Here is a 247,806-nt window from a genome sequence, read left to right as displayed (position 1 = left end):
ATCGTGTCATCTATAAACAAAAACAATTTTATTTCTTCCCTCCCAATCTGTATACTTTTTCTTTCTTTCTTTCTTTCTTTTTTTGGTCTTATTGCATTAGCTAGGACTTCCAGTACAATGTTGAAAAGGAATACTCTAGTGAGAAGGAACATTCTTGCCTATTCCTAATCTCAGCAGGAAAGCTTCTAGCTTTTTAGGATGATGTTAGCTGTAGGTTTTTTGTAGATGTTCTTTAGCAGGTTGAGGAACTTCCCCTCTATTCCTAGTTTGCTGAGAGTTTTTATCTTGAATGCGTGTTGGATTTCATCAAGTGTTTTTTTCTGCATATATTGATATGATTATGTGATTTTTCTTCCTTAGCTTGTGATGTGATGGATTACATGAATTTTCAAATGTTGAATCAGGCTTGTATACCTATGATAAATCTGAAGTCTGCTCTTCTGAAATTAATATAGCTACTCCAGCTTTCTTTTGATTAGTGTTAGTGTGGCATATCTTTCTCCATTCCTTTACTTTTAATCTATATGTGTCTTTATTTTTAAAATGGGTTTCTTGTGGACATCGTTGGGACTTGTGTTTTCATCCACTCTGATGACCTCTGCCTTTTAATTAGTGGATTTTTACCATTGATGTTTAAAGTGATTATTGATATAGTTGGATTATGATACTATTTTCTATTCATTGCCCTTGGTCTTGTTGCTATTTTTTCCTTCCACTCTTTTTCTGCTTTTTGTGGTTTTAATTGAGCATTTTGTATAATTCCATTTTCTCTCCTTTCTTAGCATATCAATTATACTTTTTTTACTTTTTTAAAAAAATTAGTTGCCCTATTGTTTGCAATATATGTTTACAACTCATCCAAGTCCACTTTCAAATAACACTATACTGCTTCAGAAGTTGTGCAAGTGCCTTATAATTACAAAGCATTCTTAATTCCTCCCTCCCACCCTTTATATCATTGCTGTCATTTATTTCACTTATACATAAGCTATAATCATTGAATATGTAGTTGCTATTACTGTTTTGAAAGAACTGTTATCTCTTAAATCAATTAAGAATAAGAAAAATAAAAGTTTTGGTTTGCCTTTACTTATTCTTTCTCTAATGCTTTTCCTTCCTTTATTAGATCATGTTTCTGACCTATATAATTTTCGTTTTCTCTGAAGAGCTTATTTTAACATTTCTTGCAAGGCAACAAATTCCCTCAATGTTCGACTGAGAAAGTCTTTATTTTTCCTTAACTTTTGAAGGATGATTTTGCAGGATACAGAATTCTAGGTTGGTGGGGTTTTTTCTCTTAACACTAAATATTTCAGTCCAGTCTATTCTCGCTTGCATGATTTCTGAGGAGTAGTTGGATATAATTCTTGTTTTTCCTCCTCCATAAGTAAGATTTTCCCCCCCACTCTGGCTTCAAGATTTTTTCTTTACTTTTAATTTTCTGCAGTATGCATTTGATATGCCTAGGTGTAATGTTTGTTTTCTGCATTTATCCCGCTAGGTGTTCTCTGAGCTTCCTATATCTGTGGTTTGGTGCCTGACATTAATTTGGGGTAGATTCTCAGTCATTATTTCTTCAAATATTTCTTCTGTTCCTTTCTCTCTTTCTTCTCCTCTGGTATTCCCATTACACATATGTTACACTTTTGTAGTTGCCCCAGAGTTCCTGGACATTCTATTCGATTTTTTTTTCAATCTTTTGTCTCTCTTTGCTTTTCAGTTTCGGAAGTTTGTATTGACATATCCTCAAGCTCAGAGGTTCTTTCCTCAACTGTGTCCAGTCTACTAAAGAGCCCATTAAAAGCAGTCTTCATTTCCATTACGCTGTTTTTGATCTCTAGCATTTCTTTGTGATTCTTTCTTAGAATTTCCCTTTATCTGCTTACATTATCCATTTGCTCTTGCATGTTGTCTACTTTTTCTCTTACAGCTCTTAGCATATTAATCATAGTTATTTTAAATTTCTGATCTGATAATTTCAACATTACTACCATATCTGAGTCTGGTTCTGATGCTTGCTCTGTTTCTCCAAATTGGGTTTTTGCTTTATAGTATGCCATGTAACTTTTTGTTGAAAGTCAGACATGATGTACTGGGTAAAAGGAACTTGGGTAAACAAGGCTTCAGTGCTGTGGTGTTAAGGTGGGGGTGGTGTGGGAAGCATTCTATAGACCTATGATTAGGTCTCAGTCTTTTAGTGAGCCTGTGGCCTTGGGCTATGAACTTCACAAGTGCTTCTCAGTTTATACCCCCATTAGGTGGGATAGTATGGCTAGAGTGGGCTGGGATTGGGTATTTCTCTTCCCCCTGGTCAGTTAGGCTCTGATAAAACCCCTATAGATCAGCCTCTGGTAAGACAGTTTCTCTGAAGAGCAGGTCTGGTTAAGAACAGAATGCTCTGACATATTTCAAATTTTTTCCTTTTTTTTCCTCCCTGCCAGAAATGTAAGGGGCTTTTTCTCCAATATTCACTGTGAGAATCTGGTAGAGCTTCAGAAAATAAAACTCACAAAAGTGTGGGTATCCCCCAAAGACTGGGTCCCTATGGAGTTTTTAACTCTAGCAATCTTCTGCACTGAGTCTCCAGGAGTTCATCTATTACAGTTCAGGTTTTTATACCGCCTACTGGTCCCCCTGGAGGTTTCTGCCCAGTAAGTTGTTATTCTCTGTTCTGCCTGTTTGTCTCTCCAATTTTGGGAGCAGCAGTTTGCTTTGTGATCTCAATTCTCTAACAGATCTAAGAAGAGTTGTTGATTTTCAGTTTGTTCAGCTTTTTACTTGTTAGGATGGAGTGATGGCCTCTATACTCTTTACATGCCAGACGAGAAACCCCAATCCTTCATTTTCTAAAATAAGTATTGTTTTAAGAATTTGATTGACAATTCCAACTGCTACTGCCTTAGCAGAACAAAGTTTCTCCAAGAAATTAAATTTTAAAATTCCAAAGCTACAATATTATGTAATTTGGCATTATTATTAATAGAACACTGGTTATATCAATATGAAAATCATGATTATAACAGCATCATTAATTGATTTTGCTGAAATGAAGGGGAAAAAATAAATTTCATAGAGTAAGTTGTGTGAATTTTTATTTTATTACTTATCCAAACATCTACAGCCTATCACCAGACTATGCAGACACACACGATATTAATTAAATTTTTTCATCGCTGATAGCTTGTCCATACTCATTAAACTACAGCTTTATACATCACAAAATTTTTATCTTAGGATAAATGTAGGAAGACTGAACATATTTTATTTAACAGTTTGTTAGCTTGATTCATGACTTTTAACTATGTAAACATAGAGGCGCAGCTACTATGGAAAACAGTATGGAGGTTCCAAAAAAACTAAAAACAGAGTTGCTGTATGATCCAGCAATCCCACTCCTGGGCGTATATCTAGACAAAATTATAATTTGAAAAGATACATTCACCTCAATGTTTATAGCAGCACTATTTACAATAGGCAAGACATGGAAACAACCTAAATGTCTATTGACAGATGAATGGATAAAGAAGATGAAGTATATATACACAATAGAATACTACTACTCAGCCATAAAAAAGAATGAAATAATGCCATTTGCAGCAACATGGATGGACCTAGGGATTATCATACTAAGTGAAGTAAGTCAGAAAGAGGACAAATACCATATGATATCCCATACATGTGGAATCTGAAATATGACACAAGTGAACTTATTTACAAAACAGAAACAGACTCACAGACATAGAGAACAAATTTATGGCTACCAAAGGGGAAAGGGGGTGGGGGAGGGATAAATTAGGAGTCTGGGATTGGCAGATACAAACTACTATATATAAAATAGATAAAAACAAAGTCCTACTGTATAGCATTGGAAACTATATTCAGTATCCTGAATGGAAAAACCATAATGGAAAAGAGTATGAAAAAGAATATATATACACATATAACTGAATCACTTTGTTGTACACCAGAAATTAACACAACATTGTAAATCAACTATACTTCCATAAAAGAAATAAATAAATAGAGCATGGTGCCCTCCTTTGTACTCTTGCCTGGGGCCTACAAACATGTGGGTAGGCCTGCTTGTGACCACTCACCTGATGCCCAGGCGTTTGGGGGCTGGGGAGTAAACAGCAGTAGGGGGACCTCCACTGGAGGAGTCTGAACTGAGCAGAGGCATAGAAAAGAACAGAGGGAAAGAGAGGAACTTGGGCTGCATGGGCTACTTCCCTCCTGAAGTTTCCTCCCAAACTCTTCTTGGTCTAACCCTTGAAAGCTCTCCCCATGGCTCCAGTCCCTCCAGATGACACGTGTGAATTTGATGGCTTATTGACTTAATTTAGGGGAGTCTACGGGCACAACATCGAGGATAACCTTTATTTAAAAGCTTTTACTTGATGTTGCCTGTTGAGCCCTGCTTTAAAAGCTAATTACTGCCCTGCAACTAGGTTCACGGGTACCATATGACCTAGAGGGGTGGGATAGGGAGGGTGGGAGGGAGGCTCAAGAGGGAGGGGATATGCGGACATATGTATGCATATGGCTGATTCACTTTGGTGTACAATGGAAACTAACACAGTATTGTGAAGCAATTATACTCCAATGAAGATCTATTCAAAAAAAGAAAAAGCTAATTACTGCAGTGTTTGTGGCATAACAATTAACCTTTTGCTGTGGTTGTATCCATTATGGTTGGCCAGAAATAATACACCTTCTAATTACTACCTCCAGTATTACTGGAAAATAAAAATTTTGGTAGTAACATGACACTGCAGGAAAGAGCCACATATTTTCATGACAGTTTGATGTATAAGATTGCCTTGTTGGAGCTCTGGTATTGTCATTTGCAGGTAAAGAGTTTCATAATGCGAACGAAAAACAGCTTCAGCTCTACTAATGCTTGGAGTTGCATTTTGTGCCTGTGATTTTTACCCTACTTGGTTTTGTTTCTAGTGGCTTCATTACCTTCCATCTGGTCATCTTTAATATTTTGTCCCTTTTTCTAGCCAATCAGCTATATTAAGTCAAATACTAGAAATTGTATTTCCCTAAATCTTTCTGCACCTAGAAAAGGGCTTCTGCCTCAAATGTAATGATACAGATAATAACTAATGTCCTTTGATATGCAAAGCCAACTTTATACCTAATTGTGCATCATGGGCTGCTCAGGACTATATGTCATTTTCTAAAATGGACTTAAAACAAATGGGATAAGTATGTGTTGTAGGGTGATAAGTGGAGGAAAATATGGAATTAAATTTTAGAGAAACTGGAATTAAAGAAATATCACTGTTTCTGCTGTTCAGTAGAAAAGACTTTATAGAGGAGGTGGGCTTTCGGAAGCAATGGAATGTAAAATTTTTGAGAGATTTGGTGTTCCAGACATGGTATGTGGACTGGGAAACAGGATAGTTTAAAACAATAGGCCTTGTGTGTTTTCACTGGAAGGCAGAGGCAGCTTTACCATGAAGCTAATGACGCTCAAGCCTCAGAGCTCCATTTAATTTTACATTTGAAATCTGACCTTCCCTTAAAAAGAGTCCCTAGGGCTTCCCTGGTGGCGCAGTGGTTGAGAGTCCGCCTGCCGATACAGGGGACACGGGTTCGTGCCCCGGTCTGGGAAGATCCCACATGCCGCGGAGCGGCTGGGCCCGTGAGCCATGGCCGCTGAGCCTGCGCGTCCGGAGCCTGTGCTCCGCAACGGGAGAGGCCACAACAGTGAGAGGCCCGCGTACAGCAAAAAAAAAAGAGTCCCTAAAATTTGTAAGAAACTTACAATCAGAATTCATTCCTCTTGAAAGGAAGAAAACAAGATAGTGGAGGCCAGAGAAATGGAGTAATTCAGGTGGACTTTGAGGCAGTTCATAACAATTAAAAGAGTCTAACTGATTTCCTCTAGGTAAGGGGAAATAACGGGAGGTGAGGTTACTGACCTATGTTCTTATTAATAATAAACCTTGTAGAACTAGTTAACTTTTGTTTGTATAACTTTGGCAAAGCTTAAAACTTTAATTAATTAATTTATTTGAGGGGAAATGGAGTGCTGAGCAGGACATGTACATGCCCGTTCTTGTTGCAGAAATCTTCAAGCCAGGGAAAGCTGCGCCAGTCTTTGGCCCTCCACCCCTTCCTCCAATCTAGAGGCCCTTGCTGCCAAAGGGAGAGTTCATGGGAAAAGGAAGTCCTTCTCCCACATTGCTTGGCCTGGCCCTTCACCTTCTCCATTCATGATGAGGCATTTCTTCCCATTGGGGTGGAGGTGGAGGGTGAGGATGGGGGATGGGGAAGTGGTCTTTATCACCCTCTTCCATTGGGTGGGTTTTCTTTCCCACACTGCCTTATCGGAAAGTAGAATCCACACTCAAGGTGGATTCAGCTTCCAAATAAACCTACTAATGAACAACTAAAACCACAATAAAAACTTGGGTCAATTTCAATCTCTTTTTATGGATAATTTCATATAATCACTTTCATTTTTAATTTGAACATGAACTTTTTACTTAAATAACTATACTTTTGCTCAAATTGAATGGATTATAATCTTAAGGATAATATTTTATTTAAAAAAGAGAGGTGATTTAAACAGGAATTTTATGAATAAAATATTTCCATTTTAGTAAAAACTCTGGATAAAATAAATATTGTATTTGAATTTGATGAATAAATCCACTGTAGCAAAAATGACAGTAAGAGAATTACATGGGTAGTTCAACAACCAGAGACACCAGAGACTGTAAAATCGTTTCTCTGGGCTTACTGTAATTATAAAACAAATATGAAAGTTACAGAAAGTTTTCCTAAATAAATTTAATTATTTAAAAACAAAAACACACTGACAGGTCTAGGCTTGAGTTGGGTGAGACCAGGACATGGTGGGAGGGATAGAGATGCAGAGGAGAGATAAAAAGATATACTTCTAAGGAGGTATAAGAAACTGTTGATGTTGGGTCCCTCGTGGCTGGTTAGAATATTAGAGTCTAAGGCAGAGGTTGATGTGCAAAGGGTACTTTTATAGAGCATATATTACTTTTATAAAAACATTTTGTAGGAAAATCTTACAATGTAGTATATATACAACAGAAAAGAAAAACACAGTACTAAAACCAACAATGAGATACCACTATACATCTATTAGAATGGCCAAAATCCAGAACACTGACAACACCAAATGCTGACAAGGATGTGGAACAACAGGAATTCTCATTCAGTTGCCAGTGGGAATGAAAAATTGTACAGTTACTTTGGAAGACTGTGTGACAGTTGCTTACAAAACTACACATACTCTTACTGAGATAGGATGGGACCTGGGACCTGGGACCCTTTGCTGCAGTGCTTGCACCTGGACAAAGATCTCCTCGAGCAACAGAATACAAAGAAACTACAAGGGACTAAAAATAACTGCGTGCATGTGCAGTTGGGGTAAATCATGAACAACAAGATACAAAAAGGGCAAATCCAACTGCCACTTCTGAGGTGCCAGGAGCAAAAGCAGGACACTGTGCACGATCCCTGCACACACGGCATCACGAGGAGGTGGGCGGACCACCTAAGCCGCCCCTCCAGCCTGACCCACCAATCCACTCCCACCCTCCCCCCATTTAAGGAACCAGCCCACCCCCTGCCACCCCTCGGGGAGCAAGCAAGGGCACCTCATACTTGTTTTCGCTCCCTCATGCTGCAGCATGAGTCCCAGTAAAGTCTTGCCTGAATTCCTTGTCTGACCTCTTATCAATTTCTATTGATTAAAGCATCCAGGGACCCTGGTCGGTAACTTTCCATACAACCATATGATCTAGCAATCAAACCCCCTTGTATTTACCGAAATAAGTTGAAAAATTATGCCCATGCAAAAACCTGCTCTCTGATGTTTGCAGCAATTTTATTTGTGATAGCCAAAGCTTGGAATCAACCAAAATGTCCTTCAGTAGTGTTAGGGACTGAATGCCTGTGTCCCCTCCCCACTCCCAAATTCATATGTTGAAGCCCTAACCTCTAATGTGATGTTATTAGGAGGTGGGGTCTTTGGGAGGTAAGTAGATTTAGATGAGGACATGAGGGTGGAGCCCCCGTGATGGGATTAGTGCCTTGCAAGAGGAAGAAGAGCACCAGAGCTTTCTTTTTGTACCATGTAAGGATACAGCCACAGGCAGCCATCTGTGAGCCAGGAAGCGCACCAAATCCACTGATGCCTTGATCTTGCACTTCCCAGGCTCCAGAACTGTGAGAAGTAAACGTTTGTTGTTTAAGCCTCCAAGTTTATGGTGTTTTGCCATAGCAGCCCAAGCTGACTGAGACAGTGGGTGGATGGATAAATAAACTGTGGTACATCCAGACAATGGAATAGTATTCAGTACTAAAAAGAAATGAGCTATCAAGCCATGAGAAGACATGGAGGAATCTTAAATACATATTGCTGAGAGAAGACAATCTGAAAAAGCTACAGAACTATAGTATGATTCCAACTCTATGACATTCTGAAAAAGGCAAAACTATGGAAACAGTAAAAGATGGGTGGTTGCCAGGGGTTAGTGGGGAAGGAGGGATGAATAGGAAGAGCACAGAGGATTTTTAGGGCAGTGAAACTATTCTACATGATACTATACTGGTGGATACATAGCATTAGACATCTGTTAAAACTCACTGAAGGTACAACACCAAGAGTGATCCCTAGTGTAAAGTATGATCCCTGAGTGATGATGATGTCGATGTAGGTTCATCATTTGCAACAAATCGCACCACTCTGGCGGGGATGTTGATAGTGGGGCGGCTGTGTGTGTGAGGGCAGGGAGTGTATGGGAACTCTCTGTACTTACCCCTCTACTTTGCTGTGAGCCTAAAACCAGTCTGAAATATAAAGTCTATTAAAAAGAAGAAAAGAAAAAGAGAAAGGAAGAGGAAAAGAAAAAGAAAGGGTTCCAGGAAAACTTCCCAGAAGATTGGAATCTTGCTTTTGAGAGCTTGATGGTTAGTCTAAAGGGGTAGGTGAAGTTAGGTGTCCCTATCGGGGCCTTAAAAAGCCACAGGCAAGAAGGAGTTGAGATTACAGAATAATATAATTAGTTAGACAAATGGGTAAAATAAAAGGAAGGTCTGCATGCAGACACACAGGCATTCGCACTACTCTGCTAGGGTCAAATCCCTAGCACTGGGATGGGAGTGGAAAGAGATAGAGGATACCCACTCTCCCACGAGAGGTCTCTAAACACACACAGAATGGGAGGGAAATGAGTGCTACCTCCTGCTCTAATGGAAAAATTAGATAAGGCAGAGGAAATTTGTAGAAAAGTGTGTATGTTTTGGTCATTTTTCATCCAGTTTGGCAATTGGAGTTCTCCCAAAGAGCTATACACTAGCAGACTGCAAAAAATGTTAGAATGGATATATTCCTTGGCTTTTTTCCTGTTGGACTGGTTTACATATGGTTGAAGTGTTGGCAGTCCATTTTATTCAACAAGAAAAACAGTGCTTTGAGACATTTTGTAAATATATGAGCTGCAGGGAAACTGTATCATGGAGGAAAAAAACCCGATACATCTTGGACATTAAGCATGATTATTAGATCTGCTTTTGTCATTTTATTTAGCATTTGATTCCCTGGTTAAGCCTTTTTGCATAAGCCCATCTCATATATTTTTCTAAACCTAATTTATGCACATTTTCATTCCTGGGTAGGATGGAAACTCTTATACTGGAAAATTGATTCTCTTTTGGAAAAGGAGGTTTTTTTTTTTTTTTTTTCTAATTGCTCCCATGCTTTGGGTAATGAGTCTTTTAAAACATTTCTCCTGATCATGGTTCTAAACTTTAAGTATAACAATGGAATTCCTTAGGAACGGGAAGTAAGAAAAACAACTTTGAGATGGGAGAGGCCTGGAAAATGAATGAGGTATTCTGTGACATCCCAGGCCTGGTGAAAGAGAGCCTGGTGAAAGGCATTGGGGGAGTATTTGCAACTACCAGGTTTTGTGAAGATATATATAGTTCCCGCAGGCAATCTTCTCCTTTATGTCAGATAGCAAGAGGCACAGTAGTGTGGCTAACAGCTAGGGCTGTAGCTTTGGACTTCCTGAGTTCGAAACATAGGCTAGACGTTTACTAACTCTGTACCTTAGATAAGTGCCTTCAGTTCTCTGGCGTGGTTTCTATATCTGTCAAATCAGTTCAATAATAATACATTTCTCACTAGGTCTTTTGAGGCTTAAGAATTAATTTACATAAAGCATTAAAACTATGGCCTGGAGAGTAGTAAGATGCCCAATTAATGTTGACCACTAAGTCCATTGAAGAAAGTCCCTGGAGGCCTTCTGGAATACAGGTAGATGATGGTGGCATGACCTATTCTGACTGGGACATCGGGCATTCCCTATCTCTTCCTTTCATCTCAGGAGGTGCTTTTGAGAAACACACAACAACCACTACTGCCCATGAATTTAAAGGTTAAGCCCTCTCATGTATCTGTGATCAGCTACAGGTCAGCTAGGCGACTCTGCTTCCAGAGGTAGGATGGCTATTGGCTGTGATACTTCTTCATACGGCCCGGCATTCTCCAGCAGACTACTCTAGCTAGGGTTTGTTCATATGGGTCTCAGAAATTTCTAGAAGGAGAGTGAAACTCTGCAAGGCCTTTTGAGATCTAGACTCAGAACTGGCATAGTATTGCTTCTGTTGTGTTCTGTTTGGTAAAGCAGTCCACAAGGCCAGCCCAGATTCAAGGGGTGGGGAAATGCCATCTCTCAATGGGCAGAGCTCCAATGTCATCTTGCAAAGGGGACTGGAAAAAGGGAAGAAAATAATTGCAGCCATTTTTTGCAAACAATCTTCTACAGTGCCCAATTTAATAATTTCTTCTACAGATTTTCCGGCAGGTGGTCATGTAGCTGGAACACCCTCAAAAATGGGCAGGTCACTGTTTTACCAGGCAGGTCTCATTGTTAAAATGCTTTTCTTTATTATGCCTCTGTAGAGACACTGACTCTCACAGAATCTTTGAATCACAGAATTAAAGGTCATCTAGGCAATGAACTTTTTGAAGCCAGATTCCTGTACAGGAAGCCACATGAAGTCTGCAATTTCCACTGATTTGTCCCAGTTCTAACTTTTGGAGCAAAACGGTACATTATGTATGCATTACTTATTTGTTTTCAAAAGATTCTAATTAAGGCCTACTTGGGCATTACATAACAGGTACATACTCTAGTTCCCATTCGTGCATTTTTTTTCATTCACTTGTTCATGCATTTAATATTTATGAAACAGATTCCATGGGCCAGGCACTCATCTTAGTACGAATAGCATGGTGTTTCAAAACACTCATATTTAATGCAAAGTTTCATTCTACCACTTGCCAACTAAGTGATTTGGAAAATTTATTTAATTTCTCTAATTCTCAGTTTCCTCATGTGAAAATTGGGTATATAATATCTCTACCTCACAAGGTGGTTGTGATAATTAAATGAAGTAACAAATATAACGTGCCTGGCCTTTAGTAGGCCCTCAGTTAATGGCAACTATCACTATTATTATTATCATCAAGGGATGATTGTAGCCCTGGATATGTTTCCTGGGATCTCACGGTCTCCTGGGGTCTCAAGTTACTCTCCACTTGTTGGCAATGCTTCTTTCTTTAGAATGAGTTATACTGTACACAGATAATATAGTATGGTGTAGCAGTTTGAATAAATGGCCTTTCCAGTCAGACATAACCGGGTATGAATCCTGGCTCAGCCATTTACTATTCTGTGACTTGAATTCTCAAAGCCTCAGTTTATAAATCTGCAGAATGAGAATACTAATAATTTATAGATTTGGTATGAGGAATATACGAGAGAATGTACATAAAACCCTTAGCGTGGTGCCTGATGCCTAGTGAGTCCCTCCACTGCCCACTCTCTACTAGATGGACGCTGTGAATTTTACTTGATGCTTTTTCATGATGCGTAGCATGGCATCATGGAAAGAATCATAAGAAAACTCGGGTCAAGCCACTCTAGCTTTACCTTAATGTGTAAGGGAGGAGATGGATTCTGTGGTCCCCAGGATAGCTTGCAGCTCTAATAGCCCAAGATTTCCTTCCTCCAGGTTCTCTTACTCCTTTTATCAGAGGTAGAGTTATGTAGGAGTGTTGGGATGACCATAGAGAGTGCCAGAAAATGGGAATTCAAAGCCCTTCCAAGGTTAAATAATCTCATATTGTGAGTCTCAGCTCCCCACGAACGTGCCACACCACACTCTTGTTGATAATCAAGAATCGTGGTCTAGAAAGCCAAAGTTAGAGAGAAATTACCCCCTTTTGTCCAGGCATCATTCCAGGAGTTTCACACAGTGCTAAAGGGCGTCACAGCAGCTGTAACTCAGGGGACAGCAACTAGACAGAGTCTCTTTTGGAAAGCGGTAATAGCACTGTCAAACGTTACAGGTAAATGCGGAATAAGCTTTCTTATGTTTTCCTTTCTGTGTCCTCTACAGTGTAGGAAAACAACTGTTTGACTGCCTCTTCATCTCATCTGCATTTTCTCACGTGCATTTCTTCTGATTTTCTTCAAGTGACAGTCTCGTATGCATAACCTATGTGGAAATAACTTAAAATTGAAAGACAACACTAACTGATGACCTGCGGCTAATCTCCCGCTGTTGGCTTAAATGTTGTTCAGAGTTAGAAAGGAAGATTGTAGCAAATTACTGACTTCTATGTTCTAGTGCCTTAGACTGCTTTAAAAAAAAAAAAAAAAATTGATCCTAGTCTTAGCAAACGCCGGCCTTAAGGATCACTCTCCCAGATGTGAGGACTAGATTTAACATGAGAGGGACAGGATGGCAGAACTGGGACCCTGTGATTTTTTTTTTTTTTCTTAATGTAAAGCTCTCCCACTAGTGCTAATAGCATATACACAGGAAAAATTCAGAGCATACACGACTTTGACTGGCTTAAGTGCCATGGACATGTCATCAGGGAATACTAATCACAGCCCACTGGCTGCTTGCAGCCTCACCTTGCTACTGTTGTGTTAGGTTCCATTTAAAGCTCAACATTCCTTTTATGTTTACCCTTTCCTCATGGGGCTCCCTCATAAGTTATCTAAGAAATGTACCATGTTTAACAATGTAGTTGAGCAAATATATATATATATATATATATATATATATATATATATATATATATATTTTTTTTTTTTTTTACACTCATGAGAGAATTATTTCACTCCTGGGTGTGTCTCGTTAGCACTGTTTCTGACTTGAACCAAGACAAGATGCTCCTCCAACACCCTTGCAAGGATGGCTATGTCCTGTGAAATTCCTGTCATTTTCAACTGGAATATGTGTTCTCTAAGCAGCTGACAACATATAGGCCATATCAATGTTATTTGTGTAAAAAATAAGTATCCAGATGTTAGTCTGTTTGTCCAAACCATCAAAAAAGCAGAAAAGATTGTGGGAAAGATAGCTAGTTTGAGCACAAAATAATATATTTGGTAATAAATTAAGTATCATATTAGAACTATTATAAAACATTTACAAATCTTTCAGAATATGATAAGGAAAAGGTAAACATAAACATACAGTGTAATAAAGTGTGACTAAAGCCTCATAGCATGTCATAGTGGTGCCAGAGAAATCACCCCGGGGAACAAAACAGTAAAAAGCAAGAAAACTTCTCTCACTGTGTCAAGTCCAACAAAGGTTATTTTGGCATAATTGTGAGCTTCTATAACGTATGATAATTAAGTCAGTTTTCCATAATAGTATGGCTTTAATAGTATGGTAATTATCAGTCAAGTTAAAACAAAAAACAACCAAACAGTCTATATATATTATAAGAAGGACAGAAAGACTAAAATCTCTTGCTAGACAAAGAGACAAAGGATAACATAGGAAAGGAAAATGTTCAGCAAATATATGCATAGAATTATAGCTAAAAGAAACACTGGGAAACGAATTAGACTACCATCTCTCTAAAGACTTCCTGTATCTTACCCTCTCCCTCCCAATAGAAATTTTGGAAATATTTATTTTAGATGATAATTATAATGAACATTTATTTGGTACTTAACATGAGTCAGGCATTTGCTGAATAGTTGCATCATCTTGTTTGGTTCTACTAATAACTCTCTAATCCTAGGAGGTAAGTACTATTATCATTGCCATTTTTACAGATGGCTTCTAGAGAACAGGTAACTTGCCCAGGGTTACACACTAGTAAGTAGAGAGCAAGATGGAACCCAGGTCTCTCTGACCTTTGACCCTCTACCAGTCATTTGCCTGTTTGCTCTCAGCTCCAATCTAGCCCTTCCATGATCTGCTCTGCATTGCAGGATGCTAAATCTGCACTGTCCAATACAGAAACCACTAGCCACATGTGATTCTTCAAGTTACATTAATTTAAAATTAAACACAATTTAAAATTCAGTTCCTCAGTCATAGCAGCCACATTTCAAGCACTCAATAGTCCCCAAGTGGCTAGTGGTTATTGTATCAGACAGCAAAGATGATAGAACATTTCCATCACTGCAGAAAGTTCTACTGGACAGTGCTGAATTCTAGATCCTGAAAACTACATTTCCTTTCAATAAACTCCCAGTGCCAATGGAAGACACTGATGGGAGGTGGGAGAAGGGGAGAATGGCTACAAACTCCAGTGCCATTAGGCAGTTTTAGTGGCCCACAGCTGCTGCTGGTCAGTGGGTGGCAGCTGTGGCAGCACTGGGCCTCAGTGATGTGTCAGTAGTTCTGGCAACAATAGTTAAGCCTCAGTTATTAGAGAAATGCAAATCAGAACTACAATGAGGTACTGGTCAGAATGACCAGCAGCATCAGCATCACTGGGTAACTCCTTAGAAACTCAAATGATCAGATCCACTCAGGACCTCCTGAATGAGAAGCTCTGAGGGTGGAGCCCAGTAGATCTGTGTTTTCAGAAGCCCTCCAGGTAATTTTGCTACACACTGAAGTTTGATTACCACTGGTCTAAAGACAACTTTTATTATCCATACCTGTAAATCCTCCTAGAGTTCCATAAGTGGGGTCCAAAAATTTCAGTCATTTAAATTGCAGGGTTGCATTATTGTGGGATTAATGAACTGATTGGCATGGGCTTTTTGAGGAGAATGAAAGCCCATAGAGTTGTGCTTTGTCTGAATTCACTGCAGGGCAAATTATGCTGGGGTTTTATGCTAAATATATGTCTTCAGAATATATACACTCTATACTGAAATCCATGGTGCATTTAACAAAAGGCTAGATTAATTTAAATAGAACCCAAGTTCATGGAGACCATTTGACACCTGTGATGTTTCACAGAATTGGAGGAAGCTTGTTTTTTTTTATTCCTACCTCTGCTTGTCTGATGGCTTCACTTTCTCAAGTTTGATTTTTCTTCTGTAATTCTTCCTTCTCTCCTCCACCTGTGCAAAGATAGTGGATTTCCATATTTTGTGAAAAAGGCCATCGCCTCCTGTATTGGAGAGGTTCCCTCCTCAGTTCCCCCCATGAAGTCTTTGCTTAGCCCAATGCGTTACATTTAGTTGCTTGTGGAACTGTCATCCCCCCACTAAACGGAGGACCTGACCCCTTGTGAGCAGAGACAGTTACTTACACCTCCCTGCATCCCTAGTTTTCATCACAAGGCCTGGCAGACAGCCAGAGTTCAAAATAATGGTTGAATGAATGAAGCAATGTGAATGTTACAATTTATGAAATATATTCATCTATTCAACATCAAAATGTTTTGCATAGCAAATTTTAATACAAGAAATGAATGCCAGGAATTTTACCTACATGAATTTTAATATGTGAGGAATGCATGTACTTAAAATGCTATGTACTGTGCTGTTTATCATTTGGTTCATCTTAACATCATCAATTTTTCAGGAACTTCCAGCAGATGGCACCAATAAATACTGTCATGGGGCTGAATTGGAAATTGGTTGATATATTTCAACATGAACTTAAAAAAAAAGGAAGATAAATAAAACTTTAATTCAACTGATAATAATAATTTGCACCTCTTTGGCATTTTCCAGTTAACAAAGTGCTTTTATATCCTTGTCTCAATTCTGTCTCAAATTATGTCAACGTATTGAGAAAATTTTATTACGTACTTTAGATTTTTGTTGACATGTCATTAAGTCACAGTAGCAGGACAATTTATGCCAGTTAATGACTCTATTATTAGTTTATATTTATGATACACACCAATCTTTTAAAGATCAAAATTTTCTTTGGAACATTTAGGCATGATCCTATACATGAGAACTGAACAGTAACTCAGACCACTAATAATTTAGTGAACTGTTTCCCTGGCTTATTAAACAGTAATGATTCCTTTCACTTATATGGTGTACTGTGAATACAAAGCACTTGCTGAAATGTAGATCCTCTGATTCTTACAACAGCCATATGATGTGGACCAAACAAATATTACTTTGTGGGTGAAGAGACAGTAGTTCTCTTCCTCTCCTTCTTTCCCATTCCTCATGCCTCCTCCTGGGGCCCACTGTTGCCCTTCCCAGCTTGACTAGCTCAGGCTTAATATGTCATAAATCCAGTGACGCATGAATTGCAATTAACATTAGCTTCACTTAGAAAATTTCAAGGAAATACTTAGAAAGGTTAAAACTCAATATTTAAGGATATGCCACTATTTGGGAAAAAATAGGAAATAAAACAGGAGCCAAAGAGCCTTTAGCCTATGGGTAATCACTCATAACTTAAGATGTGTATTATCTCAGGCTGCCATAACTAAATACCATAGACTAGGTGGCTTAAACAACAAAAGTTCACATCTCACAGTCTGGAGGCTGGGAAGTCCAATATCAAGGTGCTGGCTGATTCAGCTTCTTGTTAGAACTGTCTTCCCGGCTTGCAGACAGCCACCTTCTCACTGTGTGTTCACATGGCCTTTTCTCAGTCCATGTGCTTGGAGAGGGAGAGGGAGAGGGAGAGGGAGAGGGAGAGGGAGAGGGAGGGGGAGGGGGAGGGGGAGAGGGAGGGGAGAGGGAGGGGGAGAGGGAGAGGGAGAGGGAGCTCTCTCAGGTTTCCTTTTATAAGTCACAAGGGCACTAATCTCATCATGAAGGCCCCACCCTCGTGAACTCACTTAACCTTATTTACTTCCCAAAGGCCACATCTCCAAATACCATCCCATTGGGGGTTAGGGCTTCAACATATGAATTTGGGGCTGATACAAACATTCAATCTATAACAAGATGTTACTGACTTTAAGACTGACAGTTGCTGATTTGGAATCAACAGATTTTCCCCCATTATTTTCCCTTGTCCCTTTAATATTCAGTTGCTTTCTTCCCAGTGAGCATGTTTTGCAGAGGATGCCTCTGATTGTTTTGGAAATGGACCATTTTCCCTTTCACACGATAACAAGCCAAGAGCCTAAAGGCACCTGAGAGAAAACACAGCCCTCAGGGGAGCACTATCTGTTCAGTACTTTGAAGTCACACAATTAATACATAGTGCATACCCAAGATCTGGAGTATTGCTGAGTATTTATTGATTTAAGTATAAAGCACATACTCAAGGCAAAGCTCATCACAGTTCAGCAAATTGTCTCACTGGTGTTACAAATTCCAGGAGAACTAAACGGCTCACTCAGGAAGACTTTACGGTGCCATAAATGAGGTAGAACCAGCTGTTTATCATGTTGCGTAATCTTACACACCCTCTCCGCCTTGTTACTCAAAGCAATTTGGAGCCAGACAGACCTCGGTTCAATTCCTAACTCTGAAACTTAGTCCTTATGTGGCTTTTATAAACTCTTTGAGTCTCACTTTCTACAAATGTAAAATGGAGGTAATTATCTACCTCATGGACATTCGAAAGATGAGATGAGCTAGCACATGCCAAGTGTTCAGAACGCCTAGCCAAGTAGCAGAGGTTTAATAAATATTTCAAGTTGTTTTACCCTATTTTTCTTTTTCTCCTTCAATATTGAGTTTTCTCTATGTCCCAGGTATTATATGCCAAGTATAAGTGGTGAACAAAGCAGATGTCCCCTTTCCCAACAGAGTTTAAAGGCTAATGGGAAAGAGGGACACTAAAGATGTAAAACAAGTGTCAATTACAAATTGTGATTAGGATGCTGAGAGAACAGAACCTGGTGCCCTGGGAGAAGAGCACAGAGGCCAACTGAGATCAAGCAGACAAAGAAGCTTTTCTGAGCAGGAGCCAGTGAAGCCTAAAAGACTAGGAGGAACCACCTGGAAGAAAGGGAGGGAGAATTCTGGGGGAAGGTTCTGAAATGGGAAAAAGCTTGACATGCTCAAGTATCTGAAAGATGAGCAGTGTGGATGCAGCATATGAAGGAGGGAGGAGATGGCTGAGAGTGAAGAGTGAGGCCAGGGACAGAAGCAGGAAAGCCTTGTCATGTAAGAGTGAGGAACAAGAGGGTGAGGAGGGAAGGGAAGGATAGCTGAGATTTACTGGGCACTTGCTATGTGCCAGCACAGTTCCAAGAGTTTTACATTTATGAACTTACAAAAAACTGTAGACAGGAGGTCTGCTATTATGGGCCATGGAAAGGAGTTTGTTTTTATTTTGAGTGCAATGGGTAATCACTGAGAGATTTTAAGTGGGAGAGATACAATCAGTTTTAAATTTTGCAAAGCCCCTGCTGCTGTGTTGAGGAAGGATCAGAGATGTGCAAGGGTAGAAACAAGTCATTACATATCCAGCCACCCTTTTGCTCTTCCCCCATAACTTGACGAATTGTTGTACATAAAGTGCTTTCCAATGAATGTATAAATTTATTATGGGAAGTTTATTGCAAGTGCAGCAGGAGAGAAAAGCAGAAGTAAAAATGTAGCAACTGCAACATATGATTGTTTTATACCTTGTATACAGCCTTGTGGGTGAAAAGTTTCTATTGAGATAAGAAGTCACGTTTTGAGAGGGTAAAAAAAGGATGATGCTGATTCTTTGGTCTCCTAAGAATGGGACCTTACAGAATAGTAATCAGGTTTACATAAAGAGAGTCAATTGCACTTCTTCTGCAAGTCAGAAAAGAATTTTTTTTTTTAGTGGTACGCGGGCCTCTCCCCTTTGTGGCCTCTCCTATTGCGGAGCACAGGCTCCGGACGCATAGGCCCAGCGGCCATGGCTCACGGGCCCAGCCGCTCCGCGGCATGTGGGATCTTCCCTGACCGGGGCATGAACCCGCATCCCCTGCATCGGCAGGTGGACTCCCAACCACTGCGCCTCCAGGGAAGCCCCAGAAAAGAATTTTTTAAATGAGTCAAAGCTGGCCGTATAAGGTGCCTACAATGGCATGAGAATCAGTCTAGTGAAATGTACAGTACTTCCGGGATCTAATGTATAGCATGGTGCCTATGGTTGACAATATTGTATTATATACTTGAAAGCTGCTATGAGGATAGATCTTAAATGTTTTCACCACACCCACACAAAATGGTAATTATGTGAAGTGATGGAGGTGTTAACTAACCTTATTGTGGTAATCATTTTGCAATATATATACGTGTATCAAATTATCACTGTTGTACACCTTAAATTTACACAATGTTATATGTCAATTATATCTCAATAAAGCTGGAAAATAAAATAAATTTTTTAAATAGATAAATAAATAATATAATAAAAAGAAAAGAAAAAAGTGTGGTACTTCCCCAAGTGTGTCAATGCCACCGCTGATGGATGGGGCTATCGGGGTGCTGACCAACTTGCTGAGTCTTAGCAGAAGTGCTGCTTCATCAGGAGAAATATTAACTTTAATATCTAACACTGGTTCCTTACACATGCATAATCCAATTTAAAGAATTTAATGGGCATGTCTGAGTTAAAATCAAGGACTGACTACATTGAGATTTCATGGCTTACTTTCCTCCCTCCATGCTTGATTTAGCAAATTAGTGACCTTAGAATTGAGAGTATGTCTGCCATCTCTTTTCTACCTTACATAGTGAATTAATTTTTTAAGGCTTAAATAAAAGTTCAAAAGGAATGGTTTTGAAGTTGATTTCTTTGAAGATATGTGAGAATTTGAAGACTGCTTTCTTCTAGATTGTGTTTAAACCTCTTAGTACAGCAGGACCTGGGTCTCTGGTTCTAGCAATCGTCACAAGGCTCAGGTGATTTTACTGTGTCTAGTGTTTCGATTTGCAATCTTTTACGGTGAGATATAGTACTGGGGGAGACTAGTTAGACCACAGAAAGATCACCATGAGTTTAAAGCCTGTTTATTTCCATCTGTTAGAGAATCAGATTTTGCTTTTGTTGTATATAGAGTTAGAGCCAGGCTTATTGTTCTGAGAGGAGGAGGATGTCATTTCTCTGCTGACTGCAGTAATTGTTCAGGAATGTATTGATATGGTTTTCTATAGCTGAATTTATAAGTGTTTTGCTTGTAAATGGCAGAGGTGTACAAGGGCATCTTTGCCTAGACAGGCCTTTGCACCCATGGGAAATCTCTGCTTTTCTTTCTCTCCTGGTCCCTGAGTTGTGCACAAACTCCTTTCCCCCTTCCTTTACCATTTCTTAAGCCCTGTGATCCAATGTCCTGGGATTTATCAGTCAGGATTTAGTTACAGATAACAGAACACTCTTTCACTGGTTTTAGCAGAAAGGGATCTATCATAAAAAATTAGGTTCTTATAGAACTTCTGGAAGGGCTGGAGGGGCAGGGTCTAGGCTAAGCCCCCCAGGGATGAGCTCTAGTTCAGAGCTGACTTGGCCAAGGAATTGCTGTAAAGCAAGAGGAGAAAAAGTTAAGCTCTTGGTCAAAGCTTTTCCCATGAATTTGTCATTGATTAAATATATGGATCAACATCATTGCTTTATTATGGTAACGTTGGGGAAAAAACTGACCTATCTCTTAGGTAGTACAACATGGTCCATAGACCTGTAGCACCAGATCCCTGGGAGCTTGCCACAAATGCAAAATCTTGGGCCTCCACCCCCATCCCTACTGAGTTAGAAGCTCTGGGGTAGCCCAAGAGTCTTGCTTAATAAGTCCTCCAGGTGATTCTGATGCAAGGGTGACCCACTGTCCTGGTTTCCCTGGGACTACTGAAAGGATTTTTGGGACACAGGACTTGTATTGCTAAAACTTGAAGAGCCCTGGGCAAGCCAGGACAAACTGGTCACCTCAGATGCAGCTCAGATTTGGGAACTACATCTTAGGCCATCTATGGAGCCGCCTGTAGGCAGGGAATGGGGAGGGTGTTTGTGAGTCATAGATATGAGGCACAATATTACTGAAGCAACGTGACAGCGAAATTCTGCTCTCTCAAAATAACTTCAGTTGAAACAGCAAAACGTTCATTTGTCACTCCTTTTCAGACACAATTGAAGAAAGAAGATGTCAGAATTCTGAGCTGAATGACTTCCGAGGGTGAGATCTGACAAACTGAGAACATGTGTGTTGCAGATAAGTTTTCTCAAGTCATACACTCAGCTATATACATTCCTTTTCCTATAACTGAGCTTAATTTTCATCTCAGGTCCCCATTCTGCCTGATGGCAGACTGTAATCCTCGCCTTTCTGAAGAAAACTTAGTCAAATCAGAGTTTTCTCATTCAAAGCAGGTGGTTTTTTTGCAGTCACTTCATGGTTTTCCCCATCCCGCCCCCCATTCTCTGGATTAGGTATAAATTACGGGGAGCATTCACAGAGCCACAGTGTTGAAGGAGGGGGAGGCATCTGTCCCTGCCGGCATCTATAGAGATGTACCTCATTCCTGCAGGAAATTTCTAGGACATCTGGCTTCTCCATGTGGTCTCTGGTGGTTGGTCCAGGAAGTTCACCCTGCATCCCTCTCATCTCAATCTCAAAGCATCTTCAGGCCTGTGGGCCTCTCTCGGCTGTTCCTCCCCTCATCACCCAGTCCAAAGGATGCTTATCTCATCTGGGGTGAGAAAATTTGCTCTTGTATAACCCTATTCTCGATACTTATGGTTTCAACTTTACACCCTGAGTTCTTCAGGAATGTGGCAGAGATTGCTATTTGCAACGTTATATTCATTCTCCCTTTCTACTTCCCTAACACAGTATTGATTTTATTTAGATCAGTTTTGTGCCCTACAAAAGATTATATTTTCTAGGCTCCCTTGCAGCTAAGCATGGCCATGTGACTAAATTATGGCAAATGAAATGTAAGTCTAAGTGTTGTGTGGGACTTCTAAAATGGCCATGTAAGTGAGTTGACTCAATGGGAAGGGATACTCTTTGCCTTTCGCTAGTTCCTATTTCTTCAGATGTGGATATAATGGTTGGAGCTCTAGCAACCATCTTGTACCAGGAGGTAATCTTGCAACTGCAAGGAACAAGGACTAGGAGGGAACTGAAATATAGAGAAAGTCTGAGGATCTGATGACAATACCAGCTTTACACTACCAGACTGTTTTCATAAGAAAGAAATAAACTTCTATATTTACTATATTTATGCCTTTTCCATTTTTGTTTTTATTTTTCTGTTTTCTGTTTCATGCAGCTTAACTAACTCTAACAGTTGATCTGGGGCTTGTCAGTTTGCCCCTTCGATGAGTGGCACAGATCACCAACCTCATGAATAACTGCAGCTCCTCTGTGTTGACGAATGTAGCAAATATTCTATTCCTTCTTAAGGAAGTAATGGTTATTCAACCATGGTTAACTAAATTTAGTTTCCTGAAATAGATATGTATCACAGGGCATGTCTATCATTCTTAATTTTATTTTTCTGCAAGGTTGTGATGAATTTGGTTACCTAAGTTGATGGAATGGATGTTGATATAGCTCTGGAATCTAGAGAAATAGAATTAATTCCAATAAATATTCAGTTTGTATTAGAACATAGTAAAATAAAAGTAAAGATATTTATGTTTCATCTCCAAGATTATACTCCCCCTTTGAAGGTCTACTCCCCTTCCTTTTTTAGATATTTATACGACCTAACTTCAAGTTTTACAGTATCAATTTACATGAATTAACTTGATTCTTTGATCATGCACCAGCAGCACGACCATGTAGACAAGGAGGCCGTGTGACATTTTTTCAGGACAGTCTTGATTTTTGTTTAATTATTTTATACTCCACCCCATTCCACAAAGAATATGACACCACTCACAAGAGCATACACAATACTACCAATAAAATTCAAATACAGAATCGGGACCAAGGAAAATCAAGATCAGAACAAAGAAAACTTAAACACATAAAACCCAGGAATCTGAGCCAGCAATTGTCCCACTTGTCTTTGAGCTTCCGGAAAGCCAAAGCAAAAGAGAAGGCACAGTAAGTCACATAATTCTCATTATTAGAGAAAAGGAAGCAGACAACTTCCTCACGAGGCGCATATTTTGTCCTGGAACCAAATTCTCAGAGAAATTTATTTATTTATTTATTTATTTATTTATTTATTGACTGCACTGGGTCTTCATTGCTGCGCGCGGGCTTTCTCTAGTTGTGGCGAGCAGGGGTTACTCTTCATTGCAGCACGAAGGCTTCTCATTTTGGTGGCTTCTCTTGTTGCGGAGCACAGGCTCTAGGCATTCAGGCTTCAGTAGTTGTGGCATGCGGGCTTCAGTAGTTGTGGCTTGAGGGCTCTAGAGCGCAGGCTCAGTAGTTGTGGCGCACGGGCTTAGTTGCTCTGCGGCATGTGGGATCTTCCCGGACCAGGGCTCTAACCCGTGTCCCCTGCATCGGCAGGTGGATTCTTAACCACCGCGCCACCAGGGAAGCCCTGAGAAATTTATCTTCTGGGACTTTATAAGGGGCCCCAAGTTGCATGGTGGACAAAATCCTCAACAATATTCACAAAGTAGCAAATTGTGACTCATTTTGTTTTACTTTAAAACAAAGCTGAGAAAATAACAGTTAAAATTCTGTGAATGACCTCTCAAATTGATATTCTAGGGAACAATGTTCTGAGAATATCAGTATGAGTGTAACTTAAAAAAAAATGTGTTCCACGCTCAAATAAGTTTAGGAACCACTGAGTTAATCGAAGTCAAGCAGATTTCTTTGTTGCAGGATTTCTCACAAGCTTTGAGGTGTAGATGTGCATTGTGGTTCTCAAAAAAAAAAAAAAAAAAAAAGGACTACACAGTGCAGTGGCTCTTATTTTACCACGGAAGCTTTTCTTCTGAGATTCACCTAAGAATAATCGCCAAGTTCTGTGACACATAGTTTGGAAAGGATGAGCCACGGTAAACTGATAGAAATACAATGATGCGAGGGTAGGGCAGCTGCTTTTGTGATTAAGAGCATGTGCATTGGCGTTGGGTAGATTTGGGTACAGATCCTGTCTCTGACACCTACTGGTTGCATGACTTTGAAAAAGTTACCCAAACTCACTGAGTTTTAGTTTCCCATTTATAAAATGAAGTGTATTAATTAGAGATATGTTTGGCTATAGGAACAAAAAAATCTGTCAGAGTTACTGGGGATTTATTTTTCTGATATAAAAAGTCTAGGACTGGTCCATCCAAGAGCCAATGAAGCTATTAATGAATGTTGTCTTGCTCCAGGTTCACTCTGTCTTTCTGCTTTGACATCCTTAGCATGAAGGCCTCTGTCTTCATGCCTATTGCCTCATGGTTGCAAAATGGCTGCTGTACCCTCATTCTCAAACCAGCATTTCAGTCACGAAAGAGGAAAGGGATGTAAATTACTTTTGAGTAGCCATTCCACAGGGTCAGCCATAGGGAAATAATAAGAGACTCTCCCTGAAAGAATTATTTTGAGAATTAAGTGAGATAATGAGTATAGAGTGCTTACATAGTGCCTGGAACTAGTTAGTGCTCAAAAAACATCAGTTATTAATACTCATATATAGCTTTGGATTCAGTGTGATACAACTCTAGCAATTAGAGTTCTGAGAAGACTGAAGAACACATTCTTCAGCCAGTGACCAGGGACCATCTCTTTTCTCAGTGGGGCTTAATTAGAAGCAAAAGATCAGACTGACACTATCTCTTCTTATAAGGCTCTGGAATACTGGCAGGTAGAGATGCTGTCTGAGAGCAGGTACTCTAGGAACTAGACAAGCAGGAGGAAAGCTGGCATTCTATTGTACAAACAAGGAACCTACCACGACTCTCCTTGAGAGGAGACCCATCCATCTTTAAATAGAGGCACGCTATGGGGTTCCTAGGTCAGAATTTGATTAGGAAGCAATTTTGATGACAAAGCTTGGTCAAGTCCAATAAATATCTATAGCACAGTACGTAGTCAGGATGATTTGGGGACGTCTCAGTTCTAAATGTTCTGTCCCATTGTCAGACCATGGATATAATGATGAATCCTGACTTTTGGGTCACAAAATAAAGTAACTGTGTATAGAGATAATATTTTGAAATATTAACTAACAAATACGTATTGAGCATTTACCGTGAATCCAATGTTGTCTCATGGTCATGGGGAACTGATTAACACTTTTTTGAGCCATTTGGGGAAATATTGGGATAAATATAGTACATATTAGGAGAAATTCATTGGCAATTAGAGGGAAAAGAAAGAAAAGTATTACAAAAATAGCTTAACTTGGGGCTAAACATTGTCATAGGTAATGAAATTCAGGCTAGTATGGTGATGAGGAGGAAGCGGGTGATGACATTGATCATAGCTGAGGCTTAATCAGCACCTATTATGTGCCAGACACTATTCTAAGTGCTTTGCAGACCATATGTCATCAATTCTAAATATGCAATTTTTCTCATATTTTTAACATCAATGGCTCACTTGGAGTTTCCAGCACCAGCATTTCATCTTCACATCAAATGTATGATGTGGATTTGCACTATTATTATTCTCATCCCATGGAGGCAGAAACAGGCTTAGCATGATAGCAACGTAACTGGTAACTGGGGAGCTGGGATTTGAATAGACCTCCATCCTCCTCCTGAGCCCAAGCCCTTAGACCGTACTCTATGACATAAAATATATACTTTTATGTGCATAGCTTTCATAAGACAATTTTAACCTCTTTGTCTTAAAAAATACAAATCAGGGATTTATTTCTCATGAAATGAACATTGCTCCTCTGAGAGACACAGTCTGGACTAAATAACCCATGTTCCCTTCATCTACGTGATTTTTCTTCATCGTAGTATCTAATGACTATATCCTTTAAAAAGGGGGAGGGAAAGCAATGCAACGATGAGTCATCCCCTGTGCTAGGCTGGCTCCTCATTCTTCGGTGCTGAGAGGAAAAAGATCTGACCCAGAATCACCCATGTTTGACTCTCAGATCAAAAAAAAAAAAAAAAAAAAAAAGACAAAAGGATGGGAGAGGAAAGATGTGACAGCAATATAAGCAGAAGAGTCAAAAGGAGTAGCTGGTCGGGAGGAGAAACTTAGTTGGGGGAGAGGCTGAGCTCTGCTTGGCGAACTTTATTCTCTCCTGCCCTCTCTCACCAGCTTAGATTTCAACATTGTCTGGAGGGTTTATCAGGTGGTACCATCAGAAAGATTCTCTTTCCTGCTCTGATCATTCCTGCTCCCTAATTTCCTCTCAGGAGAAGCTAAATCTCCTTCAAAATGAACATAATACTTCATTAACATAAAAAAAATTGAGCAGGATGAAAACAATCTTCCTTTGAAGACAATAATAAACAAATCACCGACTGTAATCACTTCCCTCAGCTCCTGTCACCAAAGAAGAAAATGTCTAGATCATTGGTCTAGGAATAAGGTGATCAACTTGTCCTGGGCTGCCTGGGACTATCATGGTTCTAGCATTGAAAGTCCCACATCCTGGAATCCTTCAGTGTCACCCAATCCAGGAATTACACTTGGATTCTAATCCTGATTCTGTTGTTGATTAGCTGTGAAAATTTGGAACAAAGCTTTGCTGAGCATAGTTTTCTATGAAACTAAAATGAGGGGAAGGGACTTCCCTGGTGGCGCAGTGGTTAAGAATCTGCCTGCCAATGCAGGGGACACAGGTTCAATCCTTGGTCTGGGAAGATCCCATATGCTGCAGAGCAACTAAGCCCGTGCACCACAACTACTGAGCCTGTGCTCTAGAGCCTGCAAGTCACAACTACTGAGCCTGCATGCCACAACTACTGAAGTCTGTGCTCTGCAACGAGAAGCCACCACAATGAGAAGCCCACACACCGCAATGAAGAGTATCCCCTGCTCGCCACAACTAGAGAAAGCCAGCGCGAAACGAAGAACCAATGCAGCCAAAAAAAAAGAAAAAAAGACTGTCAGATTAGACTGAATTTGATTAAATAAGTGAATTTTAATATTAAGTGTGAAAAGGTATAAAACTAGAATCTGATTTTTTCTCTAAGTTTTCTTTGAAATGTTAATTTGCTTTTAATAACAGATTGTGAAGTTTCTTTACCAGTGACTTTCTGCACTTGCCTTTGAAATCGTTTACTGTCACTTTGGTTAAGTGAATAAATATAAAAAAAAAAAATAAGGGGAAGGGCTTATCTTTGCAGATTATCTCCCAAGGTGAGCTTATCCAGTTTAAATGCCACGTATTGCCAACACAATATTGTGATCTATAACAATAAATACATATTTGATCTTCATCCCCATTCCTGGCCCAGAGCTCCATAAAACCCTCAAAATTTCCTAAGTGATGAGAGCAATGAAGCTGTCTTTTTTTATGATAATGAGATGACATGGACCACTCCTAAGGATGGGAGCTGGTTGCCAGAGGAAACAACCATGTGATTAGAGGGAGGGGCTTTCAGTCTCACCCCTAGATCTACTGTGAAGAGAGAGGGGCTGGAGATTGAGTTCAATCACCAATGGCCAATGATTTTAATCAATCATGCCTGTGTGATGAAGCTTCCATAAAAACCCAAAGGATGGGGTTACAGAGAGCTTCTGGGTAGGTGAACACATGGAGGTTTGGGGGGAGCAGCAAGCTTGTAGAGGGCGTGGAAACTCCAAACCCTTTCCCCTTACCTTGCCCTATACATCTCTTCAATCTGGCTGTTCCTGAATTATATCCTTTTATAATAAACCAGTAATCCAGTAAGTAAAATGTTTCTCTGAGTTCTGTGAGCTGTTCTAGCAAATTAATTGAACCCAAGGAGGGGGTGTTGGCAACCTCTGATCTACAGCAGATCTGTTAGAAGCACAGGTGACAACCTGGACTTCCGGTTGGCCTCTGAAGTGGTGAAGACACTATCTCCAAGTAGATAGTGTCAGAATTGAGTTGAATTGTAGGACACCCAGCTGGCATGGGAGAATTGTTTGGTGGTGTGAAAAAAAAAACCCCACACGTTGGAGCCAATTACTCCAAAATTTGTATCTCCAGGCCTGACCATGCTCTCCTACCCTCAAGCCACAGACTTGAACATCCAGCTGCCTTTCTGACAATATCAACTCGATGTCTAATGAGCATTGAACACTTCAGTCCCCAAACAAACTCTTCATTTCTCTCCCAAGCCTGTTCTTCCCTCTATCTTCTCTTTCTCAATAAATGATACCATCAACCAGTCAATTGCTCTAACCCCAAATCTAAGAATCATCTTTGATTTCCTCACTTGTTCTCTGGCCCAATTCTAGGCCCAAAATCAAAAATTGAGGGCTTATCCTCTAAAGTGTATCCAAATCCATCTACTTCTCAAATCAGTAACCAGAGGGACCTTTAAAAAATAACACACACACACCCCCACCAATTCCTTGCTACAGCCCATGAGGCTTTGCCAACCCAGCCTCGGCCTTGCTGTCCCATCTCACCTCCCTCCCTCAGCTCAAGCCACCCTGGCCTTTCCCAATCCTCAACCACACTCAGAGCCTTTGCACTTGTCCTTGACTTTGCCTGGACTCCTCTCTGCCCTGATCTCCATGCAGCTGGCTCCCTCTTGTCACTCTGATATCAGCTCAAACGTTCCGTCAGTAGAGAGGCCCGCTCTGACCACGCATCCTGTACCGGGACAGATTCTGCCTGGGGAGCGAGAGCTGGGCTGGAGCCCTTTGGACTCCTGCTCAAGAGGACAGCTTGGGAGGGTGATGGGCTGCAACAGAGGGAGTCTATGGAGTGGACCCCTGGAACCAGAGGCAGAGTGGGGAACAGCAGCCACACAGCCCCCAGCACAGGAGTGGCAGTTAGAGAGGCCCAGCAAGGGAGTTTATGAGGACACAGAAAAGTTTTCAGGCAAGAACAACAACAAGGAAACAAATAAGAATTTACAGTGTCAGAAGACCCTGACAACTAAAGCAAGCTTTTAACTGTCAAGAACTCTCGATTCCTTTCCCCTTATTATTTGGCAAATTCTGAAATAGGGGAGTGAGCAGGGAAGTGATGTGAGCTAATCAGAACCCCTCCCCTACAGCAGGTTGGCCACTTCCTGCAGGCCCTAGCAAGGGGGAAGGTGAGGAGAAATCTCTGAGTGCAGACTGACTTGTTGATACCTTTGTAGGACTTGCCATTCTGATTTCTGAATTGAGACCAACTTTACAATCTTCAGTAACTATAGGGTTTTCTCTTACCTAAGAGTGCTCACAAAAGTCTTAGGACTGCTGGAAGTGGCAGGAGAAAACCTTCCCATTTAGGATACATTTTAAAGGAACGCCATATTGTAATCATGTCCCAGGAGCTGTGCTACCCACTGTGCTGCTTACAACGACAAGCAGCCCAGCCTGGAGCTCAGCCTGGGTCTGTCTGTCTCCCAGGCCCTTGACCTGAGGCTGTTAAATGTGATCAAGGCTTGAATAGTAAATGTAGGGTTACCAGAGTTTCACCCACTCTATCTGCTTTGTCCAGAGGCATTCCCATGTTTTAACCTTGAGACAAAATGAAAGGCAGAGGACTATGTACCCGGTGAAGGAACAAGATAAAAATCCCAGAAAAACAACTAAATGAAGTGGAGATAGGCAACCTTCCATAAAAAGAATTCAGAATAATGGGAGTGAAGATGATCCAGGACCTCAGAAAAAGAATGGAGGCAAAGATCGAGAAGATGCAAGAAATGTTTAATAAAGACCTAGAAGAATTAAAGAACAAACACCTAGAAGAATTAAAGAACAAACAGAGATGAACAATACAATAACTGAAATGAAAAATACACTAGTAGGAATCAATAGCAGAATAACTGAGGCAGAAGAATGGATAAGTGAGCTGGAAGACAGAATGGTGGAATTCACTGCCACAGAACAGACTAAAGAAAAAAGAATGAGAAGAAATGAAGACAGCCTAAGAGACCTCTGGGTTAAACATTAAACACACCAAAATTCACATTACAGGAGTCCCAGAAGGAGAAGAGAGAGAGAAAGGACCGGAGAAAATATTTGAAGAGACTAGAGCTGAAAACTTCCCTAACATGCGAAAGGAAATAGCCACCCAAGTCCAGGAAGTGCAGAGAGTTCAGGCAGGACAAACCCAAGGATAAACATGCCAAGACACATAGTAATCAAATTGACAATAATTAAAGACAAAGACAAATTATTAAAAGCAACAAGGAAAAAATGACAAATAACATACAAGGGAACTCCCATAAGGTTAACAGCAGATTTCTGCTGATTTCTCAGCAGAAACTCTACAAGCCAGAAGGGAGTGGCACGATATATTTAAAGTGATGAAAGGGAAGAACCTACAACCAAGATTACTCAACCCAGAAAGGATCTCATTCAGATTCGATGGAGAAATCAAAAGCTTTACAGACAAACAAAATCTAAGGGAATTCAGCATCACCAAACCAGCTCTACAACAAATGCTAAAGGAACTTCTCTAAGTGGGAAACACAAGAGAAGAAAAGGACCTACAAAAGCAAACCCCAAACAATTAAGAAAATGGTAATAGGAACATACATATCAATAATCACCTTAAATGTGAATGGATTAAATGCTCCAACCAAAAGACACAGGCTCGCTGAACGGATACAAAAATAAGACCCGTATATATGCTGTCTACAAGAGACCCACTTCAGACCTAGGGACACATACAGACTGAAAGTGAGGGGATGGAGAAAGATATTCCATGCAAATGGAAATCAAAAGAAACCTGGAGTAGCAATACTCATTTCAGATAAAATAGACTTTAAAATAAAGAATGTTACAAGACACAAGGAAGGACACTACATAATGATCAAGGGATCAATCCAAGAAGAAGACATAACAATTATAAATATATACGCATGCAACATAGGAGCACCTCAATACATAAGGCAAATGCTAACAGGTATAAAAGAGGAAATCGACAGTAACACAGTAATAGTGGGGGACTTTAACTCCCCACATACACCAATGGACAGATTATCCAGACAGAAAATTAATAAGGAAATATAAGCTCAAATGACCCAATAGACCAGATAGATTTAATTGATATTTATAGGACATTCCATCCGAAAACAGCAGATTACACTTTCTTCCCGAGTGCACATGGAACATTTTCCAGGATAGATCACATCTTGGGTCACAAATCAATCCTCAGTAAATTTAAGAAAACTGAAATCATATCAAGCATCTTTTCTGACCACAGTGCTATGAGATTAGAAATGAATTACAGGGAAAAAAAACGTAAAAAACACAAAGACGTGGAGGCTAAACAATACGTTACTGAATAACCAAGAGATCACTGAAGAAATCAAAGAGGAAATAAAAACATACCTAGAGACAAATGACAATGAAAATACGATGATCCAAAACCTATGGGTTGCAGCAAAACAGTTCTCAGAGGGAAGTTTATAGCAATACAATCCTACCTCAAGAAACAAGAAAAATCTCAAATAAACAATCTAACCTTACACCTAAAGGAACTTGAGAAAGAAGAACAAACAAAACCTAAAGTTAGTAGAAGGAAAGAAATCGTAACGATCAGAGCAGAAATAAATGAAATAGAAACAAAGAAAATAATAGCAAAGATCGATAAAACTAAAAGCGGGTTCTTTGAGAAGATAAACAAAATTTATACACCTTTAGCCAGACTCATCAAGAAAAAGAGGGAGAGGACTCAAGTCAATAAAATTAGAAATGAAAAAGGAGAAGTTACAATGGACACTGCAGACATACAAAGCATCATAAGAGACTACTACAAGCAGCTCTATGCCAACAAAATGTACAACCTGGAAGAAATGGAAAAATTCTTACAAAGGTATAACCTTCCAAGACTGAACCAGGAATAAATAGAAAACATGAACAGAGCAATCACAAGGAATGAAATTGAAACTGTGATTAAAAATCTTCCAACAAACAAAAGTCCAGGACCAGATGGCTTCACAGGTGAATGCTATCAAAGATTTAGAGAAGAACTAACACCCATCCTTCTCAAACTCTTCCAAAAAAGCTGCAGAGGAAGGAACACTCCCAAACACATTCTACGAGGCTACCATCACCCTGATACCAAAACCAGACAAAGATACTACAAAAATAGAAAATTACAGACCAATATCACTGATGAATATAGATGCAAAAATCCTCAACAAAATACTAGCAAGCAGAATCCAACAACACATTAAAAGGATCATACACCATGATCAAGTGGGATTTATCCCAGGGATGCAAGGATTCTTCAGTATATGTAAATCAATCAATGGGATACACCATATTAACTGAAGAATAAAAACCATATAATCGTCTCAATAGATGCAGAAAAAGCTTTTGACAAAATCCAACACCCAGTTATGATAAAGACTCTCCAGAAAGTGGGCATAGAGGGAACCTACCTCAACATAATACAGGCCATATATGACAAACCCACAGAAAACATCATTCTCAATGGTGAAAAACTGAAACCATTTCCTCTAAGATCAGCAATGAAACAAGGATGTCCACTCTTGCCACTATTATTCAACATAGTTTTGGAAGTCCTAGCCACAGCAATCAGACAAGAAAAAGAAATAAAAGGAATACAAATTGGAAAAGAAGAAGTAATACTGTCACTGATTGCAGATGACATGATACTATACAATAGATAATCCTAAAAATAGCACCAGAAAACTACTAAAGCTAAGCAGTGAATCTGGTAAAGCTACAGGATACAAAATTAATGTACAGAAATCTCTTGCATTCCTATACACTAACAACAAAAGATCAGAAAGAGATATTAAGGAAACAATCCCATTCACCACTGGAACAAAAAGAATACCTAGGAATAAACCAACCAAAGGAGGTAAAAGACCTGTATTCAGAAAACTATAAGACACTGATGAAAGAAATCAAAGCTGACACAAACAGATTGAGAGATATACCATGTTGTTGGTTTGGAAGAATCAATATTGTGAAAATGAGTATACTACCCAAAGCAATCTACAGATCCAGTGCAATCCCTATCAAATTACCAATGGCATTTTTTACAGAACTAGAACAAAATGTCTTAAAATTTGTATGGAGACACAAAAGACCCCGAATAGCCAAAGCAATCTTGAGGGAAAACAATGGAGCTGGAGGAATCAGACTCCCTGACTTCAGACTATACTACAAAGCTACAGTAATCAAGACAATATGATACTGGCACAAAAAACAGAAACATAGATCAATGGAATAAGATAGAAAGCCCAGAGATAAACCCACGCACCTATGGTCAACTAATCTATGACAAAGGAGGCAAGGATATACAATGGAGAAAAGACAGTCTCTTCAATAAGTGGTGCTGGGAAAACTGGACAGCTACATGTAAAAGAATGAAATTAGAACACTCCCTAACACCATACACAAAAATAAACTCAAAATGGATTAAAGACCTAAATGTAACGCCAAACACTATAAAACTCTTTGAGGAAAACATAGGAAGAACACTATTTGACATAAACCACAGCAAGATCTTTTTTGACCCACCTCCTAGAGTAATGGAAATAAAAACAAAAATAAACAAATGGGAACTAATGAAACTTAAAAGCCTTTGCACGGCAAAGGAAACCAGACGAAAAGACAACCCTCAGAATGGGAGAAAATATTTGCAAACGAATCAATGGACAAAGGATTAATCTCCAAAATATATAAACAGCCCATGTAGCTCAATATTAAAAAAACAAACAACCCAATCCAAAAATGGGCAGATCTAAATAGACATTTCTGCAAAGAAGACACACAGATGGCCAAGAGGCACATGAAAAGCTTCTCAACATCACTAATTATTAGAGAAAATCAAATCAAAACTGCAGTGAAGTATCACCTCACACTGGTTAGAATGGGCATCATCAGAAAATCTACAAACAATAAATGCTGGAGCGGGTGTAGAGAAAAGGGAACCCTCTTGCACTGTTGGTGGGAATGTAAATTGATACAGCTGCTATGGAGAACAGTGTGGAGGTTCCTTAAAAAACTAAAAATAGAATTACCATATGACCCAGCAATCCCACTACTGGGCATATACCCAGAGAAAACCATAATTCCAAAAGACACATGCACCCCAATATTAATTGCAGCACTATTTACAATAGCCAGGTTGTGGAAGCAACCTAAATGCCCATCGACAGACAAATGTATAAAAAAGATTTGGTACATATATAGAATGGAATATTAGCCATAAAAAGGAACGAAATTGGGTCATTTGTAGAGACGTGGATGGACCTAAAGACTGTCATACAGAGTGAAGTAAGTCAGAAAGAGAAAAACAACTATGTATATTAACGCATATATGTGGAATCTAGAAAAATGGTACAGATGAACCGGTTTGCAGGGCAGAAATAGAGACCCAGATGTAGAGAACAAATGTATGGACACCAAGGGGGAAAAGCAGTGGTGGTGGTGGTGTGATGAACTGGGAGATTGGGATTGACATATATTCGCTAATACGTATAAAATCGATAACTAATAAGAACCTGCTGTATAAAAAAATAAAATTCCAAAAAAAAAAAGTTAGCCTTGATTTTGCTCAAGAAGTAGTAGGTGAACTGTCCCTATTCTTCTTTTAGAGTTCTCAAAGCTGTTTTAGAAGGATCTTTTCTTTTAAAGGATTAATTTTCTGTGCTCGTTCAAGTGATATATTTGAATATACATATTTAGTTGAATCTTTCCTGGTTGTGACAGCCAGGGAGAAAGCTGGGATGTCTTAAGGACAGAACCAAACAGGTCTGCACAGGATCTGCAGGGGTGTTGCCAGCTTTTCCAATATGCTGGAATGGGGCATTCTGTCTTCCTAGAGAACAGCATCGCATATTTGATGCCAGTGGCTGGACATTATTAGTGCCAAGGAAAACTGTGGAAACCCCAAATCCATGGCTGTACCACTCCTCACACGGTATTCCTTTACATCTAAAATCATGTCTCACTTGCTAGTTACCAATCTGGGGACGACTACCCTCCGGAGAACTTACCAATGAAAGCTCAGACAAGTTTAAAGGGACAGCATAAAGTTTCCAGAACCCAAAACTAAGCAAGCTTTCTTCCTCTGCATTATCCTGGGTCAGTTCTTCTGCCCAGAGTAAAGCACAGGCTCCTTGGAAAGATTTCTTGAAGACGGTTGCTGTCTTCATCTCATGATGCCCAAGGTACATTTTGTATTGGATAAGAAGTACTTATCTTGGGCTTCCCTGGTGGCGCAGTGGTTGAGAATCTGCCTGCCAGTGCAGGGGACATGGGTTCGAGCCCTGGTCGGGGAAGATCCCACATGCCGCGGCGCAACTAGGTCCATGAGCCACAACTACTGAGCCTGCGCGTCTGGAGCCTGTGCTCCGCAACGAGAGGCCACGACAGTGAGAGGCCCGTGCACCGCGCATCATGAAGAGTGGCCCCCGCTTGCCACAACTAGAGAAAGCCCCCGCACAGAAACGAAGACCCAACACAGCCAAAAATAAAAAAAATAAAAAAGAAGTATTTACTTGGGAAAAAGGTACATTTATGGTGCATGAGAAGAAACAAAGTACTTAAGTAAGGAGCCAGCTCTCTGGTACATTTACCTTTAAGAGCTGAATTTTATATGTCAGGCCTTGCCCATGTCCTGGAATTTTCAGGGCTGGATAACAGTTCAACAATAATAAACAACCTTGTGTTTATCCTCATATGCTGGGCACTGTGCTAAGAGCTTTACATGTATCAATACATCCTTACTAAATCCTCCTGCTATCACTGAGACAGGCTGGGACCTGGGACCATTTGCTGCAGTGCTTGCACCTGAACAAACATCTGCTGGAGCAACAAAATACAGAGAAACTATAAAGGACTAAAAATAACTGTGTGCATGCTCAGTTGGGACAAATTATGAACAACAAGATACAAAAAGACCAAAGACTTGACTACCACTTCTGAGGAGCTGGGAGCAAAAGCAGGGGACTGTGTATGCACCCTGCACACAGCACCACCAAGGAAGGGGTGGGCAGACCACCTAAGCTGCCCCTCCTGCTGACCAACCAACCAGCCCCCATCCTCACCCCATTTAAGAGACCAGCTACCCGCCCCCCCCCCTCCCCACTTCAGGGAGGAAGCAGGGGAACCTGTTACTTGTTCTGGCTCCACCCTGCTGAATTTCTTGTCTGGTCTCTTATCAATTTCTATTGTTTAAGGAGGCCAAGAACCCTGGTCAGTAACACCATGAGATACTCTTAGCTTCATTTTATAAACAGGCAAACAGGAACATGAAGAGCTTAAATGACTTACCCAAGGTCATAAACCTAGTCAGCGGTGAAACCAGGATCCAAACCGGGGAGTCTGATTTAAGACCCTCTCAGAGAGTTTTGGAGACACTAATTCTGTCTGTGATCTGCTAAGGCACTGGTTCTAAATCCTAAATGCGCATTTGAACCCTCTTGGGAGTTTTGAAACGTCTTAATATACAGGTTGCACCCTAGACCAATTAAATCAGAATCTCTGGGGGGAGGGAACAGGCCTGAAGAGTCGTTAAAGCTTCCCAGGTGATTCCAATGTGCAGCCGTATTGCAAACCGTCAGTGCTAAGCAATCATCATTCTTTCCACCTGCTAAATTTTTTTCCCACTAGAAACTAATTCTATTCCATTTCATCCCTTTCTATAAGACACAGTGCTGCCCTTTCTCCTGGGGGACCCAGCTAGCCCAGGGCTTCATCTTCCTATTCTAGAACAAAGAGGAAGGAGTGATTACTATGATAGATCTATAATACTTAGGTTTGCAATACGTTTTAGAAAGACCCCCAAATTTACTAGTATTACCTTCAGAGGAATTTTAATATTGTGGCACAACCAAAAGATGGCTACTGCCTTTGCTGCTGTTAAGAAAAAAGTTTAAAAGAAACAATGATGAAATTTCACAGATTTGTATCCAGGGTGCTGTCATTGATCCTGGCATTAACAAGGACAACTTGGTGGTGCTGAGACACCAATGCTATAAAAAGAGCTGTGAAGTCACTTGCCATCCATCATGACAGGAAGAAGATTAACACATTCTAGGTACTTACTCATGGTGCAGTGGCCAGAGCAGGGGTTTTCCCAGACAGGCAGACATAGGTTCACATCCCAGCTCTGCTGTTTAGTAGCTGCATAGCCTTTGACCTTCTAGTCTCCATTCCTTTTATCTGTAAAGGGGAGCTAACAAGGCTCATGTGGCGGGACAGCTTTATTGATTACAAGTCGTGTGACACACCAAGCACTGTACCTGGCACAGGGCGGTGATTATTATTACGTGGCACAGTATGTTATCTACATGTGTTATCTCACTTAATCCTCACAACACACTCTCAGAAAGATGCGATTATTTCCCCTGAGAGGCTCCACCATTTGCCCGAGGGCACAAAGGTGTTGGATGCCAGGTTAGGATTTGTCTCCTGCACCTGAAGCCTGTCTTCTCTGCTTTTCCTGGCTGGCTGGCTGCAGCCCCTTGTTTCAGAGGCCATCCCATGGTTGATTTATCTATTAGAACAGAGGGAGACTTTCTCTGGATAATAAAATTTAAAAAGCGAACAGATTCAGCCAGCTCCCTGGCACACGGCGATGTTATGAAAACGGCTATTTGGATCAGAAAGGGCAATATTATTTACCCCTTTTCCTTTTAACATGAAGTCCTACCTGGAGAAGGTCTAGTTAAGAAATTAAAACTGCGATGCTCGCTCTGGCAATACGTGCCCAGACTTAGCTCTCTGCTGGGTTGCAATCTGGGTGATCCATTGTCTGATAGTGTCAGGACCGTTTCACTGTTCCATATTCCCAAGAGAATTAAGTATACATCCCTTCTGATGCTGGCTTTTATGGTCTTCCAACAGGGATGGTTTTAAGGAACAATTTGAAGTAATTTAAGGAAAATTAAATATTGCTGAAGTAGTTTAGGAACTTACAGCAAGGCAGGCTGGTAAACATGGCCCAGCTGAGAGAGCCACCCGCCCTGTCAAAAAAACCTGAACAAGTTTTTTCACTTCGTCTTATACTATCTTACCAAGAACCCTGATGATCAAAAAAAAAAAAAACTTAGGAATCACATTGGTTTGTCCCTTCTCTTCATTTCCTACAACCATGAGCAAATCTTAATGTTTCTATTTCCAAAATGTACTCAGCATCCATCCACTTCTACCCATCTTCACAACCATTATTCTGTTCTTTATATATCTCCCCCCAGGGCTGCTGCAGTGGCCTCCTAAATGGTCCCTGCTTCCATTCCTGCCTCCCTCCAATCCATTCTCCTGTTAACATTATTTTTCAGCATTCATCACCACCTTAAATTATCGCAATAATTTCTTTCCTTATGTCGTTATTGTCTGTTTTCTCCACTAGAACACCAGCTCCACGAGGGCAGGGTACAAGTCTATTTTATTCCTCACCATATCCCACGTTCTGACACATTAAACTTCTTGGTAAATACGTATGGAGTAAGTGAAAGGGGAAGTGAATATAGAATGTTAACCATTAAATCATGTTTGTAGTTTGCCTGCACATAAAATTCTCCTGAGATTGACTTTCCAGAATGTGGAATGGGGTAAAAGGACCTTCTATATTTTGATGACTCCTAAAAAGAACATGAAAACAATATATTGGGAACACAGTTTGGAGCAGGGGTTGCAAACACAAATGTCTCAGGGCTCCAGCAGGTAACAAATGGGAAGGCTGCCGTGTGCCGGCCACAGTGAGTGGTGGGGGCCCTCATGAGCTGGAGACCCCCAACTTCAGCTAACACAACCTTATCAGCTCTGGCTTACTGTATGCGAGTGACGACAAGGGCCCAAGGATGAAAGATCTTCCAAGTTTTCAAAAGAAGATAAAGTTTGTATATTAATTCGAATTAGGTTTGGCTGTGAGTAATGACCTGAAAAAGCAGCTTAAATGAGGTAGAAGTATATTTCTCTCTCACAAAAAGAGGTCTGGGGTGTATGGTCCTGGGCTCATGGAGACTCAGTGGAATCAGGGATCCGGGCTTCTTCTAACTTGTTGCTCAGCGTGGCATGTCTTCCATTTCCAAGGTTACCTCATGATCCTGGGGACTGCTGTGACTCCAGCCATTACCTCCTCATTCCAGGAAGCAGGAGGGAAAAAGGGGAAGAAAGGGCCTGATCATTCTTTTATAAGGAGACTTCCTGGAATCTTCCAAGCATCACTCATTTCATTGGCCAGAACTTAATAATGTAGCTACTCCTAACTTTAAAGGAAGCTAGAAAGTATAATCTTTATTCTAAATGGGCAGGAGGAAGAGGAGAATGGATACTGGAGTTCTAAACCAGGCGTCTCTGCCAGAGCTGACTTTTCTGTGACATTCTCAAGCTTTAACACCATAACAGCCAAACAAAGCACGCCTGCCATCTGGTTCAGCAGAGCTGACAGTTTTGTGAACCCTACTTAGGGGAGCAAATAAGGATGGGATACATTTCTGTGGCATGTGGGGCAGCCAGTGAGCAGGGCTGGTGAGGGTCGTAAACAGCAGGGCTTAGACAGGGAGTGGAAGCAGCAGCGTGTTCAGGTGGCCTGGGAGGTGGGGGTCAGGTGGGATCACTGGGGTGGTGGTGACAGCCGGGAAAGGATGAGGAGGTCCAGCCCTTCACCTGGGCACCCAGAGAGGGCTCGGGTGTTGGCAGAAGTGGCTGCCCTGGCTTCCGTCTCTTAGCAGCTCTTCTGAGGGGGGCAATTTCAATCTCCTCTGAATCCTAAAGTCTCTCCTCTTTCTGACCTTCACCGAAGATGCCTCTCACACTAGGTCAGGGTCACCCTCTCTGGAGGGAGAAGGGAGCCTGGCCAAACCCAAATGCCCCAGGAGCTCACCAGCCCTCTCTTGTCACTGTTGTCACCCTCTTAGATTTGTGCCCAGCTTAATCTCACCTCCGTGGCAATTCCCCTCCAAATGAATCTCCCAGCCACACCAGACCTTCCTGCTGGGAAAGGCCTCATTATACAGTAGAAAAAGCACTGGATGTGCCAGCAAACTTCCCTCACTTGAATCCCTGCTCCGCCCTTTCTGGATCCGTGGACCATAAATACTTTTTAAACTGTAAATGGGGGCTAATTGTGTTCCCCTTACCTATTTCACAAGGCTTTTTGGAGGATTCACAAGTATCACTTAACTTAAAAGCCCTTTGTTTGAAAGAAACAAAAAATCTAACCAGCTCTACACACAAATTTAACATTCCAGTAAAGATTCTCTGTAACTGTCCATGTGTTTGAAATGGATGACTTTACTGACACAAACTTTGCAATAGAAAGTGTTACGCTAATAGGACGGTAAGAATCGGTTCCTGTATCATACACACATGAAGAAGTTGCCAGATGAATTTCCAGTAACATGGTTTAACTTCTGGTCTTGGTGAAATCCAGATTGTTCTGGAGAGGGGAAGATCATATATGCCCTTCATTCTCCTCTCCTCCAGAAGTGAGAAACTGTTTCTATATAAGACAGAGACACCCTCTCAAGTTGATAAATTCCAAACAAGGAGCTGCAGTTAAGTGATGCAAAAACAAAGTTGCAAAGAGGAACGAGGTTAGCTAGTGACGGGTGAAGAAACACTGCACAAAAACACAGTGCAGGTGCCCTGGGACAGCAAGCCCTTGAACTTGCAGGATCAATGCCAAACTTTGGCAGTGGGTGGCTGCTGCTGAATCATACCAGAGGGGTCATGGAAGTCACAGGTTTTGCTTTATTATTATATTTAAAAGTTTCGGAACATGAAGTTCCCTAAAAGCCCTTTCTCAAAGAATCACAAAATGACAAAGGTTTGGGACAGTGTAGTTTTGTGCACAGTAAAGGCCTGGACAGTGATTAGGAGAATGCCCATATCTGGAGTTTAGGACAGAAACCTATGCTGGCTATAAAATTAAGATTACACTGCAGAGCAATTCACACCATACACTATACCCCAGCGTCTAAGCCAGGCCCCTAGTTATTAAGTTCACTGTCAAATTCAGGATATACAACCGTGACTGGCCAGACTCCAGATCTCTCAGCATCTGCACGGTGCCTGACACAGGGTTGGCATTTAATGTTTACTGAATAAATATACAATCCATGGAAGGAAGGAAGGAAGGAAGGAAGGAAGGAAGGAAGGAAGGAAGGAAGGAAGGAAGGGACGGACATTGCCCACTTGTGTTTGAGGAATAACAGAGTTGGCAGGTAAAGAGGCCAAGTATCTGAATTTTTAACCTTCTCCGGACTGTGACAGATAAATACACACCATCAGACTACCTATTTCTGCTAAACATGGAGTTTATTGGTATCATTCGGTACAACTTTAGTCCTACCTTTCCTAATTCCAGGCTTGTTGACAGTCCTTTAAAAATCACGCTCCATTACTTCGGAGGAAAATACTTCCACCTTAACATGTTTAAAGAAATGCTAGAAAATTTTATTCCTACCAATTTTGTTTTTTTTACTGCCTCAGCTACAGATTTCTAACACAGTGCATGTGGATCTAATGTCCATGTGAACGCATACCAACTAGTTACTGACATTTTAAAGCAATTCCTTTGCAGATACCAAATGACACAGTCCCGGGCTGTGCAGAGAGGCCAAAGGGAAGCCAACATGTTCCAGATTTTCTCCCTCTTGTGAGCCCGGTCTTTGATTAACAACTGCAAATGGCCTTATTGGAGAGAAAAAACACTCAAGAACACAAGCAAAGGGAAGTGGAAAGCTGGAAAAATGCAATGTCTGCTGAACCCTGAGGGCTCCGAGGTGACCACTACCGTGATACTATGGTTCAGAGGCTGACGTGGACCCTGGCCCGGAGGGATGCTGAAAGCAGATGAGAGAGAAATGGGTGTGACTGTATCACAGAGGCCCTCCCTGGGGACATACCATGGGTGTTGGTGGGGTTAGTTTGTGTAAAATTGGATCTGAATCCACCTCATCCTGAGCTAAGGAAACAAGGGTAACAGAGAGTTTTCCTGTTTCTTGATTCCTCATACACGTGGGTTTAGAGTTGGGTGAAAGCCAACGTTTAAGTGAACACGGTAAGCTTTAAGATGGTGGTATTTCAAAAAGGAAGAATGAAAGAATAAGCTTGCCTGAAACAGTGCGCACGACCATGGCCAGGAGAGCTCAGAACCGACTGTGCCTCTTTCAGCCAGGAACCTACCCCTTCTACTTTTCTGTTTCCTAAACTGGCCCGTGCTTTTGCTCGCCACTTTTCCATCAGACCACACTGCAGCAGTTGCAAGGGGCAAACTGAACATACATTTGCAGTGTATTACCCTATGGGAGTACTCTGCCAATACATTTACGTGATAAATAGAGGCTGAGAACGTCCCAACAGGCTAAGACAGTCTCCCAAGGCACTCAGCAGCGTTCCCACACAGCAAGGGCTACCCACGTCTTCAAGGTTCCGTGATGGGGTCCAGGATGTGAAGGGCACCAAAGAAGTCCCTCTGCCCTTCAACTGGCTGAACACTCTGCTAGTTGACGCAGTTCTTTGTGATTCTTCGACTTCTGTCCACCTGTCGGATGCTGTCTGCGACGTTAATGGTGACTTCTTTTCCAGACGTCCGCTTAGTGTCTCTTTTAGCCTGTTAAAAAGTTTAAACACAGTGAATTCAGTTACTAGGAAATATCCAAAGGTCCTTACATTTGCATTAATTTCTTGAAGTTGTTACACACACACACACACACACACACACACACACACACACACAGATGCAGGAAGAACGACCCACGAGGACACATGCACATATACTCCTTTTCATAGGCTGCTCTGTTGAATCTCTAATACCAACCTAGAGCAGAGCTTGGCATAGAAATGCTCGGTAAAGCACCGTTGAATGAATGGATGAATGAATTGGCAAAGGTCCATCAAAGGGCAATGTGATTCCATATATGTGAGTCAGCATACGGTATTTGTTTTTCTCTTTCTGATGTACTTAACTCTGTATGACAGACTCTAGGTCCACCCACCTCACTACAAATAACTCAATTTCGTTTCTTTTTATGGCTGAGTAATATTCTATTGTATATATGTGCCACATCTTCTTTATCAGGAATAAAGAGGTAGACATAGAAAATGGACTTGAGGACATGGGGTGGGAGGGCGAAGCTGGGGTGAAGTGAGAGTAGCATCGACATATATACACTATGGAATGTAAAATAGCTAGCTAGTGGGAAGTAGCAGCATAGCACAGGGAGATCAGCTCGGTGCTTTGTGACCACCTAGAGGAGTGGGAGAGGGAGGGTGGGAGGGAGGCTCAAGAGGGAGGGGATATGGGGACATGTGTACGCATACGGTTGGTTCGCTTTGTTGTGCAACAGAAACTAACACAGTATTGTGAAGCAATTATACTCCAATAAAAATCTATTAAAAAAAGGGCAATGTGAGAGGTTTCACAGCTGGCTTTGGTAGAGCAGCTAAGGGTTTGAGCTTTGGAGTCAGACAGACTTTGGTTTGAACACTGACTATATAATTTCACCGTGGGCAAGTTTTTTCTAACCTCTCTAACCCTTAGATGAGTTTCCTCATCCATAAGATGGAGGATAATAATAGTACCTAACGCATCATGTTATTATAAGGATTACCTAAGGTAATGAATGTAAGGTACTTAGCACAATGCCTGTCATTAACTAAAAATGAGGGGAAAAAAAGACTTGACAAGTATAATAAGTAAAAAGTAGGATATATTATCCATTTCTTATTTCAATTTTTTTATTGAATGAAAGATTCTTTAAATTCCATGGTGCCTTGCAATTTTCAGAAGTTTCACGTACATGATTTCATGTAATCCCATAATAACCCTTTTTTCCGCCAACCTTATAGTGCCCCTCCCTCCTTACCTCTCCCCACTGGTAACCGCTAGTTTGTTCTCTAAATCTGTAGATTATCCACTTATAAGTGAGGAGAGTCCAGAATCTATATTAAATACTAAAGCATTGACTAAATTGCAGGTTCTTCAAGCATTTGTGCACAATCCTCCCATTCCCCCTCAAGAGAAGACGGCTGGACCACTGGGGGGTCATCCTGTGCCCGTTCCATTCAGCGATATGTGCTCGGAGTGAGCCCGAGACTGGCCTCACGAGTTGTCTCCGTCGGGGATGGACAGAGATGTGTGCCCCCAACCCCACTCCAGGAAGGCCCTCTGCCCAGCTGCAGGGAGTGCAGCAGGCAAATAGCCTCCAGCTGTCCCTTCAGGGCAGCCTCAGCTGCAGAAAAACCCCTCACCCAGGGCCTTCCCTTCCTAGGTGGCCCAGTGCAGGGGTATAAACGCCTGGCCATCTGACCCAAAGCAGGACAGCTCTGACCTGCCATTTAGCTTCAGAGCTTCCCGTGGGGTGGGGTCAGCCACGGCTGTGGGCAGTCCTGCATTGTGGCTCCACTTCTCCCTCTGCCCGCTCCTGCTTCCGGCCCTCCCTCCCGCAGTGTTGACAGGGCACTTCCCAAAGAACATCTCATATAATGACATCTCATAGTCAGCTTCCTGGAAAGCAGTCAGTCTCAGATCTGTGGGAGCATCTCCCACAGTGTGAGCATCTCCCCATTCTGGATATGAGTCTAGTGCTGATAGATGCAGATTTTTCATACAACATGGTCCCTGCACATAAGCCAAGTATCCATACTTCATCTGCAGTGCATCCCAAGAAATGGTGGTCTATCACACCACTGGAGAAAAATAAATTGCGCTGTTGTATTTATTAGCAAATGATATGCAGGTTTTTAACAGGGCACATGTATCCTGTGTAGTAGCCACTGCTGATGCCCCTTTGAGATTCCGTTTACTTGGCTGGTGCATCCAACCCTCAGCTGCTTTGTGTTGGCCGCTAATCCCTCAGAGCTGCACCCTTCTTTTGAGACTTGCCCTCATCTGATCAGAGTCACCTCATCCAGAAATACCAAAGAGGTTATACCCTAATTTCCAGAGACAGCCTAAAGCCAATGCCTGACTATTGGGAATATAAAAGCGGGTCCTTTGGCCTCAAGGGGGTATAAATCTATGATGCCATTCGTGCTCTGGAGTTCCCTTTGGGATCAGGCTGAGGCTACACTACAGCTGTTCAGTTGAGCTCACATATTTGCTGAACTCTGCCCTACCCTGTTTCCCACTACCTTAAGGGTTTCTTTCACCTGAGACTATGCTTTCACTCACTTACTTGCACAAGAATCCTCATCTCAGGCTCTGCTTCCAGGGACCCTGACCTAAGATAATACTCTATGGGTCATTTGAGGGATGTTTAAGGATCATTTTGACTATATGCAACTTTAGCCTTATCCATTGATTTCATGAGATAGGATTTCATTGCTTTCCTCTTCAAGTTCCCAGTGCCTAGCACAGTCTGAGACCCAAGAGGCCCTCCATTTAACTTTGGTTGAATAAATGGGTGAATGAACGAATAAACATCATGCATTTCCTTTTTTCTTTTTTTTTTTTTTTTGCGGTACACGGGCCTCTCACTGTTGTGGCCTCTCCCGTTGCAGAGCACAGGCTCCGGACGCGCAGGCTCGGCGGCCATGGCTCATGGGCCCAGCCGCTCCGCAGCATGCGGGATCTTCCCTGACCGGGGCATGAACCCGCGTCCCCTGCATCAGCAGGTGGACCCCCAACTGCTGCGCCACCAGGGAAGCCCTAGGGACTCTTTTTAAGAGAAGGTCAGATTTCAAATGTAAAATTAAATGGAGCTCTGAGGCTTGAGCGTCATTAGCTTCATGGTAAAGCTGCCTCTGCCTTCCAGCGAAAACACACAAGGCCTATTGTTTTAAACTATCCTGTTTCCCAGTCCACATACCGTGTCTGGAACACCAAATCTCTCAAAAATTTTACATTCCATTGCTTCCGAAAGCCCACCTCCTCTATAAAGTCTTTTCTACTGAACAGCAGAAACAGCGATATTTCTTTAATTCCAGTTTCTCTAAAATTTAATTCCATATTTTCCTCCACTTATCACCCTACAACACATACTTACCCCATTTGTTTTAAGTCCATTTTAGAAAATGACATATAGTCCTGAGCAGCCCATGATGCACAATTAGGTATAAAGTTGGCTTTGCATATCAAAGGACATTAGTTATTATCTGTATCATTACATTAGAGGCAGAAGCCCTTTTCTAGGTGCAAAAAGATTTAGGGAAATACAGTTTCTAGTATTTGACTTAATATAGCTGATTGGCTAGAAAAAGGGACAAAATATTAAATATTAAAGATGACCAGATGGAAGGTAGTGAAGCCACTAAAAACAAAACCAGGGCTTCCCTGGTGGCGCAGTGGTTGAGAGTCCGCCTGCCGATGCAGGGGACATGGGTTCGTGCCCTGGTCTGGGAAGATCCCACATGCCGCGGAGCGGCTGGGCCTGTAAGCCATGGCCGCTGACCCTGCGCGTCCGGAGCCTGTGCTCCGCAACGGGAGAGGCCACAACAGTGAGAGGCCCGCGTACTGAAAAAAAAAAAAAAAATCAGAAGTCAATGCTGTCTAAGGACTTAGTCTTAACGCTCAGCTCCTCCAGGCCTGAACCGGCACTAGGGCCTAGCAGTGACTTTTATGGGTTTATTTCCTCCTAAAAGCAGAGAACTCACAAAGTCCCACAACCAATTTTGTTTCTGAAAGAAAACGGTGGCAATTATGAGGCTAATTCCACCTGATTTCCATTTCGGGCGTTATTGCATAAAAGCTTTGAGGATTGGGACATGGAATAGAGACACAGAGGCCTTATTTGAAATGAGCCAAGTTGAGGGCAGCATTCCCCTCAAACCAGTGGGCAGTAAGAGAGCTTTCCAGAATGGAAATGTAAACTTTCTGAACTGCATAACTGCTTTTCTTTAGAGTTATTGGCAAGATTTCACAAAAAGTTATTAAAGATTCTACACAGAAAGTGCTCTGCTCTAAGGTTCAGTCTGCCTTCATAAGCTTAAGAATTCAAGCAAACATTCAATAGTTGGATGATTCTTAATTTTTCAGCCTGTTTAAGAATCAGAGGCTACAAAATAGTCATTCCCAGAACAGCCACAGAATATGTATGGTTTGCATCTCAAGTATAGTGGGGCAATCTCTTAAATCTGTGTAGCAAAAGCCTGACAATGGAGATGTTCAGAGGACAAGCTTCGGGGCCAGGCAGACCCGGATTTGGCACGAGGCTTTGCCATTAGTTAGCTGCATGAGACATTGCTTTAACCTCTGAATCTCAGTTTCCTTATCCAAAAGCGGGGATAATGCCTACTTCTTAGTGGGTTTTTTGTTTGTTTGTTTTTGCGGGGGGGAGAGAATTAAGCATGTCACTTAGCATTAACAGGGTGATCAACTTCTTCTGGCTTGCCCAAGACTGTCCCGTTTTCAAACGGGAAGTCCCACATTCCAGGAACCACCTCAGGCCCCTGCAAACCAGGACAGTTAGTTGCCCCAATTATATAGCTTTTGACATTAATTCTGTTCGCAAAATAACGTCAGTCAAACATACCAAATTTAAATCAAAAACTTGCTTGTTCTACTGAAACCATGACTATTGCTACGACTACTTCTAAATACCAATAATAGTAATAACTCTACAAGATCCACATTTGGATAAAGAACAAACTGGAGTTCTGTATTCTAATGATGGGCACAGAAGGTTCCAAGCCATAAACAAATCCACTTTCAAATAATTACACTGTACTTATTTGGCAAATTAAACAATCAGAACAACAATGCACTGACTTGAAAGTGTTTTATAGAAGAGAAACTTCCGAGTCTGAGACCTCAGAGAGGCGCCCACCCTTTTTAAAGCAGTATGATTATCTAGGAGGTTGGTAGTTGCTGAAATCTAGTCACAGCTTGGAAATCTCAGATTTGAAGCCCAAATGAGAGGGACAAAGATGAATGAGAAAGAGAACCACGATGCCAGAGAGTTTCTCTAGAAGTTCCAAGAGAGAAGTTGCTTTGCCCTCCTCTGAGAAAAGAGCTATATAGATACGCGGAACAATTACACCATTTGTACCTCTGGGACTACGACATTTTGTATGACATAGATATTTTCCCCTCTGATGTGGTTTTTAGCCAGCCAAACCTTTTAATTTAACAGCCAACCCTCTTTATTCAATGACAGGAAAAGAAAACGTGTCCCTATTGCAATTACTGGCTTAAAAAAAATCTTATACTTCCCAACTCAATGCTGAGAGAAGCCTATTTGGTACCTTTTCTTTTTGCAGCTGTCTGCTAATGTCACTTCTAAAATTCTTGTTTTATCACCATTGATTTTTGTTAATGCGCCACACTCTTGTTTCTCACCTGGTTTTACAGCTTTTCTATTCTTCCCTTGCCTCATTTTAACTTCCGCAGGTTTAGAATCATAGATTTTAGTCCTCTTGATACTGCCTCTTTAATTAAAAGTCATTTATTAGCTGCCATTTCTCAAAGGTAACCAGATTGACTGTGATAACTTCCTGGCAGATGGACGTGTTTCTCTTGGGGTTTAGAAGTCAACGACCCAGCTCATTCTCGTGGAAGGAGGGCCAGACCCAAGAGGGCAGCTAAGTCAGCTCACCTTTTCTCATTTTCTCCCAAATGGAAAGAGCGATGTTCTCTGCTTTCATTTGACTGCACAAATATACCTAACACAGGGCTGCACCAACCTTTTCACAGTTCCTTTTAGACAATGAAGAAAGAAGGCTTACTGAGTTCATGATTTATCAGACACCAATTTTCTGCATAACTAGTATTTTTTAATTATAGAAATGATACATAATTATGGTAAAAGAAATCCAAAGAGTAGAGAAAAAGCACAGTGAGAAGTAACACTTGTTCCCATGCTCTGGCCACGCTGTGTTTTCACCAGAGGTAATCACGGCCGGTCATTTCCTAGGGAGCGTTGCAGGGATTTTCTAAGCAGACACAGTATGGGGCCGCCTTATTCTCTCTCCCAGTATTCTGTACTTTCTTCTTGGCCTTTAACCAGACTTTGGATTATATATTTATTTGCTTGTTTACTTGCTTATTTCTACATCTTCATCAGATTAAAACTTCAAGGAGGGAGGGACCCAGTCTGTTGCGTTCACCACAGTGTTCTCAGCAACTAACTTAGTGCTCATCACATAATAGATCTCTGACAAATAATCTGATGAAAAACATGTGTGTGAAGATTCTTCTTCAGAAAGAAAGAGAAAAAAATCCTGGGGAACAGAACCTGTCTGCATTGCCCTGCCTAAACATTCTAGAACTTTCCTAGGATTTCAATCATGCTCGTGATTGATTGTTCCTTGCACCATCCCTGAGACACGGCCAGGAATGTAGTTGTGTTCACTTTTCCCGAGGAGGCAACTGAAGTCACTCAGACTAAAGCAATTTGCTTGAGGCCAATGTCAACAGAGGTGGTGAGTTGAACTAAAGATGGTGGGAGGCTGGACGTGGGCTGTGGGCCTCACACCCAGCCTCACACAACTGCCAGTGCTCACACTACATTCTCCACCATTTTGCTTCAGGAAATGAGAAGGAAGATCATGAGGTTTAGAGGCAGACAGACCTGGGTTTGAACTCCAGCACAGCCAAGTCACTACTCCCTCTGCCACGCTGGCCAAATACTTAACCTTCCTGAGCCGGCTGTCCCAGCTGGGGAATGATGCTACTTACCACTCAGAGCTGTGAGGGTTAAAGAGGATGCCATCTATATAGGGTGTCTGGCTCACAGCAGACACTCTGACAATGTGAGTTCCTTCCTCTCTGCCTTCCTAAAACATTAAAGCCTGAGCCTTGTCAGCTGCAACTCAAGACATTTTTCTTCTTTTCAGTCAAGTCCCATTAAAAGGAGACACACAATAACAGACTTCGAGCTGTTCCCAAATTCCATGAATTTATTTGCTGCTGCTTTATTGGCATTAATGAGAGGTCATTCAGGAAACATTTGATCTTAGCAACTCCACCAAGGGCCAGGATGCTAGCCCCCAGAGGCAGGGATCAGACTATGTCTCAGGCAAAACTCTCAAGAACTCCCCATACCTCAAGCAAATCCTGTGCAGACCGCAGCCACTTGTACTAATTCAGGCTAACTCAGTCTAGGGGTTTTTATTTATCAGGTATCGGATGCCAAAGGGAGTTGTTGCTTTCCAACTTAAACCTCAGATAGATCAAACACTAGGAGGGCAGTAGAACCTGCTTTAGAAGAGCAGTTGGGCTCCAACAGAACAGTCATCAATCTGCATTGCCCTGCCTAAACATTCTAGAACTTTCCTAGGATTTCAATCATGCTCGTGATTGATTGTTCCTTGCACCATCCCTGAGACATGGCCAGGAATGTAGCTGTGTTCACTTTTCCCGAGGAGGCAACTGAAGTCACTCAGGCTAAAGCAATTTGCTTGAGGCCAATGTCAACAGAGGTACTGAGTTGAACTAAAGATGGTGGGAGGCTGGACGTGGGAAGGGGGTGAGTGGGGAGTGGAGCCGTGGGAAATTTTTCTAATCCTTTTTTTTTGGCTGCGTCCAGTCTTAGTTGTGGCACGCAGGAATCTTCGTTGAGGCCTGTAGGATCTTTCGCTGCGACACATGGACTCTTCGCTGCAGCGCACAGGCTTCTCTCTAGTTGTGGCGCCCGGGCTCCAGGGTGCGTGGGCTCAATAGTTTGTGGCACTCAGGCACTCTAGTTGAGGTGCGAGCTCAGTAGTTGTGGCGTGCGGGCTTAGTTGCCCTGGGGCATGTGGGATCTTAGTTCCCTGACCAGGGATCGAACCCGCAGGTGGATTCTTAACCACTGGACCACCAGGGAAGTCCCAATTTTTCTAATCTTAATGAAGTCCTAGGCCGACCTCATTCAAGCAACAATCAGTGAGTACATACTAGGTACATACCCCTAAAGCAGGCTCAGGGGGCAAGGGAAGAATACAAAGAAGAAGGTCTCTGCCCTGAGAGTCTTCTAATCGAATTGGTTTTTCTGCAGACCCTCAGGTGAATACTGAGTTTTGCAATTCTTCGTCTACATAAGGTAACAGCTGATATATAGATGCATTGTGGAAATCACCCCCCCCCCCACACACACACACACGCACACACACATCCCTATGCTGCTACATTGCTTCCTTTTCCCAGGCTTAAACTAGAATATGCACCAAAGTGTCCTTCTAAGAGGTTTCCCTCTCTGGTTGTCCTCAATGGTTTCTCTTTTTCGCTCTCCTTTTAATGTCATGTTTTTGTTTCTCTAGGAGAGACTCATATTTACTTTCCAAACTCCCCTCACGGATCTCGTATTACCACCAACCAGGAGAAATTCTGGGCTGGTCCCATCCTCCTTTCTGGATTAGGCCTCCCTCTTTGGTCACATCCACGTCTCTGAGGCTTCACCTACCTTTCCTGGACCGCACCAAACCTTGCTGACAGTCAGACACTGGAGGGGGGGCGGAGGAGGGGTGGGCAGGAAGCGCAGAAGGATGAGGCTACTTAGCTGAGAATCAGTCCAGGCATCAGCTAATTTCTTTGGCAAGGTCCGGCCACTTTGCCAAGAATAATAAAGCAACTAAAAGAGATGCAACTTCTGAAGACGTGAAGGCTCACTGGGAGGCCAGCCACAGACTCAGAGCTTCGTCTGCCCCGAGCTACATCCACCATCCACTTTTCTACCTTAGCTGAATACTTGAGGCTATACCTCTGGAGGAGAAATACAAGAGTCCTAAGCCTGAAGAAACGGCACATTCACGTTGGAGAGTAAATGTCTGGAGGCAGCCCAGAGTTCCTGAGTAATTAATTAGCAGCAGAGAACAAGCAGCTACAGAGCTTCCCCTTGCTTGTTTGTTGAGCTCAGGGAAGGCCGGGGGAGGAGACAGTCGATGATTTATCAGATGCTGCACAGTCAGAAAGGTCCCAAGTGACTGGAGCAAATCAAGGTTTACTAGAGAAAGAGCGCCCCACTGAGACAGTTCCAATTTGTGAGACATCATTTTTGCCACAATCTTTCTGCCAGTTAGCACCTATTAACGCTGGGCATGAGACAGGGGCCAGAGGGAATTGAAAGAAGATGTGGTTTGTTTGATGAGACAGAGAGTGGAGAAGGGCTCCGAACGCTGCTGCTCCCAGCTGCTCCCAGGCATCAGCAAAGCCAGCCGCCCCTCGTGGCCCTTTGGAAAGTGCTCTGAACTGTGGACCACATCTATGTTAAATCGAGTAGTTGCTCTCCCCTTCCAGGGGCCTTCTCTTTCCTTCGCAGCACCATTTCAAATCTGTCTTCATTTATTCTGTATTATCTGCCTCCCCAGGCTCAGCGCCATTAAAATGGGCAGCTGCTGGCTTTGCAGGAGCAAAGGGTGTGTACTGAGAAGACTGCAGAAAACAGGGAGACTAAGCACTAAGCAGATGACAGACAGCATCAAAAAGGACAGACAGAGACATCTGGATTCCGAGGAAGTAGCACCACATTGCTCAACTCCAAAGGCAGCACCTGCATTGCAGGCTGTGACTGCCCTGTGCACACAGTGCAAGGGAGTGGTAGAAGCTGCTTCCTGAAGTGGCACAACAGAGGCCTGAATAGAAGACCCTACAGGGTCCCCGTGGTTTCACTGAGCACCTACTATGCACAATATCCTGAGCTGGGCACATGTTCCAGAACCTGGGAGAGTTCAAGGCACATTCCGCTGCTATATCACGTGCCCCTTCGTCCCAACCCTAGTCCACCACTTTCACCTGGCTAGCCCTCCCCCTTCCTTCTCCTGCTCTCAGATATGGCTTCTCTTCCCCCAGAAAGCTTTCTCTGACATCCAGGTTGGGTTTATTCATTTAATCCCTTGACAGGCTTTTGTTGCTCCCCTGCTAAGTGCCAGGCGCTGTACTGAGCACACAAGAGGTGCCCCTCCTGGGGGTTCCCTCAGCATCACATGACCCCCTGTATAATAGCACTTACCACACTGTGTTATAATAGTGTATTCACTGCTATGTCTCTTCTACTAGACTGTGAACTCCTTGAGACCAAGGACTCTATTTTATTAAATCGTGCCTTTCTAGAACATCAAAAAAGAAAAAAGAAATTGGCAACTGCTTCAGAGCAAAGGGCATGTGTGCCTGTTCCCCTCTTGGATCCTTGGCGTCAGAACAGTGCCTGGCACCCAGATGGCACTCAGTGGACGAACATTAGATGAAGGAATCCGAAGAGTGCTTATAGGACCTGATGAGGAAATCTTCCATGCCCAGTGACTGGACAAACTTGGTCTATAAATCTGAACGGGGGCTTCCCTGGTGGCGCAGTGGTTGAGAGTCCGCCTGCCGATGCAGGGGACACGGGTTTGTGACCCGGTCCGGGAGGATCCCACATGCCGCGGACCGGCTGGGCCCGTGAGCCATGGCCGCTGAGCCTGCGCATCCGGAGCCTGTGCTCCGCAACGAGAGAGGCCACAACGGTGAGAGGCCCGCATACAGCAAAAAAAAAAAAAAAAAAAAAAAAAAAAAAAAAAAAAAATCGGAACGGGAACACTGTGTAGACACGTGCATGAGGATGCATGCTTTATGAACGGGTTCTTCTGGAGAAGGAAAGCTTTTAAAAAAGTGCCCAAGAACCATCAGCCGGTGGCCCGATAACGTCCAGGGGAACGCGGTGAGGTGCGAATAGTTCATCCTGGGGGGAGCAAAGGCGGACCAGAAGAGGTGAGCCAGACACTGCCTGAGCCAGGCACAGAAAACGCAGGAACCTCTAGCCTGGAGTATGAAACAAGCTAGGAAGAGACAGTATGTCAAAGGCCCTGGACGGAATAGGAAGAAAATTATTTTCCTTAGGCAGATTCTAGGCAGCTGAGATCTGTGTTGGTACGAGATAGCTCTGCTGACAGAAGCTTCAATCAGAGGTTGACTTGTCTTGTAAGCTGACACCTTAAATAGAAACCTTTGCCTTTGAGGAAGTCAGGATGCCTGGTGGCTGGTGAGGTCTCAGGACAGGAAGACCCCTGATGCATTTCAGCAATTGTCTGAATGCTTAAAACTGAAGCTATCTGCTCCCTGATCTTATTTTGGAAATACTTACAACACAGCATTGTTCACTGAATCGTGACAACAAAATCTCACATTTGGTTTTGTGACCAGCTTATCAGTGTGTGGCATCTGCCCCCTGGTGCTGTGTTGGTGAGGTGCGTGGTCCTCACTCCCCTGCGACACAGTTTTCACTGTGGCTGGAGTCCGAGGCGGGCTGGCTCCACACGGCCCCATTTTAACTACCACGCAAGCTCCCAGAGTGCACGCCTGTGTGGTGTGCGGAGAGCTTTCCTGAGCCGCCTGAGTCTCCATTCTTGTCTGTGAACTGGAGACAACAATATCACACTGTAGAGTCACTGTGAGGATCAAGTGAGATAACACAAGGAAGTGCTCAGCACCCCAGGCGGCACCTAGAAGGCTGCTCTCACGGGCCTAAGAAAGACAGGACTAAGCACGACTTACTGGCCTTAAGTTCTTATGGTCCGTAACTGGAACTTATCTGCTGCCGGTCAGCATGTAAAGTGGTATAACCACTTTGGAAAACTGTGTCAGTATCTATTAAAGTCAAATATATCCCCATCCTATGAGCCAGGAATTCTACTCCTGGGTATATCTATATACCCCAGAGAAGTGAATGTCCACCTAAGGGTACAAGAAAGTTAACAGCTATATTGTTCACAATAGCCCCAAACTGGAAACAACCCAAATGTCCTTCAAGTAGAAGGGTTAAATTGTGGTATATTCATTTAATGAAATATACATAGCAATGAAAATGAGGAAATTTTTGCAACTCACAACAACATAGATGATTCTCACTAGCATAATGTTGAACAAAAGAAGCCGGACACAAAAGAGCAAATACTGTATGATGCCATCTATAAAAGTCAAAAATAAACAAAAGTGGTCTATGATGCTAGATGTCAGAACAGTGGTTATATTGTTGGGGTGTGGACAGTGACTGGCATATGCCAGTCACCGTGGTGAGGGGCACACAGGGGATTTTTGGAGTAGTGATACTGTTCTGTGTCTCCCTATGGAAGATGGTTACACGGGTGTGTCACCTTATTAAAATTCATTGCACTTATGACAGACTTGTACATTTTTCTATATATATGTTATATGTGGTAGATTGCACTATTGCCCCTAATCCTTTGCTGTCTCTCTACGGGGGACAGAGTACACTGCCTTGTCCTACTGATGTTGGGTTTGGCCAATAGGAGGTTAGATGGTATGGTGTGAGCAGAGACATGAAATGCGTTTGCCCTCTTGGGTTTCTGCCATAGCCATGATAATATACCTCAGAGAGCTGCTGCTCTTTTAGCCTGATTCACAGAATAAAATACACAGAACAGACTGAGCTAGACCTGGAGCCTGGAGCCTGAAGTCAGGCCTAGCCATTCAAATTGTGGCTGATTGTGAGGAGAAAAAGATGGTTGTTTTAAGCCACTGAATGTTGATTTGCTTTGTCATGCAGCATTATTGTGGCATTAGCTGACTGATACATTATTCTTTGACAAAAAAGTACTTTAAGATCTCTACGCTCCACTTTTCTAATAGTCACCTGTTTCAATTTAAAGTTACCAACACCCATCTCTAGCACTTATATGACCTATTCATGTCATCAATCAAGTGCATCTCAGTTTCCTTGTCTCTGAAGTGGGATGACGCTTACTTTACATGCTCTTGGGAGGATTCAATGAGCCAGTAGAACTAAAAGCACTTTGTAAATTGCAGAACACAACTTGAAAGTGATGGATGACGGAAGTGAGGTTGGAAAGCAAGCATGTGACAGGCAAAGCCACTTCCTCCCATTCATGGAACATCTTGGCTCAAAAGGTGAGGGCACAGTGTGGGGAGGAGGTTAGGGTACAAAAGTCAGGGCCTGCCCTAGAGCAATGACCAAGCTTCTGAGCATAGTTCTGTGGGGCCCAGACTGCCTTGGGAGATGGTGATGATGCTGGGGCCTCTAGAAGGCCAGCTTATACACAGACAAAGCAGGCAATACAGGAAGCCAGGAAGGCCACTGCTGCCCTCAGATCTACCCCCCACCCATGACCTTCTACATGTCTGAAGAGCCACCATCAGTGTTTCCTTTAATTGGCCTGTGGTGCTGGGTGCCTTACTGCCTTTCTCACAGCACCTCTCAGTTCACAAAGAACAGGCCCATCTATTCTCTCATCTTGGTACTATTTCCATTGTGTGGATAAAGAACCTGAGACTGGGAGACTGAGTGATTCCTGCAAAGCTACTTACTTAATTGGATTTGCAACAGGTTTTCTGACCAAAGATTAGAAAGGGAACTCACTGATGTGGGCAAGAATTCCATCGTTAGATAACCCAGTTGGATCCTCAGAAAACAGACGGCGCTGGCCTGAGGGACAGGACCAGTAAGTTTTGACAGGGGAGAGGGGAAAAATGGATTTGGAGTATTGGGTAAGTAGTGGACTTTGAAGGTGGGAGCTAGAGGGGATGGGGAAGATGAGGGAGGAATGGCAGACGGCTGCGCTGGTCTGCTAAGGAGCGGTTGGGGCAGCAGGAGAGAAAAGAATCAGACAGGATGCCAGGTAGGTCCAGGGACTCCGCAGCCCTGCCTCATCTCCAACAGCAACAGTGTGGGGTGATGCTGTCACCACATTCTGCAACAAGAACCCCCCTTGCAGACCCTCCCACTGCCCACCTGGTTGGAGGGTGTGAGGTAGAACACCAGGCTTGTCTCCCACCACGCTGGTCTTCTTCCCTGCCAGCCCCTGCGATGGCCGACTGCCTGGCCTGAGACTAGTTCCCGTAGCCAGTACAGACCTCACTATCAAGATGCTGAGAGCTGCGACAGCAAAGGAGGTCCTTGAACAAAGCTGTATTTAAACAAACACACACTTCCTTTAGAGCGCTAATATCAAGGACCCATTTCCGCTGATTCAACAAAACACAGCAACCCTCAAGGCAGGGGGTGGAAGGGGGAGCCTTGCTATTTTCTTTGCAACAATTTTCACACGGGTAGGTGGAGAATTTCCTTTGGCAAGGTGAGCTGTCACTGCTCCTTCCCTGGGTGCTGTCTCAGCTTGGCTCTGCCCTGAAGCAACCTTCTTCCCCTGTCTCCGGTCCCAAGTCTGTTCTGTGGCTGCGACCTACCTCTGTGGTCCGGAGGCCATTCTGTTTCTGGGTCAGGGGGCCTGAGCTGAGGCCCTGGGGATTTGGGCACTGGGTCCCACAGCTCATCTTCTTCTCTGGGTTGGATATTCCACTTGGGGCTGTCGATCGGGGCACACTGTTGGAGGACATGCCATCTTCCAGCCCACCTGGGGGAGGGAAGCAGAGGATGCGACTAGAGTCTTGCACATAGCAGTTACTGAAAACAATCTCCAAGAGTGTGGAAAAAAAGACAGCCAAAAACAAGAAAAAAAAGTCAAGCCGAAATCCCACCATGCAGAGCTACCATTTTCTATAAGAACATGTGTCGTTTTTTTTTTTTACAAAAATGAGACTTTAAAATAATTTTGTAACCTGAAATTTCTACTTAATAATACATCAATGACATTTTCTATACCCTTAAATACTCTGCCATATTATTTTTCACATACTTCCTCTGTCATTGTATGGATGTGTCACATTTAACTAAACCCCTCTAACTGGATATCTGTTTTCACTTTTTCATATCAAATGTTACTATGACGAAACTCCTTGGGGTTAAAGCTTTATTCTTAATTACTTCCTTAGGATAAATTCCTAGAAGTGGGTTACTGGTTTGAAGTTTATATATCGTTTTTGACATAATTCCACCTCAAGGTATTGGACTGAGCATGTGTTCCTTCCATGAAATGCCAAGCAATGATAGAATGAAGTTTAAATATAGCCTAATTGAAAAGCAAGAGGAGGGAATTCCCTGGCAGTCCAGTGGTTAGGACTCTGCATTTACAATGCCAAGGGCATGGGTTCAACCCCTGGGCTGGTCAAGGAACTGAGATCCCACAAGCCACGTGGCATGGCCAAAAAAAAAAAAAAACAAGCAAGAGGAGGACTACAGAGAGAAATTCATGGATAAAGAGTATCTGATTGAAAAGATAAAACGCAGTCCAGGGAGCGTGAGGGCGAGTGCCAAGTGGGAGACGAGAAGCCAGCAGAGGCTCTGTCATGGCCACAGGGAGGCCAAGGGCAGCCAGGTAGGTCAGTCATTCTATTCCTCCACCAGCTGAGGCCAGATGGCAACGACGGAGCAGTCTGTGAGGGTAGGACATTGTGATATAAAAAGAAATATATATTTGGTCTTTGTCCCCAGTTCCTGGCATAGAGTTCCTAAAACTCTTGCCATTTCCTGAGTTAACAGGGGTGACAGCAGCATCTTTTGTTACAACATTTGGTATTTGCTCGCACTTCATGACACAGAGCTCCCAAATTCCTTGGAATTTCATGAGTGATAGGACACAGAGGAGACCTATTTGTTATTAACAAGGCAGCTCCTGGTGGCCCCTAGATAGCTTCAGATGGGGGCTGGTTGCCAGGAAGACCTAACCTTGATTAGGAGCTTGGAACTTTCAGCCCCACCTTCTAACCTCTGGGGAGGGGAGAGGGGCTGGAGATTGAGTTAGTAATTGATGATGCCTCATGATGAAACCTCCATAAAAGTCCCTAAGTGACAACGTTTGGGGGAGCTTCCAGGTTGGTGAAAGCATATATGTGCTGGGAGGGTGGCACACGCCAACTCCACAGTCAGAAGCTTGTCAGAAGCTCCTGCACTTGGAACTCTTTTGGAGTTCTTGTACCTCTTTATCTGGCTGTTCATTTGTTTCATTTATAATATCTTTTACAATAATCTGGTATACATAAGTAAAGTGTTCCTGAGTTCTGTGAGTCATTCTAGCATATTACTGAACCTGAGGAGGGGGTATGAGAACCCTGATTTATAGCCAGCTGGTCAGAAGTACAGGTGGCAGCCTGGGACTTGCAACTGGTGTCTGAAGTGGGGGAGAGGCAGTCTTGGGGGACTGGGCCCTTAACCTGTGGGTCTATGCTAACCCCAGACAGTTAGTGTCAGAATTGAATTGAGTAGTAGGACACCCAGTTGGTGTCTGGAGAGTTGGAGAATTGGTTGATTTGGGGGATAAAACCCCACACATTTGGTGTCAGAAGTATAGTTGAGTAGAAACAGCACAGAGAGGGCCTTGGCTCAGAGAGAAGGGCAGTGCTCTCAGGGGCTAGTGACACCTGAGAGAAAGAGAAAAGTCATGCCAAGAAGGCTTGCTACCTGAAAACAGTACCAGTAGAGTAAGCCAATAGTTGTTTCCATCCTTGCCTTCCAAGCTGGCTTCTTAAAGAGATGTAGCTGATGTTGTAACAGGAAATTTCAGTGACAGAAATTAGTACAAAAATAAGAATATACAAACAGTTGGAGAAGGTCAACACCAAAAAAGAGAGACAACAGACTCTATAATGGAGACCTCAAAGGAAATGGAATTAATACAGGATGTAGCACAGAATTTTAAATAAGTGTATTTAATCTGCTCAGAAAAGTAAGGGAAGATAATATGAGGACAAGAGTGACCAAAAAGGTTCAATTAGAAATATTTGGAATAATAGTTTCGGCTTTTTAAAAATTTATTTATTTTTGGCTGTGTTGGGTCTTCGTTGCTGCGCGTGGGCTTTCTCTAGCTGCGGGGAGTGGGGGCTACTCTTCATTGTGGTGTGTGGGCTTCATTGCGGTGGCTTCTCTTGTTGCAGAGCACGGGCTCTAGGTACGCAGGCTTCAGTAGTTGTGGCTCGCGGGCTCTAGAGCACAGGCTCAGTAGTTGTGGCGCACGGGCTTAGTTGCTCCGCAGCATGTGGGATCTTCCTGGACCAGGGATTGAACCCGTGTCCCCTGCATCGGCAGGCGGATTCTTAACCACTGCGCCACCAGGGAAGCCCCTGAAATAATAGTTTTAACTGTTGAAATGAAGTTTAAAAACTCAATAGAGAAGCTGAATAGCAGGACAGGCACAGTTAAAGAGCAATTTGGTGAACTGGAAGAGCAAGCCAAGGAACTCTCTTGGAAGGGGTAAGTGAACGTATGAAAAACACATTAAGAAACACAGAATAGGGCTTCCCTGGTGGCACAGTGGTTGAGAGTCTGCCTGCCGATGCAGGGGACACGGGTTCGTGCCCCGGTCTGGGAGGATCCCACATGCCGCAGAGCGGCTGGGCTCGTGAGCCATGGCCTCTGAGCCTGCACGTCCAGAGCCTGTGCTCCGCGACAGGAAAGGCCACAACAGTGAGAGGCCTGCGTACCTCAAAAAAAAAAAAAAAAGAAAAGAAAGAGACACAGAATAGAAATCCAGAAATTACAACCTTAATCTAAGAGGAGTTCCAGAAAGAAGGAACAGAAAAAAATTGAGCAGAAGCAATACTCACAGAAATAATACTAAGTATTTCTCAGAACTGACAAAAGACATGAAAGCCCAAATTGAAATAGCCTACCAAGGGAATGTAAATTGGTGCGGCCATTATGAAAAATCGTATGGCGGTTCCTCAAAAAACTAAAAATAGAGTTGCCATGTGATCCAGCAATCCCAATCTTGGGCATATACCCAGACAAAACTATAATTCAAAAAGATACATGCACTCTTATGTTCACAGTGGCACTATTTATAATAGCCAAGACATGGAAACAACCTAAACGTCCATCGACAGATGAATAAAGAAGATGTGACATATATATAGACAGTGGGATGTCACTCAGCCATAAAAAAAGAATGAAATAATGGCAACATGGATGGACCTAGAGATTATCATACTTAGTGAAGTCAGAAAGAGAAAGACAAATATCGTACAATATCACTTATATGTGGAATCTAAAATACCCCACAAGTGAACATATCTATGAAACAGAAACCGACTCACAGACATAGAGAACAGTCGTGTGGTTGCCAAAGGGGAGGAGAGGTGGGGGAGGGAAGGATTGGGAGTTTGGGATTAGCAGATGCAAACTAGTATATATAGAATGGATAAACAACAAGGTCCTACTCTATAGCACAGGGAACTATATTAAACATCCTGTGATAAGCCATAATGGAAAAGAATATGAAAAAGAATATATATGTATAACTGAGTCATTTTGCTGTACAGCAGAAATTAACACAACATTGTAAATCAACTATACCTCAATAAAATTTTTAAAATGTATATGAAATAGCCTACCACGCACTTGGCAAGACAAATAAAAAGAAAAACGCAACCCAGAGAGATCTTAGTGAAATTTCAGAATGTCATTGATAACAAAAGTTTCAGAAGAGGGAAAAAAGTCAAGAATGAGATTGACATTAGGCTTTTCATCAGCAGCTAACAGATGTAAGGAAACTATGCAATGTCGTCAAGATTTCAAAAGATATACACATTTTAAAGTCTTTTGCAATTCATTGCCAGATTTATCTCTATAAGTCTTTCTCCAATCACCCTATTGCCCTTCTGCTAACAGTATATGAAATGGCAATGTTCCCAAAACCCTCACAAACACTGAATGTTTTCTTGCTTCTTATCTACGCCAATTTAAGAGGCAAAATAAATTATCTCATCGCTTTGGTTTATATTTCTTTATTTACTAGAGATATTATTTATGTTCCTGTTGGCTAATTGAATGTATGTGTTTTTTAATTGTCAAGTCATTTGCCTATCTTACTTTTGGGGTGATAGCCTAGGTTTGCTTTCAATGAAACTTGAGGAAAACAAACAAAATCCTTTCCCAGAGTGTTGAGAAATTATTTGCCATGAGGCAGGCACAGTGTATCTGATATACTAAGGGAGGAAGGAGCAGAACTGATGAGGCTGCAGTCCCAATGCAGCTGAGGGGGTAATGATCCAAAGGACACACATGTCCACGTGTCACCCACCTGCTCTGCAAAGTGCAGGCTCTCGACCATGGCCATGGGAATGAAATCAGAATTCAGAGCATTGTAAGTCACAATAGAAGATGCCTGGTCCAAAGTTTCCTGACTGGCATGCACTGTGATTAAGTTCCAGACGTGCAGAGAAATGGATGCCTTCAGCTGGGCTCACCCCAAATCTTTGTGTCCCTCTTCCTCCACCAGCTGGCAGGCTGCCCCCCTTCTCTTCCCATCCTCCCACCATCCTGTATCAACAGTGCCTCAGATGCATGTGTATAGACGCCCCAGTACACATACTCAATCTCCATCCCCACTGCTCCTGCAAGCAGCTGTCCCTTGGCCTAGGGGAGTGCAAACCCAGAGAACGAATCAGGTGAAGAGGCCCATGAAGACCTTGGAAGCAGGTTTGGTGTGATTTGGGCTGGTAATTCCAGGGTCCTGGCACCCACAGAAGAGTCTAAAACAGAGCTTTGGGACTTCCCTAGTGGTCCAGTGGTTAGGACTCAGCGCTTTCACTGCTGTGGGCCCCGGTTCAGTCGCTGCTCTGGGAACTAAGACCCCGCAAGCCATGCAGCATGGCATGCATGGATAGATAGATAGATAGATAGATAGATAGATAGATAGATAAATATAAATAAAATAGAGCTTCTCATTTTGGTCCAGGCAAACTGTTGTTACTGGTCTGCTGTGGGATAAGTATAAAAACTGAACACAAGCATTTGGAAATATCTATGGCAATCTGACATTGCTGGAACACCCAAGATTGAACTTGTCTGATCGAAGAGGGTATAAGACCAGTACCAGTGCTGTCAAACTCACAAGGTGAGTCACGAGTGCTGTGAGCTGTGTATTAATCACGCACATAGGATCACATATTTGTCTGCGATGGACTGGGGGAAAAAAGGCAACTGGTCCTGAAGGAGGGATGGAGGCTTTTGTAGGTATGATCCCTTGGCCCCTGGATAACCTGCCCTGTATGGAAGGGGGTGGTGGGCAGAAAGGGGGGTCTCTAAAGCACAAGACCAAGGCAGATACCTTGCTTACCTAAGTGTAGGGTGCTTCCTGCCCTTGGGGCTGCTGAGTGGGATTCAACATTGGCCAGTATTGCCTTGACTGTTTACCACAAGGGGCCATATGGATGTTACCATTTTCTCTGTGGGTCATAACTTGGTACCTGGGTTGAGGGCAGGTAAGAGGCCCTCCTGAGCCATCCACTGAATGCACCATGGTGCTTCCAGCTTGCGTCCAGATGACCCCCACTTTGTCCCACCCTAAGACACTTCAAGATGCAAACCTGACCCCGGTCCTCCCCTTGCCCATGGCCAGGCCCCTAAGGGGGTTACAGGACATGGAACACAGATCCCTTCCCCCTTCCCCCACAAGGTAACCCAGTTGTTGACCCAGGAGGAAGGTGGCAAGGCAGGAAGGGGAGGCTGAGGGCACCAGGGGCCAAGAGCAGACAGTGGAGAACACATCGAGGGAAGCAGAGAGGCGACAGGAAGTGGGACCAGGCATGATTTAGAGCTCCAAGCCCCTGGCACACGTGCCATCGTTCCATAGTATTTCACATACAAAACACAAATTCAAAGACAAAATTATTAAGAATTTCAAGATGGCGACTGCAGAGCATTAAACCCTAAGCACAGGCCCCTTCTGAGCCCGGCAGGCCCTGTGGGGCTGCACTGGTTGCACACCCACGAAGCCAGTCCTGACAACACTTAAAAGAGATCAAGGCAGAGCTGCTGCGGCTGAAGTACAAATAGGCAGTCCTTCCCTCTAAGCAGCCCAGTTATTCCCTGGGCATCTCTACTGAGCCCCAGGGTTTCTAGAAACACCGCTGGAAAGTCACTCATTTGGTCTAGTGTTTTCAGTTTTCATTGGTAACTGAACAAAAGTTAGAACTCTGTTTCATTTTGTTTTTAATATTAATTTTTATTGGAGTATAGCTGTTTAACAATGTTGTGTTAGTTTCTGCTGTACAGCAAAGTGAATCAACCACACGTATACATATATCCCCTTTTTTGGACTTCCTTCCCATTTAGGTCACCACAGAGCACTGAGTAGAGTTCCCTGTGCTGTACAGTAGGTTCTCATTAGTTACCTGTTTTATACATAGTAGTGTATATATGTCAATCCCCATCTCCCAATTCATCCCACCCTCCCTCCCCACCTTGGTATCCATACATTTGTCCTCTACGCCTGTGTCTCTATTTCTGCTTGGCAAATAAAGAACTCTGGTTTCTTAATCCCCAATCTAGGGACTTTCCTCATTGATTAAATGGGAAGAACAATGCCTACTTCACGGGCTGTTTTAAGGATTAAACAAGACAATATATATTAAGGTTCTAATGTGTTTGGCACATACATTGTACTTATTATTACTTATGGTCCAACACCAGCTGCCTTGTCTCCTCATGGCATCTCGCTCCATTAGCCATATTAGTTCCATTCTTGATTTATGAGTCACACAATCAGGCCCTGTGAAGTGCTAAAAGACTGGCCCACTGAGGCTGCTACACAAGCAGGAAAGCTCTGACCATAAGCAGGGAGACAGGGCCAGGCTTGGGGCTGGCATTGCCAGCGAGCAGGCTCATCTGCTCAGTGTGGTCAAGGGTTCGCTGCAGGGGGTCAGGAATATGGGGTCATTTACTGTTACTTCTGCCTGCAATAAATCAGGTGGTTTTGCTGCATGGATTTAATTTGACTTGTATTTTCTAGTTCCAAAAATAATAAACTCAATATTAGAAAACCTGTAAACTACAAAAGCGCACAAAGGAAAAATAATTTTTACCTCACCATGCAGAGATAACAAGGAGGCGATGTCCTTCTGACAGATGCTACTGGCGCCCCCGCCAAGGTTCACTCACCCGACCCCTGCACGCATCCCCCAGCTGTGGTGGATGCTGGTGGCTGATAGCTCATGCCTGCCCTCTTCTCCTAAGGCTTGTCCTTGGCCAAAGGAGGCCCCCTCACGGGCAGAGGCTTGGCTGACTATGTCAGGTACAGCCCATGGCCGATAAGTGTCTAAAAGTGTGTAGGTGGGATAGGTGGGGGAGAGGTGTGTGTACAACAGCCCAGCCCCCTTGCCCCTGAGCAGGACAATTTCTACAAAGCAACTTTTCTCCAGAGAAACTCAGGGGATCAGGCCAGGGCTAGACTGATCCTGAAACTGCATCTTTGCCCAGCTCCCGCCCCTGGCCCATCCTGCTTCCCTTGTTCCCTCCCTCACACGGTTCTCCTCCAAGGAGCATCTCTAGGAGTCACTCACATAAAATCCCCATGTCGGGCTCTGCTTCTAGAGAACCAAACCTAAGACAGCATGTATACCCTGCGTGCTGGATACGTTCTGTCTGCCCCTCCACACTCACCCTCCCCTCCTCTTCACCCTGCTCCAGGTCCTAGAACACTGACTTGAAAGCACCATATTAACAGGCTCCCTTGCCCACTGGCTTCTAGCTGGGTTTGCCAATGGGCATCGCTAGCTACTGAGGTGGAGGCTCTTCAGCAGCATTCTGAGGTCGGGCCTTTATTTTTGTAGCTCCCTCCCGGCAGGGTTTCCACCGGTGCACCGTGTCCTCTATACACTCCTCCACCAGAAAAGGGCAGAGAACCAAGAAAATCCAGGGAGGTTGTGCCATTAGGAGGTTCCTGAAGACTTCAAGGAGAGCTCAGAGGAGTGGTGGGAAGAGAACACAGATGGTAAGTTGCTGAGTAGGGGGGTACAGATGCTGTATCAGTCAGAGTGCGTAGCTGCAAGCAACAAAAGTTGACACCGGTGAAGTAAAGTAGAAAAGTGACTCATTTGAATGATCTGAGGTGCTCAGAGAACATCTGGAAGGGCTAGAGGTTGAGACACAGAGGCTATCAATCAAGGAACAATGTCCCAAATCCTTCTGTGGACCTTGTCCCACCAACCCCTGGACCCTGGCAACTCACCTCAGCATTGCTGCCACACTTAATACTGAAACACTGTTGTTGCTTTTCTGAAATTCAAGTTTAATTGGGTGTCCTGAATTTTATCTGGCAACTCTACTGGGTGCCAAGTGCCCCAGACTGGGGGGACATTGTTGTGAAAGTTGCATTGTACTAGACACCGATCTCCATCTGCATCTCTACTCCACGCCACCCCTCTCATGCCTAGTGCCTGGAGGAGCGACCCTTTTTTTATAGGAGAGAAAAACCCGAAGTTTAACTCAGGTTACGTATATTTCCAAAGTTTGTGGTCTTAGTAAGTATTCACATTTCCTTTGAGGAAATACTCCCAAGCAGGCAGTTCTCAAATTTTAGTGTGCATGAGAGCCACCTGAAGTGTCTTTTAAAATACAGATCCTTATATCTAATCCCCAGAACTCCTGATTCAGTAGGGGCCCAGGAACATGCATTTTAACAAGTTCTTTCCATCCTTCCTCACCTCCAGTGATTCTGAAGCAGGGAATTCTAAAGACTACACTTTTAGGCTCCTGACATAGAGATCAACCCTCCTACTGGTTTTGAAGGTTGCCTGGAAAATGTCCATCTCTATTTCTCTCCACAGTGGTAGTAAATTGAGGGACATTTGTGTGCCCCTAGGGTATGTCTTTTTTGGACACCCTTCACAAAATGTTCATTCCACCCAGAAGACAAGCCAAATCACTGACTTTGCCAAAAGATGGCAAACAGCTGTGTCCAAAGCTTGAAGACAAATTGCAGCCAAGGACTTCTTGCCAGTTTCTTGCTATTTTGGAAATGGAGCTGGGAGAGGGGCAGAGCATAGAAGTTAAAGACGATAGCCAGAAGCCATGTGGGGAGCAGGACAAGGGGCAATTCCTCCTTAGCCCTCAGTGAAGGCGATCACAGATTTCAAAGTCACTGAAACCACCTGCAGGTCATTCCCTCAATGATCAAAATCCAAAGTATAAGTCATTAGCAGTCTGTTCGGGAAGAATCTCCTACTGTCACATCAGATAAAATTCTGGCTCATCAAACACTATCTGGGCTCAGGCTCAGAACACATAGGTGATGGTAATGCTGTGTGAACCGAGTTATAAATTAAATAAACTGCACCTACCCAGCCACTTACCGAGAATCCGTTTCCTCATTTTTCAAAATGAACTAGAATAGGAAGGTGCCTGTCATTTCTTCAATCTGATGGGTAATTTTTGAACATACATAATGTGTAAGAGGCTTATACGAAACTTTTTGTATGGCTAGTGTAAGAAAATCCTTAAAAATGGTGAGCAACCCTTACATTTACTGTCAATTGATTTTGGGCAAGGGTGCCAAAGCAATTCAATGGAGAAAGAACTGTTTTTTTCAAGTGTGTAGGATAACTGAATATCTACACGCAAAAGATTGAAATTGGAACCCCACCTCGCAATATATACAAAAGTTAACCCAAAGTGGATCAAAGAATTGCCAAATGTAATTGCTTAAACTATCAAACACTTAAAAGAAAACATAGGCATAAATTTTCACGGCCTTGGATTAGACAATGGTTGCTTAAAAATGATCCCAAAAGCACAAGCAACAAGAACAAAAAGTAGATAAATTGCAGATCATCAAAATGTTAAACTTTTGTACTCCAGAGGACACCATGAGTAAAGTGAGGCGACAGTTCACAGAACAGGACAATTTTTGAAATTATGTATCTGGTAAGGGATTCTTACTCCCCCAAACCCATACAACTCAACAATAAAAAGACAAATAACCCAATTAAAACATAGGCAAAGGAGGTGAAGAGACATTTCTCCAAAAAAGATATGCAAATAGTTAATAAGCACATGAAAATATGTTCAACAGCACTAGCTATCAGGAAGATACAAATCAAAATCACAATGAGGTATCACTTCACAACCACTGGAATGGCTACAAAAAAGACAGACAATAAGTGTTCACGACGACGTGGAGAAGTTGGAACCCTCATGCACTGCTGGGGGGAATGTAGAATGGTGCAGTCCCTTTAGAAATCAGCCTGGCAGATCCTTAGACATAGATACCATACGACCCTGAAATTCCACTCCTAAGTATATACCCAAGAGAAATGAAAACCTACGTCCACGCAAAGACGTGCACATGAATGTTCATAGCAGCATTATTCATAATAGACAAAAAGTTGAAATACCTTAAATATCCACCAATTGATGGATGGATAAATAAATTAGGTATATACCTACAGCAGACTATTATCTGGCAGCAGACAAAATGAAATACTGATACATGCTGCAACATTGGTAAACCTTGAAAACATTATGCTAAGTGAAAGAAGCCAGTTACAGAAGGCCACATATGGTATGATTCCATTTACATGAAACGTTCAGAAAGAGGCAAATCTATAGACAGAAACGTAAATTAGTGGTTGCCTGGAGCTGGGGTGGTTGGGTGGGGGAGATGAGGAGTGACTGTTAATAGACACAGGATTTCTTTTTAAGGTGATGAAAATGTCCTAAAATTGTGGGGATGGTTTCAGAGCTCCGAGACTATACAAAAAACCACATAATTGTACACTTGAAATAGGTCAATTGTATGGTATATGAATTACAGCTCAATGAAGCTGTAATTTAAAAAATGGTGAGCAACACATCTTGGAATGTTATACTGTCTAGAGAGAATGAAGCACATTTGGATTTGAACAGCAATAGTCAGGGAGAGGGCTTCCCTGGTGGCGCAGTGGTTGAGAGTCCGCCTGCCGATGCAGGGGACACGGGTTCGTGCCCCGGTCCGGGAAGATCCCACACGCCGCGGAGCAGCTGGGCCCATGAGCCATGGCCGCTGAGCCTGCGCGTCCGGAGCCTGTGCTCCACAACGGGAGAGGCCACAACAATGAGAGGCCCACATACCGCAAAAAAAAAGTCAGGGAGAGGGATTGACCAGTGATTTCAAGTCTATACAGACACCTGCAGTACTAGCCTCACAGTCCCCAAAGGTCATGGGGTCCTGACTAGGAGGGCACTGGAGATGAATCACCAGCCTGTCACATCTGCCCCTGGCCGTGGGGCTTGGTGGTGGAAACGGTTCCGCCACCGTGGTACCCAGCAGCGTGCAAGAAAGACACCTGCTGACAGCAACAGCTGGAACGGAAAGGACCACGAGAAGGAAGGAAAGTCCCATCTGTCCTTGGTGAAATCAGGCCTGAATTCTTCTCTCCCCAAAGAGACACCCAGGAGACAGCAAACAAGCTAGAGAACTGGGAGGCAGCCCAAAAGGAAAACTCAAAACCTCACTTTTCTTCTTCCTACTGATGCCCTTACAACCTGTCAGTCTTACCCTTCCCTCTCTCTTTGATCCCTCAGTGGCACCTCCCTTCCTTGCGGCTTCCACCTCTGCTCTGAGATCATTACAGAGCAGATTCTCCAGGGTGGGTGAGGGCCATATCTCTGCGTTAATTACCGTGCAGCTGTCTCAACTCTGTAATGAAAATTCAGCTCTCCCGCCCATCAAAGATATTACTTTTCTCTTCTTACTTCACTCTGTATGACAGACTCTAGGTCCGTGTATGTATAGCTGATTCACTTTGTTATAAAGCAGAAACTAACACACTATTGTAAAGCAATTATACTCCAATAAAGATGTTAAAAAAAAAAAAAAGATCTTGTTTCTAAGGTAGGCAATACTGCTATGTCCATAACAATGCCTTATGCTTTTCTGAAGCCTTCCTCCCAAATTGCTCAAAACACGTCTCTGATGTCCTTCCCTGTCCTCTTTGTCTTTCCTTGAATAATTCTTTTTTTTTTTTTTTGGTGGCTATAAGTTTACAGGTTATTTTTGTTTGTATTAAAGAAATATTTTTTAATTGAAGTATAGTTGAAGTACAATATTATAAAAGTTACAGGTATATTGAATAATTATCTTAGACTTTAAAAATGTCTACCTTGTGTTTTAGTTTGCTAGGGCTGCCACAACAAAGTACCACAGGCTGGGTGGTTTAAACAACAGAAATTTATTTTCTCACAGCTCTGGAGGCTAGAAGTCCTAGATCAAGGTGTCAACAAGGCTGGTTTCTTCTTTTTTTTTTTAACATCTTTATTGGAGTATATGCTTCTCAATGTTGTGTCAGTTTCTGCTTTATAACAAAGTGAATCAGCTATACATATATACCCATATCCCCTCCCTCTTGTGTCTCCCTCCCACCCTCCCTATCCCACCCCTCTAGGTGGTCACAAAGCACTGAGCTGATCTCCCTGTGCTATGCGGCTGCTTCCCACTAGCTATCTATTTTACATTTGGTAGTGTATATATGTCCATGCCACTCTCTCACTTCGTCCCAGCTTCCCCTTCCCCCTCCTCACGTCCTCAATTCCATTTTCTACGTCTGCGTCTTTATTCCTATCCTGCCCCTAGGTTCTTCAGAACCTTTTTTTTTTTTTTTCAGATTCCATATATATGTGTTAGCATACGGTATTTGTTTTTCTCTTTCTGACTTACTCCGTATGACAGACGCTAGGTCCATCCACCTCACTACAAATAACTCAATTTCGTTCCTTTTTAAGGGCTGGTTTCTTCTTAGCTCTCTCTCCTCGGCTTGTAGATGGCTGTCTTCTCCCTGTGTCACCCCTTTGTCTATCTGTATCCTAATCACCTATTCTTAGAAGGACACCAGTCATACTGGATTAGGACCCATCCAAGTGACCTAATTTTAACTTAATTACTTCTTTAAAGGGTCTATCTCCAAATCTAATCACATTCTGAGGGTACTGGTTGTCACATCAATATCCCAATTTTGAGGGGACACAGTTCAGCCTGTAACACCTTGCTTTTCCTTTTATAAAATAATGTTTCTATTTTGCTGATATAAGAAATAGATGTTTCATGTAGAAGACTTGACTATATTGGTAAGAAAAATATAAGAAAATGAAAATTATTCATAATCCCACCAACCAGGGATAGCTGTTAGTTGACGTTTTCCCTACTATGTCCTCAAACATTTTTCACTGCATTGACACACATCGTTTTTAAGAAATGAGATTATACCCTAAGCCTGTTCCATTTTCCCCCTTATCTATCACACCATTTCTACTCAGGCTCATCCCTCCTTCATCTGCTTCTTCCTCTTCATAGATCACTTATTCTTCTATCATCCGTCTTTCAATTATCCCAACATTTGAAAAATATTTATTCAGTGCCTACTATGTGCCAGGCGCTATGCTGGGTGCTGGGCTTATACCTGCGACTGATAGTCCAGTAGGGCTGCAGTCTCTCAGCTCAATCCTCCCCCCACCCGCCTTCCTTTTCCTCCTGCCTCTCCCGGTCTCTTCTAAGTCCCCGAGTTCCACACCAGAAAGGATCCCGAGGATGGAGGGAAAGATTGAATTCTCATTGATGGGAGAAGGAAGACAAGAATTTGAACTGGTGTTGACACAATTCTCTGTGAGAGATGGAGGGCGAGGCGAGGCAAGGCAGAGGACACTTAGAAGACAATAAATCAGACCCATCGTGTATCTGACTCTGCCTTCCTCATCCACGTGGCCCAGTCTGGAGCCCACCTTCTTACTCAGGCTGAAACTGCCTCTCCAAGGAACGGTTCACCTGAGCAACCGCAGGCACCTTGACAAGCGGTGTCCTTCCCATGGAACACTCTCTCAGGGAGATGCACCGATGCCTCAGGATAAGGTCCCACGACTCGGGTGGGAGGAGGACACTCCTCCGGTGGCTGGGGCAGTCCTTGGTCACGGCCCTGCCCCTCGTGATTCCATTTCGTGGTAAGTAAGCTTGAATGGGGAGGCTTACTTTGATCTTTTTTTCTTAGCTCATTTCCTTATGTGTCCAGACAGGCATCCTGCTTGTGGCCTGGCTTCTTTCCACAAAGTCTGCAGATCTAATCAGTCAGGGATTTAAAAACACCTGGGGGGCTTACACCTCACACCGCTCCAAAAGTGGCTGGCTCCAGGCGAGTCTTCATGGCCTGCCCTAGACTCTTGCTTAGTCAGTGGAACTTGTCCTCAGGGAAAACGTCTTCCAATGCAATTCTCTTTTTGCCTCGGTTCAATCACTTTTGGGGTGGTTAGCCCTTTAAGGAAGTGGCAGCTGGTTTCCTGTTTTTTGTTTTAAACTCCTTGACATTTTCTAAGTTTAGTACAACCAGCTTCTTCAGCAGGCTCTTTCCAGGCCAGCTGTAGCTGGTACTAAATTGTTCTCTTAGGTGGACATTAGAAATTTCGTGGTAAAGCCTTATTAGATGTAAGAAGTATATTTGGGTCAATCAGAATTAGGAGATTTAGGTCAATTGAATTGAAATTTTAATCTTGAACATTTAAAATCATCCAAAGAAATCTATCAGTCCTCTAGCATCTCTGAGTGCCTCCCCTGTGCCTACTAGCACTGGGCTGTCCTTAGGGAATATAAAAGACTTGCTGCCTGGATCCTTGCTGCTTCTGCAATTTAATTGGAAATGTAATAGCTTATTTAAGAATTACTGGAAAATAGAGCCATGCAAACTTTAAATAACAAGGTATCATTTCTTATCCATCAGAGTGGCAAAAGTTAAGAAGTCTGATAATATTAAATGTTGAAAGGGTGTCAGTGAATGAGTTCTCTCATATATTTATTACTGGTGGGAGGGCAAACAGAACTATATATGTTGGAGGACAACTGGTAGAATCTACACAAGTGTAAAATGTGTGCACATCATGACTCAGCAATTTCAGTCGTCAGTATCTACTGTAGAAAACCACTTACCAGAGGCCTGTCAAGGATGTTCTTTACACCTCCTTAACAGTGAAAAATGGAATCAACGTAGCCATTCATCAATTGGATAATTACTAAATTAACTGTGTTTTATCTATACTGTGGAATTCTATACAATAATTTAAAAGTATACAGATTTATGTAGATAGAAGTCCAGTATATAATGATGAATGGAATAAAGCAAGTAGAGGATAAATATGTACAAATGACAGCTTTTGCATAGGAAAGAAAAAACTATATTACATACTATGTTATTATTATTTTTTTGCATGATACATACACACATATAGATGTGTATAAATATATCTATCTATATGTGTGTATATATATATATATATATATATGTGTGTGTGTGTGTGCATGTGCATGTGTGTGTGTGGTGTGTATACACCCAACAAACTGATAACAATATTTGTCTCTAGGGAAAAGACAGGGGACCAAGATCAGAGGGTGGTTATGGGGACTTATCTATTACAGTTCTACTTTTTAAATATATTACTTGTGAAATAAAAATGATTTTTAAAAAAATAGAGCTAGGTCATATTCTGTCTTTTCTCCTTGGTAACGGCTTTGGACCCACCCAGAATATTTGGCTATTTGGCTATCTGTTTATTTATTGGCTGTGCTGCTCAGCTTGCAGGATCTCAGTTCCCCCACCAGGGCCTCAACCTGGGCCACGGCAGTGAAAGCACCGAATCCTAACCACTAGACCAGCAGGGAACTCCCAGAATATTTGGCTATTTAATTTTTAGTTGTTAGATTACATTTAATCATCAAATATGCTATCAAAAATGGTAATCAAATATAACGATGCCCAAGAACAAGGACGATACACAAGAATTACTGCATTGCTATTAGCCTATTCTATAAAGGCAGTTCAACCACTTTAAAATCAAGGGGTGAGGGACTTCCCTGGTGGTCCAGTGTTTAAGAATCCACCTTCCAATGCAGGGGATGCGGGTTCAGTCCCTGGTTGGGGAACTAGGATCCCACATGCTGCGGGGCAATTAAGCCCGTGCTCTAAAGCCAGCGAGCAGCAACAAAGATCCCACGTGCCGCAACTAAGACCTGACGCAGCCAAATAAATAAATTTTTTTAAAAATTAAATAAATAAAATAAAATCAAGGGATGAGATGTCTGACTCTCTGTGGGGCAGTCAGACAGTTCACTGAGGCACCCTAACAGTAAATGTGGATAGAGCAAATTATAGTTCTTGGTAAGAACCTGGGGATTACTCATGTGACTGAGTTCAGATGTGGTTAGTCCTCACAGGAGACAGGATTCTTGAGCAGTGTTTAAAAGGAAAGACTGGGCGGTTTGGGCATGAAGGGTAATAGAAGAAATGAAACGAAATTCACATTTGTGGGCTCCCGATAAGTGCCAGCCCCATGCTCAGAGCTAAAGATATAAAGAAGGGCTTCCCTGGTGGCGCAGTGGTTGGGAGTCCGCCTGCCGATGCAGGGGACATGGGTTCGTGCCTCGGTCCGGGAAGATCCCACATGCCGCGGAGCGGCTGGGCCCGTGAGCCATGGCCGCTGAGCCTGCGCGTCTGGAACCTGTGCTCCGCAACGGGAGAGGCCACAACAACAGTGACAGGCCCACGTACCGGGGAAAAAAAAAAAAAAAAGATATAAAGATGGAAAGACTCCTGAAATAACTGATAGCTAAGAGCATAGGTCTGGAATTTGATTCCCAACTCTACTATCACACCAAGCTTCAGAGGAGGTGTTATGATCCTCCCCCCAACCTTTTTTTTTTCCAGAAGAGGAAACTGAAGTTCAAGGAGGTTAAGTAACCTGCTTGAGGTCAATACCAGGCTTCTACCCAATGTCAGTCAGACTCTAGAACCTTTGCTTTCACATGCATTTGTGTTTACTCACATCATTTAAAAAAATCTACAACGAATCATATTCTCCCTTTTCAGGGCTAGGCAATAACAAGGAGATGTATGGTGCCATCGAAATACATGAAAGGCTTTTGGTTTGTTGTTTTATAGATAATCCACAGCTCAGAGAGGTCTTACTCCTCCAGGGTGGAGCAGGTCTTTGGAATACTTCAGAATCCAAGTAACTTGCCAGCAGCATCAAGGTCACACTGAAGCACAGACAGCCGGGAGATGAGTACATTTAATTAAACTACCTTTGTGCATTTTCTACCCGTCGGACCCCTGATACTGTCCTCCCGCCAGGTGCTCAGCCCGCTGGTCCCCCCTGGAAAATTCAGCGTCTATCCCCTAACACTCATTTTCTACACTCAGCACCTCCCGTTTCAGGGATGCAGCCAGTTGGCCTTGGACAATATCTATTCCAGGTGGGAACATGACTACTTGCTTGGGGATGGAAAATAATTCCAGGGACGCTCACAAAGCCAGGGGGTTTCCGGCATCTGGTGATCCAAGCAAGAGGACAGAGTAGCAGCCAAACGAGGAGAAGGGCTGGTGGCCTGTGGGCTCCATTCCTCCCAGGCAGCCAGAACAATCTCTTAGAACCACGAATCTAACCCTGGCCGACCCCTCCACTGACTTCTCACCGCCTTCAGGCGAAAGACCCCAATCCCGACACGCCCACAAGCCTCTTGGTGGGTTCTCCCGCCTCCTTGGGCTTCACGGGTTCATGTCTGCTACGCTCCTGCCCTGTTGTGTGCAGAAGGTGCCTCACCCCCTATACACGCTCTCCCTTCTACTCACAATGCTCTTCCCTCGGCCTGGCTGATTCTGTCTCAACCTGAGCGTCACCTCCTCGGGGGGCCTTCCCAGACTCCTCCCTCACACTGACTTGGGTTCCCCTGTTTCCCTCCCAAAGCACCCTGTACGTCTTTGAAGTTGGGACTTTTTGTTCCAGACCTGCCTGCCCCACTAGTGTGGGTGTTCCACCAAGCCAAGGGCCATGCCTGCCTTGCTCATGGCCAGGTCTGGCATGCATTAGGCATTCGAGAAACGTCTGCTGGAAGAGTGGTGAACCACTGAGCAGGTTGCCAGAGCTCGTATCGTCACTCAGGAAGAGGCTGCCATAGAGACCTCTGTGTATTCAGTGTTCTCTCCCTTGATGTACCGAACAGCCGGAATTCCAAAGGAAGCAAGTGCAAACGTGCAACATGCCAGCGGTTCCAATGACTGTGGAGGTGTCAGGGAGTAGAGGAGAGAGCTCTCATAAACAGTATCATCAGCCCCCAGGAGAGACCCCACACTCCTCTTCAGGTTACTGTGACTCCCAGGGGCTCCCAAGGGGGCCGTCTTTCCAGGATTTGGGGCGGTGTGCAAACCCGAAGGCAGTACTGTAGGTCTCCCCAGATTCCATTTGCCCTTTGGGGGCTCGTGCTGCAGGAAGGAGGGATGGCTTCCCCTTATCATGAATGTCACAGCCCTCTGGCAAAAGCAGTTCTCCCACAACGTCAGCCCAGTAAGGTCACCCTGCACCCACCTACAGGAAGGGCTGGTGACCAGACTGGGCAATGCTGCCTGAGGGCTGGTGACGGTACAGGCGAGAGGTGAGTCACACGGGCCCTTCCTTTCCCCTCTCTACAGATGGCTGCCTCACTGCTGGGAAGGGGAGTTTTGATGGTGGGGCCTGGGAAAGGTGCCAAGGGCCTGACCCCTGGGCCTTTTGAGTCCAGGCAGGAAGGTCTACAGGACCAGCTTTGTACAGAAGAACCCCCCAGCCTCCAAAGTGCTCCCTCTTTTCCACCAATGCTTGAAATTCCTTACCCAGGGGACAGTATCCTTTATACTATGATTAGTGCTAAGGTTTAAATTTTAGTTCCAGGAGAGAGAGCATGGTAACTTAAATTCACCTCTCTCTACCTCTCCCAATCGTTTAAAAGCAGAGAGGACTCTTGCATGCTAGAATGATCTCATGGCTTGCTTCTGAGTTGAAGAATCCAGGTAATTAACAGGTAGAAAGGACATCAAAGAACAAGGAGACATTAAGTTGTACTTATTAGGGTCTAGGTGGAGAAGGAGCAAGAAACAGAAAAGCCATGTCAGGGACAGAAAGAGGAAGGAGAGAGATTTACGGAGAAGGGAGCCACTGCCTGGTTTGTAAAAAATGTCTGAGTCAGAGGATTTCAAAGAGGTTTTGTTGGGCTTCCCTGGTGGCGTAGTGGTTGAGAGTCTGCCTACCGATGCAGGGGACACGGGTTCATGCCCCGGTCCAAGAAGATCCCACAGGCGGCGGAGTGGCTGGGCCCGTGAGCCATGGCCGCTGAGCCTGCGTGTCCGGAGCCTGTGCTCCACAACGGGAGAGGCCACAACAGTAAGAGGCCCGCATACCCCCCCACCAAAAAAAAAGAGGTTTTGTTGTGCATCAAAAGTAAACTCCTTCCAAAATCCTGCCATTTGTGACAACATGGATGAACCTGGAGGGCATTTTGCTTAGTGAAATAAGCCAGACAGAGAAAGACAAATACTGCATGGTATCACTTACATGTGGAATCTTAACAATAATAACAAAAAGTTAAACTCATGGAAATAGAGAGTAGAAAAGTGGTTACCAGGGGCTGAAGATGGGGGAAATAGGGAGAGGTTGGTAAAAGGGTACAAACTTTCAGCTATAAGATGAATAAGGTCTGAGGATCTAATGTATAACATGGTGACTGTTATAATCACCATATAATATTATATGGGTGGGTGATAGTATTATAGTGGGTGATAATACCATATTGTATAATTGAAATTTGCTGAGAGTAGAACTTAAGTGATGGGTATGTGTTAATTAATTCGATGGGGGAAAATTCTTTCACAATGTACGCATGTATCAAGTCATGTTGTACACTTTTAATATCTTACAGAGTTATTTGTCAATTAAACCTCGGCAAAGCTGAAAAAAATTTTAAAAACTCCTTCTTTTGGGATACTTTTCTTGTAAGATAGAGCAGGACTTGAACTGCTTTTTTTCCCTTCCTTCCATATCTCTGAATCTGCCTCCATTTTGAGACTGAACTTCTTGGGGCCCTAAGTGCCTGTGAGCTGAATGACTTAAGTTCATAGTCATTCAGCAAGCGTCACTGGTGGCCTGCTGGCTGTACGTCCAGGACACGCGTGCTACAGTGGGGCAGCACTGGAGCCAGGCAGGCCTGGGTTCAAATCCCAGCTCTGCCCCTTACAAGCTGTGTGACCTTTCCAAAGTGACTTAATAATAACATTCACCTCTTTTTCCTTTTTTGGCCTACCAAGTATCAAACTCTCTGCTATAACTATTTCCACTTTACAGACTAGGACACTGCCTCGGAGAAGCCACGAAACTTGCTCAAAGACAAACAGCCTGCCAATGGCGGAACCAAGACTCAATACTCAGATCGGTGTGACTCCAAAGACATCTTGTTCCCATCTTCTGTCTCTGTCATTGTCCCACTACTTAGCATCACTAAGCCTCAATTTCCTTGGGTAAAGGATGAGAATTATGATATCTGCATCAGAGATTGGTGATCAAAGGGAAAAAGGGTAGGCGAGCCTGGCTCTGGGCCTGGCACACAATCAGGGTTGATTTCTCAACTTCCCACCCCCAGGCACAACAAGAGCTGATATCAGATCTTTTCTTAAGAATAAAGGGATGCGGGGGTACTAGGTGGGTGAAAGAAAATGGAGAAAAGAGATGGGGAAAAAGAGTATTATCAAAGATCAACTGTGGTAATTCTACAACTTTGTCCCAGAACCAGTCAGGGCACAGCAACTCCTAAAGGGTGTAGGACCCAGAGACTACAGGGCCCCAGGGAGCCCATCAAGAGGTCAGAAGGTTGAGCTAATGCAGGAGCCCCAGATTACAGAGCTGGCTGGTACATTAGGGTCTCTTTACTATATGTTATCAGAGGGCTGATATGTGACACATGTGACAGGGAGAAAAGATAAAACACAGTATCCACAAGCCCTCACTGGGCCTCACCTTCTTTAGAAGGACAGATCATTTGGTGCGTGGCCAGCTATGGGCCTTTGTTGTGCTGAAGAGAAATGCACAGAGCCAGAGAAAACAGGCCATGGACCAGCGGTTCATGAATATTTAGTGCACTTTTCCGACGTGCCAGGCTCTGCTCTAGGGCTGGGACGCAGCAGTGAAGGAGGGAGAGATTCGGTCCTTGCCCTTTGGTGGAGATATTCAGGATGTAGGCAAGAAAGATGTCCAAGAGGTACTGTTGGTGGCAAAGTACAAAAATAGGCCAAAGGGAGGCAGAGGCCAAATCATGGGTGGTCATAGGTACCTTGTCAAGGAGTTTGGACAGTGTCCTGTGGGCAATGGCAGCCTGAGAACAGTGTGGAGGATCCACCTGAAGGGCTTGAGCCTGGAGGCAGGGAGTCCAACAAGGAGAGCCTTGCCTTTGGGGCTCTGCCCCCTTCTGGAGGCTCCCTTAGCCCTCTGAATGCATTTTTAAGGTGATTATCTTCCCAGCTGGAGTCACCAAATTGGAAACCACTCTCAGAAGGCCGCGACTGGCAATTATGCCACTTCAGAAAGATGCCTTTTGCCGAAATGCACACCTGACAAGTGCAACTGAACATTTAGAAAGAAAGGGGCAGAAAAGGAAAACAATAGTAAATTAATTAGGATAATCAACTGTAACCACAGTCTAGATGAAAAGGTTTTCAGTAACAATTTCAAAAGGACACAGCCAGAATGGACAGGATTAAGCTTCACAAACCATTTTCTACAGCTCACTGTGAATGTTTAAAAACAATGGAAAGAACTGAGGACAGTCTCAGAGACCTCTGGGACAACATTAAACACACCAACATTCGAATTATAGGGGTTCCAGAAGAAGAGAAAAAGAAAGGGACTGAGAAAATATTTGAAGAGATTATAGTTGAAAACTTCCCTAATATGGGAAAGGAAATAGTTAATCAAGTCCAGGAAGCACAGAGAGTCCCATACAGGATAAATACAAGGAGAAATACGCCAAGACACATATTAATCAAACTGTCAAAAATTAAATACAAAGAAAACATATTAAAAGCAGCAAGGGAAAAACAACAAATAACACACAAGGGAATCCCCATAAGGTTAACAGCTGATCTCTCAGCAGAAACCCTACAAGCCAGAAGGGAGAGGCAGGACATACTGAAAGTGATGAAGGAGAAAAACCTGCAACCAAGACTACTCTACCCAGCAAGGATCTCATTCAGATTTGATGGAGAAATTAAAACCTTTACAGACAAGCAAAACTGAGAGAGTTCAGCACCACCAAACCAGCTTTACAACAAATGCTAAAGGAACTTCTCTAGACAAGAAACACAAGAGAAGGAAAAGACCTATAATAACGAAGCCAAAACAATTTAGAAAATGGGAATAGGAACATACATATCGATAATTACCTTAAATGTAAATGGACTAAATGCTCCCACCAAAAGACACAGATTGGCTGAATGGATACAAAAACAAGACCCTTATATATGCTGTCTACAAGAGACCCACTTCAGACCTAGGGACACATACAGACTGAAAGTGAGGGGATGGAAAAAGATATTCCATGCAAATGGAAACCAAAAGAAAGCTGGAGTAGTAATTCTCATATCAGACAAAATAGACTTTAAAATAAGGACTTTTAAAAGAGACAAAGAAGGACACTACATAATGATCAAGGGATCGATCCAAGAAGAAGATATAACAATTGTAAATATTTATGCACCCAACATAGGAGCACCTCAATACATAAGGCAAATACTAACAGCCATAAAAGGGGAAATCAACAGTAACACATTCATAGTAGGGGACTTTAACACCCCACTTTCACCCATGGACAGATCATCCAAAATGAAAATCAATAAGGAAACACAAGCTTTAAATGATACATTAAACAAGATGGACTTAATTGATATTTATAGGACACTCCATCCAAAAACAAGAGAATACACATTCTTCTCCAGTGCTCATGGCACATTCTCCAGGATAGATCATATCTTGGGTCACAAATCAAGCCTTGGTAAATTTAAGAAAATTGAAATTGTATCAAGTATCTTTTCTGACCACAACGCCATGAGACTAGATATCAATTACAGGAAAAGATCTGTAAAAAATACAAACACATGGAGGCTAAACAATACACTACTTAATATTGAAGTGATCACTGAAGAAATCAAAGAGGAAATTAAAAAATACCTAAAAACAAATGACAATGGAGACACAACGACCCAAAACCTATGTGATGCAGCAAAAGCAGTTCTAAGGGGGAAGTTTATAGCAATACAAGCCCACCTTAAGAAGCAGGAAACATCTTGAATAAACAACCTAACCTTGCACCTCAAGCAATTAGAGACAGAAGAACAAAAAAACCCCAAAGCTAGCAGAAGGAAAGAAATCATAAAAATCAGATCAGAAATAAATGAAAAAGAAATGAAGGAAACAATAGCAAAGATCAATAAAACTAAAAGCTGGTTCTTTGAGAAGATAAACAAAATAGATAAACCACTAGCCAGACTCATCAAGAAAAAAAGGGAGAAGACTCAAATCAATAGAATTAGAAATGAAAAAGGAGAAGTAACAACTGACACTGCAGAAATAAAAAAGATCATGAGAGATTACTACAAGCAACTCTATGCCAATAAAATGGACAATCTGGAAGAAATGGACAAATTCTTAGAAATGCACAACCTGCCAAGACTGAATCAGGAAGAAATACAAAATATGAACAGACCAATCACAAGCACTGAAATTGAAACTGTGATTAAAAATCTTCCAACAAACAAAAGCCCAGGACCAGATGGCTTCACAGGCGAATTCTATCAAACATTTAGAGAAGAGCTAACACCTATCCTTCTCAAACTCTTCCAAAATATAGCAGAGGGAGGAACACTCCCAAATTCCTTCTACGAGGTCACCATCACCTTGATACCAAAACCAGACAAGGATGTCACAAAGAAAGAAAACTACAGGCCAATATCACTGATGAACATAGTTGCAAAAATCCTCAACAAAATACTAGCAAACAGAATCCAACAGCACATTAAAAGGATCATACACCATGATCAAGTGGGGTTTATTCCAGGAATGCAAGGATTCTTCAATATACGCAAATCTATCAATGTGATACACCATATTAACAAATTGAAGGAGAAAAACCATATGATCATCTCAATAGATGCAGAGAAAGCTTTTGACAAAATTCAACACCCATTTATGATAAAAACCCTCCAGAAAGTAGGCATAGAGGGAACTTTCCTCAACAAAATAAAGGCTATATATGACAAGCCCACAGCAAACATCATCCTCAATGGTGAAAAACTGAAAGCATTTCCACTAAGATCAGGAACAAGACAAGGTTGCCCACTCTCACCACTCTTATTCAACATAGTTTTGGAAGTTTTAGCCACAGCAGTCAGAGAAGAAAAGGAAATAAAAGGAATCCAAATCGGAAAAGAAGAAGTAAAGCTGTCACTGTTTGCAGATGACATGATACTATACATAGAGAATCCTAAAGATGTTACCAGAAAACTACTAGAGCTAATCAATGAATTTGGTAAAGTAGCAGGATACAAAATTAATGCACAGAAATCTCTGGCATTCCTATATACTAATGATGAAAAATCTGAAAGTGAAATCAAGAAAACACTCCCATTTACCATTGCAACAAAAAGAATAAAATATCTAGGAATAAACATACCTAAGGAGACAAAAGACCTGTATGCAGAAAATTATAAGACACTGATGAAAGAAATTAAAGATGATACAAATAGATGGAGAGATATACCATGTTCTTGGATTGGAAGAATCAACATTGTGAAAATGACTCTACTACCCAAAGCAATCTATAGATTCAATGCAATCGCTATCAAACTACCACTGGCATTTTTCACAGAACTAGAACAAAAAATTTCGCAATTTCTATGGAAACACAAAAGACCCCGAATAGCCAAAGCAATCTTGAGAACGAAAAAAGTAGCTGGAGGAATCAGGCTCCCTGACTTCAGACTATACTACAAAGCTACAGTAATCAAGACAGTATGGTATTGGCACAAAAACAGAAAGATAGCTCAATGAAACAGGATAGAAAGCCCAGAGATAAACCCACGCACATATGGACACCTTATCTTTGATAAAGGTGGCAGGAATGTACAGCGGAGAAAGGACAGCCTCTTCGATAAGTGGTGCTGGGAAAACTGGACAGGTACATGTAAAAGTGTGAGATTAGATCACTCCCTAACACCATACACAAAAATAAACTCAAAATGGATTAAAGACGTAAATGTAAGGCCAGAAACTATCAAACTCTTAGAGGAAAACATAGGCAGAACACTCTATGACATAAATCACAGCAAGATCCTTTCTGACCCACCTCCTAGAGTAATGGAAATAAAAACAAAAATAAACAAATGGGACCTAATGAAACTTCAAAGCTTTTGCACAGCAAAGGAAACCATAAACAAGACCAAAATGCAACCCTCAGAATGGGAGAAAATATTTGCAAATGTAGCAACTGACAAAGGATTAATCTCCAAAATTTACAAGCAGCTCATGCAGCTCAATAACAAAAAAACAAACAACCCAATCCAAAAATGGGCAGAAGACCTAAACAGACATTTCTCCAAAGAAGATATACAGACTGCCAACAAACACATGAAAGAATGCTCAACATCATTAATCATTAGAGAAATGCAAATCAAAACTACAATGAAAGAATGCTCAACATCATTAATCATTAGAGAAATGCAAATCAAAACTACAATGAGATATCATCTCACACCAGTCAGAATGGCCATCATCAAAAAATCTAGAAACAATGAATGCTGGAGAGGGTGTGGAGAAAAGGGAACACTCTTGCACTGCTGGTGGGAATGTGAATTGGTTCAGCCACTATGGAGAACAGTATGGAGGTTCCTTAAAAAACTACAAATAGAACTACCATATGACCCAGCAATCCCACTCCTGGGCATATACCCTGAGTAAACCATAATTCAAAAAGAGTCATGTACCAAAATGTTCATTGCAGCTCTATTTACAATAGCCCAGAGATGGAAACAACCTAAGTGCCCATCATCGGATGAATGGATAAAGAAGATGTGGCACATATATACAATGGAATACTACTCAGCCATAAAAAGAAACGAAATTGAGCTATTTGTAATGAGGTGGATAGACCTAGAGTCTGTCATACAGAGTGAAGTAAGTCAGAAAGAAAAAGACAAATACCATATGCTAACACATATATATGGAATTTAAGAAAAAAAAATGTCATGAAGAACCTAGGGGTAAGACAGGAATAAAGACGCAGACCTACTGGAGAATGGACTTGAGGATATGGGGAGGGGGAAGGGTGAGCTGTGACAGGGCGAGAGAGAGTCATGGACATATACACACTAACAAACGTAGTAAGGTAGATAGCTAGTGGGAAGCAGCCGCATGGCACAGGGATATTGGCTCAGTGATTTGTGACAGGCTGGAGGGGTGGGATAGGGTGGGAGGGAGGGAGACGCAAGAGGGAAGACATATGGGAACATATGTATATGTATAACTGATTCACTTTGTTATAAAGCAGAAACTAACACACCATTGTAAAGCAATTATACCCCAATAAAGATGTTAAAAAAAATTAAAAAAAACATTCTTTGACATAAATCATACCAATGTTTTCTTAGGTCAGTCTCCCAAAGCAATAGAAATAAAAGCAAAAAAAAACAAATGGGACCTAATCAAACTTATAAGCTTTTGCACAGCAAAGGAAACCAAAAACAACAGGAAAAGACAACCTATGGACTGGGAGAAAATATTTGCAAACAATGCGACCAACAAGGGCTTAATTTCCAAAACATACAAACAATTCATACAACTCAATAACAAAAGAACCCAAATAACCCAATCGAAAAATGGGCAGAGGGGCTTCCCTCGTGGTGCAGTGGTTAAGAATCCGCCTGCCAATGCAGGGGACACGGGTTTGACCCTTGGTCCGGGAAGATCCCACATGCCCCGGAGCAACTAAGCCCAGGTGCCACAACTACTGAGCCTGCACTCTAGAGCCCGCGAGCCACAACTACTGAGCCCATGCGCCTAGAGGCTGTGCTCCACAACAAGAGAAGCCACCACAATGAGAAGCCTGCGCACCGCAACAAAGAGTAGCCCCCACTCACTGCAACTAGAGAAAGCCCACGGGCAGCAACAAAGACCCAATGCAGCCAAAAATAAATAAATAAATAATGGGGAAAAAAAAGAAAAGAAAAATGGGAAGAAGACCTAAATAGACATTTCTCCAAAGAAGACATAAAGATGGCCAATTCATGAAAATATGCTCATCATTGGTAATTATTAGAGAAATGCAAATCAAAACTACAATGAGGTACCACCTCACGTGGGTCAGAATGGCCATCATTAAAAAGTCTACAAATAACAAATGTTGGAGAGGGTATGGAGAAAAGGGAAGCCTCTTACACTTTGGTGGGAATGTAAATTAGTGCATCTATGATGGAAAACAGTATGGAGGTTCCTCAAAAAATTAAAAATAGAGTTGCCAGATGATCCAGCAATCCTGGTCCTGGGCATATACCAAGACAAAACTATAATTTGAAAAGATACATTCACCCCTATGTTCATAGCAGCACTATTTACAATAGCCAAGACATGGAAACAACCTAAATGTTCACTGACAGATGAATGGCTAAAAAAGATGCAGTATGGTAATCCCCTGGAGGTCCAGTGGTTAGGGCTCCACGCTTCCACTGCAGGGGGCACGGGTTCGATCCCTGGTTAGGGACCTAAGATCCCACAAGCCACATAGTGCAGCCAGAAAAAAAAAAAAGAAGAAGGGGCATGCATATATATATATATATATATACACACACACACACACACACACACACACACACACACACACACACACACAATGGAACATTAGCCATAAAAAATGAGATAATGCCATTTGCAGTAATATGGATGGACATAGAGATTATCATACTTAGTGAAGTAAGTCAGAAAGAGAAAGGCAAATACCATATGATATCACCTATATGTGGAATCTAAAATACAACACAAATGAACATAGCTATGAAACAGAAACAGACTCAAAGACATAGAGGACAAACTTGTGCTTGCCAAGGGGGAGGGGTGGTGGGGAAGGGAAGAACTGGGAGTTTGGGACTAGCAGATAGATGCAAACTAATATGTATAGGATGGATAAACAACAAGGTCCTACTGTATAGCACAGGGAACTATATTCAATATCCTGTGACAAAAAATAATGGAAAAGACTATGAAAAAGAATATATATATATATATATATATATAACTGAATCACTTTGCTGTACAGCAGAAATTAACACAACATTGTAAATCAACTATACTCCAATAAAAATTTTTTTAAGAAGTATGGTACTGGCACAAAAACAGTCACACAGATCAATGGAACAGGATAGAGGGCCCAGAAATAAACCCACACACTTATGGTCAATTAATCTCTGACAAAGGAGGCAAGAATATACAATGGAGAAAAGACAGTCTCTTCAATAAGTGGTGCTGGGAAAACTGGACAGCTACATGTAAAAGAATGAAATTATTATAGAACATTCCCTAACACCATATACAAAAACAGTCTCAAAATGGATTAAAGACCTAAATATAAGACCAGAAACCATAAAACTCCTAGAGAAAAACATAGGCAGAACACTGACATAAATCATAGCAATATTTTTCTGGATCTGTCTCCTAAAGCAAAGGAAATAAAAGCAAAATAAACAAATGGGACCTTATTAACCTTAAAAGCTTTTGCAAAGCAAAGGAAATCATCGACAGAATGAAAAGACAACCTATTGAATGGGAGAAAATATTTGCAAATGATATGACCCATAAGGGGTTAATATCCAAAATATATAAACAGCTTATACAATTCAACATCAAAAAACTAAAGTCCTCAACTGAAAAATGGACAGAAGACCTGAACAGACATTTTTCCAAAGAGGAAATGCAGATGGTCAACAGGCATATGAAAAGATGGTCAACATCACTAATCGACAGGGAAATGCAAATCCAAACCACAAAGAGGTATCACTTCACACTTGTCAGAATGGCTATCACCAAAAAGAACACAAATAACAAATGCTGGCAAGGAGGTGGAGAAAAGGAAACCATCGTACACTGCTAGTGGGAATGTAAATTGGTGTAGCCACTGTAGAAAACAGTATGGAGGTTTCTCAAAAAAACTAAAAATAGGACTTCCCTGGTGGCGCAGTGGTTAAGAATCCGCCTGCCAATGCAGGGGACACGAGTTCAAGCCCTGGTCTGGGAATATCCCACATGCCACGGAGGAACGAACCCCGTGAGTCACAACTACTGAGCCCGCACGCCTAGAGCCCATGCTCTGCAACAAGAGAAGCCACCGCAATGAGAAGCCTGCGCACCACAACGAAGAGCAGCCCCCGCTCGCGGCAACTAGAGAAAAGCCCACGTGCAGCAACAATGACCCAATGCAGCCAAAAATAAAATAAATAATTTTTTTAAACCACCAAAAAAATTAAAAATAGAACTACAATATGACCCAGCAATTCCACTCCTGGGTGTATATCTGAAAAAAACAAAAACACTAATTTGAAAAAATACATGCACCCCAATGTTCATAGCTGCATTTACAACTGCCAAGATATGAAAGCAACCTAAGTTCATAGCTGCATTTACAACTGCCAAGATATGAAAGCAACTTAAGTCCATCAACAGATGAATGGATAAAGATGTGGTATATATATACAATGCAATACTACTCAGCCACAAAAAAGAATGAAATCTTGCCATTTGCAGCAACATGAATGGACCTGGAGGGCATCACGCTAAGTGAAATAAATCAGAGGAGAGAGAAAGACAAATACCATATGATATCACTTATATGTGGAATCTAAAGAATACAACAAGCTAGTAAATATAACAAAAAGGAAAACAAACTAGCGGTTACCAGTGGGGAGAAGAAAGTGGGGAGAGGTAATAATTATAGGGGATTAAGAGGTACTGTTATATATAAAATAAGCTACAAAGACATATTGTTCAATACAGGGAATATAGCCAATATTTTATAATAACTATAAATGGAGTGTAACCTTTAAAAGTTGTGAATCACTATGTTGTATACCTGGAACATATAATATTGTACATCAACTATACTTCAATTAAAACCAAAAGGAAATAGTGTACATCTTGAATTCCAAACAGCACATTTTTGTTTCTGATATTAGAGTATATTTTTAAATTGATGCCATATTTTATCCTCTCAGTGTTTTCCCCTCTTAAAAGCTGTTAAGCTGATCTCACAACCTGCAGAGTTCTTAGAATTGCAGAAAGGTGTTTCCTAGCTAACTGAACAATGCAAGCAGGGAGCGGTAAACTGCTCCAATCTCCTCTCCTCCCTTCAGAGGTGAGGGATGGGTTTCCATTCCAGTTCTAGTGCCCCGCAAAATTCAGCGACTGAGATGCTCCACCATTCAACCATTTCTAAGAAAGACATTGTTTCCCACAGGTGTATTTGGGAAGGAGAAACAAACACACACAAATTTAAGGCAGGTGCACCTAATAAAATAGACCTCTAGGTAAGCACATATGGTACCTTTGGAATTGCAATACCAAGCTATTGCTTGGAAGTTAAGATGTGCTCCATGGAAACGCAGCTGACCTTCAAGAACAGAGTCCGGGCACTGGAAGGATGCACACCTGGCTCTTGGTAAAAGGCACACTGGTTTCTGTTTTCCCAGACCATGTATGAGGCAATAATGCAGGCCAGCTGGGTCGAGAAGCCCTGGCATAAACTAAAGTATAATGCTTTATTGGGGGAAAAGATAGTCTCTTAAGTAAATGATGCTGGGAAAACTGGATATCCACATGCAAAATAATGAAACTGGACCCCTGTCTTATACCACTCACAAAAATTCGAAATGGATTAAAGCCTTCAGTGTAAGACCTAAAATTGTAAAACTCCTAGAAGAAAATACAGAAGGAAAGCTCCCTGACACGCATCTTAGTGAGGATTTTTTGCATTTGACAGCAAAAGCACAAGTGGTCAAAGCAAAAATAAAGAAGTGAGACTACATCAAGCTAAAATTCTTCTGCACAGTGAAGGAAACCATCAGCAAAGTGAAAAGGCAACCTACAGAATGAGAGAAGATATTTGCAAATCATGTATCTGACAAGGGGTTAATATCTAAAATATGTAAGGAATTCACATAACTCAATAGAAAAAACAAACAACCCAATTTGAAAATGGGCAGAAGATCTAAATAGACATTTTTCCAAAAAAGATATACAAGTGGCCAACAGGTAAATGAAAAGGTGCTCAACATCACTAATTATCAGGGAAATGCAAATCAAAACCACAATGAGATATCACCTCATACCTGTTAGAACGGCCATTATTTAAGAAAAAGAGAGAAGTAAGTGTTGGCGAGGATGGAGAAAAAGGGAACACATGTGCACTGTTGGTGGGAATATAAATTGGTACAGTCATTATGGAAAACAGTATGGAGGTTCCTCAAAAAAATTAAAACTAGAACTTCCATATTATCTAACAATTCCACTTATGGGTATATTTGAAGGAAATTATATCACTATCTTGAAGAGATATCTGCACCCCCTGTTCATTGAAGCATTATTCACAATAGCCAAGATATGGAAACAGCCTAAATGTCCATTGGTGGATGAACGGATAAAGAAAATATAGTACACGTACATATACATCCATAATGGAGTATTATCCAGCCATAGAAAGAAAATATTCCTACCATTTGTGACAACACGTATGAGTCTTGAGGGCATTATGCTAAAGGGAATAAGTCAGACAGAGAAAGACAAATACTGTATGATCTCATTTACATGTGGAATCTTAAAAAAACTGAACTCATAGAAACAGAGAGTAGATGGGTGGTTGTCATGGGTAGGCGTGGGGAGTGAATGTGGTCAAACTTCCAATTTTAAGATGAGTAAGTTCTGGGGATTTAATGTATTGACACATCTTAATGACTATAGTTAACAATACTGGATTATATACTTGAGAGTTGCTAAGAGAGCAGACAATAAACGTTCTCACCACAAAAAAAAAAGGTAACTATATGAGGTGATGGATGTGTTAACTTACCTTACTGTGGTAATCACTTTGCAATATTCATATATAAAATCATCATGTTGTACACCTTAAACTTACATGCTATATGTAAAGTTTATGTTATATGTCACTTATATCTCAATAAAGCTGGAAAAAAATGAAGTATGCTTCATTAGTACCATGGAGGTTAAACCCCTATGTTCAAAAGTACCCTTCGGATATGGATTTTTTCACAAATGCATTAGAAAGGATTAGTATACTTATTATAGTTAAACTTATTACATTTATTAGTATACTTACTCTATCAGTACAATGAGTTGAATTGTGTTCCCCCCCAAAATTCATATATTCAAGTCCTAATCCCCAGGACCTCAGAATGTGACCTTATTTGGAGGTTGTTGTAGATGTAATTAGTTAACTTAGTTAGTTAAGATGAGGTAATTGTCCTAATCCATGATAACTGATGTCCTTATAAAAAGGAGACATTTGGACACAAACACACATAGGGAGAAACCATATAAAGGTAGAAGTGAAGCTTCTACAAGCCAAGGAACCCTAAAGATTGCCAGCAAACTACCAGGAGCTGAGAGAGGCATGGAACAGGTTCCCCCTCACAGCCCATAGAAGGAACCACCCTGCCGACACCGTGATCTTGGACTTCTAGCCCCCAGAATAGGGAGAGAATACACTCCTGTTGTTTTAAGCCATCCCATCTATGGTACGTGGTTGCAGCAGCCCTAGAAAACTAACACACTTAGTATCAAAGAGACAGGACTAGCAGAAATCAGAGCTGGTGACAGGTGACTGAATCCTTTCTCGAATGGCCCTGCTTGGGGGAGGAAAGATACACGGTATCAACAGACTCCAGTTTACAGACTCCCCAGATCACTCACTGAGGTGTCTTTGGTCACAAGTTTCATCATTTAACTTTGAGGCCCAGGACAGAGCCCCACGTGTTACTCTCAAGCACCAGTGTCTTTTTTTTTTCCCCCCTAGGAAGGAATTAAGCTCACACAGGAACAAGGAAAGGTATTTATAAACTTCAGATTTTGATAAATTAAGTGTACATGTTACAACTGTAGGATAACCACTAGAATAGAAAAGAGATTGAGAAAATTCCAAACTAGAAGGGGGGAAAACATCAGAAAGGAGAAAAACAACAGCAATCCAGAAGCTGAAAACAGGGAAAATAATAGAAAAGTTGGGAGAAGAAAATTTGAAGAATTTCCTTGGTCCATTTCTCAGCAGAAGTAGGAGGCACTATGCTCCCCTGAGAGGAAGGGGCCAGTGATGGGAACGGGGGTCTGCAGGGCGGTGAAGGTTTGGAGGGTCAATGAAAGGAATGAGAGACGAGGCCAATCTAGATTGAGTCAAATGGTCGACTTGCAGTAATCAGGGCCTGGCTGAGGATTAAAATCACGGTTTTGCAGGACAGCCAATTAGCTATAAAAGACCAAATCAGGCAGAAAGTTGCTTGGTGAGTACAGAACGGAGCACAAAGAATGAGAAGCTTTTGAGGCTATTCCAGCCAGGCTTTGGAGTGGTGAAGCCCAGGACAGGAAGATTGCTCTACTCTCTGTCATGACACTTGTGCCCTCCCTTTACAGAGGGCTGGATAAAAAACTGAGACATTCTTATGACACAGATCCTGCTCTGATCAGACTCCAAAGGTAGCCCTACGTCAGGCAAGTTATAAATCAACAAAGTAAATGACAGCCCTCTGTGCTCTAGTCCAGATAGGTCTCCTGAGCCTGCCCCCACCATGGCCTTCTGTTATCTGCAGTCGAACAGTCACCAATTCTCTTTGGATGAGTCACCGCTCCTGGTTGCCCCTCTCATCTACGTTAAGTTGATTCTCCTTGGCTTCAAGTTCAGAGGTGACTTCTTGCTGTGTTTCTGTCCATCAATCCCACATATACTTACATTTTGAAGCCTCTGGGCCTGTTTGGGAGGAGCAAAGGGTAGCAGAAGGCAGCATGGACTGGAGGACATACAGACTGAATCCCACAGTCACCAGCTGTGTGACTAAACCTCTGGGAGCCAGCATTTTCTCACTTGTAAATTAGGGCTTGAATGTTGACAGGTTAAATGAGATACTTTATAAAGCACCCACTTTACTGTCTGACACACAAAAGACACTCAATGAATGGCAGATCTCAAGGTTTCGAGCACAAGTCTGACTGGGGACATGGTGTGGAGGCAGAAATAATGCCCCTCCACACACAGCACAAATGTCTGCTCCTAACCCCCAGAACCTGTGCCTGTATTAGGTTACATGGCAAAGGGGAACTAAGGGTGCAGATGTAATTAAGGTTGCTAATTCCAATTAAGGTTGCTATTTTAAGCTGACTTTAAAATAGATTATCCTGGATTATCCAGTGTAATCACAAGAGTCCTTAAAAGTAGAAGAGGGAGGCAGAAGAATAAGACTCAGAGGGTGACCTGGCTACAAAAGGAAGGCATGGAGAGATGCAATTTCACTCGTTGGCTTTGTGGAGGAAGACGCCATAAACCAAGAAGTGTGAGCAGCCTCTAGAAGCCAGACAGAGCAAGGAAATGAATTCTCCCCTAGAGCATCCAGAAAGGAAAGCAGCCCTGCTGACACCTTAGCCCAGTGAGACCGCATCAGGCTTCTAGCCTACAGACTGGAAGGTAATAAATTGTGTTGGTTAAGCCACTACATTTGTGGTAATTTGTTACAACAGCAACAGGAAACTAATATACCTGGCATCATGGAAGTTTTCCCCTCCTGCTTTCAGGGACCACACATTGGAATTCGGTTAGTACCTAACAGTGCTCTGCAAACTTAGGTATTCCAACGACACAACCATGACTTCTATGCCTGGGACCAACTTGAGTAATTATACACCTAGGTTAGTGGGGCAGTACGCAGCAGGGGTGATGGGGCTTGGTAGGTGCAATACTCACCCCAAGCTCTGTGTTGGAAAAGTACTGACCACTGCTAGTGATTCTGTGGCAGCTGTACTGAAGCCTAAATGGTCCACCTCCTGCAGGGACCTCCTGACACCTGGGGCAGGGTGGCTCTCCCACTGGTCCCTATTTTCTAGTTTACTTCTCTCTGGACCCTGTAGTGAGTCACGAGGAAGGACAGAAGATCTTGAAGGATGCTGACGTTGGTAGCCTCTTCCTTGAACTGCTACTGTGGTGAGGTTGACGCCCTGCATCTAAAATATCTTGGAAGCAGACCCTGTGCCAGCCAGGCCTGGATTCTGCCAAGATTTTTTGGAGGTTAGCATTCAAACCCCCGTTCCAGAGGCCGTATCTTCCCCGTGGCCAAGCGCATGAGCCCTGGTGCAGGCAGCCTGGAAGACCCGGATTCAGGTTCCCATGCAATCAGCTCCCTAAGGACCGATGACGACTAGTAACAACGAGCCACTGGCACTTCTGGGTTCTGAACACGGTGCGGTTGCTTCCTCTGCCTTGGGCTCCACTGTCCTCCGTTCTCCATCTTGGAACTGTGTTCCTCCCACTAGCCCACTCTGTCCTACCTTTGCCTTATCTCTTAGCTATAAATCTGCTCCTTTCTCTCCCTTGTTCTTCACAGCTCCCCAATTCCACATCCCCCTCTCTTATCATTCTCTCCTGGGCTGCCAGGAATCCCAGGACCTGGCCTGGGCCTCGCATTCTCTCTGGCCGGGAGCAACAACTCAGGGCTCCAGCAGTGGGTACAGCCACCCCTCCTTGATCAGGAACTGTGAATTCTAGTCCTCATTACACATCCCTAAGCCCTGAGACCCTAAGGCCACCAGGACCCTCGACTACCCCCACCCACCTCAGTACCATTTCCAGCACATCAGCCCATAACTGATGCTCACAGAGTTGTAATGACTCCACAGTGACTGGCTCAAATCCATTCTGGAACAAGAGAGAGCTTAACTGAATGCACTCTGCCAGGAACTAGCTGTCTGCCTTTAGAGAAGCCATCTCCACTCACAGCTGGAAAATGAGGAGGTTGGACCAGACCTAGGGAATGTCTGAGGTGCCTGTTCTGCTAAAAGTCTGTGACTCTTGGTAGAGCTCATTGTGCTTCTGTCCAGCACAGTGACCCTGTAATTGGTAGTTTTATTTGTGAAGAACAATTACCCAAAAGCTGGAAGAGATGATAAATGTCATCTCTGCTAGGAACACTTCCTAACAAGCTCACCTAAAGGTCTTCAGGCTCCATGGACCCTGGGAGTCTAATACCGTGGTTCTTAGCCAAGATGACGTTACCCGCTAAAGACATCTGGAGACGTTTTGGTTGTCAACTGGGGGGCAGCTACTGGCATCTAGTGGGTAGAGGTCAGGGATGCTGCTAAACATCCTACAATGCACCGGACAGCCTCCCACGATAAAGAATTTTCCAGGCCCAAAATGTCAATATTGTTGAGGTTGAGAAACCCTGTTCTAGAGTATGCAACTTTGTTTGCACATTTGGTCATGACCCAAATATTTTATAATTCTGGGAACTGATAATGTGTGTCTTTTCACTTGCTAGAGAGGATAACCCCAAAGACTATGTTTTTCTTTTCTTTTTTGCCCTATAGGATATAACGAGTTTTATATTTAATTTAGTAACTTTACTTCAGCGTCCTTCTTTCCACCGCCTATTAAAAAGAAAAAAAGTGGGCTTCCCTGGTGGCGCAGTGGTTGAGAATCCGCCTGCCGATGCAGGGGACATGGGTTTGTGCCCCGGTCTGGGGAGGATCCCACGTGCCGCAGAGCGGCTGGGCCCGTGAGCCATGGCCGCTGAGCCTGCGTGTCTGGAGCCTGTGCTCCACAACGGGAGAGGCCACAACAGTGGGAGGCCCACGTACCATAAAGAAGACAAAAAAAAAAGTGTCTCATATTTTTTTCTGAGCTATATTTTTTTTTTAAATTAAACTTTTTATTTGTGTAAATTCACATACAGTTGTAAGAAATAATGCAGAGAGCTCTGTGTGTCCTTTACCAGTTTCACACAGAACTATACACAAGATCCCATCCAGGGTGCTGACATGGGTACAATCCATCCATCTTACTCAGATCTCCCCAGCTGTGCTTGTATTCATTTGTGCATCTGTATTTAGTCCCATCCAGTTTCACACATATGTAGGTTCATGTAGCCATCACCACAGTCAAGATACAGAACAGTTTCATCACCACAAGGATCCCTGTTGCCCTTTTAATAACCACACCTGCATATTCTCTTCTGACCTGGCTTTATCATCCTGCTGTGACCCTTATTAATGAGTTAAAGAGTGACACCTGCTCACTATTTGTATGAGAACTAAGGTTTTAACATTTTGAGAAATACACTTTGACATATTCCTTTGCCATTGCAAAATTACCCTACTAAGTAGCAGCTCCAGGCTGAGCTCTGATGACAGTGGTAGACCAGATGGTTCCTAATTTCTCCACCATTGAGTATACTAATGAAAACCATCACTCTATGTGCCAGAAACACAGAATGACCATAAGAAAGCTACTTCTCTTCTCTGTGATTCAGTTTCTTCTTCTGAAAAATGGGAACAATAATAGCTCCTATTTCAAAAAGTTCATGGAGAATTCAACAAGTTAATACATACAAAGCACTTGGAATATTGTGTGGCACATAATAAATTCCCAATAAATTTCAGTTACGGTATGTTCTCTCATTTAATACCCACAACTACCCTACTAGGTAAGTGCTCTTATTATCCCAGGACAACAGATAAGAAAACCAGGGCTCAGAAAGTTCAAGTAACTTTCCCAGAGTCTTAATCTAGTAAGAGACAAAGTCAGGATTAGAACTCTGGACTCCATGACTCCAAGTGTCACCTTTGCCCTACTCACTTTGTGGGGATATTAGGCAGCTGTACGTAGAGTAAAAACCAGAAACTCAAGTTCCAGAGGAACACAGGTTGTTGAGGAGGTGGGGAATTTTGCATGGGATAGGTGGCTATCAAAAGAAACTGAAATTCTCAGATCCAAATATCCCCACCATCTTATTTCTAGAGTTTGAGGACTATCCATCTGAACAACAGAAACCCAAAGGAAAACCTTTGTAAAATGAGTAAAAGAATATTTTCTCTAAACTTTCTTCCCACACAAGGCTTGGAAACACATGGGGAAAAGAAACCAGTACTCATCAGCTCAAACTCATTCAAGCCTAGCAAAGGGTCAGTAGTCAGTAGAAAGGGAGGACAGGGTCCCAGAGCCTCCACCCTCAAACACAAAAGTTTTTGATCCACAATTCTTCCTTTGAAATACTGATTTACACTGAGGCATAATGAAAAACTTCCTGGATCATGACTTAAGCAAGATAAAACCCCAGCCAATTCATAGCCTAGGAATTGAAAGTCCACAGTTGGAAAAGACTGGAAGGAAACCAATCACAAGCAGAGATTGAACCATCCTCACCAGTCCCTCCCATCTCAACTCCTTTGGAGCTGAGACAACACAGGGCAGAGGTTCCCAATGCTGGGTCACAGGGATGAGACCCCCAGTGTGCTGCACGATGAGAAAAATGAGTAACTGAAGAGGGTAAAACAGTCTGCCACATTCTGACTGGCTCTGTCCTGTATAATTGCATGCATGGAGATGGAAGTGGGGAAGCCTCCTTCAGCAGTGGTTCCCATATTTTTAAAATGATCTGAAAAAACTGGGGGAATCATGGCCAGACCGCTAGCTGCCATCTAATGTTAATCCTTTGCTTTTGCCGTAGTAACAGAATCTTGGTTTTTAGCTTGGCATGTTGCCACTCAGCTAAAAGACTTTTCCCAGCTTCCCTTGCAGCTAGATGTGGTCATGTGACTAAGTTCTGGCCAATAAGATATAAGTGATATAGGATACTACCAGGAAGTTTCCTTAAAGGAAGGAGGCAGTTCCTTCTCCTTTCTCTTCCCCTATCCTGATATCTGGAATGTGAATGTTATGCCTGGACCGTAAGTTTAAAGGCCACCTGAGCATGGCAAGGCAGTAAGCTCACGGCAGAGCAGTGAGCTAGAGGAAGCCTGGGTTCCTGAGGACTTAAGAGCTGCCATACAGGCCCTGGAGGGAAATAAACATTCATCTTGTTTTAAATCACTACTTTTCAGGTTTCTTCTTCACAATTAAACCTAAGCCTAATTGATACAGGAAACAAAACAGGGTTTTATTTTGCTAAATAAAGCTTGAAAAAATCAAACTACTATATACCATCACACTAAGAAATATCAGGATAAAGAACTGTCTTTTCAATTGACTAATTTTCTCATTCGCTCAATAAACAGTGAACATTTACTCTGTGGCAGACACTGTACTAGGGGCTAAGGATACAGCAGTGACCATATGAAGAAGACATGGCCCCTACCCTTGTAGGGCTAACACTTCAGTGACACTGTGAAGATCTCACTAAACTGGCTCTGTTTCTCGTTTTGCTGCAAGCCAATGATAACTTGGTCAGGACTGATACTGGTCCATACGCCATATTTGGGAACCACTGCCCAGGTGGGTTATGGTAAAGTCTGCAAATTCAAGTACATATTAAGCATTGCCTATAGCCTGAAAAAATGCTATGTCTCACATGTTAACTACTGTTTTCCAAATGTAGGTGAACTCAAAAAAGGAAATTCATTTAAAAGCATTACTGAATTCATAATAGCTTTTTGTCAATTGGGGGGGCAATTTTTCTCAATTTTTAAAAAATTAATTAATTAATTTTATTTATTTATTTTTATTATTTTTGGCCGCATTGGGTCTTCGTTGCTGCACGCAGGCTTTCTCTAGTTGTGGTGAGCAGGGGCTACTCTTCGTTGCGGTGCACGGGCTTCTCATTGTGGTGGCTTCTCTTGTTGCAGAGCATGGGCTCTAGGTGTGCGGGCTTCAGTAGTTGTGGCACACAGGCTCAACAGTTGTGGCTCGTGGGCTCTAGAGCACAGGCTCAGTGGTTGTGCCACATGGGCTTAGTTGCTCCGCGGCATGTGGGATCTTCCCAGACCAGGGCTCGAACCTGTGTCCCCTGCATTGGCTGGTGGATTCTTAACCACAGCGCCCCCAGGGAAGTCCCCAGACAATTATTTTAAAGGCAGTCTAGAAAAGTCTGCTGGAGCTATACACTGTCCCATGCAGATGCAGAAGCAGACAAGGACAGGGGCAGGGGTTAGAACAGGGGCAGAAGCAGAGCAGAAGTCCAAAGAGAGAGTAAGGACAGCAAAAATGGATTTAAAGGAAAGCCTAGTCGTTCACACTTAAACGAATCCTGGAGTGACAATTCCAAGATAAAGCAGCTGCAGCAAAGTTGAGGCAGAGCCCAAACTGGGGCGCTACATAATGACAATTTTACAGCGTTCAAGAAAAGTTAAGACATGTACTAAATGAAACTTCCAGATAACAAATGGTGTAGAGAACAAATTCCTGTTTCAGGGAAAATCACCTTCCGTTTCTCAAAGCACATTTCATTTCTAAGAACACTAAGTTACATAACAGTATTCATCTGTGTTAGTTTCTGGGGGCTGCCGTTAACAAAGTACCACAAACTGGGTGGCTTAAAATAACAGAAATTTATTTTCTCACAGTTCTGGAGGCTGGAAGTCTGAAATGAAGATGTTGGCAGAGTTGGTTCTTTCTGGAGGCGCTGAGAGAGAGTCTGTTCTATGCCCTTCTCCGGCTTCTGGTGGCTGCTGGCAATCCTTGGTGTTCCTTGGTTGATAAATGCACCACTGCAACCTCTGCCTCTGTCTTCACATGGTGTTCTCTTTGTGTCTGTGTCCAAATATCCTTCTTATAAAGACATTAGTCATTGGATTAGGGTTTACCTTAATCCAGTATAACATCATCTTAACTTGGCGACACCTGCAAAGACTCTATTACCACATAAGATCAAATTCAGAGGTTAGGGTCACTGGGCGGGGAGGGGGGCGGGCAGCGGTTAGGACTTGAACATATCTTTCCGGGAGACACAGTTCTATCCACTACCTCATCCGATACAAAACCGCCAGAACCATCAAATCCCTTTTCTCTATTGTAACCAAGGTTTTCTTTTTTTTTTTTAAGCAGGCTCATTGAACTCCAATTTTTAAATGGAAAATTTTATAATTGCAATTGCAGTTAGCTCTATTCTACTCCCAAGTCCCACTAAAACAAATGTAAGGGATTTTTTTAATGGAATAAACCCACAAGGCCGAAGAGAAGAGGAGAGAACGACATAATACAAAATTTTGGAAGCTGGAAAGGACATGAGCATGTGGTTACTGGCTTAGCCGTCTAAGAAAGATGAATCCTAAGCAGAAGATGGGAAAGCTGAGAAGCATGAACATGGTTCATATCCTTCAATTAGAGACAGGAATTAGAGACAATGGAGACTTTTGGAAGTGGGAGAGAAGGAATTTGTGGGAAATCAGGTTAAGAAGCAGTTAGAATCCCAGGTGCTCTCCCCAACATAGTAGATCTGAATGACTGACCCTCCTCCACCCTGAAGGAGGTTGTAGTGTTATTTTCTGGTGAAAATTTCTGGACTGAGGATCACTTAGAACAATGGTGGTCAGGGCCATTAAACTGAAAATAGGGCACATGAGACACCAGACTTCTTCCCCAACTCAAACAGGCAGATACCCTCCATGCAGGAAAATGGGAGAATCTGCCCAGTGGAATCTGATCATCCCCTCCTTTCAAAAAGGCCTAAAAATACAAACATCAAGAGTTCCTCAGTGGAATGACCCAGCCAGATACTCCACAGTGAAAAGGACAGACTTCAAGCCCCAACTTCGTGCATGGAGCTTCCAAAATCTTAGTGGTCTCTCCTTATATATGAGCAAACAGCCAAGGGCTGAAAAATTCCAAATGAACAACAGGCAGAGAAACAAGCAAGGGAAAAATAAACAGGAAGAAACGAAGACTGTAGGGGAAACAACCTAATTAAAATCATCACCAAAAAGCTACTGCATGTAAAAAATGAGAATGGATGCGACAAAACAGGAACATTCAGAAAACCGAGAGGTTTTAGAAATTAAAAGTAAGGTAGGAAAAATGAAAATTCCACAGAAAAGTAGGAAAATAACGTTGAGGAAGTCTCCCAAAAAGTAGAGAAAAAACCAAAGAGAATCTTCTAATTTTTCAGTTGAGGATTTTGGTTTTTTGATGTTGAATTGTGTAAGCTGTTTATATATTTTGGATATTAACCCCTTATGGGTCATATCATTTGCAAATATTTTCTCCCATTCAATAGGTTGTCTTTTCATTCTGTCGATGATTTCCTTTGCTTTGCAAAAGCTTTTAAGGTTAACTAGGTCCCATTTGTTTATTTTGCTTTTATTTCCTTTGCTTTAGGAGACAGATCCAGAAAAATATTGCTATGATTTATGTCAGTGTTCTGCCTATGTTTTTCTCTAGGAGTTTTATGGTTTCTGGTCTTATATTTAGGTCTTTAATCCATTTTGAGACTGTTTTTGTATATGGTGTTAGGGAATGTTCTATAATAATTTCATTCTTTTACATGTAGCTGTCCAGTTTTCCCAGCACCACTTATTGAAGAGACTGTCTTTTCTCCACTGTATATTCTTACCTCCTTTGTCATAAATTAATTGACCATAAGTGCGTGGGTTTATTTCTGGGCTTCCTATCCTGGTTCCATTGATCTATGCATCTGTTTTTGTCCTCTAACACCATAAACAAAATAGACTCAAAATGGATTAAAGACCTAAATGTAAGACCGGATACTATAAAACTCCTAGAGAAAAACATAGGCAGAACATTCTTTGACATAAATCGCAGCAATATTTTTTGGGGTCCGTCTCCTAAAGTAAAGGAAATAAAAGCAAAAGTAAACAAACGGGACCTAATTAAACTTAAACGCTTTTGCACAGCAAAGGAAACCACTGACAAAAAGAAAAGACAGCCTACTAAAGGGGAGAAAATTTTTGCATATGATATGACTGAGAGGGATTACTTTCCAAAATATACAAACAGCTCATACAGCTCAATATAAAAAACACCCGGTTAAAAATGGGCAGAAGACCTGAATGGACATTTTTCCAAAGAGGAAATGTGATGGCAAACAGGCATATGAAAAGATTCTCAGCATCATTAATCATCAGGGAAATATGAATTAAAACCACAATGAGATATCTCTTCTACACCTGTCAGAATGCCTATTATCAAAAATAACACAAATGACAAATGTTGGCAACGATCTGGGGAAAAGGAAACCACCGTACACTGTTGGTGGGAATGTCAGTTGGTGCGGCCACTGTGGAAAACTGTATGGAGGTTTCTCAAAAAACTAAAAATAGAACTACCATATGACCCAGCAATTCCACTCCTGGGTATATATCTGAAAAAAACAAAAACACTAATTCAAAAAGATACATACACCCCAACTTTCATAGCAGCACTATTTACAATAGCTAAGACATGGAAGCAACCTAAGTGTCCATCGACGGATGAATGGATAAAGAAGCTGTGGTATATATATATATACAATGGAATGCTACTCAGCCATAAAAAATAATGAAATTTTGCCATTTGCAGCAACAGGAATAGACTTGGAGGGCATCATGCTGAGTGAAATAAGTCAGACAGAGAAAGACAAATATTGTATGATATCACTTATATGTGGAATCTAAAAATTACAACTAGCTAGTAAATATAACAAAAAAGAAACAGACTCACAGATATAGAGAACAAACTAGTGGTTACCACTGGGGGTGGAATATCAGGTTGGGGGAATGGGAGGTACAAACTATTGGATGTAAGATAGGCTGCAAGGATGTATTGTGCAACATGGGTAATTTAGTCAATATTTTGTAATGACTATAAATGACTGTATCCTTTAAAAATTGTATAAGAAATTTTAAAAACCCAATGGAAAAATAAAACAAAACAGAAAAACCCCAAAGAGATGTAAACTAGGAATGAAAAGATAAGAAAAATAGAGGACCAGTCTACGAGAAAAAATAACTTGAGAAAATGTTTCCATAATTGAAAGCTCTTAGGTTCCAGATTTTTTTTAAAGTCTTGCAGGAGGGAGGAAAGAGTATGCAGGGGGATGTGGGCAGGGTGGGGAGCGTAGGGATGGGGGAGGACGCCAAATTTCATACAAATGATCACAAATCAGAATGACATCAGATTTCTCAACAGCAACTTCGGAACCTAAGGAATGTGATTTCCATCCTAGACTTTTATATCCAGCCAAGCTATCAATTAAATAGAGAAGGCATAAAGAGATGTTTGAAATGCAAGGTCTCAAAAAACATTACCTCCCTGTAAATCAACTATACTTCAATAAAAATAAATCAATTAATTAAAAAACAAAAAGTTACCTCTCACATAGGAAGGTACTTGAAGATGTTTTGGGCCAAAATAAAAGAACCAACCAAGAAAGAAGACACAGGATCCAGGAATTCAACACAAAAGAGAGGCCAAGGGGATCCTCAGATTAATGGTGAAGGCAGATTCTGAACCAAGAGCTGTGCCACTCGCCTGGAGAGCAGCTAGCCCAGGACTGCAGCAGGTCAGAAAGCTCCAAGGGCAATTTCTTCAAAAAGAAAAAAACTGAAAGAATTCTTAATGTGCTTGAACATGTTGAAAGGAGATTTGCACAACCGGAGGACAGTTTAATGTGAATTAGTGATGAGTTCAAATTAAAAAAAAAAAAAATTCTTAGTGCAGCAAAAAAAAAAAATTCTGTGAAAGGAAAAGTAATCACAGTATATTACATGGTTCAGCTGTAAACAGTGTTAACAAAATGTACCAGTAGAAACAGTGAACACTGATCTAACCAAACTATGTACAACTATATTGGGAGTGGTGCAGGTGGGGGTGAAAGAGAGAAATCCTCACCTTCCATGTGGATAATTAACAGATCAGGCCTTAAACTGAAACATCAAGGCAAGATCTGCATATTATTTAGAGACAAGTAAATACCAAGAGAATCAGTTGAAAGAGGTGAAAATAATGTCCCCTTGGGAACTGAAAAACTAGGAAGTTGTAATAGGGGGTTGTTGATTTTCATAACAAGCCTTACAGAAATGATTGACTCTAAAGTATGCGCATGGATAACTGAAAAATATTTTTTAAATTTTAAAAGGTAATTGGATCAAGTTACTCTCCTGGTCATAACAATTCCAAGGCTTCTCACTGCTGTTCGGGTGACATCTCAGATCCTTATTACGGCGGACAGGGTTCTGTGTGATCCAGCCCTGCCTACTCCTCTCACTCACTGCTCTGAAGATGCTCCAACTGCGCTGCACTGGCTGGAGGCCTGCCCCAGGCCTTTGCACGTGCTGTTCCTTTCGCTAAAAATGTTCCCATGTCAACCCAAACCTGGTGAATCCCAAGCCCTCTTCAGTTTTTGTTTTTGTTTTTTTTTAAAGGGCGTATGTGTTTTTGTTTTTAAAGAAGAGGAAGTTCTATTGGACAGAGTTGCTCTGACTGTAAACTCCACAAGGGCTCTTCATAGATCTATCCTGAGTGCTTAGGACCATGTCTTGCACTTTGTCAGGGCTGCCTAAATAACTGCTGAATAAATTAATTCATTCATTTTTTAGGGTAAAAAGTAGGGACACTTCGATGACTAGGAGGATGTCAATATTTGGTTCGCCTTAGTCTCAAGCCCTTCAGTAATGTCTATTTCTATATCATCCCAATAGCAAAACCTGCACCAAAGAAAATTAAAACTTAGGTAACAAAATAAATAAATATTCATGACATCATTTGAGGCATAACTGTGGAGTCAAGGGATTCATAAGGGCAAAAGGATTACATTTCATCCAGAACTAGATTCTCAATTTGTCTTATGAACCAACCATTCGAATTAACCTGTAAGACATGTATTTTCAGAGTCCATTTGGAGGTAAGCATCCTAATGTATCTGTGACTGGAGTAAGCTAAGTCACTTTGGGCATTGTGGAGTATAAATCCACTTTAGATGCTGTATTCAGCATTACACACAGAGAAAGAGATTAAATAGATATGATTTTCTCTTAAGAGGATTATTACCAGGCTTTCAAAGATGCCCAAGCACCTCATTAATGGTTAATGTGTTCATTGGGTTTGAACAAATTCAACAAACCAGAGACACATTCAAATATATTTATCTGAATAAACCACTCTGGAGATTTAAAAACTAAAATTGGATCTTTCTGGATAACAATAAATCACTAGCTCCCTCTCCCCAACCTGCTGGCTATGGGAGAACCTGCTTGCCAGTGTCCTGCCCATATTCCAAAACATGGAATCTGTTTTCAGGTGCTCCCCTGCGACAACATCTTCATTTCAAGCCCTGATTCAAGGAGGTCCCTGGCAACAAAGAAAGTATTCCTGAGGTCTGAAAAAAGCAGTCTGGGAAAGCAGGGCTCTCTCTTCAGTGATGAATATGTAGTTTCTACCTCCTTTTTTATCTGCCTCCCTCGCCTCTTGTTCTCTCACTCTCTGAACAAAAACAACCACGGGGTAGCCCTGAGCGTTTCAGGAGCAGAGACTGGTGGAAACAAGTGCTTCTGTAATTACAGAAGCAAGTGGATTCTAAGAACCAAGCATGACACGGAGTGGCAGAAGTTTAAATTCTGGGTCCCTAAAGGCACTTGTGAAAAGATGACCTCCTCTCCCAAGATATATCTGTGTCCTGTACCCACAATGTGTGTCGTTTCAGGGAAAAAACAATGGCGGCCCTACTCGGACAACAGTTAGATCTAGCACCTCTGAAGTTGAAATTGTATAACCTAGAGGAGGGAAGGGCACGGGGAGGAGCACAGGGGGACAAAGTCACAGCCGTCATGAACGATGGCTGGCGTTTACTGAGCACTACTGAGGGCTGAGTCTTTGACATATATTACACCACTCGATCCTCCCCACGACATTCTGGGGGTGCGTTGTATTATTTTTTTAAAGTGGCATAAAGAAAGTAAGTGCTGTGTGGCCTCGTCTGCAAAGTGGGTGTAATCTGACCTCATAGAGTTGCTACAAATATTCAGTGAGTTTTGTTATGTGGTTAGAACAGTATCTGGCCCAAAGTAAGTAAAATACACAAGTATTTGTTATATAAAAACAAGTAGGGACTTCCCTGGCAGACCAGCGGTTAGGACTCTGTGCGTCCACTGATGGGAGCCCAGGTTCGATCCCTGGTTGGGGAACTAGATCCCGCAAGCCACACAGCACGGCCAAAACAAAAAAAAGTAAATCCCTATTTTACAGATCACAGATTTTAAAAATGCTTTCTAGTTTGGGTCCTGTGGCTGACAAGCTGTGGGACTTCAGGCAAGGCCCTTAAGCTCGCAGGTCTTGATTATCTCATAAAGACTTCAGGACTTGTGCTTTGATTACGTGGATCCCTTTCAGCTCTAAGCTTTTTCTGATGAGTACAATTTCTTTGTAACTTTTCCTTCACCTTACTCCCCTGTCCTCATGATCTAGCGGTCTTAACAGGTGCGGAGATGGGGAGTGTGGAAAGGCATGGGGACGTTTTGGGTTGTCTTGATGATGAGAACCAGACTGCAATTTGGTGGCAGGGTCAAGGGATGCTTAATGGTTATGACTGCATGCAGCAGCCCCACCCCAAATGCCAATGGCTTCCCTATGGAAAACCCAACCAACCTCAGAATGTTGGTAGAAATCTTGATGCAATTCATAGAAAAGCAAAGGGAAGTTTTTCTGTCAAAGCAATGGAACCACATGGCCATGCAGCCACACAGCTATATGGCAAAGTGGCTGGCCAGCCATGCAGCTGTCCAAATTGTGGCCGGCTAGCTATGCTTCCATATACTCATGCAGCTAAACAACTGCACAGCCATGTGATCATGCAGTTATGTGGTCATGTAGCAAAGCAGTCATGAGGTCACTGCAGCACACAGTTATGTGACCGTGCAACCACACAGCTAAATGCCCGTAGAGCCGTGCCCGAAACCCCACTGTGTTACAGCCAAGCAACAGCCCAACATCTTCTTCAAATGCAAGAGAGAATAACAAACTGGTGTTTGCCTATCTTGTCAATCTCAGAAAACATTAATGGAGCTCCTATACCTCAGACAATGAGCAGGACAAAATTTCTGTCCCCAGGAAGCCCTCATTCCTGCAGAAGGATGGACCTGTGCACATGCACCCAAGGCTGACCAGAGAGCAGTGGAAATAATGATTAGAAGAAAAATAGGGAAGTAGGGAAACAGAGATTGGTTCTACCTGGGGAGAACCTAGGGCGGTTAGGAGGTTTTGCAGAGAGTGTGGCTTTGGAGTTAGATTTGTGCGATGAGCAAATGTGAAGGTAAAATGTTCCAACTGAGCAAGCAAGACTAAAGACATAAAGAAGAAAGGAAAGGGCAGGCCTAGGAAGGAGGGAGGGTCAAGAGTGCGGAGCTGGTAGGGTTAGAAGGTTCAAGCCAGAGGCCCAAGGGCCTAGAAGGCCATGCTGAAAACTTTCATCATTTGTCCAGTGAGAAACAGGGCTCATGAAACATTTGGGGGTCTGAGTGACAGGATCACATCCATGCTCCAGAAAGATCCTGGCAGGAGTGTGAGGAATGACTGAAGAAAGGAAAGGTCAGAAGTAAACAAGAGGCTCAGACGCTCCATGGGGGTAATCCCAGCCCTGCTTCCCACTGCCCCGGGAACGAAGTCCACACTCCAGCCCGTCACCCACAAGGTGCTACTACATATTCCATCCCTACACATATCCTCTCCTACTATCCCCCTCTCTCAGTTCCCTCCAATCACTGTGGCCTCATTCTGTGCCTCCCTCACATCAAGCTCATTCCAGCCTCAGGGCCTTTGCACTTGCTGGTGGCTGTCCAGGAGCACGCTGGCCCCTAATGTTCACAAGGCCAGCCCTGCTTTTCACTCACAGTTTAACTCACATACCACTTCCTCTAAGAGGCCTACCCCGACCACACAATCTGTTAGCCTTCACCCTATCCCAAGCTCCATCTATTTCATTACCTTGGTTTTTTTCATGGTGCTTACAAATATCTGAAATTACTTTGGTGATTTACTTCTCTGCCCATCACCATTACACCCAACCTGAATGTAAGCTCCAAAAGCAGAGCCTTGTCTGCCTCGTTCTGCTACAACATCTAAAACAGTGCCTCCTACCGCCCACAGTGGGTGCTGAAGAATATTCGTGGAAAGGAAGGAAGGAAGGGAGAAAAGAAGGTTGTTCACTGGCTGAGAAATCTAAAAACTTCAGCTGAGCCTGTGGTTAAGGGAGAGACAAGTATGGGGCAACGAGAGAGGAGGGGGATGCCTGCCTCACCATCAGGATGCCCCACATGCAGGAAGGTCGATGGGAGGCTGTTCAAAGGTGAGCATTAAGGAGGCCCTGAGCTAAGGCACTCGAGCAGTTGGAAATGTGATGATTCCCCAGCAGTGAGCATGCTGAATGAGGAAAGGGAGCCAGGACAGGGCATGAAGAGCCACATACCCATGGGAGAGGGGTGAGGGGAAACCAGGAAAGAGGAGCCCGAAAGGGAGAATGAGGCAGAGAAGATGCAATCAGAGGTAGAAGGGAAACTCACCAGTGGCGGGGGTGGAAAACTCAGGGAGAAGGTTGATTTCCAAAGTGGGGAGGAGCGTGTGGGCAGAGGAGATTAGCCAGATCAAGACAGTGCTGAAAGCTGCAGAGAGGCCAAGGGCAATGAGCGCTGACTCTGCATTCACAATATCGCTCTTTGGGAGAAGAGCTTCAGTGGATTCGTAGGCACAGAAATCTCCTGTAACGCCATCTACTGTGGGTGCAGGAACCTGGACCCATCTGCGTCACCCCTGTGAGACTTGGGGAAAAAGGGAACTGATGAAAACACTAACTCGCACGAGGCTTGCTGCGCCATAGTGATCAAGTCCTTTGTTTCTGACCCAGGAGTCTCATGTCTTACCAGCTTCCAAGACACTGTCACAGGCCAACTTGTCAGGTAAAATCTCAGACCCTTAACAGTTCTTAACACTGCCATGCTCTTCTAGAACCCTGCTGTTCTTTCATCAAGGGATGGTGTCTAATTCCCTCCCTTTGAGTCTGGGCAGGTTTGTGACTCACTTGTAAGCAACTGAAGGCAGGAGAAATGACACCACGTGACTTCCAAGGCTAGGTCACGAGAGGTAATACAGCTTCTGCCTTTTCAGCTGGGACATGTGCTGGAGCTCGGAGTAGTTATGTAAACAGTTTGACTGCTCCGAGGTCACCATGCTGTGAGGAAGCCTAAACTAGCTCATGCAGAAAGACCATATGGAGAAGCCCTGGGACTGTACTCATAAGGAAAGATGCCCAGCCAGCCCCAGCTGCTCCACCTGAGAGCAAAAACCCAACAATTTCATTCACCAAATAACTTTAGGGACGTTTTGCTCTTCAAAATATCTCAGTCATCCTCAAAGGATGAAGATTCCCAACTACTGAATATGGTCAAAAGAAGAGGCCTAGAGATGTAAACAGACTGTATACACCTAGGAAAAAGGCAATTTGCCCATAATCATATGAAAAGACAGTGACCTCACTCACAGTGATGCACATTAAAACTAAGTGACAATTTATTACCCATTAAAGTGACAAAAACCCCCTAAATTGGACAATATACTCCGTTGGCAAGGCTATGGGACAACAGGCACTCTCAGACACTGCTGATGGGAATGCAACATAGTACAAGTGCTGTGGAGGGGAATTTGGCAGTACCTGTCTGCATTCAGCCTTTGGCCTAGTCATCCCACTTTAAGAATCTACCTAAAGATACACTGGCAAAAGTGAGAAAACACATGGACAAAAGTCTAGAAACAACCCCGATGAACTATGACATATCCACACAATTGAGCAATATGTAGTTATGAAAAGAAATGAGAAATTTATCTATATACTGCTCTGAAGTGATCTCTGGAATATACTAAGTGAAAAGGCCAACATACAGAAAAAACAGAGGGTAGAGTATGCTATTTTTTATCTTTAAAAGGGAGCATGTGAATGTATGTGTATGTGTGTTGTGTGTGTGTATGTATATATTGTATAAATATATGAAAAGATAACCAAAACTAGAGGAGGACAAAGGGAACAGAGTAGATGGGGCAGAAATAAAAGTTAGACTTCTTCAATGTAGCTTGTTTTGTAGATTTGTCATTGGACCCATGTAAATTTTTTACCTAAATATAAAACAAAATTAAACTGAAGTTTTAAAAAGCAACAATTTGGCCACAAAATGAAACAAATAACCTATCTCTATGGCAAGTTGATAGCTTAACGATACAGCAAGAAATTATTTCAAGTTACTGTAAAACATAGCAATCTAACTGTATATTTCTATTGTACTACACCTTAAGGACAAAATCCCATAAAAATCTAAAAATATTTTCAGTAACATATTGTTAGATATATAAAAAGTAAATAAGTACTTCTAATGTTGTTAGGAACCAAGATTTTCAGCACCTAAAAAAAAAGGACAAATACAAAAATAAAAAAAATAAGAAAAGGGCTTCCCTGGTGGTGCAGTGGTTGAGAATCCACCTGCCAATGCAGGGGACACGGGTTCGTGCCCCGGTCCGGGAAGATCCCACATGCTGCAGAGCAGCTGGGCCCGTGAGCCATGGCTGCTGAGCCTGCACGTCCGGGGCCTGTGCTCCGCGGCAGGAGGGGCCACAGCAGTGAGAGGCCCACGTACCGCAAAAAATAATAATTAAATAAGAAAAGCCCTACAATTGAACATTTTGAATTGATAATATCAATACAAATATATCATCTCTTTAAAAAAGAAAATAACTCCTAGCTCTGTCCTCTGAAAAGGTCTATAAACAACAACCAACCCAATAGCAATGAGCACCCCAGGTGCCCAGGCTGTAGTCTCTAAATATCATATTTCAATTAAAGGAACCAGGACTCCTTAGAGAAATGGTTAATTCCAAGTCTAGCACAGGAAAAATACAATATAAGTCTAGAAAAAACATCATACCAGAAAGCAAGGACTATCAAAGACTACTGGAGTTGTGTAAAAAGGAATCAAACCAAGGGGCTCCCATTAGTCAAAAATGGAACGGTTTAGGCACACACAAATAATAATAAGTGCAATTAATTGAAACTCATCAAATAGAGGGGAGACCTTCAAGATGGCAGAGGAGTAAGACGTGGAGATCACCTTCCTCCCCACAAATACATCAAAAATACATCTACATGTGGAACAACTCCTACAGAACACCTACTGAACACTGGCAGAAGATCTCAGACTACCCAAAAGGAAAGAAAATCCCCACGTACCTGGGTAGGGCAAAAGAAAAAGAAAAAACAGAGACAAAAGAATAGGGATGGGACCTGCACCTCTGAGAGGGAGCTGTAAAGGAGGAAAAGTTTCCACACACTAGGAAGCCCCTTTACTGGCGGAGATTGGCAGGGGGGGAAGGGGGGAAGCTTTGGAGCCACAGAGGAGAGCACAACAACAGGGGTGCAGAGGGCAAAGTGGAGAGATTCCCGCACAGAGGATCGGTGCCAACCAGCACTCACCAGTCTGAGAGGCTTGTCTGCTCACCTGCCAGGGCAGCTGGGGGCTGGGAGCTGAGGCTCAGGTTTCAGAGGTCAGATCCCAGGGAGAGGAGTGGGGTTGGCTGCGTGAACACAGCCTGAAGGGGACTAGGGCGCCACAGCTAGCCAGGAGGGAGTACGGGAAAAGCTCTGGACCTGCCTAAGAGGCAAGAGACCATTACTTCGGGGTGCTCGAGGAGAGGGGATTCCTTCCCTGTCTGCCCACAGAAGGCAGAGCACCGCCTAAACGAGCTCCAGAGATGGGCGCGAGCTATGGCTATCAGCTCGGACACCAGAGACGGGCATGAAACGCTAACACTGCTGCTGCAGCCACCAAGAATCCTGTGTGCAAACACAGGTCACTTATCCACACACTGCCCCCCCTGCCCCCATCCTGGGAGCCTGTGAAGCCCGCCACTGCCAGGGTCCCATGATCCAGGGACAACTCCCCCAACAGAACACACGGCGCACCTAAGGTTGTTGCACCATCACACTGGCCTCTGCCACCGCAGGCTCCCCCCACATTCCATACCCCTCCCTCCCCCCAGCCTAAATGAGCCACAGCCCCCCAGTCAGCCGCTGCTTTCACCCTGTCTGTCTGGGCGAGAACAGAAGCCTGAGGGCAACCTACACGCAGAGGCAGGGCCAAAACCAAAACTGAACCCCAGGAGTTGTGCAAGCAAAGAAGAGAAAGGGAAGTCTCTCTGTGCAGCATTAGGAACAGTGGATTAAATGCCCACAATCAACTTGATGTACCCTGCATCTGTGGAATACCTGAATAGACAACGAATCATCCCAAAATTGAGGCGGTGGACTTTGGGAGCAACTGTGAACTTGGGGTTTGTTGTCTGCGACTGACTTGTTTCTGATTTTTATGTTTATCTTAGTATAGTTTTTAGTGCTTGTTATCATTGGTGGATTTGTTTATTGGTTTAGTTGCTCTCTTTTCCTTTTACATTTTTTATTTTAATAATTTTTTTATTCTAATTATTTTATTTTATAAATTTTTTTTTCTCCCTTTTCTTCTGAGCCATGTGACTGACAGGGTCTTGGTGCTCTGGTTGGTGTCAGGCCTGAGCCTCTGAGGTGGGAGAGCTGAGTTCAGGACACTGGACCACCAGAGACCTCCCGGCCCCAGGCAACATCAATCAGCGAGAGCTCTTCCAGAGATCTCTGTCTCAACACTAAGACCCAGCTTCACCCAACAGCCACCAAGCTTCAGTGCTGGAAGCTCCATGCCAAACAACTAGCAAGACATGAACACAACCCCACCTGTTAGCAGAGAGGCTGCCTAAAATCATAATAAGTTCACAGACACCCCAAAACACACCACTGGACACAGCCCTGTCCACTAGAAGGACAAGATCCAGCCCCACCCACCAGAACACAGGCACCAGTCCCCTCCACCAGGAAGCCTACACAAGCAGACACCAAAAACAAAGGGAACTACAAACCTGCAGCCTGTGAAAAGGAGACCCCAAACACAGTAACTTAAGAAAACTGGGAAGACAGAGAGATATGCAGCAGATGAAGGAGCAAGGTAAAAACCCACCAGACCAAACAAATGAAGAGGAAACAGGCAGTCCACCTGAAAGAATTCAGAGTAATGATAGCAAAGATGATCCAAAATCTTGGAAACAGAATGGAGAAAAATACAAGAAACGTTTAACAAGGACCTAGAAGAACTAAAGAGCAAACAAACAATGATGAACAACACGATAAATGAAATTAAAAATTCTCTAGGGGGAATCAATAGCAGAATAACTGAGGCAGAAGAATGGGTAACTGACCTGGAAGGTAAAACAGTGGAAATAACTAATGCAGAGCAGAATAAAGAAAAAAGAATGAAAAGAATTGAGGACAGTCTCAGAGACCTCTGGGACAACATTAAATGCACCAACATTCGAATTATAGGGGTCCTAGAAGAAGAAGAGAAAAAGAAAGGGTCTGAGAAAATATTTGAAGAGATTATAGTTGAAAACTTCCCTAACACGGGAAAGGAAATAGTCAATCAAGTCCAGGAAGCGCAGAGAGTCCCATACAGGATAAATCCAAGGAGAAACACATTAAGACACATATTAATCAAACTATCAAAAATTAAAAACAAAGAAAAAATATCAAAAGCAGCAAGGGAAAAGCAACAATAACATACAAGGGAATCCCCAAAGGGTTAACAGCTGATCTTTCACCAGAAACTCTACAAGCCAGAAGGGAGTGGCGCGACATATTTAAAGTGATGAAAGGGAAGAACCTACAACCAAGATTACTTTACCCAGTAAGGATCTCATTCAGATTCAATAGAGAAATTAAAACCTTTACAGACAAGCAAAAGTTAAGAGAATTCAGCACCACCAAACCAGCTTTACAACAAATGCTAAAGGAATTTCTCTAGGCAGGAAACACAAGAGAAGGAAAGGACCTACAAAAACAAATCCAAAACAATTAAGAAAATGGTAATAGGAAGATATATACAGATAATTACCTTAAATGTAAATGGATTAAATGCTCCAACCAAAAGACATAGACTGGCTGAATGGATACAAAAAGAAGACCCATATATTTGCTGTCTACAAGAGACCCACTTCAGACCTAGGGACACATACAGACTGAAAGTGAGGGGATGGAAAAAGATATTCCATGCAAATGGAAACCAAAAGAAAGCTGGAGAAGCAATACTCATATCAGACAAAATAGGCTTTAAAATAAAGACTGTTACAAGAGACAAAGAAGGACACTACATAATGTTCAAGGGATCAATCCAAGAAGAAGATGTAACACTTGTAAATATTTATGCACCCAACATAGGAGCACCTCAAAACATAAGGCAAATACTAACAGCCATGAAAGGGGAAATCGACAGTAACACATTCATAGTAGGGGACTTTAACACCACACTTTCACCAGTGGACAGATCAACCAGAATGAAAATGAATAAGGAAACACAAGCTTTAAATGATACATTAAACAAGATGGACTAATTGATATTTATAGGCCATCCCATCCAAACACAACAGAATACACTTTCTTCTCAAGTGCTCATGGAACATTCTCCAGGACAGATCATATCTTGGGTCACAAATCAAGCCCTGGTAAATTTAAGAAACTTTAAATCATATCAGGTATCTTTTCCGACCACAATGCTATGAGACTAGATATCAATTACAGGAAAAAATCTCTAAAAAATACAAACACATGGAGGCTAAACAATACACTATTAAATAACCAAGAGATCACTGAAGAAATCAAAGAGGAAATCAAAATATACCTAGAGACAAATGACAATGAAAACACAATGGCCCAAAACCTATGGGACACAGCAAAAGCAGTTCTAAGAGGGAAGTTTATAGCAATACAATCCTACCTCAAGAAACATCTCAAATAAACAACCTAACTTTACACCTAAAGCAATTAGAGAAGGAAGAACAAAAAAAAAATACACCAAAGTTAGCAGAAGGAAAGAAATCATAAAGATCAGATCAGAAATAACTGAAAAAGAAATGAAGAAGACAATAGCAAACATCAATAAAACTAAAAGCTGGTTCTTTGAGAAGGTAAAAAACTGATAAACCACTAGCCAGACTCATCAAGAAAAAAAGGGAGAAGACTCAAATCAACAGAATTAGAAATGAAAAAGGAGAAGTAACAAGTGACACTGCAGAAATACAAAGAATCATGAGGGATTATTACAAGCAACTATATGCCAATAAAATGGGCAACCTGGAAGAAATGGACAGATTCTTAGAAAAGCACAACCTTCCAAGACTGAACCAGGAAGAAATAGAAAATATAAACAGACCAATTACAAGCACAGAAATTGAAACTATGATTTAAAATCTTCCAACAGGGCTTCCCTGGTGGCACAGTGGTTGAGAGTCCACCTGCCAATGCAGGGGACATGGGTTTGTGCCCCGGTCCGGGAAGATCCCACGTGCCGCAGGGTGGCTAGGCCCGTGAGCCATGGCCACTGAACCTGCGCATCCAGAGCCTCTGCTCCGCAATGGGAGAGACCACAACAGTGAGAGGCCCGCGTACTGCAAAAAAAAAAACAAAATCTTCCAACAAACAAAAGCCCAGGACCAGATGGCTTCACAGGCAAATTCTATGAAACATTTAGAGAAGAGCTAACACCTAGCCTTCTCAAACTCTTCCAAAATATAGCAGAGGGAGGAACACTCCCAAACTCATTCTACGAGACCACCATCACTCTGATACCAAAACCAGACAAAGATGTCACAAAGAGAGAAAACTACAGGCCAATATCACTGATGAACATACATGCAAAAATCCTCAACAAAATACTAGCAAACAGAATCCAACAGCACATTAAAAGCATTATACACTATGATCAAGTAGGGTTTATCCCAGGAATCAAGGATTCTTCAATATATGCAAATCAATCAACGTGATACACCATATTAACAAATTGAAGGAGAAAAACCATATGATCACCTCAATAGATGCGGAGAAAGCTTTTGACAAAATTCAACACCGATTTATGACAAAAACCCTGCAGAAAGTAGGCATAGAGGGAACTTTCCTCAACATATAAAGGCCATATATGACAAACCCACAGCCAACATTGTCCTCAATGGTGAAATACTGAAACCATTTCCACTAAGATCAGGAACAAGACAAGGTTGCCCACTCTCACCACTCTTATTCAACATAGTTTTGGAAGTTTTAGCCACAGCAGTCAGAGAAGAATAGAAATAAAAGGAATCCAAATTGGAAAAGAAGACGTAAAGCTGTCACTGTTTGCAGATGACATGATACTATACATAGAGAATCCTAAAAATGCTACCAGAAAACTACTAGAGCTAATCAATGAATTTGGTAAAGTAGCAGAATACAAAATTAATGCACAGAAATCTCTTGTATTCGTATACACTAATGATGAAAATTCTGAAAGTGAAATTAAGAAAACACTCCCATTTACCACTACAACAAAAAGAATAAAATATCTAGGAATAAACCTACCTAAGGAGACAAAAGACCTGTATGCAGAAAATTATAAGACACTGATGAAAGAAATTAAAGATGATACAAATAGATGGAGAGATATACCATGTTCTTGGATTGGAAGAATCAACATTGTGAAAATGACTCTACTACCCAAAGCAATCTACAGATTCAATGCAATCCCTATCAAACTACCACTGGCATTTTTCACAGAACTAGAACAAAAAATTTCACAATTTGTATGGTAACATAAAAGACCCTGAAGAGCCAAAGCAATCTTGAGAACAAAAAACGGAGCTGGAGGAATCAGGCTCCCTGACTTCAGACTATACTACAAAGCTACAGTAATCAAGACAGTATGGTATTGGCACAAAAACAGAAATATAGATCAATGGAACAGGATAGAAAGCCCAGGGATAAACCCACGCACATATGGTCACCTTATCTTTGATAAAGGAGGCAAGAACATACGGTGGAGAAAAGACAGCCTATTCAATAAGTGGTGCTGGGAAAACTGGACAGCTACATGTAAAAGAATGAAATTAGAACACTCCCTAACACCATACACAAAAATAAACTCAAAATGGATTAAAGACCTAAACCTAAGGCCAGAAACTATCAAACTCTTAGAGGAAAACATAAGCAGAACACTCTATGACATAAATCACAGCAAGATCCTTTTTGACCCACCTCCTAGAGAAATGGAAATCAAAACAAAAATAAACAAATAGGACCCAATGAAACTTAAAAGCTTTTGCACAGCAAAGGAAACCATAAACAAGATGAAAAGGCAACCCTCAGAATGGGAGAAAGTATTTGCAAATGAAGCAACTGACAAAGGATTAATCTCCAAAACATACAAGCAACTCATGCAGCTCAATATCAAAAAAACAAACAGCCACTCATTTATGTATCTCTTCCTATGGCTGCTTTGGTGCTAAAAACAGCAAAGTTGAGTAGTTGCAACAGAGGTCAGTGGCCCACGTAGCCTGAAATATTTACCATCCAGGCCTTTACAGAAAAGGTTTGCCAGGCTCTGATCTAGTACCTCCCTTCTCTAAGAGAGGTCCAAGCATCACTTGAGAGCTTGTTAGAAATGCAGAATCTTGGCTCCACCACAGACAGAGGGAATGCCTCTCAGTGTTGACCTAAAGAAGCTGTTAAAGATGCAGGAGTTCCGGCCCCACCCCTCTACCATATTTGAAGCCCCAGGTTTGGGGTGCAGGCTTTATTTTAGGTTCCCCAAGAGAACCTGATGTGCAGCCCATGGGCAAGGTACCTCACCTCCCTGACTTCCCCCAATCTGTAAAATGGGGGTAACAGAATTAGATACTGAATACGCAAGTCCTGGCACGTGTTGGGCACTCAGTTAACAGAAGCCACGCTCACGAAGCAGTGGCTATGTTCCTTAGCGTTGGCACACACATCACTTATCTCCCCAGCAAGCAAATCTGAACCTGACTGCTATGAAGACAGTCCTTGAAAAGTGACTCTTGGACGTAATAATTTATGGACGCCTCGTTGTCAAACACAACTGTTGTTTATGGAGGTGTTTAAACCTGAATCGTCCCTCCTGTGAAGGGCGCTGGCCATCGCCACCTCCCTTGTAACTGCTGCTGTGCTGTGCCCTGTTGTTATGGCGACCAGTTTCCCAAACAGCCCTGCTATTTTCTACAAATCCTTTTGGTTTCCCTGTGCCCTAAAGTCCACCAGACCTAGAGACAATAGCAGGGTGATTTTTTTAAAACTTTCACAGGAAATACTGTAACTCTTTAAATTAGACAATTGGCTGTCTGCTGCTTCTCCAGCAGAAGCCCCCAGCCCGGGCATCAGAGCGACCCTGCACAGTGAACCTGCACAAATGTTCCCACTAATTGGAAATAGGTACCACAGAGGATCAGCTGGCACATCAGTTTCTGGCTGGCATTAACTTTGCAAGAAAATGAAGCGGAAAACAAGGAAATGTCCACCACGCGTCGCGTGTACACAGCACAGAGTCTGATGTCGAAAGACCATTTTAAAAGATTTCAGTTTGGGCTATTACAGCAGTATTTCTGAGATTAGTTCAATATTGGCACATGTAACTTTTTCAGCAAATATTCACCTTTATGAATTCGCTTGACACATGGGAAAGCTAAAAACACACAATTATTATTATTATATATTATTATTACAGCAAAATCTTAATACTAGTAATTATGTTGTCTTGGTTTCTGGCAGACCTACCCCTCTCCCCTCTCTACTTCCTTTTCTCCTTTCCCCTGACTCCTGCTACTCTTCTCTCCTCTGACATGGTCTTCGGATGAAAGGTACATGCACCTGCCTGCAGCCTACCCAATATCTGTTCTCCCCGTTTTTTCTTTGCAAAAGGACCCATTACTTTTAGGGGGTCATGAGCGCAGCTAAAAGTCTTGATTTCCTAGGCTCTTGAGGCCTGTGATAGCCATGTAACACGGTTCTGGCCAGTGTGACATGCAAGCAAAGTTTACTGGATTCTGGGAAAGCTATTGTTTTACAGATTAAAAAGAAAACTTAGGTGGAATGCGTCTTTCTACCTTTCCCCCTTCTTCCTATCTAAAATAAGATGCCACAGCAACTTGCAACTATGAGGATGAAATCCACACAACAAGGATGGCAAAACAATAAGCTCAAAGAGCCTGGGTCCTTGATAGCGGCCTTGAGCAGCGTGGCTACCAATCTCCAGACCTTTTGTAAGTGCAGAAAAAATATGGAACCACCTGTGATGGCCTCATCTATTGTTACAACAAGGAACAACCTCATCGGTGGGCCTAGAATCCAAACAGGCAGATCTGAGGAGAGAGGGTGGCTAACGATGTTTAAAAATGCTGAGGTGGCAAGAAGGATATACAATAGGTGATTGGAGGAAGAGAGGGGAGAATTCACAGAAAGTCTTCCATTTTTTTAGCATTCAGAGGGCAAGAACAGAGTAATATCATTGGGAGTATTACATGGGGACTAAAACAGCACATTAATAAGGAACTAACAGAACTGCCAAGAACTGGTAAGGACACTGAGGTTCTAGGCATGAATCACTACTGAATGCAATGGCCAACACTCATGACTTTCAACAGCAATGCCAAGCAACTCAGAAACAGAGGAGGGGTGACCCCGGGTTTGAGACTGGCGAGATGAGTCCAGGGCGAGATTGAAGAGGCGGGGGATCCTGGGTGCCAGGATGGGCAGCACTGAAACTCTATGCCCTTATTCTGCTTTATTACCTTTAAGGAAGAGGAACCAGTGAAGAAGATAATGGAAAAGAAATACCGCAATGCTGGTCTTAGTAAATGTGAGATATAAGTAGCTATGTCGAAGGAACATCATCAGCGACAGCAACAGTGGGGATCCAGAGGAGGATTTGCAGGAAGAGCTCGCGCAAGAGGTGGGGACCAGCACAGTGGTTATGGGAAAGTATCCAGGTGAGGTGGTCATCAAAACAGCTGCAAACCATACTAAGTTGTTCCATTTGCAACTTAGCCCCAACAGGTGGTGAAGCAGTATTTTCCAAATTGAAGATTCACTTAAAGGTGGCCCCTGCCACCTGCTGATAGCAGTTCAAACTAAATTTTTTGTACCAAGTCCCCGAACTGGAAGTATGATGTTGGGTCCCTCTGGAGTTTAATTCTGAGTTCTCATGGAAAGAAATTTGCTTTCACTGCTGTATTTCTTAATTGCTATGCTTCAGAATCAATTTGTGTTTTATGCCCCGCCCTCACCAGTATTGTAGAGCAAGTCTTGTGTTAAAAGCCCAGTGTGACAGTGTCATGATGTAGTAGGGTCTTACTGTTTCTTTAATAAATCCTTTTGTGTAAAAAGAAGAAAGAAACACTATGCCCTTCATATTTGTGAGTACATGAATTCTGCAATGACTCCCATCTTACAGTGTGGAAACTGAAACCCAGAGAAGCTAAGAAACTTGCTCAAGGTCACACAGCTGGTAAATGTCTGTTGTTAAAGTCTAATTCCTTAACCACTGAACTATACTATCTCCAAGCAAAATAACAAGGAAGTTGATGATGATGATGATGATGATGATGAAGAGAAAAGTTAGGACATGGTCACATGAGAAGGAGATTGTAAACAGAGAGATCAGATCTGGCTGAGTGGTCCCTCCCGTAGGTGTGGCTGTTTGACAGCTGTGGGTGCAGTGGCTTGGAGGAAAAGGTCTAGCAGCTCTGGGTTGGACTTCCAGGCTGAAGGGCATCTAGTTAGGAGCCTCTGACTCATTCTTGCCCAAATGCCCATTAAAATGCCTATGAAGACAGAAAAAGACCAAGACTCACAACATTACCCAAAGTAAGGACTAATGGACAACCTAATCCTGGAATCTGGGAAAAATTGGCACTATTCGTAAAGCAGATAGAGCTAGATTAAGGAAAATCTACTCAGGCTTCTGGCTTTGCTTCATTTCACAGAAGCCACATGGCAAGATGTAGGCAGACACTCCATATCTATTCTGTCTGACACAGAGACCCAGAGCTGCAGTGTATGGGGTTGTAGCAACCCCAACGCTGGGCAGCCAACCTGCACGACCTCATGGGCATTTGTGACTCAGACAGAGAGCTGGTACACGTACACACACACACACACACACACACACACACACACACACCATGTTTCTACACCCATAAAGCAACTCTAAACCCCAGCAAACAGCTAGGCAGAATATAAAACAGCATCCCGAGCCAATTGTGGGGGATGGAAGGGAGGTGAAAGGGGGAGGTGGAGGGGTTACACACAGTGGACTCACACTACGCATTAGCCTGGTATATAACTTACCTGAATTCAACTACGTTTGCTTAGTACTGAAGGAAAACAGGGAGAAAAATCCCTTCGCTGATCCACGGTCTTTGGCCCCTGCTCTTCCCCCATTCAAACTAGACTTTGGCTGCCACGACCTCTAAATATTTTCCTCAACACAAAGAAACAAAAAAGTTATTTTTCTTGGCCTTTGAGCTTCCAAGCAATTTGAGGGATATTTTTCCCATGCCCCCTCAAACTTTAAACATAAACCCTACAGAAGATACAATGTGCACCATATACACCTAGATGCAGGACCTTAAGGACAAAACCTAAACGTTACAGAGGCGTTATTTCCTTCTGTGTGCTTCTCTGCACTTTCTAGATTTTCTTGAGGAGCACCCATTTCATTGAAACCAGAAAATAATCTTATTCTGCCCAAAGACTATTCCACCTTTAACGAGCCCATCAGGTGAGTGGGATGCAGGTGATTTTCTGAGCAGCCCCGGCAGCCCTGCTTGGGGACACTCAGCACAGGCAGGGGGTGGCATTAGTGTCACAGAGCTGCACGTGTCTCTTCAAAGACTCCTGTCCTCATCCTTGAGAACGCTGGCAGGAGGCTCCCACTCCAAGTGGCTCATATTTTCAAAAAAGCCAAACCAGATGGGGTGGAGGAGGGCCCTAAATTTGTGCTTAGTCGTTAGTCCTGCCCTGCATTTAGAAACTAGAGAACTGGATTCTGAGCTGGGTGCTTCCACTTCCTGGATGGGTGATCCCCCGCTCAATCTCTTTTATTATTAGTATTGTTATTCTTTAAATTTTATCGTCGTTGATTTACAGTGTTGTGTTTAAACCGCTCAATCTCTTAATCTCACTGAACCTCGTTTCCTCATCTGGTAGATGGTGATAGCAATGATTTCCGAGGTTATTTTAGAGAGTTATGTAAGGTAACATCCCAAGAGAAAAATTCTCACCTATAGTAGACGCTCAATAAATGCTATTTGAATATAAATGACAAGGAAAGAGACCCAATCTCTGAAGGAAGTGTGAGGTAGTGACCACAGAAATCCTCTCTCTTATTATTTCCAAATGTTCAGTGTCTGTGCTCATAAATAAATGTTTATTAGTCTTCTGTAGCTGCTGTAACAAAGTACCACAAACCAGTTGGCTTAACAGAAATGTATCGTCTCACAGTTCCGGAGGCTAGAAGTCTGAGATCAAGGTGCTGGTGGGGTTGGTTCCTTCTGAGGGCTGTGAGGGAGAATCTGTTTCATGCCTCTCCTGTAGTTTCTGCTGCTTGGCTGGCCATCTTTGGCCTTCCTTGGCCGTTCAATCTCTGCATTCACCTTCACATGGCATTGTCCCTAAGTGTCTGTCTGTGTGTTCACATTTCCCTTTTCATATGGACACCAGTCACACTAGATTAGAGCCCACTGTAATGACCTCATTTTAACTTGATTACCTCTGTAAGTACCCTATCTCCAAAAAACATCACATTCTAGAAAAGAACATAGGCAAAACATTCTCTGACATAAATCATACCAGTGCTTTCTTAGGTCAGTCTCCCAAGGCAATAGAAATAAAAACAAAAATAAACAAATGGTCCTTATCAAACTTATAAGCTTTTGCTTATATAAAATGAAAGGTTTTACATAAACAAAATGAAAAAACAACCTATGGACTGGGAAAAAATATTTGCAAACAATGAGACCGACAAGGGCATAATTTCCAAAATATACAAAGAGCTCATACAACTCAATAACAAAAAAGCAAACAACCCAATTAAAAAATGGGCAAAAGACCTAAATAGATATTTCTCCAACGAAGACATACAGATGGCCAACAGACACGTGAAAAGGTGCTCATCATCGCTAATTATTAGAGAAATGCAAATCAAAACCACAGCGAGGTACCACCTCACACCCGTCAGAACGGCCATCATTAAAAAGTCTACAAATAACAAACGCTGGAGGGGTTATGGAGAAAAGGGAACCCTCTTGCACTGTTGGTGTGAATGTAAATTGGTGCAGCCACTATGGAGAACAGTATGGAGGTTCCTTAAAAAACTAAAAATAGAGTTGCCATATGATCCAGCAATCTCACTCCTGGGCATATATTCAAAGAAAACTCTAATTTGAAAAGATACATGCACCCCCAGGTTCATAGCAGCACTATTTACAATAGCCAAGACATGGAAACAACCTAAATGTCCATCAACAGAGGAATAAAGAGAGAAGATGTGGCACATATATACAATGGAATACTACTCAGCCGTAAAAAAGAATGAAATAATGCCACTTGCAGCAACATGGATGAACCTAGAGATTATCGTACCAAGTGAAGTAAGTTAGAAGGAGAAAGGAGAATACCATATGATATCACTTGTATGTGGAATCTAAAATGTGACACAAATGAACTTATTTACAAAACTGAAACAGACTCATAGACATAGAAAAGAAACTTATGGTTACCAAAGGGGAAAGAGGGTGGGAGAAGGATAAATTAGGAGTTTGAAATTAGCAGATACAAACTACTATATATAAAATAAACAACAAGGTCCTACTGTATAGCACAGGGAACTATATTCAATAGCCTGTAATAAACCACAATGGAAAAGAATATGAAAAATAATATGCATATATATGTATAACTGAATCACTTTGCTATATACCAGAAACTAATACAACATTGTAAATTGAATTCAATAAAAATAAAATAAAAACAAAACCCAAAAAATATCACATTCTGGAGGTTAGGACTTCGACATATACACTTGGTGGGACACAGTTCAGCCCACAGCAACAATGCGAAAGAGCTCTATCTCCGGAGAGAAGGAGGCAGTTGGGCGGGGGGCAGAGTGGGAGGGGAGCACGTGAGGACGTGAACTCTGCTGGTGGCTGAGCTGGAAGGGGCTGGACCACAATGTGGCTCAGGGTTCACGCACCAAGTCTCCTCTACAGATGGAAGCAAAGGTGGCATTGGGACCAGCCAGAGAGCCTCTGTAAGAGTCCTGGCAGGGTCAAATAGTCTTCTGAGAGGGGCTAGAGGCCATGGGCCTGACACAGAAGGGCTCCTGGGATGAAAGCCCAGACACCATGGGTAAGGAACAACAGGCTCAGACTCCCAGCTTCACTCAAGGACAGAATGGTCTTATCTGCGGGAAGGGGCTGAGGGTCACAGGTGCACAGATCCCAGGGTGAAGGCAGGACCTCCAGGGGTTGGGGGATTGCTGAGTGCACGAAAAGACTCCCTGCTGATTGAGAGGGGACTCTCTTCCTCGCATTGGGGCCCAAGCCTGGAGCCTTAAATTCATTTCTGATCAGAGCCAGAATAGCTTTATCTAGTGTCCAATGAAGACACGGTTCACTGGACTAATGTCCAAGACAAAATCATCTAAGATAGGACTCAGGAAAGAGGGTACAAGACAGACAGACAAAACTCACTTGCCTAGCTGGATCATTCATCCACCTAGGTACTTTTACAGTCATTCAACACACATGTGGTAGATGTCAGGCATGCAAATGCCAATCATGCAGTCCGCAACCTGGCAGAGCTCACAGGCTACCCCGAGACACAGACGGGAACAAGCCTGGCAGTGCAGTGTGACCGCTGCTCTCACTGGGCTGGACAAAGCACCTGGAGAGCCTGGGGCAGGACGGGTGACTGCTCAAGAGACCAGGGCCATGAGAGGTGAGACTTCCTAGATGTTGATGAACTGCCCGGGTTTGCTGCCACCTGTTTCTTGAAGTGATTTTTGCAAAACCACCCTTATAACAAAGGGGCTTGTGTTTGGCAAAGGGGGTGTAGAGAGGTGGGGATGTTTTCTTACTATACAACCCATCAGGTAGACAAGAACCTGAAAAGGACAAGCAGATGGAACTCTTGAGGAAAGAAAACATTATCTCTGGGCACTGCAGGAAGAACGAAATGGACACAGAGAAGTTTTAGGAGATGTATTCATTGAAGAGAGATCGCTTGAGGTCCTACTATAGCCAGGCCCAGCGTTAGGCACAGGACTACAATGGCCAGTGGAAAGACACCTTACCTAACTAACAGAGCAAGTCATTCCCACGGGGGAAGACCTTAGTCAGTAATTGTTTGAATATCTTGTCATAACCTATAATGGAAAAGAATCTGAAAAATTATATATATATACATATAATCACTTTGCTGTACACTTAAAACTAATACAACATTGTAAATTAATAAATTAACTATACTTCAATTTAAAAAATTGTTTGAAAATATAACCAAGTGGTAACAGGTATATAGAGAGAGCTGGGGGAAGCAGGGAGGCTTATCCACCAGGAAGCCCCTGGTGGGTTCTGCACAGGTGCCCTCACTCAAGGAGGGACTCAGGGTAACCGGCTGTGCAAGTCTGCAGGAGCAGTCCTGCTTCCTTCTGCAGGGAAGCCTCCTGCAGGGGTCTGTACACACCGGCCCCTCCCCAGGCAAAATGAACTACTCAGTCCTCTGCACTCCCCCAGCACCCTTCCTTAATGCTGTTCCAGTGTGCACCATGCTGACCTGAAGTATGTCCACCTGTGTCCCCTGTACTATTAAGTTCTTCAGGTTGAGGAACATACCTCACTCATCTTTGTGCCAGCGGTATACTGAATAAACAAACGAGCAAATAAATGTCCTTTATCTTTAGACTTCCAACATAGGGCAACAAAGACCTAGACTACTGTCTTCATGGCACTACCCAAATGAGTCAAGGTCAGTAAGTTTAAACATGAAACTGAAACCAACAAGATTAGTTTTAACAAGAAGAAATGTAAAAATCCCAAATTTGGGATATGGAAATCAATAGTACAAATGTAGGATTCATTAGGGAAAAAAATTCACTCATTCCACAAACATTTATTGAGTGTCACCTATATTCTAGACACTGTTCCAGGTGCTGGGTATGTAGAGTGAAATCCAGACAATGTCACTGATGTCATAGAACTTGAATGTGACTAGAAAGAAAGATCTAAGGGTTTTAACTAATTGCAAGCTTCATGTGAGTCATCAAGGTAATATGGCAACAACAACAGCAGGAAAACAAACAAATCCTAACCTGGTTTTACCTGCATCGGGAAAGGGTCAGTGTCCACATCATAACAGACCTCATATTTCCTTGGGCTCTTCAGCTGACGTCAGCAGCATAGGTCCCTTGTATCAAGAGGGACTTTGACAAACCAAACGGTGCATTTGTAGGAATATGGTCAGTCCCACAGAAGTCTGAGAAATGACTGAAGGAATTGCATGTGTTTGGCCTGGAGGACCAACAGTGAGAGAAAATACAACAGCAATCTTCAAATGTTGAAGGAACGATCTATGTGAGACCAGGTGGAAATCACAAGGCAGCAGGAAGAGTTTCTTGCAAGGGAAACTGCTCCACAAAGGTATGGGTAGACCTCCATCCCTAGGGAAGAGATATCCCTTCCTCAGAGATGCTGCGGAAGAAAACTGTGCTGAGACCAGACTAGACTGCCAAGAGACCACACTAGACTTTGAGTTCCATCCACTGTCAAATCAAGAATTCTATAGTTGATCCCCCCATTCATCAGGAGGGCAGGATTTAGGAGTGCAGGCTTTGGATTCAGAAAAAGCTGGATTCGAGTCTTGGATCGGGAAAAGTTACTGCACACTCTAAGCCTCATTCCCTCACTTGCAAAAGGAGGATAGTAATAGTTCTACCTCTTCCCCCCTCGTGAGGATTAAGAGAGATGATTTACATAAAGTGCCACTAAGTATAGCGCCTGGCCCTTGGTAAGATATCAATAAATGTTAGCTCATGGTAATATTAAGTGCCCTTCATTTCACCTGACATATTTCAATTGATTTAGATAAATCATTTTGCTGTGAGTCTAATTCTGCAATCTTCCATCTTGCATTCACTAAAGCACTTATTATAGCAATTTAAAACTATAAAGTAGAAGCATTTTAGAGAAATTTGAAATGTTTTATTCTCTAGAGACATTAGAAAAATACTAACAGTAGAAAAGGGGAGGGACCTGCCAATGCAGGGGACACAGGTTTGATCCCTGGTCCGGGAAGATCCCACATGCCGTGGAGCAACTAAGCCTGTACGCCACAACTACTGAGCCCACGTGCCACAACTACTGAAGCCCACGCACCTAGAGCCCGTGCTCCACAACAAGAGAAGCCACCGCAAGGAGAAGCCCATGCACCACAACGAAGAGTAGCCCCCGCTTGCAACTAGAGAAAGCCCGCGCGCATCAACGAAGACCCAACCCAATGAAGCCAAAAAGAAAAAATCTAGAGACTATCTAAAATAGTCTATGTCCTATACTAGGTTTAAAAAAAAAAGAAAGAAAAGGGGATCTTTAAGGATGTAATTTAAGGGACTCGTGATTAAATTGAGGTGAAGCTAGGAAGTTATTCATGTATGGAATGGCTGAGCTAGGCTGGGGCAGAGCAACCTCAGAGACGCCCTTTCTCCATAGGAGACCTCCATCAGACCACAGAGGTAAAAATCAATCCAGTAAACTGATTTTATGAGAACTAAATCACACCAGACCAATTTAATTTCCTCCTGTGACAGAGAGACAGGCTTCGATGACACAGAGAAGCAATGGATATCAGATACTGTGGCTTCAGTTAGGTCTTTAATTCCAGCCTACATAATAGCTAAATCTAAAAATCGAATTCTGCTGGCAAGTGGAGGTGATCCCCAAACACAGAGATCAAAGGCTCAGGATCATGTAAGGATCCTGTAAGTAAGGAGAAGAAGGAAAGAAACTCTCTCCTTTGTGGAACTGGCAGAAAAACATGCCTCCTTCCTGCGGTGAAATGCAGAATTCATTCAACAAATACTGAACACCTGTCATGTGACGTGACTTCAATCTGGACTGGACTAAGAGAAATAGAAATGAGGTTTACAAGCAGATGTGCTTAAATAGGGCTTTTTGGTAGATATGGGTGTGGAGTTGAGGTTGAGGGGTGGTGGCGCTACAGAAGAAATGGCATCTTTGAGCTGGGCCAGGGGTTTCAGTGGGGTAGGGCAAAGCTGGGGGCACTTGTTAAAGAAAAGCTGTGGGCTCAGAAAGACACTTGGAGGAATCTAGGTTAAACTCATTCAAGTGGGAAAACATCAGCAGCAAGGGATGCAAGGCAGAGCAAAGGGGGGGAATCTAGGAAGAGCTGACAGGGGAGGGGAGGGTTAAACGGAGAGCCTACTCGTTCAAGAAAATCCCAGCTGGGGGCTCCACAGTGTAACTGGCTAAGCACAAGATAGAAAGATGCATTAGTCCTCTCCCTGCCCTCAGAGCTCCTGAGGTTGGGAGGGCTAGAAGAAAAGGGGCTTCAATTTGCTACTAAAGGAGAGTGACCAGGGGCCCAGAAAGAAAGGACTCTTGAGGACTGAGGGAGCTGGGGGTAAGAACTGTGAAAGGACTGGGAGGCTGTGCAGTGCAGACTGGGGCAACTTAACTGAATCCCATCTGCCTTCAACAGATGACCTTCAGAGAGCCTCTGCAGCTCTAGAGTTCTAGTCATGAAGGCCTTAGTGATGATTTTACAACCTGAATTCCCCTAAATCCAGCTTTTCCTTTTGTCCCCCCGTCAGAAAAGAGTTGATGGAAACAGGAAAAAGTGGCATTCTGGCTTCTCATCACCACACAGTCACTGCGGGCCAGTGGGTGTCCCCCAGAAGACTGGAACTGAATTCACAGGTGGTGCACTGGCAGCAGGTGGGTGAGGCTGGGGGAGCAGGAGGGAAGAAAAAAATAAAGGATGCTGGCTAATCTCGCAGGGTGGCTGAAACCCAGGGGAACTGTCGCTTTCTCCAGTGACCCACTCTGACCAAAGATGACAAGTTGCTAGTCTGGAAAATCCACAAGAATCAAGAAGGCATTTTTTCTAAAGGCTCTAAAGAGAATGCCAGTGGATTTCCAGGGACAGCTTGAGTCCATCTTGATCTTCAGAAATGTTCCTCTCCTCTGAGGCTGATGGAAATTTCTAGGGAATTGAAATGATCCTGCCCATCTAAGTGTCTTGCCAATTTCAGGGCGCTGTTCTGAGACTGGAGCCGAGCCCTTCCTGTGAATGATTCAGGTCTTCAGCACCACTTGCCTGTCAGGGCTGTCCCATGTTTGGTAGGGTACCACGAATGAGCATGCTTGTCCCGGACCCCACCTGTTGCGGGAACCAGATCTCATGATGCACGATGGGACATGACTCAGGATGGCAGAGTAATAAATGAATAAACATTGGAAACAAATAAATATGTACATATTTAGTCATCCCATAATAACTCTCTCACACTCATACACATGCACACACACACACTATATAGTTCCAGTCACCAAGGCAACCATTCCCTGAAGCTGTACTTTGTTCTTTTCCACGTTAGATGTTTTTAACCTTATTTCCTTGGAGTGCAGCTCTGGTCTTTTTGAGTGTCTCCTGAGAGGTACCTTACCTCCTCAGGAAATGTTGTTACATCTAACATTTACCAGGTCTATTTTGAAGGCGCGTGTCTTATCCTCATTCTGACACTGAATTCAGCCAACACCATCTGAAAGCCCACTGAAAGCGTCAGCAATACGAAATAACCATTATGATTGCTACTGTGAGTCAGAAAAATTAGAGACAAATGAAGTATTACGCCTTGCACAATTTTCACTGACAGTTCTCGCTTAAAAAAAAAAAAATCACAAAGTTCATGTGAAAAAGGACCCAGCTTGGTCCTAAAAGATGGAGACAGAGTCTCAGGATTAAAGTGACAGCTCTTATTTAGGAGGCAGGAATTTAGGGCTACTGATGTGTTAGGAGTAGTTGACATTTCTCTCCTCCTCCTTATAATATATGCTATTCTTCAAATTAACCTCATTTTCTATCTTAGATTTCAATATTAAAAAATGCCAGCCACATAAAGGGAAATAGTTAAAACATCTTTATACAAATATTGATCTGGCTTCTGACAACATCCATGTAATAAGCAGTGAGGTTTTTTCCGTTTAACGTCACTAACAAGTTTATGATTAAAGGTCAGTCTGTGGCAACAGTCTGTTTTCATCTCTACGTTACAATTATTACTGTCTGCTTTAAAAGAAAAAACAAAATGTGATTTGCGACAGGTCCAGAAAGTTCTTTGCATATCCTTCTATCAGATTTCTGCCAGAATGGTTAGAGTATTTAATTTATAGTCGTAATCCGCTTTCATGCCCTGCCTCGTATAAAGCATCGAGGCACCGTGGGAGGTGAGGAAGAAAGGTAGAGAGGAAGTCCTTGCTATGAAACAACTGCCTGAAAAGTAAGCTGAAGTGCAGAACTAGTGATGGGGCGGCCGTTGTTTATTTTGCCCTGAACTAGGATTCTGGTTTTCAAAACCCGAGACACGGGAGAAAAGGCGGAAGCCACGAGGAAGAAACCACCCAGGTAATCTGGACCAGTCTATAAATCAAGGGAGAGAGTGCCCAGGCGGCCAGAGGAGGAAACGGGCCAAAATCCAGCGGAGGCGAGTCCAAGCGGGCGAGAAGCCTGGGTGGGCGGCGGGACAGGTGTGCAAGCCGCGCGGGCTGTCCTCCCACCCGACCCGGCCCCGGCCAATGAGCAGGCACGGGCGGAGGCCAAGAGGTGCGGGGTTTCCGCGAGGCCCAGGGGATTAGCTCAGCCTTTTGTAGGGGTCTCTGGTTGGCCCTGCTCCCTGGGCCTGGGTCGGTCGGTCTGTCAGCAGACAGGTGCTGTTTCCCGCCTCCCCGCTCCTCCCCCGGCCCCAACACCACCAACACCATTCCACACAGAATTCTCTGGGGGACTGGGCTGCCCCGGCGCCCCGCGTCCCTCCCGCTTCCCCCTCCCGTGCCCAGCCTCCCAGCGCTGGGGGTCTGCGGGAGCCAGGCGCACTCACCTGCGTGCAGGCCGCCCGCCTCGGGGCCGCTGTCCGGGGTGGCGTTGCTGGGCGACGCGTCCGAGTCGGTGTAGGTGAGCCATGTGGACTCCGTCTCGCGAGTCCAGCTCTCGTAGTAGCGGGGCTCGATGGCATCCGCCCGGCTCCCGCCGCAGCCCATCCTCCTGCGCTGCTGGCGCGCCCAGCGGCCGCTCGGTTCACGGTTCTAGGGCGGCTCAGCCCCGGCGGCGCAGCCCGGGCCGGCGAGGAGGCGGCGGCGGCGGCGGCGGCGGCATCGCGTCCCTCGACCCGCCTGCCCGCCCGCGCCGCAGCCAGGCGCCCAGCTCCCGCGGCGCCAGCCGCCCCCTCCGCCGCGCCGGCTCCCAGCGCGCCCCTCCTCTCCTCCTCCTCCAAGGCCCTCCCCTTCCCCACCTCTCCTCCCCCACCTCCCCTCGCCCTTGCTGCCCTACCCCCAACCCCGTGCTAAGTCAAACGCTTCCCCGCATCCTCCCTCGGTGCGCCCCAGCCGGACGTGGGACGCAAGAGCGGCGGCCTGAGAATAGGAGGAGGACGGTATGGGAGTGGGTGGATTCCGCGAGGGGTTCAGCCTCGCCGGCTAGGGTTACCCCTTTATTTATCCGTCTCTCCCAACCTCCCTCCCTCCCTCCCTTCCTTCCTTTCTTCCTTCCACCTTCGTTCCATTCATCCATCCTGGGGGCTTTGGAAGGTACCCCAAGCTTTCTGGCCACTTGTTCAAAACCAGTGGAGCTGGTGACAGCCCAGAAACAGGGGAGAAACTATTGCTACGAAGAATTAAGGAGCAGTCAGACCCCCTGCCTGTCCTAGTTGGTCTGAGGAGCAGAGAGTAGGGCCTATAATTTCTGAGAGAGCTGGGCTGGACTCTCTTTCACTAACACCCTTTCCAGTTCTGTGACTTCGAACTTTGTTCTCAGGAATCGCAGGGCAGCCGGAACACTCTCTGGATGGGGCTGGGTGGTGTGGCAGGCTTCCCTCCAAATTCACTGAGGGCCTTGATATTCCAGGTGCACACTCAGCTCTGCGTGCTCCATGTGCGCACACTTAGAGCTCAGACTCGGGTAAGCCAAAGAATTTGCCTGTCCCAAAGGAGCCAGGACACGTGGTAAAAGAAGGAAACTGCCTTAAAGAGACAGGTAAGAAAGAAGGGTTGAAAGAATAAATCCTCAATGACGAGGCTCTGTCAGAATGCCATAGTGTTGAGTAAGTATTGTTTTCATTCATTCAAGATTATATATACACTTTTAATTGAAATATATTTGATGTACAATACTGTGTTAGTTTCAGGTGTACTACATAGTATTTGACATTAGTATCCATTATGAAATGATCACCATGATAATTCTAGTAACATCTGTCCCCGTAAAGTTATTACAATATTATTGACCATATTCCTTATTCTGTATATTACATCCTTGTGGCTTATTTATTATATAACTGAAAGTTTGTACCTCTTAATCCCCTTCACCTATCTCACCCACCTTCCCACCTTCCTCCCCTCTGGCAACCATTCTTTTGTTCTCTGTACCTATGAGTCTGTTTTCAGCTTGTTTTGTTTGTTTGGTTTGGTTTTTAGATTCCACATGTGAGTGATATCATACAGTATTTGTCTTTCTCTGTCTGACTTATTTCACTTACCACAATACTCTCTAGATCCATCCAGGTTGTTGCAAATGGCAAGGTTTCATTTCTTTTTAATGGCTGAGTAATATTCCATTGTCTATATACCACATCTTCTTTATCCATTTATCTGTTGATGGACACTTACGTTGCTTCCATATCTTGGGTATTGTAAATAATGCTGCAGCAAACACTGGGGTGCATATATCTTTTCAAATGAGTAGTTTTGTTTTCTTCTGGTAAATACCCAGAAGTAAAATTGCTGGATTATATAGTAGTTCTACTTTTAATTTGAGGAAACTCCATACTGTTTTCCATAGTGGCTATACCAACTTACATTCCCACCAACAGTTCCTGAGGGTTCCCTTTTCTCCAAATCCTCACCAACACTTGTTATTTGTTGTCTTTCTGATGATAGCTATTCTGGCAGATATGAGGTGGTATCATTGTGGGTTTGATTTGCATTTCCCTGATGATTAGTGATGTTGCGCATCTTTTCATATACCTGTTGGCCATCTGTTTGTCTTCTTTGGAAAAATGTCTATTCAGATCTTCTGCCCATTTTTAAATTTTTAAATTTTTTTTGATGTTAAGTTGTATGAGTCCTCTGCATATCTTGGATATTGGAATTGTTTGCAAATATCTTCTCCTGTTCAGTAGATTGCCTTTTTATTTTGTTGGTAGTTTCCTTTGCTGTGCAAAAGCTTTTTAATTTTATGTAGTCCCATTTGTTTATTTTTGCTTTTTTTTCCCTTGCTGAGGAGACAGATCCAAAAAAATATTGCTAAGACCAATGTCAAAGAGCATACTGTCTATGTTTTCTTCTAGGAGTTTTATGGTTTCAGGTCTTACATTTAATTCTTTAATTCATTTCGAGTTTAGTTTTGTATATGGTTTGAGAAAGTAGTCCAGTTTCATTCTTTTGCATCCAGCTGTCCAGTTTTCCCAACACTATTTATTGAAGAAACTGTCTTTTCCCCATTTTCTGTTCCTGGCTTCTTTGTCATAGATTAATTGACCATATAAGCATGGGTTTATTTCTGGGCTCTCTAGTCTGTTCCACTGATCTATGGGTCTGCTTTGTGTCAGTACCATATGGTTTTGATTACTATAGCTTTGTAGTATAGTTTGAAATCAGGGAGCATGATACTTCCAGCTTTGTTCTTTCTCAAGATTGTTTTGGCTATTGGGGTCTTTTGTGTTTCCATACAAATTTTAGAATTATTTGTTCTAGCTCTGTGAAAAATGCCATTGGTATTTTGATAGGGATTGCATTGAATCTGTAGATTGCCTTGCAGAGTACGGTCATTTTAACAATATTAATTCTTCCAAACCATGAGTGCAGTATGTCTTTCCATTTATTTGTGTCATCTTCAATTTCTTTCATCAATGTCTAGTTTTCCAAGTCTTTTACCTCTTTGATTAGAATCATTCCTAAGTATTTTGTTCTTTTTGATACAATTGTAAATGGGATTATTTTCCTTATTTCTCTTTCTGAAAGTTCATTTTTAGTGACTAGAAGTACAACAGATTTCTGTATATTAATTTTGTATCCTGCAACTTTACTGAATTCATTTATTAGTTCTAATAGTTTTTTGGTGGGGTCTTTAGGATTTTCTATATATATTATCATACCATCTGCAAACAGTGACAATTTTACTTCTTCCTTTCCAATTTGGATTCCTTTTATTTCTTTTTCTTATCTGATTGCTGTGGCTAGGACTTCCACTGCTGTGTTGAATAAAAGTGGTGAGAATGGGCATCCTTGTCTTGTTCCTGATCTTAGAGGAAACGCTTTCAACTTTTCACCACTGAGTATGATACTAGCTGTGGGTTTGTCATATATGGCCTTTATTATGTTGAGGTATGTTCCCTCATTCAACATATATTTACTAAATACCTATTATGGCAAAACACTGCTAGTAGATATAATACCCATCTAATACATTTTGTTTATTACCAATTGTATATATACTGTAATGTGTACTGTTATTATATCTTATAAAGTATACAGAATATAGGTATAGTATTCATTATATCCTATATAATGGATAGAATGTAGACTAGGTTACAGGGTCTATAGCACTCAATATGCAGCATCTAGTAGGTAGGCTAAGTCCAGGGCATTCCTGGCACATAGTAGGAATGAGTAATGTGGACTAAAGAAGATCTAGTTTAGCACAGAGCTGTTAGACGTCCCTCCGGCAGGTACTAATCAGGATCCATAATGCAGAAGTGAGCAAAGACTCACTGAGCCAAGATCAGGGGCTCCTCCTCCGCACGCTGAGCCCAGAGCCTGCCAAACCCCAGGGCCCAGGCTGGCCATTCCTCTGCAGGCTTTGCTTCTCCTTTTAAGACGCCCCAGCAGGTCTTCTCAACCTTGTTTCAGCTGCCAGAGCATTGTGAGCAAAGGAAACGAGATGAGCATGAGAGGAGTTGCAGGAGTAGTCTGGGCCAGCCCAGGCATGGAAAGGACTATAGAAAGGGATTCAGACTTCATCCTAAAAGCAATGGGAAACACTGGTAAGCTTGAAGCCACGCACTGCCAGCATCAGATCTGCTTTAGTGAACTGTCACTCTGGAGGTAGGTGGAGGTAGGTGGCAGAGAGGCCAGACTGGGTCCTGGGAGAGCATCAGGAGGCTCGCAGAGAGAGATGATGATGTGGGAGGATGCGAGGAGTTGGGTGGATAGGATTGCCAGTTACTGAGAAGAGGAATCCTAGAGGCAAACTAGTATTGTTATCTGCATGGAGAGGTCTGGAAATGGCAGGTAGATGAGGAATACTGTTTTGGTTGAATTTGCAATGCCTCTGAGACATGAGTTCACATAGATAAAGCACTTAGCTCAGTTGCCAGAATAGTACAAGTGGCTTTATAAGCGCTAGTTCTCCTTATCACATGGCTCTAAGTCTAGAACTCAGGAGAGAGGTCTCAGCTAGAAAATTAATTTAGGAGGCATCAGCATATAAAATATACCTGAAGAAATGTCTCTCTCCCCAAATAGCTTGGCCTTCCCTGTTCTTGTTTTCTAGTGTTCAACCTCCCCAGCCCCTGCCTCCCGCCCCCAACCCCTTGCAGCTCAATCTCTCCTGTCCCCCGTCTTGCTCCCTTTCTTATGAGAAGCAACTTACCTCTGTCCCAGCATCTGACTCCTCGTTTGATATTTCAACCACAACTTAACACTTTCTTCAGGCGTATCAAAGACTTGAAAGACGAAGATATTGTCCACACTCAGCTTTGAAAGATCCTCCATTACCAGGCAGTGGAGGATCATAAATAACAATCATTTTTTCTTGTCACATATTCAGCTTCTAAATAAGGTATCTAACATATGTACCAATTGGGAATAGGGCCAATTGACATTTTGCCAGTGACCGGAGACAGGAATGGAAAACTGCGTAAACCGGCATCATGTTTCTGATCGATTCCAGCAATGTTTCAGTGCCCATGTGGATTAACACCTCAGGAAGGTACTCTGCCAACCCAGCTTCCTGAGGCTCTGGGAGGAGGCTAAGCTGGAGTGGTGAGTGTGAAAAGAGGCAGGAATGGGGATCATCAGAGTCAGATTAGGGAGCATGTGCAGTGAAATTGTGATCGCGTTGACTTTGAGCTGCCCAGGTGACATGTGTAGGAAGATGTCAAGTTGGCAGTTAGATAAATACAAAGCTGGAGTCCAGAAGAGAGGTCCAGGCTGGGACCATAGGAGTCAGTGAGATCCTAGGGAGGTAGCATGGGAAGAGAAGTCTGGTAGTGAGCACGGAGGATGTTCAATATTTGGAGGGTGAGTGGAGGGAAAGAGCCAGCAAAGGCCATAGAGGGGAAATCATAGAGGAGCGTGGCACGTCGACGATCTTGAGAGAGGAGAGAGTTCTGACTGTGCATCTACAAAAGGCAGATTGCATCACACGGAGACCAAGAAGCGGACCGTGGGATCTAACATCAGGGAGGTCAAGTTCAGTGGAATGTTGGCAGTGGAGGCCAAATTGAAGTGGGTTCAAGAGTAAAGGAGAGGGGAGGGACGAGACAGCAATGTAGCAGCTGGAGGGAAAGTCCACATTAGAATTCTTTTTTTAATTGAAGAAACTAGAGCGTGTTTAGGGCTAGAGGAGGAGGTGAGGATACTGAAACCTAGGGGTAGGAGGGGGAGAGCCACAGAAGTGCGATGGGATTGCCCCCGTGGGAGGAGGGCACCCCTATCTGCACTATTGTAACAGGAGTGCAGGAGGAGGGCTGGAAGGATTTCAGATTTGGAACTAGGATGTTGAGCGTTCTCCAAAGGGATGGGGTTTATCTTCTCTGTGAAGTAAGAAGCAAGGTTAGCCACTGAGAGTGGGTGGAGGAGGATTTCAGAGACTGAGAAAAATAGAGAAGGATTCCATCATTATTACAGAGACTGGAAGACTGAGCTGTAAGTTTTGGGGGGCAGTCCTCAGCCCAGTTGAGGCTGCTGATTGTGGAGATTCCTCAGCAGAGTTCAGCTACCCGGGGGCAAGTTCCAGATGAGTGAGGGTTCAGCCAAGCCTGGGAAGAGGTAATGTGCAAGGACAGAGGGACCAGGAAGTGACTGAAATAGTGGCACGTGGAACCCACTGTGTGGGAGGGAGCTGATGGGGGAGGAGGACGAGGTGAGGCTCCACGGCGGCCAAGAAGCTTCTACTGTAGGGCCCTTAGGTAGCCGGTTGGGAGAAGAGGGGGTTGATGGTAGAGACAGCAGCAGCAGGACTTTGAAACCCCATGCAGAAGGACCCCTAAAAAGTGCTGAGATCAGACAACTGCCCATTCAAAACCTGTGGACAGGCTAAGGGGCCCGAGTAAAAGTATAAATGGAAACCCTCATACCACATACCTACTTTTTAAAGGTTTATCAACCAAGTTAGCACACTTAGGAAAAATATGTTCTATCCTCTTATCTCGACAAGTTATCTTCATAACGACCTGAAAGGCCAGGTTCTAAAGTAGAATTTTCGGAGTCTTTGAAGTTCTGCGCTGAACATGGCAGAGCAGGCCAAGCTGACCCAGTCTGTGACTCCTCTCCCTGCCCCCAAGTCAGTCCTGCTCTGCAAGAGTCCTTGTGGACACACGTCGCTGTAAACCCACAAGTCCACGTTCCATCTACGCTCTCCTCCTACAAATTGCTGCCTTTGGCCACCCCGCTGGCTGAGGAGTCTGTGGCTGGGGGATGCAATGTGCCCTCAAGGGGCTTGCTTCCAATGCTTGCTTCCAATGCAGGCTCTGGAAGTAGGGTCAGGGCCTTTGGGGCAGGGAATTGCAAGGTCCCGGATACCCAGAAGGGAGGTTAGAAGGAGCTGAGGCCCAGACTCCAGGTGGATGCAGCCCATGGCCCCTGGATTCCTGGCCCCTAGAGAAAACCAGAGTAGGGCCTCTAGAACAGGGGCCTGGAGCAGGGCTCCCTCTTGCCAGGTACTGTCCACTGATGTGAATGGAATTGCAAACACTTCCAGAAAACAGGAGATAGTTGTAAAGTTCTCGGATTAAGTGTGGTCACTGATTGCACACACATTTCTGAACATCTACCATGTATATTTTAAGCTTCTCAAGGACAAGGATGTTGTCTCATTTAGCTTGGAATCCTTAAGAAAGATTAATTCAATGCCTTCATGTAGTCAATGCTCATCAAATATTTGCTTAATGAATGAATGACAAGAGGCAGTATGGGGATGTGGTTAAGAATATAGATTCTAGAGCCCAACTGTCTGAGTGTGGAGCTTGACGCTGCCACTTACCAACTGGATAGCCTTGGACAAGTTACTATCACCTATGCCTCAGTTTTCTCATCTGTAAATGGGGATAATGAATTGTGTGAGTAGGTGTAAAGGCTTGGAAGAGTGCCTGGCACATAGAAAGCGCTCATCATTGTTACCTATCACTGCACTTTGGGGGAAAGGAGAAACAATGGCATCTCTCTCCCTTACAGAGGAAATCTCCGAAATTATGTGTTTTCACATGAGATAATGTCTGTGAATTCGCTTAGCACACAGCAAAAGTTTGGTAAATGGTAGCCTTTTTTTCTTTTCCTTCCTTCCCTTTATGATGTTACTACTATCAACCTTCCTGAAAACAAAATTTCTTACCACCATCCCTACCAAATCATTATCGCAGAGGAACAGTCTATTTTTTTCATGGAATCTCTTCTGGCTATTATGTAGTGCCATAAATTCAGAGAAATTTTGAACCCAGAAAAACCTAGAGATCAGCTGATCCAGTCCTTCGATTTTACCAACTAGGAAATCATAGCTCAGAGAGGTTTGTGGAATCACCCAGAGTCACAGAAGAAGGTGCTGTCTCTGGTAGAGCTGAAGTTTCAATAGGGGCTTGGAGCCTCTGCTTGGCTCTGTGCTCCTTTAATTACGACTCTCTAGCTGGTACTGAATTTTCTCCCAAAACTTTCAGAATAAGTGTAATAAATTAAATGTAATATATAAAGTGTAATAAATTGTGTTAAACCATCTGTTCAGAATCTAGAACTCGACTGGCATGGATTAGGCATCTTTTTCCATCAAGCTGAAAAACAAACAAAAGAATGAATTATTTTAAAGTGGGGATGGTTGCAACTTTGGAAAGCCTTAGCCAAAGTCATCCAGAGCAATGAAGTCGATTATGCCTTTCAAAACTATGGCTGAATGCAGTATCTCACATCTGTCAGAATGGCCATCATCAAAAAATCTACAAACAATAAATGCTGGAGAGGGTGTGGAGAAAAGGGAACCCTCATACACTGTTGGTGAGAATGTAAATTGATACAGCCACTATGGAGAACAGTATGGAGGTTCCTTAAAAAACTAAAAATAGAACTACCATACGACCCAGCAATCCCACTACTGGGCATATACCTTGAGAAAACCATAATTCAAAAAGAGTCATGTACCAAAATGTTCATTGCAGCTCTATTTACAATAGCCAGGACTTGGAAGCAACCTAAGTGTCCACTGACAGATGAATGGATAAAGAAGATGTGGCACATATATACAATGGAATATTACTCAGCCATAAAAAGAAACGAAATTGAGTTATTTGTAGTGAGGTAGATGGACCTAGAGTCTGTCATACAGAGTGAAGTAAGTCAGAAAGAGAAAAACAAATACCGTATGCTAACACATATATATGGAATCTAAAATAATTGTCATGAAGAACCTAGGGGCAGGACAGGAATAAAGACGCAGACCTACTAGAGAATGGACTTGAGGACACAGGGACGGGGAAGGGGAAGCTGGGACGAAGTGAGAGAGTGGTGTGGACATATATACACTACCAAATGTAAAATAGATAGCTAGTGGGAAGCTGTCGCATAGCACAGGGAGATCAGCTCGGTGCTTTGTGACCAGTTAGAAGGGTGGGATAGGGAGGGTGTGAGGGAGGGAGACGCAAGAGAGAAGAGATATGGGGATATATGTATATGTATAACTGATTCACTTTGTTATAAAGCAGAAACTAACACACCATTGTAAAGCAATTATACTCCAATAAAGATGTTAAAAAAAAATAAAACAGGGATACAAGCTAATATTAAAAATATAAATGTAGACTTAGATTATAGTAGGAAGATGGGAAAAATATATAATAATAATTAATAATGTATTTAAGTCCTTCATTTAAAGAGAAGGCTTTTCAGATTGGATTAACAAACAAATAATATTGGACTACATACTTTTATGAAATACTCACTAATGCCAGGTGATACAGAAAGTTTTTTTAAAAATAAGTATTAGCCACGATATGCCAGATAGATAATGGTCAATATATTAAAATTTTAAAAATACCTGAATATGTGGCAAAAAACATTGTATGGCGTACAGGCTTTTTTTTTTTTTTTTTTTTTTTTAAGGAGGAGACAGTACAAAATAAAACTTACACACCTTAAAAAAAAAAAACTATTGCTGAGTAGTATTTGTTACGTGATGGGATTCTCAAAATAACATATCTGAGACTTTAACACCCCTTGTGGTGGGCACCACCACTGACTCATTTCTATGGAAACTGGAGCACTGGGCTTGGCTCTGCCCAAACTTTGGTGAGCCAGGGAAAGGAGACCTTGGGTGAGGCGGTCAGGGTTCAGAACAGAAGCTCCACAGGACCCCAAACCTGCCATCAGGATCAGTCATCTGAAAATGAGTAAAGATAGATTCACTGCCTTATAAGTTTCAATTTTCCAAGTGAAAAAAAGTAATACAGAGGAAGAGCAATAGCAGCAATAGTTCTGGCCTCCAGGGCAGACCCCAGGTAAGTCTCTTTAGGCCAGAATGCCAGCCCTCAGCAAAGACTCCACTGCTCCAGATTCAGCAGAGCAAACCAGAACTGTAGCCCCTACCCTCCCTCTGGAGGATATTAAAGCAGCTTCCACTGAGCACCCCTCCCAGTCCCCAGTCTTGGCTAGCTGACAGGTCCTCATTATTCTACAAACTGTAATTTTTGTCGTGAAGGAAGAGCTTGAGGTTAGCGCCCCAAACGACAAAATCTGATACCATTCTCTGCATCTGGGTAAAAAAAGTCAGCCAGTGCCAGTCGACGTGGGCCCATTCATGCATCTCTCGCCTTTGAAGAATGACTCCATGCCCCGGGGGAAATGTACGATGCACCTGGACTTCAGGTGATGCAGACAGATGGGGTAAACGTGACAACCACGGTGGAAACAAGAAAGGGAAACTGAAATATCATTATTAAAATGGCAAAAGGGGAAATGGGTTTTTGACTTGGTTGAGGAGGTTAGAAAATGTGAAAAAGGGAATTTTGGAAAATAAAAGTAATTAAATATGATACCACAAAACATTTATATAGGAAATGAAATTTAAATGTGAAATGAAACACTAAATTCTCCCTCCACTAATCTTTAAACCAAATAATTCTCATGAGAAGAGAGGTCTGCTCCGTTGGGTTAATTCTAAAGAAATTCAGCAAGTTCTTTCAATAACTTCAAAATCTGTCTCAGTGCCTGAATCAATGTCCCGTGGCACTTTATCATACCCCAAATAAAAACCCGGGACAAAGCAGTTGCGGGTATTTCCGAGTTTCTGATTTCATTATGCTTCCTTCCTGCGTAGCACTGCTCATTAGTAAGATGTAAGGAATAACCAATTTGTTCTCTCACAAAGGAATATGAGCCACAGTCTACTGGAAAAGGCCTGGAGAGGAAAATCTGGTGATGATGAGGTGGACGGGTGAGTTTTTTAATTGTCAGAACAACTTCAAATTGTAGATTGTGATAGTTGGAAAAGAGGGGTACTGAATTAGAGGTGAGAATAGATCCAGAAAGGCATACTCACACAGTACTACTTCCAAAGAGAATTCTGAAAACCCAGAGAAGGTCTTGATAAAATATCCACATAGCATTACATATTCTTAAGAGCCTTTAGAGTCATCATGATCTATGTCTTCTAACATTGTACTGGCTGAATTAATAATATCATCCTCTGCACTTCCGGGGCTTGCGTTTCTGAGGCAAAGCTCAAAGATGTGGAACAGAAAGTTCTCCTCACCTCTGACCGTGGCCTGGAAAATGGAGGCAACTTGTTTCTTGGGGCTCTTGAAGGTTCTCAGAAATGTTCACGTAGCACAGAGTAGGCTAGATAATTGAGATTCTTTCTCTGAAAGAAAAGAAAGCACTTTCAGACCATTTTTGTTTGCTGTTTGCTTAATCATATCACAGTTAACCTGGACTTCTGATCACTAAAGAGAGGCGGTGTGTCTTGTTCATTTCCCTTTGCAAAGAGTTGCTTGCCTCTGCAGGCAGAGCAAATAAAAATGAGTCCCAGGCAAGTGAAAAAATACAAATTGATTTTCATATTTATTACACTTCTCCTTCAGGCGAGGCAGACCGTTAACTAGACCTAAGTATAAAGTTAGATCACACCCCAGCAGAGCTCAGGGCAGCAGATGGCAACTTTTATTCATCATTTCCCAGGTGAGGGGAAAAGGACCACAGTCATTTACACTGTCAATGCCATTTCGGTGGTGGCTGTTGTGGTTGATGCCTTCATCAGATAAGGAATAGACCTAGAAGAGAGGGGGTGAGACCCTGGAAAGTCAGGCCATCTCTCAATCCTGTCCCCATAAAATTAATGTAGAAAGGAGGCTCAGTTTGCTTTCTGCTAGTCTTCAGTCAGCAGAAAAGTAATTGCCTTACCCTAAATGAAAAACATGACTTCCTGATTATAGTAAATAGGGGAAGGAAAAAAAAGAGCAGGACAGACAATCAGGTCTTTCATTTGTAATAATCCAGTGAAAGCGCTGCCTCGGCAGAGAGCTGGCAGCTCAGGAGCTGATGAAAAGAAGCCGAGAGAGCCCATGGGGCATTTTGAAGGCGGAATTTGTCCAGATGCTTGAAGCACCCGGTGCACTGTCCATTAGGGGGGTTCACCCGACTCTGCCTGTGCTGGGGGGTAGGTAAACCAAGGATTTAGAATGTTCTGTGCATTTTCCCCTTCAAACAAACCTGTGTTCAAATTTTGGCTCTGACACTTACTAACTGTGAGACCACAAGCATGTTTCTGTGCCTTGGTCTCATTTATGACATGGAAATAAGCATGGTACCGGCCTTACAGTGTTGTTGGAAAGAGGGCACGGTGCTTGGAAAGTTCTGAACACAAGTCCTAACACAGCAAGTCTTCAAGAGATGGCAGCTATGATTTTAATCCTTAAAAATGTTTTATTCTTGTCACTGTTGTTCCTTGACTGACTGGGACAGCCGGGTCTTCTTTCTGTCCAGTTTTTGACATTGCTGGGCTGCCTGGACCTGCTCTCTCACAGTGTCCTTAAAGCCCTGGCATCCTCAGAGCAAGACAAAGAGTGGGGACAAGCTAAGTTAACCCCCAATGGGACTCCGAAAGTACAGAGGCCCCTCTCCCTTTCTTGGTGTCTCCACTTCTGGCCAGACAGGCAGAGAGCTCATAGACAGGTACAAGTTTCTGCCCAGAGGCAGCTGCCTTTTGCACCCAGAGGTGACCATGGAAACTGACCGGGCCTACTGGCTGGTGTCCATCCCCGCAAGAACACCTTTCTGATAGACGGTGGATCAGATGGCCCTTGGCTGCGCACGGACAGCTTCCAGGCTGGAACGGGTATACTTGGGGGAACAGCTCCTGTGACTAATGATAGCCAACACTTACAGAGAACTTATATGTCCCAGTCTCTGTATAATAAGCACTTTGAACATGGATTAGCTCATTTACTCTTCACAGCAACGTTAAGAGGTAGGTGCCATTAAAAGCCCCATTGTCATGATGAGAACACTGAGACCTAGAGGGGCTAAGTGTCTTATCCAATGTCAACCATAACACCAAAGCCAAGAGTTAAACCCAGGTCTTTATGACCCAAAGTCCATGCACTCACTGATCACAATGCTGATCTCCCACTTGAGAGCTGTTCACCTGGGCTGGCGACCTGCAAACATCTAAGTAGCTGCGTATGTCATGGCTCCAGGGTGGAGAGCCTGCAAGGTCTTCTCCAAGGGCAACCCCACTGCGGGAAAGCTATGTGTGTTCTCCTACTGTTCACAGGAGAAAAATGAAGATTAAAAAGGCCGTGGGAGAAATTTACCAGTTCCAAGCAGCGTCTATGCTGTGAGTAATCCTATCTAGGATTGAGAAAAATAGAACAGTTACTGGAAATAGGGTGAAAAATACTCCTTCCACAGTTTAGAACTCCCTCATAAACAACCATGAGACCAAATCCAGGAACAAGCCACAAATATGAGAGCGACGATTTGATTTTGTTTATTATCTGTGTTGCATAGGGTGTGATCCTGGCAGCGCTGGGGAGAAATGAGCTAGCAAAACATTACGTGTGGGCTGGTAGAATGTTTGAATTATCTGCATTAATTGATTTTACCTCCTGTTAGATTCTTTCATAAGGCTGAATGAATTGATGTGAATTTCAGGTTCTCAGCTAACCAGCAAGCAACTCACTTCCGAATCTCAGAGAATTGCTGCTATCACACAGGCCAGAGAGCAGGTGTTTTCACTCTTAACAAAGCATCTCAAATAAGAATAGAACTTCAGGATTTTTTTAGGTACATTTACTAAGAAGCCCCATACAGAAAGAACAGTGTATTTCTTTTGGTCCCTCGAGCATGTATGCAGATATTTTAGGGGGGAAAGGCAGGGCCTGGAGTGATTACAGAGTTTTTGAAAGGCAGGTGATTGTGGTGGGGAACAGTGTAAAGCTAAATTGTTCAAACATATCTAAATCTATCTAGACATAGGCTTGGGTGGCTCTATTTGCTTGAGAGGCTGAGAAGCCTCTTGGGAGGACGATTTGGGGAAAGCAAGCTGGCTCAAAGAGCAAGGTCTTTGCTATCAGAAAGACGGATGGTTCCTAGTGCGTCCCAGTGCTGTTATTAAAAGTCACCTCTTGCCCTCCTCATGCCCCTGGTCTCCCAAACTCCCCTCCTCTGTGAACTTGTGTCCAAATCCTATAGAAAGGAGGAGGATGTAAGCAAAACTAGACAACAGTTTCACTCAAAAGATGTTTGCTGTTAGGGCATAGAGTTCCCTCCCTTGCACTCAACCAACCAGATGAAACATACACAAAAATAAGAGATATGTGCTTTGGCACCTCTAGGGCTCCAATGTCCTGGCAGGAGACTTGGTACCCAGAAGAAGTATATGCACCCAGAGAAATAACAGGTGCCCAGTAGAAAAACCATGGTGTCTGCTGTAGACCATGGTAAGAAGTTTGGATTTTGTTTTAAGAGCAATGCAAAGTATTTTTATCAGAAGAGAGAATAACCTTTGGTTTTTAAAAGATCACCTGTGTGGGGCTTCCCTGGTGGCGCAGTGGTTGAGAATTTGCCTGCCAATGCAGGGGACACGGGTTCGAGCCCTGGTCTGGGAAGATCCCACATACCGTGGAGCAACTAGCCCCGTGAGCCATAATTACTGAGCCTGCACGTCTGGAGCCTGTGCTCTGCAACAAGAGAGGCCACGATAGTGAGAGGCCCGTGCACCGCGATGAGGAGTGGCCCCCGCTTGCCGCAACTGGAGAAAGCCTCGCACAGAAATGAAGAGCCAACACTGCCATAAATAAATAAATAAATAATTTTTAACAAAAAAAAAAAAAAAAAAAAAGATCACCTGTGTGGAGGACAGATTTTAGAGAGCCAAGAGAAAAAGTAGGGAGACCAGTTTGGACATTTTTGCAAGAGTCAAGGCAAGAGATGACAGTCGCTTATAGACTAACGTGGTAGCAATGAGGATGGAGAAAATGGATCAATTTGAGACACATTACGGAGGAAGAGTCAAGAAAGCTGGCTGATGCTTTGGATGTTGGGGTAAGGAAGAGGGAGAAAACAAGAACGACTCTGATTTCTGCTTGCATATTTGGGTAGATGTGGGAGACTATAACAGGAAAGAAACTTTGTATTCTATTACAAGTTAATCGCTAAAGGGATGTTGCCTATGAACTTAAATTATACTTAATAGCCCATCTCTAGGAACCCTGCCTCCCAGATAATGAGCATTAAGCTAAAATACCTTTGTTTAGCTCACAGGAAACACTCTGGCCAGTCCTACCAGGAATGGCTGCATGAAGGAAGAAATTAATACATCCCCTCCGGAGTTTGGCTGGAACCAGGACTTTACTCCCTCCCCTTTTAGTGTGAAAGAAGCCTGAATTCCAACTCGGGGAAGATGGTTCTTTGGGATATTAGTCTACCATCTTCTTGGTCTGCTGGCTTTCCAAATAAAGTCGCTATTCCTTGCCCCAACAGCTCATCTCTTAATTTATTGGCCTGTCGTGCAATGAGCAGTATGAGCTTGAACTTGGTAACAAGACTTGATGAGGAATAAATTTAGAGAAAAATATCAGGAATTCTGCTTTGCAAATCAACAAAATTATCAATGTAAAAGGAGACATTAGGGACTTCCCTGGTGGTCCAGTGGTTAGGGCTCCATGCTCCCAATGCAGGGGACCTGGGTTCGATCCCTGGTCGGGGAACTAGATCCTACATGCTGCAACTAAAGATCCCGCATGCCGCAACTAAGACCCGAGCAGCCAAATAAATAAATATTTAAAAATAAATAAATAAAAATAAAAGGAGACATGACAACTGACATCACAGAAAAACAAAGGATCATATGAATAACTATATATCAACAAACTGGATGACCTAGAAGAATTGGAAAAATTCTTATAACTATACAACCTACCAAGACTGAGTCAGGAAGAAATAGAAAATCTGAATAGACCAATTACTAGTAAATAGATTGAATCAGTAATCAAAAATCTCCCAGTGAAAGAGTTCCGTTTTGGCTCCTTTGAACTTAAACATGCTTGGGAGATAAATAGGCAACTGGATAGAGAAGATGGCAAGTCAAAGGAAGGTGGGTGTCGGAGCCAAGAACAAAAGTGAGAGATTCCCTGAGTGTAGAGGGGATAAGAGAGGATGGCCTGGGCTCAAACCTTGAAGAAACCACTCTGTAGAGGATGGGTAGGGGAAAAGGAACTTGAGAAGAAAGTTGAGAAGAGGAGAGCAGAGAGTGGGAGGGAAACCAAACAGGTGTGGTGTCCCAGAAGCCGAGAGAAGAGAACCTGCAGCACACGGCAAGTGATACTCAAATATTTCTTCTCTGGATATCTCCATGTGGCAATGACCAGCTTGGGGTTGCTGAAGTGAAAGTTCATGTCTGAGGACCTTCAGTTTCTGGACTAAATCTCTCTCATCTCTCTGGGCGGGAAGCGCCTCATCTTCCATGGAGCCCTCACTGGGCAGTGGCAGCAGCTGGCTGGGCTCCTTTAGTTGGCAGTGGTGGTTCATGATGCGGTGTAACCGTGGCTCTGTAAACTGAGTTGTTTAGTTATCATGATCTACAAGATATATTCTCCCGGAAACTGTACTCTGGACTTCCCAACCGGGTGGCAGTGGTCCAAGTTCATCACAGTTCACGCTGTTGAGGTCTCTGGGTATCCTGGGGTCGTGCCGTGTGCTAACTCCAGTCTGCGTGTGCAGGAAGTAAGAGAGTATTCAGGTTTTTTTGTTGTTTTTTGTTTGTTTGTTTTTTGCGGTACGCGGGCCTCTCACTGCTGAGGCCTCTCCCGTTGCGGAGCACAGGCTCCGGACGCGCAGGCTCAGTGGCCATGGCTCACGGGCCCAGCCGCTCCGCAGCATGTGGGATCTTCCCGCACCGGGGCACGAACCCGTGTCCCCTGCATTAGCAGGCAGACTCTCAACCACTGCACCACCAGGGAAGCCCGAAAGTATTCAGTTTTGACTAAGGCTGCTGAGAGGCTAGGTCGAGGGTGAAAGACAGCCCACCACATTTGAGAAGGAGAGGTCCCTGGTGAACTTGGTACGAGTGACATCAAGTGGAGGGGTGGAGTCAGAGCCAGAGTAGAGGGTTAATGAGAGAGAGAACACAGACATCTCATTTTACTCCTGGAAACCCAAAAAACAACAATGAAGCAATTGTATTTAACATGAACCTGTAAGGATGGTGAGAAGGGGAGAGGACAAAACCACAAAATTTTGAGAGCTGGAAATCAACTAGATTAGTTTTAACTGATCGAGCAGACTGAAGAAAGCTGAATTTGAAGTCAGCAGTGAGGAAATGTAAAACCAGCACAATTTACACCTTCAAAGTCTCAGTAATTGGTGGCACCAGGAAATTTTAACCGTGGAGGTAAGGCAAGGGGGCTGGGAATTGGCATTAAAACAAGGAGAATTGGTTGAAAGCAGTTTAAAAAGTAAGTACATCTGCAGGATCCCCACCATACCCTGAACAGTCTTTGAACTGCTCTTTCCCCTCCTGGCAGAAGACTGGATTTATTCTCTAGGAAGATGAAACACTGAGTCCCTAGACTGCAGTTCCAAGCGGGAAGACTGAGAGACAGTGAGATTACTGGTGCCAAGACTCCTCAGGGATCTTCCCCTCCTCACCTTCCAGAACACAGACAGGGAGGGTTCTCTGGGGAAATGAACCAGTCCAGAGGAAAGATACTTACATCAGGGTCACCCAAGGAAACAGCCTAGCCAGACTGCCCTCCTATGAAGCTCACAATTGGTAAGCTCCACTCATGTGAACAAAGCTTCAAATCAGCTATTTGGTCCTCACTGTCAAGTATAAGCAGACAGCAAGTATTACAAAATATCTGAAGAGAGCCTTTAATATGAAAGAGCTACTTGCAGAGAACTGAGACTATACAAGAGGAAGAAAACTCCCCCCCAAGTTATTAATATCCTCCAGATATCAGAGGGATATTGCAACCTCAAAAAAAAAAAACCCAGAATGCAAATAAAATAGGAGTTCAGAGAACAAACAACAACTAAAACCCCTAAGGTACAAACTTCCAATTATAAGATAAAGAAGTACTACAGATGTGCAACACGACAAACATAATTAATACTGCTGTATGTGATATACGAAAGTTTTTTTCTTTCTTTTTTCCTTTAACATCTTTATTGGAGTATAATTGCTTTACAATGGTGTGTTAGTTTCTGCTTTATACAAAGTGAATCAGCAATACATATACATATATCCCCATATCCCCTCCCTCTTGCGCCTCCCTCCCACCCTCCCCTTCCCACGCTCTAGGTGGTCACAAAGCACTGAGCTGATATCCCTGTGCTATGCAGCTGCTTCCCACTAGCTATCTATTTTACATTTGGTAGTATATATAAGTCCCATTTCGTCCCAGCTTACCCTTCCCCCTCCCCATATCCTCAAGTTCATTCTCTACATCTGTGTCTTTATTCCTGTCCTGCCCCTAGGTTCATCAGAACCACTTTTTGTTTTTTAGATTCCATATACATGTGTTAGCATACGGTATTCATTTTTCTCTTTCTAACTTACTTCATTCACTCTTTATGACCGACTCTAGGTCCATGCACCTCACTACAAATAACTCAGTTTCGTTTCTTTTTATGGCTGAGTAATATTCCATTGTATATATGTGCCACATCTTCTTTATCCATTCATCTGTCGATGGACGCTTAGGTTGCTTCCATGTCCTGGCTATTGTAAATAGTGCTGCAATGAACATTGTGGTACATGACTCTTTTTGAATTATGGTTTCCTCAGGGTATATGCCCAGTAGTGGGATTGCTGGGTCGTATGGTAGTTCTATTTTTAGTTGTTTAAGGAACCTCCATACTGTTCTCCAATAGTGGCTGTACCAATATACATTCCCACCAACAGTGCAAGAGGCTTCCCTTTTCTCCACACCCTCTCCAGCATTTACTGTTTGTAGATTTATTTATTTTTTTGCAGTACGCGGGCCTCTCACTGTTGTGGCCTCTCCCGTTGCGGAACGCAGGCTCCGGACGCGCAGGCTCAGGGGCCATGGCTCACGGGCCCAGCCACTCCGCGGCATGTGGGATCTTCCCGGACCGGGGCACGAACCCGCGTCCCCTGCATTGGCAGATGTACTCTCAACCACTGCGCCACCTGGGAAGCCCTGTTTGTGGATTTTTCGATGATGGCCATTCTGACTGGTGTGAGGTGATACCTCATTGTAGTTTGTTTGCATTTCTCTAATGATTAGTGATGTTGAGCATCTTTTCTTGTCTTTGTTGGCAATCTGTGTATCTTCTTTGGAGAAATGTGTATTTAGGTCTTCTGCCCATTTTTGGATTGGGTTGTTTGTTTTTTTGATATAGAGCTGCATGAGCTGCTTGTATATTTTAGAGATTAATCCTTTCTTAGGTGCTTTGTTTGCAAATATTTTCTCCCATTCTGAGGGTTGTCTTTTCATCTTGTTTACGGTTCTCTTTGCTGTGCAAAAGCTTTTAAGTTTCATTAGGTCCCATTTGTTTATTTTTGTTTTTATTTCCACTTCTCTAGGAGGTGGGTCAAAAAGGATCTTGCTGTGATTTATGTCAGAGTGTTCTTCCTATGCTTTCCTCTAAGAGTTTTATAGTGTCTGGCATTACATTTAGGTCTTCAGTCCATTTTGAGTTTATTTTTGTGTATGGTGTTAGGGAGTGTTCTAATATCATTCTTTTACATGTAGCTGTACAGTTTTCCCAGTACCAATTATTGAAGAGGCAGTATTTCCTCCATTGTATACTGTTGCCTCCTTTATCAAAGATAAGGTGACCGTATGTGTGTGGGTTTATCCCTGGGCTTCTATCCTGTTCAGTTGATCTATATTTCTGTTTTTCTGCTGGTACCATACTGCCTTGATTACTTACTGTAGTTTTGTAATATAGTCTGAAGTCCAGAAGCCTGATTCCTCCAGCTCCATTTTTCTTTCTCAAGATTGCTTTGGCTATTCAGGGTCCTCTGTGTTTCCATACAAATTGTGAAATTTTTTGTTCTAGTTCTGTGAAAAATGCCATTGGTAGTTTGATAGGGATTGCATTGAATCTGTAGATTGCTTTGGGTAGTAGATTCATTTTCACAATGTTGATTCTTCCAGTCCAAGAACGTGGTATATCTCTCCATCTGTTTGTATCATCTTTAATTTTGTTCATCAGCATCTTATAGTTTTCTGCTTACAGGTCTTTTGTCTCCTTAGGTAGATTTATTCCTAGGTATTTTTTTATTTTTGTTGCAATGGTAAATGGGAGTGTTCCTTAATTTCTCCTTCAGATTTTTCATCATTAGTGTACAGGAATGCAAGAGATTTCTGTGCATTAATTTTGTATCCTGCTACTCTACCAAATTCATTGATTAGCTCCAGTAGTTTTCTGGTAGCATCTTTAGGATTCTCTATGTATAGTATCATGTCATCTGCAAACAGTGACAGCTTTACATCTTTTCCAGTTTGGGTTCCTTTTATTTCTTTTTCTTCTCTGATTGCTGTGGCTAAAACTTCCAAAATTATGTTGAATAATAGTGGTGAGAGTGGACAACCTTGTCTTGTTCCTGATCTTAGAGGAAATGGTTTCAGTTTTTCACCACTGAGAACAATGTTGGCTCTGGGTTTGTCATATATGGCCTTTATTATGTTGAGGTAGGTTCCCTCTATGCCCACTTTCTGGAGAGTTTTTGTCATAAATGGATGTTGAATTTTGTCAAAAGCTTTTTCTGCATCTATTGAGATTATCATATGGTTTTTATCCGTCATTTTCTTAATATGGTGTATCACATTGATTGATTTGCATATATTGAAGAATCCTTGCATTCCTGGGATAAACCCCACTTGATCATGGTGTATGATACTTTAAATGTGCTGTTGGATTTTGTTTGCTAGTATTTTGTTAAGGATTTTTGCATCTATGTTCATCAGAAATACTGACCTGTAGTTTTCTTTTTTTGTAGTATCTTTGTCTGGTTTTGGTATCAGGGTGATGGTGGCCATGTTCTTGGATTGGAAGAATCAATATTGTGAAAATGACTGTACTACCCAAAGCAATCTACAGATTCAATCAGAACTAGAACAAAAAATCTTAAAATTTGTATGGAGACACAAAAGACCCCAAATAGCCAAAGCAGTCTTGAGGGCAAAAAATGGAGCTGGAGGAATCAGACTCCCTGACTTCAGACTACACTACAAAGCTACAGTAATCAAGACAATATGGTACTGGCACAAAAACAGAAATATAGATCAATGGAACAGGATAGAAAGCCGAGAGGTAAACCCACGCACATATGGTCAACTAATCTATGACAAAGGAGGCAAGGATATACAGTGGAGAAAAGACAGTCTCTTCAGTAAGTGGTGCTGGGAAAACTGGACAGCTACATGTAAAAGAATGAAATTAGAACACTCCCTAACACCATACACAAAAGTAAACTCAAAATGGATTAGAGACCTAAATGTGAGACTGGACACTATAAAACTCTTAGTGGAAAACACAGGAAGAACACTCTTTGACATAAATCACAGCAAGATCTTTTTTGGTCCACCTCCTAGAGTAATGGAAATAAAAACAAAAATAAACAAATGGGACCTAGTGACACTTAAAAGCTTTTACAAAGCAAAGGAAACTACAAGCAAGATGAAAAGACAACCCTCAGAATGGGAGAAAATATTTGCAAATGAATCATTGGACAAAGGATTAATCTCCGAAATATATAAACAGCTCATGCAGCTCAATATTAAAAAAAACAAACAACTCAATCCAAAAATGGGCAGAAGACCTAAATAGAGATTTCTCCAAAGAAAACATACAGAAAGGCAAGAAGCACATGAAAAGCTGCTCAATATCACCAATTATTAGAGAAATGAAAATCAAAACTACAATAAGGTATCACCTCACATCAGTTAGAATGGGCATCATCAGAAAATCTACAAACAGCAAATGCTGGAGAGGGTGTGGAGAAAAGGGAACCCTCTTGCACTGTTGGTGGGAATGTAAATTGATACAGCCACTATGGAGAACAGGATGGAGGTTCTTTAAAAAACTAAAAGTAGGGGCTTCCCTGATGGCGCAGTGGTTGAGAGTCCGCCTGCCACTGCAGGAGACACGGGTTCATGCCCCGGTCCAGGAAGATCCCACATGCCGCAGAGCGGCTAGGCCCGTGAGCCATGGCTGCTGAGCCTGCACATCCCAAGCCTGTGCTCCGCAACGGGAGAGGCCACAACAGTGAGAGGCCTGCGTACCGCAAAAACAAAACAAAACAAAACAAATATTGTATATTAACGCATATATGTGGAACCTAGAAAAATGGTACAGATGAACCAATTTGCAGGGCAGAAATTGAGACACAGATGTAGAGAACAAACGTATGGAAACCAAGGGGGGGGAAGTGGCGGGGGGGTGGAGTGTGATGAATTGGGAGATTGGGATTGGCATATATACATTAATATGTATAAAATGTATAACTAATAAGAACCTGCTGTATAAAATAATAAATTAAAATTTTAAAAAATTAGAAAAATAAAAGATTCATTAGGAAAAATAAAAATATAAAAGAATCAACAACAATGAATCAACGAGGTTAAACACAATCCCAATCTAAAAGAGGTTAAAAAACAAAAAGCCTTGGCTATGGGGGCGGAGTTTAGGTGGGGGTGTGGAACTTTGGCAGGTGCGGGGGGTTGGGGGAGACCTAGGCGGGTGGGGAGTGATGTTTGAGTGTGGGGCGGGGCCTAGGCGGTCAACGTTCAAGCGTGGGGCGGGGCCTCTGCTTAGGACCTGCTCAGAAGGGGGCAGGCAGCACGTGGAAAGGAGGGCCTCTGGAGTGTGGGGTTCCCGAGTTTGGAGGTAGGGTCCTGAGTGAGGGTGTTTGGGTGGGGTTTAGGCCCATCTCGTTGGAGGGGGTCTCCGAGTGTAGAGGTGGGGCCCTGGGTGGGGTTTAGGGGCGGGGCTCGGGCTCTGAGTGGCAAGAGGGAGGCTCCGAGGGCAGAGGATTAGGCCCAGGAGCCCAACAGGCTTCCCCGTGCATAAGTGGACAGGGAAAGCACTGGCCTCGTTCCCTTCTGTTTCTTCGTACTCCTCCCCCACCGTCTCCGCCAGGCTCTCCCCCGTCGCCACTGGACCCCTAACCGTGGGTGGGTCCCGCTGGGTACAGGAACTCCTCCCCTCCCCCAGCCGCCCCTCAGGGGTACCGGTCCCAGAGGTCCAGCCTTTACTTTTGCTCCCCCTTCCCTCCCTCCCACTCCCTCAGGACCCGCGCGGCTGGACCTCCTCCTTGGGCTGAGGATCACGCCCGGGATCTCAGCAGGTTCCTGGGGGCCCAAGTGGGCAGGGGAAACCTGGCCACACTCCCTTTTGATCCTCTGTCCTCCCAGTGGTTCCCCAATTTCCCCTTCGGGCGAGGGATCCCTTCCCCTCCCCCAGCCGCCCTTCAGAGGCGCCAGTCCCGTCCCGCCTCCACTTCTCCCCCTTCACTCCCCCCATGCCCCATGTCCTACCCGGTCGCTGGGGGTTCCTCCTGTCCTCTTAGGTGTCCGTGGTGCCCCACCGGTGCCTGGTAGGTGCCCTAGTTTTGAGGAGACGCGAATTCCGCATCCTCCTAGTACGCCATCTTGACTCCGCCCCTCCAGAAGTTTTTGAGAGAGTAAATCCTGAGTTCTCATCACAAGGAAAAATGTTTTTTTCTATTTCTTAAATGTTGTATCTATATGAGATGATGGATGTTCACTAAACTTATTGTGATAATCGTTTCATGATGTATGTAAGTCAAATCATTATGCTGTACACCTTAAACGTATACAGTGCTGTGTGTCAATTACATCTCAATAAAATTGGAAGAAAAAAATTCTGAATAAGTTATTTTTGTCTAGATTTTTTAAATTCCCAACAATCGATTAAATGTTAGAATAAAGGCAGTTTCACTTGCAAGCTCTCGAAATTTTACCTTTCATACACTCTTCTCAAGAAGGAGAAAACAAAAACAGGAAAGATGAAGAGTTTGAATTCAGGCCCCAAGAAAAAGATGAAGAGAATCCGTAGGATGAAGGGAAGGGACCTCCCAGGAGACAGTGCTCCACCAGGTCTGAAGGGTGGACTGGAAAAGATCTAAACTGGCAAAGGTCTGAAGGCTCTGGAAGAGATTTCTTCAAGAGGATAGAATTGATAGCAAAATCTAAACATTTTGAGGGGAGAGTTAAAGAACGACAGTTTGAAGTGAAACTGCTGATAAGTACATAGAAAACTAAACGAAGAAAGTTATTCCTAAGGAAAATGAAAAGTTGTATAAGAAAAAGTAATCTAGACTTACTACATGGCTCCGTTTTCAATATCACCATGTAATCGATAAACACTGATTATCAAACTAAACAAAATTATGATGTAACTATATGGGCAGGGTCCACGTGTGTGCTGTGGGAAGAGAAAAGAATGGAGTTAAAGTCTCATCTTCTCTAAGGGAAGGTCAGTAGATACTGCTTAAAACTGAGGGATCAAGAAGTAGCAAAATACTAGCATTTTTTGAAAAACCCATTTTTTTGCTGTGCTGGACTCCTGGTCACACTTCAGTGACTGCAGTGCACAAGATAATGTGGTTGAAGATGATGGGAAGCGGGGGGCCATAATAATTACTAATGTTATAATAGTTTAATGTAGACCATGTTCATTGGGAATTTAGAATTTAGTGCTTAAAGAATCCCTGAGGTGGGCTGTCGGGAGACTCTTTGCAGGCGGGACCAAGGAGGGGTGGGAGAAGAACTCACTCTTAAGGAAGAGAGTCAGGCATAAGCTGGGTCCAAAGACAATGAGCCCATTTCACATAGAAGAGTTGATCTGGGTACAGCAGAGGCTGATTCTAATTTACCAGGGCCAGTCTCCAATGGCCCTTATTCTAGAGAGTACCGGAAAAACAAAAGAGCAAAAATGCAAACAAAAGTGCCACTTTGAAGTTTTGTAGCTTAAGAAGCATGGGACAGGCTAAGAGGAAAATGGAAAATCCCTGTGAGGAAATTGGCAATGACACCAATAGCCAGCCAAAGTTGAATGGCTACTATGTGCCCAGCAGGGTGGAGTGTTACAACAGTCCTATCTGGCAGGCATTACTGTTATTATTCTACAGATGAGAAAACCGAGTTCAGAGAGGTTGAATAATTTGTTCAGTATCACACAGCAATAAATTATGGAGCCAAACTCAAACCCAGGACGGCTCGACTTCATAGGCCATATTCTTACATTTCTTTTCTGATATGATTGTAGGTGATTTAATTTCATGCGTTAAAGATTTAGAAGAGTTACTAGAATTATTACGCTGAGAATTCCTTCTCTCACCACTACCACCAGTCACCCAGCTCCCCTCCTCATAGACAACCAATGTCATTAGATGATGTGTGATATTCCCAAGATAGTTTATGGATTTCACTTTGCTATATAAGCAATAGATTATACATACTGTTCTGAACCTCACACTTTTCCCTTGGGAACATGTCCTGTGGACCCGTCCATGGCGGTACGTAAAGAACTTCCTTGCTCTGTTTCCAGCTGCAGGGTTGACTGCTGTGTGGAGGCACCATGGCTCTGTTTACAGTCTGCAGCAATAGACTTAACCACCTTTCCATTCGTGGAGTAGCCAACCAGCCAATGCACTTTATTCTGAGCAAATTCCACTCCCTCAGGACGGATCTTGAGGCTCTCCCGTGACAGTTAGGCTCCTTTAGCTGCAAGACACATCAGTACTCTCAGGTCGCCTTGACCCGTGGGGATTTATTGTACAGACACTAGCAAGAAAGGAAACGGAAACAGCTGGAGAAGCAGGAGGCAGAGCAGCCCCGCCCAGCACCCTTGCCCCCTCCGCTGGGAGGTGCTCCAGGAGCTACCCTTCCTCTGCCGCTAAGGCTCCCAGCCCTCGGCATCACTGGGCTCCCTCTGGTGCACCTGGGTCCAGACCTCCACACGGGAGAGGTCAGGGTCTCCAGCGCCTGGCCCCCGGACAGGCTCGGGGAGCTGCTGGCCAGTCAGCTGCCCCGGGAGCACAGCGCACCCCCTATCCCCCCCAGGTGTAGCCAGGCTGACGGGGTCAAGTGGGAGGGCATGAGTAGCCAGTGCATAAGGATCCATTTCCTCAGGATGAGCTTGGGACCCCTTGCTCAGAGCAAAAGAGACTCCTTGGTGGTACCCCCTGCCTGGGAATCCCAGAAGTGCTCAGGAGGAATTTGCGTGGGCTGCAAGTCCTGTTGAGCAAGTGAGGCCAGAGTCACAGAGTCCCTCTTGAAGTTACCTCGTTTTGAGGCCCAGGCTGATTCAGTCTACGGGGAAAAAACTGCTCACATGGAACCACTTATCAGCCTTTCTAGCTTAAAAAACAGTTTGACGAACCTTAACTCACCAAAGTCTCCTGAGGTAGGCATTATCGGTAGTGTTCCCATTTTACAAATAAGAAAACTGAGGCTTAGAGAGGTTGCCCGAGATTGCACAGCCAGTAAACGAGACAGAGCTGAGACTCCAACCCAGGTCTTCTGACTCCAGTTTCCCTCCTTCTGATTCCTCATCAAGACAAGCCTTTTTGTCAGCTCCCCTTCCCTCCTGCTCACCTGCTGAATGTCGACACTCCCACGGTTCTCTCTCAGGCCTTCCATTTCTCCCCTTTCGCCATATGCTTTCAGGTTATTCTCATTTACTTCCTTCCCTTGGTCTAATTCCAAAAACTTGATGGCCCCCGGTTTCTCTCTCCAGCCCAGACCTTTCTCCTGAGTTCCATACCTTTATATCTACTATCCTACCAGACACCCACACGTGGCTGCCCAAGTTACCTCCAGTGCAGTGTTTCTAAAATGAAACTCACTGTCTTTCTCTTTCAATGGCTCCTCCTTCTGTGTTCGCTATCTCAGGAGCAGTAGCTTCTACTTCTGAAGCATCGACCATGTGCCAGTCACTTTATACTGCCAAGATAGTATGATCCCACTTCACAGGTGAAGAAACCAAGGCTGAAAGGTATGAGCTTACTTGCACAAACTATAATACGAAGTAGTTGACAGAGCCAGGATGCAAACTGAGCTCTATTCTGCATTGCACCCACTGGGCTAGGCTGTCAGGTAACTGTAGGGCCACAGCTGTTCACTCTGTTAAACAAGCCAGAAGTCATGGGTCATCTTCCCACCTGCCCCAACGCCAGCTTCTCACCCTCACAGCTGCTCCAGAGCCAAGTCCATCCCCAGTTCTACATCCTAAATATTTCTCAGGTTGTCATGCCTTCCCTCCATTCCTCCATGACCAATCCACTCCCGTAAGTCAACCCTTAAATGACTTCTCCCCCATTACTGAAATAGCTTGCTAGTTTGTCTAGCTAGTAACTAGTTTGTTTAGCTAGTAACTAGTTTGTCTCTACCAACACCCCCCACTTCAAATCCCGTCTCCCTGAGAATGGGTTTCCTAAAATACACCTGATTATTGCCCCTAAGAGCCTCCAAAGGCTTCCTATTACCTTGAGGATGAAACCCCAACTCCCTGTTCCTGCCACGGCCTGTCCATTCAGGGTCTCTGCAACTGCCCATGGCATCATTAATAGAAATGGCTTTATCTTTTGGAGGTTTCCACTAAGCCAATATGTATACACCCTCATCACACATTGCACTGAACCCAGCCATCTATACTGTATTCCAATGAACTACAGAATAATGCTGCGTGAGAGCCATTTGTATACAAAACAGAGAAAGGCTGAAATGTGCAGGAACTATTGACAAGTCTACAATAATCTATCATGCTATTATTTGTAATAGTGTGTTTATGTTGTCTTGGGTACCATGTAATTTGGTTTTATGACAGTGTAGCCAATTAGGCCCAGGATGGCAGGATGTGAGTGTTGCTGAATGATTTATCCACACGTCAGGGAGAAATGCACTTCATAAACTATCCAAAACTGTTCAAGAGAGAGCATGATTTGTGCTCTGCAGGCAAAGCATTCTGTTGTATGCACACTAACATATTAAAGGCTCAGAAAAACCCAGCAATGGAGAAAGTAGAGCAATGTTGTTCTCAGGAATTTTGTTCACAGTTTTCTCTCTGCACATCTATCTAGTAATATCTCCTGAAAGCATTTTCCCTCCACAGATGTTTGGGGGAAGCACTGGAATGGAATGCAGACACCCTCAAGGCTTCTGGAATTTCACCTATTCTGATGTCAGGATGCAAGTGCAGACCTGCCAGTCTCTGCAAGCAACAGCTCTGGTTAACTCCTGCTGGTCCTTCAAGGTTTGGTTCAGTGTCACCTCCTCCTAGAAGCCATCAGACACACACACACACACACACACACACACACACACACACATTTGTGACATGTAATCATACGTGATCCCGTAACACCCCTCCCTCATAACGCTTCTCTGTATTTTCTATTGGTTGATAGAAAATTCAGCTCAGACTAGAACCTGAGGAGAACGTACAGGCTCAGGCATCCTGACTGCAGCAGCCTCTACCTCAGCCTCTTGGGTTCAAGTTCAGCAGGAAAGCAGGCTCCCTCAGCGGGCCCACCTCTTCAGTCACGTGTCCACTCACTGTGTGTGTGGGTAAATTAGTTCAGGATTGTTAATACCTGTGGCCTGGACCACAGGTGCCACCTCTGAAGTTGAGAGGAAGCAGCCTCTCAGGTATGGGATGGTTTCCAAGAGAAAAGGTGGAGAAGGGAGGATATGAGATGGCCCTGGACTACCAGTGCACAGCCCAGAGCAAACACAGCCAGAGTTCTGTTTACTTACCGATCTCCCCTGGCTGACTGAACTCTGGGAAGGTGGTCCAGGTCTCAACTCCATATCCAGCCCCAGCACCTTACCTGGCATATGTTGTTTGGAAAGAATGATAAAATGGGGACACAAAATGTTCAAAGCAAGACTCCTACCTTGAAGGAGTTTATGGTCTAGTCCAAGAGTTAGTATTCGTACAGTAAAAATCAATGAACCGTGACAGGATGACAGGATATTAAGTGCCAAATGAGTGACTGGGGTATTGTCAGACAGAGGACAGAGGAAGGGGACCACAGAAACCTGCCGCCAAAGCCCTACTCTCACTAGCCCCCAGGCCTCAGGAGGAGATTCAGGCAAGCTACCCCCGCAGGGGCCTGCATCCAGGTGGCTGGCTTGCCCCTGCAGAACTCCTGGGAACGGGGTTTTCCAACCTCAGTCTTTGAAATTCTTGGCTTTGAAATCTGAAACCCTAGGCCTCTCCTATTGCTAACTCAAGATTCAACCTAAATAAAATTAATGAAAGAGAACAATGGTTTCTAGCACCCCGTATTTAATAATTGTTTAAAACATGTCCCTATGTGAATATGTGTTTAGACACAATAAAGAGAGTGGGCTCTGTTGATCCTTTTATTCCCAGGAAAGGAGGTTCTAAGGTTAATTTATCTAACTAGAAGCTCTTTGTTAAGAGGAAAATTCAGTATGGTATGAATAGAAAATCATCTTGATTCTCACCACTGCTTCTTTAAGCAACTGCTGTCAAGTTGTTCTTCCCTCTCCCTGGATAAATTCCAAGAAAAGTCCCATAGGTTTTCCAGTCATTCTATTTATTAATGAATAGTCTCCTTTTTCGAGTATTGGAAAGTCCAGTTCAGTCTGCCTCAAAGCAATAACCCCACATCCAGTTTACAATTCAGGCCTGACTCAGGCTAAGAAACTCAAAATAAAGGAGGAGGAACATGGAGGACTTCTCCCCAGTTCCTCACCTTGCTCAAATCCTCTTCTGATCCCTCCAGACTTGGAGCAGAGAAGGGGGACAGGGAATGCCAGGAGAGTGCTTGATCAGCGCGGGTGTCTGGAACCAGTGCCTGGGTATGTCCTGCCCAGACGCTTACTCGTTCCCATGGGGAGCTTCTGCAGATGCCCCGGAGATCCCGCTGTGAGGACGCACTGCACCCAGGTGCTGCTCCTCAAGCTGCCCACGTACAATGGCTCCCAGCCCTGGCTTCTGCCACCCACCCCACCCTGAGTCGCTCTGCTGGGGTCACCTTGCCTTGCAGATGGTCCTTTGGGGCAGAGTCCCTTTCAAGGCAACTCAGCGCAGCTCTCTTCTGAGGGTCCCCCCGCCGCCATGGAAACTCCCTCCTGAGCCCTGCGGTCCTGTGTGTAGCTCACTGCAACTCACCCCTTTCCTCGGCCCGCCACCCTAGGCCACTCCAACCAGTCTCTGTATCAGTGGCTCAAGTATCAGTCCCTTTGTCCCTCCAACTCTGGAGGGTACCTGTCGAGCTCTCCGTGGGCGTTTTGAAGCCTCTGAGTTTCACTAGGCTTCTTGTGGGGACCGGGGGGTGTGAGGGGAGAAGCACCTGCCCCCCCCATTCCTGCACAGCTCTCACTCTGGAGAACTCCTCCCTGCCTGTCTCTTGCTGGGTCCCCCAGCCTCATCTTACTTAGTCTCCAGGCAGGTGATGGGCTAGCGGTCTCCACACTGATCTCATAATCTCTTAGTGAGGCCTAGATATGCAGCATCCTATTTTCTTTTCCTTTGGGGGGTCTCTGCTGAAACTCTGAACCAGCAGGACTAGTTAGTTGCATCTGACGCCCTGGTGCAGGATTCACAGCAGGCTTTCAAACACTTCTGCTGCTCCTTGCTAGCACCCCAAGAGACGGACAGGCCAAGCTCGTCATGAACATCCTCGCGTGTTACAGATGAGGAAAGTGGAAATGTGAGTTACACAGCTACAAGCAGAGGGAGTGGGAGGCTGAACCCAGCTCCTGTGACTCAATCTGCATGCTCTTTCCATGGCAAGAGGCCAGCGTGTGGGGCTGGAAGGATCCCCCAGTGGCCACCTGGGGGCAGCCCACAGCCCAGGCAGGGGGGGACTATGGAGGCCCTCTCCTCACTCATCACCTCCGGCCACGTCGGCCTTCTGACCTTCCTCCAGACACACCAAGCTCTTTCTCCTGCTAGGGCTCCTGTATTAGCTTCCTAGGGCTACCGGAGCAAAGTACCACAAACTGGATGCTAAAACAACCGAAATGTATTCTCATGGCTCTGGAGGCTAGAAGTCAGAAATTAGGTGCTGGCAGGATTGGTGTGTTCTGATGCTCTGAGGCTGAACCTGTCGCGTGCCTCCCTCCTCTCCAGTGATGGCCAGAAATCCTTGGTGTTCCTTGGTCTGTAGATGCATCACTCAAATCTCTGCTCCGTTACTTGCTTCCCCCACACCCTCATGCAAGCCCACACTTAGGACAGATGGAAATCTGATGAATGTACAAAGGCCTCTAAAAATCTCTCTAGGCTCCCAATCTGATAATCTGCCAGCTCCATGATGTCTGTTTTGAAACACTGAATTACAATTGCCCATCTTCCTCTGCCTGACCCGTAATTGAGGGTGGTAACCCGGTCAGAGAAGGGCGACGTCCCTGCCTTCGCCTAGCTGGAGCGATGGCTCACGTGACGGAGAGAGAGGCGTGTTTTCTCTCTACATTAAGTAAACACCAACAAGAGTTAGGTGATCTTCCTACCCCCTGCACTGCCTTGTTCAGAGGAAGGATTTGACTTAACCAAATACAAAACCTGACAGGTGTTTCTCCCAAATGAATCAGTGGGGAGGAGCTGAAGTGACTTTTCTTTTTATTTAAAGAAATGTAATATTTAAAGAGAGAGTTCTATTGCCCCTCCTTGGGGAAGGGAGCCCTTAATTTTCCCATCAACTCTGACACGTATGAATCACAGCCCTTTCCTTCCTATAAAAGCATCATGATTCCTCACCAGCCCTGCTAGCTGTGGGCTGCGCTTTATTCTTCTGACAGGGCAGGCTTTCCCCCAGAGAAGAACGCTGGGAACACACCACTCCCAGCTGCGTGTTATTACAAGCCAGGCCCCTGTTTACTTCTTCTCAGAGATCGCGGATGGACCAGGATACCCTTAACGCCCATTTGAGCTTGTGACGTATTCAGAGGGCTCTGCAGAAGGGCTATGCTCCCATCTTCATACGAACCAGGTCACCTGGGATGAGAAAGCAAACTGCATTTTTTTATTTCAAATTTTGTGCGTGAAGAAGAACAGGATTAGTTCTTGAATTAACTTTACTGAAGTATACATTATATACAATTAACTACACCCATTTTATGTATACAGGTTGTTTTGATAAATGGATACACCTGTGCAACCTCCAGCCTAATCAAGACGTAGAACATCTCCACCATCCCCCAAAGTTCCCACGTGCCCATCTGCAGCCTCAGCCACTTCCACCCCAGAAAACCACGGAGCTGCCTTCTATCACCATAGATTAGTCGGCTTCTTATAGAATTGCATCTAAGTGGAATCACGTAGTATATACTCTTTTGTGTCTGGCTTCTCTAGCTCAGTATAATGTTTTTGAGACTCACTAAGGTTTTTGCATGTATCAACCATCTATTTATTCTAATGGCTGAGTAGTGTTCCGCAGTATGGACAGGTCACAATTGTCTTATCTACACACCTGTTGACAGGTGTTTGGGTTCTTTCCAGGTTTGGCTATCGTGAATAAAACTGCTATGAACATGAATGTACAAGTCATTCTGTGGAAATATGCACTCATTTCTCTCACACACCTACTTAGAAGTGGATCAAACTGCTTTTCTAAAATTCATCAAATGTGATGAAGCAGACCATGATGAGGAATTTGGGGGAAATCTGAACATTGTAAGTGATTTATAAAAGAAATTATAATAGTGTAATACAGTGAAAATCCAAATAATGTGGGCTCCTGTAGGATGCGGGATACGGCAGCAGGTACGGAGAGTCCTGGAATCCAGGAATTTAACAATCCCTTGTTTTTCTCCAGGCTGCATGAGCTTGGACAAGTCCCTTACTCTCAGGAACCATCACAAAATGAATATCTGATCCTTCAGTGAGCTGTAAGATCATCTATTGGAAAATGCTGGATCCTTTGAGAGAACTTTAGCTATAAAAAGCCAAGGTGGTGTACACTGTACTTACAAATATGGACTTAATGCAGGAGGTCAGGCACAGAACAGATATATGGTGGGTACTATTGCGAAAATATAACTAAAAACAAAATCTTCTCCCAACCCAGAAATTCTCTCCACAAAGGTAGTGGAGAACAAAATCCATTTTGTTATTTCTGAAGTCAGTACTCAAAGAAAAAGGAGGAAAGGGAAATCTCTTCCTTTATTTTCAACAGGGAAGATGGAACCTCTTGTTTTTCATTTGCTTTTGTCCTGACAGTACACAGTGAATGTTCCTTAGTCATGCATCTCCCAATCTGGGGCCTCAGGGTTTGGGGTGAGCCACCCCAAGGCTCCTACCCCTGCAAGCCGACTCACACAATAGCCTCTGTGCTTAGTGTTCTCTTCCGATCTCATCTTTTCCATCTCTAACTCATTTTTATTCATGAGCTCTCTTCTCCTAAGAAACCACCCTCCTTTTTCCTCCCACTGCTAGCCCAAGGGTCCCTGCAATCCTTCTGAAGCCCCAGAAAAATCCCTGATCGGCCCCTCACCTCCGGAGGCCCCCGGGGGTCAAGGGGGACATAAGCGTCGCAGGGACCCAGGGGCCAGGCACTGTTTCGGTTCCATGAGTCAATCTCTGTGCTGGTCGCAGAGAAACTCACTAGCTCCAAACCCGGCCATGACCTGCACACCCTCTTTCCTGAGCTGATTCCCCTGTTGTTCTGTCTGAAAAGAGACATCTGTGAGCTGCCTGATCCAATTATGGCAGTTGCTTTCTCTCTAAAATGCCACCAATTTCTAAATGGTTTTAACTGAAATTGGGTGGCTTCCCTTTCTAATTAACTCAAGTGGCCTCTTCGCTGATGGTGACGGCTAAAATTACACCCCACTTCACTCTGAAAGGACTGTCCAAATCTGGGGAATGTGCAAGGTGACCTTTTTATCACCCCTTGTTTATCTGGGCTTGGTTGTGGGGAAGAGAAGGAAGGACACTGCTGGGCAGATGTGTAGTTTTACCCCCTTGGCTGCGAGGGCTGCACTGTGACCTACATGCGTAGTTCCATGCATTTCCGACCCACAGAGACTAGCCGACTCGGTGGGTGCAGAGCCAGAGAGTTTGTGTTTGATGGTGTGTGACACTGCGGGAAGAGGAAGACGGTTGATACTGTCATTATTTAAAATCACTTCCACCCACTGGGCTGAGTCACTAGAACGTCACTGCCTGGGATTTTGCATCAGTCTCAAAAATATACCTCTGCAGAGCTTTCCACGCTCAGAAGCATGCCCGTTCCCTCATTCAGGCCCCCTCAAAAGGAAGCCGCGTGCATCTCGCGCACAGCTACTCCCTGTCAAGTGCCTCAACTCTCCCTCTGCATCTTCCTGACGACGGTGATGCTGCATGTCTGTGCACACTTGACGTGCCAACCTGAGCTCTGAGGGAGGTGGTGCTATCCCCCTACTTCCACACGCAAGAAAACGAAGATTCCAGGAGCCAGAGAGCAGCCGGGGCTGGAATCCGGGTTCCCTGCCTCCTGGTCTGATCCTGAACCAAAAAGAGAGGTAAAGGGAACTTTGGGTCTGAAAACATGGACCCTCCCCGCAACACACACACACACACACACACACACACACACACAAAACAGACCTGCAATGGCCAAATGAAAAGAAACAAAAATCCACTTCGCTGAAATGATTTGAACACTTGACATTTAGTTTCAGATTTCAAAACAAATGAGACCATTTCCTGTTTTTCTTTCTACCCCACGGTATGATAAATATTCTCTCCCTCCAAGCCCAGAACAAGAGCCTTCCTATAAAGGCTTGGCTGGTTTCCAGGATACTTGTGACTATTCACAAGGAAAAGAAGGATTTCCCAGCAGTAAGTTCTAGTGGTTCAAAGAAAGCAAGCCTGGGGAGAGCCCTGTGTGACTTTGGGCAGTTGACCATGACTCTCTGTCTCTGGTTACCTACAGTTATTATTATCCCAGGGTTGTTATGAGGATTAAATGAGATAATGAATGTAAAGCACTTAGTACAGACACTTATTAAACCTTCCATAAGTGTTGATGATAATGATACTATAAATTTTCAATAACTATCTCATGCTACATATCTGATACTAGATACTGTGAATAACGGCCCTGGTCTTACTTTTTCTGAGCACCTTCTATAATGACAGCCCTTTAAGATATCCTTTGTAAAAGATATTTAAGCATGTATCTTAAACTCTACTTCCAATAACGCTACCAAAACAAATCTCCTACAATGCACACATTTATGTTTGTCCTATGGGTAACTGGAGCCCCCTACTGTCAGGGGAGCCCTAACTACCTGGTTTTGGGGGTTTTTCCCATTCAATTCTCAGTCAAACTCCTAGGAACCTTCTAGGAGTCCTGGAAAGGCTCAGGAGGATTGGTTAACCATGACAACACGTCCCACACTGCTAAGACCATGAGAAAACCAGCCCTCTCCATAGTAACAGGGCATGCTCTCCAAGAGTGCGGTAAGTTGGGATTTCTTCATGCTTCTTGAGTACTCTAGAGCTTCCCCCCCCCCAGATAGAAGCCTCCATCCTCCTCATCTCCTCCCAAAGAGCTGAGCCCCCTCTTGCTGCCCTTCTGTACCTGAGGTGTCTTGGGGGCTCTTCACTGCATGGATACCAACCAGAACTACCCGTGGCAGACACCTCATTGTCCCCACTCTGCCCTGCTCTGAGGAAGGGATGGAGCCTGGGAGCCTCCCTCCACCTCCTACCCTTTAGAACAGCCATCCCCAACCTTTTTGGCACCAGGGACCAGTTTCGTGGAAGACAATTTTTCTATGGACTGGGGCGGGCGGAGGGATGGTTTGGGGATGATTCAAGCGCATTACATTTATTGTGCACTTTATTTCTATTATTATTACATTTCAATATATAATGAAATAATTATACAACTCACCATAATGCAGGAATCAGCGGGATCCCCGAGCTCATTTGTACTTGCCACTCACTGATAGGGTTTTGATATGAGTCTGCAAGCAATTGATTTATTACGGTCTCTATGCAGTCAAACCTCTCTGCTAATGATAATCTGTATTTGCAGCCGCTCCCCAGTGCCAGCATCACTGCTTCAGCTCCACCTCAGATCATCAGGCATTAGATTCTCATAAGGAGTTTGCAACCTAGATCCCTCGCATGTGCAGTTCACAGTGGGGTTCTCGCACCTATGAGAATCTAAATGCCAGGACTTCCCTGGTGGCGCAGTGGATAAGATTCCACACTCCCAATGCAGGGGAGGGGACCTGGGTTTGATCCCTGGTCAGGGAACTAGATCCCACATGCATGCCACAACTAAGGGTTCACATGCCACAACTAAGGAGGCCGCGAGCTGCAACTAAGGAGCCTGCCTGCCACAACTAAGACCCGGCTCAACCAAATAAATAATGTTTAAGAAAAAAAAGAATCTAATGCCGCTGATGGGGAGCGGCTGTAAATACAGTTGAAGCTTTCCTTGATCGCCCACTGCTCACCTCCTGCTGTGCGGCCCTATTTCTATCAGGCCACCGACCAGCACTGGTCTGTGGTCTGGGGCTTGGGGACCCGTGCTTTAGAAAGTGAGGTCTAAAATCGGCAGTGGAGGGATCCAGTCACGTGACATTGGCAAGGGCTGGAGTAGAGACGTGCCATCTGCACAAAGTTCAGACCAGCACTCCCGCTGCCGATGAGAGGCTACTCAAATGAAAAGTCCAAGTCCATCTGTTTGGTCATCTGAGAACTATAATAATAACATAACAACAGACAGACAGACGTATACAGCACTCTGTGCCAGGCGTGGTTCCAAGCACATTACGTGTATTAAGTCCTCAGTCCTCTCCTCAGGCCCAAGGATGGGCGGAGTCTGAATTCCTTCCAGGTCCTGGGGTAAGGAAGCATGGCAGGTAAAAGGAGGAAGGAAATGAGCGAGCTTTCTCTTTTCTGGAACATCTGCGGACTTGGAACCCCTCCCTACATGCTCTGAGATGTTCTGGCTTGACAGCAATTCAGCCGATCTTGTACTTCAGAAATGCAGCATCTCCACGTATTTTCCCCCTGCAATGCCTCGTGCCCGTCCCAGCACCATCACCAGACCACCAGGTGGCCCCGAGGTTGCACTTGCCTTCTCTGAGTCTCAGTTTCCCAGGTCATCGTCAGCACCCTAACCTAAGCAGCTGCCTCCATGTCCTCTGGCCTCAGAAGAATGAAAGACCCTCTATCCACAAGGAAAGGTCCAAAATGGACCCCTGAGCTGCAAAGTAAATAATATTTTGAGTCCTTTCAACATTGCCAAAGGAAAAAAACAAACAAACCCATGAGTTTTTCCAGAGTCAGAATTTTTTCTTTTGCTTTGTATCTCCTACAGCTAACAGTGACCAACACACAGTAGCCACTCAGCAAATGTCTACCCTGGAAATGAATGAATGACATATTTGTCCCACTGAGCACACTCAGAACTCCACTCAAGACTACCAAGGTTCAGTGCGTAGTTGATGAGGAGCTGGTGGTGGGCATTTCTAACCAGAACACAGTACCAATACGTGAGTGCAGAGATTGTGGGAAAGAAATACGTTGAGATTGTGGAATTATAAGATCCCTTGTTCACCTGCCAAAAACAGTTTGAGGGCAGATGTGTTGATGATGAGGGCAGAAACAGGCTGTCCTTTAGAAGCCCTGTCAGTTCAAGGATTTCCCACCAGGTCAAAATTTCAGAGAGATTCCTTAAGGGGTCAATAAATGGATGCTGGGAGAAGAAATGAAGCTCTAGCTGCTCTCAGTGCTGTCAAACCTACAGGATTCCCCAGAATGAGCCCCCAGCTGACACCAACATGCCCAAGAGAAAGACCCACGGAGATAAAATGTGAAGGGAGAGATGAACAGGTTGAGAGCTAAATCTGTTCCTGTGAAAGGTGGAGAGAAAAGTTACCCAAAGGGAAACTCATGGAGATCGTGGAGAGGCCTTATGAACGCATAGAGGGTTGAGGGCACTGAAGAGGCCAAGCAAAGAGGTGCACTTTTAAAATAACCGATGATAACTGTATGTCGTTTTGATTAAATATTATTATTTTACCAAGTTTTTTCAAATGCAAATTTTGGTTTCCTGTGTTTTGCAACAGCAAAAAAATATTCACTGTCATATATTCAATGTTACTGTAGCCTTTGAAGAAGAGGAAATGTACCAGAAGCTCCGTTCAAATGAATCCAAAGAAAATTCCATCGCCCAGCATCTGTGGCAATGCCTTTTGAATTTTCAAGATTTTCCGGAAATCCATACACATCGGGTGCTTGACGGGCAGGCAGTTAGCTTTAAAAGCAGGCTTCTGCTTCGCTGTCTACCATAGATAGCATCAAACAAGCCAAGAGGCAGGTTGGGACCCCCTACAATCAATTCTACTGGACACAGCATCAGCCAGTCGGGCTTCTGGAAGGGCATCAATGAAAAGGCATTTTTCTAAGCTCCCCTGGTCCAAAGCAGGGCCCTCCCCAGTCTGGCTCCCCACTAGCTCTGGGAACTGGTCTCCTCCTAGTTTGCCCGTTGCTCATTCCATTCCAGCCACACTGACATAAACTGTATTTATCCATGCCCAGCGATCTCCTGCCTCAGGGATATTTGCACTTGCTGTTCCCTCTGCTGGGATGCTCCCACCCCATGTATCTGTATGGCTCCCTCCTTCATCTCCCTTGTTCAAATCTCTCACTTTCTCAGGAACCCTGATATCCCATTTATAACTACACCCTTCCCCCCACATCTCCAGCTTTCTCTGTCTCCATTGCACTTGTCATCTTCTTACATTCTCTGTTTTACTTGATTTGTTGGTTGTCTGTCTTCCCCTTCTAGAAAGTAAAGTCCTTAAGGGCAGGGATTTCTTTCTGCTTTGTACACTGCTATAACCCTAGCACCTAGATCCTGGCACACAGTAGGCTCTGAAAATATTTCTTAAATGGATGAAGCAAATGAAGAGTACTTATTGGATTTGAAAATGACTTTACCTTTTTCACAGATCACAAAGGGGCAAAGCTTAAAAAATTTTAAATGTTATTTGTGATTTTTACCCATGTCCTTCTCGAAATATTATGTTTACCACAAGCATCTCTAAAAAGGCTACAGTTTTAAAAATGGATACAAGGCTTAAAATAGTAAATGATACTGTTTTCTTTCCTTCTTCTTCTATCTGCCTCATCCTCTCCACCATCACCATCACCTTCCCCCACCCCACCCCTGCCCTCCACTACAACATATACATCCTCTTGGATGTTTCCCCACTTAAGCATCTAGACTATTTTGTAAATTGAAAAATACCATGATGGAAGGAGAAAAAAAAAAGAGTCTGTTTTTAGTCTTAAAAGCCTAGGCCCTGAGAAAATTCAGAGCACAGAAAAATCATGAGTATGGGACATATATTTATACCCTCAGACTAGAAAAAGATTGTCCAGGCTATTGGGGGCAGAGACTAGGAGGACAACAGGAATGAGGGGGGAAATGGAGAGGTCAGCAGAGCCCGAGACAAGGGGCCCTTATATATGAAAGGGTCTCTGGCTGAGGAGCTAAGTCAGCATCCTCAGCCTCCATCCACCCTTTTGGTTGCAAGCAACATATCTGTCTAAAGATAGCTTAACAACGAAGACACTTAGTCATCTTATATGAAGTGGGTTTTTTTTCTGGCTGTGCCGCATGACATGTGGGATCTTAGTTCCCTGACTAGGGATCGAACCCACATCCCCTGCAGTGGAAGTGCAGAGTCTTAACCACTGGACTGCCGAGGAAGTACCTGAAGTCTTAAGAAAGAAGTCTTAAGAAAGAATTCTTAAGGTTGGTTTGGCAGCTTAATGTCATCAAGGACCCAGGCTCTCTTTTCTGCTATCTCAGAGGATTGGGGTTTTTCTTAGGATTGTCAACTCATGGAGGCAATATGGCTGCCATGGCTCCAGGCATTACATCCTCATATAACTGCATCCAAAGAAGAATGAGAGGAGATAGGAGAGAAGAGCTCTTCTTGTGCATATTTCTTTAGCAGGGAGGAAAATCTTTCCTAGACACTTTTCAGCAGTCTTCTCTTTACATTTTATTGATGAGGACTGGGTCACCTACCCTCCCCAAGCTGCAATGGAGGCTGGGAATATCTGGCATATTCAGTCTCCATTGTAGGAGGTGAGTTCTTCCAACAGGGTATGAACGGAAAAGGAATTTGAACAACTCTATGGAGAGACAACCAACAATGTAAGCAACAACCTCCCTGATATCAGGTTGTCTGTCATCCACTAGCCATCCTCCACCCCACCATTAGACAGGGGGCACCTGTCTGTGTCCAAGACTTGGTCCTTTTCTCACTTACACTTTCATGTCCCAGGACAGGCATAATGCCTCTTCAAGGAGAGGAGGTCCCTAGACACTTGTCAAGGTGATGGAATTGGAGGAGGGAAATGTTCCACATTTGTACCTGGAGGCTAATGGGAGTACTTGCTCAGGATTCAACTCCTTGCTACCCCTCCAAGTCAGGACACAAAGGCCTCCCCAGCCCAGATCACACTAGAACATGGAAGGCTCTTAGCCACTTCAGGCCCTGCTATCAGAATGATCACTAGCAAAATACCATGAGAAGAGTGAATCCAAAATTGAATGTTTTTATTTTGCAACTGGTAGTTTATACCTCTTAATCTCCCTCATCTATTTCTCCTCCCCCCTCCCTCCTCCCCTCTGGCAACCACCTGTTTTCTGTATCTATGACTCTGTTCACATTTTGTTATATTTATTTATTTATTTATTTATTTTTTGCGGTACGCAGGCCTCTCACTGTTGTGGCCTCTCCCGTTGCGAAGCACAGGCTCCGGACGCGCAGGCTCAGCGGCCATGGCTCACGGGCCCAGCCGCTCCGCGGCATGTGGGATCTTCCTGGACCGGGGCACAAACCTGTGGTCCCCTGCATCGGCAGGCGGACTCTCAACCACTGCACCACCAGGGAAGCCCTTGTTATGTTTTTTGATTCGTTTTGTTTTTTAGATTCCACATGTAAGTGAAATCATACAGTATTTATCTTTCTCTGTCTGACTTATTTCAGTTAGGTCCATCCACCTTATCACAAATGGCAACACTGCATTCTTTTTATGGCTGGGGTGAGGCCAACAACTTGTGGTCTAACAAGCCCTCTGGGTGATTCTGATGCACAACCAAGTGTGAGAACCGTTGAAGGAAGGGTTGGGCAGAAAATGGAGGAAAGCAGTGCAAGAAAAGAGAAGAAATGATAGTTTCTGGAGGAAGAAGTGGTCAATGGTGACAAATGCAATGGAGTCAAGCAGAGCAGAAACTACATCTGATGAAACAGGATGCTCTCAATGACTTTGCCAGGAATAGTTTTTTCATGGATGGGAAAACTGAGGGTTTATCTGGAATTTAAAAAAAAATAGGGGCAGTAAAAGGAAAAGGAGAGATCAGTAGTAGCTGTAGAGGGACACAGAGTCAAGGGAGAGTTTTTAGGATGAAAGAACAGAATTATGCTTATATAATACCAAGGGGAAAAATAAACAAAGAAATGAACATTACAGGAGCAAAGTGCCAGATGCCTGTGACTGGACAGTAAGATCAAGCAGAGTGTTACATGTAGCGGGAGCAGGGAAATACTGGTTGGAACAGGACATACCTTTCCAGAAATGGGAAGGACAAAGGCAGAGAGAAGTCCGGAGGTGTTGGAAAAGCGACGGTGTTTAGCGCTTGGCATGATGCCTCGCACCCAGCACGCTCTTAGGACTAACAAGTCCAATCACTTCAAATTACAGTTAAGTCCCCTACATACGAAACTTCAAGCTGCGACTTTCAAAGATGCGAACATGTGTTCACATGTCCAGTCACGAAAGTTAGTTCATGTGTCTGACGTACACTGTCACGTGTGTGCATCCTCTACAAGTGGTTGTGCTTTTGTGTACTTTATTGTACAGTACTGTAGAGAATACAGTAGCACAGTACCTATTTTAAGGCCAGGATGTCCAGAAGCAAGTGTAAAAGCAACGGTGATGTAGCTGGTACTTTTCAAGGTATTGTTCTGTAAGAGTAAAAATGTTTTCTCTATTTTTTGTGTTTGTTTTTTATGTATTATTTGTGTGAAAAGTATTAAAAACCTATTGCAGTACAGTACTATACAGCCGATTGTGTTAGTTGGGTACCTAGGCTAACTTTGTTGGACTTATGAACAAACTGGACTTACGAACATGCTCTTGGAATGGAACTCGTTTGTATGTAGGGCTTACTGTAAACCCAGTTTGACGGCTCAGTGGCTGTGTGGCCTTAGGCAAAGCAACTGACCTCTGAGTCTCAGTATCTCCCATCTGTGAAAGAAGAGACCAGATCTTAAGCAGAGATCAAAGGGGCAGGAGTTGGGAAGGGGCCTTGAAAAATAGGAAGATTTGGGGCTTCCCTGGTGGCACAGTGGTTGAGAGTCAGCCTGCCGATGCAGGGGACACGGGTTCGTGCCCCGGTCTGGGAAGATCCCACATGCCGCGGAGCAGCTGGGCCCGTGAGCCATGGCCACTGAGCCGGCGCGTCTGGAGCCTGTGCTCCGCAATGGGAGAGGCCACAACAGTGAGAGGCCCGCATACCGCAAAAAAAAAGAAAAATAGGAAGATTTGGAACAATTCCTGTGAGGAATGGGAGACAGAGACCAGTAAAAAGAGCATGTACAAAACATGGGAAAGGGTACATAACCAGGTTGTAAAACCAGAGTGGTTGTAAAACTTAAAAATAATGTTCCAGCTCTGGACTGAGATTCTAGTCCTTATTTTGGTTCAACTTCTGTACATATCAAACAACAAATAACCCTAAGCCCAGGACTGTGTGGTTACTGAGAAAGGAAGAGCTGCTTATAATGGATTAATTTTATGTATCATCTTGACTGGACCACTGGGTGCCCAGATAGTTGGTCAAATGTTATTCTGAGTGTTTCTCTGAGGTTGTATTTGGGTGAGATTAATACTTAAATGGGTGGACCTGAATAAAGCAGACTGCTCTCCCTAATGTGGATGGGCCTCATCCAATCAGCTGAAGGCCTGAATAACACAAAAGGCTCTCCTCCTACAAGTAAGAGAGAATTCTCCTGCCTCACGGCCTTTGAGCTGGGACATCAGCTCTTCCTCACTCTACAGCAGCTTATGGCCTCAGTACTCAAACTAGGACATCAGCTCTGGAGATCTGGGACTTTCCGGCCTCCATAACTGTGTGAGCCAATTCATTATAATAAATCTCTTCACAGAGTATCTATGTGAGTATCCTGTTGGTTCTGTTTCTCTGGAGAATCCCAACTACTCCATTGCCTCACTGCATGAGTTTACCATTCATCCGCCTCAGCTTCAGAGAGGATCTGAAACGGCTGCTTAGCATCATGAAGTTTCAGGCAAGTAAGCCTTTCAACGTGCAAACTGCAGTCCTTACAGAAGAATAAAGCAGGTTCATTGGAAAGGGGTACTGAAATGGAGAAAAAAGGAAGACAAAATAAAAAACAGAAGAATCGGGCTTCCCTAGTGGCGCAGTGGTTGAGAATCTGCCTGCTAATGCAAGGGACACGGGTTCGAGCCCTGGTCTGGGAGGATCCCACATGCCACGGAGCAACTAGGCCCGTGAGCCACAGCTACTGAGCCTGCGCATCTGGAGCCTGTGCTCTGCAACAAGAGAGGCTGTGATAGTGAGAGGCCCGCGCACCGCAATGAAAAGTGGTCCCCGCTTGCCAAAACTAGAGAAAGCCCTCGCACAGAAACGAAGACCCAACACAGCAAAAAAAAAAAAAAATAATTAACTCCTAAAAAAAGAAAAATAAGTAAGAATCACCAAGGTGAAACAGTCAAAAGGGATCCAGAATGTTAAAAGATTGTGACCAAACAAAATAAGGCATGAAAGACAAGCAAAGGCATCAAAGGAAAAAAAAAAAAGGAAAAAAGGAGAAGTCTAATAAACGTTACTGTGGCCTTACAATTTCAATGTGGGATTTGAGGAGTTGTGGGAGACTGACTGAACAGGAGAGTTAACTTTCCCAGACAGGAGGAACTGAAGCTGTGTGCCTGAGTGTAAAGATAAGACCTTTCCAAATCATTTATTTCAGAAAAGAAATTCTGACACGAGGGGCAAGCAGCCCGTTAAAATCTGTAAAGCTTTGTGGAAAACTTGACACTTCCTTTCAACTTGAGTACCTAATTAGACAGGCCCCATTCCAGAACCAACACTAGCACTTCTCAAGCAATCAATTCATATATCCCAATGGTCACACCTCTCCAAAGTTACAGTACTGCTCCTAAAAGAATGTCAGGAATTTGATAACAGCTGAGCCAAATGAATACCTTAACTGACTTAAGAGGCAGAGGGCAAGAGAGAAGTGAGAGTAGCAACAATCTATATGATAGATTTATCTAATAAATTAATGAGCGGTGATCATAGCTTCTTGTCTCCCAGCAAAAGGCCGTAACAGCTTGAAGCAAAAGGACAACTTTCCCCCGTCATGAATGTGGAAATGAGCCATACAGACATACTGGGGAAATAAGAAGAAAACCAGAGGGCCTCCCGCTCCCCTCAAGACCCCTGTTGTCATCTATTGGCTATTGTCAAAGGGCTGCAGAGTGTGCTCCTTATGTATCAAATAGGATTTAAACTGCCAACTAATTTTATAAACACGTGATGACTAGGATTTTGAAGAAATCAGGGCAGCTGTGAGAGACATTAGTCATAAAGTTTACAAATTACTAAATTCTGCCTGGATCTTCGTGGACTTTTGCAGGAGAGCACCGAGTCTCTTTGCAGAGCACTCTTAAAGAGTGACGGGGTGGACAGCTTTGGGGTGCACAGTCTGGCATACTTGCTGGCATAGAATGTTCTCAATAAATGCACGCACTGGATGAACCCAGTGCTGACGATGAATGTGCCAAACACCATGTAAGAAATGGAGGTCACAAACACATGAGCAAGAACACTGCTGGGAGGTTCTTGAAGAATGTAATTCAGAGCCCACAGCGGGTTCCCTCTGTTATTAGAACCAAATCTAAGTTCTCCACCATGGTCTGTAAGACCCTTCCTGGCTTATAATGGTGGACTGGCCCTCACTCGCTAAGCTATTGGTCAGAAGCTGCACTGACCTTCTGCTACTCAAACCCTCTGAGCTAGTTCCCTTTAGAGGCCTTTGCACCTGCTGTTTCTTCAGGCTGGGATAGTCTTTCCCTAGTTCTTCGGGTGCCTGGCGTCTTCTAGGGCAGGTCACCACCCCATCCAAAGCAGCTCTCCTCACCCCCTCCCAGCCCAGGTCACTATCACCTCACAAGGTCAGAGGTGAGAGATCATACTTGTTTATGATGGGTTTATTGCCTTTCCACCAGAGAAGGTCAGAGCAGGTCAGCTCCAGGCGGGGAGGGTCTTTCTCATTCAACCTCTTTGCCCCAGCCATGTATTCACACCTAATAAACATTCCGCCTTCAAGGAACTTGTAATGTGTGCCCTCAGTGAATGGTTGCTGAGTGAATGAATGAACTAAGGATGATCTTAACTAGAGGAGTTGTCAGTGACTTATATACTAAACCAAGAGAGAGAGATCATCAGATCAGTCAAGTCTCACACAGTCTACCTTCTCCTCAGAGACTGCTAGGAAGGAGTGCTGACTGTGGTCCTCACAACCGGTGATATCAGAGTTCCCTGAAACAGATGTGTGACAGCCCCGGAAGGGAGGTGGGGTCTGCTGCCTGCTGCAGCTAAGTGCAACTGGGATGATGAGTGGAACAAAGGAAAGCACAAAAAATAGAGACACTGACCTCAGAATAAATAGCAAGAGTACTGAAAGGAATAAAAACCTGAAGTGCAAAACTCCACATCTTTCATTAAGCGGAATTCAAAGTAAGTTTTTTAAACTACATTGATATAAACATATGAGCAGACAATTCAAAGAATTTGTAGAAAATTTAAGAAATCTTGGCAGGCTTTTTAAATTGAGAAATAATACCTATATCATAAAATGCACCTTTTTAAAATGTATAATTCAGTGGGTTTTGGTATATTCACAAAGCTATGCAACCATCACCACTATCTAATCCAAAAAAGAAACCCAAACAAAGAAACTCTATACCCAATAGCAGACAGTCCCAAACCCCTCCCTAACCCTAAACCCTAACCCCTCCCTCTCCCTGGTCCTTGCCAACCATCAATCTTTCTGTACCTTTGGCTTTGCCTATTCCTGACATTTCATATAAATGGAATCATACAATATATGACCTTTTGTGTCTGCCTTCTTTCATTTAGCATAATGTTTTCAAGTTTCATCCATGTTATGGCTTTTTGTTCCTTTTTATGGCTGAGTAATATTCCATTGGGTAGATATACCACTATTTGTTTATCCACTCATCCATCATAAGTTGAGGGACACTTGGGTTGTGTCCACTTTCTGGCTGTTATAAATAATGCTGCTATGGACCTTCATGTACAGGTTTTTGTGAGGATGTATGTTTTCAGTGCTGTGGGGATTGTACCTTGGAGTAGAATTGCCAGTCACATGATCCTGGTGGGTTTTTAATGGGGGAATTTACTTCAAAATAGATGTAGCAGGCTTCCCTGGTGGCGCAGTGGTTAAGAATCCGCCTGCCAATGCAGGGGACACGGGTTCGAGCCCTTATCTAGGAAGATCCCACGTGCTGCGGAGCAACTAAGCCATGCGCCACAACTACTGAGCCTGCGCTCTAGAGCTCTCATGGCACAACTACTGAGCCCGCGTGCCACAACTACTGAAGCCTGTACACCTAGAGCCCGTGCTCGGCAACAAGAGAAGCCACAATGAGAAGCCCACGCACTGCAACGAAGGGTAGCCCCCGTGCACCACAACTAGAGAAAGCCCGCACACAGCAACAAAGACCCAACACAGCCAAAAATAAATAAATAAAATAAATTTTAAAAAACATAAAAAAAGAGCAATGTACTTTAAAAATAAATAGATGTAGCTAAAGAGAAACTGATTTCAATTCACATTAGAAGAAACAAAAAGGAAACAAACATCAAATACTATTTTTTTTAAAAAAAAGGATAATACTAACAATAAAAAGAGCAGTTAACATGTTGCCATGCGCCCTCCTCTATGCCATGTATCTCGCTAGGAAATTGGTACATACCATGAGGTTTAATCCTCACAATAATCCTACAGTGTTATAATTATCTCTCTCCTACAGATGAAGAAATGGGTTCAGACCCCAGGATGTCAGGCTCCCCAAGATCACGCAAGGAGGGAGCACAGATCTGAACATGGCAGGTGTGTCTGGCTCCAAGGGGCCAGCAGAGACAGCAGACCACTGGAACATTCCTCACCAGCACCCATGGTCTAAATTCCCCATCAAAGAGACTCGGGTGAAATTAAAAAACAAACATTAAACAATATTCTGCTTTTGGAAAACACGTAGAGAAGAATTAAGAAGAAGGAAAACATGCAATTTGCACAAAGGGACATTATTCTGTGGGTATGTGAGCTCTTCAGGTCTGTGAGCGGTGAGTGGACATTCCTCTGGCAGCGGTGCTCAGGTGGACTGAGGGTGAGCAGGGCTGGGGACAAGGCCAGTTAGGAGGCTGTCAAAGCAGGCTGGGGAAAGGGAGGGCTGGGAGTGGAGGAGGAAGAGGAACTTCGAGAATGCTGGAGTGCCTGGATGCAAAGGATGAGAGAGACAAGGAGCAGAGAGCAGAGGTGTGCGCACGCGGCTGGGGCAGGGAGGAGCTTGGCTCTGGGTGTCACCCCTACCTCCTGCGGCCAGCGGTCCTGTCACTGGGCTCAAGAATGAGGCAAGATCCTTGCCAACACATCACTGATGAAAACCACCCACGCACAGGGTGCCCTCCCGTTCGTACACAACTTGCCTCTTTCCAAGGCTGCTCTGTAAAGTGCTAGACTTCTCGCTGGAGACCTGAACTGTTCACTATTTTATGAACCTCTTAAATTCCTAAAAGAGTCAATAGAGACAGAAAGTGTCATTCAAGAACATGTACTGATCGTCCCCTTGAAGTCTCCCTGCAGAGCGTGGCATGGCGACTGCCCTGCACACAATGAACACTAAGTGAGCACTGACTGACAGAAGAAATTACATTACCATTAGCACCGCACAGCTGTGTTTTCAATTCCGCTGATTCAATATTTCCCATCAGAAACAGCTTGTGGTGTTTCAATATTGCAACTGGTTTACCCTCGTGCACATAAAGGCACGAAGTATATGTAGTTGTCTTTTGTGATCAAAGAGAAAGCTGTCTGTGCAGCAATCTGAGGCCCATCAACAATGATTCAGAAAGCAACCCTTTCCTCTCCTGGGAAATTAAACCTGGCAATCAAAGTGAAAAGAAGCTAGTTAAGAAACAAAGAGAGCCAAAGGATATGCAGCATACTGGAAACTCAAGGGCAGAACAGTTCATTACTCCAATGTGTCCAACCAGACATGCGCTGTCCAGTGTGGTAACCACTAAGCCACCTGTAGCTATCCACGTTAATCAATGCTAAGTAAGATTAAAAATGCAACCCCTTACTCACACCAGCCACATTTCAAGTGATCTATGGCCACGTGTGGCAGAGGCTACACTGGGCGGCAGAGATACAGAATATCCATCACCATAGAAAAATCTCTGACAGTGCTGAGCCAGACCAGCCATGTGGTCAAATCTGAAAAAAACATGGCTCTATTCTGTACCCACTGACTGACATTACAGGTTGACTTTTCTGGACAGATATCCTTAAGTATGTTTTCAGACTCTGGATTTGACAGATCAGTAAAATACTTTTTCTCATTTGGGGTTGCCAAGTTAACACTTTTGTCAAGTAAGGCTGCCACCAGATTACTAGCCTGTAAGGCCCATCACGGCACACATCGTGCCTTTTTACTGCCCTAAACAGTAAAGTTTTACTACCTAAAACAATGCCTGGTTCATAGTATGTGCTCAGTAATTATTTGCTAGATAAGTGCTTATACATGCACACATAGACATACTTATTTTTTTCATTTTATTTTTGGTGAAAACTTTGTCACTGACTGGCACCAGTCACCTGAAAGGTGTTTGGGTTCTACAAACACACACACACACACACACACACACACACACACACACACACACGAGGCTGGATTAAGTTAATAAACACTTGTAACAAAATACTACAAATCACAATGGGCTTCTCTAAATTGTATATTTCATAACCAACCATGGGTGGAGTGAGGGGAAGAAACTGTTTGCTTTTCAAAGGCACCAGAGTGCCCTCTTGTGGTAAAAGAAAGTACCTGTGTGGTCACAATTTTTATTTTAAAAAACAAGCTACTTTACATTTCTAGTAACACATTAAAACCTGTATTGACCTGTAATTACTCTGAGAATCAGCCCAAATATGTATGCCAATAGTTAACTGTAAAATCTGCCAAGTTGTGTTTGTGAAAAAGATAATTAAGAATGATTTATCACAGAACTATCCAACGGGGTCATCCACCTACCTCGGAAATAGTGTCATGAGCACTGCTCTTTGGATTTGACATTCTGGAGTTTCTGTTTATCCTCTGGTTTTAAAAAAACCCTACTTTCAAGTTCAAGGCAGTGTTGTACATACAGTTTATTCCTCTTTTGGTCTAACATCAACAATAATCTTTGCCGCATCCAACTGATTTTCCACTTTTATATTAATATCTTTTTCTGTTGTTTCCTCATACAAACCATTCTTTAAAACTCTGTGTTGGACAAAGGATTAACCTCCAAAATATATAAACAGCTCATGCAGCTCAACATCAAAAAAAGAAACAACCCAATCAAAAAGTGGGCCTAAGACCTAAATAGACATTTCTCCAAAGAAGACATACAGAGGGCCAAGAAGCACATGAAAAGCTGCTCAACATCACTAATTATTAGAGAAATGAAAATCTAAACTACAATGAGGTATCACCTCACACCAGTCAGAATGGGCATCATCAGAAAATCTACAAACAACAAATGCTGGAGAGGGTGTGGAGAAAAGGGAACCCTCTTGCACTGTTGGTGGGAATGTAAATTGATACAGACACTATGGAGAACAGTACAGAGGTTCCTTAAAAAACTAAAAATAGAATTACCGTTTGACCCAGCAATCCCACTACTGGGCATATACCCAGAGAAAACCATAATTCCAAAAGACACATGCATCCCAATGTTCATTGCAGCACTATTTACAATAGCCACGTCATGGAAACAATCTAAATGCCCATCGACAGACAAACGGATAAAGATGTGGTGCATATATACAATGGAATATTACTCAGCCATAAAAAGGAACGAAATTGGGTCATTTGTAGACGTGGATGGACCTAGAGACTGTTATACAGAGTGAAGTAAGCCAGAAACAGAAAAACAAATACCATATATTAATGCATATATGTGGAATCTAGAAAAACGGTACAGATGAACCGATTTGCAAGGCAGAAATAGAGACATAGATGTAGGGAACAAACGTATGGACACCAAGGAGGGAAAGTGGGGGGAGGGGTGGGGGTGGTGGGATGAACTGGGAGATTGGGATTGACATGTATACACTAATATGCATAAAACAGATAATAAAAACCTGAAAAAAAAAAACAACTCTGTGTTATGGTTGTGCTTTTATACTTTATAGGCAGTGATAAATCACACCCAAAGTGGGTTTTCAATTAAAAGATAAAAATGACTTTGATCATTTTAGATGGCTTTTGCAAATTTCAACTTGATATTCTATGGCCTTGCAGGGGTAAAGGACACCTACATTGGTCAGTTCCAGCCAAGGCAGAACTTTCTGGTTCTACTGATCAATGATGTAGGATGCTTCTTTCGGTGACAGGGTAGGAAAAACTGACTTATCCATGATGATCCTATTAAGTGTGGTCCGTGTGAAATAGAGAAGAATCACTATCTGAATAAGACATCAAGATGCTCACAAATTCTAAGTCAGCAACCCCATATGGGGGCGGGAGGCAGGAAGAAGGATCTTTAAAAGGCAGTCTCAGATTGCAATTGGCTGACACTAGCATCTGAGCCTCCTGGGTGTTTGTTCTTATACAGTATTCCTCAGATGTACTCAAGAATGTAAACCACAGCTCTATACAGTTTAGCAATGAATTTGCATTTTTCTTAAATTCTGCAAGTAAAGAACTACTGTGGATATAATCAATTTCAATACTGAGCAACTGTCAGGAAATGTCCTGTTTGTGTTTGCTGACTGCCTTTTGCTTCAAGCAAACACAAACAGGACTTGTAAACTTTTTTCATCTCCCATTATTTTGACCATTCTTGGTATGAAGCGTGTTGTCCTGTTTCTCCTCAGTTTCATTTTCTTCTCTAGCTAAACAATCCCAGGGGGTATTCTCTACTGCTAATCACTTCCATGGTTTTATTCTGTTTCCTTTTTCTCTCACAAGTCATTGGGCTCGGATCTAAGAATATTCTAAGGATAATCCGCCAGTAAATAAAATAGTTCTGATGTGTCATATTACTTTTAAAAAAAGCTAGAATTACATTCATATATTAATCTAAAGGTATTTATGCTAGAAAAATAAAAACCATAAATAAGTTTATATTACAGAAATGGGTAAACTTCAATTTAGAGACAAGAACTAAATTAGGAAAGTTTTCAACACATTTCCTCTAGAACATAATACTATTACAGACTTTCTAGGACAAACCATCTCTTACTGATATTAACAGGAAACAATAACCACATTTTTTTCTAAAGGTCAGCAAGGTTTTCATTATAAGCTGTTTCATAATATTTGTGTATATGGTTTTTAACCTTGTGCATGTTACCTTAATTTCGTCTTTTTTTTTTTTAAAGAGGCAGCCAAGAATGAAGGAGAATAAGCTCATATCTAGATCAATTTCTTTTATTTCCAACACTTGGGACTATTTAATTTTAAAGTGAGAGCAAGGAAAAGTTCACGTCTGCCGAGTGTTCGTTACATACAAAGTATTGCTTTAAAGGTACTACTTGATATGTGCTCATTCAAAAAGCTGCACGGAGTGTGCTCTACCCAGAACACACAGTGCCTGTTTAAGAGCAACTCCAACATGTAGGAAAATCTTCTAGGTTGAATAACGTAGTCTACAGAAACTAGCACGGAATACCTGGACACATCATCACCGCTCACTAACAAAATGTTCTGGGACAAACAGTGACACAATTCGGTATCTGATGACCCACACCCCATGCCTTTTCTACATCACTGTCTGTCTTGGACTAAGGTTAAGGAATATGTTTGCCTCACTTGTTCAGTGCCTAGTAAAGATGGGAGGGACGACAGGAAGGAAAGAGCCCAGCAATCGGAAATCTTAGGTTCAAATTCTGACTCCAACTCAAGTTTTAATGAAGAAATCACTTAAACTTCTTTGACCCTAAGCCTCGCCTAGTACCACGGGGACTGCTGGTCCTCCCAGCACCAACACCATGGGGGAGGGAGGAGGTAATGGGTGTGAGAGCACCAGCAGAATGGTCTCTGTCAGACACTCGATAAATGTTTAATGACTCTCAGAGTTACCTGAGCTCCATCCTAGAGGAGAATCAGCAGACTCCAGAGCAAACAAAGGAAGGCAAGCAACAGGAGCAGGCCCTCCCAGAAATGACAGCTGCCATCAACACGGACTGCAGCTCGGAGACTCTCAAACTGCTTTAACGCTGCGCTACAGACACAGACTGTATTCCTTACCCCACCACACACACACACGCACACACACACACGCGCACACACACACATCACTACTTCTTTCTAACCTTCAGACTCCACAATGACTCACGCCTTGAAATTCCCAGGTTAAACACAAGTGGAAAAGGAGCTACTGGCCCTCTTCTAGGACCGTCCGCCCATGAATCAAGCTCTCCTCGTGCACCACTCCAAGCACTGGATGGGCCGCTGGATACTCAACCCGACAGACTATGAGGTGGGCACTCTACCTACCCCATTCTACCAAGGAGGGCGCGAGCACTGAGACCACAGGGCTAACTGGTAGCAGAGCTGGGGTCTGGCTGCAGAGCTACTCACGCAGCTGCTCTGTGTCCCAGAGAGAAATGATAATCAAAGTCCCATAGTTCCAAACATATGCTGGAATTTTAAACCTGACACAATCCCCACCTACTCCTATCACAATAATACTAAAGACTAAGGAAAACCTTCCAGTCATCGTGTGGGCCTAACAATCTTTTAATCATCAAAACACATCCCCCCATGATAGAGATTATACCCGTTTTACAAACACTAAGACTCAAAGAACACTTGCAAAAGAAGACAAAACCAGAATTTGCTGACATCAAAACCAAAACTTTTCAGCTTCCTCTTATCCAAAGAAAAACTGAAAATAAAACTGCATTCCAATCATGTCTTGAACTGAGAATTCTGACAATAACTTGGCAGTTATGTCAAAACTTTAAATATATATACCCTATGACCTACCAACCCTACTTCCAGGCTCTTTCTTACAGAAATACTACTACGAATAAACAAAGACAAGGATGTTTACCGCATCAGCGGTTGTAAGAGCAAATCCAAAAACAAGGTGAATATCCATCCAGTTAGCTACACTGTGACACAAATACATGATAGAAAACCACTGTAGCCAGTTAAAAGAATGAGGTAGCTCTAGACACACTGACAAGATACCCTGGCTATACTAGTAAGCAAAAAAAGCAAGTGACAGAATATGTGTGATATGATCCTATTTTTATTTAAAAATAAACTGTGTGGATATATATGTTGTAGAGATACAGGAGAAGGCCTGAAAAACTCTGTAACTTCCTTGCGAAGAAAAAACTTAGGGGCTAAGAGGGCTCGTCTCTCATGTTTTACTTCATAGAAGTCTGGATTTGTTTGAAGTAAACAATTACTTTTGACATAACAGTATACAATTTTGAAATAAAACGGATTTGAGAGGCTAATTTTCTAGATGGAATACGGTAGTTTAGAAATGCCCTTAAAACGTAAATTTCTTTCTCCCATTTACAAGACTGGGAGGACACAGGAAGGGGAGCACTGCCACAAAATCCTCTTCTAAAAGCTCACTCGGGATGCTAACCTAAGTCTCATTTCAGAGGTTTGTAAGGTTAGCAATGCCTCTTTTCACACTACATCAGAAATGACATCAATGTCAAGATGAAGGCAAAATTAACAATCTTAAAAAGGAAACATGTAAAATACTTAGACAAAACAAATGACTAAAACTGCAGAGTTCTACTACACTTTATTCAAAAATTGGCCCTACCTCCTAATTGAGAGACCTGAAAGTCTAGTGTCCAAATGTAAATACCCACCATGTGTTCAAAAATAATCTTCAAACTTGAACCGTAATCTTTGGAAGTTACACACACCACAATCCACCTTTGCACAGGTAATTTTATTCTCTCCTGTGGGTGTCAAGTGCTCACAGATTGTAATTTGAAACATTCAGAAAGCACATACCTGAATATTGTCACATTTCTTTACATCACGATTCAATAACTATTAAACAATTATGTCTACTAAATACAGTGAACAAAATGGTATAACTGTTTACACCATTCCCTTGTACACAAGGCTTCTGTCACAACAGCAACAAATGGAATTAATGCATACCACAATATCGATGAAGTAAGACCTTCTTTTTAAATAAACTATTCTGTTTATAAATAAACTCTGATTTTTTTTTTTTTAGTACACATTTACAGACCTGATCAATAAAAAGAAACAAGACATATAGTTTCCTTTTAAAAACAAAATGTTGACAATGGACCACTACGAGAGAACGCGAATAGGAAAGGGGGTGAGAAGCAAGCAAGGGGTAAGAGAGAGTTAAAAGTACAGCCATACTACAACCTACGTCTGTTAGCAAACACCGACACCGACATGAGGGCAGGGCTATCTGGGGGGCTCATTTTACTTGAATTCCAGCAAGTTGCAATCGATCTTGTAGTACACATAGGGGTAATATTCCTGTTGACTCAGGTTTAAGCCTGGAATATCCATAGGAGCCTATTGAAAAATCAGATGATTATTCAACTAAGTACTTAAAGAAATTAAACAAGAAAAAAAGTATTACCATTCATAGGCATACCTTGGAGATATTGCAGGTTCTGTTCCAGACCACCACAGTAAAGCGAGTGGTTTCCCAGTGCATATAAAAGTTATGTTTACACTATACTACAGTCTATTAAGTGTGCAACAGCATTATGTCTTGAAAAACAATGTACATACACCTTAATTCAAAAATACTTTATTGCTAAAAAATGCAAACCATCATCTGACAATGCAGGGTTGCCACAAACCTTCAATTTGTAAATTGAAAAGTGCATTATCTGTAAATTTCAAAAAAGTGAAGCAAAGCAAAACAAGGTATGCCTGTACCTTCCTAATGAACATCTACTCTGGGCTAAGTTTATACATTTTTGCTAATTTAATCTGAGTTTGGCATTGCTAACTCCATTTTGCAAATGAGAAAACAATCTCTGAAAGGCTGACTTGAGACCTCCCTGGTGGTCCAGTGGTAAAGAATCCACCTTACAATGCAGAGGATGCGGGTTCGATCCTCGAACTAAGGATCCCACATGCCACGGAGCAACTAAGCCCATGTGTCACAACTACTGAGCTCACGGGCCCTGGAGCCTTCGCGCCACAACTAGAGAAGAGAAAATCCGCATGCCACAACGAAAGATCCTGCATGCCTCAAGGAAGATCCCGCATGCCACAACTAAGACCTGATGCGGCCAAAAATAAAATTTTAAAAATAAATAAATAATAAATAAATCTTTAAAAATAAATAAATAAATAAAGGCTGACTTGCCCTAGGAAACAGAGTGAGTAGTGAAGCCAAATTGAAGCACTCTCTGCCCTCAAAGCCTGTGTGTGTTTAAGCATCACCCCACCATCCTTTCTTATGCATACTGTATAAAATTACTTCTTTAATCTCAGGCTTGGTGTACTGAGTTTAGGAGACACATGGCTTATAAAATGCTGGATAAAAATAAACCAAGTGTGGTTTTTACAGATACCACTTATTACATATGCATGTTGTAAGAATTTACTGGTAGGAAATTATGTATCGAACAGTTAGACTTCACATATTATCAACCCTACAAAATGCAGAGTCATTTCCTGCATTTTCTTCTATCAAGAAACCCTGATTTTTTTCAGGGGTTCTAACTAATGCACATGTGAAATATTGCCGTCCTAAACTAAAGAGAAAAAAAATCGGCAAGATATTGGAAATCAAAAACATAAAAGCCTATTACAATTTTAAACAACAACAACAACGAAAAGCACACATACTATTTGTATCTTTCTGTTTAAAAAGAACACATAAACACATACCATTTTAGAGAAATGATAGTTCCCTTTAAAATGCTCATCTATTGACTCCACTACTTCTACCAAATAAAGTTACAATGACTACTTATTTTCTTGCTCTCTGCAATTTATAACTTTTGTAAATAACTACTATCACTGGTTGTGTGTGTATTTCTGCAGCTATAAACATCGGATCTGTGAGAGGCCCGCGTACAGCCAAAAAAAAAAAAAAACCAAAACACAAAAAACATCGGATCTACAGCAAGATAACAACCGGCTTTTAGAAATACCAAGAAGCACTAGTAAAATGGGGTAAACAAGGTAAATTATTTGCTAAGCTATCAGGTAAATTAATTACTAACAAATTGAGAATCTTACAGCAACTTTCAAAAGGTTAAGTAAATAACCTCTTATCTTCTTCCAATAATTTTTTCTGAAATTCATCCAGTTCCTCTTCTACCAGGTTGTCTAATAAATACTTACATCAATAATAGCTGCTGCACTGCTATCTAGATGTTTATACAATTCATATAATACTTCTCTTAGTTTCTTCATTGTTTTCTTATTGGGCTGAAGGAGCATTGCTTGGAAGTTCACTGGCAAGCCATACCTTATAAATAAGCAGAAATACAGGATGTAACACAAGCAAACATATGCAGAGATTTTCTTTTTAAAGCAAATACTCTCACACTCTTCTTTAATCACAGTTAATGGGGAAAGGGTACCTCACTTTAATGACCATGTTTACAAGTTCAACTAATATACACAGAAACTCAAACCTTCCCTGGTCCTCAATGTCCATTAGAAATCTTTCTTTAGGATGAGAGCCAACTGTCTACTAGGAATTACTTTTAATTACTCTTCAATTTTTAAGGTAATCTATGAATACCCTCAGCAGACAGTGGTAATATGTAAACTTAGTACAGTGTCTCTAGGTATCTGCAGGGAATTGGCTCCAGGACCCCTATGGATACCAAAATCCACAGATGCTCAAGTCCCTTAAATAAAATGGTGTAGTGTTTGCATATAACCTACACATATCCTCCAGTATACTTTAAAATCATCTCTAGATTACTTATAATACAATGTAAATGCTATGTAATTAGTTGTAAGTAAAATGCAAATGCTATGTAAATCGTTGCTAGTGCTCAGTAAATTCAAGTTTTGCCTTTTGGAACTTTCTGGAGTTTCTTTTTCGAATATTTTCAACCCATGGTTGGTTGAATCCATGGATTCGGAACCCAAGAACATGGAGGGCTTTCATGATAATAAACAACATGAGATTACTACCCATATCTACTATGAAAATTCAAAGAAATTTACAAATAGTGAGCATGACTGCAGATAAACATTTTGATATATTTCTAATATGAGCAACATGTATAGAGGATCACAAGATGATTGAGATTTTAAGTACCTCAAGATAAAAAAATATTTTAGGTTAATTGAAATGAGGACTTCAGATAAGGCATCATTAGGTATACTGCGTACCAAACTACATATAAAATATTCGAATGATCTTCTTTTAAACAAACACTGGCTAATATTTCATAATCTACATTTAACTTAAGTACATAATAAGAAAAGAATCAGAGAGCACAGCAGCGTGATCTCTTTCTTCAAACACGGTATTAAGGGACAAGACCAACATGCACGTAATAAGCAGTATGACACTGACAATCTCTCCCTCACGACTGGCCCTTTGGTTTCTCCAAATCAATTTCCTATTAGTAGACTGTGTGCTTTAATAAACAGGTCCAATGTAAAGGGATCTATAAATTCTTTAGTTCCAAGTTTCTCAATTAACTTCCTTTACCTCAAAACAGACTCAACAAAAACCCTCAACGCTTTTACATGAATCCACGCAATAAACGCCTCACTGAAATTCACTTTCAGCCACCGTACAAGTGGTCCCTAGAGAAAGAGAGAAAAAAAAAAATCACCAAAAATTTGTCCTGAAAATGGCAGTTAGAAATTAGATAAATCAAGTATTTTTAAAGGAGCAACTATCCAGTAAGAATCTTTAGGAGCATTAAATCACATTATAATTCACTTTAAAAATGTTTCATTATTCTCATTATCTTGGATACTTTACCTTAAATTAGATGAAAAGATTAAGCCACTACTCTGTAACCTCAGTAGATACAAAAATCCATTGAATCTATTCACTACACAGAAAAAGGTATATATATATATATATATATATATATATATATATATATAATTATTATTATTATTTTCTTTCTGTTTTTTGGCCGCACCACGTGGCTTGTAGGATCTTAGTTCCCTGACCAGGGATCGAACCCATGCCCCTTGCAGTGGAAGTGCAGAGTCCTAACCACTGGAGCACCAGGGAAATCCCAAAAAGGCCTATGTTTTAATGAAAGTCATTTAAAGTGACACAGAATATAGACGTTTCCTTCTACAGGTTTGAAAATATAAAAATCTAAATTTACTATCCAATACTCTTAAACATTTTATACATTTAAAACAGAATTCAATTACACACAACTTCTCAGGAATAACGAAAAATAGCTATGTAGTAAGTCATTTAATATCCCTAGGTGTTAGTTTTCTCATCTGTAAAATCAGGGGGTTGATCTAGATCCCTAAAATCTGTTCATCATGTTCTAAATTTTTAATGGTTCTATTATGTAGTATATATTCTTTCTGAATTTAGTTATTCAGTACTTCTAAATAAAAACACTTCTTTAAAGAAACAAATGACAAATAACTTATTACCACCTCTCCATACTTAAAAGACACACATGATCAGTTCAGCTAATAGTTATTTAGATAACATTATTAGGCTCATTTGGATGTAACAATCAATTTACGAAAAAAGGATAATACAACAAGGTGAAAGTCTTTGGTTAAAATATCTGTTCTTTAAAAGTGATCTGGAACTCCCCAACAAGTTGGTTTTATTTGACATTACTTGGTTAGGGTTAGTTTTCTCCCAACTGAGATGCAATAGTTCATAAAGTACTTGGAAATAACTTTAAATGGAATGTGCTTTTATTTCCTCTTGCATTACAAGAGAAATACATTTTCACTCGTCATGTTTCCCCTTCCATACAAGCTTTAGTCTTCACAATAATCCTGTACTTGAGATGGCAAGAAAGTCAACACCATCTTTCACTCACAATTCCATCCCTGTTCTCCACTGTGCCTAGAACATACTAACTCACCAATGGTTTAAATACAAATTCCTCCAATAAAAGACTGCACGCAGCATTAAAAAAATCTGCCTCAAAAAATGAAATTTCTTACTGAAGAGAGAGAACTACTACTTAACTAAAATAACCCCATCACTATATGGGTATTAATTAAAACACTGCATTTAAAATTAATTTCTGATATGGACTTAAGGGGGGTTAATTTTAAGATAATATATTTTAAGTTAAGGATTCACAGATCTCAGGTTGCTTAGAGAAAACTTATTTTGATTATTTAGTAGGAAAAAAAGCTAGAATCAAATGTCTCAAAAGCAAAATCAGAAAAGTTTTGTTTTCTTTTAAATTAAAGAAAAGCAGTCCCACTTTTTCTTCTGCTTAACACTGATAGTATTACTAAGTATTAAAAACGCATACAAATTGCTTTTTCTTGTCGGTAGAAAGCCTGTTCATTTCTTCTTTGTCTGCTTTCATCTCCTCTTCATTATACTGGAAGTCACGAACGATGAATCTAAATTGGGGGGGGGAAAAAAAACCAAAATTGTCCACACCATGTATAGATGATCTAACAAATTAAAAAATACAAAATAATAATCTTACTTGTTTTCCCTGGCTTTGTGTCTGAAGTCATCAACTGCCTTCCTAAACAAGGTGACATTACACAGGTAACTGTCTTGGTCCTCTGAGAGAACACTAGAGAGAGAAAGACCAAGTCCACTTAAAGCTTTGTATTTATTGCTCACGTTCATATTGAGGGCAGAATTCAGAAACAGGGGCAGGAAGAGGAGGAACAGACAGTAGGGTACAGCAGCCCTTCCCAAACCACTTCAGTGCTTTTCATCTGTACTGCCTCCACACTGAAGACACTCAGTGTTTATGATGTTTTTATTTACGGTGCCTTAACAGCCCCTTAGTGCATTCCTTCCTAACCAACAAAATTAAACATTAAATCAAGTAAAGCATCCAAACTCAAGAATCATGCTTTTCAATCTCTATCAGCACTAGGCCAGCTGAGGAAAAATCGTCCAGCACCTGGCTGGTTTCCAGAATCTCCTTACTTCCTTGCTAAGCACCCTCTTCTCTTCTGGTGACTGAAATCTCTCTTCCTCTCTCCAGCCCAGCCCTGACCCATGAGTCCCGGCCCACCCCTTTTAACTTGTGCCCTCTCAAAACTATTATCCTGCGTTCTTGTTCCCAGTGCCCATCAGATCTAAAGCAAGGTAGCTACAAAGTGGACAGAACTCGATAACAAACCTTTAATGATCCTCAGGTTTGCCACAACTGACAGTAATGTGCAAACTGATCGGGATCAAAACAAAGCCAAGGGACTTCTCTGGTGGCCCAGTGGTTAAGAATCCACCTGCCAATGCAGGGGACATGGGTTCGATCCCTGGTCTGGGAAGATCCCACATGCCATGGAGCAACTAAGCCCATGCGCCACAACTACTGAGCCTGCGTTCTAGAGCCTGTGCTCCGCAACAAGAGAAGCCCATGCACCGCAACGAAGAGTAGCCCCCGTTCGCCGCAACTAGAGAAAGCCCACACACAGCAACGAAGACCCAACGCAGCCAAAAATAAATAAATAAATTTGTTAAGAAAACAAAACAAAGCCAAATCCAACTTGACAGGCTATCTCAGATCCTAACAATATTCCACCACTATCATATTCACCTTTTAAACTTATCTTAACCTTAACTGATCTTTTTAACTTTAGTACTTTGCTGTTTTGAAGGTCCATGCAAACAAAGGGGTGGGGACCAGAGATGTGGACAACGTCAAACAGCAGGTTCCGTGACAGTGAAAAAGATGGAAAGCAGGCTCAGGTTCAAGAGTTGGGTTACAGTTTAAGATGCCAGACGTAAAGCCTTTCTAGAGGTTGAGGGTGAGGCCAAGGGAACAGCTACAGAAATCAAGTGGAGATGACAGTCTGTGAGCTGCAGGCTGGGTCTCCAAACTCACTCTCTTCGTTTAGTTCTACTGCTGTGTAGAAACAGTAACACTAGCTCCTCACACACAAAACCAGGCCGAGAGGAAACGAAAGGTCAATGCTTTTCGGCTGCCTCACGGCATTTTCAGTCTCCCATGGGCGTGGCAGTGCTTCTGGAGCCTACTAGCTCTTCCTGCTGCTTCTGACTTCTTACCTCTCTCCTAAGACTCGGTCCTGCCATCTGCTCTGCTCCCCAATCAACCTACCCACTTCATTGCCAAGGCATCTTTCCTGCTTTTCTTCGTAAAAGTTATCTTTGCAACTCCTGCTCCAAAACACAAAAGAAACGTTTCTTTGAACAATGGCTAGTGTCGTTTTTTTCTAGGCCTTCCTCGCTAGGATCCTCTGGTTCATCTGGAACTCTAGCTCCCTGAGCAAAAGCTTCTGTGAAGCACCAATCAGTTTGTGGTGCTGTTTTTCCAACAACAGAGAAAAGGCCGAAGTCAACCAGTGACGTAACCCAACCGGATTATCTTAACGAGCAAAAGTAGACAGACAAAAAGCTAAGTGGTAATTCTGAAAGTACAAGTGAGAATCACCTCTTTCTGAACAGTTTTTCCAACAGAAAGAAGCAGAACTCAGCCTCTCAGCTTCTTTGGCCTTTAACTCTGACTTGGCATTTATACACATCCCTGCACTTAACCACCCAATGATGGCAATATTTCACATGGTCCAATCTTTCAAGATTTATGTAGAATATTTTGCAAATAGCTAGATTTTGTGTGTTTTTTAGGTGAAATTATTTCTTTCAGGTTTAAAGATGGTTTTTTTCAATCCATTCTTCTTCCTCAAAAGTCCACTTTCATCTTCACTGCTTCCAAGAGTAACCACTTAGGTATTGTGCCAAAAAGCAACAAGTGACAGTATTACTACTTGTAATTCACTTTAAAATAAAGCACTTAGAACAATGACCAGCACATAGTAATCACTCAAAAATGTTAGTTATTATGATAAGTGAAAAATTCAACATCAAGTCATAGAGATCTTTCCTAAACAGAAGTACAAAATTCCAGACTAACCCACTAAAACCTGTCTGCCCCATGTGAACTAAGCATCCTCTTCAGGTGCTGGCTGAGCTACTGCATTGTTCTCAATGACTAAATTTAAATAACTTTTCAAGTCAATGATTCCAAAAGTCTTTAGACTGATAAATAGGTGAACAGATGTTTTCACTGGGTGAGGAAGGGCTGGGGACTCTCAGGTGGTCAGTGAGCACTCAGGGGTCATTCAGAAGACAGGTATTGCCTATACCGAACTGTTGGCATCTGATTTTTTTTTCCTTTTAACTACCAAAGTGATTTTTCAAAAGATGTAAGTCTGAAGTAATATTTCTAAAGTCCTTCTTTCCGAATAAACCTGGGACTACACACCACTCCCCTGGACTAGGCTCACACACCACAGGATGGGAGGACATTCTGTGTGCACTGGGTCCTTACTCTCCTCCTCTCCCTGCCCCCAAACATAAAGACAACCTCTGTGACTTTTACGGTCTCCAGAGCACAAAGGTCTAAGAAGGTGTCATCTGTCAGGATAAATAGCTTCGGAGGAAAACCAGCATTAAGACACAACCTCAATCTTCAGTTTACCACGTGAAGGGCCAGTATGAATGGAAAGTATTCCCCCCAAATGGGAAAAAAATTCACAATGAGCACAGGTTTGTGGTTTCATTCTCAAAAAATCAACATTTGTGAAACTACAATAATCATATTACCTTCTACTTTATTATCTTATCAAGCCTTAAAAGAGCCTCATAATGTGTACAGGGAAGGTGTGATGCTCATTTTACAAAGAAAATGAGGCCCAGAGAAGTTAAAAGACTTACCGCAGGTCACATAGCAAGTTGGTAGCAGAACCAGCAATAGAACTCAGATCCCTGGGTCCAGGACTCTTTCCATTATACTAAGCTACCTCCCATATGACACAATGAAACTGGAAAAGAAAATATTTCATGGGCCTGGCCTTACTAACACCACTTCTTTACTACCTCCTAGACCTTTCTTTCACCATGCTGACGGTATATATATATACACACTGAGGGATATATATGTATATACAAAACAATTCTTTGGGGGTGCATATACACTGTACTTAATATTTTCTTGAAGAATATCTTGTGTAGAATGGCAGAATGCAGGAAAAAATGACATGCTATGTAGTGTCAAGAGTGTAGGACTTGGAGTTAAAAGACCTGAGTTTTAGTCCTAACTTTGCCACTGCACACTTATACAGCCATATACACTTTAGGCAATGACTTAACTCTTCTGCATTTGTATTTCTTCATCTATGAGAAAAAGTATAACTGCCAAAACTACTTCATGGAATTGCTGTACATATCAAATTAGACAGTGAATATTAATCCATAAGTTTAAAATTGCTTAATAAAAGTTTTTTTTTTTTTTTAAAGGAAAGTACAGATTCAGTAGAATCTATGCGTACTGGAAAGTGATGGTAAATATTTGCAGATCAACAGAGTACCCTAGTAGCCATCTTGGTACACTTCCTTTGCAAGATAAATGAGGAAATATAGACACACAGTAGGTATACAATAAATATTGAAGGAAGAATTTTGAGAGGGTAGCACAGCAGAAAAAGTACCACACCAGAGATCTGGGTTCTAGTTACAGCTCTGTCACTAGTGAGATGTGTGACTCTGGGCAAACCACGTCACCTCTGTGGCCTCAAACTTCTACATCTATAAACATGAGTGGGTTGATCAGACTGTACAAAGGCCCTTCCAGGTCTACAGGAGCTAGAGTTAATATAACTCACTTATTTTTAAGGTGAAAATGATGGCTCCAAAACTGTAAAATTTACCACAAAGGAAAGATAAAGCTATCTCCTATTCCAACATCCAAACTACCAAAGGAATTCTACGAAAGAAACAGGCTTTACAAAGACTACTACTTACTTGCTAGACCTTGGAACTACCATTTCAGCTAATGTTTCATACTGCTTAATCCAGTCATTGTGGTTTAACCTGCAGAAAAGATACAATTAAGTTACTGGAAGAGAAAAACAAGTCCTACCTTCCTGCCGAGCCCAGAAAGAGAAAAAATTATGAGACAAATAGGAAATCCAACTATAATAGGTATACCTCAAATCTATTTAACAACAACAACGACAAAATCAAGTTTTGTACAAAGAATGAATTTCAAATACACTGAGTGGTAAAGCAGGAAATACAGCTCACCATCTCTTACATCCAGTAACTACTGCAAAAGAGGCACATTCTAGAACTAAGTTTGGAAAGGAAGCAAAGCAAAATACAGAATTACTTTCTGTAATCTAAAAGTAATCTAAATTACTTTCAAACTTTAGGGTTGATATACATTATTACCTCACCAAAAAAAGAAAAAAACGAAAGAAAGAGAGAGAGAAGCCATGCTGCAATCACTAACATTTCTATTCAGTGACTATTATGAGCAGCTGGGTAAAACCACATTTACCAAAAGCACAGAGTACCAGGAAGTGCTGAGTAAACAAAGTGACAGTAAACCAAGCTGCCACAGATCACTGTGCAACAACCTTTCTAGACACCACTGGCTTTTGTGGGTGTGGCGAGAGATGATTATATATGCAGTACAAAATAAAGAATTGTAGTATCTATAGCCAGGATAGTGAATAATCCATTATACAAGGTATCCTAGGTCCTATCCGAGGTTTCAAGTACAGTGCACAGAAAACTATGAAAACTTCTGGTCTTAAACACAAATTTTAAATAAAGGTTGCATGAGACAAATCTTTTATCTGGGCAAAGGTTATTTTCCTGTAAAAGTATAAAAACACAAAGACAGAGAAATTTTTTAGAAATAGTGTTCTAGTATTCTGCAGTAAGGGGTAAAAAGCAGAAGTCAGGTAATACTGTAGCCACTGAAATTCAATGGAGGTCCTTTCCCACCCCTTTCCAGTAGGCATCATTTTCTAATATTCCCAGTTTCCTAACCAGACAAAAATGGAGAGCACAGCAAAGAAAGATTTCATGAATAATGCTCTGAAGAGTCCCCAAATCTCCCATCCCAGTTTGGATCCCCTGAAGATTCCCTGATAGTGAGATTTTAGTGTAAGTCAGAAGTGAAACCATTAACAGTGTCTCTTTCCCTCTCTCCCTCGCCCTCTCTTTCTCCCTCTCTCTCTCTCTCTCTCTCTCTCTCTCACACACACACACAGACACAGACACACACACACAGTTCTAATCTTCCAAAGGTTTCATTTTACCAAGATTACCAAATATTAATTAAAACAGAAGGCCTAATCTAAAGGAGATTTCAAAGGATAGTCTAACCCAGCAAACTACACCCATAACCTGTACACCTGTTTTTGTAAATAAATTTCTACTGACACACAGCCATGTTCATTCATGTACATACTGTGTGTGACCGCTTTCAGCTACAACCACAAAGTTGAAGTGGCAGAACTGAGTAGTTGTATCAGAGACCATATGCCTTGCAAAGGGTAAAATACTTACTATCTGGCCCTTTGCAGAAAAAATATGCCATGCTTTTATCTAATCCATCCTTTGCTTCTCAGAGGGCTTAATTCATCCTAACCAATCATCAAATATTTTTCAGAAAATGAAATAGCTCCCTGTTTTGAAAAATCTAAGAACAATATTTCTTTTAAGTCCAATAATTTAGCATTATTTAATTTTTTAATGGGCCAACTGTACTAAGCAAATTTTGATCTGGAATATCAATTTATAACTGACAGCTCTATTACCAGGTTATGAACTAAATTCTACTGTATGTGCCATACGAGTACACGTTGGTTGACAGAGCAAATGACAAGGTGATACTCCCTTTACACTTGGGTTTATGGAAAACTTCAAATTACAATATCAGACACTAATATTTTTCTTGTATATTAACAGGTAAAAACCTTCTGTAATAAAAAGACATACTTGGGAACCACGACCAGTAATGTGACGAGATACTCTGAGTCAAGAACAAAGTCATCCTTCTTCACAATTTCTGCTAGACTTCTAGTTAGCAAACTTCCTCTGAGGAATAAGAAAAAAATCATTAGGCTGATAATTATGTGCTTCCAGAACACAAGTAAAGAAACAGCAGGCTAATTATAGTCACATATACTATATATACATCTCAAGAGAGGGATTAGCCTGAGTTAACATTTTATTTTATAAGAAGTCAAAATTTAGCTGAATATTTCCCACATCCAAACCCGAAGAAATGTAAACATTTTATCAGAACTTGCCTCTAGTGTCTCCCTTTGTGTTTGCTTTAATTCTTATAACTCAGCTCTTCTCTTGATTACATATATAGTATCTTAACTGAGAAAGTGTTATTCATTAGGTATCAGTTAAAGTCTACCTCATCATAATTATGAAATCATATCATCTAAGCACAACCTTTGATTTTCCTCCCTCTTCCTGGGTATCAATTTTGGTTAGTTAACCCAATAATCAACTCTTTTAACACAGTCTTCATTTGGTCTCCTAGTACATTTCACAGTGAAAATGATTTGCCCTGTTTGTACCACTGACAGTATCCAACCAACTTTCTCTCTGGGATATGAATGCATAACTGGAAGAGTTAAGTGCTTAAAGCTACACTTGTAGTAGTCATACTACAGTGATATTAACCAAAACAAAAGTGGTCTATTTTAAGAAAACCTAATATGTAAAAAATCAAAACTTGGAAAACAGAAAAATTAAAGAATGAGTATTACATTACAAAAGGATTCTTCTATAGAACTCTTTTAAGCAGCAGATAATTGCTATGTAATTAAACTATCATTTGATTTAAAACAATTAACTTTAGATAATTTTCAGTGAAAAACCAGATGGATAAAGGGATAAACCAGGACCCAACTCACAAGTATTATGTATGAAACGAGTATAATAAATCAGCCTCACATCTGTTTTGACTAGCCTGAATTAGTGAGCTTTTCTCCATGAAGTGAAAAAAACACCATTTTGATTATAGAAACAGCACAAAGTGGAACTTACTAACCCCTAACAATAGTTCATTCAGTGTATGCTAGAGTGCGTCCCCAATTCTTTTTTTTTTTTTTGGCTGTGCCGTGAGGCACGCGGAATCTTAGTTCCCCGCCCAGGATTGAACCTGCACCCCCTGCAGTGGAAGCACAGATTCTTAACTACTGGACCTCCAAGGAAGTCCCTCCCAATTTTTAATTATTTACATATACTTGACATGCTTACGCATTCTTTCGTTCCAAATTCTGAAGATTCCCTTTCAGGTTGTTATATGCGGATGCTCGAGATTTCAGGTCATTGTCAATCTGAGTCACTCCCTTTAAAGAGAAAAAGAGAAAAAGGGAAAATTTTCCTAAACCTGCCTCTACTAATACAATCAAAGTAGCTGTGCTTAAACTTTAAAAAACAAAACACCACTAGTTCCTGATGTAAAAATATTCTATTATTTTAAAAGCATGCCTTTAAAGGTCATTAAAAAACAAACCTACTTCATTTTTAATAACTATGGTAATTTTCATATAATCTTTTCTATTAAGGATAATGTTTTAGTCTACATGTATTTTAATTATTGTTACTATATTACTTCTTAAACCACGTAAATGGAATCTAGGCCACTGGTTACAGAGATAACTAATTAAAAGGCTTTAAAATACAAGTTTCAAGGATTGATTTCCAAAGGAACTAAATCACATAGAGTTTTGCTGTTCACACCACTACTCTTCCACAAAATATTTTTGCAATAAAATTAAAATTATGTTTGAATTTATTTATAAATGTTACACAAGCTGATTTTTCAAAAAGATGAGTAAAACTACTAACAACTTAGGGAGAAAACACAAAGCAGTAGATTTAACGTTTGAGGAACTAATTTCAACTCAGCTCTACCATCACCAGCTGTGTGGCACTGGGGTAAACTACTTCACCTCTCTGAGCCTCTTTCCTCAACTATAATAGTATCAGGAAGAAGACGACTAAATCCTTGATAAGGATCAAAAGAAAACAAGGCTCATAGAGCACCACTTTATATTATCTGACTACTCATTTTCATTAAATTATATGATGACTTGAGTTAAAATCCTTGATATGCTATTCATTTACATTTAACCATAGAGCACAACGTACAAATAAAGCCAGTGGGAGCCAAGGAAGTCTGTCCAGATGATTTAAACCATACTTTTCATCCTAGCCAGGTCATAGAAATGTTGTCACACAATTAATAGGTCCTTGTCTACTGCCTCATTATAGTTTCAGGTAAGACTTTTACATTTTTCTCTCAAGCTCAAGGACTTTGAAACATAAAAGGAGCTCTTAATTCAGTGAATTCATGGATGGGCTTTAACACCTGTGGGCTCCCTGAAACTGTACATAAAATCATGTGGTACAAGAATACGGGCAATTTTTCTGGGTAGAGAATCAATACTGAACATCAGAAGGGAAGGTGTCAGAGAACCCATAAAGTTTAATCTGAATCAGTACTGTACATAAACATACTTAAGTTACCATTATCATACATCTGAATGATTCATAAATCTCTAATCTATTCCAACTTCCTGTTCTATGTGATCTCAATTATGCTTCAAATTTATATAAATAACTATAAAATTTTAAAGTTACTTTTCTTATTCAAACATTGTTGATGCAACATTTAACTTAACTACCTAAATAAACTACACAATTTGGATAATGTACACATGAAAGTGTTATCCTTTTTTGACACCTTTTTTTTTAGTAAAACTGTAGTAAGTCACATATAATTAAGCTGCCCTGTCAAAACCTAAATTAGAGTATTTAATAGCTAAATACTTATAAAATAAATAAAGCCACTATAAATCAATGTGTCCTACCTGTATCATTTTTTATCTTACCTTGGCAATTATTTCAGAAATATTTTTCAGGGACTGCTTGATTGGATATTTAGCCATGTCCCATTGAAACCTTGTTATATAAGTAACCAAGTCAACTGAAATAAGGGAAGAAATAAATTACTGAGGAGAAGCAATAGAATTTTTTATAGTTTGCTACACAGTAATAGGTTTTAGTGCTGAAACTGGCATTAAGAAAATCAGTAAAGATGTCATCATTTGTGAAGAGTCCTGGTTAAGTAAATGTGGAACTGTATTAAGTAACATGGATTAATCAAAATTTTTACCTTATAATCTGATTGGATCTCTTCTCCTTACTCAAAATTTAATATATATTAAAATGTTCCTTTCTAATCTGATGATTTAATAAATGGAATATGTACATACCCATGATATGCCTCATATGTAGAAGAAAGAGACACAAAAAGATTAAGAATCTACTTCAGGGGATTCCCTGGTGGCACAGTGGTTAAGAATCCACCTGCCAATGCAGGGGACACGGGTTCGAGCCCTGGTCCAGGAAGATCCCACATGCCGTGGAGCCTGTGCTCTAGAGCCTGCATGCCACAACTACTGAGCCCACGCGCCACAACTACTGAGCCCGCGCGCCTAGAGCCCGCGCTCTGCAACCAAAGAATCCACAGCAATGAGAAGCCCACGCACCGCAATGAAGAGTTGCCCCCGCTTGCCGCAACTAGAGAAAGCCCACGCGCAGCAACAAAGACCCAACACAGCCAAAAATAAATAAAATAAAATAATTTAAAAAATAATACATTAAAAAAAAACCCTACTTCAAACTGTCTCCTCAATAATTAGAATCTGACAAAAGTATGTTCTTTCTTTGCAACTTACCCAAACAAACTGAAAATGAACTTGTCTGTTAAAACTCTGTGATGACTGTTTCTAGGAGTCTATATTTCAGTAATCTTCAAAACATGGACCTTTGTACTTTCCAATGACAAGAATAAGAAATGCAGAGCTTCCCTGGTGGCACAGCGGTTGAGAGTCCGCCTGACGATGCACGGGACGCGGGTTCGTGCCCCGGTCCGGGAAGATCCCACATGCCGCAGAGCGGCTGGGCCCGTGAGCCATGGCCGCTGAGCCTGCACGTCCAGAGCCTGTGCTCCGCAACGGGAGAGACCACAACAGTGAGAGGCCCGCGTAACGCAAAAAAAAAAAAAAAAAAAAAGAAATGTGGAGCCAAAGAGACACTCAACCACTAATTCCCTGGAAGTGTGGTAGTCAAGATGACTTTACTCCTCAAGTCTGATGGGACCAAGGTCAGGGAAACCAAATGTCAATTATGGTTAACTGGCAAAAGTAATTCATACCAAAATATCTTCTCTCCTCAACTTCTCCCTACATAATACCAGCGAGTCAACAACATAGATGGTATCTCCAAAAGCAGTTTTGGATGCAATGCCCCCTAGACTGTCATCCCCCATTCGGCCTCGCAGACTGACCGCCCTAGTTCATCAGGTACCTAGAGACCAGTGAAGGCAACTAAGTTGTTAACACACCTAACTTTCGTCCTGCCCCCAGCCACACGTTAACAGACACAGTAAGCAGCTCAGGATCGCTATTATTAGCAAAGAGTAAAAATAAACTACTAAAAATTTTTTTTTTTACTGATTAAGTACTTCTGAGCATCTATTATTTGCAAGGAGAAGAAATGAGATTAGAGAGACACTGGATTTAAAATACAGTGACTGCTGAGAGTTTAGGCAAATCCCCATACTGCTGCCTCAGCATCCATTTCTGTGTGGCCAAGTGGCCTACAGGGGCCTAGAAGTTATACTAGATAACAGCCTGCAATCACAAGTAGATGTAAGCTCCTGATATGATTTCTCTGATATGACCCTACGATAAGCGCTCTCTGCTGCTGCCCAGGGCCTCCCCTGCTAGTGTACCCTTTAGATAAGACCCCCTCGAAGTTAACCGAAACCCTCCTTTTTGGTTTGAATCGACCAACCTGGACTTGGCTTGGGAACCCCAAAGCACTCCACCCACGGACCCTAATAGAGGCATGTGCCCCAGGTCCCGCCGCTCTCCCTCTGCCGGCACCCCGTCTTGGCCTCCCTGCCTTGCCCCCCTCCTCCAGGACCTGTGAGTAATAAACTTCTCTATTTCTCTTTCCCTTGTGGTTTTTTGTTGAACCGTGGCTCACCAACCCATGACACCCCAGGGCTTTACTTAACAAACGTTAATTTAACCAAGTCACATCAGTGACCTTTATTTATCACAGTAGGCAATATAGGACAGAAAGAAAGGAAAGGGTTGTTTCTTATTATAATGACATATCACTAAAGATCAGCCTAATTAAAAATGAAGCAAGTGCTAAAGTGATATTTCAGGAGAAAACAACAAATCCAAGTATAAATGACAACAATGCGGTTGAAACCATCTTTATAAAGCCATTATTACATAAAGCAAACTCTACGTAAATACTAGTTTCTAGCTATGGAGAGGTCAGTGGTAGACTATTTCTATGGGTACTAAAGAAATGTCACATTCAAATCTGAAGGGAGGAGGCATTACTCTGCAATAAAATTAATAATTTTTATTGTAAGGATTTGGCAGTTGGATGCTATTAAATACAAAAAGCCAGAGAAAACAAGTATTCAACTGGAACAATGCTGAGAGACATAACTTGGAAACACAGTTGTTAATGGGAGTTGACAAATAGATTCTGGAAAGAACTAAGGTAAATCTTTATAATATTGCTTTTGGAAGATCCATATCATAAACTATATTATATATTATGTAGGATTGTCTTATGAGAGGTTGTGTTTCAGAGGAAAGAATGTAACTGGCAATATCACCAAATTCAGTAGTAATCATTCTATTTTAATGGCTTTCTATTGTATTTAATATCCTTACCTATAAACCTTTTTTAAGTCGTTCACTTTATAGAAATAAATTGCAAATCATGAAACATTAGCTTACCTCCATTGGCCAACAAATTCTCCTGAACTTTATCTTTACTATCCTCCAATACGTCAGCCATATACTGAGCCACTTTCTTAACCACCCTTGGGAGAAAAAAAAAAAAAAATCAACAATCACTTTCAGGAAAACAACCTAAATTCCATACTATACAATGAACACATTACATAAAGACACGAATTTGACTCTATTTGTTCCAATTACACTATCTGTATAATATAGAACAAATGGGTCCTAACTTCTAAAATAATGTTTTAAGGACAAAAAGCACGAAGATCTTATTACATATGTCAAACTCAACTGAGTAACTGTAGTTTTAAGGAGACCACATGCAATATGTTTACCAAGTCCAGAAAGAAAGTAGTGGAAAGCTAGCAAGAATAAGCTGAAAAACTGGGCAACAGATCTCACTGCACTGCAAAAACAAAGGGGGAAGCAGGAGCTTTCATTCACCAGTTATGTCCTTCCCCTTAGGACAAAAGGGATCCCACAGGCAATAGAATACAAGCAATGGTAACAATGAAGAATGCAGTCCTACACTACTTATTCATTAACTATTTATTGAGCATCTACTATTTGAGAAAAACACTCTAAAGGGGAAACCATGGTGCCAAAACTACTGAGGCATCTGCATATCACCTTCTCAATCCCTTCACTTTATAAAAAATAAAGACACCCCCAGGTATGAACAGAGTAAGTGACTTAGCCCCAAAAGTCACAAAACCAGTTCCCAGCAGAGCTGTGACTAAAAACGTGGTGTCTTGACTCTGGAGTCTGTTGTTCTTTCCCCCATTCCTTGTCTGCCTCTGGGCCGTGGGTGGGATACAAAAGTATACGCCAAAAATCTAGCTTCCCATTGCTTAAAATCAAAATGGAAAGATACCAAAAAAGACGGATGACTAAATACAAAGCCATCTGTGGTGAGCGCCAGCTGAGATGACCAGGCTACAGACAGAAACGCATAAAGGAAAAAGACTTCACTTCCAGCTACTGTAATCAAAAAAGCATAACGGATCAGGCGCAGGGCAATGAAGGACAGGAATGGTTTTGAAAGGCTGATTAGGTGGGAAGAATGTATATTCTTGCCACAGGGCATCATAGGAGTCAAGATCCAGAGAGATAAGAAAAGCAACGAATGATGAGGGGTCCAGACTGCCGGGAGTGTCGTGCTCAGGAGAAAGGAGGTTGTGCTAGGACGGCCGGCTGGGGCCAGACTGCAGGTAGATTGCCTCTGATGTCAGCCTTTAGGAAGAGGTGTAATATGGTCAAAACAGGACTTCGGACAATTACTCCAATGACTTTGTGCTCAACAACAGGGAGTGTAAACTGGAAGACAAATTAAGAAACTCCTGCAACATGAACCAATAAAGGCCAGAAAGAAGCAACAGAAGGACAAAATGTGAATGACAATCCTATGCGGAATGACCTCAAACCTAAGAAAGTGGAACAAATTCAGAAAAAAATGATGTAAGCCGTAAGTCTTCAACATGTTTAACTTGGGATTTGTCCATACACTTGGCTGTGTCTCCAAAATTCACCCATTCCTTCACAGAAGACAAACCATTATTCCTATATAAGTTGACGAGCATCTTGTAAACAGAACCATCTGCTATGAACATTCCAAAATGTGCATGTTCACAACACTGTAAATCAACTATACTTCAATTTTTTTAAAAAAATGTGCATGTTTACCACAGAAATGGTTCAGAGTGTAGAACTGCCTGGTGTCAAATTTATCAACTTAACATCGCATAACTCAGACCTTGACAATCTCCCTATGCATCTCTACGGGAGTATCCATGACACATGGTAACCTTAAAAAAAAAAAAAAAAAAAAAACTGCTCTAATGATCAGATTACTGAAAAAGTATGAACTATAATTTACTCCACCACAATGTTCAGTGTTTAAAAACTGGAACACTCAGTCATTAAGCTAGCATCTGTCAATTCTACCTAAGTCTAACAATCATATGATTTTTAAATTCCTCTTATCTTTCAGGAAGACTGATACAAAGACTAGATTGCGTAACAGTGCAGAAAAGAATAGCTGACAAACAGCATAGGCAACTTGCAATGCTTCTGACCAAATGAACTGCATTTGCCCTAAATACTTACTTCCCTAAAAAATGTGCGCAAACCTTAAACTATACTCAGGACATCCCACTGATGATTTAAAGAAAGATCTAGAGAGCTACTGAGGTGATTTATAAGGATCCAAGTAAGTGTTAATAATTATATTCTCAGGAACCTCCCTTCTCACTGTCCTCTTCGTTGTCATGACCTAACATTGCAATGAGGCTGGTGGGACTGCAGAAAGGACAATCACCTCGGGGGGGGGCAACCACGAAAAGTTTACTTAATTAAAAACCTATAATCAAGAAACCAAGAGACAAAAAACCGACTGATGGTAAGAACTGAGACTATCATCAAAAATTACTTTCACATTTGCTCTACTGAATGCATGGAATTATTAACCCTAAAAGCAGTTTGTTACTTTTGCTTTCATCCTCTCTTTTCCATTTTTATTGCCTAGTGCCTGCCCTTAGCTGACGTTTTCAGTATCTCTTGCATAATCTACTGTAAAACTAGCCCCCAACTGGCCTTTTGCCTCATGAGTACATCTTTAGGTCTATTTATTTACTTACCACATGTTGTTATGTCAAAAGATCTCTCTGCAACACCTCAGCCTCTACTACCAGAGTACTGCATTATGGTGGTTCTATCAATTCAGAAAAGCATAACAGCATAAACAAGAAAACCCTTCTGCACAGATTTTGAGATTAAGTTCCCCTCTATTCAGGTCTGTTCCCTTAAAGCTTTAATCAGAGGTACATTTCTAAGATTCTCCAAAATTCTGGTTTTTTACAAATTATACCTATTTACCTAAGCCCTAAGTATTTAGAAAGCTCTGTACGTCAAGAGTCAAAGGGATTGTAGACTGAGTCTGTCAATTAATCAAAATTCAGAAAGTTATTACGGATCCCATACCCATCTTCAGCTAAAATACACAGTAACTGAATTTCAAGTGACTAAACCTGTAGCCTAGAAAAATCTTTTAATGTAACTGAATTTTGAAGACAAAATCATCACCAAATAAATCTTCAAATAAATGGTATAACAGCCCATGTTCATGAATCAAAGACTTAATATGTCAGGATGGCAATACTGCCCCAATTACCTACAGATTCTACATAATCCCCCTCAAAATTCCAGCTGACTTCTAGCAGATATTTGACATGGTATTCCTAAAATTCAAATGGAAATGAAAGGAACCAAACAGCCAAAATAATCTTGAAAAAGACAAAGTTAAGTTGGAGAGCTCACACTTCCTAATTTCAAAACTTACTACAAAGCTGCAGTAAAGAGGGCAATGTGGTACTGGACAGGAATATGGAATACAAATGAGAGTCCAGAAATAAACCCTTACATTTATGTTCCATGGATTTTTGCAAGGGTGTCAGGACAGTTCAATGGAGAGAGAATAGTCTTTTCAACAAACGGACAACTGGATATCCACATGCAAAAGAATGAAGATGGACTTCTCCCTACCACCATATACAAAATTCACTCAAAATGGATCAAAGACCTAAATGTAAAAACTAAAACTATAAAACTCTTAAGAGAAAATACAGACATAAAACTGTGTGACCTTGGATTAGGCAATGTTTTCTTCCATACAACATCAAAAACACAAGCAACAACAAAAAAGAGATAAATTGGACATTAAAATTAAATGTTTTGTGCTTCAAAGGACACTATCTAGAAAGTGAAGACGACCGACAGAATGGGAGAAAATATTTGCAAGTCATATCTGATAAGAGTTGTATCTACAATATATAAAGAACTCTTACAAGTCAATAATCAAATGACCAATAAGCCAATTAAAAAACAGGCAAAGGATCCAAACAGACATTTCCCCAAAGAAGAAACACAAATGGCTAACAAACACATGAAAAGATGTTAAACACATTATTAGCCATCAGGGAAATGCAAATCAAAAACACAATGAAATTCTCTTTAATATCCACTAGGATGGCTATAATCAAAAATATGGATAGTAACAAGTATTGTCGACAATATGGAGAAATTAGAACCTTCGTACACTGCTGGTGAGACCGTAAAATGGTACAACCACTTTGGAAAACAGTCTGGCAGTTCTTCAAAATGTTAAAAGTACAGTCACATTGACCCAGCAATTCCACTCCTAGGTACATACCCAAGAGAAATGAAAACACATGAGCTCACAAATACTTGTACACAAATATTCATGGTAGCATTATTCATATGAGCCAAAAAATGGAAACAACCTTAATATCCATCAACTGATGAATGGATTAACAAAATGCAGTATATCCTCACAATGTAATATTATTTGGTAATAAAAAGAAATTAAATGTTGACACATGCTACAACACGGATGAACCTTGAAAACATTACACTAAGGAAAAGAAGCCAGTCACAAGAGATGACATATTGTATGATTCCATTTATATGAAATGTCCACAAAAAGCAAACGTGTAGTGTCAGAAAGTAGGTTAGTGGGCAGTGGGGGTTAGGGAGTAACTACTAATGGAAACAGGATGTTTATGGTAGTGGCAGGGGGATGAAAATGTACTAAAATTGATTGTGGTGATGGCTGCACAACTCTGTGAATATATGAAAAATCACTGAATTGTACACTTGAAGTAGGTGAACTGCCTAGCATGTAAATTATATCTCAATAAAAATATTAAAAGGAGTCACCATTTTCACACGTCAAACAGCTGTATTTTATTGCACATTAATTATATCTTCATAAAGATTTACAAAGAAAAAAAAGTCATTGTTTTCTAAAACCATTCCAATAAGCAGAATACACATGTGATAATAAACCCAATGCCCCCGTAGCCTAATAGCAACTCTCATTTTGCTCTAGCCTATGTATATAAATACATTACCCTTCTACAAATGCATCCAGTTTAGCCAGTTCATCCGACAAACCAACCAAGACATCCAGTGTGCCAACCTAGAAGGGAAAAACAACATTTCATTACTGAGATTTCATCCTGTTTTTTTTTTAAACAAGGTAATACAACATCTTGATTTGAAGGGCCTGCAAATCTTAAGTTCTCCATATTTTATTTCATAATATGCAAGTGTGGTTAAAAAATGTTTGCTAGACACTGCAAAGCTATTTATATGTACAAGATAATCCTCTAATTCATGGGCACAGCCACCACTTAGATGTGTAGATTCCACAATAGCAGGCCTGTGCCTCTGCTGGTCCTGCCCAGTGGCAGTGGATCATTTGAAGTCATGGTTTACAAGAGCAGCTCCTAAGCAGGGGTCCAGGGTTGTGCATCAGAGCATCTGTAACTGAAATTGTGGTGTTTCTTTTTAAAGGAAACTTTATGATTATTATTATTTTGGGCCGTGCCACATGGCACACAGGATTTTAGTTCCCTGACCAGGGACTGAACCCGTGCCCCTGCAGTGAAAGCACGCAGTCCTAACCACTGGACCACCAGGGAATTCCCTGTAATTGAATTTGTACTCAACACTGTGTATATGTAAATGAGCGTGTTTTGGAAGAAATGTCCACAGTCTATATCAGTGTATCAAAGGAATTCGTAAGTCCCAAAATACTAAACCAGTGGTTTTAAGTATTTCTTAAATGAGTGTTGTATGTAACTGCCCCATTTGGTTAACCAGAAAAATATAAGTATCATGATCTTTTCCATTCTTTACATAAGTTCAGTCAACCAATTACTGGCAGCCTGCTTCACTTAGAGGCTGCTACATTACTGATGTTTGATAAATGTTAAATAGATAAACTAGATTAAATAACTAGGATAGATTTGCCAAGTATAATTAAAGAGGTGCAATGGTAAAACATTTACAACATCAGTGAGTATTACATAAATTTAATAACAGAAAAATGGATTCACTGTGATATTTAAGAATACATAGTCCCAAGATTTTTCACTTCTAAAAATCATATTTAAGTAATACATCGAGTATTTTTGTAAGATTTCTCATTAAAATTTAAATTACAATTTAGAACAGCACAAAAGTTTAGGAAAAATGTTATTTTGTTTTGGTAGTTTCCTTCAAGACATCTCAATTTCCTTATTATCTAAAATTTGAAGATCAGAAAGAACAAGATAAGTTTTAAATTATGCCAATCCCTAGAGATGAGAGTTTTCTTTTGAAGGAACCTGGATATCTCATTTCTACCAAAAGGTAAGCAGAGACAACTGTCCTCTCCTTCATGATGAACGATTTTGCACAGCACAGTTTTACCTTTAAGTCAGGAATATTGAACTTTGAAGTAGCTGCAAGATTGTTGTTCTTCGTAGTTGCCGCATGCAATTTCTCCCACGTTTGCTGACATGTTTTCTCCCCAGGAGCTGATATAAGCCAGAACTCAGTCATGTTGGTTACCAGATATTTCTTCCAAAATCAAGACAGACTCTGAAATGTAAAACAAAACAAACTAAAAGTACATTCAATATCACTTGTTTCTAAATTATTTCTGAGTGATAAGCATAGCCTGTTGCAAAACTATCAATAATTCAACACTGGCATACAATCCTAAGCAAAGTCAAATCTACTTACCTGGATGTAAATCCATATAAATGGTAAATGGTGATTTATTTATGATACTAGGAGAAAGAGATGATAAAGACCTAATACATGAAGTACATAATTTTTTTAAATTACAAAACATCCTAAAATGGGAATTAGTCAAGAAGTGAGACTACCCAAAATATCAGCCACCAATAGTTTCATTCCACAAAAGAAGGTGGGAGAGTCACAAATTTATAGGTTTATCTTAAATTTTTAAAACATAAAACCAAAATAGGAAGTAAAAAAACATGCATAACTCTTACCTTTGAAAAAGAATTGAATCAATGCATTTGAACAGTAGCCACCAAATAAATTTGCCACATCTGGCTTAGCAAATCCTACAAGGTCAGCCAAATTGGTGGTTAATTTTCATCCATATTCAATCTAAGGGAATCTCCTCAATCTCTAGCATATACTTAGTGGCCATCAAACGCTTACAAATTTGCAAAAAAAAAAAAAAACTTGACAATCAACCTTGTAAATCAGTCTCTTATTTAAAATATGACTTGGGGCAGGGAGGGATGCATAATACAGCACTATTGGATCTGAATTAAGAGGCTGTGGATCTCCCTTTCCAGAGTTCCATTAAGACAAAACCAACCCTCTTCCACAATCTTTCTCCCTCTCCCCCTTTCCCTCTCTCCCTGACACACACACACACACACACACACACACACACGCATACACACGCACGCACACATGCACACACGCACACAGAGGAAAAGAAAGTCCAAAACCAAATCTACTCAGAATCTAAGTAGGTAAAAAACACAAACACAGAAGAACTCATAATACAATAGTGTCATTATTTCTACTTTAATATGCTTTCATTAGAACCACCATTAACTTTCTACTACCACTGCTTGTTTAACCTTTCCTGAAATTTGGAGTCTTAGGCAGAAAATAACGATCTTACAAAGTTGTCCTGATAATCAATCAAATAATGAATATGAAAGAACTTTGTAAATTTAAATTTCCTTTAAAATGTAAAGTATTATAGTTAATCGCAATGGACTTTCATAATTTCAAAAGACAGCTGAAATTAAAGTAATCCTACCGGACTTCCCTGGTGGCACAGTGGTTAAGAATCCGCCTGCCAATGCAGGAGACAAGGGTTCGAGCCCTGGTCCGGGAATATCTCACATGCCATGGAGCAACTAAACCCGTGAGCCACAACTACTGAGCCTGCACTCTAGAGCCCGCAAGCCACAGCTACTGAGCCCACGTGCCACAATTACTGAAGCCCGTACTCCTAGAGCCCACGCTCCGCAACAAGAGAAGCCACTGCAATGAGAAGCCTGCGCACCACAACGAAGAACAGCCCCCACTGGCCACGACAAGAGAAAAGCCCGTGCGTAGCATTGAAGACCCAATGCGCATAGCACTGAAGACCCAATGCAGCCAAATAAATAAATAAAATGTTTAAAAATAAATAAAGTAATCCTACCAGGTCATTACACAATTGAAGGTGACCTGAACATATACGCCATTCAATATTCTTATTTTTTTCTAACTTCCATTTCAAGAGCATCTACCACATACTAGGTACTGCTCTAAACGTTTTATACGTTATTATTTCAATTAATCTTCCTAACACCTCTACGAGATACATATCAATCTCCCCACTTATAGATTTTTTTTTAGTAAATTTGTTTATTTATTTTTGGCTGCATTGGGTCTTCATTGCTGCACGTGGGCTTTCTCTAGTTGCAGCGAGCGGGCTTCTCGTTGTGGTGGCTTCTCATTGCAGAGCACGAGCTCTAGGCGTGTGGGCTTCAGTAGCTGTGGCACATGGTCTCAGTAGCTGTGGTGCATGGGCTTAGTTGCTCCGCGGCATATGGGATCTTCCCGGACCAGGGCTCGAATCCGTGTCCCCTGTATTGGCAGGCGGATTCTTAACCATTGCACCACCAGGGAAGTCCCCCACTTACAGATTTAAAAACCTACTCAGAAAGGTTAAACTGGTGAAAATAAAGATGGTGGTATTAAATGAATCTCGAGAATTGTACTTGGGCTTCCCTGGTGGCGCAGTGGTGGAGAGTCTGCCTGCCAATGCAGGGGACACAGGTTCGAGCCCTGGTCTGGGAGGATCCCACATGCCGCGGAGCAACTGGGCCTGTGAGCCACAACTACTGAGACTGCGCGTCTGGAGCCTGTGCTCTGCAACAAGAGGCCGCGATAGTGAGAGGCCCGCGCACCACGATGAAGAGTGGTCCCCGCTTGCCGCAACTAGAGAAAGCCCTCGCACAGAAACAAAGACCTAACAGCCAAAAATAAATAAATTAATAAACTCCTACCCCCACCATCTTAAAAAAAAAAAAAAAGAATTGTACTCTAAGATGATTTTTTCCAACATTCCTAAAAAGGCTGCACTAAGAGCTGCACTCTCTCAAATGGCCGACAAACTAAACACAGATTAATAGTGATGGTAAGCCCAGACAAAGCACTCAGCCTGGCCAGAAAAACAGTATCTGATGACCTGCAGATCACCTCCTCTCCCTGCAAAATGGCAGGTGACAGAATCAATTGTTAAGGTCTTCCTCATGATACTGTTAAATTATCTAAACTGCAGCTTCTTCAAAGACTGTAACCATATGAGCTATTACAGTAGATGTCACTATCATACCACTTAAGAGTTCTAGAAAATCTTTTTCAGCCAGCAGGTTTCCAAAGGATTTCAAGAAATATAGAAAGAGGACCATATTTCCTCATTTATAAATACCTGCCTGACTCTACAGAGCTTTCATCAGGATCCAATGAAATGATGCCATGGTAATTCTAAACAAAACTAGAGTCCCATCCTGCCTCTAAAGGCTGTTCCCAGTGTCCCACGTAGGAAATATCTTGTTTACTTACTACCTTGTAAATGCCACTATTATGCATTTATCACACTATTCTGCCTCATTTTTTTCACAACATCTTTTCCTCTCCACCTGACTGGGAAATCCTGAAGGGCCAGAATCATACCTTCTTTTCTGATGCTCTAAAAACCCAGCATATACAATTCCTGCCAACAGCAGGGATGTTATGAATAAATAAGAGACTTTATGAATAAGTCCTTGCTCGTTTTATGAATAAATGAAATATAATTATAACAATGCCTCTGAACCAATCAAAAAGTCTGATTTGAGAAAAAAAATAAGGGCCAAGAAAAATATTTAAATGTTTTTTAAAGCTTTTTTTTAAAATTTAGTCTTTCAGAAAACAAATTCTAACCTTAGAGTAGTATATAAATTAAAAATCAGTAAAGCTGCAGATTACTAAGCCTTTGTCTTTCATTATTTTACAGGTGAATATAGAAATATAAAAGAGAGGGATTGAGAAAGAACCTGTTGGTACTTCAGGCAAAGCCATGGCCTCAATTCTTCTATCCTCTGGTCAAAGCAAACTATATAAGAGGAGTCTGATGCGAAAGACAAGCGACTTAAGTATCTAAGGATAAATGTAAGAACTGCCTATGAGAAGAGCATCAATAAGACTTCTGCAAAATCCCTGTTTTTTGATCCATTGTTATCCTGTCACTTAAACAAGTCACATAAAAAATTTCTCTTTGAAACTGAAGTACAATTTACGCTCAGTTCCAAAAAATCCCTATCTTTGCAGATGAACATATTTGTCGGGGGGAGGTCAAAAAGTGAAATCCCTGTTGCTAAACACATTTCCCCTTCTGAGCCACACAGACAGTCAAGACTGGTGTCCACTGGTTATCATCTCACCCAAGGTCTGGACACCTCCACTTCCGCTGACTGCTTCAACTGACTTGTTTTTATGCCTAATTATTTCCCTTTGTTTCATCTTGTATATTGGAAGTCAGGCATAAATATAGGCAAATCATGTGTTAAGCAAAAGAGAAAATGATTTAAAAGGCATTCCTCAAGACTCAGATCAAGGTTTAAGTCCCTCTGTTATATGTGTGTACACAGTTGCTCTCTTGATGATCTTATTTATACTCAAGGCAATTCCAGTCTAGATGCTGAACACTATTCTAAATTGTATCTCCAGCCTAGGCTACTCTGCTGCATCTAGAGCTGTACCCAACAAGTCTCCACAGCTGACTACAAGACATCTCCATCTGGATGTCTCCAAAAAAACCCAACATTTCTAGTCAAACTCCTAATGGCTTCCCCAAAACCTGGTCCTACTCCAGTGTTCCCTGAGTTAGCATAGTTAGTACCCCTGCAACATTAGACAACTATCAATAGAATTGTCAAATGTCATCAAGATAGCAGCCAACACTTATTGTGCACTTCCTATCTACCAGCACCAGTCAAAACACTTTACAAGGATTAACTCATTTGGTATATCTCATGGATAGTGGTTACAAATGAAGAAACCAAGGCACAGAAAATGCCTCATACATTATATGAAATATATAGTACAATATGTATCATGTCATATAAGTGCATATATTACATGCTAAGGATGAATGTATTATATGCTCTCACAGCACCTTTTAAGTATTTCCCTGAGCAACACTTTTTATTGCTGTCTTTCTACCAAATAAACTGTGCATTAGGGTAGGTGGAAACCATGATAGCTTTTGCTCACAACCGTACTCTCAGTACCTGGTACAGAGGCTGGTATGTAGAACCTCAAAAAGTATTTGTTGGGCTTCCCTGGTGGCACAGTGGTTGAGAGTCCACCTGCCGATGCAGGGGACACGGGTTCGTGCCCCGGTCCGGGAAGATCCCACGTGCCAAGGAGCAGCTGGGCCCGTGGGCCATGGCTGCTGAGCCTGCACGTCCGGAGCCTGAGCTCCGCAATGGGAGAGGCCACGGCAGTGAGAGGCCCACGTACCGCAAAAAAAAAAAAAAAAAAAAGTATTTGCTGAATATTCTTGAATGAATAAGTAACTGTGAAGATTAAGTACAATAATAAAGTTAAAATACCTGGCTTATAACTGGTTCGCTCCCTTCACTTCCTCCATATTTTTTAAAGTCAATTTCATCGAAATATAATTTATATACAATAAAATGCACCCATTACAAGAGTACAATTTGATGAGTTTTTGACAAACATACACACCTGTATAACCACCACCAAAATCAAGATTAAGAACATTTCTGTCTTCCCAAAGCCTTCCCTCACACCAAGGCCCAGTCAATCCCTACCCTACTGCTGGCCCTGGGCAGGTGCCTATCTGCTTTCTGTCACACTATAGATTCATTTGGCCCGATGCAGAATTTCATTGTAAATGCAAGTGCACACTGCGTACTCTTTTGTATCTGGCTTCTTTTGCTCAGCATGTCTGTGATATTTGTCTATGGCCTGTGTATCAGTAGCAGTTCATTCTGTTTTATTGCTTAGTGTTCCGTGACATGAATGTACAATGGTTTGCTTACCCATTCACCTGCTGATAGACATTTGGACGATTACTGGTTTGGGGCCATTAACAATAAAGGTGCTATGAATATTCCTCTACAAAGCTTTTGTGAAAATACACATTCATTTCTCTTGGATAACCATCTAGAAGTGGAATTTCTGAGTTGAATGATTAGCATATATTTAACTTTATAAGAAGCCACCAAACTGTTTTCCAAAGTAGATGTAATATTTTATATTCTCATTAGCAAGATACACAGTTCCAGTTGTTTCACATGCCCACCAACACTTAGTGCTGTCAGCCTTTTTATTTTCAGCCATTCCAGGGGGTTGCAGGGGAATCTCACATTTCCACAATGACTACAAAGTTCAGGATTTTTTCATGTTCTTATCAACCATTTGTATATATTCTTTTGTGAAGTTTCTATTCAAATCTTTTGTGAAATTTCTATTCAAATCTTGTGCCCAATTTTTTAAAAAGCTGCATTGATCTTACTGAGTTGTAGGAATTTTTTGTATGATCCTGATACAATTTGAGAGGTGTGTGTGTGCGTGTGTATTTCTTACATATTTTCTCGTGTCTTGCCCTTTCTTAATGGTGTTTTTGAGTAGAAGTTTTCAATTCTGATGTCCAGTTTACTGACTTTTTCTTTTATAATATATGAGTTCTGACATAAGAAAAATCTGCCTACCCCAGAGTCACAAGGATTTATCCTGTTTGGAGTTCAGAGAGATTCTTGAATCTGTGTTTATAGTTTTCAACATTCACTCATTATTTTCTTCAAATTTCTTTCCTGCTTCTCTTTCCCTTTTTTTGAGACAAAAATGGCATGTATATTAAACCACCTGATATTGTCCCACAGGTCACTGAGCTTCCATTCACTTTTTTTTTAAAATAACTTTATTTATTTATTTATTTTTAACTTTGGCTGCGATGGGTCTTCGTTGCTGCGTGCAGGCTTTCTCTAGTTGCAGAGAGTGGGGGCTCCTCTTGTTGCAGAGCACAGGCTCTAGGCGCACGCGGGTTTTAGTTGTGGCATGTGGGCTCAGTAGCTGTGAGCTTGTGGGCTGCAGAGCACAGGCTCCATAGCTGTGGCGCCTGGGCTTAGCTGCTCCACAGCATGTGGGATCTTCCCGGACCAGGGCTCGAACCCGTCTCCCCTGCATTGGCAGGCGGACTCCCAACCACTGTGCCACCAGGGAAGTCCCCCATTCACTTTTTTAAATTGTTTTCCTCTCTGGGCTTCAGTTTGGATACTTTCTTGCTACATCTTCTAGCTGGCTGACTTTTTCTTTAAAGTAATCTATTTGTCTCATGAAGTGAGTTTTTCACTTTAGATGTATTTTTCACCTTTATAAGTTCCATCTTTTAAAACTTCTCTTTCCTCATTATGTTCATGTTTTCTGTAAATTCTGAGCATATTTACAATTCACAACATTAAACTGCTGATCACTGGATTTTGTTTTCTTCCTTTTAAGAATGTTGTGCTTTGTTCTGGCGGTTACCTTACTTGAGCTTTAGCATGCTTCATTTCAAGGCTTGTTTTTATACTTTGTCAGGCTAAGTCTAAAGCTTTACTCTAGGGCTAATGTAGCCTTTCTACTAAGATCTGATCGTCTGGAGATTCCATGGGATGCCCCAGGGATTCAATAAGGTATTCATACGCCTTCCGGCCCCATGAGCTCTGGCAACTGTCTAAAGTTCTCTAGTCATTCTTTGCCAGGCCTCCTACAGAGAGAGACTCCTTTACAGATGGTGGGTTTTCTGTCTAGCTCCCTCCTGTCAGCCTATCCAACCCGCGAATTCTAGCCAGATAAGCCTTCCCCAACTCCAAGCCTCCTCAACTCAGCAAGACCAACATGCTCTGCTTGGTCTCCTCTAAACCATGGTCCAGAGAGTGACTCCAGGCAGAAAGCCAGAGGGATTATAGAGCTCATTTCATTTGTTTCCTGTCTCTTGGTTCCTGTATTACCTCTGTTGTCCAATAACTGGAAGCAGTTTTTTCATGTATTTTATCCAATTTTCTAGTTGTTTATGGTGGGAAAGCAAGTATGGTACCAGTTATTCCACGGTGGCCAGAAGCGGAAGTCTCCTCTTGTTTTGCTGTATGTATGGTTCCTGAGTTTTTGGTTTTGCTAGGGATTCGACCACAACCTCCCAGTCCCTCAGCCCCATGCTTTAACATTTAATAGAAAACAGGATTAACAAAAATGAACGTGAGAAATGTAACAAGTCTAGGCTGAAAGACTGTAATAATACTATGTGTGGGAAGAATGGAGCACTGCTTTGGCAGTAAAGTGGAGAAATGTTCATTTCCGTTTAAGAAAAAAAAGGACAGATGTAGCTTGAATAAAAGTCCCACACATATGTGTCATTAATTTTGCAAATGTATAGCATGCTCTAATGATTGATAAAATATAAATTCATTAAAAAGCATTAATAAAGACATAATAACTTGCCATCATTAATATTTCCTCAATCTAAAATAATTATATATCACAGGATAACCCAAAAAAGTTCTGTAACTTTTTTAAAAAGGGACAATTTCTAGAAGGCAGTTTGTCAATGTTAATCAAAAGCCATAAAAACGTTGACACAGCTTTAAGAAAGAAGACTATATATAGGTATAAACATTAAATTGTTTTAAAAAACCCATTAAAGATTATCTCTTGGGAGTGGATTATGAATGTTCATTTTCATTCTTTCTGCGTATTCCTGTTTCCTAATTTTTTATTAATGAATTACTACATGTAAATGCCAGAAAAACCCCACACACTTCATTAAAAAAAAAAAAAGTGGGGTAATATCCTCACACTTGAAAACACTGAAAAGTTTAGAGACCGTTAAATGGCATGGCAACAAAGAACCCTGGGTATAAATACAAAAGATAAAGGCAAAGCTGGTTAGTAAAGCTGGTTAGTAGTAGCTGTGTCTGAAGTATGAGATCAAGGTTGGTAAACAGCCTTTTTATCTCACTGGGAATTTCAGTCAGAAAGAACCTAAATGCCAACTTCAGGAAGCATAGTGTAACGGCCACAGCACTGAACTGAGAATATGAAGACTTGGAATCTAATCCCAATTCTGCATATCACTGTCTGCGTAAATTTCATTTGTAAAATGAGAGGACTGGACTACCATATCCAGGATCCTTTTTTGCTCCTGTATTCCATGAATCTATACTGGCTAAGACCCAGGATTCTTTTTTTTTTCCTATTTTCTTGTTAAGTCCCTCAAGTAAATCAGATGATCGGACAGGTTTCAGAACCACTATAGTAAAACAGGAATTTCCATGATTATATAGTGAGTTACATAGTAAATGTTACAAGAAATGGCAAATATTCCTTAATAAGATGGCTAAATGTCATACCATCATTATCAAGAATCACGCAGCATTGTTAGTTCTATAATACAGGAATGATTTTTGTTCTATGGAGTTCAGAAACCTTAACTACATGAACCCACGTTTTGCATGCTTTCTATGGCAGCTTACAAAGTTAAAAAGTGAAAAGCAATATGATATATGAAATCAAGTACAGAACAATACGAAATCTGGGTAAACTACTGCTTTGCTCAAGAAATACACAATTTTATTTCATTTATGAAGGACAGAACATAGAGGATTTTAATGCCCTTCGTACAAATAGGTGGTTTTGTGACCATAGTGTTAGAATCCGGATTCATTCCCGAAACTTCTTGAAAAACTTTTCCAGCACTAAAAACATTGCTCTAGGGCTTCCCTGGTGGCACAGTGGTTGGCAGTCCGCCTGCCGATGCAGGGGACACAGGTTCATGCCCCAGTCCGGGAAGATCCCACGTGCCGCGGAGCGGCTGCCACCAGTGGCTGAGCCTTGGCCGCTGAGCCTGTGCGTCCGGAGCCTGTGCTCCGCAACGGGAGAGGCCGCAACAGTGAGAGGCCCACGTACCGCAAAAAACAAAAAAAAAAACATTGCTCTAGGTGATAGGAGGCTGAGTTACCTACAAAAACTTATGCCCCTAGTCCTGCTTCTGCTCAGAAATAAAATTCAAATCTCCCATTCTTCACAGTCATCACTACTAATGTCCTTCGTCTGAGTTTTTCTGCCTCATCTTCACAATGTTCTGACCTCCCTTCATCCATCTTTACCTCAGGCCTGCCTGTAGTCTCTTTCTTACTTGCCTCTGCTCAACAGTCCATTTTGCAGAAAGCAACCTCTTTCCTATTTCAATCAACTCAAAATTCTCTTAACAAAAAGATTTCCGCAACCAAGTCCAACCATGCACCAAATCCATTCATATAATCCCAAACTATTTCTCCCTCAACCCGCATGTCCACTGAAATCCATATAATAGACTGCATTAAAGCAGACATCTATTTTACGTTTTTTTCCGCCCAAATATCTGTTTGACTGTAACTGCTTTCAAGTTAGGGTCGTATCATTCATCAAATGTTTTAGGTGCTTAAATTCCCAGAACTGTGGTAAGCTCCCAGAACTGTGGTAAGAAGCAAAACAAAATGTACTCCCTGTCTTGAAGGAGCTTATACTTGTGTGTGGGGGTGTGTATGTGTGTGTAGGCCTCTACAAGTAGGTAGGTCTGTGTGTGCAGGGAAAGGTAGGAAAACAATGCAGATGACAAGATAAAAAAAAAAAAATCAAGGCAGAATACACTGGAGGCACAAGAGAAACACTAGTCAAATTTTAAAACACTTCTATCTTGTCTGACTACAATAAGTATTTTTTTGTTTTTAAAGCAGTAACAATTCTTTTTCAAAATGGAAGGAAGGAAAAGAGAGAAGAAAGGAAATCCTGGGTCCAAATCTCTGAGACTGTTTATTTCATTACTGTATCACCCACTTATGAGAATTTAAAGGCAGTGGATTATTTTCCTACGGCAAGGATTTGAATTTAAAATAAAAAAAGTAGTAATTATCACAACAACACAAAAGGTGGGGATAATAAACCCAAACAGCTACTAGCATTTCTTTTGTAAATGAAGCTATCAGCCTGACCCAGGATAGGGGCAACCACAGAAAACAGTACAGCACCCCTATACGTGCTCCAATACTTAAGTCCTTTTAATGCTTTCAAGGAACCAATATTTTAGTCTCTGAAATGCAACCACCTTTCACAGCAAATTAAATTTCTCAATAAAGGCTGAACGTGGTCTAAATGCAAAACAACTTCCTTTTTCAGTCCTTGAAAATACCAAGTCGTTTACTAAAGTGACTTATTTCAACAGGCACAAGAAGGCATACCTCAGATATCAGTGAAATATCACATAGCCTTCCAATTGTGACACATCAACTTTTAACAGAATTGATCAGTGCAAAACATTTACCACAATCCATTCATCTTAAAAAGTTGCTACATCCTTCCCCTAGAAATTTTTAACACCATACAAACAAAGAGTAAGAATAACTGTTTCCTCTCTGAATGTTAAAATTCTAGCCTTCAAAACAGAAGCACCTTAACTGGGATTGTGGGAGGGACTTGCTCACAATAAAACTTGTTTTAGAAGTTCCCAACAACAATGGGGGATTTTACCTTCCAAGAGACTTTGTCATTCATACAGAAGGAAATTTTTAAATTATCAGGACACACATCTTTAAAAAATCTTAACTTTTGTGTTGTTTTGTTTTCAACTGAAACAGTACCTATAAATGCTCTATAATCCTTTTAAGAATTACCTGAATTTCATGCCATAAATATACTGAAATATGAAAGACAATTTAATCTTTGATGTATTTTATAACCAACTGCCGTCTTTTTATTTTACAGTTGGCTAGAAATAAATGTGTAAGAACCAAGCCTTACTTAGGCATAGATGCTGATCATAAAACCTGAAACCAGCTAGAAAGGTAACAACTCATAACACAATGTTAAAAACCTCTTGCAATTTCTGCTAAAGCAAGCTGAATCAACAGGCAAGGAGGGCACTGTACCCCCATTACTAAAGGAACCATCGGAACCTTCTGAGGGCCCAGAGACTTTCTCTCTGCCACAGGCAACTCAACACTGACCCAGGGAGCAAACAATTCCTTCCATGCCAGGCAACTCCCTGATTCTACACTCATGGCTCCCAAAACGTTACTTCCCTTCTCTTTCAGGCTGTTATTTTATAACAGTGACTGGACCACAGCACCATGTTTTCCACGAGAAGGTGCTGATATCTCTAAGACAATGTATTCTAGCCTGAAATTCAACAAGCCAAGGATCTAAAACAAGCTTGTCGCCCCCAATTCATCACTCAAGTAAGCTTGAGATCCTGTTTCCTAGTAATGACAACCACTTATTGAATATGTGCTATGTGATTAGCACTTCAATATGCTAAGCAATTTTGTAGTTGATTCCTTCAAAGAAGATGGTATCACCAACCCCACTTGCAGATGAGAGAACAGTTAATGAAATTTCTTGCCCAAGGCCACAGAGCTAGTGACTACATACATTTCACTTGCTAGTTTATTAAAACACTGCTCTTAACCTCTATATCCCCAACATCTAGTAGAGGGCCTGTCACTAACAAGCACTCGGATATGTGTCCCATAAGTAAAGGATGGCACCACATGGGGTGTTTCACAACCAAATGGTACCTCTCTCCACCAGGAAGAGCTTGGAAATGTCTGGGAGCATTTTAGGTTGTCCCAACGTGGGGGCCACTACCACCATTTAGCGGATGGGGACCAAACAAGGGACAGTCCTGTCCAAAATGCCAAAAGCACCCACTGAGGAACACTGAACTATAGGCTGGTTCACAAAGAAAACCTTTCATGGTAAAGTCAATCCACATGTTAACCAGCTTAATTTATAAATAACTTCCTATTCATGGATAGTTTGCTTAAAATATCTTAAAAGATACATCAATCTCTTTCTATAAAACACCATTTTTGCATTTACCTGCATTTTATTTTCAAGTACAGAGCTAAGGCTCCATCTTCTATCCTATGATGTAACCAAAGCACATCTCCTCCACTGCCCACAGGGCTCCTCTTGGAACTCTATAAATGTATAGCAGATTTGCTACACATCTGGAACAGGATTTTGCTTCATTATCAAGAATACAGTTTGAATTTTCTAGTTCCAAGGTTCACTCTTGTCAAAGGGAAATTTTAGACTGCCCTGCTTCACTGCCTGAGCTATCTTGCCAAGGCCACCGTGCTAATGGTTTCTACTATGTCTTCAAAACATCAGTGAAATGTGAACCAAACATGAATTAGTTTATAACTAAAATGGTATAAAATTCCACATCCAAAGGGTGAAAAAGGTTTACTCCAGCACATAGATCAGAATATGTACAAGAATAAAATTTAACTAGGAGGTATTTGGTCAGAACTGCAGCAACGCCTAAGCAGGCTCAAGTGCAAAAGGAAGACTGACCGCTTGGGGATTGGAGCACAAGAAGATCCTTTGGCAAAGGTTTATTTTGGCATACCAGCTTTGCTCTTTAGCCAATGCAACTATGTCGCAAGCTGTGGAAATAATTACAGAATCAAAATTTTGAAGCCCAAACGTTTCTTTTTAGGTAGAGAAAACTAATGTAAATAAGGCTCTTAAGACTAACATGCCAAAAAATAAAAATGATCATTTCCTGCCCAGTTCTAAAAGCAGTATTACACTAACCACCTAGCTCTCAGCATTTACTTTAGTCAGATCCCGAGTACTGTTTCTTTAGATTTTATCTAGTCCCTGCAAGATACACCAAAAGAGTCTGAGACACAAACCCGAGGCTCCGTCTTCAGCACAATTTGAGACTTGCTTGTTGCCAAAGAACCGTGATTGACAAGCTGAGTACCTTTTGCCCACCTTGTTGCTCATTATCTCCTCCAGCTGAACTGTAAACTGAACCGCTTCACCCAAGCCAACAGAAAAGCAGTTTTTAAAGCACTGACCACCACTGCCAAATCCCTTTGAAGCTGTCCTACTCAAAAAGGTTCACCAAAAGTGCTGAATCAGAGATTACAGTGCACTACAAAAAACTCACCCTTCTCTCTAGATGTGATTGTGGTTAAGTACTGTGCAGGTAATCGGCAATCAGAAGACGACGGAAGTTATGCTAGACTTAAACACATCACTTGATGTCCATTTCTAGGTCCAAGGGTCTAGATAGGTCCCTAACTATACAGTGAATGGCATTTTCATCTACTTTCTCTCAAAGACCTGTGAGAACAAAATAAACATGAAAGGTAATTCCTGTGACTACTGTTCAATAGAAGATGTTCCGGAGTAGATGACAGTACCAAAGGATAAGTTTGGAAGGCCAAAAGAGATCTTTGCAAAGGAGTCTCCCCTCAACCCCCAAAGGATCCAGTCTCCCCTGTGTACTTCAGGACTGCTTTGGGGGTAGCTATAACTACCCTCAGTGAAGAGTGCAAACAGAATCTAACCAAACTTTCCTTCCCCTTACTCCTCTGTTTCTCAGGTGATTCAATTTGCCCGTGTGATTCTCCCCTCAAGCTCCTTTTCAGGGGTTTCTTGCCTACCCTTCCCCCATTCTAATAAAAAATGGTTTGAGTTCTCTGGATTCTCGTTCTTTCCCCTGCCCACAAGGACCCTGCGTCCTCTCTGAAGGGCTCCTAGACCCTTTAAACTGCCACCCCCATAGCAAGCGCGTACACCCAGTGGAGGCTCTCGCGGTCGCTGTGACCTCACACACACCACCCCGGATCTTCATCTGGGCCACTCAGCCACCTTTCATCCCCCTCAATCAAGCGGACGAGCATTCACTGGGATCCTCACCCCAATCCAAGGAGAAATGTCCCAGACCGGAATTTTTATTTCTTCCTCTGCCACTGAGTACCCCCTGGGGCCCTTTCTCTTTTTCCCTCCTTCCTCTTCCCTAGAGACAGAACCTAGGCCCAAGGCGGCGACGAACCCGCGCCGAGAAACCAGACACAGCCGCCCAACCGGCTCCAACGCCTCAGCCTCGGCCCCCGCGCCCGCCCCCATCCCTCCCCGGCCGCGACCGCAGCGCAAGCTTCGGCCTGGCCGGGGCTCCCCATCCGGTGTAGCCATCGCTCACTGACCCAGGGAAGTGTCAAACGAGGAAGTGGCAGCAGTAACAGGTACAGAGGTGTACAGCCTGGCAGACGTTAACGGCTCAGCGCTCCATCCCTACCCGACCTAATCTCCGGCCTCACAGCTTCCTCGACCCCAGAGCCCACGAAGCAAGTCACGTGCCAGCGGGAGCGGTCAGCTGACCGCGCTGCTCGCCGCTCCGCCTACGCGCGCGCCACTGCGCAGCCGCCGCGGCCGAGCCCTCGAAAGAGGGGCGGGGCGGGGCGGGGCGGGCCTGGGAGGCTCTCGGGGGATCCAAGGAGAACCGGGAGTCGCGGCTGGCGGCCGCTGTTCCGCGATTGGGTAGGGTTCCTGCTTCTCCCTGTGTCCGGCCCGAGTCTCGTGCGCCACTTGTGAATTTCACGGCCACCATCCCTACGGTTATCCCACTTCTTCAGGTTTCTGCAGTTTGGAATTTGTCTCCAGCCCCTACACAGGCTTCTCCACTCGGGGTTTTCTTCGGACAGCCCGGTTTTCTGAGTAATATCCTTAATAGTTCACTTCGGCCGCTGATTCACCTTTTCCTTCCAGTCCACTTCAGGTTAATTCCATAAATGTTCATGGAGCATTTACTGTGCGATAGTCACTGTGCGAATTTTCTTAGGATTATCTGCTGGCGTGAATCACTCCTTGCAGGAGAGAGCCTGTTATCTAGTTCAGGGGTATGTGAGGCGTGTAATAAATATCATAAATAGTTGGCACCACATTAGATAGTGGGAAACCAAGTAAGGTTACGCGGCAAAGGCATGGACAGGAGAAATCATGTCCTTTGGGGGAAAAAAAGGTAGCAAGCCGCTCTTTTGAGCCCTGCATATTTCATTGGCTGGGGAAGGTAGGTGGTATTATTCTAATTTAGAACATAGTTTTAGAAATGGTAAAGAACTTTGTGATTTTCTAATTCAGTGCTTTTATATTTACAAATGGAGAAGGTGAAGAGCCAGAGGTCACAGAGCTGTTTAGCACAAGAGAATAGACATACCTGGTTTTAAATCCTGGCTCCACTGCTGACCAGCTATGTGACCTCAGGCCTGTAAACTTCAGCTTCTTCACCTGTAAAATGGCGGTAATAATACATCCCTTATAGGGGTGTTGTGAAGATTAAATGACGTGTACATTTGGCATAGTGCCTGGCACATATGAAACACCCAGTAAATGGTTGCTATTATTACTATATATTATAGGACCCAGGTTTTTTGACCTATCTTATGCCTTTTCTGCTGTTGTGTCCCTGCAGAAATTCACCACAGAATTTCTTAGAGACTTAGTAATACATCGGACAAAAAGTAACAACCAACCAACCTATCCCCAACCTGATGCTTTTCACCAGTTTTGGGTGATGTGCAGGCAATTCCAACAACCAGTTCTGTAACACAACTTTGGAAACTTGTCAGGAATTCCAAGGGCTTTATCTGGCATCACAAAACATGGGCCTAAAGGCAATGTTTTGTTAGATCTGTACTGTCCAATACAACTTTCTTCAGTGGTGGAAATGGTATTCTGTGCTGTCCATATCGTATCCACTAGACTTACATGGCTCTTGAGCAGTTGATGTGTGGCTAGTGTGACTGAAGGACTGAATTTTAAAATTTATTTCACTTTAATTAATAAAAATTTAAATACCCAGAGGAGGCTAGTGACAACTGCTTTGGGCAGTGCAATATTAGGGTCTGCATTTAAAACCTTTTGGTTTCTTTATGTTTGCATATGGCCCTGAAGCAGAATTCTCATGTCCATTTCTTAATTTTTGAACTCGAGTACATCTACTTCTGATGTCCAGACACTTTCCAATGTTTTAAACACCATGTTATACTTGAGAGGCAGTATAATGTAGTGCTCAATAAATGTTAGCTCTAATTATCATTAGACCTAGCATATCTCATTTAAAAATCTAGCAAATATGTTTAGAATAAGCAGGGCATGATTGCTTTCTAATGGCTTCTAATAGTAAGGGAACGTATTTTACAAAGAGTGCGAAGCTTGCTTTTTGATACAATGCATAGGAGCATCCTAGGTATCTAAGTATGTGTAACAGGCATGACACACCTTTTCCTCCATTTCCAAGTATCTAAATATTCCCCATCTGGAAGCACCTTCTAAGGCTTAAAGCACTGAAAAAATGTGTAGAGAAGATATTTTTTTCCTCATAATTTTGTCAAGGGAAAAAGATAAATGTTTTAATGAAACAAAGTGGGGAAAGTATTTGAAACTACTAGGACAATAGGAATCAAAATCATTTTTCACCCCCCTATAATATTAAAAATATCTTGAAAGTTGGTACTGATATTCCTCTTAGAAAAGGAAATGTCCTTGTTTAGGAAAATACTTTGATAAACTAGAGGGCTGGAAGATAAACTGAGAGCTTGGGTAAATGGAGACAAAGACACAAAAGACATAAGTAAGCTAGTTTCCAATAGAGATTGGAAAGGAACAGAAATGGGGTGGGGGCGGTGTTGGAATGTGAGGAAGGCATAAGGTGTAGAGAGCAGAGAAAGAAGAAAGCAACACGATAAAGAACTTGAAAAAACACGACTGTTTAGAACCCCGTTTGAGATCCCTTCAATTGCTATGATGTAAATCCATTGCCATCTGCCCAGACGTTTAATGAACTCAAATGCTTTAATGAACTATTTTTTATTTGGTAGAAATTTATGGTATCCAGGTGACATTATATAAAGATCTCAGACAAATTAATCATAACAATACTAAGACCCCCACATGCAAATGAACAAAAAGCACAAAAAATTGAGAAAAAAAGAAATACCACTGGCTAAAACATATAGGGAAATGTACACTCTTACTAGTGCTCAAAAATATAAATAAGATAGCAAATATAAATATTTATCAAAGTAAGTAAATAATATATAAAAATAAATATGAATAAGAACCTGTATTAGCAAAGATAGAAATATGTACATAATAGCCAGTGCTGGTGATGGTGTGATAAGACAGCCTCTTACACTGCTAGTGGAAATGTAAACTGGTACAACTTTTTTTTTTTTTTTTTTGCGGTATGTGGGCCTCTCACAATTGTGGCCTCTCCCGTTGCGGAGCACAGGCTCCGGACGCGCAGGCTCAACGGCCATGGCTCACGGGCCTAGCCACTCCGTGGCATGTGGGATCTTCCCGAACCGGGGTACAAACCCGTGTCCCCTGCATTGGCAGGCGGACTGTCAACCACTGCGCCACCAGGGAAGCCCGGTACAACTTTTATAGTCAGCAATTTGACAATATGGATGAGAAGCCTTAAAAATGCTTATTCCATTTTGATCCATATTAGGATGGAAATAATGGAAAAGGTAGGACAATATTTATGCAAAATATATTCATTACAATATAACGTCTGTTTTCATCATCAACAACATTAAAGATTTAGTTGAAGAACTAAGCCCCAATGAAGATGAAGCACTGAAAATGATTTGATGTATATATCTGGAATTTTTAGAAGATAATGTTCAGGGTTAATGAATAGGATACACTGGGGAATTCCCTGGTGCTCCAGTGGTTAAGACTCCATGCTTTCACTGCTGAGGGCCTGGGTTTAATCCCTGGTCAGGGAACTAAGATCCCCCAAGCCATGCGGCACAGCCAAAAAAAAAAAGAGTAGGATACAGTAGGCCAGTGGGTCTCAGCTAGAGGACATTTGGCGATGTCTGGAGACGTTTTTGCTTGTCACAACCTGTGGAGAGGGAGACGCTACTGGTATCTACTGAAATCAGGGTAGAAATCAAGGACACTGCTAAACATCGTACAATGCACAGGACAGCTCCACAACAAAGAATTATCTGATCCCAAAAGTCAGTAGTGCTGAGGCTGAGAACCCTAGTACTAGACCCACAGGTTCTCAGAGTCCCAAATTCCTGACGAACAACATAGTATGTAATACTCTCAGTTTTTTATCTGTGAAACTGAGACAATATTAACCTCTGTTTTAAGAATTACCTGGAATCATGTAATAAGTTATGGTCACACTGCTGCTTTGAGATGTCAGCTAGGCTCACTCACTAGCTAGGAGCTTGGCTCCTGTATGCCAGCCTCTCAGTGAATTCATAACTCGTCACAATCACAAATTTCTAGGTGTCATGTCCCTTGCTTGGGAAGAATAGAAACAGAAAATTTTTTTCAATACATGCCAAATATTTACAGACTCACAGCTTTTTAAAACATGTTTTCATTTATTTCTGTTATAACAATGAATACATATTAATTATTTAATAATTAGGTAGCATAGATAAGCAAAAAGACAAAAAACATCACCCATTATTCTATGACTCAAGATCACTAGGGTACATCCTTCGAGAATATTTCTATTCAGTTGCATGCACGTATGCCACCTGTGCCACAGGCTCAGGGCAGCAGGTGGAGAGGGTCTGTGTCTAACCTTCCCCAGAGCAGGAGTCAAGGACATCTGTCCTCCTGGTGCCCCAGTTACCTGCCGATGACCAGGGTCACCGCTAATGCCTCCCCCTCCATGAAGCCGTTCTGAACCCCAGAATCACACAGGACAACAATAACAACAGCTGGACTTCAAAAGCACTTAGCTTTGCGCCCAACACTCTTCTGTGCTTTGCATATAATAACTCATTTAATCCTCACAACAACGCTTTGAGACATGTATTACTATTATCCCCATTTTACATATGAGAAAACTGGGGCACAGGGTGATTATAATTTGACCAGTTAGGAAGCAGCAGATCAGAGTTCTGAACCCAGGAAGTATGGTTCCTGGGTCCATGCTCTTAACCTTGTAGCATAAAGCCCCTCTTTGCACTGTTTCTTTTTTTTTTTTTTTTTGCGGTACGCGGGCCTTGCACTGTTGTGGCCCCTCCCGTTGCGGAGCACAGGCTCCTGACGCGCAGGCTCAGCGGCCATGGCTCACGGGCCCAGCCGCTCCGCGGCATGTGGGATCTTCCCGGACCAGGGCACGAACCCGTGTCCCCTGCGTCGGCAAGCGGACTCTCAACCACTGCGCCACCAGGGAAGGCCTGCACTGTTTTTTAACCACACTCTTTTTATACTCTGAATTCTCATGGCACTTTTATGGCATTTAGCTAATTTCACTTACATTTTATCAACTTTACCAAGACCACCTTTTGCTCAGAGAGTCTTGAATGTGCATTGTACATAGTAAGCGTGCAATAGGTGGTAACGAAATAGATTTCACAACTAAAGGAAAGGCCAGATTTTCAAACATTTTATGTCAGAGGGGAGGGGAAGAGGTTATCTGAGTAATTAAACCTATCAGTTCCTCTCTTCTGTTCTCTGTATTCTTGGTTCCTGAATTAATAGAAATTATCATCTTTGTCATTATCTCCTTGGAAATGTTATGAAAACTTCTTGGGAGGAGGAAATGGTTATAGAAGTAGGAAGATAAAATCTTTTTTAAAGTACTTCTGCCCTGTCACCTTCATTTCAAGATTTTGCTCCCTTTACTACTACCTTCTAATTTTCTCAACCCAGCTCTAAATGACACAGTGGGAAAGATTTTGAAGAACTACTGTTCTGTACTGAGAAGTAGTTGCCAATGGACTAAATCTATTTAATTTTCATCTTATTTACAAGTAATAGCACAGGAAGTTATTATTCAGTAGTTATAATGAACCGATCGGTTAAGGTTGAAAAAAGGCAAAAAACATGCCCCCATGCAGTGGTTAAGAATCCGCCTGCCAATGCAGGGGACACAGGTTCGAGCCCTGGTCCAGAAAGATCCCACATGCCACGAAGCAACTAAGCCCACGCGTCACAACTACTGAGCCTGCACTCTAGAGCCCGCAAGCCACAGCTACTGAGCCCATGTGCCACAACTACTGAAGCCCGTGCTCCTAGAGCCCACGCTCCGCAACAAGAGAAGCCACTGCAATGAGAAGCCCGCACACCGCAACGAAGAGTAGCCCCCGCTAACTGCAACTAGGGAGAGCCTGTGTGCAGCAACAAAGACCCAGTGCAGCCAAAAAAATTAATTAATTAAATAAATAAATTTATTTTAAAAAATGCCCCCCAAACGGATGTATTTAGTAATTATAAAACGTTTTACCATTATTCTATTTATTGTTATACCTAGTTCCTCAATTTACATCTTTAAAAATAGTTAATAATACATAGGGCAACTGATTTACTGAGGGGAGAGTATGTTTAAAAAATTATCAACAGAGGGCTTCCCTGGTGGTGCAGTGGTTGAGAGTCCGCCTGCCGATTTAGGGGACACAGGTTCGTGCCCCGGTCCGGGAAGATCCCACATGCCGCGGAGCGGCTCGTCCTGTGAGCCATGGCTGCTGAACCTGCACGTCCGGAGCCTGTGCTCCACAACAGGAGAGGCCACAACAGTGAGAAGCCCGCGTACCGCAAAAAAACAAACAAAAAACAAACAAAAAAAAAACCAAAAAAAAACAAACAAACCAAAAAAAAAAAATTATCAACAGAAATAATGAACACATTTTCAGGCCAGGCTAACTTGTCGGGTAAAATCTCAAACCCTTCCAGTTCCTGATAGTGCTGGGACAAGGATGGAATATATCAGAGATATAGTTTTCTGGAAGAGAAAGCATGAGCACGTCATAAGTCAATTAATGGAATTTGCTAGAAGTCCATGGAAATTGATGGTAAGCCAAATTGTATGGTTCCTGGGAATCAGTTTTAGGCTAGATAGTATGGTCTGCCGAGCAATAAATGGTCCTGTGCTTTATTGGCTGTTAATGAGGAAAACTGGAGAGATGGTTGCAGTCCACATAGTCTCAAAGACTCCAAACAGGGCCATGGTTACTATGCTACTAACTCTCTTCCCACCATTCTGGCAGTCAGCCTCAGGTCTGCCCCTTATAATGACTAGTACTAATACTTGTCCAGGGTAGGCAGAAGGTCCCACAGAGATCATAAGTATAATGACCACTTGGTTGAGCACACTGGTCACCAAGTCTCCCTTCAGTGGCCCATGGGCCAAAGTGGGGACATCATAAGTCACTGTGAGTTTATAAAATGCCTTGTCTCTCGTGCATGACCCTTAGAGATGAAAGGTCTGGGTGAGAGGAGGAAATGATTGGGGAAAGGAGCTACTGGAAAAGGACGCACTGAATTTGGGATGATGGAAGGAGAACAACAACCCACCACTTGGGCAAGTAACACCTTAGACCTCAACATGTCATCCAGTGTCGGGGAGCAAGGACCTTAAGGACCTTTGCCCTTTGCAGTTGTCCCTGGAGCCTTCCTCAGGAAGGAAAACATCTTAGCATGATTCTCCTAAACTGTTGCAAACACCGTGATTTAACTCACTGCTGGGTCTGCCATCTCCTGCCAAATGGCTGTGAGCACGGTTTGAGGTTTGATCCCCCTTCCCCTTAAGCTAACCAAGATGTCTATCTGAAATAACAAGGGAGGCCCCAGCTCCTGCACCTCACACACAAAACCCTGTCGATACCTCTGGATGTCTTCCCCACCCCCATTCCTACAGCCATTGCTCAGTCATTCCTTGGGGTGGAAAAATGCCACCCACCTGGTGACACTGACAAACAGGAGAGTTTAGTCTGACTGCGCTAGGCAGCTCCTCCATAAACAAGGACTAGACTTGATTATTCAAAGCAACCTGAGAACCCAAGATTTAACAGCTGATGGAGAGGCCATGTTGGTGCTACTGCCAACCTGTGTCCACTGAACAGTGTAGGTCTGACTTGAGTGGCGCCGACAATTGTAACACTTTGTTTCCAGGGCTACCATGTGCATTCCCAATGATTCCCATGTATTCTTGCATGGAAGCCAAGCATTATCTTGACTTAGTTATTCCCCCAAACATGGTGACTTGCACCTTATAGGTGATCATAAGAGACCTTCAAGTATTTAAGGAAATGTCACTAATAGATCACATAGCTCTTAAATAACTGTGAGCCCCAAATGAAGCATCCTTTGATTACCTGGAAGAGCTTTCCAAAGAGATAACAGACTCATCATTTATGCACAATCTGTGGCTAGTTATTGCTCCAGTGGAAGCCATCTAATTAGAAAAAAAGAGTACAAAATCTGTCCCTACCTTTACCTAAAGTGATCAATAACATCACCTTGGCCCTGGAAGGCATTCAGGCCAGCCTCAAATTACTGGTCAGGGATATTATAGATGGTAGAATTGCTTTAAACTTCTTCCTCATGGGCCACAGCAGAGTCTATAGGATTGCTTATAGGATTGCTAATAAATCTTGCTGTGTCTGCATTAATGCCTTGGGCCAAGGGGAAAGATCAATAGAGAATCTTAAGGAGAGAGCCCCATAACTTTTCTTAAGTTAGACCCTGGTAGTTTATGGGGATTTATTCAATGGGTTGGTTCTAAGACCCTGGGAGGCATAGCTGAGGTCATTGCTGCAGGATGGCCTACTCCTGTTGCTAAATTCCTGATCATAGTAGCCTTAATAAGATGATGTATGAGACAAATTGAACAGATTTGATCCTAGCCTCTGTCAGTTAAATTAATCAGAGTAGCCAGTGGAGTGGCATATTTATGGGAAAATTCACCAGAAACAACAGGTGGATATTGCTGAGAGGCAATGCTTCATGGGTTTCTTGCATTTCCGCTATTGTTCTGGATTCTTTTTCCAAGGATGTTTGTATAACAAACAGTGTTGGAAGGTAGAAATAGTACCTCCCTCTAGAGCGAAGGTCAAGTAAGCATTTTTTTAAAACAAATGTTTATTTTAGAATAGTTTCAGATTTACTGAAATGTTGTGTAGATAGCAGAGAATTCCCATAAGCCCTACATTCAGTTTCCACTATTATCCTCATCTTATATTAGTACGGTACATTTGTCTAGGTAAGCTTTTATGCTGTTTAGTCTGAAAGATGTGGGTTCCCTAAGCTCAGGATCCTCTCCTGTGATGCAACCCACTGTGTGTCCAGGCATCCAGCTCGGTCTGTCCACATCACTCAACGCTGTGGGACTCAGGGGCAAGGGGAGCTGACGTAAATTTGAGTATGCTCATGCTGCCTACACTGTGGGGAGTAATAAAGTCCCTTTTCTCTGACCCAAGAGATTTTTGTCTTATATCAACATCCATTACAATATGGCAGGGTACCTTGTTAGCTTGCAAGCGGGGTAAAATCCCAAACCCCTCACATTTTTGACAATCCCCCTCTCCCTCCACCAACTCAACTCCTTGAAGACATGGAACAAGTTCCTGTTTGATAAATATATATTGAACTGAACTAAAATGAGCTAATGGTTTATTTTAACAATGGTGTAGGATAAATTTGAGGTCAGAGGTCAGGCTGGTATCTGCATAGAACTCGGTCAAATCAGTCAGTCTTTGCCTATTAACTGAAGCACAATGGAAGACACTCTACCGGCCCATGGGAGTAAAGCAATCCTAAGGGTAAGGGGGAGAGAAAGCAGACAGTTGGGAGAATTGGACAGGTAAGAGCTGAGGAGTGAGAGAAGCATAGGCCAATTGATGATACCTGGTGTCTGGAGAAGTCAGGAGCCACCCTCAGGTATTGCTGTCATGGGGTCATGAGGGCGCATGAGCAGGGCCGTAATGCTCAGTAAGCCACCTTAGTAGAGCACCATGACAGGCAGCCCCAGCAGACGTCCAGTGAGGCCTATGAGCCTTTGGAAGGACCTTGATCTTTTTTTTCAAATTATTTATTTTTATTGGAGTATAGTTGATTTACAATGTTGTGTTAGTTTCAGGTGTACAGCAAAGTGATTCAGTTATACATACTAATATATTTTTTTCAGATTCTTTTCCCTTATAGGTTATTATAAAATATTGAGTATAGTTCCCTGTGCTATACAGTAGGTCCTTGTTGGTTATCTATTTTATATATAGTAGTGTGTATATGTTAATCCTAACCTCCTAATTTATTGCCCCCCCTTTCCCCTTTGGTAACCATAAGTTTGTTTTCTATGTCTGTCACTCTATTTCTCTTTTGTATATAAGTTCATTTGTATCCTTTTTTTTTTAGATTCCACATATAAGTGGTATCATATGGTATTTGTCTTTCTCTGATTTACTTCACTTAGTATGATAATCTCTAGGTCCATCCAACCTAGAGATTTGCAACAATCTCTAGGTTGTTGCAAATGGCATTATTTCATTCTTTTTTATGGCTGAGTAATATTCCATTGTATAAATATATCACATCTTTGGGACTTCCCTGGTGGTCCAGTGGTGAAGACTCCACGCTTCCACTGCAGGGGGCACAGGTTCAATCCCTGGTTGGGGAACTAAGATCCCGTATGCCGTGTAGCGTGGCCAAAAAAAAAAAAAATCACATCTTCTTTGTCCATTCATCTGTCAGTGGACATTTAGGTTGCTTCCATGTCTTGGCTCTTGGCCTGGAGTTCAGCAGTAGGATTTCAGTCCTGAACTGTATAGCTCCCAAAGGCATGAATGATGTGGGACCTGGATTCCAAAATAGGAATCCTCAGACCGGGTGGGGATGGACCTTGAAAAGTACCATTAATATCATAATGTCAGTTTATTGGGGTGCGAGGCACAATGCTTTTAATACGAATTGACATCTGACAAAATATTCTTGACATAACTGATCCTCTGGGGGCCATGAAATTTCTGTCACTATCAGGAGTGAACGTGGGCTGGATAACGGAAGGAATGTTGTCAAGCACAATCTTAGAGGGACTGGATATTATGCAGGGACTTGATGGAACAATGAAGTTGGACCAGGCTCTGCCACTGGCTTCTGTGTATGATTCTGGGTTTTCTCATCTATAAACCCCATGGGCTTATTAGGAGGATTTAATGAGATAATGCATTTAAGCAAGTACCTAGCACTCAGTGACTCCCCTACAATGATCATTATCATTTATGAATAAAATTGGAACATAAGGAAGGGGATTGAGTCTCAAAAAGGCTGTAGCCAAGTTACTGGAACAGTAACCAGTTAGGCACAGGGTGGTGGTCATGAATCTCAGCATGGGGAGCTGGGGGGCCTCGCATAGTTCCCTACGCGTTCGTCTCATAGAAGAGAACAGAGCCTTGAGACTCCAGAAAAAACCTGCCTCAGAAGCTGAACACAAGCAGTGCCTAAAGAAGCAAATGAATGATCATAACCTATTTTCTATACACACACACACACTTAAAACTTTTAAAACTTCACTTTTAAAAGTTAAAGTATCAAAAAGAAAGGTTAAAGTATCACTAAACACCAGTTTGAACCAAAACAATCCCTGACATGGATAACACCCCCAAAGCATCAGTTTACTTACACGGCACCTAGCTGTAGCTAATACTGTATAAATGCATATGAGGTGATCTTTCAGGTTAAAAGAAAAATCCTATAAAATTAAATCCAGTTTATATAATACCACCAAATTCACCATGGCATACTAAAAAAAAATTTTTTTTTCCTAGCTCTACTACCTGCATAATCCTGGAAAAAATATCAAATTCCTAACCTGTTAAATGAGATTAATTTTAGCACCTCATAAGTTTTGAGGTTTGAGATAATGAAAGGGAGAGTGCTTTGAAATCAGACTTGCTACACCATTTTTGTTGTGATTATGATCATTATATACATTTTCCAACTAGGTTTTACAAGTATCCAATCCAATGGTGTATCAATACTACTATTTTCATTGAGAAAATAAGATACATATATGCACACATACACACCCCAAGTAAAGGGAGTGATTACACCTCAGAAGTAAAAGGGTGAATTAACAGAGGGATCTAATGGGATATAAATGGAAATGACATTGGCAACATGAAAGCAAGCATGAGTGAAGCTGCTGGATGGAATTTAGATTCTTTCTTTACTTTAGACAGTTAGATAAGGGCTGTGGCAAACTAAGGTTATTTTTCAATAAACATACATTTTGCAGTCAAGGAGGAAATACTAGTCTCTCCCTACACCTGTAAGTTCGCTGGATACAATAAACTATAAAGAAATCTAGGGTGGAAAAATTGGTGTTAGGGAAGGATAAACATGAGCCAATGTTTTCCATTCATTATTAAAAAGCAACCTGATAATTTTATGTGATTGTATTCTAAAATAAACAAATATCTTCAAACTTGGAAACCCTGTTTAACTGTTAAGACATAATTCACCTTTTCTTCATCAGTCAGCAAGTTTAGGCCCAGAAGGGAAACCTTACACAAGTTCCCTTTATACATATGGTTCTTTGATATGAACTATAGATCCTAGCAACCACTTTACAAATATCAGAAGGTAAACTGCTAGTTCTTTAATTTGATAATTCATTAAATGATTTTTTTTAAATTTTACCCACCGGGGAGGGGGAAGGGTGAGCTGTGACAAAGCGAGAGAGAGGCATGGACATATATACACTACCAAACGTAAGGTAGATAGCTAGTGGGAAGCAGCCGCACAGCACAGGGATATCAGCTCGGTGCTTTGTGACCATGACCGCCTGGAGGGGTGGGATAGGGAGGGTGGGAGGGAGGGAGACGCAAGAGGGAAGAGATATGGGAACATATGTTTATGTATAACTGATTCACTTCGTTATAAAGCAGAAACTAACACACCATTGTAAAGCAATTATACCCCAATAAAGATGTTAAAAAAAAAAATTTTACCCACCTACCTCAACCATGGCCTAGAGCTACACTCCCTAACACCAACAGAGCTTGTCCTGGAGCCTCATGAGGTTCTCATGAAAAATGCAAATAACTGGGGCCCATGAAAAACACTCATTCTGAATTCTGGGAGTTGTGGCCTGGGTATCTGCACTTTAGTAGAACCTCACTAAATTTGATCAGTCACTGCACTAGAACCTGTTAGCAGTCCTTCTTCTGAACCTCTAAGGCATGATGATGTTATTTATTTAGCATTTAGAGTGTATTAGTATGTATTCATTTATCCAACAAATATTTTTAGGTTCCTAGTGTGTGCCCAACACCTTACTAAGTAAACACTGCCTTTTAATCCCAGAGACTGACAACATACCCTCCATTCAAGAGTTGCCCACTCAGCCTCCATTTCCTACTTCTTCCTTTCTAAGAGAATCCAGTTTTGTTTAGGGACCCATTCATATAGCCAAATATTTCAGAGGAAATTGTGAAAAATGGGTCTGATGCCTCTGAAGGCAATGCCATTTCACTCGCCAATGACTGCATCATGTACTTGCATATGACCTAATTCTGGCCAGTGGGGCATGAGGAGAAGTCGGCTGGGGGCTTCTGTGAGGTTTCCTCACTCTTAGGAGAAAGTGACAGGAAAAGGTGGTCTCTCTGTTCCTCCAAATAGTTACATGTACTTCTGTTGTGATATCTAGAACTGCTACAGCCATTTGTTACTTCCCTGAAGAAGAGGCCTCCACTGGGATGGGGATAGCAGGGCAAAGAAATGGAAAAAACCTGGGTCCTTAATAAATTTGTTGAGCCACTAATCAACCAGTTGCAATGTTCACTCTGCCTCAGGACTTCCAATGTATTGTTAACACCAGTTTGAGTCTGTGTTTCTGTACTCACAGCCAAAACATCCTCACTGATGTTCAGTAAATGTCAGTTCACGATGATGTTGACAATGATGTGAAAAAACAAAATGGTAGACTTGCCGTATGGCTGAGATTTATCTGTGAATAAAAATAAGGGTGCAAGTCCTACAATCTTTTTTTTGTGGGGGGGGCATGCAGGATCTTAGTTCCCTGACCAGGGATTGAACCCACGCCCTCTGCAGTGGAAGTGCAGTGCGGTGCAGTGGAAGGGCAGTGGAAGTGGAACTACTGGACCACCAAGGAAGTTAAGACCTACAATCTTTACTCCACAGAGCTACCCTCTTTCTCCTAAGCCCCGATGGTCTCCTTATGTGCCATCTGGAAGCAGGAAGGTCAGGAGAAGGTGAGTGACCCCCACAAATGTCTGGCGGCGGTCACTGTCCATTCCTTTTTTTGACCACCCCGAATTTCCTGGTGTCAGTCTGTCTCCTCTCTTTGTTTACCTGACACTCGCTTATCATGTCAACTTTCTTCTTGCCTGACCAACCTGTCCTCCCTCTCCTTCAATGCCTCCTCCCTCCTCTACCCGAAAGGATGAGTCTTTCCAAAGAATGAATTCTTCAAACTCTGTTTCTTCCATTCAACTAGAGTTTAAGCCATTTACTCATCCCACATTTGCAATTGCTTAGTGGACAGTTTCACCTAGATGTTTCACTCTAATCAAAAGCAATGTGTTCAAAGCCAGACCTACCAATTCACTTCTGAAAACCATCTTCTTTTTCTGGAAATGATACTATAATTTTATCAAGGTGAAGACCTTGAGATTCTCTTTGATTTTCTCCATATTCCTTGTGATTTTCACCCCGTTCCAAGTCCTAACAAGTCCTCTTGCATAATTTCTCTCGCACACACTGCCTTTCTTTCTGTTCTTACAGCCACTATCCTGGTTCCGACTCTGACTTTATCACTTTAAACCTGGAACACTGCAATATCTCTAAAATACACTCCTATCTGTGCTCTCTCCCTGCCCTGCCCCCGACACTTCCCACACATCCCTGAACAGATCCGTAGTCAGAAACCTTCACTGAGTTTCCACTGCCTTTAAATTCGTACCCAAACTCCCTAGCCTAGCAAGGCTCCAAAATTAGACTCAAAGTTATCCTTTTAGGCAGAGTTTCAAATATGCCTCTCTACAAATTCTTCAACTCAAAAAAGCTAGTTTGCAGCTCATTACCTACATACTCCTTATAGCTGCCTTCCTTGAGCCTTGGGTTTGTTAGACAGCTCTTTCCCTCCTCCCTGTCTACGTCTACCAAAACTAAACCCTTCTTCCAAGGCCCGATTAAGAGTCTGAATGTGTCCTGATCACCTCATATGGAAGTTATTCATAAAAGTAATAACAATGATTTAAAACAATAGCCACCATTCATTTGTGCTTACTCTATCCCGGCCACTGTAAAATCCCATTCTTGTAAAATGTGGTTGATAAAAACTACCTAATGGAGTTGCCATAAGGAGCCAATGAGTCAATGTACATACGGGGCTGAGCCCAGACCCTGAGATATGTGGAAGATGCCCAATAAGAATTGGCTGAATTGTCGCTAATTACGCCATTGAAATGCCACTGTGGGGTTTTGCTCCCAGTCAAAAGGCCATGTCTTGGTCACTCAAAAGAGAATGAGCTCCAAGGAAATGGCTAAGATGCAACATTGGGATCAGGGAAGGACAGACTCAGTTCTGATTCCTCACAGTATCCCAGCATGCCTTTCTGAGCCTTAGGCAAACAAAAATGTCTTTGTTGCAAGTTGCATATATTGGCTGGCGATATGCTTGTTCTTTACATTTCTATTACGTGTGTGTGTCTTACATATCCCTTCACTTCCTTGTTCTGGGCACCAAAATGCAGAACTCAGACAGCATTAGGAAAGAAAGAACTTCCCGACGCGACCAGAGGTACAAAATCATGTGGGACGCTAAAGAGAGAAAGCTCTTTTCCGGTGAGCAGAAGCTCTTCATCTCCTTTAAAATAAACAACAAAATTTCCCCCAAAATAAACAACAAAATTTCCCCCTCATGGTGAATTTGTTCTTGCTGCTTCTCAAACCAAAACGCAATTTAAGAGACAGTTACTACAGAGGAATGTTAAATACGTGGCTTTCAGGCTAAATCTGTGACAATCCTTACATTCCAACGCTGGGAAATTAGCAATGTAAATCTCTCTTTGAAACCTACTGTGGATTTACTCCTCAGCACTTGCCCAAAAAAACCCCAAGTTGCATTCAATTACACTAAGGTTAGGACATAAGTATGATTTACATAAGTATCTGTTATAATTTACATAAGTATCTGTTAATAAGTAAATATTTCACTGAGACGGAAAGTGTAGTTAGAACTCAGACCTACTTAAAATGGTTCTTCTAGTCGAAGGAAAGGCTAACCTGGTGCTTTGAAAAGTATGGCATCATACATTTATGAATGACACAGGATTTAAAATTCCTAGAGATGGAGTCACGTCCCCCAACCCTACCCACCCCCACACCACCCTGCCTGCCCAGCAGGGGGCTGGATTATAACCCCCAGGGATGCAATCTCCGTTTCTCAGGGAATTCCAGTATAAATTAGCTTGGCAAGGACAGACGAGCTTTCCTGGAAAGTCACAGCATTTTCTTCTATCCCAGCATTTTTATATAGGCAAGACCCCCTACTTATGTTTTATCCCCAGATCACCTGGGATGCTTGTTAAAAGTACAGATCCCCATGCTCAATCCAAGGCCTGGGAATCTGTATTTTTAACAAACACCCACGTTTTGGTTGACTCATCCCTCAATCCAAAATCACTTGCAGCAAGAAGCCTGTTGTCATTTCTTTGTTTGTTTGTCGTGGTAACAGATCCTCTGGTTTTCTCTTTTTGAAGCCTGTCCTTCCAGGGTGCTGAAGACTGCCAACCCCCAGCTCTGTCCTCTGCAGCAGATCTTTCTCTTCTCTTTTGCTCATCAATATTCACTTTTTCTGTTGTACCATTTCTTCACTGGGGGGATGAAGCTCATCTGATGAGTGTTAAAGGAAAACTGCAACCATCACTCACATGAGCTTTTATCTGTGACTTTCAATACCTTAATTCCTTTTTTTTTCTTCTTCCATGGGCCCCTCTTCAGAATAGTGGTTTTAAATGCATAAAATAAAATAAGGAAAGGAAATCAATCATATTGAAATACCATTCTTAAAATATGTTTTAAAATGTGAAATAGTAATACATACATGTTCTTCATTAATACATTAGAAAACAAGATCTAGAGGCAGGTCTAGTAGTTTTCTTAATTTCAAAGTATGATGAGTATAAATGATGTTTTGAAATAGTCACAGCAACTGTAATGTTATATGAAAATATCTGTGATTTTTATTGGTGACAAAGTCTTAGGTACTGCTAAGTTTTGTTCTGTACATTCATAATTAAAATTTTGGTTAAATGAGAGTGAAAGTAAAAATACAATGTTTTCCTCATCCAAGTTCACGGGCTCGCTGAATTCAAGGTCCTTGGGCTGTGGGTCCAGGTTAAAAAATCTTGCCTTAATCAAATGGCTTGATTAATCATAGCAATTCCAGTCACTGCAGCTGGCCAGTGCAAACTCTTCCTATGCAAACAGGATGTGATGTGAATTTTTTAGCCATAAGTCTCTACCTGTATTGCCTGGCAGTTAGTAAGTGATTAGAAATTTTTTGGAAGCTTCTCTACCTTGGGTGTTTATCTGTGCTGTGTCCCCATCCAGTTCCATCTATTCCAATGATGCCCCCAGGCCTTCCTGCTCCCATCCCATCCTCCTCTGGAATCTTCAGCTGCTGGTCCAGGCCCCCTTTTCTCCTCTCCATCAGGCTTGATGCTCCATCTTGTGCCTGTTCCACTCCCTCCCCTTCAGCTTCTTCTGCTTTTCACTGTGTCCCCTACAAATCCCCCATCCCCTCTGGGAGCTAACCTGGCTGTGTTCCCCAGTCTGTCAACAGGTGCTTACAAACTCTTCAAGGCTCTAGTCCCATGAGGGACACAGAAAAATACCATTCCTCTGGCCCCACTGATCAGCCAGGTTTGGAAATAATTTTTTTCACTCTGTGGTCCCAGGCATCAGTGACAGACACTTCGGCAAGTCATTTGGCTGCAGCCTTACTGGATACCAAAGCACTGATCTGACCCACTTCTCTAGTTGAGTGCCAAGCCTGAAACACACATCCATATAAAAAGAGGCACTTCATATCCTTGAGAGAGAGAGAGATTACTATCCATGTTTTACAAAGGAGGAAACTTAGATACGAGAGGCTCAATAACGTCTAAAATCAAACAACGAGTCCGTAGTGGATCCAGGATTTTAACTGCTGTTGTCTGATGCTCATCTGTAAACAGTAGGTGGTCAAAAAAGGGTGACTGTAATAATAATAATAATAATAAATAATGATTATTATTATTACAGAGTTGGTGGCTTTACATTTGTATTCCCTGGAAGCAGATTCTGAGACAAGGAATATCCATAGGAAAATGATGCATTAGGGAGTGCTCCCAGGAAAAACCCTAGGAGAATTAGGAAGTGGGGCTGGAAAGAAATGAGGACCAAGTAAGGGAGTGACATGAAGCAGAGGTGATTTGGAGAGGGTCTGGGTCACATCTCACAGTTGTCCCATCAGAGGAAAGGGATGGGACCATTTATATGCACATATCTGTCAGTCATTGATTAAGGGCTGCTCTTGGGGGTTGTAGAGGGGGGCGGGGAATCACCAGGGAAATCTGGCTGTCTTAGGAGCACAGGTAAAGTGGGCTATGGCAGAGAAATTGTGGCCGGTGGTGGAAACCACTCCCAGAGCCACACTGACAGCATCTGCCAGGGTGATCTTGAAAATGGAGCAGCATCATAAAAGGAAACAACATACAGCTCTGATTTTGCTATGTTTTCTTTCCATACAGATACCCAGCGTACCCTCAGCCTCCCCTCAGAACCATGTGCAACCTTAGAGGCAACACTGAAGATTCTAAGTAAACGCTTGTTGGTTGACTGAAATCATTTTATTATTTCAGCACCGTAGGAATTTAGGTGGTGGCTAGCCTCCAAGCCCCCTTCCTGCTGGGTCTCTAACAGCAAGACTTCCTCTCATTTTCCATGTTTTTGTTATTCTTCTGGGGGGGGGTTGCTTTTGTATATATGATTCACCTCTTCAGAGGGAACCCATGACAGTCATGTGAGATGTGTTTAATTTTGTACAGTTTAACTGTATATTAGTAACAGGGTTTACTGGATGACTCTGCTTTTCCAACAAAACTGGAAAGGAAAAATCATTCCAGATTTGTTTTTCTAGGAGAATTTAAAATTGGGAGACATAAATGACTATTCTCTTTTTAAGTATCCATGCTGTAATGAAGTAATAGCAAAGAGTGGGCTCTTTCCCCAAAACATATGAATAAGTGACTCTTTTTTTTTCCAGTCTCAGATGAGATTGATGCTGTTAGGCCTGTACTCTAGTCTTATGGTATTCTTCAATTAGTTTGCAGCTGGAATGAACTTTTGTCAATGCTGTTATTTGAGGCAGTTGGGTGTGAGGAACGTGACCCCGATGACATGGTTGACACAGAGACGTGCTGCCCAGGTTCCCCTCAAGGAAGGATGTGCTGCCCAGCCGTGGGACTGTGGTCCAGCAAACGACATCCAGCTGTCAGCTCCTTCAAGGTGGGCCTCAGCTGCCTCACCCCAGGTCCTGCCCTTCCCAAGACAGCCTGAATCCAATGACTGCAGAAAGTAGGGATAGAAAGGCATAACCATTTTGGCCTAATGGGGGAAACCCTGACAAGCGGGACTGCTTCAGATTTTCCTGTTGGGTTGCCAAAGATTCTGCTGCACCGACGTCACAGTTAACTTCTTCCTCAACGCAATCCTGCTTCCTCTCACATCCTTTTACGGGAGTGGATCACTAATAACATCTTGCACCGCAAACTTCCAGAGACTCTAACCTGCAGCAGTGGTTGCAGGACGGGTCTCAGAAAGCAGGCAATAAAGTGAGGGTTTGGAAGTGGATCACACAACATCTGGCTAGCCATGAGGATCCCACAGCTGGTAGCAAATAGAGTCCAGATGCCAGTAGCACAGTGGCCACTGAACTGTTAAATCTTCTATGGGGAGTGATCTGGGCGTGTGTACCAGTAAGAGCAAATACACTAGCAGGTACAGTGTATCAGGTATCTGCAACTCTGAAGGAAAAGGTAGATGTAAGGATGACAAGATTGAGTAGCTATGGCTAAGTGCCACTGATGTGCTACAGACAGATAAGAAGCAGCTGGGGGTGAAAGCCACGTATGAAACCAATTGTGAAAGCCAGGAGGCTCATAGGATATACAAACATGCTCCTTTGGCCCTGCAATAGCAGGACAAAAAAAGATTTGGACTTGCCCAGCCAAGATACTGAACTTCATAAAAAATCAAGGCAGCTTTGTGTCAAGGTCAGGGCCTAGGTTAGAAAAATCTTTAATCCTCACAGATGGAATGAAGACATCTTGGTGGATGTCCCCAGGTATTTCCACATCACAGGCTCTGAACTTCCTAAGCCAACAGCCACCCTCAGACTGGCATGCTGGGCACATGAATGGAGCGGCCATGGTGACAAGATGGACACTGCAGATACTTCCAACGGCACACGAGAGCAGTTCTTGCCTTGCACAGTAGAACAGGATGGTAAAAATGACCATGCACCCTGGGACCAGGTAAAGCAATCTTAGTAATCAGTGGGGAAAATTACAATTGCTCTGTGACTTTAAAAAAGTTTTGTCAAAATATTAAAAACAGTTTTAGTATAGGGAAATGAAAAACAGTTGTGCAACTGGTATTTGTTAGTACACTGCAACTTAAAATATTAGAAACACTGAAAATTAAAGTGGTTGATTTCTATCTAAGCACACTTAGCAAGAATAGTTTGGGCAGGGACTTCCCTGGTGGTGCAGTGGGTAAGATTCCGCCCTCCCAATGCAGGGGGCCCTGGTTCGATCCCTGGTCAGGGAACTAGATTTCACATGCATGCCACAACTAAGAGTTCGCATGCCACAACTAAGGAGCCTGCGAGCCTTAGACCCTGTGCAACCAAATAAACAAATAAAAAGAATTGTTTGGACAGTGCTTATCTTCGTCTTGTTATTTATTTTTCATATGGAGAGAGCATCTTTTCTATGCCTCTAAGGAGAATTGTATACCTTACTAAGTCTGGATCAGCTTCCAGCATTTTATCCTTTGTACTTTCAATGTCGTGAAAAATTTCCAAGAGTTGCTTCAACGTGAGATTTTTGCCAGATCCACCTCCTCTGGAACATCTTCATCTTTTTGCTACAACACTTTCTCAGTTACGTCGCTAAGTCTGCCTTCACTGAGTTCCTCTGCTGCCCATGTAGGGTCTCCCAAAGGGCGGCCATGTCCAAGTTCCCACAGTCAGCTGCTTTTTCTACTACTTTATTCCATTCAAATTTCACTTCCAGGTTGTTATCACTTTTTGGATTTTTTGCTGCACTTTCATCTTTGTTGGCCAATTCCTCTTTCTAATATTCATTCTTATAAACTGTGACATGGGTTTATTCAAAGAGAAAGAGGCAACACAACTAGATGCTTGGCTGTGTGTGAGCTTAGCAAAGATGTGCTGTGACCAATCACCAACCGACTTTGAAAGAAGTGATGTGATTGGTTACTGATCATGACAGGATCTTCTATTTACATAGTGACTTGTGAACTAAAGAGCTAGCAGTGAGGTTTGTACCCTATGCAGTTATGCATGGTTAATACAAGGTTGTAGCTGAAATTTGAACCACACTGTTAGGGGACTGGTATGATTTAACTAAATAATAGTAACTGAAGTTTGTGCATATTGGAACTGTGCAAAGCCAGGACTAAATGTTCCTTCAACACTTACCAAGACTGATCTAGCTACTGCTACTGTCCAATGTCCAATTTGTCTGCAACAGAGGCGATACCAGCCCCCGATGTGACACCTTTCCTCACTGAGACCAACCGGCCCTTGATGGCAAGTTTGCCCCTTCCATTTTGGAAGGGTGAGCAGTTTGCTCCCACGTGTTTTGGGTAGAAGCTTTCTTTTCCTGCCTGTAGAGCCTCATCCAGCACCACTCTCTGAGGACTTAGAGGATGTGACTCAGCAGCACCAGATCCCATGTAACATTGTGTCAGACCAGGGGGTTGACTAAACAGGAAAGGAGGTGTGGAAATGGACCATGACCACGGATTCCACGGATCACACTGCCCAGAAACTGCCAGCCTTATGGGCTTGGAACCACCTGCTGAAGACAGGCCTGAAGTGCCAACTCAGAGACTTTTCTCTGTGAGGATGTGGCCTCCGGAGTACAGCGTGTGCATTGAAACTAAGTCTTTAGATGGCTTTGTGTCCCCACTAGGAAGAATAAAGAAGCCCATATGACTTCACTTACTATTACTGTCAATGACCACTTCTGAGGGATTTTGTGTTTCCTGTCCCCGCACTCCTGAGCTTTGTAGGCTTAGAAGTCCTTGACCTCAAAGAGGACTCACTCTTGCCAGGGGACCCAGCAGGAGTGCATCAAATTATAAGCCTCAGTGGCTGCCCAAGCACTTCGGGCTTCTTGTGTTCAGGGACCAGCAGGCAAGAAGAGAAGTCACCATTTTGGCAGAGGTAATCGACCCTGGTCATCAGGAGAGGATAAGCCTATTATTACACAATGGGCAGGAGAAATAGGTATAGAACTCAGGTGATCTCCTTGGGTATATCTTGGCATTCCTTTGCCCAATTATGACTGTAAATGGACAGGTACTAGAGCCTGGCCTGAGAAAGGGATAGTGACCAGGGCTCAGGTCCCTCAGTGACAAGAGTCTCGGTCAAGCCACCAGGTAAGACTCCAAGGCCAGAGGAGGTGGTAACCAAAGGAGAGGAGGATCTGGAATAGATAGTGAAGGAGGGAAATTTATGTGGGTCAGTTGTGGGTGGAGACCAACGCCAGAGATGGGGGCAGAATTTGTCCCTCAAAAAGTATACCTTAAGAAGAGAGGCCACCAGAATCCCGGAGAAGCTACGTTCTCAATGCGCTTGGAGAATGAATCCAAGCGGCACAAGGGGTGGACTATAGCAGACATGACGGCACACAGCCCAGGACCTCCCTTTGAGAAAGGATGGACATGCTGCCCAGCTGCAGGGAGGGGGTCAACGAATAGCCTCTAGTTGTCAGGGTCGGTACAGCTGCAGAGAGACTCCTCACCTGAGTTCACACCTTTCTCTGGTGACCTAGTAAGGCAGGCGTATAAAGACCAGCCCTATCAACCTGACGTGGAACACTGATGGGCAATACGCACTTTAGGGCTCCCGACACGGTTGAAGGCTTTGTGGCACTACATCAGATTTCATCTCCTTCTGCCCAATCTGCTTCCTCCCTTATGTTCTGATACCTGATAAATATCTTGTACCCCAAATTCCATCTCAGTGTCTATTTCTGGAGAACCCGACCTCCAACAATATGTGTCCACATCCTGAGACTTTGTTGAGCTAAACCTCTGTGTAATCACCATATTTCAATTTTATTTTAGAAGTAATTTAAAAAATTTTCATCCTGTGATGGTGAAGATGTTATCATTGCAAGAAAGCTGATAGTCCTCTAAATATAAGAACTCCAGTAACCCAGATTGCAAACATCACTATACTAAGTTGTGAAAGATAATGCTGTATATTTGTACAATGTGTCACAATTTACAAAGCACTTTTATATTTATGGGGTTACTCGTTCCAAACAGCTATTCCATGCACTAGGAAGATATCTGAATTCTCTCGTTAGAGAAAAGAAGTTAAGATGGACTGCAAAATATCTAGGCATAAATCCCAGAGAAAATTTCCCCCTTGTGCTCAAGGAGAAAATACAAAGTTATAAATACAAGACTTTTAATAGTGAAAAATTGCAATAGTGAAAAGTTGGAACAGCCTAATGCCCCTCAGTTGGGGATAAATAAAATGTGGTATAATAATAGATTACAATAGCATACAGTTAGTTAAAACAGATGCAATATAATGTAAAGTTTATAAAATATACCAAATCTCAATATAAATCTCTAAATATAATATCGAGTCACTGAATAGAAAGTTTCAGAATATATATACTGTGATATCACTTAGGTAAATTTTAAAATATTGAAATATAATTGACATACAATATTATGTTAGTTTCAGGTATACTACATAATGATTTAACATTTGCATACAATATGAACTGATCACCACGATAAGTCTAGTAACCATCTGTCCCCATATAAAGTTATTACAATATTATTGACCATATTCCTTATGCTGTAAATTATATCCCTGTGACTTATTATATAGCTGAAGGTCTGTACCTCTTAAACTCTTTTAACAATTTCGCCCACCCCCTGACTCCCCTCCCTTCCGGCAACCACTCTTTTGTTCTCTGTATCTGTGAGTCTGGTTTTTTTTTTTGGTTTTTGGTTTTTAAAGGCAGACTGCCACCTGCAGCGCCTCATTTGGATGTGTCTGGAGTCTTGGAAGCTTGACTACCCTACGTTCTTCTACAAATGGACCTTGAGAGCTTGTTTCGAGGTTCTAGCAGGGGAGCGCAACTACTGGTATACCCTTGACCGAAGAACAGTCCTCTATCGGGGAAGGTCGTCCTCTTTGACGGAGCGCGCAGCTTCGGGAGGGACACACATGGAGTAGTGAGGGAGGAAGGGGACACCCGCCTAGCCAGCCAGATCACCTGAATCAATCCTGGTGATCAATGGGGTGACAGATGTCGCAGCCAGATCGCCCTCACATCCTATGAGTCTGTTTCAGTTTGGGTTTTTTTTTTTGTTTTGTCTTGTTTTTTAGATTCCATGTATAAATGTAGTATTTATCTCTCTCTGCCTGACTTGTTTCACTAACCATAATATTCTCTAGATCCATCCATGTTGTTGCAAATGGCAAGATTTCAATTTTTTTATGGCTGAGTAACTTTACATACTTCTTTACCCATTCATATATCTATAGACACTTAGGTTGCTTCTGTATCTTGGCTATCATACATAGTGCTGAATGGGGCTTCCCTGGTGATGCAGTGGTTAAGAATCTGCCTGCCAGTTCAGGGGACATGGGTTCGAGCGCTGGTCCAGGAAGATCCCACATGCTGCGGAGCAGCTAAGCTTGTGCACCACAACTACGGAAGCCTGTGGGCCTAGAGCCTACGAGCCACAACTACTGAGCCTGTGCTCCACAACAAGAGAAGCCACCGCAATGAGAAGCCTGCACAACGCAATGAAGACCCAACACAGCCAAAATAAATAAATACATTTTATTAAAAAAAATAATAATGCTGCAATGAACATTGGAGGGCATATATCTTTTTGAATTAGTGTTTTTGTTTTCTTCAGGTAAGTACCCAGAAGTGATATTGCTGGATCGTATAGTAGTTCTATTTTAAATTTTTTGAGGGACCTCCATACTGTTTTCTATAGTAGCTGTGCCAATTTACATTCCCACCAACAGTGCACAAGAACTCCATTTTCTCTACATCCTCACCAGCATTTGTTATTTGTTGTCTTTTTTTTTAAATATTTACTTATTTATTAATTAATTTATTTTGGCTGTGCCAGGTCTTAGTTACGGCATGTGGGATCTGTACTCGCAGCATGAGAACTCTTAGTTGTGGCATGTGGGATCTAGTTCCCAATCAGGGATGGAACCCGGGCCCCCTGCATTGGGAGTTCGGAGTCTTACCCACTGGACCACCAGGGAAGTCCCTATTGTCTTTTTGATGATAGCCATTCAGACAGGTATGATGTGATAGCACGCTGGATTCTGATTTGCACTTCCCTGATGATTAGTGATGTTGAGCATCTTTTCATGTGTCTGTGGCCATCTATATGTCTTCATGGGGAAAATGCCTATTCAGGACCTCTGCTCATCTTTT

The 247,806-nt window shown here is 42.4% G+C and overlaps 2 protein-coding genes and 1 long non-coding RNA gene across 7 annotated transcripts; all 3 read right to left on the bottom strand.

Moving 5' to 3' along the window:
* Positions 1 to 40,850: 40,850 nt before the first annotated feature.
* On the bottom strand, positions 40,851 to 129,826 carry BAALC (BAALC binder of MAP3K1 and KLF4). Its single transcript, XM_033842969.2, has 3 exons — positions 129,523 to 129,826; positions 57,177 to 57,343; positions 40,851 to 42,734 (listed from the first exon to the last, which is right to left on the bottom strand). Exons 1-3 carry the CDS (start codon positions 129,680 to 129,682, stop codon positions 42,624 to 42,626), a joined length of 438 nt encoding a protein of 145 aa, XP_033698860.1. The 5' UTR covers positions 129,683 to 129,826; the 3' UTR covers positions 40,851 to 42,623.
* An 890-nt stretch (positions 129,827 to 130,716) lies between these two features.
* On the bottom strand, positions 130,717 to 165,245 carry LOC117308684 (uncharacterized). Its single transcript, XR_012327299.1, has 3 exons — positions 154,854 to 165,245; positions 142,501 to 142,657; positions 130,717 to 140,756 (listed from the first exon to the last, which is right to left on the bottom strand). It is a non-coding gene; the product is annotated as an uncharacterized lncRNA (long non-coding RNA).
* Positions 165,246 to 183,643: 18,398 nt separating this feature from the next.
* ATP6V1C1 (ATPase H+ transporting V1 subunit C1) lies at positions 183,644 to 222,598 on the bottom strand. Of its 5 annotated transcripts, none has more exons than XM_019925028.3 (14): positions 222,442 to 222,597; positions 208,384 to 208,458; positions 207,794 to 207,964; positions 206,449 to 206,516; positions 201,512 to 201,597; positions 198,569 to 198,663; positions 196,929 to 197,020; positions 195,648 to 195,746; positions 193,659 to 193,727; positions 189,364 to 189,456; positions 189,181 to 189,274; positions 187,404 to 187,501; positions 186,071 to 186,197; positions 183,644 to 184,276 (listed from the first exon to the last, which is right to left on the bottom strand). In XM_019925028.3, the coding sequence occupies exons 3-14, from the start codon at positions 207,923 to 207,925 to the stop codon at positions 184,181 to 184,183; spliced, it is 1,149 nt and encodes a 382-aa protein (XP_019780587.1). In that variant the 5' UTR covers positions 207,926 to 207,964; positions 208,384 to 208,458; positions 222,442 to 222,597; the 3' UTR covers positions 183,644 to 184,180. The 5 variants fall into 5 exon arrangements, with proteins under 5 accessions (XP_019780587.1, XP_019780588.1, XP_004316544.1 ...); XM_019925029.3 differs by lacking the exon at positions 208,384 to 208,458 and adding an exon at positions 221,400 to 221,575 and having other exon boundaries at positions 222,442 to 222,592; XM_004316496.3 differs by lacking the exon at positions 208,384 to 208,458 and having other exon boundaries at positions 222,442 to 222,598.
* Between the last annotated feature and the right edge of the window lie 25,208 nt (positions 222,599 to 247,806).

This window comes from Tursiops truncatus, chromosome 17 (genome assembly GCF_011762595.2).
Source record: "Tursiops truncatus isolate mTurTru1 chromosome 17, mTurTru1.mat.Y, whole genome shotgun sequence".
NCBI classification, from domain to species: Eukaryota; Metazoa; Chordata; class Mammalia; order Artiodactyla; family Delphinidae; genus Tursiops; species Tursiops truncatus.
The sequence above is the reverse complement of the archived record's forward strand: the minus strand, read 5'-3'. Positions and strand labels throughout refer to the sequence as shown.

Bases quoted from the DNA above. Each gene is read 5' to 3' on its own strand.
- BAALC (XM_033842969.2), bottom strand. From the start codon at position 129,682: ATGGGCTGCGGCGGGAGCCGGGCGGATGCCATCGAGCCCCGCTACTAC. The intron at 57,344-129,522 runs GTGAGTGCGCCT...TCCCTCCCCCAG, and splicing joins GGCGGGCGGCCTGCACGCAG to GTGGGCTGGAAGATGGCATG. The intron at 42,735-57,176 runs GTAGGTCGCAGC...ACTTTTTAACAG, and splicing joins ATGGCCTCCGGACCACAGAG to GCTAAAAGAGACACTAAGCG.
- ATP6V1C1 (XM_004316496.3), bottom strand. From the start codon at position 207,925: ATGACTGAGTTCTGGCTTATATCAGCTCCTGGGGAGAAAACATGTCAG. The intron at 193,728-195,647 runs GTATGTCTTTTT...TCTTTTCTGCAG, and splicing joins TTACTGGTCGTGGTTCCCAA to GTTAAACCACAATGACTGGA. The intron at 189,457-193,658 runs GTAAGTAGTAGT...TTCTCTCTCTAG, and splicing joins GTAGTTCCAAGGTCTAGCAA to TGTTCTCTCAGAGGACCAAG.